General features: G+C 34.4%; 4 protein-coding genes across 6 annotated transcripts; 3 read left to right on the forward strand and 1 right to left on the reverse strand.

The window, feature by feature from the left end:
* The first annotated feature begins 5,694 nt into the window (after positions 1–5,694).
* Positions 5,695–148,163, forward strand: LOC124369999 (talin-2). 2 transcript variants are annotated; one of them, XM_046828261.1, is made up of 47 exons: positions 5,700–6,010; positions 10,827–10,880; positions 68,150–68,309; positions 69,750–69,847; positions 71,378–71,507; positions 72,858–73,022; positions 73,237–73,507; positions 74,699–74,867; positions 75,781–76,038; positions 76,820–76,896; positions 77,785–77,873; positions 85,143–85,231; positions 89,242–89,385; positions 91,019–91,127; positions 92,420–92,625; positions 92,747–92,861; positions 93,688–93,839; positions 94,219–94,412; positions 95,207–95,372; positions 98,466–98,696; positions 98,802–99,029; positions 100,495–100,761; positions 101,543–101,745; positions 101,919–102,042; positions 102,937–103,230; positions 103,924–104,063; positions 104,169–104,359; positions 105,456–105,715; positions 107,238–107,400; positions 107,511–107,832; positions 107,993–108,227; positions 108,964–109,134; positions 109,653–109,925; positions 110,486–110,755; positions 112,367–112,595; positions 113,889–114,013; positions 115,845–115,970; positions 131,859–131,975; positions 133,606–133,791; positions 135,015–135,228; positions 135,557–135,684; positions 139,301–139,426; positions 140,268–140,513; positions 142,318–142,454; positions 143,364–143,501; positions 144,386–144,602; positions 146,490–148,163. In XM_046828261.1, exons 3-47 carry the CDS (start codon positions 68,174–68,176, stop codon positions 146,700–146,702), a joined length of 8,142 nt encoding a protein of 2,713 aa, XP_046684217.1. In that variant the 5' UTR covers positions 5,700–6,010; positions 10,827–10,880; positions 68,150–68,173; the 3' UTR covers positions 146,703–148,163. The 2 variants fall into 2 exon arrangements, with proteins under 2 accessions (XP_046684218.1, XP_046684217.1); XM_046828262.1 differs by lacking the exons at positions 131,859–131,975; positions 133,606–133,791; positions 135,015–135,228; ... (5 more) ...; positions 144,386–144,602; positions 146,490–148,163 and adding an exon at positions 123,864–127,750 and having other exon boundaries at positions 5,695–6,010.
* An 8,548-nt stretch (positions 148,164–156,711) lies between these two features.
* On the forward strand, positions 156,712–175,135 carry LOC124369668 (aspartate and serine-rich protein-like). The gene is made up of 2 exons (XM_046827719.1): positions 156,712–156,840; positions 174,926–175,135. The coding sequence occupies exons 1-2, from the start codon at positions 156,712–156,714 to the stop codon at positions 175,133–175,135; spliced, it is 339 nt and encodes a 112-aa protein (XP_046683675.1).
* On the forward strand, positions 159,354–237,843 carry LOC124370000 (probable protein phosphatase 2C 71). Of its 2 annotated transcripts, XM_046828265.1 has the most exons (10): positions 159,354–159,645; positions 192,738–192,916; positions 207,112–207,246; positions 209,807–210,022; positions 211,012–211,229; positions 214,742–214,876; positions 224,255–224,415; positions 231,288–231,515; positions 233,290–233,444; positions 234,273–237,843. In XM_046828265.1, exons 3-10 carry the CDS (start codon positions 207,180–207,182, stop codon positions 234,953–234,955), a joined length of 1,863 nt encoding a protein of 620 aa, XP_046684221.1. In that variant the 5' UTR covers positions 159,354–159,645; positions 192,738–192,916; positions 207,112–207,179; the 3' UTR covers positions 234,956–237,843. The 2 variants fall into 2 exon arrangements, with proteins under 2 accessions (XP_046684221.1, XP_046684220.1); XM_046828264.1 differs by lacking the exons at positions 159,354–159,645; positions 192,738–192,916 and adding an exon at positions 193,352–193,895.
* Positions 237,844–250,798: 12,955 nt separating this feature from the next.
* Positions 250,799–252,921, reverse strand: LOC124370001. Its single transcript, XM_046828266.1, has 2 exons — positions 251,168–252,921; positions 250,799–251,011 (listed from the first exon to the last, which is right to left on the reverse strand). The coding sequence occupies exons 1-2, from the start codon at positions 252,344–252,346 to the stop codon at positions 250,874–250,876; spliced, it is 1,317 nt and encodes a 438-aa protein (XP_046684222.1). The 5' UTR covers positions 252,347–252,921; the 3' UTR covers positions 250,799–250,873.
* Positions 252,922–265,245: the final 12,324 nt, after the last annotated feature.

The following is a 265,245-nucleotide window of genomic DNA, read 5'->3' on the forward strand; positions in this document are numbered from 1 at the left end:
CCCTTCGCTTATATTTCGCTAAAAAGACGTAGCTGGATATACCGATTAAACTGATAACTTGCCCTTGATTACGAAACCTGAAAATATACCATTCTTGCGGAAAGAGTGGGAACAGCCAATGTACGCGACTTGATTTGGTTCGCGTACATGCCACCAGAGTTGCAACCATCGCTTCCCACAAGTACCCCTCAGAAGGACTACGTTATACGATGTCAGAGATGGAAGACTTATTAAAGAGTTAAGATTAGGGCATTGATTAAAATAAACACGAGGCATTCGAGCATGCACCATTTTATTAAAAGAAGATGAAATATAAACATATTATGAATGGCTTCTACAGGAAACATGAAATACTATTAACATTACAGTGACCTAAGCGCTTAAATAATAACTGAATGAAAGAGCAAGAACTTGTTTAAACATTTCTGAGTTGTCTGGTCGACAAGCAAAACCTCCATCTAGAACAAGAAACAATTAATATCTCGAGATGAAATGAGAGGAAAATGTTCCAGGACGGACCATTTGAAATGTGCCAGATTTTTCTTAGAGCTGTCCAAAAGTAAATTGACAACGATTTTACAACTGCAAAGAAAGTAAAAGTGGCGAATGTAAAAAAACAAACGAGGTGCACAGAACCTCCTTTGAAAATATGGAATGTTTAAGTCATGATTTTTTTTTTATTATGTGAAAAGCGATTTTGTATTAGAACTTGTTATTTTTAAATGCCAGTGAAACACAGGTTATATTGCCATCGCATCTCAATCCCTATGTCTATATTTGCAGGGAAATACACAATAAGAAATGCTCTTAAAATAAAAAATGTCAATAGAAAATTCAAGTTTTAAGAACAGATAAAGAAAACTAACAATAATATAACAGTAAATAATAGTATAATGCCCCCAACCCGCTCTCCCATAGTGTATATTGTAATTTATCTCGATTATTGTTATATTCTTACTATACCTCAAGTTCACCTTCCTCTTAGTGCAGTGTCAATAATCTGACATTGTGACAAACTTAACTCTTGGAACCTTTAGTCGTGTTCGTCTGAGTATAGAAAGAAAACTAAGAGGAAGATGAACTTGATCTAAACCCAACATTCACATTGAGTCAACCTCACCATAGCTACGTTATGTATAACATTAATAATACTTATACAGGTGAACTTGGGCTAATCCCAACATTCACATTGAGTCAACCTCACCATAGCTACGTTATGTATAACATTAATAATACTTATACAGGTGAACTTGGGCTAAACCCAACATTCACATTGAGTCAACCTCACCATAGCTACGTTATGTATAACATTAATAATACTTATACAGGTGAACTTGGGCTAAACCCAACATTCACATTGAGTCAACCTCACCATAGCTACGTTATGTATAACATTAATAATACTTATACAGGTGAACTTGGGCTAATCCCAACATTCACATAGAGTCAACCTCACCATAGCTACGTTATATATACGTATAGATTATAAAAATGTGGGATAGAGTCTACCAGGCGGTGTGGAACATCTAAGAAAAGAATATAATTTTGAAAATACTTTAAGAGTCAGGGGTAAAGTTGGAGGGATTTTAAGCCTCCCAAAATTGATTTTACGTGATTATTTTTTACAAACTGTCGGTTTTAACTTAATAAGCAACACAGGTAGGTAACCTTGGACTGAATTTTGCAATTGCATTTTTAAGTGTATAACTCTAAAGGTCAGTGTGAATTATTAATTGTTTATTTTTGTCATATTTAATAATGAACCATCTTTCCTTTTTTTTACTCAAAAAGGTTGAATTTAATATCCCAATTTAAATTATGTACTATATTTCTTGTTATACATCCTATTCTTTGGTATTAAAACATAGAACTTAAACTTAAACCGTTTCTCAAATTACCCCTTAACCATCATTTATAAGGTTAATTTAATTGAACAGTAAATTTTTATTTGAAGTTTTAATTCTAAAAACCTTAAATTAAGGTTAATTCAACCCCAACCCCCTTTCCTCAATAAAGAGAGGGAGTTGCTCCAGTATTATTAACATATTTAATTTTAATCTTGAATTATACTCCTAAATTAATATTTTTCACCGGAAAATCTTTTACAATAGGTGAATTAAAGCATATGAAATAAAAATAAACAATTTAATACAAATTTTAAACATATGTAGGAATCAAAATTTGGGATTATTTCTACATTTACGTCATAACAATGTATATAAGCTTGTGTATATCCGGATATGCATGCTTTAATATTTTAAGACAGGAAATGTCTTTAAAGCGCGTAAATTTCAGAGGCGTTCGATTTTAAAGTTTTAAAATGCAATAGCATCTTGATTTCGTCGTTTTTCGTAGTACTGATAATTAATTGATACACATCTAACTAATGTTTACGGAAATATTTAACTGTGTATTGTGATATAAAACTTATAAATCGGATATGCTAAGCAATTTTGATTTTAATGGCCACGAGTTTTATGAACGTGCTTTGCTTATTTTCTTTAATAAAATGGGTAATTCCCCTCCAATCCCCGCTCTAATCCTCCACGGCGTAACATGCATTTTTACACTGGTACAAATTGCGTGCCTCAACAACGGCCCAATTAAAACGTTTTATAGTGATTCCTGCGATAAATAATTGAACGTGTTCCTTTCTTTCAATGCTTGGCACGTTATTATAAGTGTAATTAGTCTAATATTTTTTTCCAGTCTAGTACGCTTTTCAGATCTGTACGAGTATGTAAAAGGTATTTTTTTGTTCCTGGGGATCTTGGGACCCCCGGGACCCCCTCCCTCCCCCCTTCAATGTCCGGTAGGAAATGTATCAACCATAATTTGTCCGAGTCCGAGTGTCTCTGTTAGGACCATAGTTCCTCTGTACTCTTAAAATAACATTAAAATATATGCATAGAAAGGTATGTAATCGTAAAAGTATTATAAAAAATGTGATAACTCGCAAAAACAGTGTAAAAATAACGGTCCTTTTAGACTGTGTGAAATCCATATCTGAAAATTAAAATTTGCAATACACTCGTCATACGCTGGCTTTTTTCCACACAGTTTTCAGAATACGGGCATAAACTATTAACTAGATCCAAATAAAAACATAATGAGGGTAAAGATGGACAGGTTTACGTAGCAGTTGATATAATATTCTGCTAGGTAGCAGCAATAGCAACAAATAAATTTCAAACTTTTGTATCATAGTTTTATATTTTTAGGTGTTAAATTGTCAATAAACTATAATATAATATTATTATATAATGGGAGAGAACTTAACAACGATCGAACACCGTACAATGTGAATAAATTATAGCTTGGAACAGTTCACGGCTGTATCGTAGTCTACATTTTTGAACTTTGAACGTACACACAAAAGGAAGTATTCAGGCAAAGCTAAGCATTTCGTACTTTAGAACACAAAACAACACCCAATAAAAACGAAACGACCGGAAGAAAAACATCTAAAAGTACAAAAATACTTTTGTAATGCAGTAGTGTTTCTAAGTGAAGCACCCTCCCCCCCCCACAACCGCTTAATATATACATATATAAACAATCTTTACGTGAATGTACTTGTATTAATCAAAGCTTTGACATTACACCAAATTGTATATTTCGTTATTTTTTATATTCCAAATTCAAATTAAAACATACATATTGGACGTAAAAACGATACATTTGCATTAACTACTTCTACCCAATCCTAAGACCATGGCGTAACCTTGATTGGTTTAGCGGTGACTCGAGTCGAATCGTGTAATTATAAATTATATCAGGGTAGTTGTAATTTAAAATCTTACATTTAGTTATTCGCTTAAAACTTACTCTCTTTTTATTATAAACATATTTAAGAATTCAATAAAAAGCTGTAACAATCACATTTAAATGATACAATATTGTATCGATTTAATCTGATTTAATTTAATTGTTCATTGTCTCCTGGATATACAGGATGACCCAGAACTCTCTATGGATATTTTCACTTACCATCCCTGGAACAAAGACAGACCAAAAGTTCATATTAAAACTTTAGAAAACTGAATAATTATCTAAATAGCCGCAATTTTTTTCACTTAACAATTTTAGAACAGCTTGTTGTAATGAGCTGAAAATTTTAAAATAGCTTTATAACCTAAATGCCTAATTGCGAAAAAAATTCAATTTTTAGAAGCTCTATTTTCAAAACTGCTGCTTCTTAAAAACTTTAAGCGCAAATATCTTTAAAAAACTGCATATATTGAAGTCACAGGATAGAATGTAGTCTAGATGTAGTGTTATAATCAGCTGATTAGGCCAGCTCAAATTAAAACAGCTGATGGTTGGCTCAGTAACATCTCTGTCACATAATCACAGTGGCTATTGTTTAGTACTTGGGATTTTAAAAAGCGTATTATCTCCCTTATTTATCAAATAACTTTCTTGAACTTGGTATCGTTGGATTTGTAATTAAATTATCTAAAATAATAATAATTGCGATTTTGTTTCATATATGCAATTTTAAAAATATTTCCGCATAAAGTTCTTAGGAAACCGCAATTTCTAAAATAAAACTTCTAAAAAATTTAATCTTTTTCTGTAATTAATTAGGCCTTTAGGATATAAAGCTATTTGAAAAATTTGAGATCGTTACAACAAGCTGTTCTCAAATTAAATAAAATGGTTAAGTGAAAAAATTTGGGCTATTCTGGTAGGTAGTTATTGAGTTTTTTAAATTGTTAATATGAAATTTTAGTTTGTCGGTAGAGAGTTCTGGGACACCCTGTACCATACATATATATATATTTCTAAGTTTTAGAGTTTAGTATAGGAATTTGTATTTCACCTGGAACCCTATATTGTTCCCAGGGTTTCTAGTCATATTAGATTGAGGACAATAAATATGTATCCTTAGAAGTTTCGCTTTAGACTTCCCACACACCCCGTACCTTTAATTTTAATATATTTTATTAAAATAATAGATCATTCTATCCTCCTCTCCCCACACTATGAAACAAGCTGATGTTTTGTCACTTCCCCACTGAAATGATGGATACGCCACTGATCTAATACGAAATTAGTATGCAATAAATTATTATTTTAATAATTCCAACAAACTATACGGTTTTTGAAACATAATCAATTTTAGTTTGTTAAATATTTCTTTTCGATCTTACCTGTGAAATACTTTCAGGTCTATTAAGTGCTAATCAATGTTGCTTATTTATATAACAACGTAATTTCTTAACACAGTTCAAGCAGCACTTTGGTACTATCATAGTACACGTTATTTTTTACAATATCAATGTTTAATGTATATTTAAAATGCATTCTAACATTAGGATATTGGTTTAATCTATCATAATTGAAAACACACTTAGAAAACTACTATATGGAACCTCCATAAATATTTATAAACCGATGCAGTGCGACAGAATTGAGACATATCAGTTTAATTTGCTAAAAGGAAGTCGTGGCAGAGCAATTACCGTTTATTGATCGTGTAGACCCCTTGAACGCCTCCCTTTTATGATCTGTTATAGAGCCCCTCGAAGTGTCGTACTGATCTGCACAACTCAGAAAATGCACCATCAAACGTACCACGGTACATTAGTGGTATTGGCTATTACAGATGAAATAGTTATGTTGGGTCCGTAGGCGACTTGACCATATAAGGCCTACTCGTAGAGCGAGTGTAGGGACAGGTTCGGTTGAGAGCGTGGGCTTGTTTCTTTCCGTACTCGTACATCTCGGCAGATTCTATTCACCACCAGCCGTCTCAGTGTATTGAAAAATATACGTTGTTTCTGAGGCCCAACTTTACTTTGATCGAAGTCTAATTGATTTTCCTTTGACATGCAATCACAATCCAAGTTCCGATACTTCTCATGACGTCATCGTCTCTGTTGGTGGGGAGTGAAACCGAGTGAAGTCATGGTGGGAGGTAGCAAAAATCTTGGGTGTGTGGAAACTGTGACAGAATTGTGTTCCCAAAAGTTTCTTAGTTTATCGCCTTTTCCTCGTATATTGGGTGAGTAGTGACTGTTAATAACACAAGTAATACTTTTTTCATTTTAATTGTTGGTAATTACAGGGCTAAAATATTTTTAAACGTCATTAAAACGTATCTGGAGCTTCATGAGTAAATGTCCCCCATTACTCTTGCTGTAGGCACACAGCCATATTTGAATGAGATAAAGGTTTTCCAAGAATACTGAGATATTTGAGACTTGAATAATGTATATTACTAATTAATTAATAAGTTTCAAGGCACTTGTTAACGTATTTTAATCGATAGGACAAAACAATTTGTAGGAAAGTGTCATTAAGTCTCTGTCTTGACAGATGCAATGTTTTCTGCTAGAATGAATGATACTGATTCATTTGGCAGGTTTATTATTATTCTATCTCTAGAAACTGAATGAATCAACTTCGGAACATTACGTAGCCAATCATTGATAAAAACAAAACAACGAAAAAGGTTCCTGATTTATTGATTAGTGTAGAATTACACTGTTCACCCTAACCTCTGCACATAAGTCAGAGACAAGTAAATATTGATTTGTTTAGCAGTAGAATCTTTATTTACTCTTATGCACTCACTAGGTTCAATAGGCCTAGCCTTTAAATTCACAAATAAATAATTTTCAAGTAGTATTTATTTTATTAACCTGTGTATAGTATAAGTAATTGTGCATGTATTGACCATATTATTTAGATATGTTATATTTGTTATACTGAAAGCAATTTAGGTAAATGTTTACTTTTACCAATTTCACATTATTTGTTGTTTTTTTTTTTCAAATGGAAAATACTTAGAAAGTGAATAGAAAAATAATGGACAGCAAATTAAGGTGCAGAAAGTCCTAAAAATAAGAAAAAGCTTGAAAATGAATTAGTAATGAACAGGGAGACTAGTTCCCCATGCCAGCAACCTTTGATCCTGCCCTACGCAGATGGCGACAAACGAAAAACATTCCCCGAGATAGTACACATAAGTAGCAGAAAAAATTCCAGAGAGCCTAATCACAAATAGAGAGATCTAAACTTAAATACAAACACCTAAAGATAATGGCCAAGTAAAAATATTTCTCTAATATTGTTAATTTTTGTGCAATTCATGGTGTGTGAGCGCTTAAAAACTCATTGTGGAAATGAAGGTAGGCTATATTAATATAGGAAACTGTTTAATGCGGTTTTGTATAGTTTTAGGTAACATGTGTAAAGTAAATATTATCCACAATTTGCTTGTATCAATAACCAACCTACTTTTTTGTGATACTGTCACCTAGAACCATATCCTCTAAGAAGGGATTAATTGTCAGGAACTAAGTTGTGTGCTGGTCAAAATGGGAGCGTATCAAAAGGGTACAAAAATATTATATTATTTAATATGCAATATTTGTGCCTAAAAAGTATAAACCACCCTTTAGTGGTTTAGGAAATAGCCTACCATCTTGCTCCTAAATTTAAATAAGCATTGTTATGTCAGCTTCAAGCTAAATTCCGGATCAGTAATACCACAAATGGACGTTTGATGTTCATGACCATCAGAGCGATTTTGAGCTGATAATCAGAGATGTTTATTCTTACTATGTGGTTATTATTATGCTTTCTAATCATCATTATGAACCAAAAGAAAAATGCCTCAAGGTTACTCTGGTTACTATTTACTTTCTCTGGTAGGTCTGCGTCTCACTGTCCGATTACCGTTCACCATCAACCCACTGACTTGCTATTCTGAGATTGACATTGACTACCCACTAACTGGCACCAATAACAGATTTTTCCTTGCAATCTACAAAATAGCATACTACATGTAATACCTGCTTTTCTGTAGCATTCTGTTATCCCTGACTCAGACTGCATAATAAGCATAAATGCTGACTTTGCTGCCATAATTTCCCAAAGGATAACATCTGCTTGCTCAGCACCCCTACGTTCCTGGCCTACATTGATATAGAGCAAACACTGGCTTCACCAACGTAGGTCTTTTTTCAACGTCTGTTAAATAACATTTGGCATTTTCTGACTTTGCTTGTGGAATTTCGTTGCCTCTCAATACTGTCAAGACAATAACTAAAGCCCACAGTAGCTTTATTATATCCCTGTCTTGCTAGCCATAATTTAACACCATGTGTATCCTTCCTGCTTCCTTTAACTTTAAGGCTGAACCAAACAATCAACCGTCTGCTCAAATCTTTAGGACACCACCATCTCCAAGGTTGCAGCTTCACTGGCAGCCAATGCCCATATTTTTTAATCTGTGAAGAATTGTAATAATGAAAAGCTATTCGTATTAAGCAAATTTAGAACTTGTTGAGAAATTCATAACCTTGTCAGTAAAGTGCTATATAGAAGAGGGCATTTATAATTATCGAATTATCAATATTCATAAGTAACGAATCCTTCGATATAACTACTGAAGCCAAATTACGTTGTAGGTATTATAAATTACAGTATAGTTCAGCTGTTTTTATATCTTAAAAAGTAATAATATCATGAATACAAAACTATCTAGGCTATGTATATTTATAACATGTAAAAACAAAGCAGTGAAACATTTAGTTAATTTTTACTAATTTGAAGGGTAATGTGTCAGACACCTTGTGACACAAATAAAACATGTACATCGGCATTATACTTGCTGTCGCCAGCCATTATTCTAATACTTCAAAGTTTGTTTTGTAGTCACAACAATTCGTTTACATTTCACTCAACTCTGTGTTAGATAATTAATTGTAAATTACAATTACAAGACAGGTTCACAGTAAACTACTAGTAATACTGTACACAATTTTTATTGTAATCCGTAAGAAATAAATATAAACTGATTCAGTAGAAACATTGAGTTGTAGTGACTTGTTCATTTTTATTGTACTGCATGCGGCTAATAATAGATATGTATCACTATCGTGGACGGTTAAGCTGATGATTAGTTGATCCAAGGGCAGTTAAAAGGGTGTCTACTGTAAGTATTTTTAAGAATTCTAAGCCATCAGACATCCTCCAATCTAGCCAAGAAAAGAATTATTAGTCTAGCTTATCCACTGCCTATCTGTATAAATAATTGCTTTTTTGATGGATACTTCTCTATACAATTGGGTGTATCTTGGGCAATTCCATACGTGAAAAAGGAGAAAGACACACTTTCTCCAATTGCAGACCTTTCTCAGTCTTCTGATTATAGCAATAAGTACTGTAGGAAAAATCAATAAATGTCCGGAAAAATCCTGTTTCCTTCACAATCCTTCCATCGTCAAAAATAACCTTCAAACAAAGAAGTACTGTAGTTTATTCTCAATTGCGAGTATATATTTCGAAGAATATTGGATCCTAAGTGAATCACAATTTGCTTTCAGAAAGAACAAATTAAACAGTAGATGCCATAGATTCGATGATTAAAGTTCATTTTCAAGTGATCAAATTTCAATCTTTTTGTGATTTGAGTAAAAAGCATGTGGCTTTATCATGAAGTGGTCTTGAAATAATAGTTAGATAGAATTATTGTGGTACAAGATTCACATGTTCTAAACTGCTATTCAAGTCCTACCTAGAGAGTCATAATCAAATCTAGTTTGTCTTGGGAAGGAAAACTCCAAGAAAGCTCAGGTTAAGATAGGTGTCCCTTTAGGATCTGTTCTTGGTCCTGATTTATTTCTCAACACAATTAAAGATATTCCATTACTCATTCCATGTTTTATGCAGATTACACAACTTTCATCAGTTTTAACAATGATGTACGTATTCTTAACATTTAAAGAGAAATATAAATTGATGAGTGAAATAATGTAACCAAGGATTCTGTTCACTAGGATAACATGGGTGGTAGGTTTGGTTTGTCAGAGGTTTAAGTTGCCCGAAGTTGTTGAGTGACCAGGGAGTTACTTAATCAAAGAGTTTTATTAAGGTCATCAGGAGAATCAGTTGACCAGGAGATAAGTTGATGGATTAAGAGCCTAGATTTTGAGTGTATGGTGTGACAAACATCTCTGAGGATCATTTGAGTAGAGATCAGATGTATGGTTTATTGAACTCTGAGCATCAGTTTAGAGGTTAATAATAAGGTGCTGTAATCTATATTTACAGGTCAGGTGTATGGTGTGTTGAATTTATGTGTAAACACCAGATGTATCTAGAGGTCATGTATTTGGTATCATTTCTGAGCACCAGTTACTTTTAAGCCTAGATGTCAGTTATCTCATGTGTAAAACTTAAGACCAGCTGATCTAGAGACGTATTGTGTATCTGTATTGTGTGACGAAATCGTTCTTAAATATCAGCTGTGTATTCAGTTCTACATTCAGTGTGTCTCCTACCATACGTACTACTACCGATGGCTCTTAAACTACCGGAGAGGAATGGTAGTAAAATGTAAGGATTTTGTTTATTTATACTGTTTTCATTATTTTTCTCCAAAGAGGTTCTTTTTTATTGGAAATGAACATCATTTTTATTGTTGAGGTATATAAATATCATAATGTTGCTGAGTTGTATAGTTTGGTGGCAATTTACTTTGAATGAACTTGTCTCAGATGTACTTGATCTCTGGTAGGCTAATGACGAAATTTTACTTTTAAAAAATTTGACTAGCTATATTTTGTGTTGAATTTATTCAACATCTCTATTTTATTGGATCATAGCAGGAGATTCATTCACATCCAGTCAACAGGAGGAGAGGGTAGATCCAGCACTCCTAAAATATACTGAAAATATAAAAACATAATCTCCTGTAAGATTTAAGGCTTGTAATGAATGTACACTTGTCATCAATGGAGTATACTACTAAGTAGTTAAGATATATTATAATTCTGTCATGTTTCATAACCTGGTTTTGTTTTTTCTAGGATATATGTCTTTCTGCTACTACAGGGATTTGTGAAATCTTCATGTTTATTTAGGTAGGTGCATTTTTGTTATTTGTGTTTTTTGTTGTGAAAGATGCATTTCTATTCTGCCCAAAAATCAATATGTAAGGCTCGGTTTGTTTGTCTGACAATGATTTGCTTGCAGTTTATAACAATAAAAGATAGTTTCGAAATAGGCAGACTTTTATACGATCCTTACAAGCCTGTTTCAGTAGTGGTTGGCTTGTCCAAACGGTGTATTCAGATATCGCCACAGTCAGCAGTGTCCTGTAACAGTGTAGCTTGTTTATTGCAAGTGATGAAACTCGCTCTGTTGTGTGTATTGCCAACTGTACTATCTACAAAACGAAAATCGAGCAATGCATGTAAGATTGTAGATTTACTTGGTCAGTATTCTGTGGATATTTAAACCTAATCGTCATCCTCTGTTAATATAATCAATTTATCTAGAAGTGGTAATGGAATACACGTTCCAAGATTACGTTATCAATCCCAATTCACAGCGCAGTGCTCGATGGAGACAAACTGATCGTTTAGGTTTGATTTGGTTATGAATGAGTTACTACATAAAGGTATAAATATAAACTTGAATTAAAATCAAAAGGCATAGGAAAAGAGATGAACAATTTGGTAGCCTACATTTGAAGTTTATTTTTAAACTTATTCTATTGCCAAATTGTTCTTTAAAGTGTTATTTACGGGTTATCATCTTAAAAAAATATTCAATTAAATACTAATTGTGAACAATTATAAGTAGTTCAATTTTTAAAGGCAATAAGAATTGTATTGTCTCTTTTAATGGGGCACAGTTTACATACTTTATACATTATCAGTTTATTAATGCACATTATAGAAAATGTAACAGAGCTTGAAATTAAAGCATATTGATTCAATATTTTCTCAGCCGTAACGTAATACTTAAAACTGATATGTATTGGTTTCATTTATGCTGTTAATTAGGTTATACTATTCGTTTTAAAGAAATTACTGAGAAAAGCCTAAATAAATAGGTCAAAACTTATTAATAATAATAATTTAATTTTTGAAGTTGAAATAACAGGGTAAGATAGAGTTTTGAATATATATATCTCAAATGCCAGTATTATGAACCCTTTCAGTGCGGCAAATTTAAGTGCCTGCCATGCCTCCATGCCTCAGTTTTGCAATCTATGTACTAAAATGGTCACAGCTCTTTTTTAGGATGAATAAATTTTTCATTTTATTTGTTCTCTTTCTAAAGCATTGCAAATGGTATTTTTTACTATGTGTGTTTTGACATGGATTAACTGTTAAGATTCTTAAACTTCTTATGAAGAGCCAAAAATTAAAATGATTTTTTTTTCCTAGATAAAATTGTTTATTCTAAACATAATGTAATATATGATTTAAAGTTGTACCATGTCAATGAACTTGTAGTTTTCATTTACAGTAATAAACTACTTACGCCACCATGGTAGCAGATTCTTTCTTATACTTAGAAATATATTATAAATAGAATAGATTTCAGATAGTCTTTAAAGTTTTCTTCTCTTAATATGTATAAAGAGGTATGACAAATTATTAGACCCAACATTATTTCAAGTCTGTACTCAAATTCCTTGCAATGTCAAAATGACAATATTTAATATTTTTGTTCACATTGTTTGTTACTTATGTTGTTTGTTCTAAGATATTCTACATGCTTTACGCTAATATTTTACAAATATTTACTATTTCTTTAATGTAATGCCATATTTTTATTAGGCCTTCAACAATCTAAGTTTTTTTGTACACAGTTGTTGGCTTTTTTAAACCTTTTCGAAATAGACAGGGCGTGTAATATTTCGGGCCACGGCAGCACATTTATTTATTCTTTATTAAAGGTTGTCTGTTATCGAATACCTATTGTATCATAGTGTGTAGTAAATCATTATTTTGTTAATGTTAACTATTTTAATGTATACTGGCTACAATCCCATTTAACTATATAATGTGTATTTTACTAAGCTGATCGCCAAATTAAGTAATTCTTGGTGTTTATTTTGCAAGTAATATAGCTATCTCTTTTAGTAATTATTTATAGTGTATTTCGGATGATAATATGCATTTTCTAACGTGAACTGTAAAGTGCATAATTGATTAATTTAGCTTATGAAGACGGACTGTTTTAGAAGAATTAGTGAAGCCGCAGTGGAATATCATTTTACTCATCTATTTTGAAGTACAACATATATATGTTGATATGTTTTATCAGTATTTTTAATTGATATTCATACATTGTTTGATGGTACTAAGTTTTAGCATTCTTTTTGTTATCAGAAACCATGAAAATAAGTGTGTAAATGATATTTATTTGATATAGATTATTATCCATGTCCAAGTCCATAACATAACTTTTTGTCCTCAGTCATCTCAATCATAGCCATCCATAGAAGAAACAATTTCCTCAATACTATCGGGCGCTGAGGTGTGATATTTAAAACTAAAAATGTTATTGTAAATAAAGATAAATTGACAATAATGTGCCTTGGTAGATGCATGACTCGGGCCAGTTACATAGTATGACTTGCGGAAGGTTGCTTCATTTTGCGAAACTGTTATTATTGATATGTCCTATTATTGCATTTATACCCATACATTGTACAGAGTGATATTGAGGAGAGTTTTGATAAACATAAATTTCTATAGGTGCTTTATTCTGCACAAAAAAAATAAGACTCTCACATTCAGGAACTAAACTACTGGTGACAAGGGGGAAGAACTGTACGAGGGGGCAGGTCACATCAAAACTACGCATACTTTTAATACATCATCACTTTTACAAATGTATGTATATCAACACGTATTGTATTTATTAGAGTGGTTAGTTTATTTTATGTTACATATTTTTAATAGTATTCTACAGTTGGACGAGTGTATGAACTTTGGGGTGAATTAGATGTCTGGATTTATATAGATTCCAAATTACAAGAAAACCATACAAAAATGCATCAGTGACACTATAATACTATGGAACAATGTAAAAACGACAGGAAAAAGTGTGCTGCTTTAATATTTTAGGAATAGTTTAGGTGCTCCTGATCAGGTAGAAAATCAAAAGAAACATTTCAAATAGTTAGTATGATTACTGTCGACAAAGTAAATGATAAAACCATTGAAGTCGTTCAGATAAGAGGTGGAAACAACTGTATATAATTTTCACTACTGATTAATTCTCTCAAATTACCTATCCAGCCGTCGTTCCACTAATGTAAAATGTACGACTGTCATGGCATAATGGATAGGTTTGCGGATTGTTTTCTGTTAGCTCATAATCCTTCCAGTCATTATAGTGCAACTGCCAGGAGAAAGAAGATGACGGGAATTCGGTTCAGGGTGTACGGGATATGTTCACATGACATGTTGGATCACGCACGGCCATGAACTTTTTTGACTGTTGCTGTCATACTTCCCTCTGTGAAGAGTGAAAACTTTGCCTTGCTCTGTCTATGATGGATTATGAGACAATCAGTAATAAATAAGCACTTGGTTACTTTTGTTTAGTTCTTAATTTACTCATTTTAATGAATATGTTTATGTACAAGACCACGCAAATTCTGGCTAGCAACGAAATGCCCACAACCGAAATCTTAAATTGGCCTCATAAATACTACAGAGGAAGTCTATATCCCATCCAGTATATGTTAGGATTAGTGACACAACGCACACTATTGCAACACTCACGTCTAATGCCTTTAGTCAGTAGTCTGATCACAGAATAGTGAGGTGTTGCCATCTTAGTAACACAGGGAGGATTGGAACAATTGTAAGTGAATAGTTTGATTTAAGGCTTTGAATCCGGTAATTCTTGACACAAGTAGTTCTCTTCTGAAGCATATCCTTCTACCAGGCACTGCAAAAAGTTGCTCTGTTACATTTTTTTGTCGCCATTTTATCTTGGAACTTGTGTCCTCTCAGTTGAAGTTAAACGTTAAGCAACAAAAAACGTTGTTAGGAGAAATATTGTGCAAGTAGAGAGCATCCTTTGGAATTTGCATCTAACAAAAAACTGTTTTTTTTTTCTGAAGCATTGTCATGACAAAGTTACTAAGTTCCCACTCTTTTCACCATTTTTCCCACTCGCATTCACCGGCTTTTGAGAAAAGCAATGCCTCGAAAATGGTGTAAAACTTCACGTTAATGTTCTGAATTGGCTGTCTGGCAAATAAGACGTTGGTTAACTGCAACCGCACATCCAAAGTTCATCTTGTAACGTGGAGCTACAGTTTAAAAACTGTTATGTAAATGAAAACTCATCTCAAATCTAAACGTTTTTCATTTCAGAAACTTGGTATCTCAATGCTAATTAACAATTATCTCTACGATTGTCTGTCAATACTAGTGATTTATAATTGATATTTAATGTACATTTTTCCCATAAGAAACTCTATATTAAATATAAATTATGAACTATTACTATTGATAGATAATTGTATATTTCATCATTCATTAGCATTGGACACTAAAATTTGAAGTTTCTGGAATGAAGCATTTTTACAACACACTTGTTTAAAACTTAAGAGTCATGTTATAAGCAGAGCCTCAGATGCGCGGCCAGGAGTTAAATAGCATGCCTTCATAAGAGTAAACTTTAGTGAGCAATGACTTTTCAATAAAAAAATGTTAGTCTTCAACTAACTGCGCCTTTGCTTAGCTTTCAAGAAACCTGAAATTTTCCTCACAAACCTTCTCCTGCACCAGAACCTTATCCCCGAAAACTCGTATTGCCTTGCTGAAATTGTAATTACAAGTTTCCAAGAACTGCGGACAAAATTTGATGAAGGTAGGCTGATTGATTTTTTTCTCATTTAGCAAAGTGCAATTAAGACAGTAAAACACGTGGAAGTAAGTCAGGTTAAGTACGAAGTTCAAATTCAGTAAGTTTTATTTTACTGTTCAAAAGTAAGGTTCTGTAAACATTTACAAGATTTTAACATTTTTATTGCTGATCTATTAAATATCCAGGACCGTATATACTCGTAGATTTAGTTGATATAGTAAACAAGTAAATATACTACAAACCCATATTGAATGGAAAATCTATATTGTTGAGACCATTCATTGGAAAGTGAGCAAATATCCCAACTTTAGTCAGTCTTAACTATTAACATTTTTATTGAATCATAGTCTTCCTGATTGTTCTTTAGTATTTATTTTAGTAATATTACCTTAATCTCTTTCATTTTAATATCCATAACTACTCAGATATTGTGCTACAGATAATCAATTTATAGATTTCAAAATTAACCTATAATATTATTGTACAGAATCAGTGTAGTTATTTTCAACCCTTTCATTATACTAGCGTGTGGATAACATTAAGTTGATGGTATTGTTCTGGCTTAAAAAATAATTCATCACGCAGTGTATTTAAAAAGTCACTTTAGTACTGTAGGTTTTTTCACTGTTAGAGGTACATAGTTGCAACTTTTTGGTGTTTCAAGAGTTATCAAGAATTATCTTTGGGAAAAGGGATTGTTGTTAAATATGCAGTTTGTAAGTTCTTGCGCGTGTGATTTAGGGCTTTTAACGCGTGAAGCTCCTGATTCAAATAATTAATCTTAAGAGAGATTTTTCTCTTAAGAAAAAAGTCAGTCGTCAGCCACGAAAATTTTGGTGGAGTTCCAAATGAGTGGGTAAGAAAAGGTCTAAAATATGAAATCATCATGTTTATCAGATCATACTTTTCTTAGCTTGACTCACTTAAAATCAACCTCAAGGCATGTAAATAAATGTTAAGTCATGATCAACTAACATTATATAGACGCTTGTTGTGACTTTAGTCTCTTTATATAGTAGTCTGGCGATGATATAAGTATTATTTGTGTTTTATGACAGGGTTTAAGTGTATCAAGCTCGGAAAATATAATCTTGAAAAAAATTCATTTCTAATTTTTATTATTTTGGTACCCTCCCACTTCGACCACCACCACAATTAGTGCGTCTGACAATTGATGTCTTGCTTATCGTAGAAAAATTCCTCCATGGATTTCAGTAAAAACCAGGTTGTGTGTTAATACTCTGTAAATTAAGAATAAGAATAAGAATAAGAATAAGAAATATTTATTCCATTTGAAAATAAATACAGATATAAATCATAATTAAAAACTCGGAATTCTAGCCATCTAGACAGGTGGCGATGGCTAGCACAGTTTATCAAACAACTAAATTGGCATACAAACAGTCTATATTTGACACTTAAACTGGCGGTCCACTGCAGCGCCTTCTATATACACACAAAGTATTTACACAAAACTATTAAGTCAAAAACTAAGAATTATAGATTATTTCTTGTTAAAATTAATTACCCCAGTAAGTACATATTTTTCAAATTTTACGAAACAGAAATAAAATATTATATATTCTAAACTTAATGCTACCATTTTCATTGTTTCATCCACAACATAACATTTAATGGAAATTAAAATTACTCCCAAGATGAAGTATTACATCATTGTATAATACAATTTTAATTTACATCGAGTTTATAATATATCACTGAATGATGCCTGTTAATTCAGTAATTTCATCCTTTTCCAGCAACCAAATTCTAATTTTTTTTAAAAATAAATTGTTTTTTACAAATAATTTTGATCTGGTTTGGTAGCAGGTTAAACAATTTTGGACCTAAAAATACAAATGGACTTTCTAAAGAATGACTTATACACTTTTGGTCTTTTGAAAAGACCTTCTGAAGCAGCTCGCGTATAATATTTAAAACTGTTTATTATTGTCATCACCACTTCGCATATAAAACGTTTTTAATACTTTAAATACAAATAGATATTTTAATGGTAGTATTTTCAACTGTCTGAACAGAGGAGAGGGACGGCTCACGTTTACATTTAAATGTTATTATTCTAATAAAGTGCTTCTGTATTATCTTCCAGTGGGTTTAAAGCTTTATTACTAGCTCCCCCCCAAATTTCTATCCATAAATAAATCTGGAGTGAATTAGTGCAAAGTAAAGGGTGCGCATTACAACCTCAGGTAGCAAGTTCCTCAAAAAGTAAAATTTTCTGACGTTTCTTCTTAATTGTGACTGTAGATTGTCTGTATGTGGTTTCCAGGATAATGATTCGTCGATTATTATGCCAAGGTATTTGATTTGATTCACTTGCTCTATAAACTGGACATTTACATTTATTGTCATTCTCGCAGTTAATATTTACGTGAAATTTCAAGTTGTTGTCGAAAGAAAAACGTTTAAGACCAAAATTTATAAATTTAGTTTTTTCGGCGTTTTTACTATCATGTTATTATTTTCACACCACGCTTTTAATGACCGAATGTCGAATTTTCATTTCCTCTAAAATGTTAGTCCAGTGTGTATTATTATATTGAAGAGCAATGTCGTCAGCAAAAGCTGTGGCTCTTCCCTTGAAGGGAACGCATAGTAATCATTCACGAATATTAAAAACATAGTTGCACTAAGCACAGAGCCTTGAGGGGACGCCCCGGGATACAGGTTTTGAGTTACTGGTAATATTAGCTATATTCACTTTTTTGAGTTCTGTTCGTTAAATAACTTTCAAAAACCAGTCCAGCGCAACTCCCCTTACTCCAGCAGCCTTAAGTTTTTCTAAAAGTATTCCGTGATCTACTAAATCGAAAGCCTTTGAAAAGTCTATGAAAATTACCGGAAGATTTATTATTGTTATTAATACTGTGTAAAACATTTTCCATAAGAGTTGTAATTGCGGGTCTCAGTACTCTTTCCTTCAGTAAATCCGAATTGATATTAGGGCGAGAAAAAATTTTACTTTATTTAAAAAAAGACAACAACCTTGCTTTCATACATCTCTCAAAAACTTTAGAGAATTACACATAATAGAGCGATTGGTCTGTGGTTCTGTAAAAGTTCCCTATCACCTTTCTTAAATATTGGAACCACAGTTGCTTGCTTGAATTTAGTAGGGAACTTTCCACTTAAGAAACTTAAATTCACAATAAATGCTAAAACTTTGGAGATTTCAGGTTCAATGAATTTTATTAAATTGAGTAGATATATTTTTATCACAGCCGGTTGATTCTTATTATTTTTAGGCTTTATTTAATGATGGAAGAGATTTCTTGATGAGTGACAGGGTTAAGGAAACAGCGAGCGCGGCTGGTGCTGGCAGTACCTGAGTGTGTCGGACGCGGGCCGGGAGGGCTGGTTATCAGCTGTTGCGCAACAGACACAAAGTAATCATTAAACAGGTTCGCTATCGCCTGCGGGATTCTGTTCTATCCGTCCGTCTTCTAATTCTTATCTTAGTTATTTGCACTCTATCTTTCTGGTCAGTTAAATTGTTTACAATTCTCCACTGCTCAGAAGTGTTACCAGCGTGTTTTTGGAATAATTTATGATAAAAAGCTTTTTTCGCGTTGTCAATTTTCAAGGCAGAGATTTGCTTTAAATCTGTTAACATAATTTTGGAAATCTAGATCAAATGGTCTATTTTTTTGTGTTTTTAACAGTTTATTCTTTTCTCAATTTTTTTAAGTATTGTTTCAGTAATCCACGGACTTTTTGTTTTAGCTTTGTGAAATTTTGTTCGATATTGTTTATATCTTCCGTATTTTGCTGAATGCAGTTATTTAAAATTGAATAAAAAGAGTGAACAGCATTGTCTACATCGTTCCAATTAAAAACACTACTCCAGTCTGTTGTCATCAACGCAGTTTTAACACCATCGTAATTTATTTTTTTAACAAAAGTTTTTTCTGTAGATCTATAGTTGGGCTTTTCATTTGATATGATAAGGGCTACTAAGCTATGATCAGTAATATTTATGTGAAAAATTCCGGGTTTGAAATTGCTTAAACATTTGTGTCTTACAAAAAATATGATCAATATTAGTAGAAGAATCCTTAGTTATTTAGTATAATTATCAATTATTAAAAGGAGTAAAACTATAGTTATACATGAGAGATAAATAGGCGTCTGTGTCTGTATTTGATTTGTTTTATATCAATATTTAAATCGCCCATAATTATTGAATTGGTTTTTAATCTACTAAAAATAGGTTCTAATTCAGTTAAGAAGTTGTTAACAGTAAACTCGTGTTTTCTATAAATTCCTATTAATGAAAAAGGTATATCGTTAAAAACTTAATTGTTAATAATAAAACATCTGCAGTTGTCATAACACAGTCTACTAAATTAGCTTTAATTCTGTTGTTAATATAAACTACTACTCCTCCTGATCTATTTAATACGTTACAATAAAAGAAAGAAGAATAGTTTGGGATTTCAAAGTAACATTTTTCTTCTTCGCTAATCCAAGTCTCGGTTTAAGACTATCACATCTATGTCTCGTTTTAATGGTTGAATATAAGCTAAAAAGAAGTTAAAGTTTTTCCGGAGACTTCTAATATTTTGATGAATACATAAAACATTTTTATAATTATCGATTTCAAAAAAAGTTTTGTCTAGAGTATCAAAGACACTACATACATTTTAAGCTCATAAGGGTTTGTTATAACAGCAGTAGAATAAAACAAAAAAAATAATTGGCCTAGCAAATAAATAGAAAAATTAGTCTAACATAACAGGTAATAATTAAATGTAAAGGTATTAGAGTTTAGCTGCTTGCAGATCTTAGCTTACTTGTAGTGTCTCTAGATCGGCTGCGCTATCAATTTTTTTGCACCTTTCTCCGTCTTCCTTCCGCACAAATATTTTGCCGTCTCTACTCCAGACGTACTTGAAGCCCTTGTTTCTGGCAGCTTCCTTGGTTTTAGCCAGAAGCAGCTTGTTCTCAGGTGAAAGATGTTCGTTTACAAACACCTTGGCAGAGCTCTTGAATCCTGGGTTGATCATGTTGAGCATTAGAGGCCGCATGCTCTTGTATTCCCTGATCCAGGTGTCCCGCTCTTCGTAGGTCGAGAACCTTACGATGATGGGTGGTGTCCTCTTCTTGTTGAAGGATGGGATGCGGTGGGCTGCGACGATATCTCCTTTTTTGAATTCAACCCCCACTGCCTCAGCGACACTTTCCAAGACTCTGGAGTACGTTTTCTCCTGGGTTTCGGGAATGCATCAATCTCGACATTCTAACTCTCAAGGTCTTCGGCTAGTAGATCATTTTACTTTTTGAGTAACCGATTTGTCGAGTAATATTTGAGAAATATATTAAAAATTTATTTCTAGCATTGAATTTTCAGACACCATTATCAGGGCTCTTATTTAAGAGTGATTCCAATCTAATGGGTAGCTCGTTTCGCTGTTTTTGACCATTTTCTCTCTCAGTAGACGATGGAGAAGAGATAACGAGATAGGCAGGTATGTAAAATATAAAAAAGAATCTTTTTACAGTTGCTAATGAAGGGGTTCCTTTTCTATCTTGGCTGGCAGTGACAAACTTCACATTCTTGGGTCTTAGGTCCGGAAATATTTGCGGTCTCTCCCTCTTCCCCTTTAAAAGTAGTATGTGAGTTTTGCGAAAATTGTTCTACCAAAAGGTGAGAAAAATAAAATAATTATAGTCAGTTCTTATGAAACAAATTTTTTCTAAATTTGAAACACTTTGAAATTTAATGCACTATTGTTTGAATAACCAAATTATGACAAAATTGCTAGTGTGTACTTATAATAATGGTAATCAAAATTAAAACCTCTTTAGTTCGTAACTCCCATAGTCTCCAGCCCATTGGAAAGTCCGCAACTGGACTGGTGTTAAATTCCAGTAATCTACCAGCCTCTTTTCTGTCTCAAAGAAGAGATCTAATGATATTCAATTAATTTCAATCTTTTCCAACAGCTCAATGATGTTCACAGCTTCTTTATTTCGTTCTCTTAGGATAAGAAGCTGAGAAATTACAAGTTAGTTCTATAAGGACCTTTGAGCTTCTTCCGGAGTGACAGGATATTCTGGATGGATAAGGTTGGGAGTAAGGGAACAATTTTTGAATTAATCTCATGGCAGCTCTTGCGTACCAGCTTCTCCAGTCCAAGCAGCTAGGGGGTGGCACGCCCTTATGTCTAGGCTAGCCACAGCCCCTAACGCTTACAGAGTCCCACCAACTCTACCATGTATCTCCTGCAGTAGACTGGTCCTAACGAACTTCCTTTGCACCCTAATATCTTGACAATTGCGGTTAGTGATGTGCCGCTCCTGGACATCCATACAGTTGCCCAGATATAAGTGACACATCGGTTTTTTCTGTTTCACAGTGTAGATTCAACTAAAAGGTATAAATAGGTAGAAGTGAACCCTCCTGCGATCTACATCTTTTTGCAAAAAATGGAAAATTTAAAACTAGAAGAAGAACCAAAAGAATATCTCTGGAAAAGTGCTGTTGTCTAATTTGTTTGCTATAAAATTAATTCATTCCCCCACATGTGAGATAAGTGATTAGTCTCATGTTATTTATTCATGATGTTAACATCTGGAGTGATGACGAACGATTAATTGACACTCTACTGGTGTGAAAATCGTTGTGTTACACTGAGCATGTTTCTAATTCCAAACTTCGGACAGGATAGTTTCTGACCTGGGTCGGATAGGTGAGGTCACGTTTCTGTCTGTTTCACTGTTTGAGCTACTATACGAGTGAGCCATACAATTTGTTTCTTTGAACCACCAGTTCAACTTGTCACAAGAGTCAGGAACTTCTGTATGTGGCGATCGGCAAGTTATTGATGTGCAATCTCATGCCACAAATCAGCACTCATATGAGCATCTGAGTCCGTCGTCACGATATGGATTGTGTGTTAGCAAACTCTGACTTCATGATTTAAAGGCTTGTTAATTCCTTTTTTATCTCATTTCTTTTGCCCAAATGACAGATTTGACAAACCTTTTTCAAGCTCTCTTAAAAACAACCTTGCAACAAATGACCTGAATTTTTCACCAGGCTCGATATAATTTGCCAATTTAATATCATTATCAATCTAATTGAGCCTCTCAGGTGAACATAGGTGAGCCCAAACTACTACTTTAAAAATAATTGTAATGCATTAGTTTGAAATATAATTAATATACTTATATTTTTAAATATTTTCGAACTCTCTTCAATAATTTGTTTTCGTACTTTAGGAGTCATTCTGGTTGTAGCAAGTAACAGGTTTTTATTTTATAATGTATGTGGAAACTAGTGATTAATTAATTCACGTCGTTTTGGATGGCAATGCTATATAAATTTGGCATGAAGACCCCTCAGGCATTAGTGTTAATAATCATAGTGACTGTATTTGTATTTAATTTATTGACAGGGTTCTTGTAGTGGCATCATATTATCTGCTTTAATGTACTGGTTGTTAATGCAAAAAGTGTATTGCAATTTATAACCAAAAAATCTTAAAATGTAGTGTTCCTAATTGTTATTCGTGTATATTTGTTCGGTATACACAGGGTCATCCAAAAGTCAGTGGCCAGAACTGTCATCAGAAATCAGAAATTCTTTATTGATAATCTTTAAGATTACAAGAAGTGTCAATTAGTGAAAATTTACATAGTTATCAGATATAAAAGTTCATATTGGTCTTGTTTAGGTTGTCTCCACAAGTAAAGTTCTTCCACTGTGTAAATGGTTCCTTGCAAGAGTCAATTCTTTATTGCTATATTGAGTTTCTTCTCGACTTACGTTGGTTTTTCTCTAATACAGCTGTTCTGTGAGGAGGTAGTGGGAAATCTTGACCATGTCTTGTATTATGCTCATGGAGATAACCACTTCGAGGAAGGTTTTTTGATAAGCAATACAATATCGTTTCCAGAACACATAGAGAAGTCACTGTCAGTATATTCGATTCTTTACAAGCAGCTCTGCAACTTTCTCTAGGTCCCAGCTTGCCATTTGTAGACGGTTTGAACAACTGATATACAAATTTGGAAGTCTTTCTAGTTTGATGAAACCTACTTTTTGACGTATCAAAAAATGTTGAGGGGCAGCTCCTACTTAGAATTTTCAAGTGGAAACCCCCACTTCATTTGTCATATTGTTGGGAAGGGGGTAGAAAATTAAAAATTTGTAGCAAGCAGGGTCGCTATCTATCACCGTTCTAAGATGGTGGCCGCTAAATGGCGTTTTCAGCTATTCACAAACAGAGTGACACGAAACTTGGTTTGTGGGGGTTTTTTGGGTCAAGAAATCTGTACCTGATATCAGTTTTACAAATTACCAATTTCCTTGATAGGGACATCAAAGAAGGGGGAAAGGTGTTATCCTTGTCCCCCAGTAATGTTTTTTCGGATTTTAATAAAAATCTGTATCTGGGAGTTTTTTTTTAGGTCGATAAGCAACAATTTGACATCGGTTTGAAGAGTATGTACACGATCCAAGGTGGCGGAAAACGAGCCCCATCCATGCCTCCATCTGTCCAACCTATTAAAAAAAAACAAAGAAAAACATGTCTTTTGTCAGCAAAAATAAAACGGCAATATAATGGCTGTGAGAATGTATAAAGGGTGTCCCATAAGTAAGTGATGAAACGTTGAGAGATGATATAGGAGGTTATTTCTAATAAGACAAATAGTTGATGTATATGTGATTATCTGATTTCTGATTGATGATAGTTTCATACTTATTTACTTATTTTTGGGATTTTCGCCAGACTTATGTTTTTTGATGCAATGAATACGTTTTCTAATCATAACTAAGACGAATACTTCATATTATTTGTGGTAATCGCTAAACATTCCCCTTTAATACAGTAATATTTGAAGCTATTTTAATATGTTATAAAAGCTACAACACAACGTTTCGAGGATTGGAATCCATCCTCTTCGTCAGGTGGGGGAGGTATTATACATACAAAAACAAAGAACAGAAAGAAGTAAAGAAAGGAAAAGGGTTCAAACATACCCCACATACAACGTTATAAAGGGGTTGATTAACAGAGATCAATGCTAAATGGAAAAACCTGTTATCAGTTATTATAATATAAAGTTTTTATTTTTAGTTTGTGCTTTGGGCTTTACTTGATGTACATCTTACATTACTCTTTAAAAGATGTACATCTTGAGCTATGCTTATGTTAAATTTTTTCTCCGGATCTCCTTATATACCATCCTTCATTGGATATGATGAGTCACTAACTACCTTAGAAACATTTTCTTAGACAATTATTCATTTACTAAGTTTAACTTTCACAAACGCCAAGACAAGAATATTAAACCAATGTAGGTCTAGAGCAGGACCTACATTGTAGATGTTTCAAACTTTAAACCAGCGTAATGTTTTAAAGAGAGAACCTTTTGAGGTCGGATTTGTGGCATTGTACTCTACTAATAAAGACCTTTAATTTGATGTACTACTCGTCATATGCTCTCATTGAAGATTTCCTTCTGACTCCTTGCGGGCCATCCCCCTGACATGACAAAAAGTGGTAGTTACTTCAAAAAGTTGATTTATATGTACAGTAATGATGTACCAAGTTTTATTGCTTTACCTGTAATCGTTTGGGAATTATGAAGCCCGTATTTATGAAGCGGGACTTTTTTACACCCTGTATACAGAGTGGCTTTATTTTATAAATGGGCCGCCATTGTGGCCTTGGAAACTATGGTTCAAAAACATGTACATGAACTTTTCAAAAATGCCGGCCATTTTCCAATATGGTGGTTACATTGTATTATTATTATTATTACTACATATAATAACGATAATATTAAAATGCACAAGTGCTATAATAGAAATGTCCCAGTGACACGGATCACTGATTACTAGTCTCGCAAACTACTGGCGTCAGCGTCAATGGAGAGAAGAGGCCCGTCAAGCAGGCGAGATCGCAAAAGTTGGAAGCCGGCAGTTGAACTAATAACAGAACTGATCACCTGACTAAATCATCTCCACTTATCTATGGCGGCAATCGATTACGTAAGTGGGCTCACTGACTCGGTGATGGGCTCAAATTAATTGGAAATCTTTGCAATTGAGGGCAAAAATTAATTATCTAACACAATAATTTCGTCATGAAAAGTTGATCGTAGCTAGACTTATGGTTGATTACTGTCCCTTGCCGTTTTTCTACATTAAGGTTAAGGTGCATACACCGGCTAAGGAAGTATTTGTTTTATGTTAAATTCATAACGTTCACTGCCGTTAATATAGAAAAAAGTAGAAACAATTTTTTATCACTCCACGTGAACTTACAGGCATTTAAGTAGGACATTTAAGTATTGTGAATCTGTCTGTGAAATCTTAAAGCTTGTACATACATTATACAGTAGCTTCAGGGAGAATCATAATCTTTTATTAATAACAAATATAATTTAGTTAAGAAAAACTATATTTCAAAACGTCTAATTTTCTTAAATTATATTTAATTTATAAAAGTTCTAAATGAATAAAAATAGTGTAGTTTTTATATTCAGCTGTTTTCAGTTGGATTTGATTAGAAAATTTCCGAAATTTGCTATGTGAAGTGATGAATTTATCATTAAAGAGATATGAATCCAACCAAAAACATATTTTCCAAGGCCAACATCGACTGCACCATCTATAGTGCCGTGGCACAGATGACGTGCCGAGCGATTCTAAGGAGTGAGTGACATGGAGGACACGTGCAAGGAGTATTTATAAACACGATCCCTACACTTCCCTTCGGTCCGACTCATTCCCACTCCTCAACACGGCTGTTTGTGTTTACTGGGCTTGCCACTCGGCCGAACAGCCGCTCGATCCTCTGTACTGCTGTACTAGAGGGGCGATATAAGAGCACGGCTGTACTAGAGTAGTGAGGTTATCAACGTGATGTTTGTGTTTACTGGGCCGGTACACGGCCATACAGCCATTAGATCATCTGTACTGCTGTACTAGAGGGGCGATATAAGAGCACGGCTGTACTAGAGTAGTGAGGTTATCAACGTGATGTTTGTGTTTACTGGGCCGGTACACGGCCATACAGCCATTAGATCATCTGTACTGCTGTACTAGAGGGGCGATATAATAAACACGGCTGTCCTAGAGTAGTGAGGTTATCAACGTGCTGTTTGTGTTTACTGGGCCGGTACACGGCCATACAGCCATTAGATCATCTGTACTGCTGTACTAGAGGGGCGATATAAGAACACGGCTGTCCTAGAGTAGTGAGGTTATCAACGTGCTGTTTGTGTTTACTGGGCCGGTACACGGCCATACAGCCATTAGATCATCTGTACTGCTGTACTAGAGGGGCGATATAAGAACACGGCTGTCCTAGAGTAGTGAGGTTATCAACGTGCTGTTTGTGTTTACTGGGCCGGTACACGGCCATACAGCCATTAGATCCTCTGTACTGCTGTACTAGAGGGGCGATATAAGAACACGGCTGTCCTAGAGTAGTGAGGTTATCAACGTGCTGTTTGTGTTTACTGGGCCGGTTTACCGCCGAGAAGAGTTCAGTAGACTAAAGCAGTGGATCTCGTGCGAGATAAAGGAGGATACTGTACAAGAGCTGCAAGCGAGTAAGAAACCGTTATCTGGCTGGCAGACTTAGCCGATAAGAGGTTTTGTTATCAGTAATTGTCCGCCGCAGCGCCTAGTCTGGTTGCGAAAGTATCGCAATCCAAACTTTAATAGTGCAGAGGTACTAGGGTGTTGGAGAGGCCTGCTCTTGACACAAGAACATTGGCTTGGTATACACACTCGATCTGAATCAACAATCCAATTAAAAGCATTGCGTCGAGTCCATTTTGTTTTCAAATTGAGAGTGCTATTCTTAACCCAAACTTCTACAAACTCATCTTCTTCAACATAATTGTCTAGTACAATAGGAAACACCAGTGTCCCTATTATCAGGTACTCGGTTGTATTTACTGAAACTTGAGAATTCCCTTACGAGGTACTACAAGAATTTCTAAAAAATTGTAGTTAAATGGAAAATAACTCTTGATGCAATGAGAGAATATACATAGATTAAAGTTACTGTTAGTTTCTGCTGGCCTTTCCTCAGATTCTGAAGTGTTTTCTTAAAAATACTTCGCATAAAAAATTGGAATACCTGGTGAAATTTAGTGCTCCCACAATCCTAGATTGGGAACTTATACAATTGTATCCGCTTCGAAAACAAGAATTTGTTGTTCTAGCGATTAAAACTAATCTTTTATTTAATTAAAATGGATGCAGTTGTTGAAGTGGGTCAACCGATTATTCCTTGATATTAATTTACTGGAATGGATCAATGGATGCCGCCATAACCCAAATTGCTGCAGTAAAAATGGAACCGCTGCAGCGTTTTAAACCGTAGTTAGTTGTAGTGTATTTTCTCGTCACGAGATTGTATCAATTGGCAGCCCTGAATTGCTCCAAGTGATTAATTATTGTTGTTTCACGTCGTTGTTGTAGGTTCCGAGCTAGCTCTGCCTCAAAGCTAGTTCCGAACTGACAGTGAACAGTCTGCTACAAAGAACAACAACGGGACTATTTTTAGCTGTATTGTTGTTCCTTTGTGTATCGGCCATTTGCTCCCTCATCACAGCGCATTTTACGTCACCGTTTTGTACAAAGCGAGGCAGATATGTGCCGGAAGTCCACATTTATATGGTTCCAGGGAGATACGGTAGTTCCAGGAAATTTTTATATCGGGGTTGGCGAATTAAAGGGACCCCCAAGGTAGTCGAAAAACTCCAAGGATTCGTGATTGGAAAGGATTTTTCGGGACATTAGTCATCGTTTAGTGATACGACAAATCTACGTTACGCTACGTTTCGAAATCTACAATCTGATCTCTTCCTCAGGTGAATATCTAACACATAAATACAATCTAGGTTATTCACCTGAGGATTAGATCAGATTGTAGATCTCGAAACGTAGTGATACTGATTTATTGTATCACCGAGTTGCGTTGATTATGGCGACAGTTTAGAAATGTATTTGTGTTTCGTGTCAAAAAATCCTCTTGAGTTACCTTTCCAATCCTTTAACTCATAAATAAAAAATATGAAGTGTTTTATATCTCTTCGTGACGTTTCTCTTGCACAGTACATTTTCAGTTGTTCTATCAATGAAAAAAGAGTTCGTTTTTGTGAATAACGTGAAATGGGGGAGAATTGAGGTCACTTAATTGATAATCTAAAATAATATATTTTATGAAGGAAACACGATTTTTCCGGACATTTGCCATCGTTCAGTGATACAACAAATCAATAACATTACGTTTCGAAATCTACAATCTGATCTCTTCCTCAGGTGAATATCTAACACATAACTACAATCTAGGTTATTCACCTGATGATTAGATCAGATTACAAATCTCGAAACGTAGTGTTACTGATTTGTTGTATCACTGAAAGATGGGAAACGTCCGGAAAAATCCTGTTTGCATAAAAACTCCAGAATTTGTAATTTGATACTAAGGATATTGGTAAAGGGACACAGGAATCATTAGCGTATCCAGGATCTTTTTAACGGGATTGGAGTTCCTATATATGTTGTACAATGGAACAAACTCAGCAAAACCCCGTAATTGAATTATATACGACTGATAATTCAATTTAGCGTGGGAAAAAGTGTACAGTTTTTTCTCTTTTATTATACTGTTTATTTTCCGTCTGGGACCTCATGGGTTGGGGGTGGGGTTTGGCTCCCGTACCTCCTTGTTACACACTTTGATTGGTTCGTCTGAAATGTTTATTTATAAATGTTATTGGAAAAAACTCAATTCAAATTCAATTGTTCAAAAGAGTATACTGGCCAGCAAAGCACAGTTAAATCGAACAAATAATCAAAGGTAAAATTATATTTTATGTTTGTATTAGTCCGTTTTGCGTTTTTGCCATTGTGTTTGTAGACCGGAGATAACTCGTCTCGCCGCTCTCGAATCGATATAATACAAATGCTGCAATTGTAATACAGTTATTAATTTACACTATGGCCGCGATTATGTACAAGGTGTTTAAAAACTTTAGGAACGCATTATAAATGTTTGATAGTTAAAACAGTTTATCAATATAGGAATTTAAATCTACTTTTGGAACACCGGCCTCTTTGTCATGGGGACGTACTACGAGAAATCGGCGGAAAATCTGAAATGGTATTACCGGTAAAATGTAATTTATCACGTTCTAAATCTATATAAGATAAGGTTGTGTTACCGGTAAAGTGTAATTTATCACGTTCTAAATCTATATAAGATAAGGTTGTGTTACCGGTAAAGTGTAATTTATCACGTTCTAAATCTATGTAAGATAAGGCTTTCCCGGTAAAGTGTAATTTATCACGTTCTAAATCTATATATAAGATAAGGTTTTACCGGTAAAGTGTAATTTATCACGTTCTAAATCTATATAAGATAAGGTTGTGTTACCGGTAAAGTGTAATTTATCACGTTCTAAATCTATATAAGACAAGGCTTTCCCGGTAAAGTGTAATTTATCACGTTCTAAATCTATATATAAGATAAGGTTTTACCGGTAAAGTGTAATTTATCACGTTCTAAATCTATATAAGATAAGGTTGTGTTACAAAACATAATATTCTATCATATTGAAAAATAGTAACAATTAAGTTTTTGAATTTTTCACACTAAATAACGTTGTATGTTTCAATTTTAAAATTGTCTCATAAAATTAACATCGGTTAAATACCTAGGGCTCTTCCCCAACACATGGAGGGGGGGGGCGTCATTCGTGTTTTTTTCACTCTATACTTAGCTGTACTTGTAGCCATAACTGCTCAAATTCATGTTTAGTCAATATGTTATAAACCTCGTGTAACATGGTTGGTGGGTTTCCCAGCTTATTTTTTCTAGGCTTTCGTTTAGTATTTTCCTCGAAGAATGTTCCACTATTAAGGTGAAAAGTCACAATATGGACCATCTATGTCATATGTAAGTGTTCAGTGTTTCAAAAATGGTCAAACCGTCTTATGTGATACTGTACATAGTCATGGAAAAATTAAAATGTGTACAAGCAATTTTTATGTCGTAATTTACTAGGGGGTGCCGCCGCAGTTTGTGAAGGGAGGGGGGGGGGTGATATCGAATCAGGATATTTTCAACCCTCAAATTGTCCAAAATGTACAGTTGTTCAATTTCTAAAACGTTTATTTTCTAGAAACACATTATACAATACACATTCCATGAGTTACGTTGAACTCACGCTGAATATTACATTAATTAATATAATAACTGGTTTAAAATATAATATTTTAGGTCGAAATGGGGTTCTTTTGGTTTTTTTTAAGATTATAAACATTTTACAATGTTTCTAAATCAATGTACACAACATCATGACAAAAATAAAAAAATGCAAATATTAAGAAACAAACAAGCAAATGTAAACAGGGCTTTAAAAATATAAAATTGAAGACAATAACAATGGTTATATAGTTTTTATGAATATATAGTAATGAACAATTTAAGAACTATAAATAACCTTACATGTTTGTAGTTTAACGTAATTTTTTAGTTGTGATTTAATGACCTTTTTATAGAAAGGAGAGAGTCCAATCCGAACCTCTGAATTAACTGTCAGAAATATTCCGTACCCTTTCCTTTCCGCCCACCGATATTTCTTGATGGTCACTATACCAAATTTCTAGCTACGCAAATCATTCTGTAGAAACGTGACTTATTGTTTCCTTAGTGGCGGCTGTCTCATAGATAATATAATAGACTAGCCTAAAGCTGAGTAAATGCTGAGAAATGTTGCAGTGGTCCTTCATTCTGGAAATTTGAAATTCAATTGTGAAAGATTGAAAAATAGTTTTATAAAGTGATTAATATTAATACCAAAGTTGTTCTGAACCCACGTTAAATTGTAGTTTACTTTTCAGTGAGATATTGCAGTACGCACTGGTAATCACATTCACTCTACTCATAATTAAACTCATATGGTTTCAGAGCATTCTCTTGTGAACACGGGAAAATGCACTGTAGTTAAAACAATGCCTGCTTTGTTATGAATGAATAGGCGAAACCATATTATAAGCACCGTGGACGCGCGTAATATCTCTCAAACATGTCAAAGGACGTTTTGAAAAAGTTTCCAATCATTGTTTCCACAAAATCGTTCGATAAAAACACGCCATTGTGTGCTTCGTAACACCATCATTGTGTATACACTAGTTTTAAAAAGAGAAGCCGATCTCATTTTAAGCCTTATACTGTCCGTCCTCTAGGCCACTGACCTGTGCGAGGATCTTATCTAACAGAATTAGGGGGAGAGTCGATAATAGTACAAGGTCGCTACCGCGATAAAAAGTGCTACGGTCATATACAGGATTTGAACCCGCTCTATTTTTAACTCGGATCCAAAACTCGGCGTCTTCGACTCCTCGGATATTTCCTCTTCATAAACGGTAATTAGATAACTATTTTTACCCGGTATATCTAGTCTATTTGTAAGAAGCCATACTTTTGCAAGCGTATCTAAATAGGTAGTCATAATGAATGTAGGAAGATCCAATCTTAACGGGAAGGAGGGACCGGTTTAACCGATTGTTTTGATAGATAAATATAATGGAACATTCCATTCGGAGCGCGAATGTTGGGTACCGGGCGGAGAGCAAGAAGCGGAGAGGGTCGTGAGGCTCGGCTCCGGAGGGTCGGGATCGATGGGAGTTGGCAGCAGCAGCCTCAGCACCCGGCATCGATTCCGTTCGTGCAGACAAAATATGAAATGCGAAATGGATATCTGCGGAGTTGGCGGCGGCGGTGTAGGTGCGGCTAGGACGGAGACCCGGCGGATGGGGACGGCGTCGCGGCGTGGCGGGCGCCGAGAGGTGGCGCCTGGAGTGGCGCCTGGCTTCACGCCGCGCCGCCCGAGATGGGAGCAGCATCCCTACCCTCCCCCGGCACGGTAGTTAACTTGTTTGCCATCACATATATGGAATTGGCCGGGTGATTTGTTGTTAGTTGATGAGTAATTGCGCATACCATCGAGCTGTCAACAACAATAAACATTAACCAAATCGTCCCACTACGACTTTTCGTACTCCCGCACTCAGAAACCCCGCGTCATGTAAATATCTCGAGGTAAACATTTGCAATGACTTTCCACGAAATCCCTCACTGAAAAAGTTGGTTACATATTTGGAAAGGAAATTCGTTTGGTTGTTGTATTTGAGAAAAAAATTATGAGCACGTCAAGTAAAGAAAGTTGCATTATTAAAGCAATTTTTTTAACATTATAGAACAGTCACAAATCATGTAATTTAATAATTTTGTTAATTGTGTGTAAACTCTGTAAGAATTTGGTATCAATGAAGGACACAGTTGCATGTGGTGAAAATATCCCCTGTGGCGTATTGTCAATTATAAATTATACTACAATAACGTACTGGATCGTTCAACTGATGTATTAGTATTGACCATACCTCCACTTTGGTGTACACCTGGTAATTATTGGCTACTTGTAATACTGTACAAACTGAGTGAATTGAGCCGATTTTCTGATTACGCCATAGTGTATTACAAAATTATTAATGATGTCTCATTAAAATGTGGTGTATATTGTTGTTTTTCAATGTACATCGATGTTTTCAATCGATATTCTAACTTTAAGACGACACTACAGCGGAAACACAAGTCTTCCGAAAAATTGTGGAGTTGAAGAACAATTTTCCACAATGTGTGGTTTCGATTGTTGTTTTTTATTGTACAGCAAAGTTTTCTTGCAAAAATCTTAATATCACCATTTCAACAATGCGGTGACTGACTATGAACTTAACACCGAATTTAATGGTATACAACTCCAAACATAATGAGTAACAACACTACTTGGTGTGGTTAGCCTCTAGATCAATCTCTTCCTTTCATGAGATATCGCCAAAAACAAAGATGAAGATTAGAATAAACATCCTACAGTGTTTGGCAGAATCGAATTTGGTTTTTGGGAACCAAAGCCAACATCTTGTGAACCTCAAACATCAGATTGAAATATTCTGCTAATATTCTGGTGGGGAATATCGTTCTCCCGTCTGATCAAACTGTCTTCATCTATAAAAAAAAAAAAAAAAAAAAAAAAAAAAAAAAAAAAAAAAAAAAAAAAAAAAAAAAAAACAGTTCTCAAGTCTCGTAAAACACATTTTAGGTTGTACCGTTATTTAATTGTATTTTATATTATACATATTTTCGCAACCCTGGACTTGTTACCGGTCAATATAAGTTACATCCGATGTTCTTGGAACTAAATTCTTGGCGGATTAATATCCTAATTAGCACGCATATTAATTGTTTCTCTCGAGAACTTTGTATCGGACCAATAATTGTTAGGTCGTGTGAAAATTCCCATAGAACATTAGAACCATTAGGCCCACACCCATGACATAATTTAGTTCTTTATCACTATTTGGCAGCAACGTGGCAATACATTATTTTATTTTTAACGTCTAGAAGTGGTGCTTTTATGTTTATTTGCCACAATTAAACATATAACTAAACTTTGAAAGTCGAGTATTCATTACTACGACCTCAGCGGTATCCAACCGTATGTATTTTATCCATTCGATACAAGGTCAACTTCCTGGCTACATGCTGGGTGAAGTTCTTTTAACGTCCAAACACATGATACCTGAGCCAACCAAAATCCTTTTAGAATGAAGTTTTCAAGGAAATAATGATCTTACCTGAGCCAACTAAAATCCTTTTGGAATGAAGTTTTTAAGGAAAGAATGATCTTAACTGTCCGCTTCCGCGTTGCTGTTGATGATGCAACTATTGGAAATTGAATGAAAATTTTCACAAATAAGTTGTAAAAGTAAAAAGAAAAGAAGTATAGATGTCTCATTTCACCAGGCGAAGTTAGGGCTAAGCAACACTTAACCTGGGGACTAACGGCTTAAAGGTGACTTCCGAACCACCACCAATGGCCGGGCAGGCGGGCTGCATGCAAGGACAGGATCGCTCAGCGGTTACCCATCCAAGCAGCAGCCACGCTCCATGTTGCTCGATACGGTTATCTCGCGATAACCGTTGTACCCAGTACACTGCGCCATTGGCAAAAAGCACTCAATAGTTTTGTTGACAAACAGTTTGTCAGGAAGCTTCTTAATTATGTGGAGGTTTTTGATTTGTCTTTACGGTGGGATATGTATTTGTCTTACTACATAAAACACCACTATTGAATTAAGCTTTGTGGTCTCAAACAATCGAAATTTAGCTGTTTTATGTAGCTCAATTGTAATACTTAAATCGAAATATTACCAGCGTTAAAAATATATATATTTTTAGAGGATTTCATTTACCCGTAACACCCATCCTGTCCCAATGCCCAACGGGAATACCCCCAAAGGATCTCGAGATCACACAGTCAGGTCGCACACTATTGGAGTCGGTGACAACCCCGTCAAATGTCCGCGCCATCCTTCTGTCTGGCTGAATGTTGAAACCCCTTTCCGCCATTACAATGGGTGAACGTTGCCCCATTCATACAACTCGTCAGGCCAGTGAACGGTGTTTGTTCGCAATCTCCACTGTTTTCCTCAGGCGTATTATTTTTATGTTTGCTATCAGTGTTATTGTTTTTATATTTAACGAATTAAACAACGTTCATTTCAATCGATCCGCTGAACTCATTGTTCTGTGTTGTCAGTTCTGATTAAACATTGTTTCGAATACGTCATGCTGCGACTAGTGAAGTATAGGAGTATTTTCGTACACGTTTGGTCGGTGTTTTCCGGGCTAATATTATTATTTAAGTCCGGTCTCGGAGCACGTCACACGGTACACAAAGCGGGTGCGACCAACGCAAGGATTTCAGTCCTGTTGGGAGTTATTTTGAATCAGACTGTCGTCTCAGATGTTTACCCGATCCTGTAAGATACTCAAAGAAAAGCATTTTGGGTTATTTTTGGTGCAACGTGCTCAGATTATATCAACTGTTGAATGTTTCCATTTCGTAAAATTAATATAGGTCAGTGATCTGTCTCGATTTGATTTATTTTGGACGAGGAATGACTAATCTAATTACGCATTACAGGTTACCTTTAATTTGTATAAAGGTTTCTTGTTAAGTGGGACTGAAATAAAACTGTCTTTGTCCATTCTTTAATTCATATTTGCTTAGTATTTTATTTTAATTACACGAATTTTCGTGAGTATTTCGCTTGAAGTAGGCAACAGCTATTACGTTGATAAGCATTTAGTCAAAATATTAATACTTCTTTTTTACTTGTTTTGATTAAGCACCCATTCAGTTGAAATTGTAATTTTTAAATACGAATTGTTTGCAATTATAAGCACGTTGCAGTAGTGCGAGAATTTTTGGTTGGTGCATTTTGTTGTAACAACACAATTAAAAACTGTTGAAAAATTGCATCGAAATTAACTGACACGTTAACAAGAAGGTTTTGGCTTGACCAGATTATCAATATACTTTCTGATTAAAGTATGTTTTTGACGATGGGGAGTTCTGAAGGTGACAGGATTTTTTTTGAAATTTGTCGTCGTGGAGGGAAAACACAAAGCTGTACTGTACGAGTATTTGCTGTAATAATGGTAAATGTCAGGAAAATTCTCTTGCGTTCATGTCTATAGGTTTTATAAAGTATTTACTTTCAGTACTGAACCGTGTCTGACTTCATGTTTGTTTTGTTTGGCAAGTATCAAGGCTGCTATGTCCGTGGCTCGAGTTCGTCTCTCCGTATTACAGCTAGAGAGTCGCTGTGAGGTGGTTAGAGATATAGACAATCGTACAGTGTTCGAATGATATTAAGAATCTCTTGTCTGTATGTGGGGCTCAACACAAGGCTGGGGGAATTTTTGAGTTCTCCCTGTAAAGGGTAAATTTTGATGCCCACTGTTTTTGATGGTATCACTACCGGCCTTTACAAAGAATTCATTTAATTGGTTAGATATTGTCCCTGGGTCTGATGTTAGTTCTCCCTGGACCTTAAGATGCAGTGGTAGATTGTTTTCTCCTTTTTGTTGTCTTTCTGAGTTAATGACATTCCAGAGAGCTTTAGATTTATTGTTAGCCTCTGATATCGATATTGCATTTTCTTGCCTCCTCAGAGAAGGTTGTCTTAGTTCATAGTCCTTTTTAAGCACTGATACATTTATTTTGTGGTCTTCTTTTCCTGATCTTGTGCTTCATTTGAGATGTTCAGGGATCAGTTAAGACTTTCCTGTTCCTTTCTTTCTTCTTGTTCTTACTACAGGGCATGTCCGGTTCATTAGTTGAGCAAGAGTATTGCTGAGTTTGTCATACATAGGCCTCGTACTATATGTACATTTCTGCCCAGTCCACCTCACCAAGGAGTGTTGTAAGCTGGTCGAGGTTTCTGCAGCGATATATAGTACCGGTAAGTGCCACAGAGATGTGACAATGGCGTGATGTTGAAGCTGATCAGACACAACGACCCACTGCTGCAGGCGCGTGCTGGACAGCGAACGTTGTTATCAGTTGCGTCGAACGTGTCAAGTGTCAACTGGCCGAGGAATGTGCTGTCCCGCCACCAGCCTAAACAAAACCAAACAGCATAATGAGTCATCGTCTTTCTCTCCGTTTCCTGTGTATGCTTCTACGCGGGTGTTTCTTAAATTGTCCTTGTCTACCGCCCGTTTCGTTGGATAATCGAGATCGAGTTGATTTGTCCGATTAAGTCACTGTTCAAGAACTTTTCACGAGTTATTTATTATTTTCTGGGCTTATCGCGTCACCCAAATGGTTGGAGTGTGCCCCATCGCAGTGGGCAGGCTTTGTTTTGCCATGCAATGCCGTATGAAGAAGCAAATTCTGTGAGCATAAATGCTGCACCTTATTTCCTTACTTTCTCAAAAATAATTTAAACAGTGTAAAAGAAGTGTTTTTATGAACAAATATCGAAATCGTTCATACCGGCTCGTGGTGTGAAACAATTGTCTTCCAGATAAAATTAATATCTACGTAAACTATTTACAAAATAGAGTCACTGTTAGTCGTCATGGCGTGTTTGCAATTCCGCTTCGTGGTGTGAGAAATAAAATATGTACTGAGAAGATAGAATCCGCCCTGAAGATTTGTGTCGAGCTCGTATTTGTAGCCAATTGAGAACAAAATAGTTCGTTTAAACTTTATTCAATGAGATCCCATTAGAGCATTTAGCCTAGAAAAGGTCTGCCTCGTGGGACAATTCTTTTGTTGGAATCACGAGTCTTTATTTTCATTTTTGCTCGTAATGCCAAAACTGCGACTATTAAAATTGACACTTGAATGGTTTTGACTTCACTGCAAATACTTTCACGGCAATAAAAATATTTCTGAATGGTAGACTTTTTTCACAACAGTATTTTTTGATTAGGTTATGATTTTACTTATGGGAAAGGCTTTAGTAACGTTATTTCAGCAACAAAAGTGAAAGGTATTAATTTTAGGTGTGTATTTTCATGTTTCAGACTCAAACTCAAAATTTTTGCCTCGCATTTCCGACAGGCAATGTTGTCCGATGGGGCTAAACCTTTTTTTTGTGGGGGGTGTCTTATTAGGATGCAGAGTGTTAAAAAATTAAGTCGAAAGTAATAAGCTTCCCTTTTAAAACCAACTATTATAACCCCAACGTTATAATACAAATAACAGACCTGTTTAGTCCTTTGTCTGTAGTTATATGTAGGGTATCAGGATTTTAGGTAAGAATACCAGTCGTGGACGTCTGGATTTGTGCTGAAATTCCCAACATCCAACACGTAGAACGTTAGATTTTCTTTTATTATAGGCACCAAATGCAATAAAAAGTAAAAAAAAAAAAATAGTTCATAACTTCAAATTTGCCTGTTTTCTGGTATTTCTCACAGGCATTGACCTGGAATTTTTAAACCCAATTGCGCAGTGTAGCGGGTACAGTGGTTATCGCAAGATAACCGAATCAAGCAACGTCGAGCGTGGCTGCTGCTTGGATGGATGATTGCTGAGCGATCCTGTCCTTGCAAGCAGCCCGCCTGCCCGGCCGTTGGTGGTGGTTCTGAAGTTACCTTAAGCTGTTGGTCCCCAGGTTAAGTGTTAGATAGGGCTTCTGAGTTTAACTTCACCTGGTAAAATAAGACATTCTTTGACTTTGACTTTTTTAAAGTCGTATAAAAAGTATTCAAATGAAATTTATCACCTAAAACGGAATCATTCGTATTTTGACTGAGTTAAATTAAAGCAAACTGCCGCTGCCGTATTTTTTCTACAACTTACTAGGTTTTCGGATTGTGTATATTAGTCCATTAGTGATTTCGGACCGATAATATGGTGGGGATTTTTTAAATATATAAACCATAGTTTCTATACGGCGAGTAAAGGAGCGATGCCGCGATTCGGCAGTCCGCAGGAGTGAAGAAAATTGAGGAATTATCGTGTGTACTGGATCATGACGGTGAACCACCAAATCCCACAGTTGTTTGATCTCTGTTTTAAAATTGATTTTCCACCATTTGTTTCACCATTAACCTGAATTCTCTTCACCGGACCTTCAATCAAATGATCGTATACATGGTGTCCATATCCGTTGAGACACAAAATAGAATAATGTGAAACATTGGGTTAAAAGCGCGTTAAACCCTTTATTCTTCACCTTTCTGTTCCTCAAGACTGCCTCAATGGTCTTCGAATGGCCACTTCCATATTGGATGGTTTTAATCGATGCAACTATGAAATTGAAACTAAGGAAGATCAGGTGTGCGAATGCGGAGCGATCAGTCGGAGTATGGAGAATCACTTTCTGGAGAAATAACTGAAAAAATTCGGTTCCTCAGGAAGAGTTTCAAGGCGTTACTATTTTTCTTTCGGCAATAGACATTAGTACAGTAATTTAAGTTCTTGTATCCTAGTGCACAGTTAAAAGATATCCTAATGTTGTATTTACGTGACACAATACGATTCTTCACCGTCTTCCACGGCACTCTCTAGAAGCATCATATATTTACATATTACGATGATGATATTTGTGATGATTTAAACCTAATGACCAATGATAAGTTCACCTTATGACGGTGAGCTTATCCCAAGATATGACAGGGACCTTTGCGCTGAAAACGATCAATGAAATTTTAATCTACTCTTTAAATTTAGACTATGACATTATCACAGTATAAGTTTGTGACCTTTTTTGGTTTGGTTATTGCCTGCTAAGACAAGTTTTATGTACTAGTAATTTCATAAAATTAGAATGATGCAAAAGAGAGGGCATCGGTCGTCATTTTACCCTAGGTTGTCAAAGATGGAATTTTGACTCCTGGACGTGGAATTTTCCCTAGTTAATCCTGCATTGTGACCAACGATGATTTCTCCGACATCAGGTAAGAAATGAACGTAGAAAAGTGCACATACAGATCAAGCTGACCCCACATAGATCACCCCTTCCTGTATTGGCTAATTGTGTTTGTCTGCATTGATATTTGAACTCTCGCTATGTCGTTTTCAGTTACATTTAGCACATTCCAGATACTGATCTCTAATAAAATCTCATGTATTTCTGTATAAAGCCCCTAGCTACCGTTTTCAGGTTAATGTACTCCAGATCCCCCCCTTCCAATTAGAGTTCCACTTAGAGTACCTGATTTGTCGAACACTCTAAAATACAAACAGTATTCATGAGTAGTACACTATGTGGCACGTATTCATGAGTAGTACACTATGTGGCACAGAATAACTCATTATATCGTATGTCTGTACGATAAAAGGTGTTATAAATCTTTCACCTTTTGTTATTCCCACGAGGAAGTATTTGAACTTACTTTGAAAGTGTTTGAACGTACTTTGAAAGTGTTTGAACGTACTTTGAGCGCATTACTGACAGCAGCTGTCAAGTAAGCATAACTATTACTTTCCCCATACCCCGTGTGTAAACGAAATGTTAGTGACCCTTGAGTGATATATATATATATATATATATATATATATATATATATATATACACACACACACATACATGTGGCCTTCGCGTCTTTTCTCACTTATTTTTACTTTACGTTTTTGTTTTTAGATGTAAAAATATGACGTACCAAATTTAGGAGTGGTTTAGAACGCGACTTGAGTGGATTTGGGTGGAAAGGGGGGGGGGGGTGTATGGCTATTTGGTCAGGCCACGTAGGGTCCTAGTTCGATCCAGGGATCGTTCCTAGACAACGATTTTAATCTAGTTCTAATAATTTGTGCAGGTTGAGAGTCGATAATGAGTTAGGCGAGCGAGTCAGTGAAGGGATCGCCTCCGCTCTTCGCAGGTCAGATCATGTAGGGCCACAGTTCGGGTTCCTAGACAACGATTATAATCGAGTTCTAATAATTTGTGCAAGTTGAGAGTCGATAATGAGTGTGAGGCGAGCGAGTCAGTGAAGGGATCGCCTCCGCTCTTCGCAGATCAGATCATATAGGGCCACAGTTCGGGTTCCTAGACAACGATTATAATCGAGTTCTAATAATTTGTGCAAGTTGAGAGTCGATAATGAGTTAAGAATGAGGCGAGGGAGGAGTCAGAGGGAGGGCGAGTTCCTCCCGCGCTCTTCGCAGATCAGATCATATAGGGCCACAGTTCGGGTTCCTAGACAACGATTATAATCGAGTTCTAATAATTTGTGCAAGTTGAGAGTCGATAATGAGTTGAAGTGAGGCGAGCGAGTCAGTGAAGGGATCGCCTCCGCTCTTCGCAGATCAGATCATATAGGGCCACAGTTCGGGTTCCTAGACAACGATTATAATCGAGTTCTAATAATTTGTGCAAGTTGAGAGTCGATAATGAGTTGAAGTGAGGCGAGCGAGTCAGTGAAGGGATCGCCTCCGCTCTTCGCAGGTCAGATCATGTAGGGCCACAGTTCGGGTTCCTAGACAACGATTATAATCGAGTTCTAATAATTTGTGCAAGTTGAGAGTCGATAATGAGTTGAAGTGAGGCGAGCGAGTCAGTGAAGGGATCGCCTCCGCTCTTCGCAGATCAGATCGATGGGCCGGAGGAGGGGTCGTTTACCCCACAGTCGCCGTGGTGTGCGCGATGCGGTGGTGGGCAGCGGCGCAGTCGCAACCCTTATCTGTGCCGAGGCACCCCTCGTAGCGGCAGATACCCACCAGTGTTCCGCCAGCCGAGCCTCCGTCACGTCCTCTTCTCCTGACCACCGCCGCCACCTCCGCCACCGCCACCGCCGCGCGTCACGCACCATGACCTTCCCGTGAGTATCTCCACTCCTGGCCTCTCCACGCTCCAGACTTGTAAACCACCTCTTAGTACAAGTCGCTCACTCCTCTCATTTATTTTATATATCCGTAACCGTTGATAATTTTTCATTGAGTGCCCAGTAATATACTTGAAACTTTTTCTTCAAAATTCTGTAATAACTGTGTAGTGAACATACTTTGTGTACAGAGTAGGCTGTATATTATTTTAGGTTAGGTATCAACTTTCTGAGGATTGTACCGTAGATTTCCGAGCAAGCTTGGGTCACGCTAGTTCCACTTTATCAGTAGTACAGATCTCACTAGGGGTGACCAGATTGCAGCTTAGAAACTGAAACATCCTACCAATGCTTTTTATGAATTGTGAGTTTTTTTTTTTAATTGACCTGGAGTAATACTTTTTTTGTTGAATTTCTGGTTTTGCAACTTTTCCAGATTTAGTAATAGAACAGACTTTGCCTAACTTCTGCGTTCAGCGAGCCGGCTCCGCGGCGCTGCCGTGGAAAGTTGGATGAGTGATAGCTTAGTTAAAGATTATCGGATGGGTCTAGGTTTTGGATGGTTAAATGTGCAAGAATTAACTGTCAGAAGCGAAAGCGCCAAAACTGGGACGGAAAACGTTTAACACAAGTAAAGTAGTCAAAAGCCGTGTCTGGTCACCCTAATCGTATTCCTCAACAGTAGCGTTGTGTATCTGTAGCATCCTAGCATTGTTTGTTCCGTAGAACCTCACGTGGTGTTTGGTTTGTAAAAGTGTAGAACCTTGTTTTCACTGTTTCTTCAAATTTTAAATTTTAATGCGCTTTAGATATGATTAATTAATCGCAGCTGGTATTTGGTATGTGGAAAGACCGGTTCTGTGACATCATATGAATATGTGTAGTAAAACACCACCAGCTGAAATGCTGACATCTGATTACATCATACGCGACCGCAATGTTTGTTTACTTCTGTACGGAGTGATGATTGCGGTAGTATTTCAGTGCACGAAATACATTAATTCCATATCTAGTGGTATTTAGTTTGTATTTTGTGAAAAAACATCACCCAAAGAAAGTTCTGGTGACGAGGGGAAACAAAACTGTATTTACGGTTTCCCATAAATTTACATATTTATATAAACTGTACCTTTTGGTAATCAGCATATATTTTGTGATAAAATTAATATATTGCATTTGTCTTTCATATACTGCTGCCGTTATGAAACGGAGGTTTTGGATGAACGGGTATTTTATATTTTAATAGTCAAAGTTACAATGAAAGTGAAAAATAATAAAATAAATTTCCTTGTTATTTTACGACTTCCATTGTGCATGATATGTTTTACATTGGGGGCATTGTTTATGGTAATAGGATAAAAAAGTAAATGTGTGTTTGGTATAGAACTCTGCTATTTCGAGGGTGCTTGTTATTGATTGTTTTGAACCCCTGGGAATGCACGTGTTCAATGATTAAGTGGCGACCGGACTGTGGAACTGCGAGATTGGACCGCGTCGTAGCAACGTTATCCCATAAATGCGTCCGAGAGTGGGCAGGCCCAAGTGGCTAAACTCAATAAATTGATTGCTATCTCCTACTCTTACTTACCTCGATTGTACTGGTAGTCTCCCGATACCGGAGTGATATGCTATCTATTACTCTTACTTATCTCGATTGTAGTTCTAGTCTCCCGATACCGGACTGATATGATATCTACTACTCTTACTTATCTCGATGTAGTTCTAATCTCCCGATACCGGAGTGATATGTTATCTATTACTCTTACTTATCTCGATTGTAGTTCTAGTCTCCCGATACGGGAATGCTGTACTATCTCCTACTCTTACTTCAATTTGAATGCTGGTCTCCTGATAACGAAGTGCTGTGGCCGTAAGTTACACGAGTTAATTCGTGCGTTTCTACCGAGCAGGCAGGAGGTTATTGTGATTACGGTTTGTTTTGGCCTTCAGTTGGAGTGTTTTAATTAATTAATTATTAGTGGAGTTTGTAAAAAGTGTTATAACACTACAAAACATATACATGTTGATACAAATACACTAATAAGTAAATTGTATATAAATTGCTATTATTATTATTATGTTAACTCATTTTATCAATAAGGGATTTGAACGATTAACTTGTGGTAATTTATGTAGGTCATTAATCTCAAAAAGCAAGCAAAGCCTAAAAATTATTATCAAAATAAATAACGATTTTCTTGTCTTCTTTACAATGTTCAAGTTAAATGATAAATAAAATTCTAACAACAGCTGATCCACAGCTTTCCAAATTCATTTGACCATTGAAAAAGCAAAGTCTTTCTTAAAGTATGTATATAGATTGTGGAAGATAACTTGGGTTTAATTAATAATTAGGGAATGTTTATTGAACGTCCTACCAGTAGGAGGTGCTTATCAGTGTTGGTGGTTGGTTTTCAATGAGCTAAAAAAGGGCATGAATACTTGTGTTTTTCTCATGTGATGTTCATTTAACAATCGCTTTGTATTTTAATAACAAAACTATCGGATAATCTTTTTCGTAAAATTATATTGATTTGTGTGTTTATTTGAAATGCGTTTACAATAATCAATTTATACGTTAGTATGAATAACTGTACATTCCGGAACGTAACAAAATGACAGTAGAAAACGAGCTAAAATTTTAGCTACTTATTTTTGTTGTTCTCTGGTTGTACTATCATTGATCGGTTGATTATTACGATAACGTAGTTGTTATATGATTCATCGGGCGAGAAGAATTATAATGTAATCGAGTTGTTCTATTATTGATCGGTCGATGAGAAGTGATAATGTTATCTGGTTGTTCCGTTATTGATCTGTCGATGAGACAATGATGATGTTATCTGGTTGTTCCGTTATTTATCAGTCGATAACAGTTATAATTTTATCTGGTTGTTCCGTTATTTATCAGTCGATAACAGTGATAATGTTATCTGGTTGTTCCGTTATTTATCAGTCGATAACAGTGATAATGTTATCTGGTTGTTTTGTTATTGATCTGTCGATGAGAATGATAAAGTTATCTGGTTGTTCCGTTATTGACCGTCGAAGACAATGATAATGTTATCTGGTTGTTCCGTTATTTATCAGTCGATAACAGTGATAATGTTATCTGGTTGTTCCGTTATTTATCAGTCGATAACAGTGATAATGTTATTTGGTTGTTCCGTTATTTATCGGTCGATAACAATGATAATGTTATCTGGTTGTTCTATAATAGATCGGTCCATGAATATGATAACGATGCACTGTTTCTATGTAGCCTGGCTCACACGTCTTGTGGACCGCGCTGAAGAAACGATTGGAATACGTTGTACTCACTATCAGCCCGATATTAACACACAAGTCCTGTGCGCTCAAATATTTGTAGATGTCTCTCTTTGCGAAGGGTCAGATCGAGATGACAACCTAGGGCCGTATTTGTTCTACCGCAAAGTCGAGCACTGATAGCTGATAGGCTACAGTCAAAGTCGTTTGTAACTGGGCGCGCTTACGTGCGAGCCGATCTACTGAAATATACATTTTTATTTAATTTCAAATATGTCACAGATACGGTTTATTTACAAGGTGTGATCGATTTTATGAATTAAAAATCCCCAAAGAATGTTTGTTATCCACGTATAGATCGACGAATCAGTATTTCCATATTATTTTTGTTATGTCCGACGATGATTAGGAGCTAAACTGTTCATTGTTTTATTTAATTTCTTAAGAAATTTTACGCTTCCTATTCACCGACTAGAATCTCTAGTTGAATGATCGGGTGTGTTTTGACCACGTATATAAACAATCAACTCAGATATGAACTCCGACAAATGTGTTACGAGCTTGTTTGTAATAAATAAAACTCAATCAAAACAGGTACTTGCAATTTATAAAACGTCGCTGTTCTATTTTAAAAGATCATGACAGGTGGTGCCGACGATCATGTTGCTGCACTACTTAGGCATTGTGACTTGGATTGAAGTAAAAATGAAGTAGCCACTTATTGCTGTATTTCAATCCAAAGCTTAGATTCTCAGCTGTAGCAGTGTATTTACAACTAATACATTTTTTGGAAAGAATATGTATTTTATAACGTTCATATGTTTTCCAATTCGATTTTTATTGCTTTCCATTAAGAATTACAGTAAAACATATTATTCATCGTGTAGAACATACGTTTGTAATACTTTGATTAGAACAAATGTTGGGGTACTTTCTACAAAATCATTTTTGGCCGATGAAATAGTCTTGCGGGCTTTTCAATTTCAGTTTGCACGTGTTTAAGAGTTTCAGTATAGCATATTTGTATATAGTGATAATTGTTTTACAACGTCTTGCGTACAGATAAAACATTTGAAATTATTTGGCTTGTTTGGTATGTGCTAAAAACTTTGGTAGGAAACAGAGAACTAAAAAGTTTTATAACGATAACTAGCATTATATTGCTATATATTAAAGAGAATTTAATTTTCTTTCGTGACATAACACAATTATTTATTTCTCGCTGAAAACCACATACGCAGTTAGTCCTTTGAACAAAAAACCATGCCTCAAAGCAGTTTATTAAACTTTTGCAAAATAGTCGTGCGAGTGTAAAAGAATAGATTCCACGATCACCATATATCAAACCCTTGAGCTCGTAGCCGGGGGGAAGCAGTTCTACTGCACCGCGTTTCGCAATTATGTGTCTATGGTCTGGATATCCATTCAATTAACTAGAAAGCTTTTACGCTTCTCATTAAAGCGCAGCCCTGTCCCTAATCTCTCAGAGTTTAAGCTTACATTATATCGAATTGTACCTGATTGTGCATCACGGTTTATTACAACTCGTGCACGTCATTCGAATCGATAAAAAAAAGAGTAAAAAAAGTTTAAAAAAAAATGCTAGTACCAGGTAAGAAGAATTGAATCGTTTGAAACGAAAATACAAGTGTATTCAGGTGTCATTAAAATAATGTTCGAGTACAGCACATAATAAATCTCAAAATTCGCCCCGTGTCGCGAAGATTATAAAAAAGTGCTACACCAAATTTATTTTAATTTTAACATTGCATCGTGTTGAAATTTCCTACCCTTCATAGCAGTTAGCCAACAAAATACAACTCAAAAGTTTATAAATGCGTACAGTGTGTTTACATTCTTTTTTATACACAAGTGAATCAGATAAATAGCGGGTCTGCTTACCTGACAATAGTGAGCCTCAAAATTAATTAACAAAGTTTTTTTGTTCAATACAAGGGCTTCACTGCCCTTGCACGTCACGTTATACACAGAGCGCAGTCACGATTCAAAGCGTTTATTGATACCCGCTTTCATCGTAACTTTTTATTTAAATTAATAATTAATTTCTTTACGAATGTGTTATGTTTGACTTGTTAAATCAATGGTCTTGTAGGGACGAATCACTTAATAACTACACATTTCAATAATATTCTACGAATATGCAAATACAGAGGTGTAAACAATTTTTGCTGCTAATTTTATTATTATTTTTGTTTGTACCTAGAATTTAACAGAACACATGATAGGAAATGTACTGACGGAAATAGATTTTTTCTCCCTGTTTATAAGCACCCTGAGAGCCCCTAAGAGTGTATAAAGACCAGGAGAAGATCGGGAGGGGGGGGTTCAGTGTGTCCAAATTCGGGACAACAGTAACATAATTACCGGATTTTTTCCAAGTTACCTCAGGAGTTCCTCAAGGTTCTATCTTGGGCCCCCTTCTCTTTCTTCTTTTTATCAATGAACTAATAGTCTGTATATTACGTGCGGCAATGGCAACTGGCGAACGTTATACTGACCTAAGAATGTTGGGTATTCGGAAAATTGCTGCGTAAAATATTATAGAACGCAGAAACCGTAACGCACATCATTTGGGATGATAGTATCCCACAGACACAAGTGGGAACCTCGCAAGGGGTACTAATTTCGGCACCGAGTTCTGGTTCACAGTAATAATTTTCTCTAGTCCCAGATTTTATTATCTTCCGATTTGTGATATCGTGTTAGACAATAAGTACCCCTTTATATTAAGATAAATCTTCGTTATTGGGTTGAAGATTATACCCATTTATGCTACACTTACACTTCAACACCACACCCGATATAATTGACACATTACACATTCTCCAAATAAAGCGCACGTAATCTGTAGAGAATATTGTGCAATGATCTCTTGTTGGTGTATTTACACTACTGGATTTTGTCATAAACGGAGCAGATGGGAAAGTAATGTGATAGGAAATGTGAAATTGATGTTCAGAAAGTTAATACAACAACGGATTATTGTTGATGATAATAGTGTATTAGTAGAGTCACTGGTCGGTAGCGAACCCCACCTGAAGAAGTCGCTCGGGCCACTCGGTATTTTCTTTCAACTGGGATCAAATTAAATGCCCTGAAACTGAATTCCCTAAAAGTAACGGATACGAAAACAGAAAATACAAACCTAAAGTGAAAATCGTTGTCCCAAAAGCTCTGTACAGCTCTGTACAAACGAAATATTTTTACCATCCCCAGTGTTTTATCACTACTCAGGATTCCACTGGGGTTCTTGATCCGAGAGACCAAATCCCTTATTCTTCTTATGTCGATCATTGGTTCCGTGTCCATGGAATTTACGGATATCCGAACCATAAGCTCTGAGTGCGTGAACTACTCGTTTTTCTATTCCCCGGTGGTTGCTAGGCCATTCGGTTTGGTTTGCGTGAACGTTTGTTGGTGATTTCCCGTTGTCTGAATGTGAATTTTTTCGAATTTCTATTTCATATTTCATACGAGCTGAAAAGAACTCGATTGTTCGTTTGCTGATGAATTGATTATGCCACTTGTGGGGGGGGGGGGAGGGGGGAGTGGAGCTATAGCGATTAGCAGAGTAAAATATTTCCATACACCTCCACATTTGATTATATGTAAATATTTTATTTTTATTATGTCGTGTGAAACCAATGGAAACACTTTTAGGATTGTTGGGCAACAAACCTCAAATCTATCATAATATGTTTTATCAGATTATTTCTATAAAGCTTTTTGTATTTTGTTTTTAAATATATGTATTTAAAAACAATTACGATTTATTAAATTTTTCATTAATTTTTACGAAATTCTTTTACACACTTAAAAAGGGTTACAACCTTTCTGACTGACCCAATGTACGATCGTGGGTGCCCCGAATAGTACTCTATTGTGTTTTGACTGAACAGTTAACATAAAGGATAACTGATTAATAGTAATCTGCAGACTAACGTACCATTCGGCATTGGTCTGATAGTATTGACTGACTCGGTGGAGGCTCTGATTGTAAAGCCCACCCTCAATTCTCACCCCTGCCGATGCTCGAGTGACGTCCCCTAGTACTAGTTAACTGGGCCACTCCGGACTTCCCTAGTTCTGTCCGAATTGCTGGGGAACGATAGAATAATACTGAAACGAAAGTAAAGCGTATGGCCAAAATTAATTTTATGCCTTATGTGTAAGTCAGTGTTTAAAGAAAAGATCTCTTAAAAATTAGATATCTGTTGTTTTAATACAAATATTCTAATATTTACACACTAACGCTCCTATTTCCTCATCTTTCTAAAAAAACAGTGTTTGTATAAATTGTGTAAGAATGTTCATTTTGTATAAAGCGGTAATACAATTGTTGCGAACTTAGTTCGCGTCGTGGTTTTTTATGTCGATCCTCTTTTATGCCCTATTCTCTCCGTCCTCATGGGCCACTGGTCTGTGCGAGGATCATATCAAACAGAATAAGGGGAGAGTCGATACAGTACAAGGTTGATGGTACTGATAGTGCAACGGTCACAGACAGGATAAGTACCTGCGCTATCTCTAACTCAGACTCAAAGTCCAACGTCAATAGACCGCTCGGCCATCGGCACTCGCCCAGGAAATGTAATTTATGTAATTCTAAAAAATGTAATACATAAATCCTTCCACACACCCGTGCACACGAAAAATATTGTTCTATCAAAGTACTGCCCTTTGGCACTGGATATTTATATTTTTGAAACCCAATTAAGCGAAACACCAAGAGCACCACTACAGGGTGGAGCTGTTTAATAAACTGCTTTCTCGCGCTCCACTTAAGCTTCTCAACAACCTTGTTGAAGATATTAAAAGTAGGGATCATAGATTAAAATAAAGGCCCGTCGCTACAAACTAATACAGTTCCGGTAACATTTTACAATGCACCTTAGATGAAATGAAGTGTAAAGTTGAACAAAACTGTTGACCAAAACGTAGTTCCTGTTTTTAAGGTTACCCATAGGTAAAGGATGGACAATTCTATTCCAAAACTAGCCACTTTGTGACGTGTACAAATTTTTGGATGTTGGGTGTGGACGTCCCAATTCATTACTTTAAAATGTAAGCCTCCCCTCCCCCCCCCTGTTAAATAGGGTTTAAAATGTCGACTTTCGCTGAGAGCTTGGACATCATATAGCCTAATCCGAAATCCAATTTACTCCATATAAGCACACAATCTAGCTTGTAGTGTAATAGATTAAAGAAATCAATCCCCAGCCGCGCTAGATTTCATTGTGGTTGAAATGGGAGGGTATAGAACATTTTTTTATTTAGTTTTAAGATTAAACCAGCCGTTCATTATACACGAAAATATTTGTTGTATAACTCTCAGCCAACGAGATAAAGAGGATGAAAGTTGGCTGACGCTGATTTAATTTTTATTTGCGTGTGTAATGGTTGGTCCTTTTTGTATGCCTTGCTTAAAATTCAAGATTTGAGAAAAATCTTTCATTTTATGTTTTAACTCCTTTGACACCACACCAAAACTGATGCTTTAAAGATCCGCAAATGTTATGCATATTTGCATAGCAGTATTGTGTGTGTAACATCAGGGCACTGAGTATGTGTAACATAGCGGTATTATTTGTGTAACATCGCGGCAAACGTGTGTTGATTATATGTATTTAAATACGTTTTATAATTTTTGTATCGTGGTATGGTGTGTGTAATATCACGACAATCGTGTTTATGATATATATTAAATATGATGTTGTATATTTGCATCGCGGTATTGTGTGCGTAACATCGCGGTATAACATCGCGGTATTGTGTACGTAACATCGCGGTATTGTGTGCGTAACATCGCGGTATTGTGTGCGTAACATCGCGGTATTGTGTACGTAACATCGCGGTATTGTGTACGTAACATCGCGGTATTGTGTACGTAACATCGCGACAAACTTGTTGATGACGTGTATTGTATACCTACGTCGTATATTTGCATCGCTGTATTATTTGAGTGTAACAACGAGTGATCAATGAGTTCCTCATCATTTATACACGCATTAATATCCGATAAAACCGAATGATTCAGTAGTTTACCAGAAGTTAATAATGACAATGGAACATGAGCGAAAGGTTTTATTGAATAACAATCTGAGATGTTCATCTAAGGAAAAATAAACCACCAGTAGTATATTATATCTGGGACCACGCGTTGAGGAAAGAAATCGTGATATTTCTGTTATCAGTTGTTGCGGATGTATAATACCATAAAGACGTCCTTACTTCAAACACTCGCACATCCGCTCATGTCGTGCTACAAGTAAACCCCCTGAGCAAAGATCTTCTTGTGTATTAAAACCTAAGACGTTTGCAAGAGAAACGACGTAGGTGTTCGTCTACTGAGCTTCACGCCCGCTCCAGGCCTGTTTTGTGCGAAATTTTTACAGTTGTCATGGGCACCATCGCCACAGACAGTGTTCTTATCAGATTAACACACTTTGTTGGTATTTTCCGCATATATGTTTTCCAACACGCTGCTTCGTAACGTTTGGTCATAATACAAACGTGGAGTGGGTCTAAATTACTACCGAAATTCCTAAAGCCAGTTTAAGCCATTGTCAACATTTGCATAGACCACTTTGTTTCCTTTTTTAATATATATATATATATATATATATATATATATATATATATATATATATATATATAAAACTTTCTTTCAGTTTAGGGTCCATGTATCTTGTATTAACCAAAGCTAGAAATGGATACTACATCATATGTAAGTGTAACACATACCACGCGGTTTATTTTCGTTGATCATATATTTTAAGCGATTATAAATTAGAAATAATTCTTTAAGATTTTTAAATATGCACTCTGTAAAATGTTAACCATCTGTCGATTCTTACTGGTATTCCAAAATATCATATTTCATATCGTATTATTTATTATTTTGGCTATTGTTGATTTGTATTTCTGTTTTGCTTGATCGCAAATGTTGTGCATTTTATGCTCGTTATTTAGTGAAACTACACATGCCATTCGTATCGTTGCCGCCCCAATCCTGTGTCGTAGCGGATGCCTAAAATTAATTTTTATTTTGTTGATATCGACCCGTCGAAATCTTTAGAGCGGAAAGGAAAGTTTTATATTAGTCTCCCCCAACACCATCTATTTAATTGGTAATGTTTATTTTTAATTCGACCGTGAAATAATGGAAGAGCCGCGTATTTAATTATTCAGACTGTGTGGGAACCCTGAAGTACCTCGTCAAAGGGTGGGCGTAGCTTGTGGTAACTTGGCTGAAGTAACTTTTAATTTAAAAAAATTTAAGCTATCCGCCACTAATGTGGGTGACATAAATTCTTTCAGACGTAGCGTTTGAAGCCCGATGATAATGAGCTGCATAAGTGGCATTGCTGGTGTAGGTCGGATGTAAAGATACTGTAAAGATAACTGGAGACAAAATTGCACCTTGAGGTACACCATATTCGATTGGTTTTAATTCACTGAAGGAGGACCCCTGTCGTACTCTGAAAATCAGTCATTCCGAAAATCCTCGGTGACTTCAAAACATTCACTTACCATTTAAAAAGGCCTTTAAATTTAAATTATGGGATTCATACTTTTGACAGAGCAAAAATAAGAAACTTAAACGCCAAGCTTGTCTATCTAAACCACTCGAGGTTTTTGAGTGGCACTCCGGCATATGTCAAAAATATAAAACTACACCACGTTGTTAATATACTCTTCATGGGTGAATTAACCAATACACACAATTAACGTAAGTGATACGGCACTTCTGTAGGGAACACGATGGGATAAGACAACTCCGACGCAGGTGGAGCAGAAATCTAGTCTCTCTGTGCATGAGTCTCTATTGTTACGAAATGAAAAATGCCTCTATTAAAGAGGCGGAGTTGAGGCTATCAAGTTCTCTTTACCTCTTAACCTCATAAACTATCTACTTACCTTATTGTTACCTCGTACCCTTTTTATCGACCTGAGGTTGTGCTAATGGGTATTTCCTGTCATGTGATTTGATAATAATGCTTAAAAGTATTGTACTAAATAAAAAATAAAGATGAAAAACGGATTTGGACCGTGCTGTTTCACTTAAGATGCAAAATATATTTAGAATGGAAGTAGGTGTTTATAGTAGAGGTATTAAATAATCACCAGGCCCTTGTTCGTTATTGAAATTTTTTATTGTAGACGAGTTCGCAAACTCATTATGTTTTACAAAACGACCTTACCAGTTACATAAAAGCTTGTCATATCGTTTGATATCTAATACTCTGGAACTTTTAAATCGGTTCAATCCCAGTGAAGCATTACTTGTGTAGCAGTGAAATTGTAATGAAATTTTAAATCTTGGCCAATAAACGCTCTGAATATTTTAAGTCCTTTCGACTCGTACATCAAACTTTTAATGTAGATATTAACAATTTTTATTACATTTAGGATTAAATGGCAAATATTCCATTTGTTCTCAATGTTATTTCGTTTTCTATCCAACTCTTATTATAAAGTAGTAACAATCGATTGTGGACTTATCTGAGAACATCTTGCTATGGTAGTGAAGAAAATTGGGTTGCAACTGCATATAATGAAAGTGAAATGTGTTTTTCATTGTTATTTTTCTATTGAAATTCCTTAAAGGCAATTGTCGTGTAGGGTGAACATAGCAAAACATCATTTAGAGGGTTATCGTTCAAGCATTTATATATCCGACCAATAATGAATACCTGACCACCGAAAGATATCGGTGAACTGTATTTCGGTTGTGCCTGTATGGGCCTGCGGTGAATGGCGGTGTCCTGAAATTGGCGGTACGTGGGATGAAGGACTGAGAGCCCACTCCTTACTTGTGCTGTTGACTTAACAAGAGAATAGAATAGAATGTTACATAACCAGGGGGACGCAGACACCGGGATATGATTGTGTGGTGGCTCGACTTACAGAAGCGGACCTCTGCGCTTAGGCCTAAGAAGTGAAAACAAAAATCGTATGTTTGAAGTTTGTTTTTGACGATGGAAGGATTGTGAAGGAAACAGGATTTTCATCGTTCGGTGATACAAAAAATCAGTAACTCTATGTTTCCAGATCTGCAATCTGACATCTTCTTTAGGTAAATAAGTACCCTGAAACATAATTACAAACTATTGTTGTGAAACAATATTTAGGACATTTCACAGTTACTACGTGTAGGGCGTGAAGGGTTACTAAATGTTTAAAATGTAAATAAAGCCAGTAGCGTATTCTGGAGGGTACGCGATCTCCTTCTCAAACCGCTGAATAAAAGAATATTATACTTATATCAGTACAATTTAAATTTTTGTATTTTTTACTACCGCTGCTCATTTTGTATCAAAGAAAATACGTTACTTCACGTTATCCATAGCAGCGTAATGGATAGGGACAGGTGGCGAGGAGATTTTATGGATGAACAAATTCCTTCAAGTGCAAATTCTGGGTAATCAAATTCTTTTACCGATTCCCGAAGTTGTAGTCCACATTTTACAAATATACTGTATCTTTAACGTGTAATATTAAAAATACGTGGTATGTCCAACCCCACTTCCCAGGATATTTAAGATGATGAGTTCGCCCCCCCCCCCAATGAAATACTGGATACAGCACTGATCATAGCTGTCCTGCCTTTGCACGTAACTTGTGACAATACTCTGTAGCAGGTATGATACGGTGTGCAAGTTTACCACTCAGGAATAGTTGGATACTGCTTTCAGTTTTATCCGGTTGTGCGATAGTCACATATTCCTGATTGGTAAGCTACATTATCTTCCTGAAACCGAACCCGACTGTTTACCGCGGCGCTGTAATATTTCTTCGACTGCTATGCCAGGATTTCCGGCTCCGACCACTTCCTACTGTTCTTATCTTTTTGCATTGCGTCACATCTTGTTTTATATAAACTTGTTCGGTTGACTGCATCACTTTTGTGTTGCCTGGTTATTTTGAAGCCGAAGCGGTTTTTGTCGATTTTCGTAGTTTCTCTCTCGTCGGTGACCTTTCTGCCGATCTCCGGCAGTTAACTGAATCTTAGCAACCGTGATGGAGCATAGGCCTAGTCAGTTGCGAAGTGACAAGGCCACTGCGAAAAACTTCGAAGTGTTCACATGACAAACGTTACTAATAAATAAGCCCATTCAGCCATCTTTCGTACACATACAGAACAATAATTATCTTTATCTTCAACGGTGCTTCATTGGGCCTGAAGATTCTAAGATCCTCCTAAATCTTGTGTTATTCCTCGTAGAATGATAGAACAGTCGTAAGAGGCTATTACAAGATAGATGTTTAAATTAAAAATAATAGCACCAAACGAACACTAAGTACTCCCTCCACCTTAATGTAATAAATGCCTTGGATTTTGTCTCGACGAAGCAATGACCGATACGAACGTAATCTTTATTACGCGTAGTATAAACCCCTCCATTGGCCCACACACACGTTTGTCGTGGATTTTGTCTCGACGAAGCAATGACCGATACGAACGTAATCTTTATTACGCGTAGTATAAACCCCTCCATTGGCCCACACACACGTTTGTCGTGGATTTTGTCTCGACGAAGCAATGACCGATACGAACGTAATCTTTATTACGCGTAGTATAAACCCCTCCATTGGCCCACACACACGTTTGTCGTGAATTTTGTCTCGACGAAGCAATGACCGATACGAACGTAATCTTTATTACGCGTAGTATAAACCCCTCCATTGGCCCACACACACGTTTGTCGTGGATTTTGTGTCGGCGTTCTAAGACTTCCGGAAAGGTTTCATTCATGCAACGGCGATACGCCTGTGTTACATTCCAGAATTCTTTATACAACGGCGATACGCCTGTGTTACATTCCAGAATTCTTTATACAACGGCGATACGCCTGTGTTACGTTATAGAATTCCTTATACACCGGCGATACGCCTGTGTTGCATTCTAGAATAGAATTCTTCATACAACGGCGATACGCCTGTGTTACATTCTAGAATCCTTTATACAACGAAGATACGCTTGTGTTACATTATAGAATTCTTTATACAACAGCGGTACGCGTTTTACATCCCATAATTCTTTAAATAACAAAAAATGACCGCGTTACCTGAAAACAGTAAATATGTTGTAAATGTAAAACATTTTATCTAATGAATTTACGGTTTTCGACATAATTCGAGTAGCAATTTAACAGTTTATAATAGAAAATTATTTTTAATTTGAATCGACCCACGATAATAGAGTTTATGATAGTTTCAATACGATAATATAATAGTATAAATATAATATTCAATAGTTGAACGAAATTTAAGACAAGGCGTTAAATATACAGAAATATTTTAATCTCATTAAGTTTGGGGCAAAGTGACTTTTCTGACAGCAAACATTATCACGCCCATGCTCATGCTTCTTTATATAATATGTTATTCATGACAAATCAAATTGCTATTATTGAGTCCGTGGAACTAATGTTTAAGAATTAAGCTATTTTTTCAATATTAAATTTAAAATATACGACTCTCGCAGATTGAATTTATTAAAACAACAAACAACAACATAAAATAAACATCATAAAAATAACATCATGTATAAAAACATTGTCCTCGGGAAATGAGCCTGCATGGGTATTTTTCTGACTGTATAATTTAATCTTTTAATTTAGTATTGTTAATTAAATAACTGAATAGTAAGTAAATTATTAACGATAATTAAATATCAGAAACGTGTTGTATAAGTAATAACACATGTTTAAGAAGATTTATGATTTACTTTTGTTTTTATTTTTCAAAATTGTATTTTGATTAAAATTATATATATATATATATATATATATATATAATTTTAAAATTGTGCAAGAAAGAAACTTTGGAAAAGGAAAGTAAGTGAATACGACATTGAATAAGTATTAAACGAGCTGGAACGTCAGAAACAATAGTTAGAGAATTGCAGCCAGACCCTGACTCTAAACTGTCGTGAACAGAACTGTTATTGGTCTTAATAAATCTTTAAATAATATGTAAAGATTCTGTGAAAGTAAGTGAATACGACATTGAATAAGTATTAAACGAGCTGGAACGTCAGAAACAATAGTTAGAGAATTGCAGCCAGACCCTGACTCTAAACTGTCGTGAACAGAACTGTTATTGGTCTTAATAAATCTTTAAATAATATGTAAAGATTCTGTGAAAGTAAGTGAATACGACATTGAATAAGTATTAAACGAGCTGGAACGTCAGAAACAATAGTTAGAGAATTGCAGCGAGACCCTGACTCTAAACTGTCGTGAACAGAACTGTTATTGGTCTTAATAAATCTTTAAATAATATGTAAAGATTCTGTGAAAGTAAGTGAATACGACATTGAATAAGTATTAAACGAGCTGGAACGTCAGAAACAATAGTTAGAGAATTGCAGCCAGACCCTGACTCTAAACTGTCGTGAACAGAACTGTTATTGGTCTTAATAAATCTTTAAATAATATGTAAAGATTCTGTGAAAGTAAGTGAATACGACATTGAGTAAGTATTAAACGAGCTGGAACGTCAGAAACAATAGTTAGAGAATTGCAGCCAGACCCTGACTCTAAACTGTCGTGAACAGAACTGTTATTGGTCTTAATAAATCTTTAAATAATATGTAAAGATTCTGTGATGTGCGAATCTCCGTCGGAAAGTTAGAGATTACTGTGATTTGCAATGATTATGACGACATTTTAGAAATGTATTTATGTCATAAACTCCCTCTGCGTTTCCTTTCCAATCCTTTAATTTTAAATACAAAATATGAAGTATTTTTTACCTCTTTGTGACGTTCCTCTTGCACAATACGTTTTCAGTTGTTCGTCTCAATAAAAAACGAATTATTTTTTGTAATAATAACTGAATAATGTAAAATGAAGGGATGTAGGTCACTTAATTTTCAATAATAATATACAATAATATATTTTTTGAAGGAAACAGGATTTTACGAACTTTACCACCGTTCAGTGAAAAAATTCAGTAACACTACGTTTCGAGATCTGCAATCTGATCTCTTCTTCAGGTAAATAAATAACCTAACAAATAATTATAAACTTGGTTAAAATAAACAAATCAAACCAAAGCGTTGCAACACGCGAAGTCAGGATCACAATCACCATGTTGTGTGCCAACTTTACTAACTCTAAAAAAAGTACTTAATAAAAAAAACACACACACACAACACTATTAAAACTGAATTACATAATACAGGTCACAATAGGTTTGCATTCGCCGACCAACCACATACGACTGGTGGTAATATATTTTGTTGTTTTCAGTTTGTTTTTTGCAATCGTTTCCCTTGTGTACGATGAAATCAGTAAAGAATGTCAAGAATTGGTATTTCCACTTACTAAGTACTGATCTAGATGAAATATCTTCAATTTTATTTTCTCTTGCTTTTAAAATAAATATTGTTTTAGGAATATGTTCCATTACAATAGTTGAGTCAAAGAGTACGTCTCTATTCGATAAACTACAAAACGGTATCAAACATATCGACGTTATCTACATGTTATGTAGAAACATAATTTTAAGATCAAATTATGGTTGTAACTAACGGAGGATCGTTTTTTGATCTTTGTCAAATTCAAATAGCAAATTGTATTATACGATACCAGATCATTGTTATCACACTGTCAGTGTTTAGATCTTCTGAAGTTCACTTATTTTACTGAAGTAAACTTCCCACTGAACTATGGACTTTTACTAGTAAAACATTTTTCTTTTCAGTATTATTTATGTTTTATTTATTAAATGTAGTCACATGGCTTTTTTTTAATTGCAATAGTCGGTTCATAAATCCTAGAACGTTGACTACGACTTTGTGACTAAAGGCTGCTCTTTACCAAAAGATCAGCAAGAACGCCACGAGGGTGAGAATGTTTTGGAGTAGGCTGTACAATTAAATTATGTTTGATCAATTCCCTTGCAACCCCCCGCCCGAACCAGGATTCGAACCTGGGTCCTTGGGGTGATAAGTGGAGACGCTACCACTCCGCTACCTGGAACGGACGGAAATTTGGGTACGAGAGCATACTTATCAATTTGGGGTTCATATGTCGTTCCTCAACTCGACAAGTAAAGCATATTTGAGTATGTTTTTATTAGTCGTAAAATATGGTTCCTTGTTAATCCTACCACGATCCTACTTCCCCGTCCTTCTTAGAGAGCTGTGGTAAAAAAATTGATTTTAGTTTCGCTGGTGATCTCTCGCAGGGTTAGAGCTGGCCGGTTATACTGAGTTCGGACGAAAGAGATTCGGTTTAGCTGGTGAACGGTCGAGTGAACGATGGACAGATGATTGTGTGATTGTAGTGAACAATGAATGTGTCGTTGTGGACTCACCATTACCGTCACCACCGCCACCACCACGGTTCATGCCATTCCTCCTACTGCTGTCTTCTGTGGTGCCCGCACCGAGCCCTCTCAGTAAGTTTTGGCAAACAGTAGTAGGCGCTTTCCGCTGTCGCTCAGGCCGGCAATCGTTAGTCTAGTGCTGTCAGTAGTGCAAGTGCATCCAGTAGTAGTGCTGCTGTAGTTCGTTACGGAACGTTCCTCAATCACTATTGATTTCCGCTCTGCAGTATTCTGTTGGTAGTTTTGTTCATTGTGCACTGCAACATATTCTGTTTAATGTGTATTAGAAGCACGAGAAGTCCTAAGTTGTCTAATGAGACGTTATCCTGTGATTAGGACAAAAACGTCGTCGGTTCCAAGTAAAATTCACTTCCCCCGCTATTGTCCACTTTATAAAAGTGGAAGAAGTAGAACGTGTTCATTTTATTGGCTATTATTGATTACATTTTTAAATAGGCCAACCGGCAGACTTATGTTTTCAGACAGCGTAGTAGGATAATCACAATTCGACAATGAGCGTTGCACCCGTTGCCGGGCAACCCCACCTCGTCATGACCCCTTCCTCGGTCTCTCACCTCCCCTCCTCCCCACACTCCCCACGCATCCCTATTCGTCTTCTCTCACACTTCCTCCGGCCAGCCTCCTCTTTCATTTCTCTCACTTTCGCCCAAACTACTGTATACTATTACTCGTACTGTACCTACTTAAACGTACCTCGCTCCAATCATAGTTTTAAGGCACACTAAGATTGTGCTAATAGTGTTACATCGTTGCTCAACGCTCGTTTAACTCACCTTTTTCAGCCGGTCGTTTTTCACCATCTTATTGTGACACGATTATCCGCCCAAATAGACCACTATGAAAATATTGGTTATCTGTTTTCGAGCATGTTGAACTATTTTCAATCACAAATCGTTTCTTGACAATTAGTGCTTATTATACCATCTTCAGATCACAGCAAATTCGTTTGGAACAATAAATAAGTTTCTCTTTACAAATAGCATTGTTCAGTTTCCCTTGCACGGCACCTTTGTCAGGAACAGTTTGCCGCACACAGTCTTTACCAAGTTTTCCGATTACAGCGTCTTTGTTTGGGGAACACACAATCTCTCCGTATAAATAGCGCTGTTCTGTTTTCCTTGCACGGCACCTTTGTCAGGGAACAGTTTGCCGCACACAGTCTTTACCGTCTTCCGATTACAGCGTCTTTGTTTGGGGAACACACAATCTCTCCGTATAAATAGCGCTGTTCTGTGTTCCTTGCACGGCACCTTTGTCAGGAACAGTTTGCCGCACACAGTCTTTACCAAGTCTTCCGATTACAGCGTCTTTGTTTGGGGAACACACAATCTCTCCGTATAAATAGCGCTGTTCTGTGTTCCTTGCACGGCACCTTTGTTAGGAACAGTTTGCCGCACACAGTCTTTACAGAGTTCCGATTACAGCGTCCTTGTTTGGGGAACACACAATCTCTCCGTATAAATAGCGATGTTCTGTGTTCCTTGCACGGCACCTTTGTCAGGAACAGTTTGCCGCACACAGTCTTTACCAGTCTTCCGATTACAGCGTCTTTGTTTGGGGAACACACAATCTCTCCGTATAAATAGCGCTGTTCTGTGTTCCTTGCACGGCACCTTTGTTAGGAACAGTTTGCCGCACACAGTCTTTACCGAGTTCCGATTACAGCGTCTTTGTTTGGGGAACACACAATCTCTCCGTATAAATAGCGCTGTTCTGTGTTCCTTGCACGGCACCTTTGTAGGGAACAGTTTGCCGCACACAGTCTTTACCAAGTCTTCCGATTACAGCGTCTTTGTTTGGGGAACACACAATCTCTCCGTATAAATAGCATTCTATTTTCGTAATAAAAAAGAAATGTTGGTATATAACAACTAAACTGTTCCCTAACTAAAGTTTATTATACAAAAAAATCGAGCAAATTTTAAATTTAACTACGGTATCTCTCAAAAGTATTTGTATAGTTTATTGCTATGCCCGGTTAATGGCCAAGATTACATTTAGTATTTTGGACTCATTGTATAAATTTAGTTGATATAACAAACGTGGATATTTCTAAAATCAAAAAGTAACCATCCATACTTCATTAAAGGTTATATTTTTTCATGGTAGCTAATGAGATAATGTTTGATATTGTATATTTTCTTATGTAATGTTTACTATATCATAAAGGCGTTAATAGACTACTGTAATGATCTTTTTAACTGTTCTAAATAAATTAATTACTATTTTCGGTTTTACCTTTTATTAAAAAAATACTATATTTATTGGGTTTGTATAAAATATCTGGCTCGATTTGATTATTCTGTTCGCCCTACGTTAATATGACTTTTACCCCCAATTATTTATACTCAGTATTTACTTTTGAATAATAGGTAACTCATCTTCGCTCTGTGCATATAATCATACTCCCGATTTATAACTAGACTCACAGTATGTAGTACATGAAGATTGGCAAGTTTATTAGCAATCCACATCACAAGTAGATGAGTTACAAGTATACGTACAGTGAGTTGTTGATCGAATCCAGATGGCATCAAAGCCGCAAGAAGAAACCGTAATCGCCTTCCTTACTTCCTGCCGAGCTGTATAATGGGTGAAGATGACGTGGGATGTAGCAGTAGGAGGGGTAGGTAGGCCACACTGAAGTTCCTCGTGCAATTTTCCTTGCGTTTAAAATCCCTAACTCAAAAGGGTTTTATTCCTAATCTGCCCTTTTTGGAATAGTGCCCTGGAAAATACGGTCAAGCAAATAGGTCATGTGAAATTAATCGTATACACGGTGAATTGCATTTTAAGCAAATAAGATTTTATATTTTAATCTTCGTGGCAGTAAAATGTAAATTCTATCTTGACGTGTCCCGTGAATATCATATGGGGTCCAAGATGTGGGGACAAAAAAAAAAAAAAACACGCAAAAGCTTAGTGACTAAATCGGGAGAGTAAGTTGTAGATTGCGTCATCTCTAATGTAGGGATTTGAAAAAGTATGGAAATTCTAGAACCCTATTGATATTGAGAAGGAATTTTGAAAACAACTTTGCTTCTACTAGAAGCTGATCCTTATAATTATAATAATAATACATGTTGGCAAAACTCAACTGTTTTGTAACAATGGTTTCGGAGTACTTGGAAATCTAGGGTGTATATAATGTGAGTTTTCTGATTTAAAAGATTGTATGTTCAAACTTGTCGAACTAAATTATGATCAATGAAATACAATATACCGCTTCAATATAGCCTACAGTTAGCAATATTTAAATGCGTTTCCAGACCCAAATTAAATTATTAGACAGCATCGCCGTGTACAGGACGCTGTTGGCTCATTGTTCTTGTGCAGTTATATGGTAAAGAATTATCAATGAATTATTAACTTCGATATTGACTTCCTTACGTATTTATTTCAGACCAACTATTAATATCTCTTTTTGAAGCGAAAACAAATGCAAAAGATACCCAGGATAAAAACTAATTAACGTGTTATAGAATGTTTAAATGTATACTTTGCATTTGTTATGTCATGGGGATACATTTAGGATAAGGCCAAAAGTTTTTTCCCACCAACTTGTCGTAAATACATCACATTAACACAAACGTTACAGTAGACTTGTTTCACGTGCTTGGATATGGGTAAACTGTGTAAACTATTGTCGGTGGATTTTATGAAAAACAAAAACCTTCGGTCTACACCCAATTCGGGCGAAGACGTCTCAGAAATGAATTTCTCAGAACTGGGAGGCTTTCTGGCGTAACAGATTATTTCAATCGGCACCTCGGATTGTTCAATTGATTGGTTTGATACCTGTCAGAAGCTTCAAATTGTGTATTCACCAATTACTACTAACTATATCGGATTTCCATTTCGGAGCATTGAGTATTAGTATATTTATATGTTTTTCACAGCAGAACAGTAGCAGGGAAATTTCGTTTCATGTGTGGCTGCCCTGCAGTGCTAATTCCAGTCATTTATTTCAATGAAACAGCTGATGTTCCACATAAATATCCTCTTTCTCTCTCTCCCCGGTCGTTTCCGGCACTGGTGTCCAGCTATCTTACTTTACATTTCACTTGGGCGTGATTAACTGTCTGATTTAGGTATACAGCTCATTCGTGTTTTTAAAACAAGCTTTTTTGACCAAATTATAGATGCATGTCATTTTAAGGACAAGATACATCTGTAGGTTATCAATTTTATATAATTCTTGACTAAAAAAAAACAACAGTAGATGTAATTACTATGTGAAGCACAATAAACGAATTCATTTGAATTTTTTGAGATAATTATTAAGTGATTTATAGTGAAATATTATTTTCTTTATAATGCTTCTTTCAGTGCCGTTTCATCTGTTTCAGTTTTATTATCTAGTTTTTATGATAAAAAGTGATTAACTAAGTAGCCATTTGAATTCATCAACTCAAACTCCACTTATTCTGTGATTGGTGGTGCAGTATGAATTGCTAGTGTTGTGGTAAAAGAAAACAAATCCCTGCCAACTTCAGGATCAGATATCACAGCATATGATCATCATTGATTTTAGACAGAATCTGGCTCTTGTTGAGCATTACTATACAAGTTAAATTAAGAATTTATGTTCGGTTCTAAACATAAATTTTATAATTTCGTTTTATAGAACATCAGTTTTTTTGCATTCCAAAACTCTGTAACGTAAGTGAACATTTACCAAAATACTCATCGTCTTCGAAACCTAGCTTTGTGTAATTTTCAATTTTCAGGGGACCAAAAATTTATAAAAATGTTTGGCGCAATTTTATTAATGTAGATAATATACAAGAACAGAACAAAGCGGAAGCAGTTTTACTTCTACTGTACTAAAAATATCCATTAACAATTTATACATTATTAGGAACAACTAGATGATCTTAACAAACGGCAAATATGGATAATAAATACTACTAGCGTACTGCGTTAAAACTTGTAAGCACAGTATTATTGTAGGCGCATACTAAATTAATCATTATTATTATGATACTGTATTACTTAGATAGTAATATACTGCTATTTGTTTTAAAAAAGTAATCATAATTAATTAATGGTAATTCTAAGCAATATATGGGTCAACCTCGATTTTTCTCATATTACAATATAATGTTCCAATAGTCAATTAGAAAAGGAAATGACTAGAATTTCTTGCCGGAAAGCAGTTATAGGGAGCAGGCAACCGCCAGACGGTCATATATTGCTTAGAGTTACCTATTAGTTATCAGGGGTACTGACGTGATCTGGGCTTCAAATTTGGAACTACTCGAGTTAATTTTTTTTTTTCTAAAAGAGCAAGCAGCGCGAACGGCTGCGCTGCGGGCAGGCATCGTGCGTGATCCTTTTTTTTTATTAAAAATTTCTGATAAATTGTTATTACATATTACAATATAATGTAGGTAATGTATGTAAAACAATTTTAAACACATAATTACATGCTGGAAAGCAAAGTAAACCAATATAATCCGCCCAATACAAAATCTCCGTAAAAATCTGGTAAAGGAATCTGTGTCATTCCTTTGCCCTGAATCATTTCAGTATATACGAAGATCACGCACGATGCTTGCCCGCTGCGCAGCGCTTCGCGCTGCTTGCTCTTTTAGAAAAAAAATTAACTCGAGTAGTTCCAAATTTGAAGCCCAGATCATGTCAGTGCCCCTGATCACTAATAGGTAATTCTCGCGGTTGTCTGCTCCCTATATAACTGCTTTCCAGCAAGAAATTCTAGTGATTTCCTTTTCTAATTGACTATTGGAACATTATATTGTAATATGAGTTGCCTGCTCCCTATAACTGCTTTCCGGCAAGAAATTCTAGTCATTTCCTTTTCTAATTGACTATTGGAACATTATATTGTTAATATAAGAAAAATCGAGGTTGACCCATATATTGCTTAGAATTACCTAATTAATATTCCATAATCTTGGAATCAAGCGTTTACGACCTATAAACTTTTTCATTTTGCTTTTCTAAGCACCCTACCTTTTGTCCGAACACGGGAATCTTTTGTATTTACCGTTCCTGATATCGCTGAAAGGACAAATCTTGGTGCTTTACATGAACATGGGGAACTAGAGTTTGTGACACAATACATTTATATGAATTAATTTTAGTATAATAAAATTTCAATACTATTAAAAAATAATTTGGCTAATCATAATTAAAGAAAATAACTTTGTGTTTAAACTATTATTCATACAATGATCATTGTATTAATTTTATCTGTGTTAGTCAAATACAGACTGCTGGTCCAATATCTGCTGTAATACAGTATTTATCGTTCGTTAAATATTGATGTGAATACACAATAAAAGCACAATAATTTATCAACAAACATGTTGAGCAATCAAACGTGTTTCAAGTAAGTAAATGTTGACTGCGTTAATTAAAAAATTTCATGTTACATGTTTTGACTTGTCGTGCTAATATTTGTTTTCAATAACAACAGTTTCAATACAATGCGAGTTCTTGTTTACAGATATACTAATATTAAACCAAGCAGTTGTTTCTAATTTTTATTTCATGAAATTTTCAATTGCCTTGACTTGATATGTCTGTAAAACATATTATGCACTTTTGGATTTTCTGTTCTTTATACCGTTGTCACAGACGAATATGGGTGTTTTGAATTTGTTCTAATTTTGGTTTGAGTAAACTGATGTTAATATTTACTACCTTTAGCAGTACAAAATACAAGTGCAATAGAAGCGTCACTAAAGTGAACAGTGTTCAGGTAAGAAACACTAATGTACAGCCAGGTCAGTCTTGGGAAGTAGGATCGGGAGTCCACGGGTGTCGGTGTGGACTCACTGTCCCACCCTCTGGAACTGTGACATCAGCCACCCTCATCAAAATTAGGTGTGAACCTACAGTCCTATAATTCAGTTGAACATTACATTTTTAAGTGTAAGGTGCTTAGTTTTCATGTGTAGAGACATGTTCTTCGCTATTACTGGAACGGTGCTATTTATTTTTTATAGTATTGGTTAAACAAAGTGAAAGTAAGCCCTGCTCTTTGATTGCCCTGCAATAGCAAGAGAGCGGTATGCCATCTTTGGTATTTTGGACAGGGGTGGTGAATTTTCCCAGGAGGACTTGATAGGTTGTTTTCGGCGGTTTGTTGAACTGCTGAAGTTGTAGACTGGTGGGCCTCATGGTGTGTTTCCGGGGTGCGCAAAAAGCCCTTGAGGCTTAAGTGCATGGCAGTAGGCCGCCCCAAGGGGAAAAAAAGTCACACCACATGTCATAACAAGCTTCACTAAGGTTGCTTGCAAAATTTCAACTTTATAGATCATTTTGTTCTCGAGATGTCCTGCAACCAATCGTGCAAAAGATAGGTTAACACAAAAAGTACACATCATAGAACTCATTCTTGTTGAAATAAGGTTTCATGCACAATTTAAAAGTCTTCGTATGAAATCTTTCTCCACATAATTTGTCAGATTCATATTTTTGTTAGTTAAATTGTGTGTTCATATCAGTGTTTAAAAATAAAAGTCTAAAATGATGCATGTGTTGGAATAATTAGGCTACATGTGTTAATACATTACATGTTTGAATCTCATATGAATGTATTGTTTGTGTACAAATTTGTTTATTCTAATATTTTCTCATTGCCGTCTTGGTTACCCATAAGACCATGTAAAAATATTTGTTAACGCTCAGCCAAATCACATCTAGTGACATGTGCCATCTAACTCCGTGTTCCTTATACATAAGTGAAGCGTCATACACAATTTCAAATTGTAGATCAGTCCACATTTGAGATATTTTTCGGCCAGACAGAAATGAAAATTTTTCCAGCCCTATGAGTGATAGGCTTCACTAAAGCTCAGCCAATCAATTCCTGAAATGATCCCGTGATCACTTTACCCTCTGAACTGTTTGAAGGCCACACCATGGTATAATTAAAATTTAAAATTAAACAGCCTACCTTATTGATTAAGTAAACAAATGTATTACAGAAGTGTGTAGAATAAAGTATTTTTACAGTCATTTAAGTAGGCTATAGGTATTATCAAATAGCAATGGTGGTCCAAGCTTGTGTTATAACAAAATTATCAATTCAAATTAACAGAGTAAAAAGTATAATTTGGTTTCTCGTGGGATTACTAATGTTTCAAATAAATGGCGATTTTAAAGAGAGCTGTTTTGTTCACTCAATATGTGTATTTTATCCACGTTGTAAACAATGATCTCGTCTATTGCATGTATATGAGCTTAAGGATGAGTACATATATACTAACTTCATGCTGATTTCAAAAAGGCATTTACATTTACGAGTACCACAAAACCACTGTGTTGTTATTCAGTGTTGATACATTTTTTGTTTTTGTTATCCTCTTAAGTTTTCTGTTCTTTTAAACTCTGAAATTTCTAGAGAGACTGGCAAGGCAATGATAAAACCTCTTTCTAAATAAAATGAAACTTGGCTCTGTGCATGAATAGTAAATCAAATAATAGATTAGTTTCAAGTTGTAGTGAAAAAGGGATGCCAATTTTTAGAACCAAAAATGGAATGAAAAAAGAAAAAAGGTCTATACTTGTTATGTCTTTACAGATGGCGATTTAGTCTCCACACATTGAGCACAGATGTGAGGTGGAATACTCTTATACCCGTAATGTATAGGTTACTGAACATCAAGTAACTGTTCCTGTTGTGTTTTCAGAGAGGAACGTTCGCATCTGATGAAATGGCCACATTATCGCTGCGGATCAGCATCGTGGAGAAAAATGTCACCAAAACTATGCAGTTCGACCCGAACACTTCGGTGTACGACGCCTGCCGCCTCATTCGGGAGAAGATCACTGAGGCTAACCTGGGTCAACGTGAGTCCAATAATCTAATAAAACCATCCTAGGTTTAGGCTATCTTAAGTCGAAGTTCATTATCTTTCCATTGTCAAAAACAAACTTGAAACAAAGTATATTTTAGTACAGTACATCTTTTTACTATCAGTACTAATAATGCTTATTATCAATAAATTGGCTCAATTATAATTCTGTGTTATAATATAAAACACTCTACACTTCGTATTTTAAAAGTAAAACTGATACATACTTTTTTTAATTCTTTTATTTTGTATAAATTTTGTAATAAATCTCTATGAAACGGGTGGAACATATATATCATAGGCTTACTAATTAATTTTTAAAGAATGTTCAGTTGGGTATTACCCAGTTTTAAGGAATAAGTCATTTCACATTAGTGTGGTAAAATATAATTATGACAATATATATGTAAGGCTAACCCTAATAATGATATTAAACTAGACTCAATATCTCTCTTGAATGAAAAAGTCCTGCTAATAATTTTTAACTAAACAACAATAAATTTTAAATATTTTAAGAGTCAACACTTTGGTTATCAAGTAGGTTTTTGAAATACTACAATTCTTTGTAGTATCCATACAAAATATTTAACTCAATGAAAGCTTCACTACAACGGTGTCATAGTGCATTATTCAAAGTGCTTGTGCTATGTACTTACAAGTATGGCTGGGCTTTTGAAGGCTGGAAAATAAAATCTAAACAGTGTCCGAATGAAATGGAAGTTTACACTAACTAATAGAGAAAAATACATTTTTATAAGGTTTCTCAATTGATTTAAACAGAAGATGATTTCTTTCTACATAGAATAGTACAACCTATACATACAAGAAACAGTCATGCATGCTGATGGACAAAACATGACAAGGGGCTCTGATATACACACGCACAACACCCGCAACACACAACTCTACAGTCTTCCAGCACACCGCCTAGCTCAATATGAGAAAAAACCAACGTATACGGGAATTAAATTCCTCAATCGACTGCCCAGAAACCTAAGATCAAGAAATAGGATTAAATTGAAGATAGGACTCCACAGCTGGCTGGGCCGAACGGCCTTTCTACACCATAAATGAGTTCCTTCAACATGGATAGACTGTCCAAAAAACATCTCAATAAGTTTTAACAAGTTATGTACAACATCATTGTAAAACTGACACCATTTCTGTTCTTGATGAACATGTAATAAAGAATATTTTGATTTGATTTGATTTGATTAGTAGCTTAAGTGTATCGTTGCTATACCTTGGATCAAACTTGGCAGCTACAGAATGGAAAATCAATGTTTGTTAAAACTGTAAACAGTAGCGAGTCTTGTAAGAACTTCACACTGCTTATCAGCTAGGAAACGAAGGTCCGAATTATATCTGTAGGAGGACTAATGAACAAACTGTTTGCATCTAATGAAATGGCTGATTTCTTTGTTATGTTTTACAGCCAAGGATTATGGACTGTTCTTGGCTGACGAAGATGTGAAGAAGGGTGTATGGCTAGAGCCCGGCCGGAACTTGGACTACTACATTTTAAGAAATGGGGTAAGCATTATATGTATATTTATCACCACAAAAAAACCTTCAATATTCTTTTGAAATAAGGAGCTATTAATTTTGTCACTAAAAGAGGCACTGAGTCAAATCGCTTTTAACAAGGGTTTATACATTTCTTATCAAGATACAATATCTTTATTGATTATCTTGGAAATTAAAACAATTAATTTAGAAATAAGGAAATACCCTACAGGTGGGTAAGCATTCTTTTTAATCTCATTCTAATTTAATTATCAATACATTTTATAAAACTCGTGAAAAGTGTTATTTGTATCAAAACAGTATGGATAAACAAATTTATATGTGTGTCACCTCTTTTTATAGCTCCTCTCCTCGATTAAGTGACACTGCAATCAGTCAGTAAACTACCTTAACATTGTTATACATCAGAATTAGTTTTATGTAACTTTATTTAAAAATATTACGTTCAAAGCAGTTGTTATACGAATCACAGACCACCATCGTTGGGATTTGTTCAGATGGATCCCAGCCAACCCATGAGTCATGTTGACTGTCTCTATTTTAGATTCCATGATGTGATAAACCAGATTAACTAAACAAGCGTTTATGTGGTGATGACCTTCGTTGTAAATCATGCCTCAATGTATGAAGGAATAATTTGATTATTTCATCCCAGGTCAATACTTTATAGGATCTCCCTAAATTTTTCCTGGCTTTATTAAAATCTGTTACAAATGTGTTACTTTAGTTGTCGTCGTACTTTTGTTGCTATTAAAAGATGTTGAAACGTTTGGTAAAAGCTAATTCAGTAGTAATGAAGATGGATTAAATGAGCTTTACAGTAAATACCAAACCGTTGTAGGCTTTTTTTATATCACACCAGAAAATTTTACTCTCCCATACGATTAAAATGGGAATTTATATTTTTATTAAATTTTCATGAATATTAAAATTGTTACTGAGCCATCTAAAATTGTCAAAGAGTGATGTTAGAGTGCATTAGAGATGTGTTTCTATAACACTCTTGACACAACGCTCCACAGCTGTAACAGTTTTGGAACCATTGTAACAAAAGAGTAGAGTTTCACTTGGAACTGTTGCGATAATGTGACTTTCGTTACTGCAATGCTTTTCGGGTTACTACCTGAACGCCGTAAGGATCTCAATAATGATAAATAAGTTACAACAGAACTAATCGCTATTTGTTGTAGCTGCAGGAAAACTGTCATTTTGTCAGTAAGTTCTGAGATTTACGACCTCGAACACAACATTTTGTTCCAGCGGAATCATTCCAGAGCTGATGCGAATTCACTGTACTTCACGTATTTTTAATGTAAATCTATCTTTTTTAGGCTGTTTCAATTTGGAGTATTTTATTTATTTTACTGTGCTTTCACAACAGTAAGTATTTAAAGACAGTAATCAAACAGCTAATACATCAATGTTTACCAGATACAGGGTTGAGTTTGGTTTTAGTGTGTTACTTGGTGGCACAGTTACAAAGTGCCTGAGTGACTCTGATAACTTTTATCTGAGCAGTAGCTATCCTGCCTACAGGACCTGCTGGAGTACAGGAAGAAACTGAGAACCTTGCGGGTGAGAATGTTGGACGGAACACTCAAAACTTTGCTCGTAGACGACAGCCAGCCTGTCGCCAACCTGATGGTGGTCATTTGCACAAAGATAGGTAAGCTACTTCTCATAACATTGCTGTAGTACTTATTCAAAGAAATGTTATGGATCTCCAACCATATCACTCACTCTCTCTCTCTCTCTCTATCGCTTTTTTTTGACAATTAAATATTTCCAATGTAATCAAATGGACCCTGCAAATAGATGGGATACAACATGTTAAATTATTCCCTAGCCTAGTAACATGTAACAAATGTTGCACTTTAGTGGCACAACAATGTTGTGTTGTCTCGTCGAGACATGTGTATAGCCGTGTTTACACTGGCAAGAAATTCTGCTAGTTTTGTTTCAGACAGTAAAAATTGCCAGTATAAATGTTTGCTCTCGCAAACACTGTCGCAACCGATGCTGGACAGTTGTACACGAGAATCAGAGAGCAGTGTCTGACAGTAAAACTGTCTAGTGCAGTTGGACAGTCACATGACTAGAGACAGTTGTTTGCGAGAACTGACAAGTTCTCTCGCTACTTTTCTTGCCAGTGCAAACGCAGCTTTCGGTTTATGTTACTTTTTCACATTATTTGGGTTTTATATTACAACAAACTTACTCTATGAATGTCAGTATCTTCTTTGTTTTGCTGGCCTAGAAAGTGTATAAAAGACCAATTCCTATAGGCTATACTTGCCTATAGGGAAGATTCTGTGTGGTTCCTGTAGACTACTGACGTAATGACATAACTGCATAACCATCCAATTAAAGTTTGTAAATCCCAACAGTCATACTAACAAGTGTATGAAGTATCAAAGTGCGACCTTGTGAGTGGGCAGTAATGGAAATGGTACTAAAACAAATCTTGCTTTTTAAAATTGGGCGACAATGGCAGTCAGAGTTATTTGTTGTTAATTATAATTTTTCATGTTCTCATCATTACATTGCAATAAGTTGCGGAAGTAAATACAATGAGTTAAATGAATTTTTATATTGCTAGATCTTAAACCGAAATGTCGTATCTGTGTTCTAAAATATCGGGAAGTTTACTTTAATTTTAAATATTATGTTACGAGTGACTTTAAATTATAATAAAATGTTATTAAGTGTTTTGGTTTTTTAACTTTTTTCATATTTAGGCAGGAAGATGCGAGTAAATGAATTTTAGTAAAAGTTTCTTAAACCCATATGTCAGTACATTTCTAAACAGAATATTTCCATTCCACCAATCTTCCTGTAAAATCGTGACAACACTTTTTACTAAACATTTCCGTGTGTTAACTATTGTTAAATGTTATGTGCATTAGATATTCTTATGTGATACAAATAGCTGAAACACAGATAACCACTCCAAACCATTGTTTCAAATCATACACCATCTTTAAATTAAAAAAAAATATTTTGTTCTTGGTTTCAGGAATCACGAACCACGATGAGTACAGTTTGGTCCGAGAAAGCCCGGAAGATGAGGTCGAGAACAAGCCTAACTATGGCACACTAACACTCAAGCGTAAAAAGGAAGAAAAAGAACGAGACGCAAAAATGGAACAACTCCGTAAGAAACTGAAAACTGACGATGAAGGTAAGTTAGATACTGCGTAAGTTATTTATATATTTTAGTGGGAGCACTAGTAAAAGTTGTATTAGTTTTGAATTACGTTCAAGTTTGGTACAAATAGTGTATTACAATTATGTATTACTTTATTCTTCATATACAATATGACGTGTTTTTTTACCTCAATATAGAATTTTTAATCGTTGTTTAATTTAATATTCTATATGTGTTTATTTTTTAGTGAATTGGATCGATCCATCTAAGACACTACGTGAACAAGGGATCGATGAGTCGGAACCAGTTCTGCTGCGGAGGAAGTTTTTCTTCTCGGATCAGAACATCGACTCCAGAGACCCGGTACAACTGAATCTACTGTATGTGCAAGCGCGAGATGCCATCTTAGACGGAACCCACCCCATCACTCAGGAGATGGCCTGTGAGTTGGCGGGCATTCAGGCGCACATCCAGTTTGGTGACTACAACGAAACCAAGCACAAACCACCATTCCTCGAGTAAGTTTTTTTATCAGGACTTTGCATTTTTGGAAATTGCAGGTTGAATTCATACTTTCTAAAAGATAAAAGCAGCTCCCAATGTTAGGATCCAAATCAGTTCGTTAGCCACAATTTGATTTCCAAGTCAGATCCGAACTTATCATTATTCATTTTCAAATTCAAAATTTCAATTTGATTTTGGATTAAACGTGAATCAGATAGTTTGATCTCTACGTATCATAGCTTCAGAGTTGGTGCAATAATAATAAGCATTTAATTATCCAGCAATCTTTCTATTTATTAAAAAGTGGGCCTCTTATATTTCAATTGCTGCTTGATATCTGAGACCAATTTATGTATAATATTAATAGAATGATAAATAGTCTTCTGAATAAAAAAAAAATAATCTCATTATGTTACTGGAACAAAACAACAAAATTATTGATGGGGTCAGCAAATGTTTTGTTTTTTAAATTAGAGAAGAGAAGAGTGTCTATATTTATAAATTTGGATTGTTTGTTTAAGAATAATTTATAGAATTATTAAATTTTAAAGTCAGTAAGTCGTGGTTCATGTTTCATTTTTTCATTATGATTGTAAAACTTCAACTGTAAAAATCATAACTCAGTTACTGTCATAAATAATTAAACATGTTTGGTTTTGTTCAGTAGAAAAATTCAACAAATCTTTTTACACACCTTAAAATGTTTCAATATGAGCTCTGTTGGTAGCTTTGCAATCGTCCAGCCGATAATCAATTTCTACCCAGATTCTCTGAATCATATCAGGCACGATTATGGCTAGAGCAGCAATGATGCGGTGTCTTAAATGTTGCTGATCCCTGATTTTTCACTGTAAGAAATTTTTTTCAAGTATCCCCATAAGAAAAAGTCTAGAAGTGTCATGTTGGGGATTCTTGGAGTCTGATGAACAGGACTGTCCGTACCGATCATTGAGAGTGTCTCAAACTTGTGAAATAGTAATAGACTAAATTGAAGAAGGAAACGGAAAGTTATTAATAAATCAACCAGATGTTGCGCCCCCACACTTTAGTCTACAAGTTTGAGAAAATCTCAATGACTTTACACAAGTTATATTTGTATTTCAGCAGAAATAAGCGAGAATAGTATAATGAATTATTTTATTTAGTCAGGTGTTTAAAATGTGTTTTCAGACTGTCACTATTATTAACAATAAAATAATTTACAGCCTGAAGGAGTTCCTGCCGCAGTCGTATGTCAAAGTGAAGGGAATCGAGAAGAAAGTTTTTGCGGAACATGCAAAACATGTGGGCCTCTCCGAACTGGATGCAAAAGTCCTTTACACGAAAACGGCTCGTTCTCTCAAAACCTATGGGGTTACGTTCTTCTTGGTGAAGGTAAAGATACATTACTTCTTAATAATACAGTAATCACTTCCCTTTTTTTATTCATGATTTATGAAATGTGTAGACGCCACTTTTTCTTCAGATGTATCTTGTACAGGAGGACTTTGTACTTCCCTCTTTACTTTTTTAACATAGAATGAAGAGCTATCGGAGTTTCAAACTATTAGAAGTTTATTTTAAAATTTATTTAATATTGTCCCTTTCCTCATAGTTAGGAATCAAGTGTCAACTCAAAATCGTAAAACTTTTGCCTTAATTTTGTAATCCACCTAATAAAAAAATTCAAAAAGCATAATCCAAGTTCCGTTACGTAAAAAACTTTATCTTGTTCCTATAATCGGATTGGGGAACTATTATGTTTAAAATGATTTAGATTTAATTTAAGATTCAAGATGTCTTTATTAAGCAACATAAGGAGTTACAATAGAATTTGTCAAAATATTAGGCAGTAATGAGTAAAAAATAATAATTTCACTACAGACTTCTTTTAAAATTAACAGAAACATTGCAAAAGGCATGAGAACGTACAAAACTACTAACTTTGATAAATAGAGAGTAGCCATAGAAAATATGTTAAGTAATAATGAAAGCATTATATGGTGAACGAAATATCAAAAACACATATTGGACAAGAAACGTAAAGAACGTATATGATTAAAAACAAATGTAACAAGAATATAAATATGTAAATTAGGTGATTAAAGCTTAAAACCTTTAAACTATGAAACATAGTTAAAATTTAATGTTGATTCAAACTTAACAAGATAAAATTGAACCTTTAAGGTGAGCTTTGTTGGTTATCTAACTTATCTTATTCACAATTATAATAAATACTTTCACAAGTAGGTATTACAATGTTAACAGTGCAGCGTATAATTGTTTAATGCCTAATTGTGACCTGTAGGAGAAGATGAAGGGCAAGAACAAGTTGGTTCCTCGTCTTCTGGGAGTGACAAAGGACTCCGTGCTAAGATTGGATGAAAGGACGAAGGAGATCCTGAAGACATGGCCACTCACGACTGTACGGCGCTGGGGAGCCTCCCCCAATACATTCACCCTGGACTTTGGTGACTACTCGGACCAGTACTACTCGGTGCAGACCACTGAGGCCGAACAGATATTACAACTCATCGCAGGATACATTGACATCATACTCAAGAAGGTATGTTTGTTCTTCGTTGTGTAAGGGGCAGCATTATTGTTGTGCACTTCAGCCTCAAGGGCCTTTTGTGCATCCCGGAAGTAAACCATAAGGCCAGTTTACAGTTTTTGCGGTTCTTTCTATAAACCGTAGCAAATAACCCATAAGGTCCTCCTAGGGAAATTCACCACCCTTGAGTACCAAAGATTGTATAGTGCTCCCTTACTATTACAGGGCAGTCAAAGAGCAGGTTTATTCTGTGTGTGCTTGTTTTTTTAAGGATTGATATTCTGTATTACTTCCTTTAATTTAAAATAACAGCTTTATCCCGAATGTGCTTGGGAGTATTGTAATTGAGTTTGGAAGTAAAACGTTGGAATTCAAATTTATTCAGTCAATACAATAAAATAAATTAAATAAAAACATATAGAAATATTGTTGACAATGATTATACAAGAAAACTTAAGCCCATTTGTTTGTTTTCAGAGATTTGCAATATGGTTATATTTGCTGATTCTGCTTTATCTACTATTCTGATACCTCATTGAATTTTTGAAGAACAAAAAAGGTTTTATTTTTACCTGACCTAAAAAAGTGAACTTTTTTCTTAATAGCATCATATTCTTATTATATATCATCAGTAAAGTTGAAGTTTGGCAAAAGTTATAAAATTACAATGAATGATTGTTTATGTGTCGTTATAAATATAAACTATAACTGAACACTTACTTAACTACATGATAGATTGAAAATGTATGTACCTCCGTAACTATTATTAAGTTGCATTTTTGTTTAATTACAGAAACAATCCAAGGACCATTTTGGAATAGAAGGAGATGAAGGCTCCACTATGGTAGAGGACAGTGTTTCACCTCTCAAGTAAGTTGCGTTTTCGTCAGTGTTAAATTTAATACATTATTTACGTTTTTTATTTTCCGTGAATACAACATAGTTTAGTTAAAAAATTGCAAGAATAAGGGTTGCAGTTGGAACGGCTCTGGTAGAGCGGATGGCCGAGCGGTGTAGGGTGTCGAACTTTGAGTCTGAGCTAAAGATAGTGCAGGTTTCCATCCTGCCTGTGACCAGATTCTGTTTGATAAGATCTTCGCACAGGCCAATGGCTCATGACAATGGGCAGAATAAAGCTGTAAAAAGGGTTCGGCCTCCCCTTTAAAAAAAGATTTATAAGAATATCTTTTATTCCTTTTTAATGAAGGAAACTATTGAATTGAAAGTTTGTTATCAAGACAATAAAACATTATAGGTTATAGAACACATTATTAATAATCTGAATGTCATCTAAAGGCTCAAGTAAACCTTACAAGGTTGTGGCTCTCATATTCTCATTAGCAAAATAAAACAAGACATTTAGTTCTGATGCCATTTCTGAATCTATTTTGAGATGGAATCCAAACATTTCCATATAGACTAAAATTGACTGTTCTTTCAAAGACATTTGAAACATAGCCTATCGTTGAACAACAATGCGATTATTTTTGTAATTTTCCGTTCCTAGTTCATTTTTAAATATTAGAACACCAAAACCGTATTTTAAGTTCAATTTAAATTATACATTTGATCTCTTCAATAATTTGTATCCGTAAATTCTCCTCATTTCTTGAAGTCAAACTGCAGGAGAGAGTGCACTCATGTTTATCAACTTATAAATGCAGTTTTCAAGAAAAGAGAATGTGATACTGAAAATTCTGAACTTAAAACTGGTTCAAAAGTGATGACACAAAGATTGATTAGAGACTTCTGTTTCAGAGCCACCTTCCTACAGCACGAGAGCAGTAGAATCGCCAAGGTCAACACAGAGTCTGTGGCTAAACCGGCTGTCATGAGAGCAACCGATGGTATACACTAAACTCAATTTATTACTTTTATAACACTATTCATAATTAAGGAATTCATAGAAAGCAAAATCTAACTTGAATCAAAATATAATATTAACTAGGGGTGTGTGAGAATTTTTAATTTCAAATTGAGTATGAATAGCATTTCTTTATTTTATTGGATTCAAGAAGAAAGTTATTATTCAGTATAGGATTATTGGAATATGATCAAATTAAGAGGATTATTCACAAAGTAACATAATGTTTAGAAATTTTCAAAATTAACGGAATAAAGCCTAACCAAAATATTATTACTCGATGTGATTGAAATGTATTTATTGCTTTAAACCACATTTTCCACATAATTGGCTATGACGAGTGGCCCTTAACATTTTTCAAATGATTCTTTAAAAACTTGAGGCACTTATAATACAATGACGCTTTTCAATTACTTTTTCTGTGTACATTTGCTCCCTTTCACATGCAGCACCGCACCAAGCACAAACTACGGTAGTATCTGAGCTTCTCTCACAACATGTTTTTCATGCACACTCAAATTCCGTGGAAATTTAGGGCGGAGAAGTGTTTTCCCCAAAAAATTTTAGCAAATGTGGTAAATGAAGAATATTATTGATGAGAAATTTTTTCCCCTATTTTCATCACTATTCATCAGTCAACAAAAACTAGGTCACTGAGTGGTCCTCATTTATGAACTTGGGTACAGAGTCATCTTTAAAAATTTTTTCAACCGTGTGTCCTCAATCGGCCTTCACTCATTATTCCAGTTGATAAATTTTCATTTTTCATTTGCTATTTTTGCCTCTCAGAGACAAAACCTAAATTTTAATCTAGAGTCAAAACATCTGTTACTTTATCCGGCAAAACCTCGGTTTTGAATCGTAAGAAGTTTTTTTGTCCTTAGTCCTTAGTTCTGACGATCGTGTTGAACAAGCTGTTGCTTAGAGTGTTTACTCTAGATTACAAATAGAGTTTGTTTTTGGGAATTAAAAAATTCAAACAGAATAAACTCCTCTCGCTGGTTATTGAGATGTAGTTGGCACTTTTCCAATTTTTTCATGTTTATGAGTATTTATTGATTGACAATAAAAGCACTAGCAAAGGTTCGAAAGGTAGGTGAAACGTATATGATGTGAGTTTTTTTAAAAAAACCGATACATATGATGAATACAAACTACACATAATGTCTACAACAAGTTTATCTCTTAACATGACACATCAGTACAATGATGATCCCTGGGGTGGCTCCCAGGTTTGCACTCAAAAAGCTCTCCAACATCTCAAATTAGTGCTGATAATTTTTTTTAGAACAGAAACGTGACAAAAAAAAAAACCATACACATAAACAGCCTCTCACAACCAAAAACAAAAAATAAATTAAGTAATCTTTCACCAAAACCATTGGACAGACTGAGCAACAAGAGTGGATAGATTAAACCACTTTCTATACATAAACAAGCCACATATAAGTTGTACTAACTGAGCATGGTCTACATTCCCTAATACTCCAAACCAATGGTTTGCTTGACTACTATGTTTCTGGTTGCTGCTTCTGTAGAGAAAAATCATCTCAAAGTGGGCACAGGCTATATTCAGAGCAAGACAACCTCGCTAATGAAGTTTAAACGTATCCTCACAGAAAAACACAGTATTGAGTATTATGTTGAAATTGCATGAATATAAAAAAACATCTAAGCTAAAAAGGAAACCTTATTATGTGCTGGGTGTTTACAGACCACACTCTGCCTCACTTTGATGATGGCCCTTACACATATGAACTCAAGGTGGCTGGAAAGAAATTTCTAAATAACCAACAATGGAAATTTGTATTCTGGGGGACCTTAACGTGTGATAGTCGGACACAATCACAAGAGAAAAAACTGCAGTAAGGTGGAAATGCTTGCCACTTTCAACCATAACAAGGAATTCCTCTGCCCCCCAACCCAAGAATAACCTCCACCACCTGCGTACACTTCAATAGATGTTAGTAGGCACCGTGATCTGGACTTGGGGGATGGATAACGTTGATGTTATCTCATATACCTCCGCTTACTGATCATTCAGGACAGCTCTGCAAACTTGAAGTAGACTGTGAAACAAAAAGACCTATATAACATGACCTGAACTGATTTTCATACTTTCACAATCTCTTCAACACCTATCAAACCTCCTTGTCATTAAACTTCCTGGGAAACGAGTTGAGTCAGCACCTACAGTAGAAGAGGCATACTCAGTTTTTTTCATTAAGTACAAATTTACAACAGCACTATACATCACATGCCCCCTTAAAAAAATCAAGAATTAACAAAAGAAAACATAACGCTTTAACAACACAGAAGTAGATGAAACTGCGAGCAGACTTTCATAAGAGCTAATGAAAATGTGCACTCAGCAAAAAGGAAGAGGACAAATATTTAAGCTTTTTCAAAAGAAGAAGGAATATGAATATAGCTGCCGAATACTCAAAAAAACAAAGTGAGGATTAACAAAGAAAAATAGCTTGAGTCAAGTAAACAAAAGTAAGGCTGTATGGGAGATGTGTCAAACGAGTGAAAGTGAAAGCGCTAAAAAAAAGGACTCAGAAACCATTCTGGGCCAGCTTGAATAATCAATGGTAATACAGTTTAAGACCAGAAAAGAAATTGCAGAATACTTCAATGAATTCTTTGCGACTAAACAGCGGGAGGAATAATTCTGACCAAATAAACAAATTCTCCCAGAACATCAGTGATCGAGGAGAGGCCCAAGAAGATCATGACGGAAACAGCACTCAACGAATTCCAATTGGTAACATCAGAGGAGGTACTGAAAGTTATTTTCTTCTATGAAATCCAAAACATCCGACTGGCGTAAGATGGGATAAAGTTCAAAAATATTATAAAGTGTCTGCCAGAAAATGAAGTTTTGCATACCAATCGCCAGTATTGTATAAACAAATACCCTAGACCCAGGGTAAGATGTCCGAGAAATCTAAAAACTTCCAAAGTGTACCCTCTGCACAAACAAGGTAATTAAAAAGGAAGTGCAGAATTTCAGGCCCATCTCTTTAATTCATATCTACAGTGTCAAAAGTCATGGAAAAAGGACAATACTGACACGTCCTCACCACAGCAATTCTGGAGATTAAAATCGCAACCCCCTACCAGAGAGACAACATGGCATTCATTATCAGGGAAGATAAACCACTCAGTTGCCCTCCTTGATTTTGGTTGATGCACCTCATTGACAACCCCTTGAGGATGGGAAAAAATGTTTGTAGTGTTTTTCTAGATCTAAGCAAAGCTTTTCGTAATGCCTTAACCAACAGTATTATTAATTGACTAAAACTTAGCTCTTATTACAGGCATCAAGGGGTACAGCACATAGTCAGTCGAGTTATTTGAAAGTTACCTGCAGGTAGAAGGAACATAGTGGAGGATCAGACAGGTTACTTTGAGGTGAAATATCAGAGTTGAAAATCATCGTAACCGATGTGAAAATTAAAAGAGGTGTTTTCCTCAAGGATCATGTCCTTGGTCCTTGGGGGTACTGTTTGTGCTTTTCATTGGAGAACCTTCCCAAGAAGCACTATGGGGGAAGGGGTCTGCTATCCATGTGTCATACGCGGATTGACACTGTCCTCTCGTCACAAACAACAAGATCGGTGCAGGCACTGGAAATATGACACCTTACAACATTCCTATAACTAGAAGCTAAGCACTAACCTGCCTGAACAACAATACTTGATTTTCAATGCATCCAAAACCAAATGCATCTTATGGGGAAGTACATAAAGATTATGTATCTTTGCCACTGGACCTATAACAAGTGCTCTCTGCAAAGCATTTGGGTGTCACAATTGACAATCGTCCTCTCATGGAATACAACATTGTTAGACATAAATGTGTTTCCAAAACTCAGCACAGCTCTTTTTGTCTTTAAAGAGAGTTAAACACAATATCAGAACACCCAGAAAGCTACTAGAATCGCTTACTTTTGGCGCTTTTCGAGACACATGTTCGCTATGGAAATAGTGCTTTGGGGGGGCATCTTCTATCACCAACCTTCAGCGGCGTCCGTAGTTATGCAGAAAGGCTGTGCCAGTGTGCGAATCATGGGCTGATATTAAATCCTCCAAAGAAAGCCCTGTAAGAGATGCTTTTAAGAACGTGGGTCATACTCACAGTGGTTGTCCTAATTTACATTACGTGAGGTAGATATTAAACTTGGGCTATCAGACAAAACTGCTTGAGGAACCGTGTGATATCCATGAACCGCCAAACAAGACATGGCAATGACTTTCAATCTGCCACCCCACAGATCATCTCTGATTCGCCAAGATCCAACCTAATGCATGTTTGTGCCAGGTTTAGTACAACATGCTACCAGGAGAAACTATAAGAACCTTGGCCCACGAAGTTTTTGAAGAGGAAAATGTTCAACGTGGCTAGTTTGAAAAGACTGTATACAGCCCTAGAATGAATTTATGACCATCAACACCTACTAATAAAAGTTAACAAAAATGTTTTTAAACTTAATACTTTTTAAGATTTGTTGACGACTGTCTCTGTTCTTTGATGAATATGAAAATAAAGTCTATTGTTCGTATTGTCAAGTTGTCTAGTACATTAAAGTTATTGTTATTTTGACGATTTACAAATTTAGATATGTAAGTGGTGCGCAAATTTAAACAGCAGCTGGTAGTGCATCGTCCAATCATCTTGTTTCAAAAGTGAAAACAGCTAATATTTGAATATATCTGTTAGTTATTTCAGTGCACTATTTGCATTAAATAACTAATCATTATTAGATTTGAAGATATAAAATTAGATTTTTATTAATTGTGCCAAATTTCATTATTCACACACCCCTAATGTTAACGATATGTACTTATTTGAAACCACACAAATTGTTTAGGTTTATATTTTGATGTACTAAGCCACTAGATGAATGAACACTCAGAATCAATAAATAAGATCAGTTGAAATCAAACTGTTTTAATTGCAATTAACAAGTTCACTTATCAGTACAGAAAGTTCACTTGTAAACCACTTGGTGATCATTCATGAATACTTGAAGAATATAAACAGTCCAGAACAGTCTCCTTTGATTATAGACTAATGCCAAAAATGATCTGGTCTTACAAAATGTTGTGTTGACAAGTTGTACATAGCACGTTGCATTTCGTTAAGCACTGCCCTAAGGTAATTCTGTTCGCTAGACTCCTACACAATGCAGTAAGGTCCTTCCCACGATCTAGCAACATCTCGTTAAGAGCTTTAACTCCTCAATTAGTCTTTGTTAAAGTAAAATTATGATGGCTGCTAGTCTCATAAAGTCATAACCCTATTTTAAGGAAAGACTAAGCGAAGGGTTAAATTTCTTCATAGTCGTTTGTGTAGTTCGTCAACAAAATGTAATGTGATTGTTTGCCAGTTGAATTAAACAATCACATTGTTATACAATAGTTTTAAGTTGACACTAAGCATAATTCAGCCTGGAGCATGAGAAATAAGCACACGCACTGTTTTGATGTTTATTAAGAAATATTATCGGCCACGTTTGGTTTTGGTTATTTACTTGGGTCAAAATCTGGACAAATTCAATTTTAGTTTTGGATCGAGTTTGAAATCACATGCTAAAAATGCTTGTGGAACCCTGTTTGCTGTTATGGCAATAAGCATTCAACTATGTTAGAGCGGATGTACTGTATTTTGTTGTAGTAGTGGAGAATATAGAATTTGTACTTCAGATAACCTATTTAGGTGTATTAATTTGTTAAAATAATAGTTCAGCAAGATAATTGGTCAGATAGTTTCAAACAAAATGCTATGAATCATATTTTAAGGGTTACTGTAACATCATATTGAAGATTTGAATTAGTATATTCAGAAAGAGGTTATCCAAAAATTATATTGTAAAATTTACAAAATTTAAAGTTTTAGACTTTACCACCATGAAATTTTGTAGTTATTTCTACAATTTAATTTTTTTTATCACATTAAATGTCTGCAAAATTTGAGTAAATCAATATTAGGTGAATTGTTTGAAATCTCAGAAAAGAAAACTGGAAAAGTCAACAATCATGCTAGGTTTGTATGAAGCTGAGAGTCCAATGTCCGTATTACCACAGTTCAAATTTTGACCCATTTCACCTGTTATCTATTGATGTAAGCACCTGATGTTTTCAGCACAGTGTTTTATTTAATGTTTGTAAAAATATTTTTGTCTGCAAAACCCGTAATATTTATTTTGAAATTGCGTCTTAGTTTATGCAAATAAATAGATTTTACGAATAATTTTAATACCTCTATTAATGTTGAAGATAAAATTTTCTTTGAAAACTGTTATAATTTTGGACAAAACAGCGCAGTCTTTTATTGACATGGAAAATCTGAAAACTCTTGGTCCTAAAAAGTTTAAAGAACTCATGTCTATAAACATTATTAAATTAGAGGTTGAAAATGTTTATATTTGTGATAATGTGTGTGACTCTACGGATGATATTTAACTCAACTTCAACTATTGTTGCCATTCGATAAATACTCATTTTTAGTATTCACACTCTAATAAAAGTAATACAATTGTTATAAGTATGTCTTAAATTTTTATTTGCTATTGACTTCAAAAATCGCAGTTGCATTGATTCTTTTAAAACTGAATATCTCTCTTAACAAAGTGAAGGGTGCAATTCTTAACTTTGATATAAATGATGTGGTTATAAAAAATTCTTAAATACCAAATCTGTCAAATCTAAATATTCAAATCAGAGTTCCAAAAGTCAAAACGATTTCAGAGTTTTAAGAGCTGTAGGACTATCAGTCATGTTGGGATTTGTCCCTAAAAGGTAATTTTAAATTGTAAACTATTTACTCTACTACTTATTTAATTACGATAAAATTTTGCTTAATGTTTCATTTTATATGATTCATGAATATCTGAGCAACATTTTACTTAAATGTTATTGTTTGTCCTACAAAACTGATTTTTGTTTGCTGAACTATTTTATAAAGGTATACATTGTACAAAAAACTCAAAGTAAGTTGGATATCTGTTATGAATTGGACTGTTAAGAGTTTATCGTAGAAAAATCAGAAAACGCTTTGATCAAAAGTAAGAACGTAAAAACGCTTTGATCAAAAGTAAGAATGTAAAAACGTTTAAAATTAAACATTGTTCTTTAAGGACAAAGTTAATTCAGCCGACTTTAATATACTATAATTAGAGTGGAGGAATGAAGAGGCTGAGCTTGTACAGTGTATATAGTGTGGTAGTGTAGAGGTGGTGTTATAGGTGCCAAGCCGTACGGAACTGGTCACATGGGTGGAGCTCAGTTCACTACTCTCACTGGCCAGATCAACATTGCACATTCGCCATCAACGGTAAGCTGTCACCCCGCCCCCACCACTGTGCACTGCTGTACCCCCGCCCGCCCCACCCCCACCACTACAGTCACTCCATCATTTTGTTGGAGGACCCACCCCGTATACTTTGTTCTTTTGTCGTTTTCTCATCATATTATTTTGATCATTTTCTGGTGTTTTAAAACACGTTTTTGTAATTCGAGCATACAACATTTAGTAAATACTTTACTAGTATTGAATAATCAACAAGATTTTTCAGAGTACTCAAATTGAATACCAAATTGTTTTAGAACATCTTAAAGTATTTCTGTAGTTTAGCAATTTTTTATGGGTTTATACATTAAACGTAATAAAATTTTGACGTCCTACATCAACTAATTTAGAGTAATGATGAAATTTCAGTTCTGTTCATGTGGATGTTATTCTACCCACCGTTTACACATAGATCGTGGGATAAAAATTATATCTTTTTTTAGTGAATTCCTGTTTTATTTTTCAATTATTCCCTTAGCGACCTTCATTAGATTAAATTTTGTTTTTGTGAATACATGCTGACACAATATGTAGCTGCATAGTTATTTATTGTATTGATTAGAGAAGCATGGTTTGTAAGCATGTGGAAATCATCATTGTCTAATCTGTCCACCCATACATAAGAATTATACTCAATACTACATTAAGTGTATATAGTTTAGAAAGTTTGATCCATGTAGAGTGTTATTCCATTTATTAATTTTCTTAAAACCCATTTGTTGCATTTGAAAAGTATATTTTTGTAAAATATTGCATTGTTCCATTACGTATATACCTTGCTAACAGTATTTAATTTGATATCTTTTATTCAAACTTTCAGGCAAAGATTTTAGATTAGTTCATTCAAAGTCAAACTAAGACAAGTAATTACAATATGGACCTACACTAGACATACAAAAACTTCTGCTTTCTTGCTAACATTCTTAGAGATACCAAAGAATTAAAGTTAAACGCAAATAAATGTAAACAAACCACCAAAAGAGAACCTACAGGGTTTACTAATATAATATTATTAGAAAATTAATTAAATTATGACTTTATATAAATATAGAAAGTCCTTGTTGTTTTGAAGTTATTGAAATGATTAACATACGAATACTTAATAATTTTTTATTCAGTTAACTTGTCAGAATATCCAATTTTGACCTTTTGAGTCCAAATTTTGTAGAGACAAAATATGTGAATGGTTTGTTTGAGTGTGATATAAAACAAAGTTATATAAAAGGAAACCTTTCTTTCATTAAAAGTATTGTAAATCTAATTAATATATTTAGCAAAGGCTACAAGGCTTAAGTACTTAAAATGTATGGTTTCGAAGAAATTTTTAATTTTGTGTTATATTTTTAAAATTTGTATTTTTACTTACGTATGTAAGAGTAAAATCATAAGTTAAGACCCTGGAAATATAAAAATATTACGTCGTTTTAATTAGATTTCAGAAGACATACATCCTGATTATAGTATAATATCGGAAGATACACACATCATTATCAAGAGTATCAAAATTATACTACAAGACTACAGTACGAAAAATATGAAATTAATACAAACGTTGCCCTATTTTTAATATCATTACGCTATTTTTTAACAACTTCTAAACCATGTTGTTGAAACTTAGTAAGCATCAAGAAATAACTGCATAAATACAAATAAACTAAATCTCCACAATTTCAAACCTGTTAAAAATAATATAATAACAAAAATTTTTCCCCGCTTCAAAATAAATTAGTTACATTAAAAATTTTTATTTAATAAAATCATGTTTGCACACAGCAAAACCAAACTTACAGTGATGGCAAATCAGAAGCAGAGTTTCTGGAGTGGTCAATTTACAACCGTAAGTTCAAGCTGAAGCAATTTTCTTTTTTTTCTTTGTTTTCAGCTTTGAAAGAGTAATTTTTTCAGTTTCCTTTGATTGTGTAAATTGGGTATAAGTGCGGGTAAAGGTCTCAGCTGTTGTGATTAGGGATCTTGTACATGTAAAACACACAGGATCGGAGACAGGTCCCGAGGGGTATGGCAGTGTGCAGTTGTGTTCTCATGTGCTAGAATACTTACGCATTCCTATTTGTTTCATGCTGCTTTCAGAAGATGACAACTTCCTGTGGAGCAGAGTAGGTACAGACATAGTCAGTCTTATTTTTATCTTCCAAAACCAACTTCGGTCGGAAACCATGAGGTCATAATTATATTTTCGACCAAATGATTTATTTTAGTAGGGTCGAACAAAATTGTTTCTATTATATGTTTTGATCATTGGAATGAAGTGCACATATTATAGAAACGGAAAATTATACCTTTAAATGATTTATAAGTGAATACACATCTTATTCTGTGTAACCTTATGTTACCTTTTATAGATGAACGTTTTAGCATATTTTAATATCTTTTGTAAATTTGTTAAAAAATATTAAATCTCTCTTTTGAATAGAAGTTTTAATTTGGTTTGGATTTTTTTAAGAGTTTCAAGTGAATATAATGATTGTAAGTATGATTCTTTGAAAATACATTAGAAAATATGTCCAAACAATAAAAAAGTATAAAGATTAAAAAAAAACTGCTACAAAAACACAATGATACATATTTGTGAGGATTATTCGTTTATTAAATGAGATAATATTAACAGGAACCTGTGTTATTTTAATCTTGCTTGTTTATGTAATAACAGAGTGTTTAATGTAATTTTGAATTTTGCCATGTATGCATTTTTAAACTAAACTTCTGGTAATTTAAACATTGGGTGGTTAAATGTACTTAAGGCAATTCGTTGATTTAAAAAACATTGAAGTAAAACAACATTATAATAGTGATGTGTCAGATCCTTAATTTAATTCTCGGTTTCGCTCTTTTTTTTCTTTTGCTATTTTGCGTTTTGATCAGGAAAGTTCAGTATTATGACAAGTATCAGTGGAAAAGACCAAAATAAAAAATGTTCTTTACTTTCCCTTGTGAAGTAGTGTTATTTTGATTTCGTTTTCAAAAATTATACTGAAACGAGAATACACAGTGACAAATATACTTTATTGAATAAATCTAACAAGCTTATCTTTGATTAATAGAAATGATTATTTAAATAAATATGGGTATATTAAGCTAGGATTACATATTAATTTAAAGATTATTTTATGCATTGTGTTTCATCGTTAAAATTCACCAATATAATCTTTATTGGATATATTAGTTATGGTTTGGTCATAGTATGCTCACTTTGAAACAGACCCTAAAGTAAGCCTTCAACAAAATTTAAATTGCTGTAAAACAAATGTAGTTTTTCTGTGACATATACTGATATTTATTTAGCTAGATGTAGTATAAGCAAATAGGGTAAATGAGATAGGAAATTTCTCAGTGGTAGTCAGACCAAGATCGGAATCAACAAAATATGGATCTGATACATCACTAAAATATCAACATTTTGATGTTTGAATAGGCTGAATAAAACAGTAGAGTCCAATTGGTATTGTATTAAGTAGTTCAACTTTCTGTACTATTTATTATATATGCCTACCTCAATATTATATAAATAAATATGAAGAATTAGTTTAAAATGTTTGTCAACCGTTGTTGCTAACATTGTCATCTCTTCAGCTATATGGTGGAGGGCCTTGGTTACGGTAAACACATGCAATTATTCCCTGTCGCCATAGGCATCTTTTTGTTGTTGTCAGTATTCCATATGCTACCAACTAGCTGTAACCATCATCCTACACCAGGGTGTTATCGTGTTGTATTGAGTCCCAATTTGATTTGTCTGATTTTCTTAAAATAGAGTTAGTACATGCACACAATGCTACAGACTGGTATAAAACAGTGTTTCCAATGCCTTGGCTGAACCGCTTATTTTTTACTATAACAAGGATGACAGTTGAATATTTGGACTCTACTCTTTACCTAAATTTAAAAACCATTAAAATATTTAACGATAGTTAAGGGTCTGATTATAACGATAGATGGCTCTTCTCCCAATACAACATTGCAATTGTTTGGTGTCGCAGGTGCAACAAAGCCAGGTGACAAGTGTGCTGACAGAACCACAGAGAGCTCTTCTGTCCACCATCACTGCCGGTCACCAGGTGATCACCACCATCGAGAAGGAACTTATCTCCAAGGCAGAGATACCAGAGCTTGGATCTGACCCTGTTAGTACCTCAGATGTTTACAAAACACTTATGGCACAGTCTCTTATTTGAATCTTAACTATCTATAATTATCTAGACTCTGTTAACTTTTAGTTCCAAGTATTCTAAATTATTTTATTACATTTTAACAAAGTAAATTTCTTATACTCAGAAAATCTAATGAGTAATTATTTTTGTAATGTGAAATTTATTAATTTATTGTATAGGATTTTAAGTTGTTTTCAACCCAAACGAAAAAAAACAGTCTCATCATTTTATTCTCCACAAGTTTTACAAATCTAATCTCAAAAGTACCAACATTTCAGAATAACGTTATCATCAACGATACCAACAAAATATTCACAGCAACATGAACGAGGTTACACAGTTTTTCTGGTATGATTCTGGCGTAAGCTGACTGGTTGACTGATTCAACCAGCTTTGCTTAGCCGAATCCCAAGTTGTTTTTATGACATTATTTCAGAGTTTCAGGACAAAATAAATGTAATTTTTTTCATAATACTCGGAGTTGTAGCTGTTTAAAGCTTACTCATTGTGATGTTGTCTCATTAAGCTATTCTAATTATTCCTTATATTTTATTAAATGATACCTAATCTGTTTATTTGCTTGGATTATTTCTTTGAACTTCAGCTTTTTGGAAGGTTGTATTTTAAATTGAAATAAAAATGAGAAAGTGTTTTTCTTTAGCCAATTCTTTACTATTTTTCCAATTTTTACTAATACAGTAAACTTGTTAATTAGAATCTACATTCAGAAATTTTTAGGAATATTTTGCATTTGAAATTTCTTTTTGATTACATTTAGCTTAACTCCAAAATTCTTCACCAGTTTGATCTCTTAACACATTTACAATCGTGCCCAATGGGGTACACGTTGCTATATGCATTTGCTTACTGCATTTATATTGTTTGCCTTTCTTGATCATTTGTTAAATTTGATCCTGAGCTTAAATAGATACCTCGGACTATCGTTTACCTCATTGGGTGCATGATTGCTTAATTTTTAAGATAAATTAATCCTTTAGACACGCTTTGGGGTACACAGAGAAACATTGAAAAACATATTTAAAAAATGTGTTGTGCAAAATTGCTAAGCCTACATACTAGTCTTGTTATACTTAGATGTTTAACATTAAAAAATTACAGTTTTTGCAATTATTATAGAAAAATTCAACGGCAAATAAAAAAGTCTGGAAATAAGCTGTTGTCATGAACGTGTTAATGCTTATCAGTTTCTCAATTCTTTCTTACCTACGTGTGTACATTGTTCTAATTGCTTTTTACAATTGTTAATGCCTTGTTCTGACTAGTTTTAATGCAGCCTGCTTAGAAAAAAAGTACTAGGAAAACTTTCTCAAACCACTGAGTTTATATAATGTTCACTGTAAATGCTACTGTTCAACCTCTGTATGATTTTTATTTTATTTAGTTTGTAGAATAGTACATAGGTACATGTACTTTTGATTTGGCCATCTGGTGGCAAATAGACATTGTCAATACTGGTACAAGTCAATAAACATGATATGATTTGATTTCACTAATTCTCTTTGTGGCACAAAATGTTTGTAGTGAACAATGGTAGCATATATTTATAACAATAATTTGGCATTAAAACTGTTCTTGTTCTGTGTAGGCCTCTTTGAAATGGAAGGAAACAACTTTGGACACCAACAAACAAAATGTGAGCTCCCAGCTGGCAGCCATGAACGCAGCCACTGCACAAGTTGTCACACTCACCTCTGGTCAGTCCTCTCTTCACTTTACTCATCCATTCAGCTCAATAAACATTTGCTTTAGTTACAGGTCTTGGAAAAGATTTGGTACAGATAGTTCTGAAATGCTTTTTGAAAAGTGTTGAGCAATTTTATAAATCTGTCTAAGTACACTTTAACATTAGTGTTTATGAAGATAGGTTTTAAATTTCCCTCACAAAAAAATTTCTCACCGCCCTCCATGTAGTCATCATCAGTAAAAGACTGCACCAAAATCCTGGTGGTATTTTGATGAACAGGTAACCACTAAATGAGATCAATGGGATCTTATATTGATTTTATATGGTTCAAGTAATCTATTGATAATTGATAAATGTTACAAATATTCAGTTGTTGCAAGAGCTGTATAGGAGTGGATAAATTTATTTTGGAAGATGATAATTTTTACCGCAGAGGACAAAGATTTTGGTATTCTAAGCAAAACCTCAGCAATTTTTTAAGACTGGGTCTTAACCTTAGTCTTTACACCGTGAGTGAATCTTATAGAGACCCAAATAGTCAAGTGCCTTACATTGGGTTAATTCATTGAATTTGGACAATATGCAACAATCAGACGGTGTGAACCAGTCACTGCATAATCTTCATCTAAGAAGATCAACAACGTGCATTTCTAACAGCCAGATTGTTTTGTTGCAGGGTCTTTTATTGTACTGTATATGACACGTCCTCATTATTACGTTACTCTTGCACTCTTTATGTTCTCGGAAATTAAATTAAATTAACTGAGAAATAATTTCCAATTCATAAAACGCACCTTTTGACTTTGTCACGGAAGAAAGTGAAATTTACTAAGAAGTTAGCCATCTTTTCTCAGTTGACACCTTTCCCCTGTTGTTAAAATTATTATAATATTACTTTACAGATACTCTCTTACTATTTTAAACATTAGATTTATTTAGCTAAAAAGTAAACCACTGCAACATCCTTAAAAGTTTTAAATTGATTTGATACAAATTTTTATTGATTATTTTTCAAACCAAAACATTTATGTGTCGTATACAAAAATTATTCATTTTTAATCAAATCAACGGTCTAAATAAGATACAATTTTTTATCTGACTTGGATCATGTTTGAGTCAAATTTAATTGAAACCAGATCCAAAATAGTAATCTCCATAAAACATTGACAAATGAAAGTAAACCCCTGTAATAATAAACTGAAAACACCTATACAAAAATTGAGTAAATAAGATGACAGCTATATTTGTTCATAATTGAGTGGAAGCAACAATGTGAGGTATTTGATAATGTTGTGGCAACAGGGTCAGTGGACGAAGTAGACCACACGGCAGTAGGCGCTGCTATCACCACCATCACCAGCAACCTGCCAGAGATGTCACGCGGCGTGCGCATGCTGGCTGCTCTCATGGACGACGAAGACAGTGGGGACAAGCTGTTGGACGCAGCTCGCAAACTGTGCACTGCGTTCAGTGACTTGCTCCGAGCCGCAGAACCGGAAACCAAAGAGGTTAGCGTTTTAGTCACAGTGACCTGTATTATTTTTTCCTTGTACATTTTTATCTCTTGTATATTTCATGAACAAATGTAATAGTACCTATGACATAAACTAAAGAGGATTTTTGTTACAGCCTCGACAGTCACTGCTGAACGCCGCCAGTCGCGTAGGTGAGGCTTCTCATCGTGTATTGACCACTATCGGAGACGAGGACGAGGAGACGCGTGAAATCCAAGATACCCTTCTAGGTATATAAAATATATTGCTTATTTAGTCCATATACCGATAATTAACTACTCCAAATAACTGTGTGATGAAATTACCATATTTATTTGGAGTCTTGTGTTGTTTTTCATTGTGTAAGTTGAAAAAACTACATTGGTTAGAAGTTACATTCTTATTTGAAATACCCAAAAGAAGATAATTAGTACCATATATGTCTTGTCAAGAATTTAGGATATCAGCTGTATGATAAGACAACTGCTTTTGGTATGGACATATGGGGTGTTTGTTGTGTGTTATCGTTTACCGTTTACTGTTACCGTTTATCGTTAGTAAAGGGATCATCAGCTCTCCCCTTAAAAGTGTTAAAAATCAACATGCAGTATTCATTATTTTAAAGCCTCTAGTTGCTTCTTTAGATAACAAATTTGAATATGAAAATCTTTTGTTTAATGTTTTGAAGAGATGAGTTGCCTTAAGCTCCCAAAGTCTCCTCTGTGTAAAAAAATAGAACCTCATGTTATTGATCTTTAATTTTTCGTAGTAGTTGAGAAAGGGTTTATGATCCGAATTATTTTATTGTTTCAATAGTATTATATGGAAAGACTGTATTTAAGTGAGTGATTATAAAATTCAATTGGTTTATTACAAATTTATTTTTACGTTTGTGTAGTGACTTCAAATGTTTGGAGGTATTTTGATTTTTCACTCGTGTTACAAATTAATTTCTTGATGAGGTGCCATACATTTTTATGGAGCAGTTTATGTTTGCTTCTTCCATTAAGATCGAATAATTACGTCAGCACATTATTTTTACTTACATTGTATTTTACTTGTGTTGGTGATATTTAGGATTGGCGAAGGGAGTGGCCAATACGACAGCAGCTCTAGTGTTGCGGGCCAAGTCTGTGGCAGGGACAATGCCGTCGGACCAGCAAAACACAGTTATCACCGCAGCCACGCAGTGTGCTCTGGCCACCTCTCAGCTGGTCGCCTGCGCCAAGGTTAATAATTTATTTATGGAAAGTAATGAAAAAAAGAATTACTTTGTTGATCTCAATATATTGAACTTATACAAACGAGTTATTTTTCACTGCTATAAATTCTAACTTCTTAATAATTTGTCTCTCCTCAGTGACAAAGTGTGTGGATTATAAATCAGAAAAAGGTGCATTCTATGAATTGGAAATTGCTTCTCAGTTAATTTAATTTAATTTCCGAGTACATAAAATAAAAGAATTCATCGCAGTTATTTCCCAACTATATTTTCCAAATGTTTATTTCCGTTTTCACTATCATCACGCAATAAAAAATCAAAATATGAAGTTGAGAAGTGTACGAGATGCGTTACTGAATGTATTTGTGTGTTTACGAACATTGTAGGTAGTGGCGCCGACTCTGCACAGCCCGGCTTGTCAACAACAGCTGATGTCTGCAGTACAGGAAGTGGCTCGCTCTGTCGAGGGCTTGGTGCAGATCTGTAATGAGAGCTGCCAGGATGAACACCTGCTCAAGGAGCTGAGCAAGGCAGCGGCCGAGGTCACCCGCACGCTCAACCAGCTGCTCAACCATATCAAGTTAGTATCAGAACATTGTTTGGGTCCCCACGTATCAATTCTAGGATATATGAAATCAAACTTAAATAATTATTTTAATGGGAATTCATATACCATTTGATCATTAACAGGCTGTAAATGGTAAAAATTTAATCAAAATCGTAAAATAGTTCAAAAAAATAAAAAGAATTATTTTTGTAAAACCCAATTTTTAATTTATTTTCAAATTTATTAAAAATTAAGATTTTCCTGGATACATTTTATTAGTTTAACTTATACTAATTTGATCAAAATCTAACGATCTATATAGTCGCCATTCAATTTCATTTCAGGTTAAAATATAATATGATCTTTCATAGCTTTTAGAGTTTTAGAATAATTTTAGTTTGTGTCATTCTATTGAACGTTATTAGGCTATATAAGTAATAATAAGTTAACTAACAAAATTTATATTTTACCAAAAACATTGTAAAATTTAAACATAGAAAATATCAAAAAATCCAAGACAAATCTGTATATCTGCTAACTACATCCACCATAATTGGTCACTATTGGTCCTCTCATTTGGTCACAACTGATGCTTAAAACTTATTTGAACAGAACAAACAATTATGAAAATCCCTCTTTACCTAGGTTCCAAAACAAATATTCCCTCTGGAGACCAAAATTTAGATTTTTTTTACCATCACAATGCTTTTTCCTATATGGATGATGAGGTAAAAAATGAATTTACCAAAAAAAATTGACTCATGAATCGTACAGTATGATCATAACTGTGCTTGTATTATAACTGGATCTTGTTATGTTAAAATTAGATTGAGCAGCCGAGAAAGAGCGAAAGAAAGTATTCAGGAGAGCTCTGTGGAGACAATACTGGTAGCCACGGACAGACTGTTTGCTTCAACTGGGGATGCAGGAGAGATGGTCCGCCAAGCAAGGGTACTGGGTCAAGCTACAGCTCAGCTCATACAGGCCATCAAGGTACACATCATTACAAAGTGAACCACTATGCTATTGCTGTCAAACCTTACATTTTCTCTTTTATCAACAAAAATTAATGATACGTTTTTAACCCTGAAGTTGTTAGTCGTTTGTTTTGATGATATTTAGGTCATAGTCATTCCATAATATGTACAAGATACAAAGAATAGCGTCACTACAATAAAACTAAATACTAATATATACATTTAATAAAACGGTAACATTAGTTCATTTAAATGATAAAACATACATCTTAAAATTTATCTTCAATTCCTCTTTAAATGAATTAATAATTGGTTTTTGTATTGAAATATTCCTCAAAAGAATATAGAGACAAATTAGTTAAATAATCCTTTACTTTTTTTTAATTTTAACAGATCTGTTTCCATTATACATTTTTTTGGTAAATTATGTAAATATCTCGCACCTCTGTAATTTGTTTCCTTTTTGTAAAATTCGAGATTGTGTTGATCGATATGTCTATTAAAACAAGTATTATATGTACGTTTATTAGTTTTTAGTATAGGATCAAAAAATTGTTTTACATAAATTATTGATTCAAATATGTGTAAACCATATACTGTCAGAATTCCGAGTTCAGAAAAATATGTTTTAACAGAATCTGTATATCTTAAATGTTTCATGACTCTCAAAGATTTTTTTGTAGGACCAACAACCTACCTAAATTGCTTATCGTTGTTGCTCCATAAATGCTTATTCCGTAAGCTAAATGTGAGTGGATCAATGAGAAATATATTAATTTCATTGTATGTAAATTGCTAGTTTTTGCCATTTGTCGCAATGCATATAGACCAGTAGACGTCTTATTGGTAACATGATCTACATGTTTATCCCAAGCTAAATTTTTATCTCTTATAAGTCCTAAAAACTTTGTGTGGTCTACTTGTTTAACCCTTTTAGTGCCAGACAAAAAATCAAAAGTTGGTCTGAGAAATGCCAGTGATTTTTCACATAATACTACGGAAGGATGCCAGGCCTATTTCAGCCGTTTTGCAGTGTTTTACTAAAAAAATTGTAAAAATTACAAATATTGAGATATTTTCCTAATTTTTTCATTGTTTTGCAGTAAAATAAATTCCCTTATAAAAAACTATAAAGCAAATTATATTTCCAAATGTAATTAACTTAAAAAAATTTAAAAAAGTAGACATTTTACTTACAGTTTTTATATTTTTCCAGTTTTACATGAAAAATAGTACTTAAAAAATTATTTCACTATAACACATACTATCACTTGAAAGAGGAATTAAAACTGAATACTCACATAAAAAGTTTTGATTAATATTTCAAAAACCAAAATAATCATGTTAATTTTTTTAGAAAGTTACATTTCCACTTTTTTGTGTTATTAACACTATTTAGCTTCTTTATAAAGCTTATAATATTTTCCACTATGAAACCATTAAAAACTGTCTGAAACTACTTTCTACTTAAAAAATAATGTACACTTTGTAAAATATCAGAAAAAAAAATTTACACACTTTTTGTACATAGATATTATAGTTAGGCGGTAACACAAATATGGTTACTTGTCACTCAAAGCACCATCACTCAAATCATCTGATTCTAATACAGCAAGAACTGTATTCTCGCTAAGTGGAGATCGCGAGCGTTTCATTTTATTAAAGTTTACTTTTTACGTTAGTAAAACATTGTTAGTAAACTATTTATCAACAAACTAAACACTGTGGAAGCAGGAACACAAACAACCAAACACACAGGTTAGACGTGAACTATCAGCTGACACAACTTTGTCTGATGCAACAACCACGACCATTTCTATCATGGCTAAACAAACACCTGACTAACCTTACGATATTACTATTATTATTTTTTTTATGTAGATTGGTTCATTCTGATTGTTTGTATACCAACAAATTTATAACAAGTTAAAAAATGATTGCGGTATGACTTTTACTCCGAACGTCCATATATACGGACGTCTGCATTCTTCGGTAGTTGTATATACGGATGTTGGCACTAAAAGGGTTAAGTCTGTCATTGTCTAGAAAAATGTCACAGTTTAAATTTAATCTGGATTGCTTTGTAGAAAAAGAAATATAATTAGATTCATCTGAAGTTAATAAAAAATTATTTTTGTCAAAAAAATCCTTAATCCTACTTAGACCAATATATGATGAAATTTCAATATTCTCAAGCTTCCGACCAGAAAACAAAACATTTGAGGTACAATTGAAATGACAAAGAGTTGTTTTATCAACACATAAAGTATTTTTGTCCTTATTGATCCTTCAAATCTGCTATTATTTATGATCATTTTTCGTTGTTTCTTTAGAGTCACCGTTGCCATTCTCGTCTGCATACTGAGTACACTGTGTTCTTATTTTCATTTGGTAAAATATTTATTTCAGTAGTTTGATTTGGTATATTTATTACCGGACAAAACATAAATATAGTTCGATTTCATTGTGTGAATGACGAGTAATTGTTTATTTCTATTGCAACTTTATTCAAATGTTAGTGATTTGACTGTAAGCGTATTAGAGTCTATCTCACTCGCCAAATAATGTTTGTTGTAAAAACTACATAGAACTATATATTTTCTGAAACTAGACATTTTTCTATCTTTTAGTTATTTTGGAATTATCAGTTTCTAAATTTGTATTTAGTTTGCTATGCATAGTCTCCCCAAAATTACGTAAATTAAAAATTTTAATTTCAAGACATACCTAATGTAAAATACATGTAGAGCAATGAGATATATTTATTAGTAGGTTATATTATTCTAATACAGGTACAGGTATTATGTAATAAAGCAATATATTCTGAATAAAACTACAGGAATTTTAACTGCCAGCTCCAGGGTTAATCTATTTTAAAAAGTAGAGCAGAACATTTGTGTAGATTTTGCATTATTTTTGTGTGTAAACCAAAATTTTTGTAGTTACAATCTGCATTACAAAAAATCTTAACCAAAAAACTTTAAAATATAATGATTATTTTATTAACTTCATCAAGAAGCAATTAAAACTCATGATGAAGGAGTAAAAAATTGGTCTTGCATCAGAGTTTAGATTGATACACTGTAATTATCGTTGATTTATTTGTCAGGGAGAAGCAGATAAACAGCCGGACTCTGAGATTCAGAGGAGGCTCCTGGCTGCGGCGAAGGTTCTAGCGGAGGCCACAGCTCGAATGGTGGAAGCAGCACGTCAGTGTGCTAGCAATCCTCACGACACGGCACGCCAACAACATTTGCGTCACACTGTCGAGGAGTTGCGTGCCGCTACTACTCTGGCTGCCACACCTGCTTTACGCAAGACACTCGTCACTCGTTTGGAGGTAAAACATTTCCGTAGTAGACGATGTCAAATAGAGAGTTATTTTTTTCATAGAGGTCAATCCTTTAAATTTTTTTGGAGACTAACTGAATTTTTTTGTATTCAGAGCGCAGCAAAGCAAGCAGCAAGTACGGCGACACAGTGTATCTCAGCTGCTCAAGGGGTCACTCAGCACAACACCAACAGAGCGGCACAAGAGGAGCTACACGCTGACTGCAAAAGCCTGGCGGAAAATATACCCAGCCTAGTACAGGGAGTGAAAGGAACAATCGCTCAGCCCGACAGCGCCACTGCACAACTGAATCTGATCAGCGCCAGCCATCAGTTCCTCCAGGTCAGGCCGAGTGTGCTACCTCAATCTTTTATACCAAAATGTTACTAAAAGCGTTGCAATATCCTTATAGATTAACAATAGTTTATTGGATCCATGTGTGATGACTGCCTTATCAGTAATGTAGTCAGCAAGTTTCTGTTTCTGTGTGTTTCTGGTGACTTCCTGAATGGTCTATGGACTGATCCCACCATCATCACAGTCCGCTTAATGTCTCAACAGACACAAGTTGTCGGGAAAGTTTCTGCTGTGTGTGTGGCAGCCTAGTCTAGTTTCGCTAGGATGTGTTAGCTCCATTGTAATATCTCTTCTCGCTGAATTCATTTTGGTAGAACTTGTAATTTTCAAAGCACACAAATTCATCTGTGTTACTCGTAAAATTTGTTACTGTACATTGGCAGCCTGTTTCTATGGTTGGCAATTATGTCAATATAAAGAGCTCACTAGCTTATGATAAATTCTTCTGAAGCATCTGAATGCAATTGTGTGAACCTGTTTTGTGATGCCCTAGATAAAACGAGAGATGTCATGGAATTGTTTAAATTTGGTATTAAAAGTACTTGATAGTTGAGAACTGATCGAGCTCCCCAAGAGCTGGTTGACAACTTATAAACTGTTTCCTTTTTAAATGATCCTTTACACTTTTCTCGTGGTAGACCACTTAATGATTGTCACCAAAAGCACAAACATGTAAAGCGAGTAAAAAGTAATTTCGGAATTAAAATTACAATCTTTGTGTTGGACCAGATCTAGAGACAGTAATAAAACCAAATCAAAATATTCTTTATTCATACTGTATTACATAAATACAATTGAATGGTGTCAAAAACGTACAAATTAAGACCATGTATTTATGATCTTTTACTAAATTAAAATAGAGTACCGCACAGTATCTTCACAGTCCATTGAATGAATAAAGGGTTTTACATATTAAATACAATTTTAGTTTGTTTTTAAATTTTGAAAAAGAAGATTCTGATTGTATATTTTCAGGTATTTTCTTGTAAAAGTTAATTCCAGCATATTGTGGTTTATTTTTAAAAAAGTGCCAATTGATGAGAAGGAGTAGCCAATTCGTCTCTCTGTCTTGTGTTGTACTGGTGATTAGTACCATTAAGTATTTGCTCTCCGATTCTTGGCCTGACTGACAATATTACTTCATAAACATATAATAGCACATAAACAGTAAGAATCTGTTGTTCCGCAAATTTTTCCTTTACTGAGGTTTATGGTTTTAGATTCAATATAATTCTTATTACCCTTTTTTGTGTACTTTTAGAATTGAATCAAGATTTTTAGAAGTTGTTGCTCCATGTAAAGATATGCTAAAATAATTGTGGAGTGTACGTAAGAAAAATAAATCATTTTTAAAGTTTTATAATCACACAGATATTTTAATTTAATAATGGTAGTTGAAGTAATTGTGGTAGTTGAAGCAGTGAGCGTTAATTCTAACATTACATTGCAGCCTGGAGGTCGGGTGGTATCCAGCTGCCGTGGGGTGTTACCGACAGTGACAGACCAATCAGCAGCCTTGCAGTTGTCAGGCGCATCGGCATCTCTCAGTACAGCACTGGGAGAGCTACGCACTGCCGCCGACCGTGCCAAGGAGGCCTGTGGCTCCGTTCTGGAGCTGGATGCCGCCACGGACATGGTCACTAGTCTACGCGAAGAGACCATCCAGCTGCAACACGCCGCAGAGAGAGGCCAGCTGCGTCCCCTGCCGGGAGATATGGTTCGTTATTATTGTGTGTTTTTCTATTCCTAGTTTCTTTTGTGTTAGTCTTATAAAGTCTAACCGAAATTAATATCACAATACGTACAATACTTAAATGTGAGGATAAAGATTATATTAATTATTCTGTTTGAATTGAATTCTTCAATATCTTGAATCTCTTCTTCCTGGAAAACAAATTATTTTCTTTAAAAGAAACACACAATTCTCCAATAATTTTAAATTTCTTACACAAAGCCTTTCGACATCTATGATGCCATTGTCAGGTGTGAATCAAACCTGACGATGGCTTCTTGGATGTCGAAAGGCTTTGTGTAAGAAATTAAAAACTATTGGAGAATTGTGTGTTTATTTAAAGAAAAGAAAAAATTCTGTTTAAAGTTCTGTACATTTTTTCAAGTAAAAACAGTTTTTTTCAAGCCACATATAGTAATTTTTTATGAAATACAGTAAAATTTTGAACAATGATTTATTTTTCAAAAATACACTCATTTTTACATCATGTAATCGGAACACAACAGCTTTGATATAAAAATGAATCGATAACCATATTTAAATAAACAGCTGATTGAACTGTCAACTGTTGTAAGTAAAAAAAAAATCTACGCAACTCCTGAATTTCTGTCAACAGTGGTTGTAATCATAACATACAACTCTAAAGGCGAGTTAAGGTAATTTTTCTACATCCAGTCCAGATGTAGGTGGACAATCTCTTTATGTCAGTCTACCTTTATGAATTGAGCTATGATGACTTATAACGAATACTCCATTCTGTTTGCAGGTTGATTCAGCCAGTGTTCATCAAGTAGGCAGTGCTGCGAAGAACGTGAATGCCAACATCGCACAGGTGGTAAGTGCAGCCACACAAGGCAACGAGATGTATACCGCACTAGCTGCTCGTGACACGGCCAACTCTCTGCGCGACTTCACCAACGCAGTTCGTGTAGTAGCGGCCAGCACACAACACAAGGAGACTCAGCAAAGGTACAGTGTATTACACCTTCCTCCATAATTTTCCTGTCCTTTATTAAATCCAACTGTACAAGGAAGAGACTTATCGTCTTTTTTTACTGGTATTATAACTGGAGGTAAACATTTGTATTCTTTTGTTTTATTGCCATCTCGGCTTTGTATTTATTTAGTTTTGTTTGTTGCAGGCTGGTGATTTTCACAGAGAAAGTACTGGAAATGTCACTGATTCTGATTGAGGAAGCAAAGAGAACTTTGCACGACCAGTCCAACCTTGATAACCTCAACCAGGCTGCAAAGAAAGTTACCCAGGTACTGAATTGTTAAGTTTATATCGAAGTCTTTCAAGTTATTTTATATATTTTTAAGTCCTTAAACTGTTTTTTAGTAGTCAATACAAGATCTAATACAATCAAGATATGAGCTGTTATTTTTGGTGCACTCAGGTATTTATTTAAACTCACATTTTGCTGATATTTATATAACACAAAAGTCCGTGTAATGCTGACAATATTGATATTACGTCAGAACACAGAAATGCCCTTGTGATTCACATGTTCATATGTGTTCACATCTTACCGTGCTGCTCACAGAAATTATTTTCAATTTGGCAGTTTCAAACGTAATCCTGAAACCTATTGAATGTAGCCTGTTTCCTACTCAATGTCAGGATAGCAAATTAAAATTAATTGACATTTTATGATGGTATTTGGCGTAAAAACAACGATAACGCAAGATTAAGTATGACACTAGACGAATCTATCACTTTGTGCAGACTAGGTAAGAACTGGAACTAGTATTTCACAACCCTCGACTGGATTAACTTGGAGAGTAAACATAAATCTGGCACACTTAAACTTTGTAGCTAGTCCTCATGGCTACCTTGTTTTAACCACTCTTGAAAAAAGAAGAAACATTTAATTTTCATTCCAAAATTAAGATGCATCCAGTCTAAATGGAAAAAATTTGATATATTTTAGTATTCACAGCTATATATCTTCAATATGCCCATTTTCTAAGCAATCAACGTAATCTAAATAAGAGGTATAAAAATGTGATGTGAAAAGTATGTTTACTAATCAGTTTCTTTTGCTTACTTTGTACTCAGTAAATAAATTGGTAAGATTTTCTGGCTTCACATATATTAGTCCTTAATAAAATAAACAAAGTTGTCTGATCCAAGTATTTTGTTTGAATTTTTCACAGTCCCTGAACGACTGCATCAGTGTACTACCTGGTCAGCGAGCGGTGGATGCTGCGATAGATACGATCCACGCGGCATCAGCTGCCCTGGACCGTTCGGATTTCCCACCATCAGACAAGCCGTACGGACAGCTCCAGGCCGAACTCAACTCTGCAGCAGCAGGACTCAGTGATGCCAGCACTGAAGTGGTTTCATCGGTCCGGTCACCTCAGCATCTCGAGAAGGCGTCCAACAAATTCGGGAATGCTGTCGGTGACATCCTCGGTGTGGGAATGGAAATGGCTGGTCAAACTAAGGTAGGTGGAGATCTGTAAAAATGTAATCATTATGTGGTATTTTATCAGTAAATGTGTTGCAAGTACTTAGTTTTCGCGTTCAGACTTTTCGTTTTCAAATTATACTAGCCTGGACATGATGATCTTACTACTTGTAAATATCAGTGTCAGTTTACTTACTTATAAATTCCAATGACTAGGACACAAAACTAAATCAGAAAAGTTTTTCTATTGCTTATATGTGTAAAATAAAAATGCACTACAATAGAGAATATCATTATTATACACCCAATGCATTATATACTTGAAATTGGCCTATGGAACACTTTGTTTTCCTGAGGGAAAAAGACGGTTTGTCGTCCCCCGCGCGCTTAGTCCTAAAGAGGACCTTTGCGCCTCCCTTACTTATATTTGTGTCCTCAGAATCTAAGACTTAAAGAAGCCGATCAGATTTGAGGGCTCCTGTTCTATGGAACTGAGGAGATATGCTCTCAGGAATCTTTTCTAAATTTTTGAAATGGCAGGACAATTTAACCAAATATGCTCTGCTGATTCCTCCTCTTCTCCACAGAGTCTACATTCGTACATTCACTACTCATAAGATGTTTCCTTAGGGGACCATTTCCTGTCAACATCCCTAATATCAGTCTTATATCCTCCTTACTCGGGAACACTTTAAGACTATTAATAAGGACCATTATTAATTATTTGCAGGACACGGAAGTGCGCGGGCAGATGGTGGTGTCTCTGAAGAATGTGTCGATGGTGTCCTCCAAACTTCTTGTGACAGCCAAATATGTGGCAGCAGATCCAGCCGCCCCCAACGCCAAAAACCAGCTCGCTGCTGCTGCCAGGTATCTATGGGCCAGTTTCTTTCATCAGTAATTACAGCACTGTACATCATACAAGTTAGACTTAGTTATCAACCATTTGCTAACACTGGCGGTTTAATGTGGCAGGGCCGTGACGGACAGTGTTAACTACCTGGTAGATGTGTGCACCTCAGCCGCTCCAGGACAGAAGGAGTGTGACAACGCAATACGCAACATCCAGGCCATGAGACCTCTCCTGGACAACCCCTCCGAGCCCATCAGTGACGCCTCGTACTTTGACTGTCTGGACACAGTCATGGAGAAATCCAAGAGTCTTGGTTAGTGTTTTAGCTAAGTACTTAAAAAAATTCAGAACATATGCTAAACGTATTTCAATAATGATAAGTTAAAATTAGCTGGATGTTTATGTTGAATCTTGAATCCTACGAATCTTCAAAAAAGATTCAGAACTGAGAATTGATTAACAAGATTCGACTATTGCTTTAATTGATAGACAAAAGTCACAATTATCCCTACACAAATTCATTACCCTAATTATACATGCCTTTTTAGCGTGCATAATGATGATTCAGTATTAAAGTCAATTCAATACAAACTGAGCTGCAATTCATATGCTGTCTTTAAAAAAAATTAAGTTTGATCATAGTAGGTGCCTGTTAATGTAATAAGTAATTAATTGAGAATGGTGGTATCTAACCCAGCATTTATTATAAAATAAAAAAAATCTTATATTTCCAAACTTTTAACTTTCATACTACAGATATATTTATCCACTTCATGTAATTCACATGACTTGTATTTTAAAGTGAGTGAAAATACTTAGTCATAAATATTTTATTAAATTCCACAAGTACTAGAAATGTAGGAAGACAAGTTGGTGATTTGGCAATGCTGTGAGTAAGCTGGAAAAATAGTGATAGTCGTATCTTTCTTATGTCAAACTACTTAATACTGAGTAATTTCAACAATGCAAAATAGTGATGCGTACTCTCGTCTATCTGTAGTGATGGTCGTTTGATATTGTCAGTCATGGAAACAGAAGTGCCTGAGCCAAAGCGAGTTCTTATATAACGTGAGCATAATCTTTTTTGGTTATTATTTAAAGACGATACCTTCTAAAAGTAATTGCCAATTTTTAATACGCAACCGTTTTAAAGATTAATACTGGTTATAAGAATTTATTCACAATTACTTAAAGAATAGTTTGAAATGGTTTGGTGATAACTTTATTCCAATCAAACATTGGCTTAAAAGAAAGCATTTAGGAAGATTTTGGAATGGGAATTGAGATTCAGAAATTTTGGTTTTGATTACTACTTTTTATCTAATGTGGTTCGATATAACTAATCAATTTCAATTTGACATACAAGTTAGGGGCAGTCTACAGTTTAATTAATTGAAACTCATTGACAGGTGATGGGATGACTGGTATAGCGAACCACGCCAAACGCTGTCAGCATGAGCAGTTTGGAGAGTCCGTGCGCAGTGTGAGCGACTCAATCTGCGGGCTAGTGGAGGCTGCGGCGCAGGCAGCGTACCTGCTAGCAGTGAGTGAGCCGTCCAGTGTGGCGGCCAGGCAGGGCCTTGTAGACCAAGCCCAGTTCGCCCGAGCATACCAAGCCATCCAGGGCGCCTGTGCAAGTCTCTCCTCTTCCACAAGCAACCAGCAACAGGTGATTTACAATACCACGATTTGTCCTGAATAGTTATACTAGATCATCTTTCCAAGTTAGAGAAAATGGCCGGTCCATTTTCTCTAAGTGTTCTAACAATCAACTGAAACTAAGTTTCAAGAACTAGGATCTGCTCTCCTCCTCAGATGGTCAAGTTTAAAATGCATGCTAACATCAAGTGACAACAGAGATATTGTACGTGCAACTCCACCACCAACTAAAATAAAACAAATTTTATCTGCGCGACATGTAAAAGTGCACACTACACACATGGCATTCAGAACAAAATGTTAAACAATCATCAAAAATTATCTTTTTTTTAACAAAAATTACAGTAACTGGATAGAATATATGTTAAAGACCCTAGTCACTAATAGTACCCGCAACATGAGGTAAAGTTTCAATATTTTTTTAAAAATAAAGTGAACAAACAAATGCTAATGATTGCGCTTTAGAACTTTGTCCTAATTTGGAAACCGCTAGCATGACCCAGAACAACGTACGTAACAGTACAGGCTAAAGAGTAACTAGGTTAAAAAAAGGTGATAAAAACATATATTTATGTGGTCTAATGTTAGAGTAGAAATCATGCTGTAAATGGTGAATGACTCCAGGATTATTTTTTAAACTTAATTTAGATACTTATCTCAAATTAAACAATTTAGTGATTAATCATTTCATATTACGGTGACATGTTTCAAAGAGTTTTCAATTTTAGTACTTCACCTCAACTTCATAGAATTTGCTGTCGTGAACAAGAAACGACTGTCAATAAATTAGAATTGTGCAACACATTACACACACAAGTACATTAACAATTGTAAAACAGAACATGAACACACATGATAATAAATTTACATGTGCATAATTTATAAAATAAAATAACAACACAATTTTTATTCCTGGTCAACAAACACAAAAAAACCGTTTAGTATTGAATGAAACATATTTCTGCTACTCAAATAATAACATCAAAAGATGGTTTAACATTGGATTTATAAAGTTTTAACTTAAAATACAGCCACAAATTGGACAGTAATTTAATCAGATTTTGCAAAGATACAGATCCTCTAACCCTCGTCCTCTCCCTTTGGATCTGATCATTGACCTATCAGCAGACTTGAATGGTCAATTATTTGTTTGGTTGGTCATCAGTCTGACGTGTCAATGCTGAGCCAGTCTAGCAGACAAATTTTGAATACTGTTCTCAAAATAAAATATTTCAAAATATGCCCCTAAGTCTGATATAACACTATGAAGTACGTTTATTTTGTCAATATGATTATTTCCTTAAAAACGTATTTGTTAGAGAGTGATATCTTTGACTAGTAGTGCTTTTCAATCAATTAATTACCAATTGTACAAAGTCAATAATTCTCCAAGGAACATTCATATTTTACTGTAAACACTTATTAGCATTTATTGCAGTTAATACGTTATTTTACACTTAAACTAACAAAATGACAACAGCTATTCATTACTTTTCTGTACAGTCAGTTACAATGTGATAAATGTTTGACAGGTACTTTCAGCAGCGACTGTAATCGCTAAACACACCAGTGCCTTGTGTAACGCTTGTCGGCTGGCCAGCTCCAAGACCGCCAACCCCGTTGCCAAACGACATTTCGTGCAGTCCGCCAAAGATGTCGCCAACTCCACTGCCAATCTTGTCAAGGAAATCAAAGGTATACTTAATTCTAGGAATATACGTTTAATTTACAATTGACCAGTCCGTTAGTACATGTTAGGCACAATATTATGAGGTTGTCTTGTTCTAACAAAAGCGTTGTTACAGCATTGGACTTGGACTACTCAGATCAGAATCGCAAATCGTGCTCTGCCGCGACTGTGCCTCTCCTGGACGCTGTGGAGTCGCTGGTGACATTTGCCAGCTCACCGGAGTTCGCTAGCCAGCCGGCACGCATCAGTGAAAGTGCTCGCATCACCCAGCAACCCATCGTGGAGGCCGGCTGTGCCATCATAGACTCCAGCTGCGTCATGGTCAGTGCCGCCAAGAGCTTGGCCGTTGCCCCCAAGGACCCACCTACTTGGCAGTTGCTGGCTAACCAGAGCAAGAGTGTCTCAGATTCCATCAAGAAACTGGTGGCCTCTATAAGGTATAAGAGTAAACATTCTATATTATCTAATTTCCTTTTTTTAATTTTGCAAAGTATCCCTATGTTTTTGTGGGTATACATGTTTAATATAAAATTAACGTATGGGTTAACTATTGGTTTAATTTGCCTATTTTACTAGACTTTGATGACAACTTTTCAGGGATAAGGCACCAGGCCAGCGAGAATGTGAAGAAGCCATCAAGAAGCTGGGTCAGAGAATAACGGAATTGGACCAGGCAGCTCTGTTGGCTTTGTCCCAGAACCTGCCTCCCTCCAGAGATAACAGCCTGCAGGGCTTTGCGGAACAGACAGACAGTGCAGCCGCTGAATTGTCCGATAGATTGGAAATACTGCGCAGTGCCGCAAAGGCTGAAGCGGAGAACATCGGTCATGCGGTTCGTATTAGATATCTGTTGTAAATTTAATGTTATTTAGTTCAACTTGTAGAATGTTTTATTCTCTGTATAAACTTATTATGTTCCTGAAAGTGCAATTTGTTCTGTAAAATTTAAATACTCGGCTAATTTAAATTAATTAAATCAGACACCTCATGTTATTTCAAATTAAATAAGTTACATCCGTACTGATCCATGAAAATTCACAAAATGTTTTGTATGACTGGATTAGTTGACTAGTCAAATTTAATTTGCAAAATAAGTAAGTGGTTAAGTAAATAATTTTTTCACTAGTTAGATTAACATTAGATTTGCGACCTCTAATAACTAAAAAGGTGTTTATTGTAATAGCGGAAATATTACATGAGGCAATAACAAACACAATCATACATATTTCCCCTTCCTGCCACCCCCTGATGGTCAACTTGATAAAATAAAAGCCAATAATACTGTATTTAACATTAAATAACAACTATTTGAGTTTTAAATCGATCAATGAATATTTATGCAATCACGAATCGTGAAAAAAAGTGCTTGAGTGTTTGCTGGATATCCAACACTAGCACTTAAAAACGCCTTTCTCTGTGAATATCCGGTGATAACCCGTTCTAGGCTTAAGACATTATGTTACATTTTATTTACAACTACTTAAGTTGATGTGTCGCCTTAATCTGAAGTAAAACTGTGGTTTCGGTCGTAGTGGTAGCACATGTAATCTTATATGAATTTATTTTAGGTGGAGAGGTTGGTAGTTTATTGTGACCCGTTGACTGCTGGCGCTATCGGAGCAGCATCCAATATGGTACACTCCAAGCAGCAAATGTTACTGCTCGATCAGACAAAGACTGTCATTGAGTGCGCCCAACAACTGCTCTACGTTACCAAAGATTGTGGTGGAAATCCCAAGGTATGTTCTAGAGTTCAGCATCAGCCAATCACACTTTATTGTCAGGTAGATTTCACCATGTTAGACACTTCACTAACGATAGTCCAGTCAGCTCTTCTTTTATTTATTTTGCAGCAGTGCTTTTTGCTGCATAATTATACATTTACAAGAATTTTCATTATATCTTGGTACATGGTTCATTTTGAAAATTGTATTCCAAAGAAAGAATGTGTGTGGAAGCTGTGTTTTAATATCAGCTGTCGTTGACTATAAAAAACTGTACAGTTTTTTTCTATTGTAATCTTCACAAATGACTTTGCTCTGTTGTATTATTGTAACGTTTTTTTGCTTGTAACAAATGTTTCACATATGTTTGTGGAACAATTTTTAGTATTTGAGAAATTAAAATTTTGACAAACAAATAGTTGCAATAGTTTTCATATTGTCAGTTAGTAATAATTTGTTTAAAGCTATAAATTAAACAAACAATAAGTCACACTCTGATTGAACTTTTTAACAAAATGAGATGATATGTGTAGGCGGTGAATATTCATTCCGATGTGGACGAATGTGTGGCGGGCACTAGGGAGGCATTGGCGGAACTGACCGCCACTCTGGCGGACCTCGCCACCCAGGCGGGTATAGTAACAGGATTGGTGGATACTATCTCTCGTGCCATGTCACGTGTGCCGGATCCCAACACACCTTTCCAACGTCGCTCGTTCATCGCAGACTCCACGGACTCCTTCGTCGACTACCAGACGAGGATGGTGGCCTCTTCCAAGGAGATCGCCAGGCTTGCTCAGGAAATGGTGAGATACTGATCCACAATAACTTTGATTATGGGTTTGAGTGCTGAAGGTAATTTCCTTAACTTCTTGTTGATCACAGTGTGTCAAATTGATATGAGTAATAAGACAATTTTTACCACTATTTTGCGAGGATGAAATTTAACTTTTCCTCTGCCATTGAATGCTTGTTGATATTGTAAGTTCTTAGGTATTGATCTGGACATAAACTTTTCTTGGAAAAAATGTATTGAAAATATTATTAGGTAGAAACACTGTAAGCAAATAGCCCTTTACTCTTTATTCTTAAAACTCTCCAAACGATTCTCTAATTTGACATCATTGGGCAAATTGTTATACAAACGAATTTCTCCATACTCAGGCAATTTCTCAAAGGCTCATGTTTTGTATAAATGAAAAATAAGAGTACTATTGTGTTATGTATATTTGAGAATTAATTGAAATTTGCTATGTTTTTCCTGATCATTAATCTAGTCTGTAAGGTTAGTTACACAGTTTTGAATGATTATTATTGTAAAGTCAGTGTAAGACTTAACTAATCGTGCGTGTATGTCATGTTGAAGGTGAGCAAGTGTGGCAGTGGGAACATGAGCAGTCTGGGCAATCTCGGCAGTGAGTTGACCCGGCAGTATACACAAGTAGCAGGAGATTGTGCGGGGGCTGGAGCCAGTTCCAGCAACCCCGAGGTGGCAGGGCGTCTAGCCAGTGCTGTGGTGGAGCTGGGGCGAGCCAGTATCGACATTGTGCGCTCGGCTGGCATGTGCCAGGCGGCTCCGGGAGATACAGTCGCACAGAGAGATGTTGCTGACCATGCCAGGACAATCTCCGAAAAGGTGAAGAAAAATGTTTCATTGACACGGCAACTTTCGTTTTGGTTTCTTTAATCAGGGATGCTACAGGTCCGGGAAATCAGGGAACTCAGGGAAAAGTCAGGGGAAAAAAAACAGGACTGGAAATCAGGGAAAAGTCAGGGAATCCGGTCTCAAGTCAGGGAAAAGTCAGGGAATTTCGACGTTGGTCAGGGAAAAATATAAAATCCCTTTACACAAATAAACTTACTGCCGCCGCGCCGAGTCCAAGCCTGCAGACGACGCGGCGCATGAAGCAGGCAGCCAAAAACCCTGGGGATTGCATCGAAAAAAGTCAGGGAAAAATGAAAAATTTGGTCTGGAAATCAGGGAAAAGTCAGTGAATTTCATTATTGGACTCCTGTAGCAACCCTGTTAATTAAAAATGTCAAACTTGTACATTAGGCTACATTTTTTCTCTGTGTCTTCTCTGATTTCATGTATATTATTATTACCATTACGGTTCTAAAGTTTTCAAGTTTTTTACAAACTGTTATCTTTTAGAAACTGTTTACAAATCTTAGAAAATTTTAAGTAATACAGTCTATCACTGAAAATCTTTTAAAACATTTTCAAGTTTATATTTGCTACTTTAACATTTTTAAGTATTTTTCATACTTTAAAAAACTTATAGGAAAAGGTTGTGTTGATTCCTATTAAATAATAAACTTGTATATACAGGTTAACGAGATGCGTGTTTATTGAGTACAATAATCAACTGTCCAAAATATTCAAAGTAAACTAACTGTCTTAATAATAAACAGCCAGTAACGTGTAATCATTGCTAGGCACTGAACTATGTGGCACTGTTGCCACAAACCTTTATTCACTAGAATATAAGAAAAAGATTCATTACTATCCTCACTTTGCACAAATTATCAACTTTTTCCTGGTTTCTAAACATCCATATAGACAAAGAATTGTTAAAATAGCTGAATAGTTTAAAATTTAAGATTTAAATATTTTATACTGGCGAACCATTTTTCCAAATCCATTACCATATGTTAATTTTGTACTTATTGTTTAGAAAATGTAAATATTTATTTGTTTGTGAAGTCACCTGACCGTGGAATCCTTGATTCTGAAAAGCCTCGCAAAATTAAATTAATTATTGGAATATGTGTTGCAATTCACTAGTGGTATTAAATTAAAGTTTAAAATTTTTTAAACACTCTAGAAGTGTTTTCACATGGTTTTACACAATATGCCTATCATATTAGAAGTTCATATATCAGCAATCCTTTTAACTATGAAATCTAGTTGTATTGTCCAAAACTTGTAAGAACCTCTGTGATACAATATTTTGTATTTTTAAATCACTAAACCTCTTATTCCATAAAACGTTCGTAATTGAGGGTTATATTTTTACAAGTAGTGATTTGTAGATTAAACATGTAAATTATAGAATAAAGTATAAATTTGTGTTTTAAATTTTGCTGCAAAATAAATATGAACCTGGAGTTTAAAGAGTTAAGGTTATGTAGGCTTGAACAATTCCAATTTAATCTGACAACATTAATCAGTCTTTCAATAAAGTCATTTACTGTTTCTGAATAATTTTGTCTGTAAATTTCATCTTATGAACTTGGTCGTTAGGTTTCCAAAGTACTGGCAGCGCTCCAAGCAGGGTCCAGAGGAACTCAAGCATGTATCAACGCTGCAAGCACTGTATCAGGTATCATCGGAGATCTGGACACCACCATCATGTTTGCCACCGCAGGCACTCTGCATGCCGAGAATGATGAAGAGAAATTTGCTGACCATCGGGAAAACATACTCAAGACAGCCAAGGCACTCGTCGAGGACACAAAAACCCTCGTAGCAGGTACGGGCACATATATATTGAACTAATGAGTAGACCACCTCAAACTTTCTTTCATACTTTCAGTTCATACAATGTTCAATATTGTAACTCCATAATCCCTTTTGTAATAGTTAAAGTGTAGCATGTAAACTGTACTTAAATATTTAAACTTTAACTTTTGTATAACCAAGACTTTATAATAGAAATGAACGTGAATTGATTTTTATTTTTTATTTTGGATTATTTGAACATTCTACCGAGTAAGTAAAGTTAAAATTATAACATCAAAATTAGTTTGTTTCTATTAATCTGTTCATCCTATACAGTAGAACCCCTCATATCCGGCCTCGGTTTTACTGCACCTCGGTTTATCCGGCCACTTCCCGGAAGCCAATATCGAAATTTATTTACCACGGCTTGCAGACACGTAGTTGCACGCACTAGTCTCCCACGACTCTTGCGTTATTTTGGTGTATCTATTTGTTTACATTTTCCTGTGTTGTCCTCAGTTGAGCTAATAGGTTTAACCTGTAAACAGTTCATTGATTATTTTCCAGTGCGGTTAGTACAATACAGTACAATTGTTTTGTTTCGTCAAGTGCTGTGTACTGTAGGTTGGTTTATCCGGCCGAATCGTTATCCGGCCAGGGGCTCGGTCCCGTGGTGGCCGGATATGAGGGGTTCTACTGTATTGTAATAAACAATTGGATGGAACAGATTTTTTCCCAGTACCTAATACAAATATGAGCACAATGTTATGCAACAAAAAAACAAAAGGGAAAAATGTCTAAAAATAATAAGAAATCTTTAATATCAGATCTAATATAATAAATTTTTAATGATGCGTTAATAACTTGTCCACATTTATTTTTTGTTTCAACTAAAAATGAAGTTTTAAAATTAATTTTTACTTGATCTTTTAAAAATACATAAAGTGTAATTAATATTTCCATTATTTTCAAAGAAAATAATTAATTTTTATTGTTATCAGAAAGCAAATAATTACTTTTAATTATATCGTACCAAAATTAAATTAAATGTTATATAATCTTTTAAGAGCATGTTAAATTCAAGTAGTGCTTCCATTACTCTGAAAAAAGTACGTTTCTTATCGGAAGTAAAATAATTACATTAAATTATATCTCACCAAAATGAATTGTAAAACATACAAAGAAACAATTTAACACTAAAAGGATATTAGCTTCTTGTGTGTTCTTAATTTATAATTTCACAAAGCACAATGTTACTAAATGCTCAGAATTTACTCTAAATTGAATGTGGCGACTGTAGACTGTAGCGAACTGTGTTGTGTAGGTGCGGCGTCCTCGCAGGAGCAGTTAGCAGTGGCTGCACAGAATGCTGTATCAACTATTGTGCAGCTCGCTGAGGTCGTCAAGTTCGGAGCTGCCTCTCTCGGCTCCAATAACCCAGAAGCCCAGGTTGGTACTTCAGTCACTCGTCACGTTCTTCTATGGTAACACATAACATGGGCAAATGGTGATCTTTAAACATAGACTAGAGAATCAGTAATTGTATTACTTAATTCAGTACCCAGATTATAGATTATTTTTGACTTATTCTAGAGAATACTAATGTTCTATTTTTGAGAGAAGCAACAAGTTCGTACATATAATAACATTTGTGAATATTGAGTTTAACTCCAGTTACATCTTCTAGGTAAGACTTCTTCACATAGATTACACTATATTTGGTAGTCTATGTGTGTCTGATGTTGAAACGATGTAAAGTGTTAGTTTTGAGCTTCTTCGTCACCGACTTTTTTTTATCTCTTCAGATGAACATGACTCGTCAAGTCCTTGGTAGCGTCAGATTTCAGATGCTGCCCTAAGAGGAAGGTGATCTAGAGCTAAACTCAACATTCATATTGAATTATCCTTCCCACCATACCTACGTTATGTGTTACGTTAACATTTGTTGCTTCCTCAGCAAGTGCGGAACGTTACCGCTACTAAGCAAATTAGAAAAAACTATAAATGTAACACAATGCTTCAATGTGTGAACTGAGCTTATGAACAAATATAATTACAAGGTTACAATGAAAGTTAATTAATTGGTGATTAATATTATGAGTAACACTATTGATTAATGAGTACCACAGCGCAAAAATACTAATAATTGATGAAACATAAGGGTAGCAACACGACTGCCGGGTGTGGTGTAAGGGAACATTGGTCAAACCTCCACCACTTGTTCATTAATGAACCCCAACAACATTTAATGTAGATTTGAAACCGAGAGAATAATATAAACTGTTTAAATAGAACAAATTTTTACAGCAAATTTGCAGAATTTAATTATGGTATATTAGGTTTAACAACCAATTAATTACAGTAAAGTGAGGGTTTATTACTTACTCACAGCACAATTATTTATTGGCTGAGGCAGTATTAAAACAATCTCAATTTATTAATGAATTGTGAGGAAATTAAATAAGATATACAAGTAAAACTAATTTTTAAATGATGCACACAATAAATTGAGAAACATGAGATTTGAGAAGAAAACAATAATTGTATTGAGAGATAAATTTGTTTTATAATAATTTGAAAATGAATTTGAAGACAGGCTGATTGGGGGTGATACAATTAACAATTTGAGTGCTTAATTGTTATCAAATAATGGGGGAAATGAATTGTAATCGCATTAAAACAAGGGACAGGGTAGAGTCAACTACTCGATAAATTAACAAGGGTGAATTTTAAGGCCAGGATGGTTGAGAAAGGTGTGCACATGGAAGAAATCACAAATATACAGGATAATGGTAACAATTGATCAAAGACAACCCAAGATGTCAAGCATAGACGGTGGTCTTCTCAAATGAGTATTCAAAGAGATGATACCAACCTTGAGTCTTTGGAAAGAAGTTCTTGTAAGTGTGAAATAAGAATGTTCAGAACTCTTGGAATGAGTCCTATATAAGATGACTATGGGTAATACCACTTGTATTGTGTTTTTTGAGAAGTGAAAAAGATCAAAGAGGCAGACAGGTGTAGTAAACTACAAAGAGAGGTTGAAAAATACGTATTAAGTTATGGAAGCATAATAAAACCACTAAGAGATAAGGTTAAACATTTTTACATTCACTGTAAATGCTCAATTTCTTTCAAACTCTAGTGGTCAATTTACTATTACTTTCCTTTCGAAGTAATACTTACAGAAAAGTACCTGTGAAGATCACATTTTAAGACGTAGTTTATAATAGATTATGTACTAACAGAACGTAATGTTGTAACGTTCTACGTCTTCTAGGTTATGTTGATAAATGCTGTGAAAGACGTGGCCTCAGCTTTAGGAGACCTGATCCAAGCTACCAAGGCTGCCTCGGGCAAGAAGATCAACGACCCCTCCATGAACCATCTGAAAGAGTCGGCCAAGGTTAGTGGCATGTTGCACACAATTTCACTAATATTACTCATAACTTTCTATGCTTTATATGTATTTAATTTGCTTTGCTGGATTTTGTGTATTGGTTGGATTTCCTTCACTTTGTTACTCGGCAGTGAAATGCCTTAACACATTTCAAGAGTGAAAAATTGCTGTGGAGCTTGGACACGTCATTCATCATTTTGTTAATAATATTTTGTGAGTAATCATAGACTAATAAATAAAATAGGCAGTATTTATTTCGGGACTAGGCTTCTTGACAATACAGGGCAAGAGTAGATATCGAACCCAAAAGTGTGAGTTAACATTTATTTGGTAATTTAATTGCCTTTGTTAGAGTTGAAGTCAGTGATAATTTCAGTTGGAAATATATAAACAGTGATATTTTATGATACCTTGAAAATTATAGGTGAGATATTCAACTATACTTTTTAAGCACTAACTTCTTTTAATGATATATACATTTTTACTCTACTATAGTTAATATGTAAATGTAACATTTTATCATGAATTTGAAACCATTAATGCGTTACAATTGTAATAGTTTTTCAAAGTTGAAGGCTTTTAAAATTTGTCAAATTCATCTAAAAAAATAAGTTTTTATTAAAAAATTATAAACAATTGTAAGCGGGAACGTTTTAGTTTCTACGTATCAATCAAAAAGTTTAATCTTTGTTTTTGTGCGCTAAAACATTAACCCATTGCGGATCACTGACGAGCTGGGCTCATCACGCAGCGGCCGGGCCTAACGGCACGATGACGAGCTCAGGTCGCAAAAGCGATCTGCTTTTAAGTTTCCCTCCAAATAGTTCTATTAGTGTCTGATAGATTGGGCGATTGTCTTCACTTGTCAACTAAGAGTGTTTAACAACGGTCTATGTTTAGAGTTTTCAAAAGTTTTATAAATATCCTACAGATCGCAGTTGTATGTCGAAGTTGAAAAATTATTCATATAAGTTTACTCTCTGCTTTTTAGCGCTTCTGATTGGGTGTTTTCCTTAGTTGTTATTATAATACTTTTGAGGTTAGTGACACAACTAATCGATGCAGACGTACATGTTGGCGGGTTAAGTCTAGACAATGGCCCGGATGTTGTAATCGCTTCGCCCGAGCCGCTTTATTTAGACTATGATTCAGACATCATCCCTGCCACCCCGGAACCTTGCTCGCGTGTTATCGTTCCTACATCATGGATACCCCAGTAGGCCCATGTTCCATCTGAACGAATACCTTCACAGCTGAATTATCTAGTATACAATAGCGAGCGATACGATGTGGCGCACCATTGCTGTTCGTGCGGCCGCTGCCGTAAATTAATTTGTGCCCGCTGGTGCCTGTGCGCCAAAACAATACGATCCGCAATGGGTTAAAGTGTACTGTAAATGAACATATAATAATTTGGTTGAAAATACAAAATCTGCTATTGTTATATTTATAGATTCAAAATGAAATTAACAACCAAAAGATTCAGTATGGAATTGTTTTATTTCATAGTAACTTTACATTCATGCTAAAATAATGAGAAATAATTTAATCCTGTCAAACTATTTGGTTACATCAGTGAATTATGATATTTTGTAAAAACAACTGTAATACGTGAACAATATTTTTAAACCCATGATAAGAAACAAAACATAATTTGACATAAAACACAAAACAAGGCTATTCTGAAGAAATTTACCTGTACTTAAGTACCCAATACAGAGACGACAATGTTATGCTGGTACCTTGAAATCGGTGCATACTAGGCAATTTGACATCTGATGTTTTTGCATAATTCTTCGCCAATGACACATTGTCTTCATAGCATCCAAAGTTTGGTTAAAAATCAATCCCCGTACACACAGAGAGCAAACGCTCAAGATCCCTAGGTGTTCTTATGCATACGGAAGAGGGGTTGGAACAGGAAGGCATTGTTCAGAAGATCTCAGGGTTTTGTAAAGGCCTGGGATTTGATACAGCTTAAACCTGGGAGAGGGTGCACAATAAGCCGGATGGCTGAGAGGCAACTACCAGGCCTAGGAAACCTGGCCCTCTGTTAAAAAAAAAAAAAAAAAAAAAAAAAAAAAAAAATCCCCGTACACATTAGAAATGCTTTAAACCAACTTGTCAATATTTAAATATTGTTATTGTACATTTATCATTGACAGCTACAGTGAACACCTTTTTGTTATATGAAGAAATTTAAAGAAATATGAAACAATTATCCATTTATTACATTTTAGATGTATTTTATTTAGTTTAAATTAGTGTTATTCAATATAAAAGAAGCAAATAAAAACTTCAATTTTAGCCTACACATTAAGACCATTTTTTGTTCATCTCGTATATTCTACATAAACTGTCTTAATACATAACTTATGAAAATTCATGTTTTACCCAGAGTGTGGCTATCACTACTTTGATTGGCTGTTAATTTAGGTTACTCCTTCAATTTTCCTTAAGGAGGCAATTTGAAGTGCTAAGTGTGATGCTTCTAAGTTAAATTCTTCCTCAGAAACAGAAAATAAATTGAGCATTGGAAAAAATTGAATAAATCAAATCTAAATGCACGCCAATTGTATCCAAGCTAAATGTTCTTCAGCAATTTAAGGTTTAAATGTTGTTTTAATCAGTAATCCAAATTATTCTGCAATCGGAAAAGCTTTCCACGTAGTTCTCTTCTAATGCCACACATTTTGCCAAGTGCTGTTTCCATTCCTTGAAGCAAGTTTTAGAACTGGTGAAAGCTGTTACAACACATTTTGTTGAATATCTTAAAGCCTGCATCTATCAGTTATATTTTGAATTTGACGACCAAACAAAAAATGTCAAGGAGAAATATCAGGTGAGTAGTAGGGTTTAGGAGCCCTTTGAGATTTTGTGTTTATTAAAATCAACTGTTGGAAAAGTACTCTGTGTGCTGGAAAGTTAATATGATGCCAGTTTCCTCTTTGATGCATCTGTGGCCTTTTGAAACAACAATATCAATAAAAGGTCATGATGGTATTATTGATTGATTGTCTTATTAACTCATGGTAAACAATTCCTTCACAGTGAAAAGATATGTGATTGTCTTCATCTGCCTGCGACTTTTGTTGAGGTCTTTGAAATCTCATGGGCCCTCTAGGCCTTTTCACATAACCGTACATCACCAGAAACTGCATTAAATTTTTGTAATAAGATTCCTTACAAGTTTCACAAAGCTTACGAAGCTGAATACTAACATCAATACAATTTTGATTGGTTTTCTTTGCATACAAATCTGGCAGTTATTGATTCGATTTCAGATAAAATGATTGAATTTGATCTGTCTAGAATTTATATTGCTTGACGACTTAGGTTCTTTAAACTATTGAAGTAAGTCAGGTTACAAAGATCTCGGGGACAAGGTACAAATCTCGATCATTTTCGAATAGAATTCACACTTATATAAGTGATTTATAACTATCGGAACAGTACTTCGGTTTTATGACGTATGATGAGTATTAGGAGATAATGATCAGTGATCATTACGTGTATAAAGGTTGCAACTTGTAGGCCTTCGATTTTAAGTCATCAACATTGTTGTTACTACTGTGTAATTTGTTACCATTGGTAGATAAAAATTTCTTATTTTATATCTCCATAAACTTTACCAGCACACCATTAATCAATCAAAATCAGTCAATTAGTTTGTATGGTTTAATATTGAACTCGAACCAAACTGGTAATATTCTTAAAAAATTACTCAACAGTCATACATAAATGTACTTCTAGCTGAACAACTGTTTCTAATTATGTCTTGGATTATAGCTAGTTGATGCTTTGTATCCTTAAGATTCATATGGTCCCAGTTGTGGTTGTTTTCATTTAGTGTTTTAAATAGTACAAAATAATGTTGTTTTCTTACTTGTAAGAGAGCTTCCAAAAAGTAATAGACATTTTGACCTATCGTGAGGGTGGGGGGGCTAGAGCCACCATCTTTGTCTCAGAATGTTCCTACATATGCATCTAGTACTAGCTGTGTTAGAAAGCTGTGTCTCTTCTTGTTTTCGTAGACATGTTGAAAATTTGATAGTGAAAAGTCATAAACCGATTTGAAATCGTATCTCCAACTTTGTGATTTGTACCTGAAAGGAATAATGAATGAAAGCCAAGTACGGCAATTGTGTATTGATTTTTTTTAATTGCCTTAGATAATGACTTCCACAGTGGTTGGTCTAGCTTTTTGGCTGATGAATTGGTGAAAAAAATCGGCAACAAAATTCGTAAAACTAGTTGCTTTATGATTACAAAACATTCGGATCACTTTCCCCAATTTCACTAAGATTAGTTCATGAAATCCTGGTGAAAAACTTTGGTTACCACGTATTTTGAGTTAAATGTGTTCTGAATATCCTGAGAGAAGTTCTTTAGAAGTTAAATTTAACGGATTCTAAGATAACAACCAAAATGTGACCATCTTAACTAGGAATGAGTCTTAGGAATTAATATACACAAATTCTCTCAGAAATTAATGAAGTGTTTGCAAATTCTGTCAGCAAGAAAAATGATGGCAACTATGTTTTGGAGACTGGGGGAATGTGACATAAAAATTAACTCAGAAAGATATTGTGAAACACTGAAGAAGTTATGGTGGACGATACAAAACAATCTTTGAGGAAACTTTAACTCAATGGTTTTTTTTTCTACACACTTAATCAACCTGAGAGCTCTTGGATACTTTTGGATTGGAGATGTTTAATCATAACCATATATCCCAGATTTGCCCCTGAGCAACCACCTCCTCATTCCAATGATGAAAACATGCTCGCTACATGATGCTGAACTGCATACCAGTGTAACACAGTGGTTTGAAATCGCAGGGGCCAGATTTCTACAGAGATAACATTGAAAAACTTTCTACAGTATAAGTGTTTAAATTTGAATTATGGTTATGTAGAAAAATAGTATAAGAATGTATCTTTAAATGTAAATAATAAAATTTTAATGTGTTAATATTTTATTTCAAGATGTCTGTTACGTTACGGATAGCCCTGTTGTATGATACAGTTAAGTTAATATCACAGAATGTAACAACAGTGGTATCAAAAGTTCCTGAGACTATTTTTTTTCAGTAAGGATACTAATTCCTTTAACTTGCTGTAAGTAACAAAATTTCCTCTAAAATAAAAGAAATTTATATAGTGTTCTACCATGTTAATATATAGTATTTTATATAATTCACAGTGTTTATAATATAATATGTTCTTATATATCATATGATATATTCTTTGTTTGTTATTTAAAGATTTTTTTTATAAGGGAAAACGTCAATTTTTTGGTGCTTCTCGTGATTGTAAAGACTATTATTTTCAAAATGAATACAGTAAAATAGTGATATGATATGATAAACTAAAATTTATCACGATTACCGTTTGATATAAATCACTGCTCCTATAACCTTTTACTATATATTAACAACATGTAAAACTAGTCCACGAACTTTGTGATACCACTTTGGGATAGGAACATTTACACTTTTGACATTGTGTAATTTATTGTATTATGTGCAATTACTATTTTGCAAAACATTGCTGAATACATTTATACAGTGTGGGTGAAACGTACAGGAATTCATTGTTCTCACAAATCTACCTTTTGTGAGTTATGCATTTTGGATAGTTTTTATTCATTATAGACACAATTTCATTATAAATTTGAGGACCATTTTAAGTTGTTATAAGTGCGAGTCAGTTATATTCAGGGCGTGCGTTTTTACTGTTTTTATCTAGTTATATGCCTTAGGTGAATCAAAACTGTTGATTTTCAGAATCAAATAAAAAATTATGATTCTGAATTCAAAATCGTAATTTTCTTAGTAATTTAAATATTTTAATTAAACTATCAGTGTACGTCTTTCTGGTATTTATAAATATTAAACAACTGCATTTCAAACTCAAATAATAATATTAATAGGTAAATGAATAGGTATAGGTATTAAAAATAGAGTATTAAATGCTGAAAAATTCACAGAAAATTTTGGGGGTGTAGATAAATACTGTATGGCAAACAGATTGAGGAATCTGAAATTTAAGAATTGTCTTCATGCTAATTTCAGATCATAAGCCTTTGACAAGTGTCTTCATTGTTGCATGAAAACCAGGAGTATTTTTATCTGAGAAATATATTTTTTGAAAGTACATTTGAAGAACAGTAACTATTAAAAATTATATTTGAATTGGAGAAAAATTAAAAACGTTAAGAGAACCTGTTCTTTTTTAAGAAATCTTCGTTATATAAAAGGTTCGATAAGCTGTTACTATTTTGCAAAAATATTTCACACACAGGTATGGTATGACTAATATTCACTTTACAATTTTTATAGAATACACACTTAGCTTCTTATTTCATTATATTTTTTTTATATCTCAACACTACAAATACTCTCAATTAATACAATGTACAAGTATAGTTTTTAAGAAACCTGAAGAATATGTTGAAAGGTTTCCCAATTTAATGTATTGAATATGTTTATATACGCAACACTTTTTTGCGTGTTCAACAGTCTGACAGTCATCCAACAAAACTTGATGTAAATCTGGATTTCTTTGATGCCGTAATTATCAAGCTATAATATTCTTCCACACCGACAGCGTCACCTATGTACACATTCTGGAAATAATAGTTTTATCTCTTAAGCTTAAATGACTCCGGGTGTTAGTAACCTGGTTAGGAAAGTTGTATCTATTGCATGGAGGCAGAGCAAGTTTTGCGTGACTAACCCTGTAGCGGTGGCACTAACTGCAGTCCGGCCGATCATGACTAGGGCTCCTCTCTTTGCATCTGTCATCCTTCCGTTTCTCTTTGTTCTCCACCTGTTTCAGCTTTTTATTGTGTTTCATTCATTACTAAATGCTGTACCCGTCATTGTGTACTGAGTATGTCTTAATCAGTTTGTTTGTTTTAAATTGATAAAGCCAATTTGTGACATCTTGTCTAGCTGAGTAGACTGTATAAACTGTATTCGGAAAAACAATGCTCATACTTTTCAATTTTATTTCAAATTGTAAAAACACTCTAATAGTGCATGTGAACAAATTAACACTATGAATGGGTAAATTTTAATTAGTAAATTCAGTTTTTACTTTCCCTTCTTTGAGCATTGCTTGGCAAAGTAAATGTCTTAATCCCTCTTCTAGTTTATGGAAAAATTATAAACCTATTTATTTATAAAGTAGCATTATAATTTGAGTTTGTGTAACTTACTGTACAAATTGCGCAACCCCTATCTCTAGTCTTAACCTCAATTTTATTTTTGAAATTTTACCACCATTAAAAACAAGTGATATTTTAATGTTTTCATTACAAAATTGTGTAAAAAAGTGTTTTAATATTGCCCTATTCTTGTGGATGTACTTTTTTATTTTCAATTCAAAATATATGGCCATTTTTACATAAATTACAAAAATCCGTTATAATTTTGTTGCAAATCTATTTTATCATTCTCAGAATACATTTATTTTTTAAAATTAATAAATACAAACTCAAGTTTGTCACTGCAAAATTCCTATTTCTTGTATTTAGTTTCATTTTTCATTATGAGTTTTATTTTAAGCTCCTCTCCAAAATTATTTATCCAGAAGTTACACATCACAAATATGAATATTCAATTGAATAAAATACATCAGTTTGAAATAAAATTTGTGGTATTTACAAAACTAGTATGTTTGTAAAAGTAATGTTATCCAGTTATTCTTGGAATCATTCAGTCTGGTTAATTTGTTTCAACAATATGCATTTTATGAATTAAAAATCTTTCCCAGTAAAGTAAAAAAGAAAAAAGCATATTTGTGTGAATGAAAGTCATTAACTATATTGAAGAGGTTTGTGTGTGCGTGAGGTGTTGCGCTTACAACATTCTCATCTGGTTCTCTCTGGTAGGGTCATGATTGGTCGGCTGCTATTCACCGAGAAGAAGACCTCATTCGTCTCTTAGTCTTCCAGAACTTAGATCGACTTGCACATGCTACAAACGATATTCCCACCATCTAGCAGCGCTTATCACTAATTTTTATTTTCATTCTATATATTGTTTTAGGAAATTAATATATTTTATGTTATTTTATCAGTATTTTTTATTAATTTTTATTTATAATAAGTATTTGTTGAATGAAAAGTTTTGATGAAACACTTTAATTGCACTGCTTGATTGTTAATCGTTAACCACTACAGATCACAAAACATATTGCACGCTATACCTAGGGGTTCGAGAGCACATAATCTCTAATAGCGCATTCTCTTCACAGCAATTTCTAGGGTTTGAACATTTCACAGTGCAATGTGTGAGCATCTTCTCTGACCACTCTTATATCACTTGTATGAGTTTTCCTGTTGATTTATAATAGTTGATTTTTCAGTTTTTATGGCATTGTTGTCAATTTTGTTCTTATTTTGTTCTGGGTATCAGTTAAATAAGTGTGAAAAGTTTTTTTGCTCTTAAAAATTTTAAGGAGCATAGCTACTTTTTTCTCATAACTAGGCCTCATGTTCTTTCTTCATATTGCAACCTATAATGCACTAAAAATAAAAAAATGATGCAACACAGTAGCAAGTCCTGTGTTCACTCCATACAAATTTTGTCTGTGAAAAATTCCTAAATAAATTTAACCATGCCAGCATTCCAAATAATCTGACTCTCGAAACAAATTTTAATTATTTGTTTGTACATTACATTTGTCATAGTGCATTTAAAACAAATAGCATTATACATATAAAAAACAGACGTAAATAGAACGTAACAGCAACACTAGAATAACTTTGTATGATGCAAATTAATTGATTTCCGAGGTGGTTTAAAATACATTTTAGATTCCCAGATAAACTTTACCTTCCAAGCAATTCCAACAACAATTTGATTCACAAAGCAGTTAAAATAATTTGATCTGCAAAGAAGTTCATAATAAATTCAATTTGGAAAGTGATCCCTAATAAATTTTATCTACAAGATAACATTTTCTCCTACACTCTTAGTCATATATAATGCACTGTCTACTCATGAACTGTAATATGTCCATCTTGCTGTTGATTCATAAATGTAACTTTTTAACTATGTTTTATAAAAAATCTTAAGGTTATGACAGAAAAAGCATATATTAAATATTACTATTGTGTAAATACTGAAATGTTAGTTACTCCCATTGATATTTAATTTCGATATTAGTAAATGAGTCAATTTCAAAAGAGACAAGCCTGTGAAACTCATTGTAAAGGGCAACTTTATCTACCCTGAGTCCTTCATATTTGAAATGTCTTAATATGAAGTGCATTTTCAAGTCAAAACTTTTCAGTCTCTTAGTAGTTAGAGATGCATATTTTATACCTTATCGACTATTATTAATTGCTTCAAGTATTGATATGTGCAGCTATTTTACTATATATTCTTATGTAGAATAAATGCTAGAGCTAAGTTGACAAATATAGTTGTTAATGAAAATATGAAGGTAATTTTATTATTTTAGGTATGATAGTTAATAAAAAGCTCTCTTGAAACAGAATATTTTGCGGGCCTATCCGAAGATAATGAGTGCTTTCAATAACTCTTGTGCCAAAACCCCACATAGCTTCTCACCATGAAGGACTTTTAATGATTACAAAAAACATGTCGTTAATGGAATGTAATTGCTGGCATAAACACCTAAATTTGGCAACTAACTTGTCTTTTGCTTCACGATAAGTCCTTTGAAACTTATAAGCCTCCTATATGTTTAACATTAAATCTGCATCTAGGATATTATTGATTATTTTATTGTAATAGTAGTTTTTCCTACTCTTGTATAAAATAATATATATTGCGTAAAATAATTTTCTTGTTTTCGTTTGGTTTAGCACTTTTTAATTTTTCTGAAGCCTTATTTTTTATAATTGCTGAAAACAAGTAAATAACCATAAGAGAAGTATAATAATTGTAAGTCATTAAAAATGAATATTGTATTAATTATTTTGGCAATTTTTTACTTGTTTCATGACATATAGTGAAATTCATACCATATAATTATTTTAACATACACCTAAATTATAATTATTATGTAATTTAACTTCTTTTAATGAATCTAAACACGCAAATTTCATGTCAAATTGTCTAATTTAGAAATTTATTTGGACATTGTTAGTCCTCTGATGGAAATGATAGTCTTCCGGCTGAACACTGCTCAACTCTTAGCAAGGGAAATTCATATTTCCTAGAAAGATTATCACTTGTAAACAACTGACCCATTTCAATTCTTCTAGTTTGGGCAAAAACTTTGGAAAAACTTTTCAGATGAGCTCTCTAAACGCAATGGGACACAAAAACTCAACAAATGTTGTTTATGAGTACAATAGTGATTCTTATTGAGATGGTCATGGAACCAATAAAAAGTTGAAAGGGCAAACATAAGCTTCTCCATCATATATTTCAAAACCTTGAGTATGTCAAAGTACAACTGCAGCTCATGAATTATAACTCTTAAGTCTTTTGTTGGATTATAGATGAATTAATTAACAACATATAAGTCTTGCTTTAAAATTTTAACTGTAATTTATCTAGCAGTATTAACATATCCATGACAATATGTATTTATCCAGATTTTTCTGAAATTTTGTATTTTTGTTACTATACATTTTTTTCAATAGTAATATTTTGTAGTATGTTTCTATATATTTAATAGTTGAGATGGATTTAAATACTATAAAAACAGTCTTCTTGGTTTTATTGAGTGTAAACTTAGATATTCTATAATCTTATCTAGTCCATTTCTGTATTATCAGTGCAAGTGCTCTAAATGTAGAGCTATATATTTTTTGTGCACATATATTTCTTTTTTATCAAGGGACAGTTTTAATTAAGTGTTATTGATTTTGTTATGCACCAGGAATACGATAATTCAACAAGAATTTAGACAAAGATTCATTCAACCTCAGTTCAATAATGATTTGAGGTAATCTTTATTTAAGCAGAGTGATGTCAATATTGCAATCTTGTTATCTATCAAGGGACTGCGCTCAAATTTTCAAAACGTATACACAAGATTGGATTGGTAATCTCACATATAAAAGGAACAGATTTTTCTAAGTCATTCATGTACTTTGGTTGAGCTTCAAAAACTCTATCAATAAGTTCTGTAACATCCTTGAAATAAATCATGATGAGATTGATAAATCGGATACCATGATCGAAAATACCATAAATCGAATGATAAGATTCTATTATCTTGTAAATTTTAAATTATTCAGCACATCATGAATGAAAGTGAAAGTGCAGTAGTAATATGACTTCTCAATGAACTAGTAAAACTTTTAGTCTGTTTTTTTTTTTGTCTAAAATTATAGTTACGGTAAGCCTGGTGTTGTTTCTGTTTCTGTTGGCCATGACTCAATTCCAGTCCAGGAAAATGCTGCCAACTGAATGTGGAATGGCCAACATGAAGAGGATAAATACCAGCAGTTTTAGTACAACACATCCGTACACATTTATATAAAAATATATGAAGCAGCTTTTACATGTTTTATCTTAACCATTCCAAATCTTTCATTGATTGATGATAGTAATTTGGATATGTAGGCTTTTCCACTGATAGTTATACTGTATATTGTATTATCGTATGGAACTATTTCAGTCATTTATAATATTTAGATCGTAAGCTGTTGCTAGTAGCCTATTCCTCCAAGTAGGTTTCTATTTTTACTATACAAAAACTGCATCTCTAACTGCTAATTTTGTTTAGTTTTAAAACCAAAGCCAGTATTTATTATTTATGTATTTTATTAGCCAATAAAATATTATTCTTTCACTATGTAATCAGTTGATTTTCACCATCTGTATCAGAAATTAGCGGAGTAATCCGAATTATTGTAGAGATAATAGCGTGTTCAGACATGTAGGAATCAATAAATGTATTGGTTTTTCCAAGAACAGCTTGGACCTCACGATCCGGTTATCAGTCTTGTAAAATGTTGTAATATATAATTTTAGAGAAAACAATTGATGGGATTTATGTCTTGTCCACTCTCCGTAAGACATTATATACAGATTTAAATTTCAGGAGAGGCACAAGCCTCTAGGCAATGTTCTATGCCTCTGATGCAAAAGAAAGAAGAGAAAAACAAAGGCCTTCCTCTAGAAGTGTTTGAAAATTAAGGTCTTAAATATCAACTCTTTGTTTTTATTGTACCAAAATTCTGTAATAGAGCAGTCTAGTATAAAGTGTATTGACATATAAACAACACTGACAATGCAACCACAGTTAAGATATCGTGGTAATTGAGTAATTGGTTCATACAATGTGAAAAATATAAGGCATGAAATAAAAATTTGGATCATCAATTTTGGAAGAGGAGTCTGGCTAGAAAATTGCTAAAATGTTATTGATAGAGTGTATCAACGATTGCAGCAAAGTTGGAGTACGTTTAGTACACTCGGTCCTCTATTAACATAAGTTGAAATTGGTTCGTGATTTGATATTTTATCATAAAAAAGTATACCCTTCAGAAAGAACAAAAATTCAACGGTTCTCTGAAAACCCAGAACAGAACCTCTTAAATATCACATCAATATTGTGTTGATTATTTTTATCACATACACAAGCTTCTTGAGTGGTCAAAGCAGGTTAAAGATAGCCTTGAATTCAGAAAAATGTCTGATTTGTGGACTGGATCATTCGTGGATCCTTTACTTTGACAATGGTATAGCTTTCAATGTTTTGTTTTCTGTACATTTACGGAAGCACCACATACCTGCCGTTTACCCCCTTGTTTTTTTTATTTCTTTTCTTATTCCCTATGGACAAGACAACACTAAAGAAACATGTTTTAAGTCTACATAACACATTCAGTGCTGGGGATACATCCTAGACATTATGGTGGCAGTACATGAAATTGACATCAATGGATTCGTTAAGTAATAAAAGCGGAAGCAATAAAGATAAACCTTAAAATATCTGATATTGTTTCCAGGATACATATATATTTTACCAATGAATGCTGTTATATATTAGACAAATCTGAAAGAAGATAAACAATTAATCCTTAGGTATGGCTAGCAATTGTGTACAAGGTCTTGACCTTGACTTATTGAAATATTCAATGGGATGCAGGGAGAAGTTTCTTTAAACTAATTATTTTGTTTGGTTTTCATCTATCGATACAGAGTTGCATAGCAACTCGGCTGTTTATTTGTGTCAATTCATAAAATGTAGTTATTAATTCCAATCCATAATATTTCATTAGAAAATGAAAGTATAAAAACATGAACCACAATTCTACTGGTTTAGTTTATTTCAGCTTGGAAGTGTGGAGTGATGGATGCTCTAAAATATGAATAAATAGCTAAGAAAATAAATAATCTAAATGGTAATAAATGATGAACTATCCAGATGATAAATAAATGATCTATCCATGTTGTTGATCTCTACGATTGATGCTACCTCGATGACAATTAACTTTGAGGTGCAATCAAAAGAAAGATGTGCCAGTTACCTGGTACTGTTGTGTATAATTGTAAGTCCCGCAAAAATGGTCCAATTATCATAAAAGTTTAAAAGCATATTCTTCTGTAAATTGATTGTAAAACTATGGTATACTGTATTACTGATTAAGTCAGTTTATACTAGTTTTTCATGTGTTTCTTTTTAACTAAACATTATGAACTTTGGATAACATGTTCAAAAAATGTGTACGTTATGATTTATACAGTACGTTATGATGGACAAAGTATAAGCTACATAATGAGCGCAAATGTGATTGTTCAGTAAAACCACATAAATAAAAGCAAATAATATAAAATTAAGTAAATAATATTGCTTCTGCCCGATTGGAGCTAGAAGACAAAGGTAGTTAGTTGATAGTTCTGCTATTTAACAGATATTTGGTAAAGTAAATTACTGGTAATTTTTCTGTAAGATACTTAGCAGCAATATATATATATATATATATATATATATATATATATATATATATATATATATATATGATCACTTGCTCTGCCTGTTGGTACATACTGACATTAATTATAGCTCATGGCTGGAATCAATACAACCTCGAATGTAACAATTGTATAGTTCTTTGTCAATAATCAAAAGTAAAATTAAAGTTGACAATTTTACTGGATTGTCAGAACACAAATTTACCTTTATTTTTATTTACACCTATATTATTCTACAAAATTTTGTGTTTTGTATTAAAATATTAAATTGTATTTTAATTTGAACTTTGACTATTTCAAGAAGACGGTTATTACTTTTTGGTGGACATGAAAATTAACTGTAAAGAAAGAGATGTACAGTGGGCTATGGCAGCTAGTGAAGAAAACATCAATCATAAATGCATTCTATCATTATAATATTTTAGAATAAGTATTATTTTAAAGGAAACAAGATTTTTCCGGACATTTTCCATTGTCCAGTGATACTAAAAATCAGTAACTCTATGTTTTGAGATCGGTAATCTGATCTCTTCTTCAGGTAAATAATAACTAACCTAACAAATAATTACAAACTAGGTTAAAATAAACAAATCATAGCAGAGTGTGTTGTGACACGCCTATGTTAGGAATCACAACCACCATGTTGTGTCTAAACTTCACTAAGTCTAAAACATGCACTTAATAAAAACTAAACACAACACTGATTATTAAAACTAAACTACAGAATACAGGTCACAATAGGTCTGCATTCACCGACCAACCACCTACGACTGACTGTATCATAACCTTAAAAATGTACAAGGTTTTCCTGAATTATACTGATAAACTTGTAAACTATTTACCAAGTAATAATTATAATAAGAAATAAATTGCAATGGCCAATTGTTTTCAAGTACTCAGTTTCTGTTTATGCCTCATTATTGTATAAAATATGTTTTCTTAAAAAAATATTAAGTTTTATTGAAAATCTGTTGAATTACAGTTGTGTATAAAATGCAACATTTATATGTAAAGCTGATTATTGAGGAAAAGCAGTTATAAAGGTCTTTGGCTTTCTACAAAATATGTTTAATGGTTACTTAATTTTATCCTTACCTGTTTTTTATTTCATCTGAAATAAAATTTTAAATCTTAGATGGGTTTTAATTTTGAGTAAATTGATAAAATACTAAATTAAAATATAAAAATAAAATAAAGTATTGAAAAATACATATTTTTAATTAAGTGGTACTATGTCAGTATTTTAGTGTGAAGCAGCTTTTATCAATTTTAAAAATAGTATTTAATTAAATTCAGAGAAGTCTTAAGGTGAAATTAAAGCTTTTCTCATTTTAGTATGTTGCATTTTTAAATATTTATAATATAAAGGATATGTTTAAATATTTAGTAATATTTGGATTATTATTTAATTTTAGATCCCCCAAACAATTCCTTGCTTAATTTTTCCCCTTTTTAAACTACCAGACCTTGACGCCCCTTACATAATTTTGAATTTAGATAATGAAGTACAAGGTCGACTAATTGTAAACAGGTTAATTATTTACAACCTATGGGTTTATTCATCACAGACATAGACAATTTTTTGGATAATAGAACTTTTATTTATTCTTACCCAATTTAAATTAATTTTAACTTGGTTTATCTTAATATAACAATCATTATTTTTTTATTCAATATAAATTATAGAGAGTTGTTATAAATACAGAGTCATTAAGTTAGTTTTTAAAACCAAATAACGTAATAACAAGTTTTTAAACCCCTTATGGTTTTTACTTGTAACCAAAGCTATTGATTGCTTATTATTTATTCATTAGCTACCTGTAATGGGATACATACCAAAAGTGTTAATTATGATCTCACATAACAAAATCTGGACTTTAAAATGGACAGTTAAAAAAAATCTAACTGCAAAATCAAATTCAATATCAACCTCTTATCCTAAATATACTTAATATGCCTAATTATCACAAATGTTTCAGGTGATGGTAACCAATGTAACATCCCTGCTGAAGACCGTCAAGGCAGTCGAAGATGAGCACACACGAGGTACCAGGGCACTGGAAGCTACCATCGAAGCTATCGCCCAAGAAATAAGAGTAAGTAGGTCACTTATAAATTTGTTGTCGTATTGTTAATAAATTGTTTTAAGGCTTATTATGAAATTGTTGAAATGAATAAAGAGACTTAATTATTATCTAATAAACAACAAAATAAGTTAAATTTGTCCATATATTTTAGAAAGTATATGAGGCTCTAAAATTACTTTGATCGTCCCTCGGAAGCTTGCCAAGGCACGCTGTCTATCATAATTCTCAATAGTTACTGGTCTTTTTTGTCATAATATTCCAGTAAAGCTTTGGTGGGGCTCCATAAGGACACATCTAGCTTTGTCTATAACTAATCAATAGAACCCAACAATAAAAACTGATAGTCACTTTCATTTAGGCAATCTATCAGCAGTCCAAGAGTCCATCCAGGAATGTTAGGTAACTAATCAATGCATCAACAAAGCTGGTATATGCCTATGACTATAAAGCATGTGAAAGTGAGCACACAGACGGGCCAGCATAAGAATAAGAATACGTTCATTGTCATAGACCTGTACACGAGCATTGACACAAGTCATGTATCAAATATAAAAACTAGCATAAGTCCAGACAAGGAAAATTTGGTACCCAAAACATGAAGTTGCCAAAACAGACACGCCACAATTTAACTCTGATTGAGAGTTAACACAATTTAACTCATACATGCTAAGGACCCAAATGTGAAATGACTTCCTGAATGTTATACTATGGGTCAATCTTCGTAAGTCTTAGTTCAGTTTTGTACATGGTATTTTATTGTATTGAACTTTGTTCTGGGCTCTGAGGAATATGATATTTAATTTAAAATGCATCCTCAAGAAAAACGCTTCATGCCACTGGGTCTGATACTCAAGATTGTCGTCATTGAGACATCTCTAACCTACTTAAGCCTTTCATGGTTTTTGACATAATATTAAGATCACAGCGATTGCGTAAAAGCGTGCTACTGACGTAACATTACGCATTGTTGTATTGTTCCTGCTTTATTCTGTTGTCTGCTGTAATACTGCTCAAGGAGCATTTCTATGACAACCTTACGTCATGCAAGTTGTTCTGGTGTCTTAATATATATCAGCATTTACTTGATCCTCTGTCATGAGTGTTTGTACCCTGATGAGTTCACTGTAGTCACACAGTGCAAACAGCTACCCTGGAGTATTTTATGGTTTTATTTCTAGTGTTTATTGTACCATGGAAATATAAAATGCACAAATAGACGATTTGCTTTGTTTACCTGATGATTAAACGAACATGGATAGTGAAAATTATTTAGTATGAAATATATCAAAAATTGGAAAAGGACGCTAAAATTAATTTTTTTTGTCTAAAAACTCTACAAACTTGTCTCTGAAATAAAAACAGCAAACAAAAATAATTCAGCACATAGTTTAAGGTACAAACGTAAAACCGTTAAGCGGGTTAAGTTCTCATAAACTATAAACATAAGAAAATATTTAGATTTCCTGTATTTTAAAAGTTAACCAGGAATGTAGATGTCTACTTCATTTTTCCATAAGAAACTTAGTCCTTCCTCAAGATCAACACTATTTTAAGGTCACCGCCATATTGAATTTTCGAAATAAAACCATACTTTATTATGTACTAATAGTTGTATCTAAGAAGTTCTGATTCATTACAGGCACTACACAGTGTGGAAGTGAGCCGCAGTTTGTCCACCCCTGAGGAGCTGGTTCGCTGTACCAAACCTATCACTCTGGCAACAGCCAAGGCGGTAGCGGCTGGCAACAGTTGCAAGCAAGAGGATATCATAGTGGCGGCCAACATGGGTCGCAAGGCTGTCTCGGACATGCTGACAATATGCAAGGTCAGTGTGATGGGGATTAGATCATAGATACAAATTGCAAGAAGTAGGATATAATAGTGGCGGCCAACATGGGTCGCAAGGCTGTCTCGGACATGCTGACAATATGCAAGGTCAGTGTGTGGGGATTAGACCATAAATACAAATTGCAAGAAGTAGGATATCATATGGCTGCCAACATGGGTCGCACCTTGGTGAAAAAACTATGTTTCTCCATATTCAGTATAATCAAGATCTGCTAGAGAGTTTAGAGTTAGAGTTACTCATCCATAAATTTTAGTAGTATAGGAAAAGTATTGTACAAATTAAGTATTGGTAAAAAATATGTAATTTTGATTTTCTGTGAACAATACTTGTTCAAAGTTATGACACATTGAATTTTAAGTTTAAGATAGTAGAAAGCAATCTATGATATTGTGTTCCAACCATATAGATTACCTGACTGATTTTCAGTAAATTTAGTACGTAGGTATCTAGAGGAAACCCTATCATTTTTAATATTTTTAAAATTGTAGTTTCTTAACACTATACTGTATGTTGTAGTTTTGTATTTAAATAATGTGTTTTGTATACAAGGGCACAAAATTAAAACCTGTACTAGGTATTACGATTAAAGTTTAGCAATTTGCAGTTCATTAAATAGTTAATTGTATATGTTAGCTGAACAACTCTCTCGTGAAAATATTTTTTTTAAATTTCTATAACGAAAGGGGATACAAATTACTTTTTTTGAACTCACAGTGCAAAATACAATGTATGTATGCTAATAGCCAGCTGTACTGGTGGCCATCTTGATTTTAGCCACATAAGAACAACGTGGAACCTCTTTTATGCCTATATTTTTAGAGGTAGAAGTATGGAAAATGATTTATTTTAAAGATAAAATGAATACACATCCAATCACTTTTTAGATTTATCAGTATAGTTATTGATTTTTTCTGAATTTTTTTACTTTATCATTTAAATACTAAAAAATTGTACACTTTACAAGAAAAGTGAAAAAGCGTTTGCATGCGTAATCATTATATTTTAAAATGAGGCTCGTCTTATAATTCTACTACGCAAATTTAAGTCTTAACTTGTTTAACATTGGGGGTTTGACATTGTTGTCATGAGGTAAATATTTGTGCCTTATTTATTCTTCATAACTATGGAGAATTGTAACCAAACAGATTATAACTGTAACACTGTAGCTAATTCTTACACTGGAATATTGGAATGTGCAGGGCAATGCCAACAACGCAGAAGGAGAAGAGCTGCGGCGGCGCACCCTGCAGGCAGGCCAGGACGTAGCAATGGAGTATCGTGAACTGCTACAAGCCGTATTACACAGCCTCAGCCGGCCTGGGGCCACTGACGCCAAGCAAGGCCTTCCACCAATCTCACGCCGGATCGCACAGTGTGTCACCGAACTGGTTGCTGTTGCTGAACTCCTCAAAGGTAAAATACAATTGCAATGGCTCTTTGTGCCAATATTAATTACTGGTTTACTGGTTGATTATCTGGCAGTGAAATGAGATTGAAAATAAAGTCACTGACAAATAATTCCTTAAGACTTATTTGATGATACAACAACGAGATAGATGCCACTTTTGCCAAAATCATGAGGTTTCTTTTTGCCCAATTTAAAATTTCAACACTGCCTTACTATATATGTATATATATCAAAATGTTTACTGTCAGAGCTTTATACGTCAAAGATTTTCAGACTTTAGCCTGAAACACTAGAATTGAGAGCGAGTCCATAACTTGAGCCTCTGTTGTTTAGGGACGGACTGGGTAGACCCCGATGACCCGACAGTGATTGCCGAGAATGAGCTGCTTGGGGCTGCGGCTTCCATCGACGCAGCGGCCAAGAAACTCGCCAGCCTCCGACCCCGCAAATCTGTTACCCAAGTGAGTTGCACCTGCATTTACACAATAAAGCCTTTAATAGCTTAACCATAAGAAGTTGAATCATAACTGTTGGACAATGTTAATGTGCCATTAGCTGCAATTTCTTTAATAGGTTCGTATGTATTTCTTGTTCCTTCTTTTATACTGAAGAACTATATATAGTTCAGTAGAAACTCTATTATATAGTTAGGTATGGTAGTTAGTATCAGAAACAATTTGTTTACGGAAATATTTTCATTAGGAGAAAACCAAACAATCAAGTCTTACTTAGTTAGTCAAGTTTATACTGCACTTATTTAAATTATATATTGCATTATTGCTGTGCTTAATTCTCTACATTCTTTCAAACAATTATTTTAAGGAACTACTGTAAAATTATAGTTGAAATCCTATTTGTTTCTTTGTTTGTCAATTACAAATTTCAGCTGTAAATGTAGTATTTTATGAATAAAGATATTTTTAATTGAATTGAACGGCTTCAGTTTGGTTAACAAATAATGGTTATAAGCCCAGATTAAAATAAACTTGTGTATGGAATATAAATTACACGGTTACACTAGTTTGACATTTACGTCGTTTATAGTCTAGTTAATTTCAGTTTTTTTATTAAAATCAGCAGTGTATCAGAACACAACAGACAAATAGTTTTAGCATTTAATATAAATTACTTTTTGCTAAGCATACGAAATGAATACTAATTTTCAATATTTTCAGTCCACAAAAACTCAGTTAAATAGGCTAAAAAATTTAAAATCGTTATATTCCATGTACAATATTCTTTTGATTATAATTATGTAACAAAATACAATGTATAAGTAGATGAGTTTTGAGTTTGTTGATATGTTGATGTGTGTTCACTATTTGTAATACAATGTAACCAAGTTCACGATGTATTCAGGATCTGAAATGTTTGACACGCCTGAACAGAAAGAAATTCTGTAATGTTAAGGTCATACAATACATAATACTTTTAACTGGAAAGAGATTTGAAGTAAAAAATGTTTATATAAATTTGAAAACCTTGCATTAATTAATTATTACCTTTATGCAGTACTAAAATCTACATATTTTGTTGCTAACTTGATCTCGTTTCTTGTAATATATTTCATTTACATGTAATATTGATAATTTTAACTTGATTTTTTTTATTCCCAAAATTACAAATAGTTGTTAGCCATAAAATTTAGAATAAATTTCTTTTAACTGTGTTACTTTAAGTCAATTATATATGTCTTTCTGGAAATATTTTCTGGAAATATTTTCATTAGGAGAAAACCAAACAATCAAGTCTTACTTAGTTAGTCAAGTTTATACTGCACTTATTTAAATTATATATTGCATTATTGCTGTGCTTAATTCTCTACATTCTTTCAAACAATTATTTTAAGGAACTACTGTAAAATTATAGTTGAAATCCTATTTGTTTCTTTGTTTGTCAATTACAAATTTCAGCTGTAAATGTAGTATTTTATGAATAAAGATATTTTTAATTGAATTGAACGGCTTCAGTTTGGTTAACAAATAATGGTTATAAGCCCAGATTAAAATAAACTTGTGTATGGAATATAAATTACACGGTTACACTAGTTTGACATTTACGTCGTTTATAGTCTAGTTAATTTCAGTTTTTTTATTAAAATCAGCAGTGTATCAGAACACAACAGACAAATAGTTTTAGCATTTAATATAAATTACTTTTTGCTAAGCATACGAAATGAATACTAATTTTCAATATTTTCAGTCCACAAAAACTCAGTTAAATAGGCTAAAAAATTTAAAATCGTTATATTCCATGTACAATATTCTTTTGATTATAATTATGTAACAAAATACAATGTATAAGTAGATGAGTTTTGAGTTTGTTGATATGTTGATGTGTGTTCACTATTTGTAATACAATGTAACCAAGTTCACGATGTATTCAGGATCTGAAATGTTTGACACGCCTGAACAGAAAGAAATTCTGTAATGTTAAGGTCATACAATACATAATACTTTTAACTGGAAAGAGATTTGAAGTAAAAAATGTTTATATAAATTTGAAAACCTTGCATTAATTAATTATTACCTTTATGCAGTACTAAAATCTACATATTTTGTTGCTAACTTGATCTCGTTTCTTGTAATATATTTCATTTACATGTAATATTGATAATTTTAACTTGATTTTTTTTATTCCCAAAATTACAAATAGTTGTTAGCCATAAAATTTAGAATAAATTTCTTTTAACTGTGTTACTTTAAGTCAATAGAATTACTCTATTCCTCTTTGTATACAGTGATGAATAAAGATGTATGAAATTTTAATTTTTTGTTTGTTTGATGTACTGCACACAGTCTTATTGCATACAAACTTTTTCATTTTATTCCTTTTTAAACTGAATATGTTATTTTATTGTTTTACTATACTTACAAATTCTATTGTACATTACATTTAATAAAGCAACTGTTTTTACACAACTGTTAATTATAAAATATTACTGTTTTACCATATCTATAGTACCATATTAATTCCTCTTTACAAGGATTGTCCAAAAAGTAACTGACCATCTGAATTTAAAATATACCAAACTAAAGAAAACAAGTATTTTATACATTTGAAAGACACTTTTTTGCACGCTCTATAGATTGTCTAGATCTCACAGTTGACATGTTTTACCCATATCTCATATCCAGTTGCGACCAGGAAAAGAACGGTCATCTTTGTTCATAAGCCTCCAGGAATGTCTGTAAAGCAGTAATGGACAATTTTTTTGAAGCTCTTTGTCAAAATTTTCCTCATCTTATGTAAAACATGCAATAGCCCAGCTTTTTGTGCAACAAACATTGTGTAATTTTTAGGAATTTAGTGAGAATTCCATAATCATGAAAGACCGCTTTTCAAAAATATTTATTGACTTTTCAGTCACTTCATCAGTTAGAGTTTCTGTCACACCCAAGGTTAGGGCTACCACTATTACTCAATTACTCTCAATATGCCATCATCATACACATAAATTAGTTGGAGATCAATTGAAATTCGTGTTCGTTTGAAAATAGAAACCTAGTAGTTCACTGTGTACAAAGTAGAATCAACACAGTCTGATTGTTGTAACATAAGACGGTGACTCTAGCTCCATGTCCACCACGATGCCAGCCAGTTACTTTCTGGACAAGCCTTGTAATGGTAATCTCCAAGACCTGCAATTCTCCAAGTTTTTTTTGTGGAATCGGCCAGAGGGACTGCATCTGGAGGAGTCGTTTCCACTAGATATGTTTGATATTCTTGGTTGTTCTTTCATTCTCAACCGAGGATCAAACATATTATTGTGGAGACACTCAGGCACGCCGTGTGAAGATACTCCAAGGACCTGAAGGACTACTTCTCCTTAATTACAATTCTGTACTTTTACAAGATGTTATTTATTTTATTTTCTATTCTAAATTCAACCTATACTAAATTTCTTCTCTGTAGACATGTATATGTTAACACATTGTATTTTTGCTCTTCAAAATAAATATCTAGAATACAATACCATAACATTTGTGAAGATGGGATTAAAATTAGTATTTATGTAACTGTGTTTTGCAGCAACTCTGTCATTCAATATGTAATAACACAATTCGATTATTTCAGGAGACTGATGAGAGCCTGAACTTTGATGAGATGATCCTGGAAGCTGCCAAGTCGATAGCAGCCGCAACCTCTGCTCTCGTTAAAGCTGCGTCTTCTGCTCAGAGAGAACTTATTGACAGTGGCAAGGTATGGTCTGCTTAGATTGTGGTTTAAAGTTGAATAATCTAGAGCACAATGGGTATTGAGTTTTTGTTTACGATGCAGATATAACATTGCATCCGCATCGTCAGCATCAAAACTTAAGGGGGGGGCGAGTGGAGGGTCCGGGGGTATTCCCCTGGAACATGTAGGGGTCCTCCCCTGGAATATATATATATATATATAGGTATTAAACAGAAACTTATTATCAGGTTTAATATGCTTTATTTTACTCACACACTACTGTTATTAAATGTGGTCTATCACATCACAACAACATTAACTTTAAAATTGTAGACTGTCTCTCTTTACAGTACATTTTAACAATCCAAATTGACTCCTTGCATAAAGGAGGTATACTGGAACTGAAACAACCCCAAAGTGTTATAGAATAGAGGGGGGGGGGACAAAACTGACGTTTCAAATATTGGGGGGGTCATATCCCCTATGGCGGCCTGTCTAAATTTCCTAACTGTTATGCGCACAGGAAACCCAAGCTACTCGTAAATCTTACATTGTATTTAGATTTTGTTGATTTTTAAGGACTTTTCTGAACTAAGCATAAAACGATTTATAACAAAACAAGAGACAGTTGTTTTTATAAAATGACTAAACAAATTCAAACTTGTTAAAATTAAAATCTACTAAATGTATGTTGCAAAAATGTTTAACAAAATTGAAAAGTAAACCATTTATTGAATTTCTAGTCACACAACTAATTATTATTAAATGGTTTGATTTGATTGTTATTAGTTTAGTCTTAGCAGCACTCCTTTAAAGTACATTAAAGGATTGAGGAGAGTGAGATTGTAATATATGTACTGTGCAGGTATCACGCAGACCACTGACAAGCTCCGACGACGGCCAGTGGTCCGAAGGGCTGATATCCGCCGCGAGGCTGGTGGCCGCAGCCACACACTCGCTAGTGGAATCAGCCAACTCGCTAGTACAGGGAGTCAGCTCCGAGGAGAAGCTGGTGTCTAGTGCCAAGCAAGTAGCCAGCTCCACAGCCCAACTGCTCGTTGCTTGCAAAGTTAAAGCAGATCCAGACAGTGATAATACCAAGAGGCTACAGGTACGCCATATTACGTGATACTGACATTACGACTAGAAGTGTAACTGTCCATTTATATCTGTCATTTTTGTCAGTAAAGTGGAATACCTGATAGTTTTACACCGGAGGTGCTGGGATGAAAATTTTACAACCAATACTAGATTTCCAAATTTATTTTTAACTTTACACATCCAATTTTCCACTATTTCTCCATCAGTTGATAATAGAAAGGTTATAAAATACCTTAGTTCCTTAAATGGTTTAAAAATTAGATACATTGGTAGTTTACAATAGTATGAAGAGGCGAAACATTCACTAATACAAAACAACTCCATGAGTTAGGTAAGTGAAGAAAATCTTCACCTTGGCCACTTAAAAAAAATAATTTTGGAATCGTTTTAGATCCCAAGTAGTCCAGATAGCAGAAAGTAAATGATTATGTAGTCTATGGGTCAGATATACCCAGCAGGTTCACTTCTGGCTGGTTTATACCTTCCAGTTGAACCTACCTCTGGGCACAACAAACCGATGTGTCACTTAAATCTGGGCAACCTTATGGATGTCCAGGAGCAGCACATCACTAACCACAAAAGTCGAGATTCTGGGGTGCAAGGGCAATTCGATACATCTAGTCTACCGCAGGAGATGACTGTTGGAGTTGGTAGGGTTTGTTCCTTAAGTATCAGAGGTTCAACAAGAGCGTACCACCTTCTGCCTGTTTTGACTGGAGAGGCTGGTTCAGAGCTGGCCTTCCCTTCTTCCGGGAAGACATGACTTTGAGATCAGTGCCCTAATTCGTCCTCATGGATCTCGACAGGAGGCGGCCCTTACTCCCTAACCTTATCCATCCTGAATATCCTGTCACTCCGGAAGCAGCGCTAAGGTTCTTACAGGACAGAGTGCAATTTATAAGCTTCTTGTCTTAGTTGAGCTAGTGATCACAAGGAAGACGACAAGAAAAAACTGTAAGCCTGGTGGGGAAGAGGATGGAGAGCTAGCACAGGATAAGCACAAAGGGTCATTGTGATTGTTACATTAGTATCAACTTGTTTATTTAAAATAATAATTGCAATGTAAAGTCAAACAAAATAAGAAGACTTACCAGCCATTATGAGACAACGCAATTACACTAGCAAGCTGTAACTATATTTCCAGTTTTTGTAATTTTCTTTCTGTCAGGGGAAGGGGCAGTTCCCTAAATTCCTTATCCATTTCCACTACATTATGTAATACTCATGTAATTGTGGAAGACACTATTGATACAATAATCCAACAGTCAATAAACACTTTTATCAGATTGAGCAGTTAATCTGGTATTAACTTTTAATCATTGAAAGTTGTCAAAACCTTCTCAAATTAAAGTTTGGAGGCATCTGTGAACTACATAGATTAAACCAGAAATATAATACTGTTAATTTACTACTGGTATTGACCCTATGTTTGCATTTCATCAAGGATTTGTTAAATATTTACAGGCAGTTGATGGAAAAGAAATATGCAGCAACTTGAAGAATGTAAATGGGCCATTATATATCAAAGTATCTTAAGTGATTAAAATTACATGTGTCTTTTAAATAATTAGAGAAACCGAAATAGTAAAGCTATTAATTTTAATTTTTTTAATTCCATGTGGAATAAATCGATTTGTAAATTATTTTGCATTATCAATCTCCATTCAACTCTTTAAGACAATTAGAGTTGCAAATATTTGAGATTCATGTCTTGTATATCATACATCATGACAAGTTAAGAATATTGAAGGGTTTAAATGAAATTGTTCTAGCATTATTTTACTATATAACTAAGTGAATATGAACTGTTTTAGGCGGCCGGTAATGCAGTGAAACGTGCAACCGATAACTTGGTGAGAGCGGCCCAACAGGCAATTCAGCAAGAGGAGGAACGCAGTCTGGTGCTGAACCGTAGAATGGTTGGTGGCATTGCTCAAGAGATAAATGCAAGGTAACTACTCTATCACAGTGAAAGAACTACTACTAGAATCATAGGGGATGTTTGTCAATGTAATGGATTTCTGAAATTCAAATTCAGTGTTTCAGGACGTTAAATTTGTCCCCTTCAGGTGTTAAGCTCCAAAATCCTGTAATTTCTTTCCATTGCCTTAATTTACTTCAATGTTTTGGAAATGAAACAATTGAGCTTGTACGAAAGTTAATAATTAAAAAAGCATAGTACTGAGTATGTTGAAGAGAATGTCGCAACAGAACAGTTGGGCTTTAAACCCTTAACCTAGCACTAAATACCAAGAAAAGAATAAATAAATAGAGAGAGAACCTTGCTGATCTGTGTGTGATGCTCTGTATTGCACAGTGATGACATTTTAGTGTTTCGTATTTTATTGGTGTTTGATGTCAAGAAAAGGATTTGACGTCCCGATTGTAATCTCATAATGCTTCGCTTCAACACGTTCAGAGCCTTTATTTGTTGTCTTGTGTGCATGCTTTATCTTTTATTTTAACGTTCACCAAGTGAGGATTGACCCAATACTAGTTCTTGAAATTTCATGATCCTGCTTTTTTAAACACAAGAATAAAATCTTCGTTTATTTCAATTATAAAAAAGTAATTGTTTTTGTATTTTAAAAAACCTTATTCACACTTTGTCCTCTTTTTTTCAAAAAAGCAGCTAATTCTATAATTCTTAATGCTTTCAAAACTTGTTTAGTTGTTAAAAAGTTACTTTTTATATTCGGAACCTATTTTCTTGTAATCGGTCACCAAGTACTCGGAGTTAACATATAAAATAAAAATTGATATAAATTGTGGTTTAACATGTATGTTTCCTACTCATACAATAGTGTCTCCTCTGTTGTATAATATAGCAAACGTGACATCATGACATTATTTTCTACAGGACTGAAGTGCTGAGGATAGAGCGAGAACTGGAAGAAGCTCGCAGCCGCCTGACTGCCATCAGACAAGCCAAATACAAACAGAAGGGCGAGAATAGTCCGTCGGATGGTGAACAAGACGTTTTTGATTCGTACAACAGGTCAGATAACTATAAAATTAGTAACTTGAAAACGAAAAATATTTTAAACTAAATCAATATTTGTAAACATTGTAAGTAGAGGAACAGAGATAGAGATTGACACGCACCATGGATTCCATCCGTTTCATATAACCTAGAGAGTTGAAATGAGACGCTTAAATTAATACTAGGATTGTACGAATATTGAAAATTCAAATCAAATATGAATTTTTATTTACTATTCAGTTCCAAATAAACAAACAGTTGCAGACTATTAGAGTGGAGCAAAATATGATTAGACTCAAATTTGTTAAAATGTTATTGCTGAAGTTGATTTTATCAGTTACTTTAGATTCATGATGGGTCGAAGACAAATCTCAAATATTCAGAATCTTCAAAAAATATTTGGATTCGAGAATCGATTTTCAGGGCTTGATATTTGAATTTGCAGAGATCCGCTGTGTCATTAACTCTTTTAACCCTAACGTCCATATAGTGTGGACTTGCACTTTTGATTATTTTACTGTCCACATATTTGAACAAAATGCTTTAAAATTCCACATACTTATGTAAAAAGATGTATTGCATCGAAATATCGTAAAGTTTTGACATTGTATTTTGTCAGTATCTGATAGAGAAATAGCAATTCATCTCAGCTAACCACTCACTGATTTTCGCAACTGTATTTCACTACGTTGTAAATATTCCACTTTGATTATTCTTATTAGATTAAAAACCGTGTAAAGTAAAATTAAATATTAGATTGTTACTTATTTTATTTGAAAATCATTCAAAGCAATCATTTGAAGTCTTCCGTAAATACACGTAATGTATTTGAAAATAATTAATGGTAACATTTGTGGCAACATTCAGTCGTTAACTATATTGACGTTTGCTTGTTACAGCTCTAGATTGGATTCATCATTTGAGACATCAGTCCACCAGATGAGTAACTCACAGATTTCACCCTCCCACGACAACATGAATGCGAGTGCCACTCTAAACGGAACCCGCAGATCTATCAACAGTTACCAGGTCCAGGAGCAGCCCAGTAGGATGTACGTCAGTAGTGTGGAGAGCCGCTCCAAGATCTACCCTGTCGCCTCCAACATTGAGTCCAAGGTTCAATCATTTCTCTAGCGGTCATTCTCTTTATGTAAAAATGTTCACACATAGCCCTAATGCAGTGAAAACTCTATAGTGAAGATGGATTGATTGCGATACTAAATTCCTCAATTACACGGTTCTTTCACACAATTCAAATTTATATATTTTCAAAGAATTTTATTACAAACAAATAAAATCAACAGAAGTGATAGAGTACGCTTAGAAAATCTTTATTTCTTAATATCACCACTAGTGATGAGACAAAGCTGTTTCGAACCCACAAAATCTTCAAATAAGTCTATTTGCGGACGACAGCTGATTGGCAGTACACAAAATACCGATCTCTACGTAATCACTGATCACTAAAACGTGTTATTGTCATAATTTTTTTATAAAAACCGTAGATAAATAGATAAAATAATTACAGTATATTTTGATTACAGTTCATTTTTTATATATTTATCAACGCTTGTCATCACGAGTCTACTGCGATTATTCACAGACAACAGCTGATCTGCTGTACGCAAATTACCAATCACTAAAACGTGTTATTTTCGTACTTTCTCTAACAAAAATCTTAGAGATTACCAAACTTGTATAAATAATATATTGCTTGCAGTTCATATTTTCTATGTCTTCTTCATGCATTGCCACGTGCCAATGTGCGGAGGACGTTCGTTAAGTTTTTTTAATTTTTTATAGTTGTATAAATAAATACGTCCTTTATAAGAATATATGTGTGCTTATATCTTAAAATGTTCTATCATGGCTTAGGGTGGTTAGAAATTTTGAGCTGGCCGCTTCTGCTGGCCAAATTTGCTTTAATGGTTACAAAAAAAACCATTTTCATATTATATTCTTAATTACTATTTATGATTAAAGAAGGTACAAAACCAGGTTAGGAGGATAGGAAGAGCAGACTTACCTTTACAAGATTATAAGGATATTTCTCTTCTTCATGGAATGTGTTTTTTTTATGTCTCTATGTTGAAGAAGATGAATAGTCTGGTAAAGGTAAGTCTGCTCTTCCTATCCCATCTAAATTCTTTAATTACTATTTAGCCATTAGTTATTAAGAATATTTATACAAGAATCTGTATTAAATTCAGAATAGAGATTAAATTTTGGTATCAGAATAGAAATATTTTTGTATCAGTCCATTCCTAATAGAATGGTGATACAATATTTTTACAATCCGGGTATATTCTTATTTTTTAGTTACAGATAACACAGGAATTGGAATAAAATCTTTTGGGATCAGCCCATTACAACTTTTTATCAGTAGTGTCCAACGTCATATTGAATCAACTCTCTTCCCTTCTATTTGATAAGCTCCACACAAAGATTTGTAGCATTTAGATATGGGTAGAGAGAGGGTTTTTCTTTTGGATTAAAAAATCATGTCCATAATCGGTTTTATCAATGATATTTTTATACAGTATGGAATCTTTTTTCTGTTTTTATTCATGAAAAAACAATTGCCTTCTTTTAATACTTTAAGGTAATGTCAAGCACCAAAACATCCTTATTTCCTAACCTTCCTCAATTATCTACATCTTCAGTTTATATATCCCTGCACATTTTCTTAGCTTCGTTCTTTTCAAGGGTTTCTTTATCCTCCTTATTTTATTCTAATTTTTCATTATCACCCATCCTCATTTTGGTTTAGATTATCTGTAATTACTGCTTATTTTTAATTTCTTTTCCATTGTCCTCCCATCATTTTTGTACTTATCACATCTGCACTCCTCTTTCCCTTGAACACACAATACTTAATTATTTATTACTTTTCGTGTCCATTTCGTGTCCACTTCTCATGCTGTTTTCCTTTCTTTCGCTTCCAATTTAGGTATACTTCTCTTATATCCATAGTCCTCCATTTAACCATTTATGTTTTTTCAGGTATACCCATTAACACCTCTCGGTAGTTTGGAGAGAAGTCCGCTGTCAAAAATGTCATCATCTTTAGTCCAACAGTCTTCTAGCCACTCGGAGTCGCACAACGGCCTGACCCACTCTGAGCTTACGCACACGCTCGATCAGAAAATGATCAAACAGACTTTCTCGTCCACCCAGACGTCTACCACTAAGTCGTATCGCATCAACGAAGCTTAATCGGAGTGAGCATTAAAACTTGCAATCAAGAACTAACAATTGCTATTAATCGAAGTAAGTTTCGACTACTTTTCTCTTATAAGACCCTATTTGCTTTACATATTTGTTATAATTTTATACTTAGTCAAATTTCAAAATAAAATTCGGAAATAAGTTTTTAATATTGTGAAGGTGAGGAAGTCAGTTTAATAGAAATGTAAACAACCTACATAAGCTGTTTTAGGATGTTTTTTTAGTCTTTTGTCATTGTTCTGTATAAATTAAAATGTATACCAGTTATGGCTGATATAAATATTAAGATTATTTTTAGAACTAATCAAAACCCATGTAGAATTGAAACTGTTTTAGCATTCAGTCTGGTGTAGTAATCAAGGACTGTTATCGGTTTTAAGAGTTTATGATGCTACATAATCTTTATACAACAAATGAGTAAACTTTAGTTTGGACTTGTATAATATGTTTAGTATTGGGAATAAGATAAGTAACACTTGAGGCTAATGTGCTTACCGATGTGCTGTATATATGTTTACATGAACATACATTGTAACTAATAATTAATATTGAACAATCAAGTGCGTTTTAAAATCAAAATAAATATTAATCTCTACTTCTGTAAGAATGTTGTCCATCCATTCGAATCCAGTTTAATGAAGGTCCAGTTGACTAAATATATTTATTAGCTCTAAAATAATATTATCAGATAATCATATTATTCTTAGGCTGTAAATATATTTGTCTTAATATTACCTAATAGACCTCTATTTGGTTTAGGCTGTTCGGATGGGGTGACGTGGAAATATATATTAAAAAAACAATCAACAACTTAAATGAAATAATTCTCTAATTTATATGTTTATATCCAGATAATTTTACATATCGTATAGGTGGGAAAGAGAAAGACAAAGTAAACTTTTTAATAGAACGATTATATTCAGATCTGTTTGTGTTATCCTCTATGAAAAGTAGCCTGGGTTCGGTAGTGTCGATGTCAAGCTTTAGCTTGGCAGATCTGCCTCGGTGGGAAGTCTGTTGCGTAAAGCTACCTACAGTCCGGTGCTTGGAGCGTATTTGTATCTTGTCAGTGCTGTAAGTGATCGTTAGAATAAAAATATGTACCAAATGTTATCTGGAATTGATGCCTTCCAATCTTCAGAGTTGAATTATATTTATATTTTATATTATAAATGTATCTTAAGTTATATAGTGCCTATGACATGGAGAATCCTGCTTGTTATAACCGAAAATATTAGCTTAACATTAAGTTAATAGTATTTAATTCGTAATATTAAAATTTACTAAGATTTTCTTTTGAAGTTTTAATTTTACAAATATTTATGCTTGACGTACACAAAACACACGTGCTTGCGTTATAATAAAGTTAATTTACAATAGTCTCTTATTGCATGAGAATTTTATAACAGTAATAGTACAATAAAATATTAAACGTTTTCTAAAACAGTGTTCAACTTTTTTTCGTGTTAATAGACTTTCCCTACTGGTCTCTATATTATATCGGACACCAGAATACTAACCCTTTAGTCCTTTACTATTTTAGAAACTTTAGACAACAATTGGCTTATGAGGAAACACAGCTATACTTTCAGTATAAAACTTTTTTAGGGGCCTTTGTGGTTATAACAGTAAAATAAATACTTTATTTCAAAAAAAACATATAACATAAACACACAAGTTCATGTATATTAATGTTTAATATCGGTTATAGACAATGAAAGGTTTGGTGTACCGTACACATAGACCATATACAACAAACAAAAATTGTAAGAGGATGTCCTTTGAAGAGTGTGGGAATGACTTGCAAGAGGTGTCAAATATAAATTATGTGTAAGCTTACGAATATTGTTAAGAACACACAGTTAAAATTCTACACGAATTGTCGAAAGCCACGTAGGAAAACCTTCAGGTACGTAGGAGTGCTGACTTTGCCTCTAGAACATAGAGGTATAAAAATAATTGATTGTAAGGAATCTTCGAGGAATTTTTGATTATCGATTTTGTTTCTATAATCTTGAGGTAACGAACACATTACTATACTTTAGAGAATCTTTCAGGTGTTTAAAATTTTTGACTTTTCTCTTATTCTTGAGATAACAAAACTTTTAATATACCTACTGTAGGGAGTTTGAATTGTTGATCTTTGTCTTCATTTATGAGGAAACATAAACACTACTATAATATTGGAACTCTTGAGGATTTAAGAGTGCTAATTTTCTTTTATATTCTTGAGGTAACAAAACACTAATATACTGTAGGGATTCTTTTAGGGGATTTTGATTGTAAACTTGGCCTCTAAATTCTTGAGGTAACAAAACACTACACACTTGTAGGAAACTGTTCAGGGATTTATGATTGCTGATTTAGCCTCTTTATTCTTGAGCTATAAAAACTGTACTATACTGTAATAGTACTAAGAATCAAAAAGAACAGTTTTATGAATATTCCTAAAAATTGTACTTAGAATCGCTTCTTATTTGACTTAATGCTATCCTGATCATTTGAAGATATATATATATATATATATATATATATATATATATATATATATATATACATAAATTTTATATGTATGACATTGTATCTCTAAAAAATATATCAACTAAAGTGAGTAAGATTAAATAAGTCTTCTTCATATCTTTTTGTTCATCATAGATGAGTATCATCTAATTTTTCCAGTTCACTATGCGTCAAAACATTGTTAACAGAATTAAATTCTTACAATATTTTTGCCTCGTTTTAGAGCCATTTTTTTCGGTTTAACATCTGTTGGCTAAAGTTAACTCTCGACCACAGTGAGAGAAATATTTGAAGAATTTAATTGCGTTAAGAACTTAAACACAGTGAAAACTGGAGAACAAAAAGTTAGTTTTTGAGAAATTTACTAAATGCATTTTTTCATTATATTGATCTGGTGTTAATTCCAATTATTACTTTTTCTTTTAAAATGTCATTTAACCACGTTTTTATGTAAAACAAACTTTTTTAAACTAACCCTAATTTTTACCAAAAGGAAGCAGTAGGAAATGTAAAGAAAGGCCATATATATATATATATATATATATATATATATATATATATATATATATATAAAGATTACAGTAGTTTTATTTTTGAAATACAAATAGACATTCTTGTTGTGTAAGCCTACATCATGTAAAAAAAGTTGTGAACAGCCGAACGAATAGCAGTTACGTTTTAGCATTTGGCGGGGGCTAGTTTGCCCTGCCCAGTAGCACTATATAATACTCACACAACACACCTAGCCAATGTGTTAGAATTACAGTAATTTGCTTCTAAAACTCATGGAGGATCTGCAGGGGTAGTTCACGAACAAAAAATTAGTAGATCGTAACATGTACTTTCATACTGCTTTAAAATCAATATAAAAACGTAACAGTGACGTTATTAGCCTGTAGCATCGTGACGTAATTGCTGTGCCAATACTGTTCAAAGGGTAAAACACATCCTAATTAAGAATCCCTTCATCATGAAACTACCTTTGGTCCGCCGTTTCTGTAGAAATGAAGCATATTTTTATGGTGTACAGTGTTACGATTGTTAAGTTATTGTCTTTTATTTTCATGTTGATTCAAATAAAACAGTTGTATGGATTTAGGTTTCAAATTTCCAGTTTGAATTTAGTACAAATTAAATTAAAAATTTTTTAAATTTATATGCAATGTCACCAAGTATGATTGATGATGACTTCAATCCCACACCTCTTTATTTGGTATATGGATATTGTATGTATATTTTTTGGCTTGTTTTCATTTAGTTGTTTTTTTCTACTTTTTCGTTTATCAGGGTCAAAGCTTTTGTTTTAAATATTATGTTTTTGTGGGTTCAATTACTATTTTATATTTCACTCTGATTAACTTGTAAATATCTATATTACGTTTTTGATTCCAATAGACCATTAGGCTTTTCCAAGATATTACCGAGTATCAACTAGTTTAAGGAAATGTTGCAGTTTTCTACAAAATGTAATATAAATCCAGAGTATAATTATAAAAAAATATAAAAGATATAATTATAGAAGATAATCTGTAAACAGTACACAATATTACAGTATTTAGTTTATAAGGAGAATATCAATAAAAACTACTATCCCAGATTGAATATTATTTTTCTAGTCAGACATAAGGAACCATTGAAACATGTTGAAATTTGTTATGTTCTCTGTGTGCAACAAATTCTTTGAATTCATTAATATTTATGAATTGTACTCACTGCCATTGTTTCAAAGGGATGTGAAACTATAACCATTAGATGGTGTAAGAAAACTAATAATATAGTCATCAGAATTTGTTATGGACGCTAACAACCTAAAACACTAGGTTAGATACCACAAGTGTGCTATATTACATTATAAAAATCATAAATAGTACTGTGTTATGGATTTAAAGAAATTATTAACACATAACATTAATTATTAACATTTGAGATTAAATAAAACAAATTTATCATTTTGTTTTTGTTTCATTTTATTTTTTTCCATCATGTTACGTTGTTCATTAATTGGTATTTGTTCTTTTTTCTGGCATTTATACTACTGAAGAAGCCTAATATGGTATCAAGTTATTAAGGGTAGCAGTCCTGAAATTCCAATTTAGTTATGAAATTTAAAATTCTATTAATTTATTGCAATTTAATTTTTCTTATTACATTTTCATTGGTTCTTAGAAAAGTGGTAGTTCTGAATGTTCAACTCAAGTTCTAGATCTGCAACAATGACTTCCAACATTCTGGCTGTTTTAAAGACATTACAAAACTTCAAAAACTATAAAGTTATTGATTAAACCATACAAATATATATATATATTTGTATATATATATATATATATATATATATATATATATATACATACTCTTGAAGATATAATAGTTTCCATTCACTGCACTAATGGAAAACGTTACCTTATTTACGAAGATCATGTTTTCGAGTGCTATGGAGTCATCGCCGCAGGTGTTTACCACGTAGCGATCCGAGGATGGTTGTACCACCAGCAGTCAAAAATGTGTTCGTCGTAAATAAGGTGAAGTTCACCCATTCAGTACCGTAGTGAAAATTATTTTATATATATATATATATTGTCACAAAAGTGTGGGAGAACGTTAAAGTAAAACGGGCCAATCCCCCAATACAAAGAGATAATATACGAATAGCGTTCTGTGGTCGGTGGATTGGGTCGGGCCATCCTCGGCCCTAATTATCTATGTGGTGAATAGGGGACTGTGACCCTTCTCCACTCATCTAGTGGATTCTGGACTTATCCACTTGAATGTTCTGGAAGCACCAGTGGCTTTATAAGCAACTGGAGCAACACAGCAAGCAAAGTTGAGCTCCAGAAGTGAACTTGTGAAGTGACAGAACTCGTGATAACACTTGTGACAACTGTATTTGTGATAATAACCATTGACTATGTCACTCTTAAATATTAGTGACAGTGAATTTTGTAAACAAGTAGTTTATTTAGTTTTAAGTAGATATATTCAGATTTATTTGAAATATGAATAAATATTAAAAAATTGCGCAGTGGCGTTTACTTAAAAATTATTCAAGATAACTAAACGATTTAAACATCAAATTGAAGTTGAAATAACTAAGTTTTGTTTTCCATGTAGCATGGGAGGAAATGTTAACCTTGGCATGTGCAGTGACAGTCTGCTAATTTTGACTGACACGCCTGCTGCCAGTCGCGAGTATGATGTTTTAAACGGCCTCTGGAGGATTGCCATAACGTAAACTGAAGTTGTTTTTTCATGTTTTAAAATTTTGCCCCCTCATTCCAAAATGGGAAGGTGAAGAGCAACTCAAAAATGTTAAATGGGAAGACCCATCAAGTAGCACCTCAAATTAAAATTCTTATAAAGATAAAACCAACAACACCTAGAACATAAAATCTTACTTCAAAACAAAATGGTGGCCATTTTAACCTATAGAAGGCAAATAAATCATTGCCTAGGTTAATTTTTATTTTTTATTGTAACAATACTAATTCTCCATTATAATAAACAAGTAAATAATTTGATTGTTAAATTAATAAGTATTAACATTACAGTACTATTAAGCATTGATAATATTATTGAAGATCAAAATTGCCTAACCTTACTGCAACAGGTTTCCAAACTGTCCTTCATATACCACTTGACAATGATAGAGCCTTAGGATAAATTCTTCTCGGATGTTATGAAGAATTTTAGGAGTTACACTATTACAAGCAGCGGTGATCCTCCCTCTTGAATAATTTTAAGTTATTCGTTCGGGTTTTGTAAATCATTGACGACAACACATTCGCTACTGATATGTAAAAATAAAACCATCACCACAGCCCAGCGTCAAATATAGCGGACATCCTAAACTCTCCATAGTCCAAGGTCAACTATAGGGACACTCGGGTTGAATGTACTGGACCACTCAACTACAGCTGTTGACGTAAACACATTATTGTTTTATTGTCTCTTACAACCATCTGGTATATGTTATCAACTTATTTTGTTCGTTGGTCTACATAAATGTTTAAAATAAACTGACCAAGCAGTCCGTGAGTGGGATAATTTTTACTGGTATTGTAGCATCTTTATCTTGTACCTAGATTTCCAGCAAACGGGATTCAACAGGGTGTCCAGATAGTGTGTTGTTGTCTTTGCTGTGTTTTAATAAATCAAAATCATGGTTGAAAAAGAAAATTGTTTCATTGAATTGACTAAAAATACCACTATCGAAAAAAAAATTATGAAATAAATTTTTTTAAGTTGGTCCACACAGTAATCTATCTCACCACAATTGGTCTCTGGTGGAAAACAAGTATAATGGTACCGATCAGAGAGATACAGTTGTGCAAACTTGTTAACATGTCCCTTTTATTGTACATCTCTTGACTAAAGCAAATAAATGCTTTATTAATATAAAACTGCAGTGTTCTGCTGATAAGATAATGCCCATGGTGAGGGGTACTTTTTTTCTTTGTACATCTCTTGAATAAATCAGGTGAAAGAGGTATAAAACTACAGTGTTATGCTGATATAATGCCTATGGTGAGAATCAACCAATTTCAAACAAGGAAGTTTAAGTTGGTTCAATTCTGGAGGGTATTAGAATAATGTATTCTATTATGTTTAAGTATGTGAGTTATACTAGGCAATAGGTTAATAAAGAATCCTCACATAGAAAATATTATATCCAAAGCAACAAGAGGTGCTTTTAAAGGCTCTTACAATATAATTGGGAATTAAATTAATCATATTTTAAATTAATTGAACCATAATAAAACCAATGGTCAGTTAAGAGGTAATGTTGTGAAGAAATACTCCTTTGATAAACTATACAATGTTTTTATAATAAGTAGAGATAAATGGAATATAAAGGAAGTTTACTCTACTAAAGGTGTTCTGGAATGGTGAGGCAAGCTCTTTACTGCAGTGTTTTAACAATATTGAGGAAATTTCATAATTCCAGCTGGGTTGTTTTTTTACTTGAACAATTTGCTGCAATTTTGTACTTCACCTTATGTGTTACGGACATTGTGGGAAAACTAGGGATACTTCGATTTTTGTCCTTGATTTGGTTTAGTATACGATTTTTATTATTATTTTATAATAATATAAATTATTATAATAATTCAGTATTGCTGACATGTACTGCTGAAAGATCGTTCTCAGCAAAGAAACGGGTCAAGAACTTTTTAAGGAACAAAATGGGGCCTTACTCTCTGTCCTCTACGGGAAAATATCAGTTGTCTTGACCCCCCCCCTCCCAATATTTTCCTGGCTACGTTTTTGTGTTACAATAAAAAAGCTATAGAGGTGGTTTGCTACTTCTTCATGTTTTGAAATATTTAACCCATCTATGTGAAGGTTTATTTCTCTTACTATCCTAGTTGGTTGTCAAGATGGCAAGAAAATGTCCTGTTAATAAATATCACCTGACCAATGAAATAGTATTGTGGCATCAATATACCTTATCTTTTTAAATGGCTCATTAAATCACGTTTTGTTAGGAAATTCAACTGTGCAAATGTAATCCCACAAATGTAAATGTAAAATGTTACTTTGTAAACACAGAAAGTTGTTAAAATTAAAATTGAAACTTATTACTTGGATTTATTTATTTATTTATCAACGGTAATACACCATTTTACAGATAAGGATATCAAGATGACAATACAAATTATAGAAAAACAATACAAAGGTATCAACAAAGAACAAAACAATAAAGTATTGCAAGCACGTCAACCAACAACAAGCTAAATCAATAAACAAACTTAATAAACTAAAACAACAATTCAATAACCAAGCAATCATTTTTTTTTTTTTTTTTTTTTTTTTTTGGTCAACCAACAATAAGCTAATTCAATAGGCAAACTAATAAACTAAATCAACAATTCAATAAATAGAGGTAATATGAGGAAAAGCAGTATAAATAATAACAATAACAGTTTAACAATAATAGCAATAGCTAACATAACAATGACAAGAAACAACGATAACAGACATAAACATAAAACAATAAGTAAGCTCGAGATATAATATATTTATTTATATAGGAGAACTCCATTCCGGAAAACAAACATTCACCGGGGAACCCGACTCTGGAAGACTCCTCTGATCACAGATTGGCTGTCATCAAAGAAGTCGAACTGGCGACACAGCTGGTTGCCCAGTCGATGCAAACGTGGAAGAGGGCCGTGCATGATGTAGTTGGTGGGGTGCGACCGACCAAAAAACAGGTTTACATGAGCGGGTCAGTCTTGAAGCTCGCAGATCAATGCGACAGAGTAGGGTCAGGACAATCGACCGTGGCCACGAAGAACTCCCCATAGGAAAAGAGCATCAGCCTGTTGCCTTCTAGTAGACAGAGGGAGAAGTCAAAGAGAGGCCTCAACTAGATCAATGGGTACATCAAAATAGTTGTGACCCAGCCTAACACCGACAGCTCGGACGAAGCGTCGCTGGATCCTGTCTAGACGTTCAATGTGATTGAGCTGATAAGGAGACCAGACAACAGAACAGTATTCAAAGTATACTCCTTACCAAGGACTTATATAGGATATTCAATGCCAAGACCACTCTTTGAAGCTCTTAGTATGAAGTTGAGCATTCGTCGTAGGGCTTTGCCGCAGATTGAAGTTAATATGCTTATCAGGGCTAAGATCTGCAGAGAAGACGACACCCAGATCACGGGAACGGTTGTACTGCGAGATAGTACAGTTCCATTGAGCACGTAGTCAGATACCACAAGAGGTTGGGCAGAGCGAGTGAAAGAAACCAATGAACATTTTGGCAGCATTTATGCTCATAGCGTTAGTGATGCACCAGTTCTCAATTAAGCATAGGTTCATCTGCAGTCTCTCAGTGTCAGAAGGGTCCTTAACAGCACGGAAGACCTTGACATCATCCGCAAACATTAGGCAGTCAACATTTAATGACTTGACCAAGTCATTAATATAGAGATTGAAGAGAAAGGGGCCCAGGTGTGACCCCTGAGGGACACCAGAAGTGGCGGTGAAAGGCCTTGACAGGGCGCCAGCAAAACTAACTAGGAAAGTTCTATCATTTAAGTAGGAGTGAAACCAAGAAAATAGGCTACCACATATACCATAACCGTGAAGTTTGGCCAGAAGGTGCCCATGGCTGATAGCATCAAAAGCTTTGCTAAAATCAATATAAACACTATCGACCTGAACGCCACTCGAGAAGGCAGACAAAATGTAATCCACATAAACAACCAAGTTGCTAACTGTTGACCTACCCCGGACAAAGCCATGTTGCTGCGGCGCTATGATATTTTTGAATTGGAAGCTCACGTAGTCAAGAACTAAGCTTTTCGAAAATCTTCCCCAGAACTGGCTGAATAGCAATAGGTCGGTAATTGTGGACATCAGAAGGATCAGACGACTTATGAATTGGCACAATAAAACAGCTCTTAAGTCCATCAGGGAATATACCATCCTCAAGTAATCTATTGAAGATGACTGTAAGTTGAGGCGCAACAATGGGAGCACAGAAGCGCAAGATGGATGGAGGAATCAAGTCAGGCCCAGTTCCCTTGGAAGTGTCCAATGAAGAAAGTTTCCTCTCCACATCCTCAACCCCAAACGAACAAGACGACATATTGATCTGGGTAGAGAAGTCAAACTGAGGGATGAGGTCAGCCGAAGGTCTATATACGGATGCAAAATAATCAGCAAATAGGTTACAAGATTAGGATTAGAATCAAATATGTATAACCTCAAAAGTTCAGAGATTGAGCTTCAAGTGAACGTTTTGCAAGTATTGAATACAATTTGGAAAAATACGGATGTTCAAGGTATGGGCATAAGGTTTAAAAGTCGGCTGTAATGAAACAATCTTGAGTTTTCATAAGAACAATGTTAGATATCAAACACTTTAATACTCTTGTTTTTGGTGGATGTCTAATTTTAAAGACATAATTAATACGCAAACATATAAACACTTATTAGAATGTATACTTTTTTAATGTTTAAAAGATGAAATGTAACAAAAGTTTGAGTTTTGTATGAATACTGTAGCCCACCACTTCAAACCCGTAATCAAACTAAAACCATGGATTAGGTACCACAGGACCATTAATCGGATAGGCAATGTACCTAATGATAATGGCGCAGTGTAGCGGGTACGGCGGTTATCGCGAGATAACCAGATCAAGCAACGTCGAGCGTGGCTGCTGCTTGGATAGGTGATCTCTGAGCGATCCTGTCCTTGCAAGCAGCCCGCCTGCCCGGCCGTTGGTGGTGGTTCTGAAGTCACCTTTACGCCGTTGGTCCCCAGGTTAAGTGTTAGAGAGGGCTTCTTAGCCCTAACTTCGCCTGGGAAACGACACTACTTTACGTTTACCTAATGTTAAAGTGTCGAATACCAAAACAAAACTAAAAATCTCGGGTTAATTATGAACACACATTTGAAATTGACTGATAAAGTAACTGCAATTTGTTACAGAGTGTTTGCCAGTATTCACAGTTCAAAACGTTTTGGTGTATATCTGCCACTCATAGTCAAGTTATGCAGGCCAAGACCCTTTTGTTTCCACACTTATTGTGACATAATGTGTATCCGATTTATTTTTAATCTTGAACGTTCTGAACACATTTCTCCTTATTTCCAATAACTATATCTCCTGAAACTTCCACAGCTCTACAATTATCATAATCTCACTCTTTTTTATAATCATTCATCAAGTAAAAGTCTCCTAGTTACCTATTTATAGTAAAGATTTTAATTTGTTTTGTTTCATATTAATGATATTTCATACATAGTTCATATTAATTCCCCATTTGTGTAGTATATTGTTTAGTTTTTAAGCTATTAATTGAATATATTTGTTTTTAATTTTATTTAATATTAATTTTATCTCATACATAGTGTGTTACTCAGATTCATTTTCCATTAGTTTATTCTGTTTGTCTTATTTGCAAGTATTGTTTATACGAGGTTGAGTTGAAGACAACGCTAGAACAGAATAAAGACACGTTTCATTTCATTTGATTAAATCAGTTCTACCTCACAATCAGTGTCCTATTTCTCGCAGCAGTATATCAGTGCAGTTATTACAAGAATAGCACGTCGCGTTTCTGAACAATGGGAATGATTGTTTATCTATAGCACGCACCTGCGCAGTAATGATAAGAGCGACTACCAGGTACAGTACATTTCTGGACACCGTTGTTTTCCAGGAATACACTGGCATTCAGACCACTTGTGTTACACCGTACATGATATCTGCTCTGAAATAAACTTACAAAATATTTCCGTTTAAACTTTCTCACGCAAATTTTGTAGAGAAGAAGAATTCACCCAGGACCCGTACTGCCCCCCACCCCTTCCCACAACGAACGTTATAAGTTAAATGCTTATTTAAACTACAGTAACGAATAATATTCTAAACTTGTATTAGCACTTCATCAGAATGTTAAACCTATTTAGTAAACTTTATAACGTAGGTCAGTTGTAAATAATCATGCATAAGTATTTATTAGTATTATTTAAACTTTTTAATTAGTATTAGTTTTTATTTTAGTTAACTCAAACTAGTAGACTGCGTCTAATAAATCTATGGCTTTTTTCCTATAAATAAGAGAAAAACAACTTCGAACTGCTTTATTTCTCACAGCAGTTGGACTTAAGTAGAACTAAATTATAGACCTGACCGTATCTCGTTTTTATAATTCAAAATTTAATCGGTTAGGTAACTCCCCCGCCATTTTGTCCACCCTTATAATTGTGAAGCTCTATGAAATATAGAGAATGGGTATTCAACTTTGGTTTTCAAAGAAATGTTGTCAGTTGTGGAAGGTTTGGGTTGATAACGGGACGAATTTTTATAAAATTGTGATTGCTCCAATAACAGTAATGCTGGTGTTATACTACAAGTATCGTCCGATTTTCTGAAAACCCCCAAATATATTTCCAATACAGTTTCACTCTTGCAGGCAGTAATAATAATTAAACTCACTGTCGGCTGTGACAGACAGCAGGTTGTGCAGACAGACTGCGCTTGCGCGCCATTACGGGCCAGAGTCGCGCGGCGCCGGCATTGTAGCAACATATCTGACTCATGCCTCAGCCTAATGCCTCCCTTGGTCCACTGCCGACCGCAACTCGGGTTTGTTGTGTTCGTCACCTCGCCTCCTTCCCATACTCTTCTCTTTAGTTTGTGTAAATGTTGTGTATCAAATGTTTATAACTTATGTACCGTTGAAGCAACCCTACCTTTCTGTGTTGTGAGTGAGTGGTGATAAGGTTTGTATCAGCAGTTACTGACATAAAACAAATCTGGACAAGGAAGAAAGGAAATGATAAGCAGTGAGTCCGCAAGACATTTTGGTAAAGTGTAGATTATAGAATTTATCCTCTACCTGACTCGAATTTGGTGGTGCATCTACATCTGGCGTTACAACACTCAAATAACGTAAGTACTACTACTTCCTCTATACTCTGTTAAAGATAGTGATAAGATTCCTTTTTGTTTTGTTTATCTTATTACTTTTGTGTGTCTTTCAATACGCTCCTTATTCATAAACCAGTATTTGAAGCTAATGCATAAACCTAACCTGTATTTTAGCAAACATTATCTTCCTTTGGGTCTTATTTTATTAACGGTACAAGACAGCTGTCATAAGTACAATAATGTTATAAGGGTTAAATTAACTTTTGGGATCACTATGAAATAGCAGTATTTACTTATGCTTGTTGCACATTTAATGAAAATAGCCTTGACCAGCTTACTATTTGAGATTTTAGTTTGTAATAAACACGTAACGTCTATTTGAAACACTTCTGTGTTTTTACAGAAACATACATTTTTAAATGTATTTAGACATTTTTCCATTCGACAGTGTGTGTAATCTATAAAAATGTCCCAAATCAATTGAAAACAGAAAATCCAATAAAAAACAGAGTAATAGTAATATACGAGTAAAGGTTGGAACATATTTGGTAAATAATAACTAAAAGGTTGCAGTATGATAAGCGTCCAATACTCTATTGATTGATAATATCGAATCATGATTAGAACAATTTAAATGCTGTCGGAAACGTTTACTGTGTTAAGTAATTGTAAGTACTACACTGCTTCACTATAATACAATCTTAAAAATGTATAACGTATAATTCAAACAAAGTTAAATCATGTGTATGGTATTTAACCCTCTAACTGGCAACTGCCGTCAGTGAGCAGTCGTTTCAGAAATTTGCGTTATTTTCTATGTTTCTGTTTAAAACCGTATATTAGTCAATGGCAGAATAATCGAGCTGAGATATATTATTACTCAACTCTTTATTTCTCTTTGTATGGTTAGAAGAAATGTCTTGTGCAAGCAACTGTTTTGACTGTGACCAGCTGGCCGGGCCGATGTCTTATTAGTTACGTTTATATTTTGTTTTGGGTAATAGTAATATGGCTGATGAAGGCACACTTAATTTTAGTAACAAATTTAGTGATTTGAAAGAACTATTAAATTGAATTGGAACCGGTATTCTTATCAGGCTTGTTCAAGGTTAAAATTTTTGTGAATAAAAAATCTATAGCTACAATAATAAGAGAGTATTATTATTTCTTTAGTTTTCCTGAAAACAGTGATGCATAATAAGTCGAATTTCAGTGTTGTAAAGCAATTGTACAAAATGCTGAAAATAAAATGTTAGTGGGTTTTGCGCTAAAGTTCAAAAATTGCTTATAAAAAGTAAACATTTTAAGTAAAAGAGCTAAAACTATATTTATTTTTTGTAGGTATAAAATCGTGTTCCTTTTATATGATTTTGAATTTATATAAACCTGTCGTACATGCATGATGATGTAGTGCAAAGTTATAAACAAATAAAAAAATTCTTATCAAGATTATTTAAACACAGACATTTTTTTTAAGTAAGAAAATGTTAATGAAGGTAATTTATTATTATTATTTGGAATATTGTGAAAGCAGTTCCAGTAATTCCAAACTTGAACGAATGGCTGAAAATACATTCTTAGTGCATTTTGCGCCAAAGGTCAAAAAGTGGTAAAATAAGTTAACGCTTTGTAAGTAAAGCCACTAAAACTAAATATATTTTGAGTAAAGATAAAATTGTGCCTCTTTTGTATATTTTGAATTTTTTATAAATCTTACATACATATATGATTAGATAGTGCAAAGTTATTAAGTATTTTAAACGATTCATATCTAGCGCATTCAAACACAGAAATCATTTTTTTTTTTAATTAGAAAATATTAGTGAATATAATTTATTAAATTGTTATTTGGAACAATTATACCATATAATAAGTTGTATATCTGAAGAATTTTGAGAGGTGTATAACAGTTTAATGTAATTCTTACAAACGGCTGAAAATAGGGTGCCAGAACAGGAGCAGACACCGCCAGCTCGATGGTTAAGTAATGGCCACAGAGACGGGAAATACTGTTGTTTGTCAACTACCTATTACAAAATAACATGTTGAGGTATTATGTTTCAGTAACCTATTACCGTGGTAACGTGTTTACAGATAACTAACTCACTACAATGTCACGTAGACTGATAAACTAATAAAATTATAAAAGGGTTAATTGAAATGTTACTATACAACACAATTATTGGGTCCTTATCTACTATTTGTTATTAGGCTATACATACGTACATATTATAAATATGAGAAGTTAAAGATAACCTTTACAAGCGTTCACGAGATACGAGTTTGGGCACTATCTCGAGGGATGTTTTACTTATTTCGCCAGAAGTGCGGGGAGGCGCAAAAGGTACCACCAAAGCCTGCACTGATGGCCAGGGATGTTTCTGATCAGTATTTTCCCGACCTCAGATCACGTTGCACGATATAGAACATGATTTGAGGGTCCTTGTTGATGAAGTAACTACACGTTTTGAAGGAATGTCCAGCTGTGTAACTTGGCCCGTGTGGTCAGAGAGCCCTCTGTTGATTACCTTCGCGGTTATGGAGTTATGGTTAAGGTTTGTGCAGTCAATGTCAATAGATGATATTGATGTGTTGGTGGTTCTAGTTGGAGGAAGGTCCATTCGAGTTATGTCAAAAAAAGCGAGCATGTCATCCAACAAAATTCTTTCCTCTTTTCTCTTGTCTAGGATATCAACATTGAAATCACCCACAATGCAAATACAATCATTGTTCAGAGGACTATTATCAAAAATTAAAGATAAAATGGGTAATGCATGATCAAGCAAGGATGTAGGAGGATGGTAAACTCCAATGATATAAAGCAGTTGTTTTTTTCTTTATCTGAAGTTTCACTGCTGGGAGCTCGGAGACTAATTCATTGCTTAGCTCTTCCACTTCATAGCCAATTGCGTTATTTTTGTAAACAGCTACTCCTCCTTTTAAGTGATGTTCCCAATTGAAAGAGGTTACTAGAGTATAGTTTGGAAGATGTACATATTTGATTGTGTTAGAATTTAAGCCATGCTGTGTCGGTGACTACTCCAATGTCCGGATTTGAAAGATGAAGGTAATGTGATTATCGGTCAATCTTGTTATTGAGTCTGTCAACATTCTGGTGAAATATAGATATTTTCTTACTTAAAGGAGGCCTTATGTTCTTTCTGGATTTTTCAAGATGCATTGTACCTACTGGTTGTTCCCAATCCAAAAACAATATTGCCTTAAAGGCTCAGTTTCTTTTGTTACAAGGTGCTCACCATCTCATGAGAGTCAGGTTGCTAGACTATTTTTATTATCCAATGATGAACAGATTTTTTTTGGCTACGTCAATATTTTTAATAAAAAAACCTTCCAATGTTTCAAATTCTAATTTTTTGGCAGTGATCGGAGGCCCATTATGAACTTTGAAAGTATGAAAATTTGACTGTTGGCTACAATTGTTTTTGTTTATGTTTTTGTGTTTTCTTTAACAGTAATTAACATCAACTCTGTTCTTAGTTTGTTGTCCTGGATTAGTTCTACTTACTGCCTTGTGGTTGGGACTCAGCTTGGCAGGTCTGTTGTAGCAAGAGTTTTCTTGCTTTAGTTACTTTTAAGGAAACACTAGAACACTTTTGTTTATCCTTCCTAAATTGACTTCTTTTGAGGGATTTTTTTCTTTCTTCACCTGAATGGATTTCATTTTTTTATATCTTTATTTAATTTCTTAATTTTAAATTCTAGTTCAAGTTTGTCCTATTGAGTTTTCAGATTGGAAATACCAAGTAGAAGAGGCGTCAAGGGAACTAGGGGGTTGTGCCCTAAATTGTATATTTGCAATTCTGTATTTCTTCTTTGAGTTTCTGCGGTATTAATAGTTTTTATCACTTCTTCAAAGTCAAGTTTGTCTGTGTCATTCGATTAATAAAAGGTAGATTCATTTGTCATGATAACTTTGTCATGCAAACACTGGATTCCTGAATTTCTATTTTACTTTAAAATAAAGTTACTGTGTTTTCTGGATTTTTTTTATTTTTGTGAGATGACTTGCTTTTTTATTACCATGCTTTAAAGGTATTTTGGGTCTCTGAGTATTTTTGGTTTTTGTTGTCAATTTGGCCTAGCAGGTAGTTATTCTTTTGTAACAAATTTTCATTTCCTCTAAAAGCTTCCCTTAATTTGTGTTTAAATTTCTTCTGCTTTTACCTCCATACTTTGTAATTTGGCTTCAAATCTAGAGTTTTCTTGTTTCAGAAATGTATTTTCTGAAAGCAATACTGTTCCAATCCTGCCAGTCATTTTCAATTTGTCTTCCACATTTTTTCTAAATTACTATGACCAAACTTAATTCAAATTCAGTCAGTGATTTTTTTTTTTTTTTTTTTTTTTTTTGTAACAGAGGGCCAGGTTACCTAGGCCTGGTAGTTGCCTCTCAGCCATCCGGCTTATTGTGCACCCTCTCCCAGGTTTAAGGTGTATCAAATCCCAGGCCTTTACAAAACCATGAGATCTTCTGAACAATGCTTTCCTGTTCCAACCCCTCTTCCGTATGCATAAGAACACCTAGGGATCTTGAGCGTTTGCTCTGTAATGCCGGACATTCAAATATGACGTGCTTGGCTGTTTTGTCAGCCTCGCCACATTTCCTGCACAGTGTTTCCTGAACTGGAATACCTATTCTGTTCAGGTGGCTTCGGAATATCCAATGACCTGTAATAAAACCAGTTACCTTTCGGATCTCCGTTCTACTCATTCTAAGGGCATCTGCTGCAATGTTCCTTGATGGTCCCTTGAGCATCCGCTTTGCTTGTACATTCCCCTCAGTATTTCTCCAATGTCGTAGGTGTTTGTTAACCATCCACTTGGTAACTGATCTACGTGCTAAGTTATATGAGACCCCACATGTTGGTTCAGGACCGGTAAGAGGACAGTTGGCTCCCAAGTTAGCGCAACTGTCTGCCCTTTCATTACCTGTGATTCCTCTATGTCCAGGCACCCAAGTTAGAATAACTTTATTGGTTTTCGCCAGCAATTTCATGACCTTATAGCGTTCCCAGACTGTCTTCGAATTGCAGTCATGGTTGGCCAAGGCCTGCAGAGCAGCCCTGCTGTCCGAGTTAATGTAGATGGTTTCGTTTTTGTAGCCCCTTTCCACATTAACTCTTGCACATTCTGCAAGGGCTGTAACTTCAGCCTGAAAGACAGTTGCCAGTTTACCTAGGCTAAAGCTTAGTTAACCCTAGGTCTGGCTCCCCAGACCCCTGCCCCAGTACCCTTCAGAGTCTTTGACCCGTCCGTGTACCAGGTTAGAGCCTTCTTCATGTAGTCAGGCTCATCTTTTGACCATTCCTTCCTTTCAACAATGTTGACTTGAAATGGTTTTTCCCAGTCCGTAACCTTTGCCATTCTGTCAGACATCATTTCTAGAATATCCAGTTTGAGAATGTCAACGATCTTTGAGTGCTTACTAGCATGGTGATGATGCCAGTTCCCATTGCACTTCAGTCTGTAGGCAGCCATCCTAGCCTCTCCTATGACGAATATGTCTAGGGGTGAGAGGTTTAGCACTACTTCCATAGCAGCGGTTCAGTCAGTGATTGGTTAGCAATTAAATAGTTATCATTGATACAGACATTTCTTAAATTTGTATGTATGTGTATGATGGAAATTTTCCTGCAAATCCTTTTAAAACCCTGTGCAGATCCAGGTTTTTGCCATTTTTATAGAGTTTTCTTTTCAGAGATATTAAACCATATCCTGCATGATGCCATATTCCACAAGTCCTTGTCCTAAATATTTCACCTCTATGCTACAGAAGCCACAGTGATATTTATTGATTTTTTTGGCATGATTTGGTAGTACTTAAGATGAAATAAAATGTTAAACTGTGTTTAATGGTGATTTGTCTAACTTCTCTTGTCCGATAGTGAAATAAAAATTATGAAAAGTGTTGAATTGAGATTTGTCTGGCTTCTCTATTCCAATAACAAAATGAACAAAAACCCATTGATGTTATATCATAAATATGAAATTAAGTAGGTCCATTTATACAAATCAATAAGTGTTATTGATTTAAGGCTACTAATTCCCTTGTTAGGTTTTTAAAACAATGTAGAAACAACTGCAGTACAGAAATACATTAGTAAGAATACGTTGTCAACTATTATTTTTGAAAAAATCGTGTAAGTGATAAAAATACTGTTTTTTTATAGAATCTTCGCCAGACTGCTTCAGTCGAAGATTTTGTTGTCTGAATGATGAAATGAAAATGTTGTAGATGTGGAGTTGTTCAGAATAATAAACAGGCTAACAGTGCTGATGTATGTCCATGTAGTGGGCAAGTGTGTTGCCAGATGTCTAGCTGCAGTGTCAGCAACACTGCTGGTCAACATTCCTAGTCTGTATGACACATTTGCACTCTGACAGCTGGTGTTGAATTGTTGAGCACTGCTACGTGTTAGCTATAAGTTAGAAGTTACAGAGTGACATCACAAAAGTGATTGTCTTATTGTTCTAGTGTATTATATTGGTTACTGGAGTTCTGGTTCCTTTGTTATTGGTTTTGGTTGCTACCATGGTGTAGTTAGAGACGATCGGTGGGGGGCCCATGACCATATGTAGTCCTGGGTCCCTGATACAGCGGCCCTGTAACATTGTTAATTTGATTTTTTAACTAAAAATGTCTTAAGTTAAATCAATTAATTGTGTATTGTTTGTAACAGGGTTGTGGAATGTAGTTGCGATGTTTTGGGGGAACATCCAATCCATATTATTTTATGAGCGATTGGACTTGTGGGAAATTTACTAACATAATCTTAGTACAGTTTTTGTACTATGTATGTTATATTTTGTTTGTTATGTATTGTATTTTATTTATGTGGATCGACGGTTTACAGCAATATTACAAAAGTTACGTTTACACTAGTAGTTACAAAATGGTGAATATTATAAACCCGAAAAACATATAAATCGAAGATAAACAATAATATCAATTTACTAGTAGCAAAACAACGAAACTATAAATATAGTGTGGTTTAGCTTCAACATGACCGGTACTAATTACAAAAAACGATTAGTAATACTGTAAACTACATAATAGATCATAACAATGACAAACCGTAACAATAACAAACAACAAAAGCAGTAACGTAAATATAACTATAGACAAATAACAGAAAGAGAATACAATAATCACGCAACAAACCATACTAGCGTTGTAAAACAAATAAATTATAAACTGTTTATATTATTAAATGTGTTCTTTAACTTACCTAAAGCCTGCAGACTTCTTCCTGAAGGAGACAGCTGATCGTTGATAAGATCAACTCCTGGAGAAATCAACATTTGCAGCAACATCTCTTGTGATGCTTAGCAGTCTAGGAAGACACTTGTAAACAGAAATACGTAGGTGCAGTCGTGAAAACTAATATTTTAGTTTAATAAATGATTTTAAAACAGTATTCAGATTGAAGTTTATTTTTGCTTTTTTGACTTTAGTTATTAGGTGTTTAATAATTAGTATTGTTCGATGATAAATGTAAAAAGGGCCTCATGGCCCTAATTTAATTTCTGTTCTCCAAGTACAAATAAAGAAATGATTAATTCATTTAGTTATACAGATGTTGGTTATGAATGGAAGAGAGATGAGTAAATCGGGTATGCAATTGCACAGTAAAAGATGTTTTACTTAAAATATTTCAACAGCAAAACCTAACACATTAATTGTTTTCTTTGCACAGTAATACCTTGGCAGTGAGATCTGGTAGTAAGATCGGTAGCAAGATGCAGTCAGGGAAGTTCTCCATCCTGATTCCTAGAACCTAGATCATGTTTTGAGTAGTGGACTTCTAATTTGTAAAACTTTAGAATCAATTATGTCAAAACTGTAAAATTTAAATAAATATTACCAGTAAATATTTTTATCATGCAGGCAGTATTTTTTACTACACAATTTAGAATCCATTTTCATCACATAAGAGGTTTAACGAAGCAATGCTCGTTCATTTTGTACAAAAATGTGTGACTTTAATTAGGTATTTTATAAGATATGCAACATTCAATGCTAATTATGTTATTAACTCCACATTACAGGGTTATCTTTATATTAGAATAATGAATGGTCAACTAAAACCCTTTGTTTTTAATTATTTATTTCCAGACACGTGTTTCGGTTTTAAACCATCATCAGTGTGAACATTAACCTCCAAATAAATAAACAATAAACAACTATACATACATATGTGGACCATGTAAACAGATGTTAAATTTATATGACACAGTTGTAATTGTGATTAGTATTCTGTATTTAATATTTTAATTTGTCAAAGATTAGGTTTCGCTTATTTTTTAGATTGCTATTTAAAATATTGTGAGGATCTTTGCTATAATTTAGATCACTTTTCTTTTGTGTTTAATTTTTCTCCTTTCCCTTCAATATCCAAAATTTCCATGTTCTTTTCAATATTTGTGTAGTTATTGTTAGTTTCTAATAAATGTTCAGCGTAATTTGATTTTATTGTAGATATGTTATTTGTTTTCAAAGCTTGTATATGTTCTTTAAACCTTTTGTTACAATTTCTGTCAGTTTGTCCAATATAGCTTTCACAGTTACTACAGTTAATTTTGTATATATCAGATTGTTTGTATAATTCTTGTTTATCATCTTTTGGTCTACTTTGTTTTCAATAAGTTTAAATGTAATATTTCTTGTTTGGTAACTGATCGAAAATTTGGAATTTTGAAAGGTTTCTGGAAATAAAATAACTTAAAAAAGTTATTTAGTTGCCCATTTATTATTCTAATTCAGTTCCAAATTTTTAACAGCAATATACTGATTTTGGTTTCAGGCCTAATATTGTACAAAAATTCTATTTTATTTTTATCAAAATAATATGTTAAATAAACACAAAAATTGAACATAAACAATTCAATTAATGCCAGGAAAGTACTGACTAAACGTTTATAATTATAAAGAACATAATAAATGTACTAAACTATAAATAGGTTAAAACGAAGAATATATAAATACCAAAAATATACATCATCTTAATTTAAAACCAGAGCATTTGCATGCTCAGATCTTTTATCGCAAGTGTTTCATTGTCCATTTTATTTTAACTGACATGTTCTTTTCCGTAAGAAATTCAACCCTAAAACTGTAATCTTAAAAATTACTACTCAAAACAAACAATTCATCAGTCAGTAGTCGCATTAAATACAAAACCATTAGCCGGTTTTAGCAGTCTCATTTTCATAAGTCTATGTCATACGGCAACACAACGGAAAGGTGTCGTCCCATCGGATTTTACTTGCTGGTAAGAGCTACAGGTGAGACAGTGTTTCAGTTGTCAGTACTTTGTAACGGTTACTTTTCTACAGTATCTGTAACGGTTACTGAAAACCAAAAATACTGATGTCAGCTACTTTGTATTGTATCCAGTACTCCATATGGTTACAAGATACAGATATTATCTCGTACTGATTACTTTACTAGTCCTGAAGAACTCATATCCTTACTGATACTGAATACTAAAATACTGATTTGAGGGTGGTAAATACAAAATAAATACCGCGATCATAACGCTCCAACTGCAAAATATTGCTACTTCACAATCAAATATCAACCCCGGTGTCAGTGTGATATTCTCGAATTAGTTAATTAGTTATAATAAATATATTTTTTTCAAAGAAAACTAAACAGTTTATATAATACATTGAGTTAAAAGTGTTTAATTAGGTAAACTATGATTAGATATATAGTGCTTTTAATTCAAATGATGAGTAATACAAAACTGTGTTAATGTACCAAAAATGCACCAAAGAAATTTAAATTACTTATAAAATGAATGTTATGTTCATAACCTAGAATAGCCAGTGTAACAGTCCATTTGACTCTATTCAAAGAAGCAGTTCAATTTATCGTACAGTTCATTAATTACATCTCAAAAAGTATACACTTTTTAATAATAATGTTTACACATTTTTTACATAATTGCATTTTACATATGAATACTATTAATTACATCAAAGCATTTACTAAAGTGTGTGTTAGATGGTGATTTCAAGTATCTAGTATTTAAAGTGTTACAAGTATTAGTGTTAGTAAGGAGCTTTGAGGATCATGAACTTGTGGGAATGACCCTTTTAGACCTAAGCAAGGCCTTCGATAGAATTTCTCATGGTGTTCTTTTGAAAAAGCTTGAATATTACGGAATAAATAACGAGCAATTACAATTTTTTCAGACGTATCTGTGTGGCAGATTGCACATGGTATCGGTTGGAAATCAGATTTCATCTGCTAAGGAGGTTCTTGCTGGAGTTCCACAGGGTTCTGTCCTAGGTCCTTTGCTATTTGTACTATATACTAATGACTTGCCTGTTAATTTAGATTGTGATACCATATTGTACGCAGACGACACCTCTATCTTAGTAAATGGAAAATTGTTTAAATAAAGTGCTCAATCAAACTAATAGAGTAATTAACACAGCCAATGTATGGTTTGATTCTAACTATCTTAAAATAAATGAAAGTAAAACAGAACATATAGTGTTTACTTTAAGACAAATGCAGATAGATAGTAAAATGACAAAGCCAATAAAACTCTTAGGTGTCACTATTGATCAGAAGCTTTTATGGGAGGATCATACAAAAACAACTTAATCTCAAAATTGGCACGTGTTTGTTTTTTATTGAGAAAGTTAAAGACCTGTGTAAGCCAAGAGTTGATGAAAATGTCATATTTTAGTTTTTTTCATGCTCATTTATTGTATTCAAATATTTTGTGGGGAGGTAGTACTGGTGCGGAAAGAGTTTTTTTATGGCAAAAAAAGGCAATAAGAATCCTTTTTTGGTTTAGGGTTTAGGAGTAGTTGTAAGGCTTATTTTTCTACTCATAATATAATGACTGTACCCTGCATTTTCATTTTTCAAAATTTAATTTATGTAAAAGAGAATATTAATGACTTCCTCTGTTTTAATGGTATCCATAGTTATCAAACAAGAAATGTAAACAACTTAGTCCTGCCTATTCCTAGACTAGAAAAATATGCAAAGAGTCATAAATATTTACAAATAAAATTTTTTAACAAACTCCCTGAATCATGGAGATTATTAGATTTTAATTCATTTAAGAGGCAGGTTTCTAGTTGGCTGTCAAGTCGTGCATTTTACTCCATAAGAGAATTTTTAGAATATAATATTAGTGACAGTTAAATGTGGGTATTTTAAAGATTTTATGTAATGTAGTATTGTATTATATTAGTATTGGTGTTTGTGTTATTTATTGCACATAATATGTTATTGTTATTTTATGTATTAGCAAGCTGTGATATTTTATTGTTGGAACTGACGAAGCCTATTGTAATTTTGTATTACTTAATGGTCAATAAAGATCTTGATTCTTGATTCTTGATTCTTGAAGTATGATTTAGAGAATCAAGAAATTGTTATTGTCTTTAAACACAAACAGTGTAATTGACAAAGTCATAAGCTTATTATTATTTTCTTCATATTTACTAACAATTACAATTATATATTGTTTAACATACAATATAATTACAAATTAATAATAAAATTAGACTAAAAGATAACAATGGCCTAATTAAAATATATTATAAACTTTGTTCTACAGATAACACAAAAGGCAACAAAGTGATTTTAGATTAAAATATTAATACTAAAATAAAATCTACAATGACAACAAAGACATATAATAGCTAATAAAATGAGAGAAACACGTAATTAAAATTCATACGTTAAAAACTTAATGTTCTGTCACAAGCAAAAAATGTGTCAATGGAGTAAAAAATATTATCCATCAACCATCTATCTATTACTTTTTAAACTGTTTCAAGGCACGTCCCATGCATTCTTGGGCAGTTTATTGAATAATTTAATCTTCGTAAATATATGACTACTTCTGTTTTTTTTTCTAATCTTACTAATGCAAAGTCAAGAAGATTGTTTATTCTAGTAAAAAAATAATCATGAGTTTGTTTTCTTGTAGGAAGGGTATTTAAAGATTCCTTAACATCGGTCAATCAGCAATAAATATACAGGTTTAGAAGAGTCATTATTTTAAACTCTTTTAAAATTGATAAATATGATTCTCTAACATTAACATTCTTTATTGCTCTTAAAGCCTTTTTTTGCCATGTGAAAGCAATTTGTGCACTACAACAGTTGCCTCAGAGAGTTATTCCATATCTTATGTGAGAATTGAAACATGCATAATAAGCAGTCAACAACTTATCTGCAGTAATAAACTTTCTTAGTTTTCTAAGAAGAAACACAACTCTGGACAACTTTTTACATAGTTGCTCCTCATGGCAATCCCGACTTAACCTACTGTCAAGATGTATACCTAATAACTTAACTGGTTTGATATCTTTGTAAATTATATAGTTTAATGAAAATATCAGAGTATCTAGTATTTAAAACTTTACCAGTACGGAAATACTGATTTCAAGTATTCAGTATTTGTAACCGGTATCGGAAGTAACGGTTACAGGTTCGTACTGATTTAGCCCATCTCTAGTACGAGCATGTCACAAAATACTACCACGGCACGTAGAGAAGCCGAAGTGCCCGTACCCGTGTCTTCCGTCCGAGCCTAGCTGACCATTGCTCCACGGCACAGAATATACATTTCCCTACTACTTCAATTTTAAAATTAGTTGTTTATAAACATTTCTCGTCATGTATAAAACATATTTTTTGCCTTCGGCAACTTTTACCTCGACTAGCAATTTACATCTAAAAAATCTTAACTAAGACATGTGCTTTCAGTTGAGTTCAAAATCGACATAGGTACCTTATTTTTTACCAAACTTCTTATATTATGACGGAAACAAATTATCGCAATGTAATAATTTGTGCAATTTCAGACAACATAAAAAGATGTATTTTATATTCAGTATTTTTAGCATGATATAGTGTCTTTACAAACAAAAATTAAAATTGTTTTAATTTTTTTTTTTATTGTAAACCGAACGTCAGTTTTAATGTTACGTTGGAACATTTCACGTGAATGTAAATGTTACATTAACTCACGCTATCCCACTGGACATCCGGGCCATCGTGGTCCTAATATTCTACAGGCAAATTACGTATAATAGTATATGTCAAGAGCTTAGCGTCACGGACATTTCAAATGGACTTCAATGGTCTCTCGTTGGTTTTTATGGATCCATTGAGTTATATGAAGCATGTCAAACCACAACAGTATAATGACGGACACGGAATGGGCCCGTGCACTGGTAGTGAACCGCCCGTCGAGCCCGCTACCAGTCGTTCTGTGTATCTACTCCGACCTAGTATAGCCGACAATATGCAGACAACAAATCCGACATATGGACACCGGACGGACGTCGATCGCTCCTCGAATTTGTACAGTACAGCATGTTCTAATTGCTGTTAATATGTTTAAATAGTTCGACATTTGCTTCAATTTGTTTAAACTAAACTTATGCCGGGTCCACACCAAACCAACAAAAGAAAAACAAAACAGCAACTCAATGTTTCCCAACATTTTTGAAACAAAAGCGAAACATTTCGGCTACAATTTTGTTTTGTTCGTGTTTTCAACAACTTTTTGTTTTCCCGTCGCCTGGCGGTAAAGATCAAACTGTTGCTGTTTTGTTTGTGTTTCTGGCAACTTTGTTGGTCTAGTGTGTACGCTTTCCACAGGAAGAAAACAAAACTTAAAATTTGTGGTTCAGTTTGTCTCGTGCTGTGTGCAAAATTGACTTCATCGGGAAAAGCAATAAAATGGAGTGTTGAAAAATTACATGTAAATTAATCGAACTTTATAGAGAAAGTAAATTGTTATGGGATGCCCGACACCCTGATTATAAAAAATCGTTATAAAAAGGCAGACGCCTTAAAGGAAATAGGAATATTGTGTAATGTTTCTTCAGAGGAAGTAGACAGAAAGATAAAAAACATCAATACCCAGTACCAAAGAGAATACAGAAATTATCAGTTATTGAAAAAATCCGGAGCTGGTAAAACTTTCGTTTCGAAGTGGTTTGGTTATTCACTATTAAGTTTCTTAAAAGATAAAAAACAAGCCAAGACCAAGTGGGATATAGGCGGATTATCGAATACACAGGTAGATATTTATTTATTTATTTTTATTTATTTATTAGATATAAAATTTACATATATTTATGCATTATTTATTTACTTATATTTATTCATTATACATTCTATCATTTTATCCTTAAAAATCAGTTACTTTTGCTCAATAGATTAACAAAATTTTAACTGCCATGGAAACTTGTTATTAGTTATTAATAATTAGAATAATAAATTCATTAAATCAATTAAAAAAATCATTTTCCCTAAAAAATCAGTACTTTTGCTCAATAGATTAACAAAAATTTTAACTGCCATGGAACTTGACCTTGCTCAGACATAAAATATTCAGCAAATTCTTTTCTTATTTCCATAGCTTCTACAGATGATTTTCTTGCAGTCTGTTGTAGATTAAAAAACGACTGTAAAGTTTGTTGATCTTTTCTCCATGCGCCATCTTCTTAGTGTACCACTATCAATATGTTCTACATCAAAGCTGTTTGGTGGATTATATTTATTTTTCGACAAGACACACCTTAGATAATTATTGCAAACAAATGCATGCCAAAAGTCACTTTTTCTACCTTTTCTGGTTGTAACAGCATTGGTTTGCGAAAACACTCGAAACACAGACGCTAAAATGCCAAACACATTTTCAACTATTCTTCGAGCACGTGAAATTCGGTAATTGAAGACACGTTCTATTGACCCCTTATCTTGATGGCCGCTATATGGTTTCATAATGCATGGTTTAAGGGGGAAAGCATCATCTGCGACTAAAACATAAGGACTTTCTTTGTCCCTTCCAAGAAGAAACACGTTTTTGTGGCAAAATTTAGTTTTCCTTCAACCAATAGTTTGTAAAATGGCGTATTTTTAAAAAACACCTCCGTCAGAGATTCGTCCTTGACAACAACGTTTGCATACAGAAAATTATAATTTGCGTCAACAAACAGCAAAAAGAACTACACTGAATGTTCCTTTATAGTTAAAAATTCACTGCCACTGAATGTAGGTGCCTCGATTACAATGTGCTTTCCGTCCATTGCGCCTATGCAATGTGGAAAGTGCCAAATCTTGTTGAAATCATCGCTAACTTTTTCCCATTCCTCTTCACTTTTAGGAGTCTGAAATAAAATACAAATTAAATTTAATTGAAAGTTCTTATTATATATTTTTTTTAATATACATTTTTTTAATATATTTTTATGCAGTTTTTAATAACATACATTCTTTACTTTACAGGAAAGTGATGATTCAGACAGTGATGAAGAGGCAAAAGAATCCGAAACAAATGACGATGATACCGCTAGCGTCAGCCAGAGTACAAGTAATATGGGAGAATTACAAGAAAGCTACGAAGATTTGCAGGCTCAAAAGGAAATTACTGATAAAAACACCAAAAGCTTAAAAGCAAAATCTACCACACCAAAAGAAAAGAGTTCTAACCACTAGTGAGAAGCAAAATGCAGAAGTTTATGGAATGCTACAAGAAGTATATAAAAAAAATCAGCAAGGAAACATCTGTACAACCCGATGATTTTGATATATTTGGTGAGCTAGTTGCTAGAAAAGTGCGAAAACTTCGTACTCCTTATGCGCAAGCTACTGTGCAGCATTTGATCAATGATCTTCTCTACAAAGCAGAAATAGGAGAATATGGACCAACCAAAAAACACAGGAAACTCAGAGCAATTGGACACCGTTCCTTCATTTTCGATCTCCAATTGCAGTTCACACTAGTTCTACAGATACAAACAACCACAATTATATGAGTCCAGATAGCATTCGGTCTTGCGCAAGTACCCTTAGCGTTGGAACCTACTCAAATCCAGGCGGCATACAACCTTATTCAAACCCACCCAGCGTTCAAACCTACGAGATACTGACTAGTCCGTCTTGCTCATCGAATCAACATACCACCCAGATTGATGAATCCTGGCCAGCTACGCGGATAACAAACAAATGAATCAGCTCAGTCATACATGTAATTTTCAGATACATTCCAAATAAAAGTTATTTTAAAAAAAATCAGTTTATTTTTTAACAGCTACCTATTAATAATGTTAAATTTTACCTTGACATATGTATTTAGGGCACTTATGAGAGCATCGCAGGTTTCTGGAATTATTACTGATATTGCCTGTTTGGATACTTTGAAAAAGATACATCAGACTCTGGTAATACTCCCCAGTTGCCAAAAATCTTAAAGTAATCACTAAACGTTCTGTTACACTAATGGCATTTCGAAAATTTGTATTTTTCTTCTGTATCGAGGGTCCAATGATTTCTATTAGATTTTCAAGATCAGTACTGGTCATTCTTAAAAAGTTTTTGAAGCTGCATTCGCATTTCTCCACTAATACCTCTATCGTCTTTCTTAAATCTTCCAATAGTTCCTCAACATAGTTTTTTTGTCGGTTCTTCAAGCTCGGCCTAACCCATAAACGTTTTTTCTTTTTTTGGTTTTAGGAATAGAAAACCAGCTGCCATAATAAATAATTCATTGTTCCTTTGTAATTCCAAATTTCGAGCTCGCCACATTTTCTATCGGGATCACAAAGTTGACTGATTTTTGTTTTCATAATGTGGACAGCAGTGACAATTAGTTCCTGTTTTCGAAAACTTGCAGTTTTGTTGTGTTGCTGATTTGTTGGAGTTTTTGTTTTGTTGGTTTGGTGTGGACCGGCATTACGTTTCTATACTTTGAAACGGAAACAAATTGTTACGATTTAATAGTTTTTGCAGTTTTAGAGTTAATGTAAAACGTCTTATTCTATCCTACTCTAAACGATGATTTCGTGGTTACAAGAAATAATGATTCCTGGAAATAAGCAGCACATATTTAAAACAGTATACATAAAAAAGTGTTCGAATAATTTGTGTTACGATTTGTGCTACCTATATGCAACATTCGTGGTTGCTTTAAGCGTTGTTTTCACAGAATTTGGAAGCGTATACTGCGCCGTATAATAACACGAGATACGTGGACCTTTTCTGGAAAGCTAGGACTTAAAGTAACACTGCCGGGAATTATAGGGAGCGGGGCAGCCAGCTTTGAAGAACGAAACAAATCTCTGTCCACGGAATTACAATACGTCTTCACCCGAGGGCGATGGTGCAGAAGAGACGCTAAAAACCTCTTGCTAATCACTCTAAAAGCAACAAGTAATCACCAGTAAACAAACAGTTGATGATATACAACCATCAGCCCAGTGAAACATACACTGAGAGCGTTTTTGTCTGCTACGAGGTTAACAACCTAGCCATCGCAGAATATAAGACCAGCTGTAGCTGAGAACAGAAAAAAGATCGGCACAACTACTGACCCGACCACCGGCCAACAAAATAAAAGTGGCAGACATCACACTATATTTAACTATCGAATAAGTATTTGAATTGAAAATGAAATGTTGCCCTACTGTCACGGACAACATTTCAAATGGAATTAATTACACATCTACTCACGTTCGTGTTTTTTCCTCTGTAGGCGGGTTTTAAGCTCAGACTCAAAAGTACTGTTGTGTTTTCAGTTTTCTCTGAACGTTTAACATTTTTATGACAATTAGTGATCCCGCCGATTGTAAGATTCGTTCTGTAATAAGATTTTTAACACGAGGAATGTGAAACCGGCTGAAATTTATCGTCAACTTCGAGATGATTACAGGCAAGACGTTATAAGTGAAGGAATGGTTAGAATGTTCAATGGCGGTCGAACAAATGTGCATGATGAGAATCAGAGTGGTCGCCCTTCTGTCGTTACCGATGATCTGGTAAGGGCAGTTGACGAACAAATCCAAGAGAACAGACGTTTCACTATGACAACGCTAGCCAATAAATTTAACGCACTCTTTTGTACGACATTGTTACGGACCACTTAGGTTATTGCAAGCTGTATTCCCGATGGGTTCCAAAAATTCCCACTGACGTGCACAAACCCCAGAGACTCGGAAGTATTTAAGACTTTTCTCATACGGTACAGTGGTGATAGTGAGGATTTTTTTAAACAAAAGTGTGACAAATGATGAAACGGAATCCAAACAACAGTCAATGGAGTGGCGACACACGCAATCCCCGAAGAAACAAACTCAAGGCGACAATGTCTGCACAAGTCGTGTGATCTGTCTTTTGGGATACGAAAGGTGTTTTGCTGATTGATTTTCTCCCAAGACGTGAAACCATTAATGCGGGAAGGTATTGCGAAACCTTAATCCTTTCACTACCAGCTGTAGATTTTTGAAGTTTTGCTTTAAATCATTGCTTAACATAAGTTATACTTGTTTGTGCTATTTTTCAAATGAGACGTATATGTCCCGCTGGTATATAAGAGCGGAACACATTATTTGTCCCACTAGGTATGTGCACTGTTGGTTCAGGTAAATCAAAATGAGAATGAGAAGTCAATAATTCAAACGATTTACTTCAGTTATACAAAAGTATGAGTTACATTACTGAGTGTGATGTATTACAACACAGTTTTTACGGGAAAAAATGCTGTAACAAATCAGCATTTATTACAGTTAAACAAAAGTTACTTACAAAAGAATCAGCTACTTTACTTGGTGTAATAGATTGCAAAACAGTTCTTACAAAGTCGGAGGCCACACTCTTGGCACGTAGATTTTGTTCTCTTTTCAATCTTCTGGTCTGAACAACGCCTTGCACCTTCTTCTGGTGTTGCCTTCAACGGGCAAATGAGTACCGACATTGGCCATGAGTTTTACCCTTTTTGAGATCGTTCCTCCAATGCTGGATCCCCGTTTGACAGTCGTGTACCTGGTGCCTTCGGCAAGCAGCTACTCAGCTAGCGGGACTATAAAGGAGAGGAGTGGGTTTTTCTTGTGTTGCACTTCTTGCTACAAAATCCAGGCGTTTACAACGGAAGTCCTAAGTAAAATACCCTTTTCTACCATTTGTTTGATTTTCTGTCAAAATCATAAACGCCAACTTTTTGATCAGAAATATCAACGCTACCCATGATTTCATTCTACAGTTCAATGGTACTTGGGCTGGGAACATCTTTCCTTTGTCCGTTTTGTTGCATTCGTTTCACTGTTGTTTCTGTGTCTGTATGGAAGTTGCTAAGTACAACAAACTGTTTCGAGTCCTTCCATGATACAGTTAAAACCCCTTCGTCGTAACATAAAAATTTTTCTCTCATACTTTTGAAGGTTTTTTTCAAACTTTGGAACAATGACTTTGTTTCCAATGCAAGCTGCACCGCCGGGGTGTTCAATTTCATATAACAGCTGGACTGAAATAAAAAAACGATCGAAGCACAACACAACTTCCTCTTTATTACCTTGAACAGTTGACAGTTTACCGACAACTGTTTCTCTCTGAGAACCGTCAGCATTTTCAAAATATTTACCAGCGTAAATATTGAAATCGTAACAGTAACCACTGTCAGAGTCGCACCGTTCTAAAATTGTTATGCTTTTTATGGGTTTTAAAGGGACGTATTGTTAGAGAGTTGACCTACCTTTGAACTTTGCCATTGACTCATGGATACTTAGTTCCTTTCTTGCCTGAGAAAAAGTAGATTTTAAACATGGAACTAACTCATCTACGTAGTAGGTTTTGCTAGAGTTCTCTGTTTGTCTGGGAAGTTGAAATATAACTTAGACATCAACAACTAAAACGTGTGACTAAATATAGCCCCCTTAATGGCTACATTTTCCATAGACTCTTGCATAGACCAGTAGTCAGAAATGTTTGGTAGACGGTTTATAGCACATGATAAGAATGCAACCAGTCAATACCATTGTAATGGTAGATTGTGTTGGTCACCTTTAGTTTTTTACGTTTTTGTAAAATGTTTATTCGTTCGTTTGTGAAGTGAGAAATGAGAACATAAAAAGACTTTTAGGGAAAAATGTAAAAGTACTGCTAGTTCGTTCGACGTTCTGTTTGTTTGCCAAAACTATTGGTTGTCCTTTAGTTGGTATAGATTTCCTACGTTTGAACGTGTTGTCTACTTGTTTCAAAATGATTGAACATTTTTGCTTTTGCTTTATGGAAGATAAGTATTTATTGTTACCTTGTATCTTCCGTTCATTTTTGTTGATTTTGGGGTGCTAGTTCCCTCACCTGAATCATCGGCGGTAACAGACTGTTTTAGCCGGTTATTGCTGTTGTTAGGCCTACTCTGCTGCTTACTAGTTATCTCGTCCGGATCATCGGCGGTAACAGACTGTTTTAGCCGGTTATTGCTGTTGTTAGGCCTACTCTGCTGCTTACTAGTTATCTCGTCCAGATCATCGGCGGTAACAGACTGTTTTAGCCGGTTATTGCTGTTGTTAGGCCTACTCTGCTGCTTACTAGTTATCTCGCACGGATCATCGGCGGTAACAGACTGTTTTAGCCGCTTATTGCTGTTGTTAGGCCTACTCTGCTGCTTACTAGTTATCTCGCACGGATCATCGGCGGTAACAGACTGTTTTAGCCGCTTATTGCTGTTGTTAGGCCTACTCTGCTGCTTACTAGTTATCTCGCACGGATCATCGGCGGTAACAGACTGTTTTAGGACATCACTTTCTGTCGGTAGTATATCAAATTCACTCGAAGGTATATCAAGTAAGTCATTTACATTTTGGTTATTCATGTGTGAGTTTTGATCCATGCTGTTAGTCTACTCTGGGTGTGTACACTACCATTGGGACGTATACATTCCACTCTCAAATACCAATGGAACACGTGTTCCAACACTAAAACACCACAAAAATTTTCAAATTGGGTTTGACTTACAAAAACAGTTTACTATACACATTTTACAAATTGTACAACAACAACAACAACATAAACAAAACCTAAAAACTGTAACCACATGGTCAGATCAAGACAAAAAAAAATTGACAGAGTGCCTAGCTGGTTATAGTACCACTACAGCAAAGTGAAAATAGGAACTAAATTACCCACCGCCGACGGAAATACATCTTCCCTGACGGTTTTTGTTGTTTTATATTCTTGACCTTTCTGATAAGACCAAATGTAATTCTTTACGCCCCTTCTCCAACCTGGCTAGTAATAATTCTCACTGACACGGCAGAGTTTCTTTTCCATCCTTAGATGACCAACAGTAGCAAAGTTGGTTTTTGCTACCAACACTTCTACCACGCAAAGATGAGGCACGCAGTTTCAATATGGATGTACCATTCACAATTTTACCTGACGCTTAGTACAAGCGATTGTCCTTCACAAAGTATCGCGGGGTCCTTGCATACCTTCTGCAGCATACTGCTATACTACAGCGTGCGTGAGTTCGTCTTCTGAGTCACTTGGGTTTCTTCACTACAGAGGCTCTTCTCGGGGCTTTCAGGCACGTCAGAAATGTTATTTAGGGCGGCAGAAACACCAGCCACATTCGTGATCTCTTCGGGACCGAACGAATGCCTGGATAGGTCGTCAGCCACCCGATTCAAAGTGCCCTTTCGGTAACGGATCTCGAACTCATGTTGCTCGAGCTCCATGATCCAGAGTGCAAGCCGACCAACGGATCGTGCAGTTTTATCAACGATCTTAGAATTACGTGATCGATCACCGCAATATACTTGCAGCCTTCCAGGTATCGGCGGAATTTCCAAACCGGCTAGACAGGTGCAAGGCATTCCTTTTCTGTTGTTGTATAGTTCTTTTCACGGTTACTCGACAGTCTACTCGCGTAAATTACCACTTCTTTCCCACCAGGATGTTGGGTTAGAGATGCAACGAGACCATCATTTGACGCAACCACCTCTAAAACGAATTAACTGGAACAATCAGGGCAGGTCACCTGAGGGATTGATCTCAATTGGGTTTTCCATCTCTTGAAACGCAGCCTTGCTCTTCGCCCATAATGCCTTCTTTGATCATCTTTCTTGATCAGTTTGCTTAACGGTCTAGTATCTGTAGCAATCCCTGGCACGAAACGATAATAACCAATAACCATATCCAAGAACCTTTGATAGGTTGCACCAGCGGAATGTAAGCCGAATGGTATAATAAGGAACTGAATAACGCCAATATTGGTACAGTGGACGCGATTATTGGCCTACTCTCCTCCTGTTCAGCGTCTAAGAAACGTTTAAGACGATTTTCTTCTTAATCAGATAGTACAGACAACGTGTCGTCTGGGCGAGTCAAATTTAGGTAATCACTGAATATTTCAGCCCCAGGTTCAAATTAAATAAGACAAAGCTCGGTAATGCTTTTTATTCCCAGTATAAGGTCAACAGTAAGTGACGGGACGTACATCGCATCCTAGCGACATGGTTTATCGCCAACCCTTCCGTCCAGAGAGTATACTAACTCAACCTTAGAGGTTCTTCCATGTGCTAATCGGAGGATTGAGCAGTTCTCGGGTGGCTCAAAGCCAGTTATTCCGCTGGTAACAGATGAGTACGTTGCTTTCTTCTATAATGTTTACAGCTGCCTCAGTATCTAAGAATGCGAAACGCGACTCACCATACAAGAAAACTTCAATGTGCGGTCGAAGGTCGGTCTTATTTTCGCTTTCCCCGATGTCTCAAACAAAGCGATTGGAGCGACATCTTCCAATCCTCGGAGGTCGTGTGACATCTTTTCGATCCGCACATCGTAAAGACATCAGGTGCCCTCCGTCTGCCTGAGACGGTTTCACGTTTCCCGACCCACAGTTACATTTTCCCGTCAAAACACCCTCGACCTTGCAATAAAAACACCGTGCGATTAAAGGAAAGCCTCGTGAGGTGTCCGCGTTCCCCACAGTTCCAGCACGAATTTCCCTCGCAGACCCGTTGATTGACATGCTCCCGGTGATCGTTGATATTTTCACCCTTGCCGTCTATTACGACACCAGAGCCTTTTCGGCTCAGAGTTCTGATAGACTCGCTGTCCTTTTATTAATTTCACCGTATTGGAACCTTGTACTAACTGTCGTTTAGGGAGGTTCATTTCCACCCTCTGTTTCACGTACTTTGTTTAAAGCCGGTACATAAGACTACGAATATTTAGGGCTGCTCTACTGCGGCCATATCCGAAGTCTGATCGATTTTGTGTGTGAAAATAAGTGGTTTCCGGCACCAGCGATACTTAAGGAGGGGGTGGTGGGGGAAAGCTTTTCGTATCCCTGACGTAGGACTCATAATCCTCCGCTATTTCGATCAAAGCTGGCAAAGAATAGCAATCCTGGTGACGCACCATAATTTTATACTCCGGACGCATGTTACAATAAATTAGTTATGATTTCACCTGTTCTGAGTATGACACGCTGCGTCTGATAAGAGTCGTAATTAGGAATACATAGTTTGTAAAAGACAAGTGTTCACACTGAGTACGTTTTCGCACTTCCTCATCAAAGTTACACTTAAAACCAGCATAAGTGTCCTACATATGTTTACTGCTTTGGTACTAAAGGAGAGCCGATCCTCGCAATAGTTCTGGTAACGCTTTCAGTACATCATCCCGAGGGATAAGTTAAGCCTCAGTTAGTTCCTCCCACTTCTCTGGAATATGGAATAAGTGAAATGATACACGGGTCCTTCCCGTTTTGAGTTCCGCCGAATGGTTACGAAAAACCGTCAAGTTTTGTATTATAATGAGGGTAATGAAACTTACGTGTTAGACTAGTGTCAAAGGCCTCTGTAAGACACTCTCGCGAAATAAACATTCGGCGCTCACTGAAGTTTTCCAAAGCTCTACGAATCTCTGCCTAAGTGACTGCAGTGGTCACGACAGAGGATGGTAACAGAGCAGCTGTGGTAAATATCAAGCTTATGCTCGCCGATGTAGGTGCGATCGACGTTTTTGTTCATCCTTTGAAGGAATTCGGAACCGTTTCAACAACGTTTAAACCACTAGTGGATACAACCTCTGCAGTTCTCATTCTGAACCATTGTCGTATCGCCTAAACTGTTCAAGAATGGTGCGATCAGGTATTAGTTTCAGATAACCAGTAAATTACGTTTTAATATTAACCACTAATCAATGCACTAGAACCAAGTAATACATGAAAAGAATACGCTAACTTTCTTTTCACTATATAATGACTCAGCGTGAGTTTCAAATTCACATTTGTTATTTATTAACATCAACAACAGCGTATTGAGTCTCCACCAATCAATCTGAATACGTTTCATGGTCAAAATGCATAGTCTTGTTCTTTGACTGTGTATTTGGCTATCTGTCCGTTACTACAAAATAAAATCTCAAATTTTCAGTCCCTGCGTACGGGCACCATTTTCTTGTGAGAATATTCGCGGGGAAGGGGTCGAATTCCCTATAAAAATTCACAGTGTATTCATAATTTTGTATAGTATGGTTTGTACCAACATTCGGCGGAACCAGCACGGGGCTAGAACGCAACGTACGGAAGAAGCGTGAGGTCTATCACCAAAATCCCTTGGGACCCTTTTGGGTCAAAACGTAAAGAGAACAAAATAGAGTTGGACTTGTCATCCATCATTTCAGGGCTAAATCAAAAACCTAAATTGATGTTTGTGTAATTCACAAAGACTCCGCGGGTCCCTTCCGTGTCAAAACGAAAACAGTACATAAATTAGAGTAAGGCCGGTCACCACAACTCTTCGGTGCCTTTCCTGTGCAAATCTAAAACCTGAACAAAACTTAGTTATGGAGCGCTTTTCAAAAGTAAACTAAAATAGAGAACACTGGTGCCTAAGCTAAACGGGAGTACATTGAGGCTCTTACAGATTAAGACAGAATACTCAACGTTCCTTACTGGGGCCCAAGGGCGTATATAAGGGGGGGGCTCAGGGGGCTCGAGCCCCCCCCAAAATTTGAAACACAAAAAAAATATTATAACTATATTACGATAATTTATTTTTATTTTCAATAAGCTGTGCTTCTATACTTTCGACTACATTAGTATTATAGTTTATAGTGGAATTTTAAGAATACATTATGATACCTTAACAATATTCAATATTTTATTTTTTTCAGAGGTTGAAATTACTAATATTTTGTAAGCATGCAAATAAGCGTTGCAACTGTAAAGAGTGCGAGGTAGCCTGACGCTCCTGACTGTCGCGTCGGCCGCTCGTGTAGTGCCAGCGCCAGGCATGCGTATATGACGATGACGTGTCCGCCGCGGCCCCGCTGCCTAGCAACCCTCCTCCTCCTACAACCCCCCACCCACTCCCACCACACCCTTGACCTCATTCCGCACTACCACGCCATTGTCTGCTGTTGTCTAGTGCGTATCACCCGTGGTGACATTTTAAGTGCTGTATGCATATGTGCTGTGATTGTAGTGACTGTTATCAAGTGATATGTTTTGTTGTCGCGTTATTTTAAACATGATCTGATTACTTTATAGTTGACAGTTTACGTGTGAAGTACATAGGCTACATTAAACATTTAAAATGAAGAGACAGAGTTTCGATTCAAGCTTTTTTCGTGAAGAAAAAACGTGTTTCGTCTGAGATCGACGAGCAGACATCGTTTGAAATAACACCGAGTCCCTCCACTTGTGCTACATCAACTGGCAGCGTTGTTGAGATCAAGGATCACACAGGTGAAAATTGAACATAACCTTCACGAGAGTAATCACACTTTGTTAGTTCACAATATCAATGATATTGGTCATTACTGCTCCTCAACTTCCTTTTCACTTCAAAATGAAGAGAAAATTTCAATTATTGAGAACTGTTGGAAGCCTCAACGTAGTTACGAATTTCCTAAAGTTGAAAATAACAGAAGTTTTCAAATATAAGTTGGTTGGAAGACTTCAAATGGTTAGCTTATTCGGAAGCAAAGGAAGGGGGCCCTGTGTAAATATTGTGTTTTTTTTTCTCACACAACACAGGTGGGAAAGGAAACCATCAGAGTTTAGGAGTATTAGTATCAAAACCACTTACTACAAAGCTTAAGAAAGCTAGGGAGGTTTTCATGCAACATGAAAATAAACAATATCATAAAACTGCAATGTTAATGGCTGAAGACGTAAAATCCTTAGTACATGGAAAAACAGAAAGTGTGATAAACAGTATCAACATGCAGAGAAAAATGAATGTTCAGGAAAACAAAAAATAGAATTATACCGATAATCCAGACAATTAGATTTTGTGGAAGGCAACAAATTGCTCTTAGAGGGCATCGTGATGGTGGAAGAGTGGATCTTGACGAGCCTATACAAAATGATGGTAATTTTCGCTCTTTATTAAGGTACAGGGCTAATTACGGGGACAATAATCTTAAAACACAGCTAGAAACTGGTGGTGGCAAAACTATGTATACTAGTTTCTGTTATCCAAAATGAAAATTATAGGTATTTTTGGTTCCCAAATACAGTCAAAAATTGTATCCAACGTGAGAAAATCTGTATTTTATTCAAGTATTAGCAGATGAGACAACAGACATTAGCCAAATTGAACAATTTTCCCTCTGTGTCCGATATGTTGAACGAGGAAATTGTTTAAATTAGGGAAGATTTTTCTGGCTTTTGTACCCGTGTATGATGTAACAGGTCAAGGTTTAGCCAATACACTAATGTCAAGTCTAACCAGTCTTGGACTTGATTTAAACAATTTACGTGGTCAAGGATATGATGGGGCTTCTGTCATGAGTGGCCAGTTCAGAGGGGTACAAGCATACATAAGTGAAAAAGTACCCTCAGCCATATACACACATTGTTCCTCTCACTCTCTTAACTTATGTCTATCTGATGCATCAAAAATCCCTATGATAAGGAATTGTATGGGTGTCATCAGTGAGGTGTGGTAGTTTCTTTCACAAGTCAGCTAAGAGAACTGCGATACTTTAAGTCAAGTATTTCTGAATGCTGCCCTGGGATGAAAAAGAAAAAAACTGATATGTCTGTGTGAGACTCGCTGGGTTGCAACGCCACGATTCAGTTATAATGTTTTAAAGAAGCTTTGGAGCCTATAATTACCGCTCTATCAACTATTGAAGAAGAATCGACTGCAGAAGCTTCTGTAAAAGCACACACACTAATTGCCTCCGTGACCAGTTTTCAGTTTGTTGCATGTCTTTTTATTTTGAACAACTTGCTTTCTTTGACTATCCGCCTTTCAGAGATGCTCCAAAAGAAAGATATAGATCTTGCTCAAGCACCAACAAACAGATTTCCAAATGTATTGGAACTAGTAAAGGAAAGGCGAAGCAAAGCAGAAGAGACATTCCAGGCTTTGTTCAGTGAGCTAAAAGTAAGCACTGACAAATTAGGTATCAAAGAGGAAACCCCCCGTACATGTCGCAAGCAAACTAATCGCTGCAATACTCCTTATACAAACGTGGAAGAATACTACCGGCGTGTAGTGTATATACCATACCTTGACGATTTCTGCTGTTCACTTCAGGAGCGTTTTAAAAACCACAGGGAAGTAATCGACTCACTACAGAATGTTCTTCCTGAGCACTGCATTAAAACGGAATTTTCATCCCTGGAACCTGCCCTGACGTTTTATGAAAAAGATCTATCTTTCAGAGATGAGGTACGAAGTGAATTTCTACTGTGGAAACAAAAGTGGAATCGTGAAGAAAAAGAAAGTTTGCCAAAAACTGCAATTTCTGCTCTTGAAAAATGTGATAAAGACTATTTCCCAAACATGTTTAATATTTTGAAATTGTTAGCGGTTTTACCCGTTTCAGTGGCTTCTGCAGAAAGAAAGGAGCTTTTCATCTCTCCGAAGACTTAAAACGTATCTGAGAAACACAACTTCGGAAAACAGGTTGAATGGTCTTGCACTTTTATCTATTCATAGAGACATTACCATAACTGATGAGGAAGTTTTAAAACAATTTTCACTGAAGTCTAGAAATTTGGATTTTGTTTTGTAAAATGACAATAAACAGTGTTTCATGAATACTTTTAGCTATATTTCATTTTCTTCCCTTGTAACAGTTCATAAAGTAGGCCTACAATAACTGGTTATTGTAGCTTGGAAGGCTGTTTGAGATTTTAGTTTTTTAACGATATAAATATTTGAATTGTGTGCATACTGAAATTACTATTTCTGATTTCATTGAGGTAAAATTAAAAAACAAAACTAAAATAACAATTCAATTGCTAAAATAAATATAGTATATAGTCAACATTTATTAGTTTCAAACTTATAATATTGTGGTGTGTTGTGTTTTAGATACGTAGGACAATATATTTCTTTGTATAACAACTATTTTAAACCAAAGATTTTAAAAATAGGGACTTTATAGCCTCTATTATTTTCTATTTTAACAACTGAAAACTACCAAACTAGCAGACACTTAAGTTTTGAATTTTAATTTTATACAAAAATAATATACAAAGGATACAGGTCCTTCTATATAAACATAATAACGCTAAAAATGGAAAAGTGAAACCTGCTCGAAAAGAAGGAAACTCGCCATGAAAAAACTTAAAAATCTCTCCGAAAGAGTGATTTTCATTCTTTCCCATTTTAGCATTTATACATGCCAAAAACCTTAAACCTGCTTTTTAAGACTTAAATTGGCAAAATTTTCCCGGGGGAGGACCCCCGGACCCCCCTTCTACTGGGGGGTATTCCATACCCCCAAGACCCCCCGGTATTTTCAGCCCCCCCCCCAAAATATTTTTCTATATACGCCACTGCTGGGGCCGACTGAAGGCAAATAAATTAGGGCCCTACTGAAAAGAAAAAAGTGACTTTCAGGAACCAATATTGACTAACTAGCCGGGCTAACCCCACTCTAAAGACTAACTAGTGTGTACTCTAGAAGAGAAAGAGATCTAGTCAGAGCGCCTCCAGGCTAGCAACTGACCATCGTGCGTTCCCAGCCCGAGCTCCCGTACCTCCCGCTTGCAGCGCCACCGTCTCTCACTTCCACGTCCTTGACCCAATAGTAGGAGAACGGCACTGGCTAGACCGAAAATAAACCGATTTCGAAGAGTTATTTTAGTCGAGAAGGAAGTAGTCAATTTTTTTCAAACAAAGAATAATTGTTTTTAATTTGTTAGGAAGTATTTGATTTTTATTTTATTTTTTTTTCAAGAGTGTTTTTTCCATAAAATGAACGGTTTGAATACATACGAAAACCACAGGGGAAGAACCTTACAAGTCACAATTACCAAACTTTTCAGGAGAGTTGTTTTACTGTTTTAATCTAATGCAGCTTAATAAAAAACTAAACACAAGAAGGTCTAATATTTTTTTCTTTTTTTTCTTGGTATTTTTGAGTACTTTTATGTTGATATATATATATATATATATACCACCTTTTTCATTAAGTACTTAGTAGAAACGTAAGTTTTTCTAGGTTAAATGCAGTTGTGTCCAGGGGAAAAACCTTACATTTCCCTGGACTTATAAGGGTTTTTCCCCTGAACAATTCTTGGTATAAGGTACTCTAAAATAAAAGAGCGGATGTAAGTGAAAAGTTAACTTTAATTACACTAGGTCTAGATTTTACAAAAGGTTTTTCTACATACAGTACTTCATTTGTGTTTTAAACTACTGCAGTATACCTGTGCGTTTGGTCCACAAAAAATCTTCAGTGCTTGGAGGTCATCAAATTTGGGTTTTGGGAGAGGCAAAGTACCTGTTGAAAACGCAATTACATTAGTTACAGTAGGCCTAGGTAATGTAGGTTGATAAAAACTGAGTGAGATAGGTGAAAATTAAGCTAGTTGTTAAGCTAAGGTATTCCTTACGCAAGTTAAATTCGATCTGTAAAGTAATAAAAGTTGTCTTCTTACCTTCATATGCTAGTCTCGGGAGCAGAAACTCTTCTTCGTACAAAGTTTTCCCTTGGAAATGTTCTTTTGGTAAAATTCTAGACTTGGCTGAGTCCTCTTCTTCTTTATTCTTCTCTGCAGCTATTTTCCTTATTTTGATTTTTGGTTTTTGTATTTTTGGGATAGAAGTACAGGAGCTTGCGCCCAGTGACCGTGGTAGGACTCCCTATACGATATTAGTACAGAGTGTTCTCTTTCAACTTTTAACTCCCTAATGGGTCTTATCTGAAAAGCTAGTTTGCTACTCTCATATCTAGAAGTAAAGTGTTCAGTACATGACCTCACCATATCTTGCGTTACTTCGATCACTTCAAAAGGTGATTACCGTTTACGTGCATCACGGAAAACATCAAACCAATCTTCGGGCATTTCACACCTGGCTTTGTTGTTAATGAGAGCGGTGTTTTTATCGCACTCTAAGTAGGAGTGCCCTCTAATGGGAAATATCATCGACACTTTTAAAAATCCTTTCTGTATACGCACTAAGTGGTGGCTCAATCTAATGACCGTCGTATTTTTATTTTGCCCTCCACATGAGTCACAAAATATTTCCAGTTCCAAAATGGAAGGGTCGAGTCGGTTTGTCACAAAATCGAACACACTTCGTCACTACCCTTTTTAGCTACAGTTTCAGGGTACATGTACATGTAACTTGAGCTATCTGACAACACATGAATGTTTAAAATATACAGGGACAATTGACGTTTATAATAAACATCATTTGTCTGGATGTTGGGGCAAGCAAAGTTTTTGCTGAAGTCCATACATATTGCTTTTTTAAAGTTAGACTGTTGTGCAGTTTTTTTGTTTCCCTTTTTCTATCATAGAAGGCTTTTTGCTTTCGCAAATGAACTGCATGTTCCACTTCAGTTTTTGCCAAGTCCTTAAGTAAATTTCTTTTTGCCTCATCGTTATTAGATTTGGCTATTTCTAGAGATAGACCCTTTTGCTTGGATAAAAATGCGTCGCAGTTACTGCAGGTGTCTGAAAGAGGGTAGTCAAAACTAATGTTGAAATCTCTATTTAGAACTGTACGGTGTTTCATAAGAAACATTTGTAACCTCCTCAGGGTGCTTTAATGAAAACGTTTCGTGCATTTTGTTTACATTTAATTCTTCAGAAAGGTATACTTTGTTTGATTTTTTTTTAACTGTAGTGGCTATTGCAACTTGAGAATGAATTTATATGGTTGTGTAACTTATTAAGCGTTTCTGTGTCTGTCTTATGTGGACGGTTGTTATGGTGGCCCCTGCCATCTCGTGGGGGTCTGGGTTAGCTTTAAGTTTCTGCAGTAGGTGATTAAGTTTCCCTAAACCTATTCCATGAATAGACAGAAATCATTTCTTGCACACTGTTATGTCTAGGACTTCATCATTTTTCTTAACACGAACTATAAATCTGTTTTTTAGGTCCCTAAAGACCGCCTCTGTTTCATCCTTCCTCGGTCTCCTACGCTCCACTTGACAAATCGAGATAAGGCCAGACAAATAAATGTTGATTTCATCATGAGACTATTCATACGTTTGGTTTACTTGTTTACGTTCATCATCACTAACCTTCTCAAAACACTTATTCCTACAATTACAGTCTTGTCCAGTTTCATGTAGCTGTAGCTTCATAAGCTTGTTTGCGTTTGTCATTCTACCATGTTTATTTCTTTTTTCACTTTTTGTACACTTAGATAACTATTAGTCTCATCTTCAACACACAAACCCTCCATTCTGTCTTTATAAAATAAACTTGAAACACACAACACGACTTTAGTAAACGCTGTGCCTATATGGCCGGCTACCGTCTGTAGTTTAGACAGACGGGCGATGAGTGGTGACGTAACGAAAGGGCAGCCATAACTGTCACCTTTACACCACTGCCTTAGAAATATAAAAAACACGATTTGTAGACTATTTTATTAATTGCATATTATGCATTGGTAATGTATTGAACGGTAATGTAATAAAAGTGTACGCTTAAATAAATTAAAAAGAAGAAATATACAGCTAAAAATTAACCATGTACCAGAATCTACACTTCGTAGTTTATTAAGATATAGTTTTGTTTCTCTCAATTTTACTGGAATGTTTCAATTAATAGTCATTAAGAGACATCATAATTAATTATAAATAATTTTTGTCATATTAAATATGTATGTCATTTAATAGCATAAAATAACTGGAACATTTGTTTTATTTACTATTAACACTCAAATGGTTATGATTTCATTGTATATTGTATGTAAGTGTTAAGAGGGAAATTAGTCTCTTGTCTTGAGATATTTGAAAATCAATTCTTCCATTTACGGATTAAAAATAGTTTTATTATTAATCACTTTTGTATTATCGGACTTTAGCAGGACTGTTCTTATAGAAGGGTTATTGGTACAGTTTAAACTATATAGCATATCTCGAATCACTTATTCTTAATTGAACATGGTCCGTATTTTCTTTATTATTGATAAAAGTTTTCAACTGGTCAAAAGAACTAAATTTTCTACAACCCGTCATTTCAATAACAACGCACAGTGCTAGAGCTACTTCAAAACCTTTGGCGTCACAGTCGTTCCCGTTCTTTGAAACCAAAACCGGTGACCGGGCACATAGCCACTCCGTTTAGCAAAACGTAACCACACTAACAAGCACTTTGAGGTTAGGTTTACTCATCTACAGTGACAAGCTGAATTAACAGTTTGGCTTAGTAAAGAATCAAGGTAGCCAACCTATGAACGGACTTATAAGGTTTTCCCCTGATACGCATGGACATGTAAGGTTCTTCCCCGAACTGGTATTTTTCAAATATTAATATCTTGTGACTTGTCAGGTTCTTCCCCTTGACAATAACATCAAAAATTTGCACTTATTTAGGTGTATAAACCAGCACAAAAACGTAATTTTGAGAAATAATGGACTTATAAGTTTCTTTCCCTGTGGTCTTCATATATTATTTAAAACTTCAATAGTACTATTAATTATCTCATGGAAAGACTTTAAACGAAAATGACGATTTTCATTTCATGAACTTTCTTTAGTTGTTCTCCGAAAAAGAGAGAGTTGTAACGATACGAAATTTTTGGAAAACTCTGTTTTTTTTTTTAGTTATTTTAGGTTACGCTGGCAGTGTAGCTCTCATTATTTTCAATGGACGGCGTTCTTACTGATCGTTGTATAAAACTAAATTATCAATTACTTACGAGATTAGATGTTAATATTAGACCCAATTCTAGTATTATGCTTAAGGTCGTGTCACGCATAGGGTTAAAAATGCTAAGACAAATCTTAAGTTCACATAATTTGCTATTAAACCTTTCTTCTAATCTAACACATTCTAAGATAACTTAGACTCGTGTAACACTTATTTATTGTCTAATTGCAGGAGTGAAACTTGGAACTGCTATCAGCTAAGGCATACGCAGCGAGAAGAGCATATGCCGGCCGCTACATGATCGGCATGGTCTCGTTTACTCGGCTTCAGATATTGCAGAGAAGCAACAACATCGTGCAGCAACCATCTCGTTCGGCAACGAAGACGGCCGCCACGCTGCTCCGTAATAGGTAACAATGCTGACATGCTAGACCACACCTCTTTTTAGAACTGCTTGATAATAATAAATTACCTTTATTTCGAGAGATTGTTAATATAAATTGTTTTTTCTTCATTGTTCATGAAACATTTTTATTCTAAAGTTACTTCTACCTCTCTAATTAAAAAAAAAATAACCAAGTTAAATATTCTTGTAACTACACGCATGTTCTTGTCCATGAGTATTAATACAAAATAATAAACAACGTCCTTGCTGGTTTATATTGAGCGACGGAAAGTATACTCACGAGACAGGGAGTGCACTGCTGTGTCTGCACTCTTACGTATTCAAAAATTGTTCATCTTTATTTTTTCAATTTTTTAGGTATTCCTCGTTAATTTATTTTTATGCGATTCAGGTCTTATGTGCAATAAGAGTTAATGCTTGCATACTCAAAGTAACATAAAATCAGGAAATCATTTAATAAGAAAATAAACTAGTTTTAATGCATTAACGTGCAATTTATAGTGCGTTTAAAATATCCCAAATTGTATATAACGTATAGATCAAAGACCAGCCTGCCGACTGAATGAGAAAAACAGTTTAAGGAATGGGAACTGTGGACGAAATTAATGGCGCTGTGTTGTGTAACGGTTTGATCTGAGGGGTTATATTACAAGTGTTACTGAAATAAGCAATTGTAGCCAAAATGTCGGGGATTGGTGTTAATTTGCGCGTTACAGGTCATTGTAGTCAAGGAGGGCGAAAGTATATGGAAGATATGTTTTCTGTAGCATACCAACAAACAGCCGACTTAAAAGATTTGGAGTACGCATTTTTTGGTATATACGATGGTCATGGTGGACCTCAAGCAGCGACATTTGCTAAAGAACATTTACTTGATTCTATTGTTACTCAGCGTAGTTTTTGGTCAAGTGACGATGAAGATGTTTTGAGAGCAATTCGGGATGGTTATATATCAACTCACAATGCTATGTGGAAAGATTTGGGTAAGTTTATAAATCCTGTTTAGGTTATGTTATGATAGTGTCCTACTTTCAAAAACCATGATTTTAATTTGCTAAATACTTCTTCAGGTACAAAAACTAACAATAAACATTGTGTGTTACCAACAGCTGCTGATTCATTCCAGAAATCTAAACAAAAAACATTACTACAGGTTTGGAATAATTCAGCCACTGTGCCACTGTAGATAATTTATTATTATTTTTCTAGTTGTATCATTCAAACAAAATTGTTTCCTGTCATGTGTTAATTTACAAATGTCTCAACCTTACAACCTAGCTTACATTCAACGCATGAGACCCCTTCATGTATGTACCAGTTTGTGATTGGTATACTTCATTATCCATGGTACAGTTCACGTCATGTTCCAATGACAATTTCAGTATTCTCAACAAATATTAGAAAAAAAGGCAAATGTTCATATTTTTTGTTCTATGTGATGTTAGATGTCACAAAATTAGTATAATGAATGATCGTAAGTATAAAAAGTTGTTTCTATTGTAACTTCTTCAATTTTCATTTTTCTCAACCACAGGATATATAATACATACATTTAATAAACACCTTAAATTATATATTGGTTGTGGATTGGATTATAACATTGTACCTGGTGCGTTTCAGGTCATGTTAAAATGATCATTTCAGTACTCGTGTTATACTATTGGAATCAATTGGCATGTAATTATTATTTCTGTTATATATAACAGATGATGTTACATTATTAGTATAATTCAAAGTAAATAAGGATTATAGCTCTAACAGTAATTTTTCTATTCCGGTTAATTTAATTTTCATTTGTTTCAACCACAAGATATCCCATACATACATTTACTGAAACACCTTAAATTTTATATTGGTTGTGGATTGGATTATAACATTGTACCTGGTACGTTTCAGGTCATGTTCCAATGATCATTTCAGTACTTGTGTTATACAGTTGGAATCAATTGGCATGAAATTACAATTTCTGCCATATTTAACAGATGATGTTACATTATTAGTATAATTCAAAGTAAATAAGGATTATAGCTCTAACAGTAATTTTTCTATTCTGGTTTATGGTATTTTCATTTGTCTGTACCATAGGGTATAGCCTACATTCAATTAATGAAACTATCAGAAGTTGATATCACTAGGGTATTCATTATACATGGATGAATTCAAGTCATATTTTAATGAGAGTTTTAATATTTTTAACATATTTGAGTTTAAAACATGAAGAAAAATTAAAATATTTTGAACTATCAAATTGAAGATATGGCAACATTAATATAATAAAATAACTAAGTGTTGGAAACGTTTCAAAAATTGTATTCTTGTTCTGTTTTCTTCAATTTTTATTTTTTTGAACCACAGTATATGCCATACATATATTTAATGAAACATCTTAATTCTATATTGGTTGGGGATTGGATTATAACATTGTACCTGGTGCATTTCAGGTGGTGTTCCAATGATCATTTCATTACTCGTATTTTACAATTGGAATCAATTGGCATGTAATTACAATTTCTGTTATATATAACAGATGATGTTACATTATTAGTATAATTCAATGTAAATAGGGATTATAGCTCTAGCAGTAATTTTTCTATTCTGGTTTATGGTATTTTCATTTGTTTAGACCATAGGATATAACGTACATTCAATTAATGAAATATTCTGAAGTCGATATCATTATGGTATTTATTATACATGGAGGAATTCAAGTCATATACCAATGAGAGTTTTAATATTTTTAACATATTTGAGTTAAAATTAAAATATGGGGAAAAATTAAAATACTTTGAAGAATCAAATTGAAGATATTATGACAACATTATTATAATAAAATGACTAAGCGTAAGAACTGTTTCAAAAATTGTTTTCTTGTTCTGTTTTCTTCAATTTTTATTTTTCTGAACCACAGGATATGCTATACATACATTTAATGAAACATCTTAATTCTATATGGGTTGTGAATTGGATTATAACATTGTAACTGGGTGCATTTCAGGTCATGTTCCAATGATCATTTCAGTTCTTGTGTTATACAGTTGGAATCAATTGGCATGAAATTACAATTTCTGCCATATTTAACAGATGATGTTACGTTATTAGTATAATTCAAAGTAAATAAGGATTATAGCTCTAACAGTAATTTTTCTATTCCGGTTAATTTAATTTTCATTTGTCTGTACCATAGGGTATAGCCTACATTCAATTAATGAAAACTGTCAGAAGTTGATATCACTGGGGTATTCATTATACATGGATGAATTCAAGTCATATTTTAATGAGAGTTTTTAATATTTTTAACATATTTGAGTTTAACACGAAGAAAAAATTAAAATATTTTTGAACTATCAAATTAAAGATATAACATTATTGTAATAAAAATAACTAAGTGTAGGAACACTGTTTCAAAAAATATTTTCTTGTTCTGTTTTCTGAACCAAAAGATATCCCATACATACATTTACTGAAACACCTTAAATTTTATATTGGTTGTGGATTGGATTATAACATTGTACCTGGTGCGTTTCAGGTCATGTTCCAATGATCATTTCAGTACTTGTGTTGTACAATTGGAATCAATTGGCATGTAATTACAATTTCTGTTATATATAACAGATGATGTTACATTATTAGTATAATTCAAAGTAAATAGGAATTATAGCTCTAGCAGTAATGTTTCTATTCTGGTTTATGGTATTTTCATTTGTCTGTACCATAGGGTATAGCCTACATTCAATTAATGAAACTATCAGAAGTTGATATCACTAGGGTATTCATTATACATGGATGAATTCAAGTCATATTTTAATGAGAGTTTTTAATATTTTTAACATATTTGAGTTTAAACATGAAGAAAAATTAAAATATTTTGAACTATCAAATTGAAGATATATAACATTATTGTAATAAAAAAAACTAAGTGTAGGAACTGTTTCAAAAATTTTTTTCTTGTTCTGTTTTCTGAAACAAAGGATATGCCATACATATATTTAATGAAACATCTTAATTCTATATTGGTTGGGTTTGGATTATAGCATTGTACCTGGTGCATTTCAGGTCGTGTGCCAATGATCATTTCAGTACTCGTGTTATACAATTGGAATCGATTGGCATGTAATTACAATTTCTGTTATATATAACAGATGATGTTACATTATTAGTATAATTAAAAGTAAATAGGGATTATAGCTCTAGCAGTAATTTTTCTATTCTGGTTTATGGTATTTTCATTTGTTTAGACCATAGGATATAACGTACATTCAATTAATGAAATATTCTGAAGTCGATATCATTATGGTATTTATTATACATGGAGGAATTCAAGTCACACACCAAAGAGAGTTTTAATATTTTTAACATATTTGAGTTAAAATAAAAATATGGGGAAAAATTAAAATACTTTGAAGTATCAAATTGAAGATATTATGACAACATTATTATAATAAAATGACTAAGCGTAAGAACTGTTTCAAAAATTGTTTTCTTGTTCTGTTTTCATCAATTTTTATTTTTCTGAACCACAGGATATGCTATACATACATTTAATGAAACATCTTAATTCTATATGGGTTGTGGATTGGATTATAACATTGTACCTGGGTGCATTTCAGGTCATGTTCCAATGATCATTTCAGTTCTTGTGTTATACAGTTGGAATCAATTGGCATGAAATTACAATTTCTGCCATATTTAACAGATGATGTTACATTATTAGTATAATTCAAAGTAAATAAGGATTATAGCTCTAACAGTAATTTTTCTATTCCGGTTTATTTAATTTTCATTCGTTTCAACCACAAGATATCCCATACATACATTTACTGAAACACCTTAAATTCTATATTGGTTGTGGATTGGATTATAACATTGTACCTGGTGCATTTCTGGTCATGTTCCAATGATCATTTCAGTTCTTGTGTTATACAGTTGGAATCAATTGGCATGAAATTACAATTTCTGCCATATTTAACAGATGATGTTACATTATTAGTATAATTCAAAGTAAATAAGGATTATAGCTCTAACAGTAATTTTTCTATTCCGGTTTATTTAATTTTCATTCGTTTCAACCACAAGATATCCCATACATACATTTACTGAAACACCTTAAATTCTATATTGGTTGTGGATTGGATTATAACATTGTACCTGGTGCATTTCTGGCCATGTTCCAATGATCATTTCAGTTCTTGTGTTATACAGTTGGAATCATTTGGCATGAAATTAAAATTTCTGCCATATTTAACAGATGATGTTACATTATTAGTATAATTCAAAGTAAATAAGGATTATAGCTCTAACAGTAATTTTTCTTTTCCGGTTTATTTAATTTTCATTCGTTTCAACCACAAGATATCCCATACATACATTTACTGAAACGCCTTAAATTCTATATTGGTTGTGGATTGGATTATACCTTGTTCATTGTACCTGGTGCATTTCTGGTCATGTTCCAATGATCATTTCAGTTCTTGTGTTATACAATTGGAATCCATTGGCATGTAATTACAATTTCTGTTATATATAACAGATGATGTTTCTTTATTATTGTAATTCAAAGTTAATAGGGATTATAGCTCTAGCAGTAATTTTTATATTCTGGTTTATGGTGTTATCATTTGTTTAGACCATAGGATATAACCTACATTCAATTAATGAAGCCGATATCATTATGGTATTCATTATACATGGAGGAATTCAAGTCACATTCCAATGAGAGTTTTAATATTTTTTACATATTTGAGTTAAAACATGGGGAAAAATTACTCATATTATACTATTGGAATCCATTGGCATGTAATTGTAATTTCTGTTATATATAACATATGATGCTTCTTTATTATTATAATTCAAAGTAAATAGGGATTATAGCTCTAGGAGTAATTTTCAATGATCAATTCTGTATGCCTACTATACATTTGGAATAAATTGGCAAGTGATAACATTTTCTGTCTTATTAAATCGATGATGTTACATTATTAGTAACATCATCCATCATTAGTATTATTCGTATAATTCAATCAAAATAGCTCTAGCAGTAATTTTTCTATTCTGGTTTATTGGATATTCATTTGTCTCCATCATATGTCTTATATAGCATCTGACAAAGGCAGTTTCAGTATTCTCATCAAGCATTAGAAGAAAAAAGGGAAACGATTAATATCTTTAATTTGGTTTTAAAATATCTCAACCGTAGGACATAGCTTACATTTAATGGATGAGATCCCAAAAATACGGTATCGGTTTGGGATTGGTATACATCATTGTACATAGTACATGGTATAAATCAAATGGCAAGAGGTCACACCGATGTTAATGATGCATCATATGAGCCAAGTCATATGCATTTGAATAGTGGGCAGAGCCTTGACTGCAGTGCTGCCACCTCTAGTGGTGACTGTAACTATATAAGCACTTAGATATACACAACCACATGGTAGACTGGTAGTGCAATAACAGTGATCTTTTTTGTACTATTTCTATACTTCTGCTGCCAACAGTATTATTTACAAATCTACTTACGTTTATTTCACTACTCTAGTGTTAGGATAGGTAAAAATACACTTAATGTATTTCTTATAACCCTTGTATAACTAAATAAAGGCTAGTAATTTAGTAGAAATATAGTTGACCGAGAGTGAGGATCCTTTACAAATGAGGTGTACTTAAAAGTAATTCCTAATGAAATTTGTGGAAACAGAAACAATTATTGTGAGATTTATTAACTTATTAATCGTGGAACTGTACTAAATTTGTGACATCTCCCGTTGGATAGAAGAAAATCTTCCCACTTTATTCCTAGATACGATGATATATTGAAATCATCACTAAAACATGATCTGAATTTGACTATTGTAGGTGCAATGATACAAACCAATCCACTTATCTGATATCAATTTCAGGGGGTATCGTTAGTTGAATGTAGTTGTGTTTGTGTCCTATGGTTGTTGTTCTATAAGAATAGAAAACAGAACAACATAATACATTACTGCAAGTTCTGTTAACACTATGGATACTGAATAAACTAATGTTGTAAAATTTGCAATTGGATTTAAACAAACATTAATTTGCTTCACTTTACTCCAGTGTATGCTGAGATATTGCATTGTCATTGGAACTTGGTCTAAGTTACATCAGCTACAATGATATATGCCAGTATATAAAGTAAATATCAAATTCTGGAATCTCATCAGTTGAATTTTGGTTAGAATCAGAATCAGTCTTTATTGTTACGTCAACGTTTATACATAGCATTGCTATAGAAACGGGTAACATTGTCATAAATTAATGTAATAATGATACATACACATTATACATTCATACATGACATATGCACATCACAATTCACATATACATATAAACTTAATAAAAATACATATAAGAGGTCAAGACAGCGTAACAAATTTAATGTAATCTATGTTAAAACACAATTTTAAAATTCAGGATCCATCAAATACTCATCAACACTATAATAGTTTTTTTCCAACAAAAAATCTGTTAGTTTGCTTTTTAAATGTTTTTTTGAATTGATTAAATGTTTATATTTTTGAGGTAACTTATTGTATAGTTTTTTTTTGCCGTGTATATTGGAGTTTTTTTTCTACCAGACGCAGTCGATGTATGGGATATTGAAAATTAGCTTTAAATCTTGTATTGTAATTATGATCAAAGTTATCACTTGATAAGTTTTCAAATTTGATTGTACTGTTAGTAGGGTTTTCAGAATATATAAATTTGGAAGTGATAAGATTTTTAATTCTTTAAACAGAGGTTTGCAAGAAGTTCTAAATGATGAAAAAGGTCATTAATCTCATAATTTTTTTTTGGATCTTAAAAACTTTATCAAAGTCAGAAGATGATCCCCAAAATTTCAATACCATATTGAAATTATTATGAAAAAAAAGAAAGAGTAGTAAATTATTATTCTAGTTTCCAAATTAATTGAATTTCGTAACACTAGCATTTGATAACATGCCGAGTTTTAATCTTCTAATAATATTTTTCAATACATTTTTTTCCAAGAAAAGTTTATATCCAGATCTATACCTAAAAATTTTGCACTATCACATAATTTTATTTGTTGGCCGTGGAAAAATCACATCCTTATTATAGCCCTCCTTTAATTGTGCTGTTCGAAAATTTAATAGTTGAGTTTTCTCTTGATTTAATTTCAATCCGTTAACCTTAAACCAGTATGCCAATTCATAAAAAGCTTGATTTAATTTATTTTTTCAATTGAAAGTGAGAGTTTGCTTTAAACAACTGCGGTTGTGTCATCTGCATATAATATAATTTTTGGTGAAACATTTTTAGGTAAATCATTAACATACAGAAGAAAAAGTAGAGGCCCCAAAATAGACCCTTGAGGAACGCCAACTTTAATTTCCACCCAACGAGATCTAGATTTTACACTATTTTAAAAAATTACAGTTCTTTGAAATCGATGACTGAACTAAATAAGATTCAATCCCACAGGATTGATCTATTTGAAAAACTGTACAGTTTAAGCTTTTTTAAAAGGATATTATGGTTTAACACAATCAAAAGCCTTGGACAAATCACAAAACACACCCATGGTTCTCTGTGACCCATCCAAAGCCCAAGACACCTCATTTACAAGTTTATTAATGGCCCCTAATGTACTGTGACCCTTCCTAAATCCGAATTGATCACAAGTCGAAATTGAATTAGATTCTAAAAAATTTGTAATTTGGTTTTAGTGCTAATTTTTCAAATACTTTAGAAAATGATGGCAGTATTGAAATTGGACGGTAATTATCTGGATTTTGTTTTTGGCCTTTTTTATAGAGTGGTTTTAATTCAGCCCGTTTTAAATTTTTTGGAAAACTACAAATTTTTGAATGATTGATTAATTAAAACTGATAAAGGAACAGCTATACTATACATTACATGTTTCATTACGTCCAGAGGTATTTCATCCCACCCAGATGATTTTTTATTTTTTTAATGATTTTATCACTTTAACAACATCATCTGATGACACATTACCAAAATTAAACTTAAAAAATTGACATTCAAGATCAGTTTGTGCTAAATTTAGGGCCTCTTGTTCACAAGGTCGAGCCTTAATTTCTTTGGCCAATTCTGCAAATTTTTTGTTGAAGAATTGTGCAATTTCCTTTCCATCTTTAACAACCCTACCACTATCCAACACAACATCAGGAAAATTGTTAACAGATTTTTTGCATCCAAGCTCAGATTTAACTACATGCCAAGCAGCTTTATTTTATTTTCAGAATCTTTTATGAAATTAGAATTATACATTTGCTTTTGATTTATTACAGACATTTTTGAAAATTTTTTTATAATTTTTTACATAATTTATGAAATTTGGATTGTTTGACTGTTTGGCTAGTTTACTAAGCTCCCTCTTTTTAATTCTTGAAATTTGAATTCCTTTTGTTATCCATTTTTTATTTTTGGATTGTTTGGTTTTGTTAGCAGAGAATTTTTAATGGAAATGATTCTTCAAATATATTTTGAAAGCAATTAAAGAAATTAGAACAGTTGTCAACAAAAGTAAAATTGTTTGAAACATTCCACTTAGTGTCTTTTAAATCTACTGCTAAATCTATAAAGAGCTTTTTTAGAAAAAATCCGTCTTTTTACTCTAAGTTTAGTATTGTCATTATCAGAAATAAGATCTTTAGAAATATCTAAAAAGACTGCCCTGTGATCCGACAAACCCAATTCCAAATTCATTGTCTGAGATTCAAAGGGATGACTTAAATTTAAAAGTTAAAATATTATTCAATGCATGAATTTGTATTAAAAGTAATCCTAGTTGGTGATGCAAAATGTGTTTTTAAAACCGTATGATTCAATCAGAGAAAGGAATTCAAATTTCTGCTGTGGTTTATTTGTTGTTTCCATTATATCTACATTAAAGTCTGATGCAATATAAACATTGTTTACATGGTTTTTCTTTACCTAAAAGTTTTAACAAAGCCTCAAGCTTATTTCAAAATAATTTGAAATTTTGGTTATGTCCTATGGTTAAGACAAATGAACATTGAAGACAATTAAATGTAATTGCTTAGCAATTTTATTCTAGTTTATAATGAGGATGTTGAAATTTTCATTCAATTATGGAATAAATTGCACCAGGTACAATGATATAAACTAAACCAAGGAACCAATATCAACTTTATATGGTCTCGGTGTAATGTAGGCAAATTCTTATGGTTGAGACAAATGAAAATTGAAAAAAATAGAACTACAACATTAGCATAATTCAATGAAGTAGAAGGAATAGGTCTTGCAGTAATATTTTCTGTAATACTCTACTTTGATTTTCAATCTCTTAACCATTGAACATAATTTACATTCAATTAATGAGACTCTGAAAGTCGATATTGACTGTACATTGGTATATATTATCATCTCTGTTGCAACACAGGTCATATTCTAATGACAATTTCAATATTCTCATCATACATTGAATTAAACTAGGAAGCAATGAATCTCCTAATCACATTAGAATAATTCTTTGAAGTACGGTATTGGTTGAATTAGGAGCTCTTGCTGTAATTTTTTTTGGATTGTTTTCTTAGATTTTCACTCTCTTAACAATAGTACACAATTACATTCAACTGATTACATCTCTTAAAATTGAAATTGATGTTTTGTTCTTTTAGGACAAGAAGCTTATAAATTTGCGCCTAGTCCTATAAGAACCTCTAATCTCAAGTCATGTCCCCTCGAAAGAAGTAGGCTGGTTCTGAACCAGCCTCTCCAGTCAAAGCAGGCAGGGGGTGACACACTCTTATTTTTAGGCTAGCAAGAATCTTTGACATTTAGGGAACGAAACCCACCAACTCCAACAGTTATCTCCCGCAGTAGACTAGACCTATCGAATTACTCTTGCACCCAGAATCTCGACAACTGTGGTTAGTGATGTGCCGTTCCTGGGTATCCATAAGGTTACCCAGATTTAAGTGACATCAGTTTTTGCTGTGCCCAGTGTTAGGTTCAACTGGGTTAATATGTGGATTGGTATATATAATTGTACCTTGTGCAATTCACGTCATGTTCCAATGATAATTTCAATGTTTTCATCATACATCGTTGTTCATATGAGAATGCTTATTTTTCTTATTGGAATGTGTCACAACTTTAGTATGATTCAATGCCAGTAGGAGTAATATTCTTGTGCATAAATAGACATATATTAAAATTAACTTGTGAAATTAAGTGAATGGATTTATAGAACATACAAGAAATGTAACATATAAATATATGTAATTTTTAGCAAAAATATATAATAAAAGAACTAAAAAGTATTTAGCTAATAAAAAATATAATTGAATAAAAATGTAAACAAAAAATTTTGTTTGAATAACAATGTACAATACAATACAAATGATCTTTATTGACATAAACATGGAGTACAGTCATGGCGTCAAGAGGTTTTTAAACTTGAGTTGCGTGGTCATCAGTGAGAAGAATGTGCAATAACATAAGTAGATAAATATGTTACAATTAACTATATCTAAAATAATAGATATTTTTATCACAGATTAACACATTCCTTAATATACATACAATATACAACAGTCAAACAAAACATATATTATAGACTATAACAAGTATCCCCTATAATCATATATATATATATACCAATAAATAATTGAATACTAAATTGAGTGGAATTAATGTAGTAATAGACAGATATTCTAATAGTTATGAAATAAAATTAATGGATTTACAGAGCATACAAGAAATATACATATAAATTTAGATATACAATTTTTAATAAGGAAATGCTAATACGTAATAATTTAATTAGATAAAAGGTTTAAATACAATAACAGCATGCAATAACATAATTATATAAGCGGATATATATTTAATAACTAACTAGGAATATCAAAGATTAACAAATTTATAAATATACATGCTATAAACAACAGTCAAATAAAAAATATTATATATCATAATAATAGTTCCCTATACACATATAATTCAATTATAAATAGCTGTAAATTTAGTACCAGATATAAACAAATATGGTGGTATAAAATATTACTTTTATCTGGTTGATGAAGGTAGTGAAGGTGACTGCTTACTGTTACTTATGTTAATATTACTCCTTCGGTTTGTGTCTAACCATGGTTTATTGTTTGGACAGGTTTCTTTGTACTTCTGAAAACCTGAATTTGTATAATACTGAGATATCTCTTCATGAAAGTTTGCACTTTCAAGGATACTATACAAGACTTGAAAAGTCTGTAACATTATTAATATTAAATTAATTACATTCTTCCCGCCTTTTTATTTAAGTAATTTTGTGTTCCATAATTCTTTGTGTTAATTGTGTAAAGCCATTGTAGCTCTAATCTTAACTTACAGTGTTTAATCAATCAATATAATCTTTATTAATTGTGCTCAATTGTACATCAAATGGCATCAATAAATTTGTTTAAATTAAAACTAAAAAGTATAGTGCACAGAAACACAATACAAGTTTTTATCATTTGTCTCATAAAATAGTGTACATTTATTATACAGGTTTAATAAATTAATTATTTAAACATAAATTTAATTACTTTTAACCTGATGATACCCAATTAAAAAGAAAAAACATCAAATGAATAAAGTGAAATACAAATAAACAATTCTTTCTAATCATTTTAAATTTTTTTATGTGTTAAATGATTTTGCAAACTGTTAGCAACTTTATTCTGTACGAGAGTCCTGGATCATATTGTGTGAATATTGAAAAATCTAACGATATTATCTTAGTATACCATGAATGGTATTTGCCATTTGGCCCTGCATGAGGGAACATAGAGATAGCCACAGGCTAGTGCTGGGCTTGCCATTTAGCCCTGTATCGGGGAACATTGAGATTGTCATAGGCTAGTGCTGGGCTTGCCATTTGGCCCTGTATCAGGGAACATTGAGATTGTCATAGGCTAGTGCTGGGCTTGCCATTTGGCCCTGTATCAGGGAACATTGAGATTGTCATAGGCTAGTGCTGGGCTTGCCATTTGGCCCTGTATCAGGGAACATTGAGATTGTCATAGGCTAGTGCTGGGCTTGCCATTTGGCCCTGTATCAGGGAACATTGAGATTGTCATATGCTAGTGCTGGATACTAATGATTTTTCTGGTGTATTTATACATCTAGAGTTTTCTTTTATTCCAGTATGTTTGTGTAAAAATTCTCGTTCTGTATGGTGGTAGTGTTGCATAGATTTATTTTACATGCAATAGTTTGCCACACTTCTGCACTCTAATAAAATGTCGCCGTACACATATAAAAATACACACCTGGATGCAGCAGTCATAATACACAGCACATGCCATGCGTACTTGTCGATGGATTGAAGTGTTGATCACTGAAAGTGTTGTCTTTTGATTACAATCGCTTTGTCAGGGAGTCTGGTGTTTATGTCCAATCACCTTGAATGGTATTGCTTTCCGCTTTGTGCTGTCATCGCAATGAGTTTTGGATTTTTGAAATAATCTATTGGCAGTAGTGTTGTGTTTCTTCATAGAATATTTTTGTGCACTGTGCTACTACCTAGAGATAATTTATGGAACATTTTGCAGTTCACTCCATATTAAAGTATGGCATTTCTTTTAACAAAATCAAATGTTTTCTAATGTAGAGAAGTAAATATTTCACAATTTTCATATAATTTATGATTGGGACACAATCATAATTTGCATAGGTACAAGACATAAACATTTTATTTTCATATGAAAATACAAATAATTAATACATTTACTTAAACCCTGTAATTCATATTCTTGTTTATAATAGGATAATATCATAGAGTATTTAATAAGCTTTTCAACAATTTATGACTAACACTTTAATTCTAAGTGAATTATTAAAATTAGGACAAAATGTACTAATTTTAGACTGGCTGGATTAACTCAGCCGAGAAACTCTGTTAGGTAATTCAGCTAGGAGTCAAAATAAATTTCTGCTGTTACTGCTTGAAGCTTAGCTCATCAATTTGGAGGTTTATTTATTTTTAAGGTATTAACATTTCAAAATAGTATTATTTATTTTGAATCCAGATGCAAAATAAATGTTGGTAAAATGTTGAATATAGTCTCGTAAAAAAAAAAAAAAAATAATGGCAATGAAATAGACAACTTACACTTGTTTGATTCTTTCTTTTATTTCATAATTCTGTGAAATCCTAAGAGTTGATATTTTTTCCAGAAAATTGGCCAAAAACGACAACAGGGCTACCAAGTACTTCAGGATCCACTGCCACAATAGCCTTCATCATGAGAGGAAAAATCTACATCGGTCATGTCGGGGACACAGCCATAGTGCTGGGCTATCAAGAAGATGGTATGTATTGGACCAGGTGCTGAGAGCTAATTTGTGTATAAGTGGTGCACCTGATTTAGCACCCCCTCGAAACCCCTTATAATAGGGGGATCGTTATTTAGCACATTGACCATGTCCATGTCCTGATTTAGCACTCCCTCGATTCTATTTGCAATAGTCACAAGCTCGCTGCTCTTGCTTTACTTTTACATTTTTTATTTTTTTTCTTCCTTTTGCTACTGTCAATATCCCGTGCCACAATGTCCAAGAATCCCAATTATGGGTACCTTAAGTGCATATATTCACAATTTTGTGCATAAATTCAATTTATAGCAATATTTAAATAATATCCATCATACACCATACATTGTCATTGCTGTTTACAGAACACTACTATTACTCGAAATTCTTGGTATTTTCCGTTTTGCTCAATAAAAATATTAATTGGGACTATTAATAAAAAATTTAAAAAAATTAAAAAAAAAAACCATTGTTAATTTGTTCTTACCAACGAACAATATATTATTTATTTATATAGTTAAAATCGCAGATAAATTATTTATTAGTTTAGTCAAGTACGCTGCACAGACTTCAGTTGTATGCTTTTAATATCAATGTGACCATGTTATACTGCATTTTACAGCTAGCAACAATTCGTAAATGAAACATATTATTTATGTTAATCCACTACAATGTACCCAATAAATTACTCAAGTAATGCCTTGGAAATGACATGGAATAATTTCTCTAATGCTACTTATTATATAGTTTGCGGATCTCTATCCATCCAAGTAAGTTAGCCAGTTAACATATGAATTGGCACATAATTACTTTTTGTGAAAACAGTTTTCAATATAAGTGTACTTCATAATTCACAAATTAAGAATGAAATAATTGCAGAGTGTAGACAATTTGTACATTGAATCTTCAAAGAAACAACTGCAAATTAATTGTCACTTATTTTTTCCAGGACAGCAAACCCATGAACACGAAAAGCTGTTATTACTAAACATTTCTGCATTTAAACTAAAATAACACATTAACTCAAATCTTAGTTTAAATTGCCTTTGCAATGAAATGCATAGAATGTCAACAGCAATATAATATAGAATGTATTTATATGCTTAAGAAGGTTTTTAGAAAATATATCCGACATTTTAGGTGATAGGACATCTAACAGGCTAGACTTTGCTTGTCAAAACTAGTTTATATCCCACATGTTCCTTTTAACATGTAAATAATTTTTAGTTTTAAAGTTGTTTGTAGCTATCAAAAGGATTACTATCATATCTACCGAATTGTACACTTTCGATTTTTTTATGCTTACCGATTTTGAAAACATATATGCAGCTATACTATCTTTTCAGATTAGAATTATTATTTTATATGCTCTTATAAAAAATAAATTAATCATAATTTAACAACAATCAAAATGCGATATACAGAGATATAATGACACTGGGTAGTTGGGAAATAAAAAAATATAATTGATTACTTTAATAAAAATAAATTGATGTGATTTAAATACATGTAATTCCAGAAATGGAATACAAAGTTGTTTATAGTTCATAAAATTAACCTCTTTGTCTCTGTACATGGACGAAACATTGGTTCTTTGTTTTAAGTGTACTACTTACAAATACTCCAATCCTCGAAACGCAGTGTTTTATTTTTATAATATTAATGATGGAAAATATCCGAAAACCGGTTATCCTTTGTAACATTTGTTTTAAACGCTTTGGTTGGTCTATTGCAACAGTAATGCAATAGTCATAAATGTATGAAATAACTGGGATATATTTAAACTGAGGGGTGCTAATTTAGCGCCTTAATTGTGTCCATGCCCTGATAAAGCACCTCCTAGGTGTGACATCAGAACCAAGGGGATGCTAAGGCAGCATATCCGTATAAGCACACTACCTACTTGTTTTCGAAATCAATAGAGGAATTCTCTCTAGGAAAGAAAACTATCGTCAGCAATACACGTTTTGGTGGAGATCGAAATGAAAAAGTAACAAAAGGGTTCAAATTACCAAAAGATGAAATTTTTCATAGGTCATATCATTTTAGCGTTCCCACACTTAGCATACCTAAACCACCAGACAACTAAATACAAATTAAATCACCCTCAACCAATATACTAGAAGTTGCCATTTTCAGACTAAACCAATATTTAAAAAAATTATATCTTTAAACATACTTAAGCGGGGGATATAAAGTTAAAATGGTTACCTTCCTGAATCCAATTACTTACTAGTTTTGAGTATCTATATTAATTATTGCCTTCCCTGGGCATAATTTAAAAGTTTATTTCTGTATGTTGAATTTCCAGGAAACAAGTGAGTGCAGTACATAAGATAAGTTCACAAAAGTGGAGCACAGTATTGGCTGCACCAAGTTTATAAAGTTATATGTATATAGCCCAGCCCTAGTAAAAATGGTGACACAGGAATTTTTGGAATTGGGCTATATTCTTATTTCTTTGTAACAAATAACACAGCAATCAAGACCCCATTTTTGGTAACTGAATCTGAATTAAATTTTATTGGAGTCGGCCCATCACCAGTTAAATGTTTTGCAGGTGTGAAGGAGTGGAAGGCCAAAGTATTGACCAAAGATCACAAGCCAGAAAGCAAAGAAGAGAAGCTGAGGATAGAGCAGTCCGGGGGAAAGGTGGTGAACAAATCTGGTGTCCCAAGAGTGGTGTGGAACCGGCCGAGGTTAGGACACCAGGGACCAGTGCGGCGCTCGACTCCTATTGACGAAATTCCGTTTCTTGCAGTCGCTCGTTCTCTAGGTAATCCTACACACTTTTGCTTTTAAACAGTCTAACAATCTTTATTCAAAAATTTGAATTCAATTGTAAAGTGCAATTGAAATCTTGATAGAATGGTCTGACTTTATTAAATTCACCATTAACTCTGAGTGAGTCACATTGAAATGGTTATGACTTTCCACATAGCCACATTTTGTGAAAAAACTGTTTCAGACCTGTACAGCCACATTTTTAGTTATGCAAGTTAAACCATATGTAAGTGATGAATTTAGGTTAATTTAACCTACTTTAAATAAATTTGAAACAAATTACTTAGCATATGTAGGTAGGTGTTGGTTCTTTTCAGCCCCCACAATAAATACAAAGATAATGGAGCTGATCATTTGTCACTTGTGTAATAGATGGTAATTTATGGCTCATTAAGTATTAGTTACAAGTTTAAGGCTTTAAAAAGACAATATTTTATTAGTTTTGATTTTTATAAAGGTTTACAGCTTTATTTTCTAATAATAGACCTTTAAAATGATATACATATAGACATTTACGATTTCCATTTCCGTGACACTGCTTATGTACTGTCCTCCAAATGTAGACATGTGATGGTTATTGCATAAAAAAGGTTTTAAGGTAGCCGTGCAGCATCATGTAAAGTTTGTAGATTCTATTTGTTATGGTTAAAAAAAAAACAACCACATTAAATATTTAAGCATGAAAATTCTAAGGATTTAATTTTAGTTATATGTAAAAATGTAATTGAAACCACAGTAACACTCTAGTAATGTGAGAATGGTAAAATACAATGCCGGACATGAAAAATTATGTACCATATTTTGGCACTACTGTATTATTTTTTAGAAGTACTAAGTCGTTTCCAACACCAATTTGTCATAGTTTCCTTTAAAAAGATTGTTGATGTTTGATACAATAATAACGTACTAACAACAAAAGCACCTACAAAAATTGTAATATTGTAGTCGTGTTTGTAAGCTTCCATACACCATCTTTTACAGGAGATTTTTGGAGTTACAATTCAGCTCTAGACCAGTTTGTGGTGTCACCGGAACCAGACGTGATTGTTTACCCTGTGGATGTCTTGCGTTTCCGCTGCTTGGTGCTGGGCACCGACGGCCTCTGGAATATGATGACCCCGGAACGTGCTGTTACCATTGTACAAGCCACCGAGATCCACAATGAAAAACAAGTCATATACGGCCTCAATAACCAATATGTAAGTATTCTGTAGTCAGGTCTAAAGTGGAACTTCGCTAGCTCAAACCTCAATAATATGAATTTCACAATAACACATTATTTTCAATTCCTATGAATTTCTTGTTATTAACAATGCATTAAGTACCTTGTGACAGGATCTATTGTGGTTAAATATCTCTACAAGGCCAATCAAATAGAGTGAAAATAAATTAACACCAATTGTGTCTATATAAAAGAACACAACAGCAATATTCCAATACCACTTATAAAATACTCTTCCCTAAAAGGTTGTGGACTTTAAAAAAATTATACATTCTATATTTTCGTGTTTATAAAAATTAGTAACTTGGCACCAAAGTTGGGAAGAAAAAAATGTATTATTATTGTTATATAACATTTTGTGTTATTGTGATTTTGTATTTAACTGAAATTTTAATAGGTAGGGTTTTAAGAAGATTATATATTATTAAAACCTAAACATGAGATTACAGAATTTTAACTGTCACTTTTTATAGAGGTACAAAGTCTTATTTATGAATGACATTGAATCTAATTATATGTTGAATATCATTTGATCGGTCACCATCTATGGGAATTAACAATAAAACCATCGTTCTTGGAAAAGGAGAAGTACTCAAAAACAAGTTCCATACAAGTCTGAACACACTGTAAAGCTTTAGGTTTTAATTTTTTTATTACTAGATAAAAGTACCTGTCCTTCGCTATGGTAAAACAGCGCAAAAATTATGAGTGTGCGATAACTTTTGGTTTGAGGAGATTGAATAAATAATTTTTTTACTTACACTAGCAAGAACATGAAGCTTCCGATAGTTAACTGATATTTTACTTATACCTGCAGGAACATGAAACTTCTGATAGTTAACTGATATTTTTACTTACACCTGCAGGAACATGAAGCTTCTAATAGTTAACTGATGTTTTACTTCCACCTGCAGGAACATGAAACTTCTAATAGTTAACTGATGTTTTACTTCCACCTGCAGGAACATGAAACTTCCGATAGTTAACTGATGTTTTACTTCCACCTGCAGGAACATGAAACTTCTAATAGTTAACTGATGTTTTACTTCCACCTGCAGGAACATGAAACTTCCGATAGTTAACTGATGTTTTTACTTACACCTGCAGGAACATGAAACTTCCGATAGTTAACTGATATTTTTACTTACACCTGCAGGAACATGAAGCTTCTAATAGTTAACTGATGTTTTACTTCCACCTGCAGGAACATGAAACTTCTGATAGTTAACTGATATTTTTACTTACACCTGCAGGAACATGAAGCTTCTAATAGTTAACTGATGTTTTACTTCCACCTGCAGGAACATGAAACTTCCGATAGTTAACTGATATTTTTTACTACACCTGCTGGAACATGAAACTTCCGATAGTTAACTGCTGGACAAAAACATAGAATTTCATTAAACGTCCTGATAAACAATGTTTTTTGTTTGTGCCTCAGACTGCTGCAATATTACCAGACTGTCTGGAGAGCTTTCACTTGAACAAGCAATATGCAATTGGGTCATGGGAGAAACGGTTAATCCTTAAATTCCCTCCTGCCATTTTTGAAGACTGGCCTCGGGCTTGTAAACTAGCCTACAGCCATTTCAGCTGGAAGTGGTAGTCGGATGGAATCAAGGGAATTCTGTGTAGAAAAACTGTTTCTCTTGCATAACGTTTATGTCTAAAGCTTTAACCTCCAGTTGTGTGCCACTGCAAAGTTTTGGAGGAATCAGCTTACGTAGAAGAACTTTTGGCACAAACTTTTAACTGAATATTGTGAGGTAGGATCCCAGATAGATTTAAGTGCAGAGAAGTTTTAGAAATAGTGAAATATGTCCTCTATCTCCACAACAGAGTCCACATTTGATATTTCACTATTTCAGTTGGAAGTTGGCCCAATAAAGAACAATTACTGCTTGCGCCGTGTGTTTTTTGCTCTTCCTTTTAGTCATTCAAGAATATCTGCAGGCAATGTGCTTAAATTGGGATACAATTTTACATTTAAAGTGTTCAGATCCTTGATTCGCTTATCTCTCAAACTGTGGTTTAGCCAAAATAATTGTTTATCAACTAAAGAACAGAAATAATAAATTGGCCTGTTCTTGAAATGTTGAAAATATAGGTTTTTGTTTACATCCTAACAATACACTTTGTGTGTTAATTAATTAGGATACTTTTAAATTAATTCTTTATACATACAAACATTTGGAAGAGGGCACTATATTCTGATATATACTCTCTAGATACAATATAGAAATGTTGCATTAGATGAAAACACAGATGTCTCTATATTTAGTCCCTTCCATTCTTGGAATCCAGTGGTAGTAGACTCATATTCTAATATACATTCAGAGTAAAAAGTTCCAATTTAATGTGTATATATTTCATGAAAATAACATATATAGTTCAGATTTATATATCAAATAGTATAATGTCAGCAGTGTTATAAAGATTTTTAAGAGTATCTAAAGGAACTAACACTTTGTTTTGTCATAATTCATTGTTAAGTAATATTTATGGTTGCAAATAATAAATAACATTTATACGTTTTGTCATAGACAATTATGGTAAAGGACTACAAGTTTATTTTTTACGTGTTTAGAACAACAAAATACACAACAAATCAAGAATAATTCTGGCATTCAGTACATTCCTGACTGAAAGTAAGACATAGGATGAAGATTGTAAACAAATCAAAGCTAGATGAAATGTCTTACAAAAATATTGTGAGGTGAAAGCTTTGGACAAGCCACACCACAAAATTTAAAAGCAAGTAAAAGTGAGCACTGAAAAAATTCAAGGTGAAAAATAAATAGTCTCTTAATACTGCGATATTACACAGGAATTTCAATGAAACTGAAAGTTGTTCGTTTCATCAAGTCCTAAACCAATTGCACCATTATATCATACAAAAAAAGATTAATTTCATTCACAAACAATAAGTTTGTGCAGGGTCAAATTGACTTTAAGATCTCATGTACATAACCATAATACTTTTACAAACAAAGAAAAAGTATTCCTTTGTTTTTTTTTTATAAAAAAAGAAAAATTAGATTTTAACTGAGTTAGGCTAGAGAAATCTAAAACTAGCCTAATTTATATATGTACAAGATGTTTTAATAAGTTGCCAGTATAATACAAAAATATGCTCTACAAGATGTATAAAACAACTATAGAACAGTTTTTAAAACATAAAACGTATTACTCAGTTAAGGAGTTTTAAAGAGGATAATTTAGACAATCTAGTATGACTTCTAAGTAGGACTAATCTAATCTAGACTACCATAATATTGTTACTATGTTTAATTTGAAAGATAAGAATGTTACTAATTTTACTTGCATTGCCCCACACTACAAGTACATACCTTATAAAGGATTAAAAAAAGGCAAAATGACCCATTCTCACATAATTTGTATTAACACAGAATGTAAGACATCTGAGAAGATAAATTACTCTAAACAACTTAGTAATTTATCGTAATAATACAAATGTAATTTTTACAGAACAAGGATTGGGTAAATCCGAGTAAGACGCTTGTGGACAGAGCTCTAGAACGGTGGATCACGACTAAGTTAAGGGCTGACAACACAAGTGTAGTGACTCTCCTCCTGGACCCTCCAGGGCCTCCAAGAGCACAGGTATTGTCTCTTTACTAGTTATATTACTTCACTGTCATGCAAAGAGCACAGGTATCGTCTCTTTACTAGTTATATTACTTCACTGTCATGCAAAGAGCACAGGTATAGTCTCTTTACTAGTTATATTACTTCACTATCATGCAAAGAGCACAGGTATCGTCTCTTTACTAGTTATATTACTTCACTATCATGCAAAGAGTACAGGTATCGTCTCTTTACTAGTTATATTACTTCACTGTCATGCAAAGAGCACAGGTATAGTCTCTTTACTAGTTATATTACTTCACTATCATGCAAAGAGCGCAGGTATCGTCTCTTTACTAGTTATATTACTTCACTGTCATGCAAAGAGCACAGGTATAGTCTCTTTACTAGTTATATTACTTCACTGTCATGCAAAGAGCACAGGTATCGTCTCTTTACTAGTTATATTACTTCACTGTCATGCAAAGAGCACAGGTATAGTCTCTTTACTAGTTATATTACTTCACTGTCATGCAAAGAGCACAGGTATTGTCTCTTTACTAGTTATATTACTTCACTGTCATGCAAAGAGCACAGGTATAGTCTCTTTACTAGTTATATTACTTCACTGTCATGCAAAGAGCACAGGTATCGTCTCTTTACTAGTTATATTACTTCACTGTCATGCAAAGAGTACAGGTATCGTCTCTTTACTAGTTATATTACTTCACTGTCATGCAAAGAGCACAGGTATCGTCTCTTTACTAGTTATATTACTTCACTGTCATGCAAAGAGCACAGGTATCGTCTCTTTACTAGTTATATTACTTCACTGTCATGCAAAGAGCACAGGTATCGTCTCTTTACTAGTTATATTACTTCACTGTCATGCAAAGAGTACAGGTATCGTCTCTTTACTAGTTATATTACTTCACTGTCATGCAAAGAGTACAGGTATCGTCTCTTTACTAGTTATATTACTTCACTATCATGCAAAGAGTACAGGTATCGTCTCTTTACTAGTTATATTACTTCCATGCAAAGAGTACAGGTATCGTCTCTTTACTAGTTATATTACTTCACTATCATGCAAAGAGTACAGGTATCGTCTCTTTACTAGTTATATTACTTCACTATCATGCAAAGAGTACAGGTATCGTCTCTTTACTAGTTATATCACTTCACTATCAGGCAAAGAGTACAGGTATCGTCTCTTTACTAGTTATATTACTTCACTGTCATGCAGCGTTAGTGCATCTTTTCAGCCAAAGTTGGCATTTCAAAATTCCACTTCACTATTCATATGGTCACACTGTCACTGATTTGGAATTTACAAGTTTCTTCAAAAGTATATGCCTACCTGTATTCTACCGTGATCACAAAAATGGCAAACATTTATTAATGAAATAAAATATTAATACAATAATCACCGCCGCTAATGAATTTCATAATTATCCTTTAACCCATTGCGGATCGTGAAAACGGCGCGCGCGCGGGCCTTAGAGTACGAATTAATCCGTATTACAACGCAGCACCCGCAGTGTTTGCACGCCTACCTGCCTGCTTAGCGCGCTCGCTAATTTAGGCCAGCGTATATAATTATACATGTTTTGTTTGTTTATGTTGTTATTTATGTTATATAAACATTATACAGATCATATTAGACAAGTATATTATACTAGAACAAATGTAAAAATACAGGTACATAACATTTTTACTTACGTTTTTTGCGTGTTGTAGCTGTTTGATATAGGACGGATCAAACGTTTTACACAATAAAAAAATGTTCTAATAAAACTGTCAATTCAAGAAACAACTAATCTAATATTTACAAAATATTGAGACTGTCTTTGTCTTAGTAGTGGATTTTGGTGTGATAGTCACGGAAACAATTATACGCGTGATAGAATCGTCTCCATCCTCAATAACACTATCGATATCACTTTCATCACTTCCACTTTCTAATAATAGTCTATCTAATTCAGATGATCGTAAATTATCACCCATTTTATTTACGTACACTCACACGAGGCAAAGGAAAATCGAACGCCACGACTGTACGACTCAGACAAACAATTTGTCGCAAATAAAAACGTTATTGACCGATAACGAGGGGAGTATTTGTGGACAGGTACCAGAGATAAGATAGGAAGCCAGTCCAGGAAAACGGACTATAAATAATCTCCGAGACTTATAACAGCGATAAGCGTTCAAAACAAATGAGTCATCCGTACCACGTCATCCGCGTGAGGGTCACGTCATTGTGCTTTTGGTCCACGCCTCGCTCCGCGTCACCCTCACGTCGTTGATCCGCAATGGGTTAATGCCAAGACATCATTAAAGTATATTTTTCTTTAAGTTCAAAGCTATTTTCTTACAGATATGCTATTAGAGGTAAGTGCAAAAAATATATAAAACAGGCGATTTTAGTTAAAATTAGCATACTTATTTATAGAAATCTAAAAATAACTAGTTTTTAGTTATCCAGGATAGTTTTTAGTTAGATAACGGGAGTTATCCGTAGAAGTGGCAAGTCATATTTCAATCCTACACATTGAGATTGTTCTATTGGTTCCTTTTTTTATATTGTTGTTAAAATCAATTGTTACATTATCCAGTATAATTGCTGTATCCTACTTTGAATTTGTAAGTTTATAGATTATTAATATATTTATATTAATAACTAAATTGATAAAATTATAGTAATCCTTTAATTAAAATTTATAATTATCTATAATATGACGTTGAGTTTTGAAGAAAACAGTACTGAAACAATCCCAAAGATTAGTTTATGGTAATGTACCAAGAAATACTTCCTATTGCCGTTTGCACTCAATAATATGATAGGAGTAGATTGGCAAGGGGGAAAATATAAAGAAAAGTTGTTGGTTTCCGAATATCTTATCATCTCTGGTCAGATGATTATAGGATAGTCACAATTTCCAAACATCGTTTTTAGTGTTTGGGTGTCCTCTCTATTACTATGTTGGTTTTTAAGTTAAAATAGTACATAAATAATATATATTTTAAACATGTTTATCTCAGAATTACGAATTGTGTATGATTAGTGATTTTGTGTTGATTTGAACATTATTTGAATGCATCAAATTTAAACTTATCATTCACTGTAATGTCTATAATACAGTACTCAGGACGTACACATTTTAGACGAATAAAAGAAAAACATCATGTTCTTCGACAAATTCAGTACAATTCAAACAGTTTTAGCTTTCCAAAATTATGCAAGATCCTCCGCCCAAGTAAGTTCCAATATATTAGTTGCATATACATTTCAAGCTTTAAATCTATTATTAACTGTAATATATAGTTATTTTAATTATTTCATGGTAACAGTTTGTATTGACTAGATTAAATTAATTAACTTTTACTTTAATCAACATAATTTTTTTAGTCATAGTGTTGTGTTTTGTAAAACTTCTGATACATAAGAATCATGTGGCCAGAAGTGATTGCATAAAAAATGTATAGTTTCCAAGTTAGTTTAAAGTTAAGAATCATCCATTATTTAAAATTGACATGAAATGTTACTTTAAAATACAGCTTAGTGTTACGTATTTAACAGTATACTTCATAAGGTATCTTAGCCGAAATCAAGTTAAATTTAGATGGCTGAGATAATTTCATCCTTTATTGTGTAGGAAAGAAGCATAGTGAATGTTACTGTACGTCTCATCATACCATAAAATTTGAAGGTCGAGGTACAATAACTAATTAACATATATTTAATTACTGTGCCTAAATTATCTGTATTACCAACAAGATTTTCTTTTGTAAACTCCCTTTCAGAAGATAATGAAAAATATACTGACAATCGAAACATCTTGAATTTGAAACTTAATTAAAAATACAACGTAACTGATATCTGTTTGTTATGCATTAATAAAAACATTTCTAGAATGTGAAAAGTAATTATTGTCCAAGTAGTTTAATACAATGTTATTTATTCCACTGTAAATATAAACCAAACGCTCTATTTGTATCAATTATTTGGTGTCTCATGAATCTTTAAAAGAAAATTAAGTTCAAATAATAAAATGTTGATATTTTATTATAAAATATTAAATTATATTGTCTTATTTAATTTTTTTATGTACTGTGTACAGTTTCAAATTTTTTCCATTGATATATATAAGAAATCCAAATTTATTATTACACATAGTGTATTTGAATAAATTCAAAAATTAAGTAAATGTTAGGTGGAAGTTTAAATACTTAATTACTAAATACTTGCGACCATGGCTTGTTGTCTAGTAAAAATGAAATGAAATGAAAGAAAGTTTATTTTCGTTACTATTACAATTAGTATTAACCCATTGCGGATCACTGATGAGCTGGGCTCGTCACGCAGCGGCCGGGCCTAACGGCACGGTGACGAGCTCAGGTCGCAAAAGCGGTCTGCTTTTAAATTTCCCTCCAAATAGTTCTTTTAATGTCTGATAGATCGGGGCGATCGTCTTCACTTGTCTACTAAGAGTGTTTAACAAGGTCTACGTTTAGAGTTTTCTAAAGTTTTATAAATATCCTACAAATCGCAGTTGTATGTCGAAGTTGAAAAATCATTCATATGAGTTTACTCTCTGCTTTTTAGCGCTTCTGATTGGGTGTTTTCCTCAGTTGTTATTATAATACTTTTGAGGTTAGTAACACAACTAAACGACCTCAGCAGGCCCATGTTCCATCTGAACGAATACCTTCGCAGCTGAATTTTCTAGTATACAATAGCGAGCGATACAATGTGGCGCAACATTGCTGTTCGTGCAGCCGCTGACCGTGAATTAATTCGCACCCGCTGGTGCCCGCGCGCCAAAACAATACGATCCGCAATGGGTTAATATGTACTTAATATATGAATTGATAATTAATATATGTACAATAAATAACTAAAAGTATTATACATAACGTTTGGAAATTAGCCTACATGGGCAAGCAGCTTTTGCGTAGGCTAGAGTCATACGTAACTAACCTACAAGGAATGTAGCACTGATATATCTCTTACAGCAAAGATAATTTAGTCTCTATTAAATTGAAATATTCATAGCCATTAGTGTATTCCAGTACCTGTCAACACGTTTTTTTCAAATTTACTGCCAAAGGTGGATATGAATGGGGAGATAAATGTAGTATTCAGTAATGTCTACTGTAGCAGTTAGTCGTAGGTAAACCATAATCATGATCAAACAGTTGGTACAACAAATGGTCATGACCGCCCACACTCGGATAGTAACAAGACCTCGGCCTCCTCAAGTCCAATATGCAGTAGAAAATTGTTAACTTTATAACTTTATGTTTGAATATTTCAATGGACACGGGTTCGAATAAACGAAAATATCTAAATTTGTTACATTTATTTCTAAATTAGGTCTGAGATATATAAAATGAGTTAGTATTACTCACTAAACAAGTAGTATTTATTCAGTACTTTATTACTAAATACTTGCGACCATGGGTTATTGTCCAATACTTTATCCAATTAATTCTTGAACTTTGTACATTTTCCTCACATGTTCTAATCAATATTCTGTATAGCTTTTCATCATAAAACACATTAACCCTCTCCCGCTCGCATTGTTTCCAGGCGCTCACGGTGCTTCTAACCTCAATTAATTCGCTCTGCCGGTCGCGCTCGGTAAAAATACGCGGCGCCTCAACTTACACACGTTCTGTCATTGTAATTATTATAATTATATATACAGGGTGTATATTATGTCTGGAAACACCCAAATATATCCTTTAATAATTTAAATATAAATTTGAAACCTCTTACAATCGTGATAGAGATTGGGCATCTACTACTTTTTGGAAACAATGTTTTTGTTATGTCACACCAACGGGGGACGTCCTGCCGAGGGTATCGTGAATATTCTTAATGGAAGCCTATACCTTGTGATACATAATTTTAAAGGTAATAGCTTACTGAATTGAATGCCACAAACCGCATCTCAAAGGAATTATTCTATCAGAAAATAGAGCATTTTTAGTATTGAAAATTTACTGATGTTCAAACAATGTAATTTTAACATGGTTTTGCCACAAAATGTGTTACACTAATTTTTTAGCATTTTTTAAATGTTCAATTAAAATAAAATAAACAATTTATTTTTTAAGCTGGTTTCATTAGTACAAATTTACCAGTTTTTTATTACAATGAATAAAACTTATGAGTCACTTTCTCTGATTACTTATGAATCTGTACTTGGTGTTTTCCAGTCAGCAGGAAGGTTTTTAAAGAGACAAAGGTCACTAGCCTATGAGAAACATTATTGTGTTATTAATCATCTGGTCTACAGGTTTCAGTTTGTTGAGCATGGAGCTTTCACTAGGACAGGTCTAAGCTTGGGAATTACAAATGGACAAAGGTCATATCATTCCTGTCGAGTTAATCAGTGTCTCTGAAGCATTGCTGTCAACAAGTTATCTAATTACAGTAGTTCAGTTTTTTATTTGGCATTTTAATGGAAATTGTCTGAAAGAGAACGAATTACTCTGTTGATGATGCGAGGATATGGCGATCGTCAAAGATCTTATCGGGAAGTTTGTAAATTTGTTTAATGACACTTTCCCAGAAAGGAAATCCCATAAGTGTTTCAACAATATCAAAAACTATTGAGCGTTTTGAAATGACAGGGAGTGTACGTAATCGGCCAAAGTCGGGTAGGGTAGGATACAAATCTGCAACAGATGAAGAACATGCACTAGATGTTTTGCAAACATTATTGAAGACCCACATACATCGCTCAGAAAAGCTGCACAGCAACATGATATGCACCCTATGTCTGTGAGTAAGATTTTGAAAATTAATAAATACAAACCATTTAAAGTTCATTTAGTCCAACAGTTAAGTGAGGATGATTACGACAGAAGAGTTGAGTTTTGGTGAACTTGTGATGCGCAAATGTGATGACAATAGAGATTTTCTGACCAACATACTATTTTCTGATGAGGCAACTTTTTTCCTAAATGGCAATGTTAACAGGCACAATTGCCGTTACTGGGGCTAGTGAAAACCCACATTGGATTACTGAGTCCCATTCACAGCAACCACAAAAACTGAACGTATGGTGTGGAATTTTAGGTAACAAAATTGTTGGACCCTTTTTCATCAATGGAAATTTAAATGCCGAACTTTACTACAATATGCTCCAAAATGAAATAATCCCAGCTATTCAAATTGCATCAGGAGAATACTTTGATAATGTATGGTTTCAGCAGGATGGTGCTCCACCCCATTATGGGAGACAGGTTAAGAGAGTATTTGGATTTAAGGTTTCCTCATAAATGGATTGGCCGAAGAGGAGAAATCGAATGGCCTCCAAGATCTCCGGATTTTTCAGCAATCGATTATTTCCTATGGGGTCATTTAAAATCCAATGTTTATAGAAGAAAGCCTCATAATTTGGAAGACCTAAGAAACAGGATTATAGAGGAGATTGCTTTGATAACTGAAGAAATGTTAGGCAACTCTGTCGAATCATTTTACACAAGATTGGCTCATTGTCAAACCGTAGAAGGAACACAGTTCGAACAATTGCTTTGACACCAAATGAAGGTAAAACGTTTGTTGTAAGACTTTTCTAACAGCATACATTATTTTTTATTTGTAATAAGAAATCAATAACATAAGTATTTCCATAATTGTACTGTAATAAAAACTGGCAAATTTGTGTGCTAATAGAACCAAGCTTAAAATGAAATTTTTGTTTTATTTAATTGAACATTTAAAAAAATGCTAAAAAATTAGTGTAACACATTTTGTGGCAAGAACCATGTTAAAATTACATTGTTGAACATCAGTAAATTTTCAATACTAAAAATGCTCTATTTTCTGATAGAATAATTCCCTTGAGATGCGGTTGTGGCATTCAATTCAGTAAGCTATTACCTTTAAAATTATGTATCACAAGGTATAGGCTTCCATTAAGAATATTCACGATACCCTCGGCAGGACGTCCCCCGTTGGTGTGACATAACAAAAACATTGTTCCAAAAAGTAGATGCCCAATCTCTATCACGATTGTAAGAGGTTTCAAATTTTATATTTAAATTATTAAAGGATATATTTGGGTGTTTCCAGACATAATATACACCCTGTATAAATGATTTTACTATATATTTGTTCAATGAAGTTCACTGTACGAGACCAGGGAGGGGGCACACGGACAGCTGGGCGCCAGTGGCGCGGGGTTGTTTGTTGCGCAGTTACTTGGTGAAGATCATTGTCTGGTTCGCCGTCACTGCCACTGTGATCACTCCGAACTACATTCTCAATGCCACCAACCATTTCACAAGGCTCTGGTACATCACTACACTCACTTGAATTGTCGCAATTACTACTAATAACGAGATCAATTTCACTGTCATGTACGACTACAACCCGCCATTGTTTCCGCACAACTAATACAAATAGCAAAATAATGGAATAAATCTACTGTAAAAGTAAAGTGAATGGTCTCCTGATAGCAAACAACCCGTAGTAGTACAACATGTTGCTACTCGAGAGCAGCACTTATCGGCTCTAGTGGGTAAAACAGTGCATGCTGATCTGTGCCGTTTAAGCTGCAGTGGCTATGTGGTGGCTGTGCCGATTCATGCCTTGCGAGCAGGAGAGGGTTTAAAAGACTGATTCGTTCACTAACTACATTAACTAAAAAAATTGCCTAGTTGAACAGTGAAAAATTATAGGGCTCCAATTTAGAAACAAAAATAAAATAGGTTATACATATTTTTATTATCCTTTATTTTGCATTGAAGTTTTGTTTTGTCCCATGTATAGTTAAAACAAATACTGCTTTTTTCGAGTCTCTATGACAACTACGAGCAGAGAAAATAATTATTTGCAAATTTTTGCATCATCCTGAACATACTCGTGTGTCTCTGTATATGTTGTATATGTAATACATAAGTCAGTTTACGTAATTATATGGTCTAATTATCACAGATGACCTACAATATTAATCTTATATCAAAATTCATTGGTAAGATACTTTGATTTGACCTTCACTTTCAGTTGCTTTCCGTTTCTATTATTAATTTTAAATTGGAGGAATTTAAGTTTTTTTTTAAGTTTCACCTGTTACTAAAATTTGTAAATAGTGTATGTTTTGTAAAAATAAGTTATGGGGAGAGGTAAACATGTTCCAGTGTAAACTCTTTGACCCCCTCCCCCTCCACATACACTTGCATTAGTGGTTGTTACATTGATTGACCTGTTATTTGTTGCAGTGACTTTTACTTTAAAATAGTACCATGGACTAGCACATTACCCAGAAGTGTTTATTTTTTCCATTTTGAAATCATCAACATTCTCTTGAGAATTGACACTAGAAATACACTGTGTAAAAATACACCTACAGTAAAAAAATGTGACATATTTTACAACGTGTTTACATGTTTCAGGTGCTGCTGAAACAAATAAGTAAGTGGAGGGGAGAAAATTCAGTGCCGGAGGTAGACAGGAAACTGTCCGTTCCAAAATCTGGTGGTCTGGCAATTTTTACACATTCTCCTTCATCAGAGAAAACAGAACAACTGCATAAAGATGAAGAAGTAGTAGACATGTAAGTTTTATTATAGTCACTTATTTATTCCGTACTCACACTGTGTATGTACTTAAAAACCTAATCTTCTTTTGACCTTAATATGTCCATCGAGCTCCATTTAACTTGTTGGTGAGTGCCCACGTCATATATGACGTTAGAATGTCGTGACATTAACCCAGTGAGGAACTTGGCCGAGTGAGACTGAATAATCTTGCCCGAGCGGCACTCGAGACTTTTCAAGGCGCTAACGATCATGTATTTGTTTGTTTTCCCGCTAGATCGCAGTTTTGTGCCCTCGTGCATCCTTATAAGCAATTATTCCGTTTCGATTTGTTATGTTTGCACACTGGAACCACAACTAATAGCTTCTTTTGTTATTGTTTACATTTTTACATATGCTCAATTTTCATTACTTCAATGTTCTGCTTACATTCTATGTATCGTGTTCTCAATGTTTAGTGTTTACCTGTTTATAGTTGTTGAATGGGTTTTTAATTCTTCCACTACCTCATGGAACATTTGCGTACTTCAGAAGTAGACAGATATTTGGACAGTCATATTGAGATATCAAAGATGCTAAAAAACTTACGCAAAAGTTAATTATGAAAAGTAAATAAATGCTCATTGTATGTAATGTAAATAGTTTATTAATAATCATTTTAATAATAACAATTGAATGTAATAAACAGTGTTATCTCATCTCACAGACAACTCATTCTGGAGCTTGTCATAAAATCATCAAAAATTGAAAAAAATGTAAGTGAATTTTGATGTTTTACTATTATGCTTTATAACTAAGTAATCCAATAAAAACTGGTTTTCCATGTAAAAAACATTGTGCTGTTTTGAATACAAAAACTATTGAAACAGATAAACAAAAAATACAATAGAATATTGACCGTTACTTGATTGTTGTGTTTTCCTTACTCGACAATTTGTAAATACAAACTAAAAAAAAATTAAATACAAAATTATTTGGAGAAAGCAACAAACAGTATTGTAGAGCAACAAAATAGACTAAAATGTCTGGAAAATTGACTAATTTATCTGTACCCAAACTCATTCTATTAATATTTTAGTACACACATGCATTTTTGCCAAAATCAATTCAAACCTTCAGCCCTAAACAGGGTAGGTTAATTGCTTCCTTAATTGGTTAAGGAGTGAGTCATATTATGAAAAATATTCTCAAAGGAATAAGGGAAGTAAAATTGAAATGTTGTATGAAAAATGGTTTAGTTATTTATAAAAACACTACATTGCACATTTAACATTGTTCTTAGAGAATGTTTTTTAGTATATGAATTTTTTCAAAAGAAAGAAAATTGCATAATCACACTTACATGAAGAACATTCATAAGTGGCATTTTTTTCCCGTGGCGGGGCCCTTGTTAGGTGCATGCATACATAACCAGGTCTCTTGCGACTTGAACAAGTTGAGTGGGAAATAGTGACTGGAGAGGTGAGGCAGATCTTTAGCTCCGCAGTGGGCTGCAAAACAGTGGCAACTAGGGGTTACATGGGTTTCTTTAAAAACTTTGTACCATCGTATGTGGTTTTACTAAAATAATTCTAATGTATGATCATGCAGAACATGTAATGTATTTATGTTAATTTATATATATATATATATATATATATATATATACATACACATACATATGCTATAAACCAGTAATAAATTATCAAAACCAGCATAAATACACCATTAAAATGGAACATAAATTAGGACGTAATATGATACTACAAAAGCACAAAACTTTCAAAGGCTTTTAAATGGCAGCAGTTTTAAGAATGTCGATTTCATATTTTGCAAAAATAGGCATAGACTAACAGAAACATATTTACACCTAATACTGGTGGTAGTTAGTATGTTAACATGTTGTTATTGTATATGTTAACATGTTATTGTGTAAATAAAATGCCCACTAGGGGTAAAAATTGTTTAGATAACATATCTATAAATGCTAACTTAAACAATAGAGTTAGAATGTGAGCTTTTTAACTGTCCCTTTTCAGACCATGACGGTTTGATAATAAGTGTGCCCATTAAAACCAGGAATAACTCCAGGCTGGAGCAACCAACTAATGCTGGTTTAACCCCACAGTTGGTTCTTACGGACAAAAGTGTCCAGTTGCTCGAGGAACACTTAGCCACATACAATTGGGAGCTATATCTCAGTAATAACTTAAATGCTTGTCAAAACTTTAAAGTGTTTTTTGAAATCTTTTTAGACAGTTTAAAATAGTAGCCTTAAAATAAAAAACAGTAACACAAAGAAATACAAAAAATCAAAATAAACATCAGTGGTACACGGGTGAACTGGCCTCGATGAAAAATAAACTGTTATTCTATAACAGCCTTATTAAAAATAGTCTTAGTCCTAATGATGATTTGGTAAACCAAATGAAAAATCTTAAATACCAATATCGAACAGCTCTTAAGAATGCAAAATTAGCATCGAGATGCTCAGTATATTGAAAATAGTAGCAACAAGTGCAAAGCTGCCTGGAATTTGATTAAACAGAATAACAATTCAACTCCCAGTCATTCCAAGTCTAATCTCTCACCAGATGATTTTAATAACTTTTTTTATTGAATCTGTTAATGGTATTCAGAGAAAACTTGTTAAGACTCCCGTGACATTCGATGAACTTCTAAGTAGGAAACAAATAAGTAAAGCTAACTTTAATTGGAAACTATATTACCCCCCAAGATATTATAAAAGCAGCAAGAGAGACTTAACAAATCCAACAGTAAAGACCTTTCTAATAGCGTTTTAAAAAAGATAATTCAGACAGTTTCCGTTCCTCTAGCATTCTGCATAAACAAATTATTGGAAGAAGGTGTATTTCCTTACCAGCTCAAAATATCTCGGATATGTCCAATATACAAAAAAGGGCCAGTAAGTACACCACAAAGTTACCGCCCTGTATCAATACTACCAATAATATCCAAAATTGTTGAAATAATAGTATATGACCAGCTTAGTATGCATCTTGAAGTAAATAACTACCTTAATGTAACACAATTCGGTTTTAGAAGGGGGATGTCAACTGTAGATGCAATAGATAAATTAGTACAAGAAGCCTTTCAGGCATTTGAAAACAAGGCCTATGCTCAGGCCACACTCTGTGACCTGAGCAAAGGCCTTTGATATTGTGTCAATCATGACTACCTCTTAAATAAACTTAAGTTTTATGGTGTTGAAAACTCCCCCTTTAAGTTTTTTGAATCATTACTTACAAAATAGAAGTCAAAAAGTTCTAATTGATGGTATTTGGTCCCAAGAACTAAAAGTCAACTTCGGTGTACCTCAGGGATCAGTCCTAGGACCTCTCCTCTTTTTAATATCAATAAAATGACCTCCCTGATTTTATAAAAGCCAGAAACTATATTATATGCTGACGACACAACTCTGGTGAATTCCACTGCAGACATTAATGCTTTGGAAGAATTAACTGAAAACGCTCTTCAGGATGCCACCACATGGTTCAATGCCAATGGATTTCTTCTAAATCAAGATAAAACCCAAAAAATTATATTTAGTTTAAAAAATAATATCCCTGAGAATCCTGATTACCTTAATGCAGTCAAGTTTTTGGGAGTGTTTATTGATAACCATTTAACATGGAGCCAACACATTGACTCGATTAATCCAAGACTAAATAGAATCATTTATCTCTTGAGGAGTCTCACTAATAAAAAAATCCCGGAATCGTATAACAGAACAGCATATTTTGCATATTTTCAGTCAATAATGCGTTATGGGCTCATACTCTGGGGAAATTGTAGCAGAATAGGAGAAATATTAATACTCCAAAAAGAGCCTTAAGGGCTTTAACAAATTCACAAGAATATGAACATTGTCAACCCTTATATTATTAAAATGAAAATACAAACAGTAATTAATCTCTATATTTATGACTTAACCCTATATGCAATTAAAAATAAAAGTAGGTTATAAATATAATTATGATATTCATAACTATAATACAAGGAATAAGGATAGAGCCCTCATAGCGTTTTCTAGACTGAGTAAATGCCAAAGTAGCCATACCATTATATCTATGAAAATTTACAATAAATTAAAGGTAACTTATGGATAAATATCCAATCCTGCAATTTAAAAACAAGTTTTATAACTGGCTATTAGAACATCCCCTTTATAAACTAGATGACTTTTTTTGTCATTGATCCAATAGACTTTTAGAACTTTGCACGAGGCCTGTTACAAATCACCATTTTTGTTAATCATGTTTTGCTGGTCTTTGCTTGAAGGATGTTATACTTAGCTGATGCGGAGAGAGGCTGTTGTTGGCGGAGTATTTGATGGGTACTGTTTGGTATTTATATTGGATAGTATCAGTTAAATGGAGGGTTATTATGTTAAAATCATTATGTTGATTTATGCAGGGAATTTTATGATTTGGATTTTCCACAAGGTGTAATCTTACATTGTATTAGTTATGTAAATATTTTTAGGTTGTAGTTAACATATAATATTTGTAATTTGTAATCCTTTTTAATATTGTGTTTGATTGATTATAAAATACTGATTGACCATGTTTGAATATGTGATGGACTCATAACTAAGCTTACTTAGCAGCTAAATGACATTGTCAATGATCTTTTGTGATTCTTATGGCAAATAAAATATTATTATTATGTCATTGTTGTTGAAGTGGCAGTATTAACACATTCACTGCTGCCCAAATATGTGCAATCTTTCCCCATGTGCTGCACTTTTGATTAGTATTTATACATAATATATTTATATAATATCATGTATATATTAGTTATGTCATTCTCACAATATATATATATATATATATATATATATATATATATACATCGATATATGATGGACGCACATGTGAGTCCATAGCACATGACCTAGAGTCTTCATTGTCATATGCTGAAAGCGCACTTGTGCGTCCATGTTTATTTCACCATGACTACCAAAATTTCGTCTTTGGATATTCTATTATTAGCCAGTTTATGTAACAACTAATTACGATTGATAACATTTTTGGTCAATAATGTAATTTTGTTCTCTTATGAACAAAATCGTGGTATAGATTTTGTAAAATACCCGTAGTTTGACAAACGGAAAATCAAAATAAAACATTCTATAATTTACAAAAATGTATTTTATATATTTACAGTAAAATATATGTACAACAAATCCTTGAATTTGACATCTGAATTTAGGAACTGGCACTTCATTTGTGGTATTCCGTAAAACATGCCAAACATAGTCCGGGATAGCCGGGACAAGCTAGGCAGTGATAAATTGTATCCATCCTTTTGCCCTTGGATTTGCAGTTCCTACACTTCTTCCTCATCGTTTTGCCATTATTTCTTGAAATTAAAGAGTTTATGTAACATGCTATAAAACAAAGTTATGAACAAAGTGGGTTTATTTTCAGTAATATGGTACATGGTAATATGGTACTAATTTGCTTATTGCTAATTGTAAATTATATAAATGTATCTTACCTGTTTGGCATTTAGATGGGAAATGATCGTTTTCCTTGGGGCTTAGAGCTAAAGCTAAGCGGGGTTTATTGGCCAATAGAGCTTTGATAACAACAAGTCTGCAAATATCCATTTACTATCACCATCTGCAGGTAGTGTAAAAAAAGCTTTTTGTACCAACGTAATGTTTTACGCTCACAGGGATAGTAGGCCATCAATTGATCCTTTCTATCAACCCCTGACATGTATGTATTGTATTTAATTATGGGCAAAGGTTTTTGCACTCTAGCTCCACGTTTGTTTCTTGTATCAGTAAGTTCATTGCTGTGTTCAGTAGAAATATACATCACTGTCCTCTTGTCTTGCCATTTTCTTACCATAACATGGTCCTCGGAGTACTGAGCAATGGTTTCTCCTTTCCGCAACTTCTTCTTTATAACATCTGGAGGGTTCTGTTGCCGGTTTGCTTGCAAGGTTCCTGTGCAGTATATGCCCTTTTCTAGAAGAGATTTTGACAGGTCATGGGAATTGTAGAAATTGTCCATGTAAATTGCATGGCCATTGTTTTCTTTCCCCTCTACCAAGTGCTTCACCACTTTACTAGTATCACCTTTGCCACCCAATTCATCTTGTTGGCCAGTATAAATCAGAGTGTTGAGGGCGAGTCCATTTGGTTCAGTGAGGGTATAAATTTTTATACCATACTTGTGGCGTTTATTTTTTTATGTACTGTCTAAAAAACAAACGTCCTCGCCACAGTACCATAACCTCGTCTAGGCTAAGTTCCTTTCCCGGATAGTACACATTTTTCATTTTGTCATTAAAATGATCAACAATCATTCGAATCTTGAAAAGCCGGTCATCATTTTCTTCATTGTTGTTGCAGAAATGTGAGCAACGCAAAATTATCAAGAAACGATCACGACTCATGTAGTCAGGAATGATATTTTTGACAATTGATCTGTTTTCCAATAATCATTTATACGTGGAATGATGATATTTCCCATGTGAAGGAATAATCCTAGAAAAACCTTGAATTCATTCATTGTCCTTCCATTTATTTATACGGGAATGTACTGCCAACTCTGCATTAGGGAAGGGCTCTGGCTATCCAGAAAGTATATTACATTTTGCTCCGTAGCCGCTAGGGGCGGGAGTATCACGGCCATGTTGATGTCAGGGCGTTTCTCTGTTCAGTGGCTATCCAGCCATGCTAGTGAGAGGTTACTGTCACTCCTTGTTGTTTTACAATAGCAGTTTAAAATGTGTGACGCAATTGAAAATCCCATGAGTTTTGAAGTAGGGTTGGTAGTACGGTTTTTTATTCGTATGGTTTTTTTTATATAAGTATCTTATAACAGGTGATAAAGTTATTGTGATGTATTGATTGTTTTTATGCTAATTTCAGTGACAAAGAAGAGAAAGAAGAACATAATAATAAATTCTGCCAGAAGCAACAAAATAAAAGTAACACGAGACCAGAGAAAGAGGAAATAAAGCCAAAGCCAATAGAAACAACAACTCGAAAGTCAAGTGATGGAGTTCAGGGGAACTGTGATTGGGGCAGTAATGTAGAGTCCACAGCTTCCAGCTCCCACTTCCTCAAGTGCAACTCGAACATTCCACTTCACAACAGGTAGGTTCAAACTGTAATAAACCTTCATATATTCGATCTTACTTTATACGTAATGAGAAACCCACAGTTAATAACACTTGCCAGTGATATACATAGCTACAACACCCATAATAAAAATAAAACAATAATTAACTTTCACAGATTGGGTGTCAATGTATAGTCACTCACTCCTTTCACTTAAGATTTATAATAAATTGGAGCATCTCATTCTTAAATGTTTCTAATTTGTTGTAGGTTTTTGTATGTAATTGTATTTGTATAATTTTATGTATTGATTGTTAAATTTTCTACATTAATTTTTAAATTTTATATGTTAATTGTTAAATTTTATATATTAATTGTTAAACTTTATACTTATTGTTAAATTTTATATTTGTTGTTGAATTTTATATTTATTGTAGAATTTTATACCTATTAATGATTTCTATTTGGTTAGGACTTCTGTAAAATTGTATACGTTTTGTTACAATCTTGTTGCTTTTTAAAATTGTTAATGCCATGTTCTGGCTAGTTTTAATGCAGCCTGCTTAAAAAACAAAAACAAAAAGTAGTAGGAAACTGTATCAAACCACTAAGCTTATGTATTGTTGCTCTAAATGCTACTGTTGGACCTCTGTATGATTTCTATTTTATTTAGTTTGTAGAATAGTACATTATTTCATGTACTTTTGACTTGGCCATCTGGTGGCAAATAGACATTGACGGTACTTTTAGAAGTCTTACTGCCATAAAAATGATGTGTTTTGCTTTATAGACAGCTTTGACAGACCCCAGGGTAATGTTCGCAAAGGAGTTCTCTTTCATTCTCATTTACCCTTCAGAACCAGTTGGCAATTTAGGGTCATCAGGGGTATTGACAAAAATAACCAATCGGCAGTGTATTGCGACTACATTTACTTCTTTACAGTCGGTCAAAATTTTAATATAACTATTTACACATATTTCTTATAGTAAAAGTATAGTTCATGGAAATTATCATTTTATAAAATATTAATGTTGTCCAGTAATGGCTTTATTGTTTTCACCTGTTTCCTGAATTAAAGGTTGGTGATATTTCATTAGTTTGAGCATCATGTGAATCACATTTTGGAGTATTATTGCCAATAAATGGACTGTCTTTATGTTATCTCTCAAGGCAAAAACCTTTCTACTATTATTAGTTTTTCTTTCTGGAAAAATATTATTAACAATTTTTACAAAAAAAATTGATACATTTAGAAGAAAAATAACATTTTATTGTGAAAATGTCTATGCCATGACCTATTGAACAATATATACAATTATAGAAAAAGTCATTTTTCTGAAATCCGTCCAAAACATATGGTTCATAAATTGTGTTTAGATTCCTCTTTTGTCAGTGAATTAGTTGCAATTATAAAAATGCAAGAATAGTAAAAAGTACAAAAATAGTTATAAAACAATTTGTTTCCTATTATACAACTATTTTAGTCAATATCAGTTAGATTCTTAAAGGCTTCTTCAAATATTTGGATTAATGATTTGAAAGTAATTTCTGTTAACTTATTGTCAAATCTTAAAAATAATAACTCCAGGTATATCAATGGTGAAGCCTAGCAAAATAATTTCATAGTTTGGAATTAATCCGGAGCCAAGTTGCTGTATGATAACTTACATTGGTGGTTGTGATTTCATAACCAGTTCTGGCGGTTTTTCCTCTCAACGCTGCTTTTTACCTCTTCATAAGAGAATTATATGACATTATTGTGTGATGATAAAAATCTAAACACAAATACACAAAGCAATATTGTTGTAGGTCAGAGGACAAGAACAATGTGGAGGACGGTAGCAGTGATGCCGAGAATGAGCGTGTGTTTCTCAACTGTGAGCCCAAGAAGAGACGGCTGAGTCTAGACAAAAAGTGCACCAAACCAGGCACCCGGAGGCGTCCCTCCCTCCCTGCACTTAATGGTCAGTTTGTAATAATGCTGTGGGGTAACTACACTCTGAATCTTTTGGCCAATCCAATTCTGAATTTGAGCCAATCCTGGCACCAAAATCAATAGACCAGCATATATATTTGTCCTTTTTGGCATAAATTTAGAACTTCAAGGATGTTCTCAGTTGTATTCACTGAGTAATAGATATCAGTGCAGTGTTGAGTGACGGTGGATCTTTATTTTGTCATTTTTATGTTCATTGTTTTGTTTTCTAAAAGATCTACAAAATTGGTCTAAATAGGAATACGGATAATCTGAACATTTAATTTTATATACACCTAACTGATCAAATTTATTCAAGATGCGGCCTCGGTTTGATAAAATATTAGAAACACGATTTGTGGTTATATATATTAGTTCCATTTCATTTTCTTTATTTCTTTTTTTAAGCCGGTGTATGCATTGTGTTTTTATCCTCTGATGACGGTACCTATCTTTATACCGAAACGCGTAAGCAGTTTTAAATATTAGATTGTATGACAAGGTATGTTTTTAGCCTGTTAATGTTATTCACTAACAAGAATGCTGGGCACTAAATAGTTAATCACAGCTCTTGCTGACCCTTAAAACGTCTTCCCACAAATACTGTTATGAATAGTATCTTTTTAATCTATTACTCCTTATTATGTAGTATATATATATATATATATATATATATATATATATATATATATATATATATATATTATAGAAACATTAAAACCACAATGTTATAACTCCAGTTGCTAAACTAAATTTCGGTTGTATGTTTTAATTTTCTTGTTCACAGTGAGTTTTTATCTTATTCAATTTTTTTCAGGTAAAGCAGGAGGTTTATGCAAGTCCAAAACTCTGGAGGAATCCACGAGAATGTTGCGAAGTGCTACGCCAATCAAGACTCTCAGGTCGCGCAACATAGACCTCAGCGAGATGACTGCAGGCATCGTGGGAAAACGCGGACGAGCTCCAAGTCCATTGATAAGCAAAAAGCAACGTCTCGATGACCAGTGCACTCCAAGTCCCATCCTCGGCAAACGGAAAACTCCCAACAAAATGTCTGACGTAGAATCACCAAATTCTGGTTTTCTCAAATCCTACTTAGAATCAGGAGACGGTTCTGATCTGTTTTTTGACTCTAACGAATCCGTACTCGGAAGTGTTTCATTGCCGATTGCTGGAAAGCAAGACATACAAGAAATCACTGGATTCTCCAGGAAAGTCCAGAGGAAACACAAGTCTATATCTCCTTCCATGTTAGGTAAATGGCGGGACTCTGTAATCACTTGTAAAGGAAGAGTAGAAGCTGGTAAATTAAAATCAGCCTCTGATAGTGAACTCTCCCCCGTGCTCGGAAAATTTGTACCTCATAATAGGAGACTCAGGAGGTTTAAGGAACGTCACACCACATCGAGGCATTTCATTTCAAAGAGGAAAGTTAAGTCAACGATCCCCAGATTAAGTACAGGTACCTCATCATCCAGATCGAACATGGAGAAACTCTAACATATCATTTTAAATCAGTTCATAAAGAGTGATGGTTGAGACTTTTTGTGTTTCATGTTTGAGTCGAGTTTGTTTGTAATTAATTGGTTAATAGTCACTATATCCAAATATATTTAAACTGCAAACATTAGTCCATTTTACCTATTAGTTAATAACAGTGAGTAGTTAACTATAACTAAACTACTAATATGAGTTTTTAAAACATTTGCGGATAAATTACTATCAAAGTATTGTTCTAGAAGTTAATTTAATGAAACTGCTATGTTTATACTTCTGGTATAGTCAAGGGATGCGTTTCAGAGAATTTTAGAATTCTAAATTGTAGCCTAATATTTAAATTTGGTGCCAAAAAGATAAAATAAGTGATTGTACTATGACCTCCTGTAAATACAGCGATAACAGTTTGCATCTGTATTCAATAAAAGTGGCTTTGTTGAACTGAGTGAAAGGTGTATGGATGTGAAAATAATTATTTTAATATTAGATTTATATTTACAAAGTTGTTCAGAAATTATAGAGTTGACATTGCACTCGGCGTGACTTTTTATTTAGTGACCAAAAATTTTAAACAAACTTGACTCGACTTGAAAAGTCCGTCTCAGAATGAGTGTGCACGTAACCTTCCATTCCTCTGTGGCATATTTCCATGGTCAGCTTTTAATAACTGTTTTTACTGTAAATAAATCTATCTTTTGTAACTATTAGAAGATAACTTTACTCGTTAGACCAAAATGAACTGAGATCTCGTACCGTAGGTGATATAGTGATAGCTCTTGCTCCGATACACGCAATGTGGTCTTACATCAGCAACAAATGGCCTTAATTCTGTTAGTCTCTGAAGAACAGTATTTTATTGTTATTTCACTACTCAACGCAGGAACCGAGTGCCTTACGCAGACCTTTACGCAGACCAGGCAGGCTCTGTCTACTGGTATACACACCCACAGACTAAACATATATTATGATAGTAGAACTACATAATACTAGACAAACTCTTTGAATAGGAGGGTATGCATGAAACTAAGAAAGCATCTCTACGTCGTTTCTAGCAAATGGGCAAATAACGCAAAAAAATAATAATCTGTAGGGACAATGCCAATGTCTTGTGCATATCAACACAATGCATTCATGATATCTTTTACTAAGACTTTGAGGGGCCAGCTTGTCCCTCTACGTAGTATATAATGTTTCTGGTGTGCATATTTTTGGCAAGAGGTGTCTTTTTCTAGATGGTATTATTTGCCCATAACTTTTGCTAGGATCGCCGTAGAGATGTTTTGTTCATTGTGTTTCCATTGAGTGGACCTTAAAAATGACATGTCATAAGATATAAGTTGCAATTTGAAAATTTTAAGTTACCCCCCTTTGAAAAGAAAGGAGTGAAATATTTTCACCCTCCAAAAATCCAAAAAAGTAATTTAATGAGTATGGTGAAGGTTGTACATTGATGTCTCAATCCGTTTGGAATATATCCAGGTATGAAAACCATGTTCCACCGAAAAGTTGCATGAAAAACGTATTAAGGATAATATTACCCTGAAAATTACATGTTCATAATTTAATAGTTGCAATTTTTAGCATAATGTATTTCTTGAAAATGGTCAGTGTTGAACGATATTTGTAAGTATGAAAGATAAAGAAAGTAATAGCGTGCTAAACAAAAGGACTAAACACAAATTACTCTATAGTAATGCTTATTTGAATGTTTTTAAATTTGGGTATTTTTTAGGGTTAAGGTACTTCTGTGAAATATTTTTACATAACATGCCATTTTAAAGGAAATTCATTGCAAATTAATAATTTAGAAGGTTTTTTGTTGAGAGTGGAATATACAGATATTTTTATAAACTCCCAAATTGGTCCGCCATTTTGACACATATTATTTTTTTAATGTAGTGAGTATAGCAATAACACTTAACACATTTTTATTTTCAACATTAAAACGCGCTTTTGATTCGTACTCAAAATTCATATTCCTACTTTTAGTAACTGTTGTTTCTTGTGGTGATAAAAATTATAATTGATTATTAATTAACCCAATAAAAACTAAGAACAGTTAACATTAGTAAAATTAAAATTCATCGAACTTACTAAATTCAGTATTTTATAACAGATGTTCAAACTGTTCCCCTTTGATCGTCTGAAAAGTAGATTAAAATATCATGAAACTCTTCGAATTTCTTGTACAATTCGGTTTCAATTGTACAGTTTTACACATTGTCTTTAATATGATCTACACACAGTAATGTAGTGGTAATAGATCAGATGAACTTGCAAGCCAGTCAATATATAATATTTAAATACATAAAACATATTTATTACACATTTTATATTTTAAAACATTTAACTCAAAATAGTACTATATAAATATTTAGTTAAAAACTTGTTTTCTATTTTTTGAACAAGGATATTTTTACTTTTAATCAGCCGCCATTTTATACTGTAGTAAAATAATGAACTCGTAAGTTCCACTGTTCATTTTCTTTTTCATTGAGACCTTTAGAATGATGTGCTGCTTGACGGGGGTTTACGTTTAAAATGTTTGTTGCCCTTGTAATGGAGGGTTTAGGAAATGGGGGCAAAATTCTGGTTGGAACCCAAAAGTGCATTTTTATACCCTATAACTGTTGTATACTTCGTTTCTGGGTGCAGCTTTTTACAAGTTAATCTGGTATGTCCATAAATTTAATTCACCCGTTCCTAAATATCTCAACTATTTAATCTTTATTATCAACATATACAGTGTGAGTTAAAAGTATGGATCCACTCTGTTTAGTTTTTGATGGATAAAGATGGAGGGATGAAACTCGGGATACCTTTCTAGGAAATAGAACTGAACAATTTTTAGTCACTGTTATAACTTTGTCCATTTCCTAAATATGGAATTTTGGGAGAGCAGCTGAAAATTATTAAACTTAAAAACCCATTAAGTAACACCTCATTTGAAAGATCTTGTTAAAAGAAGAAAAACAGTGGAAACTAGAGCTTCCTATCTCAACCCAGTACAAAGTAGTTCATTGAACCTTTTTTATCTTGCTCAACCTTCAATGGCCAAAGATAAAAAAATTAAACTCGGGACATCCCTCTAGGAAACAAAAGCGAACAATTTTCCCAAAATTTGTTTTTTGGGGCAGTTATAATTTTTTAATGTAAAGTTAAAGAAGCACAATTAATACAATTATATTAAGCAGAAAAAGGGGCTAAAACTGACCAACCCGTGTGTTTTATATCAGATGTTCAAACTGATGTCCCAGGACAGTTTGACATAAGTCATATATTTGGCCATTAAATACATATTTGTACAATAGGCTACGTCATACAGATACATACAAATAAAAGCAATTAACATATACAGATACAACTACCTACAGACTAACTTTGGAAGACTAGACTAGATACATCACTTTTAAAGAACTCATCAATTTTGTAAAAATGATTGTTCAACAGCCAATTGTATAAAATATTCCTAAAACTATTGAAGCTACTATAATGAGCAGAAAGATGCAGCCTATTAAATAGCCTTATGCTAACAATTTCATAAGAGAATTTAGTGTTACTTAACCTAGCAAAAGGTACATGAATTTGGTGAGAATTTCTAGTAGCATAAGAGTGAACATGCTCATTGAGGACATAATTATTAACATTATTTTCTGCAAAAAGTAGACAAGATAAAATATATAGATTTACAACAGTTAGTATTTTACTACAAATAAAGAAGGGTCTACAGTGCTCAAGACAATGGCGTTGTTGTGAATTCTGACTGCTTTCTTTTGAATTATCAATACTTCATTTATACTGCTACAGTTACCCCATAATAATAGACCATATGTAATTACACCTTGAAACAGGGCAAAGTAAACCATTCTAAGATAGTGTTTGTCTACACAGTGCCTCAAATGGTACAAGAGATATATGACCCTGCTCAATCTTTTACATACATTATTTATATGAGAATGCCAGGTCAACTTTTAATCCAGACTGATACCTAATAAATTAACCACATTATCATTACAATCAGCTTGAAGTTTTAAGGAGAAAACCATATTTTGAGTTTTTTCTAAATTCAACAACAGAACATTTGATTTATACCATTCATTTGCTTCATCTATCATACATCTTAGTTTAAGCTCTCTTTCATTCTGATTATTTACTGTTGTAAAAAAAGTGACATCATCAGCAAACATTACTGATTTATAACTCACATTGTACTCAAGATCGTTAACCATAATTAGAAATAAAGTAGGGCCCAGAACCGATCCCTGTGGCACGCCAAACTTTACCTCAGAAGATTTTGAAAGATTAGTAAAAATATTTTGTTTCCGATATGTCCAAGCCTGTTGTAGAAGCTTGAAATGGCACGCTGTATGGATTCACACGGGATTTTTTTAATTTCCGCTACTATTCTGTCCCTAAGGTCATTAATGCACTGGGGTTTTGTTTTATAGACGTTTTTAATGTGACCTCACACAAAGTAGTCAAGTGGAGATAGATCTGACGATCTTGGTGGCCACTCGATACTTCCTCTTCTGCCTATCCAGCAATTTGGAAAAATATTGTTTAAATACTCGCGGACATGCAGCCCATAGTGTGGAGGTGATCCATCCTGCTGGAACCAAACTTCATTACAGTAGTTAGTTGCTTCTTTTTAAAAATTTTGAGCCACTCTCCCAAAATCCCATACTTGGGAAATGGGCAAAGTTGTAACAGTGACTAGAAAGTTCACTTCTATTTCCTAGAGAGGTGTCCTGAGTTCGATCCCTCCATCTTTATCCATCAAAAACAAAACCGAATATATCCATACTTTTAAATTCTTTACTGTACACCTATTTGAATTTTTTTTATAAGTACTGATACTATTTTTCTTTTTGCTCCAATCTGAATTCCTTTAGAACATTTTAATCACCAAGATATTGTCCTTCCTTTATTTAAACTTAGTTTTCAACAATAAAAAAAGGATTGTAAAAGTAGGAGGATTTTTCCCAAGATTTGCCATTGTTCAGTAATACAAAACATCAGTAAAACTACGCTCTGAGATCTGGAATCTGATCTTTTCCTCAGGTGGATCACTAACCTAAACCAGAACTACAATCTAGGTTTAAATAAACAAATAATACCAAAGCATTGTGACAAGCATCAGAGATCACAACAAATATGTTGTGTGTCATCTCAATTGCTCACTATCTCTAAAACATGCACTTGATAAGACAAACAATAATTATTATCAACTGAACTAAAAGAATACAGGTCACAATAAGTTTGCACATATAATGAATCATAGAATAGCAAAACACAACACTGTCACTGTACTGCAGAACTGTGACTTCAAAGCACAATAATACTCTCACTATACTGCAGAACTGTGGCTTCAAACCACAATAATACTCCCACTGTACTATAGAACAGTGATTGTCATCCACAACAATACTCTCTCTGTACTGTAGAACAGTGACTGCCAACCACAACAATACTCTCACTATACTGCAGAACTGTGACTTCAAACCACAACAATACTCTCACTGTACTATAGAACAGTGATTGTCATCCACAACAATGCTCTCTCTGTACTGTAGAACAGTGACTGCCAACCACAAAATACTCTCACTATACTGCAGAACTGTGACTTCAAACCACAACAATACTCTCACTGTACTATAGAACAGTGATTGTCATCCACAACAATACTCTCTCTGTACTGTAGAACAGTGACCGTCAACCACAACAATACTCTTACTGTGCCATAGAACAGTGGCTACCAACCACAACAATACTCACTGTACTATAGAACAGTGATTGTCAACCACAACAATACTCCCACTGTACTGTAGAACTGTGACCTCAAACCATAACAATACTCTCACTGTACTATAGAACAGTGATTGTCAACCACAACAATACTCTTACTGTGCCATAGAACAGTGGCTACCAACCACAACAATACTCACTGTACTATAGAACAGTGATTGTCAACCACAACAATACTCTCACTGTGTTGTAGAACAATGGCTGCCAACGAACCACAATACTGTCACTGTACTGTAGAACAGTTACACCCAACCACAACAGTAGTGTCACTGTGTGGAATTTACTCGTCCAAGCAACTTTTGTATGATTACCTAACATCATATTTACATAATATTTAAAGTGACAAGTTTTGTGAGAAGTTGAAATAGTATATGCTGAACTGGCCACCATCTAAATTTTATTGTTACTGTATAAAAAAATTAGTCACAATAAAAAATCTCAAAATATTTTACTGTTGCTCTGGAGAAAATGAAATAGGTGCACAGAACCTGTTAGTTACCTGGGTTAGTTATCTTCAGTAAACAGATATTAAAACTAAACATCTGTCAATAGATAATTAGCAAAAACTTTATCATCTGTCGAAATAGGTATGTTGTGAGAAATGTTGCAACTTAGATTGAACTTGAACACGACATCGGCCACGTAAACCAAGGGATTAAGTTGTACGGATTGAACACACTAGACTATATTTTTTATGTAATGTTTCAAGCACAGATCGTAAATATTGTCAGTTTTATGAGCCTGCACATTTTATTTAAATAATTTAAGTGTTTTGTACGATTACAGCACTTTGTTGTTGTACAGATTATGTGAATATCAGAGAATGTTTTGTGACAGAAAACAGAACCGACACCTTCCTCTGTTATCCGTCATTAACAATCTCAGATATCATAATGTTATTGTTACTGGTTTATGCCTGACTAAATAAAACTAACTATCCATGAAGAGATGGTATAATTAATAAGCATAAATTATGTCATAGACTGACAAAGAATTTAGTACATAGGTATGTTACATAAACCTTGTTTTTATAACTATGTTAGTACATAATAATCATAATAATACATGAAATGAAAATCAGAGGAAAGCATATTGTTGTATTAGGATATCCAAATATTTACTATTTTAAGTTTACTGTAATTCAAACATTGCCTAAATTAGTTTTTCTTTTAACAAAAGAAAAACTTGTGTACTTTTGGATTCAATTCCTAATTTGCCATAATATCCTTATCAGTCAGAGCTAATAAAGGGTAGATCAGACTTTTTAACCCTTTCAGACCCACGTAATTTTAGATTTATTGGCAAGTATATGTCGTTGACTATTGCCATAAAATTTGAACCATAATTGGCCATTATTAACGTTTAAATAAAAGTACTATATTCTTTATATTTACATATATGAATCATTTTTTAATCATGTACAACAAATGTGTGTATTGAATATTAATAAAAATAGATGTTTAAAATTAAAATATTTTGTAATAATATTCAAAGAAAAAACCGTATCATAAGTTTATTGCATTGTTTAATGATGCTCAACTTTATGTTCAATATAGTTAGTGTTTTATTAAGAAAGCTATGGCTATTTTTCCTTTTGGCTTCATTAAGTTTTTGTTGTGAATGTTGAGTTAAGCTCCAGTTCGTCTAAGTTCCAATCTTAGTGCAGCGACTGAAATTTGACGCAGTCACAGACTTGACTCCTGGAATCTGGAGTCACGTTTGACTGAAGAGATCCAAAATAATTCGGTGACGAAGAAGCTCATAACGAACTTGTTACATCGTTCGACATCAGAGACACTTAGACCACAATATACAGGGTGATTCATGAAGTTCTCCCCCACTTCTACAGCACATTGTACTAGTAAAAATAATGAAAAAATGTTATATAAACATAGGTCCGAAAACGCTTCGTTAGCGAGTTACAGCTAGCGAAAGATTTCGCCTGAATTCCTGGGTAAAGAGTAAAAATAAAGCCATACTGAACTTTTGGAAAGGTTAATTAAGTAAGAAATATCGTGGATTCTTATTGTATTTTTTACCTGATAAAGCTAATAAAATAGGTTTCAGAACTGTACCTGTAGTAGTTTTTGAGGGATTCAGGGTTAAATGCAAAAAATTGGGGCACGAAACAATGTTTTTTTTTTTAAGTTTGATGTACAATAACTTTGTTAAATTTGGTAATAAATACATAAAGTTAACAAAGATTAATTGTAGAGAATTTAATTCTGAGAAAATTTTATATAATCAAAGTCTAAAATAAAACAGAAATAAGTACCAAAAAAATCGATTTTATTCAGTATAATACATTACTAGCTGTAAAGAAATACCGTACAGTATTTAGTTAAAATAAAACAAAAACAAAATGTTTGTTCCTTAATGATGGGATAAATTGAGAAAACAAGATTAACTGTTAAAATAAATTTGTTTGTAAATAAAAATATCATATTTTATTACGTTGTATTTTTTTTTTTTAATAAAAATTTACATCAAATGTTCGAAAATAAATGAAGCAAATATTTTCCCATTATTATTTACTAATCATCGAAATGCAGTTTTTTGTTTTATTAATTTCTAAGTTGGTAACGCACAAATAACAGCTGATCAACAATGGTATTCTGTACTGTTACGTTAGAACTGTGTTAGTGGTGTTTTGCAAGCTACAGCAGGAGATCGGGTTCTGTGAATCGTGTTATTAAATGCCATTTTTCTGTGAGTTATAATTCGATTGTTTATTCAGCGAAAAAATGCCTTACTTATTTTACATCAGAGGAATACGCTGATATGGTTCTTATTTTGGGTTACTGTAATGGTAATGCTAGAGCTGCTGTAGAAGAATATGAACTACGTTACCCTAATAGGAGGATTCTAGATACCAAAACAATTTCAGGAACTTTTCGTACTCTTCGGGAAACAGGATCACTACCAAGTACTAGAACCAATTATGAACGAGCTGTCCAACTTGATGATGATATTGTTATTAATGCTGTTCATCGCAGTCCAGGTGTAAGTACACGACGTATTTCTAGGCGGATAGGAGTTTCCGCAGTCAAACGGTGTGGAGGTCACTTAATCAAAACAAATTTTATCCGTTTCATAAACAAAAGGTTCAACATCTACAGCTAGGGGATGGTCCGCTTCGCTTGGAGTTTTGCAACTTTTTGAATATTAATAATCAACTCTACAAGCGTATTTTGTTTACGGATGAGGCACAATTCACTCGGGATGGTGTCAATAACTTGCACAATGAACACTCATGGGTAGAAGAAAATCCACATGAGGTAGTGGAACAGAACTTTCAACACTGATTTAGCGTCAATGTCTGGTGTGGCCTTTTGCACATACGGCTGATTGGGACCTTTCATATTACCTGGACGCCTAAATGCTGAGTTCTATTTGCATTTCCTTCAAGAAGAGTTGCCGCCGCAGCTGTTAGAGAATGTTCCTTTACATCTCAGACAAAATTTGTACTTCCAGCATGACGGGCACCTCCCCACTTTTCATGTGCCGTTTCTGCTTACTTAAATCATCAATTTCCTGGGACACTGGATTGGTCGTGGAGGGCCTCACCCTTGGCCACCAAGATCACCAGATCTATCTCCATTGGATTATTGCATCTCGGGGATGGATGAAAGACATTGTATACAAGACAAAAGTGAATTCTCGTGATGAATTAATTGCCCGTATTATGGATTCGGCTGTGCAGATACAGGGAAGTCCTGAAAAATTAAGAAACGCAATACACAAAACGTGCTGCAAAATGTATTGATAATGATGGCCTCATTTTCGAACATCTATTATAAAAAGGTGCGTACGGTTGGCCAACCTGATTAATTTTGCTTAAAACTAGTAATGTATTATACTGAATAAAATCGATTTTTCGGTACTTATTTCTGTTTTATTTTAGACTTTGATTATATCAATTTTCTCAGAATTAAATTCTCTACAATTAATGTTTGTTGATTTTATGTATTTATTACCAATTTAACAAAGTTATTGTACATCAAACTTAAAAAAAACCATTGTTTCGTGCACCAATTTTTTGCATTTAACCCTGAATCCCTCAAAAACTACTACAGGTACAGTTCTGAAAACCTATTTTATTAGCTTTATCAGGTAAAAATACATAAGAATCCACGATATTTCTTACTTAATTAACCTTTCCAAAAGTTCAGTATGGCTTTATTTTACTCTTTACCCAGGAAGGAATTCAGGCGAAATCTTTCGCTAGCTGTAACTCGCTAACGATGCGTTTTCGGACCTATGTTTATATAACATTTTTTTCATTATTTTTACTAGTACCAATGTGCTGTAGAAGTGGGGGGGAGAACTTCATGAATCACCCTGTATAGAGTAATCTATGTGAAGAGGTATTCTCATTGTCTCATCACCTGTGAACTGGAACTGATCTCAACATTCACATTGAATCAACCCTTCCCACCATAGCTACGTTATGTGAAGTTTTTGTTGTTTGTGGTACTTGTATCTACAAGAACAAAAAAATTAGAATCGGTCCCTTTTGTTTTAAAAAAATCTCAGATATTTTTTCACTCGTATCTGTAACATTTGCTCAGTTTCATTATGAAATGTACGTAGAGAAATAGTTTTTTAATGATTTGGAACTACAATGTTGTTGGTGTAATCCAATGAAAACCCAAAAACATTTCCAAAGTATATTTTTCTAACATTTTGATAATCTCATTTTAAAGGTCGTGATAAAAGAAAATTAACAACACAAACTAGAGGTCTTTGTTGTAACCCAGTACAAAACGGCAGTAATTTGAAAGTTTTAGAAGTCAGAATTGACTAATACAACCGAAGCATAAGTAACCTTTTAATATTGTAACGGTTGAAGTTAATATTGTAACGGTTCAAGTACTTCATAACATGCCATAAAGGTGTGCAGAGTTGAGTTTTTCTAGTATGAACCGTTACTACATCAACGGTCAAAGTCTCCAGACTTTTTTTTAACCCTGTATGCCCAAAAGTTTCTCTAATTATTTCACACCAAATAAGACCTTATATTATTAAAAATAAATATGTTAAAAAAAATAATTGAGATACGGATAGCCAAAGCTTTCTTAATCAAATGTAAATGTTATTAAAACTTTGTAAAACACTTTTGATTAGTTAATAATGTAAACACATTTATAGTGACATTGGGATAGAAAGGGTACAGACTCCTCAGCTTGTACATACAAAAGTACTAACTAACCTTTCACTTCATTGCATGGGCAGTAACGATTAAGTAAAAATATCAAACGTACCAGTGAGCATATCGGAAGCCTTACTCTGCATTGCCGTGTCTTTATATGGAAATCAACTGTGGTCATTGTTAACAGTATTTTCAACAGAGTAGTCCGTTTCACATGTGATCACCACAATAGAAAAATTAATCATTGTTAACCGCGTTACTGGAAGGTCATTGTAGTTTTTAATTGAAAATGGAGATTGATGCGTGCTAACTGTGGTTTCTGTAATGTTCGGGACGAAGGTGTGAGATCAGAGTGCCTACTATAACATAACTATGTTTTGTATTATATATGTATTTATTGTATAAGATTATATTAGATGAAGTGCCTCTTTTTATTACGGTATCAATAATAATTGTAAAGGCTACTATTTTTATATACAGTTGTTTTTGAATATGGATGACATAAAAGTATCTTAACGTGTACAGACATTTTGCTTCATCCACCTAACAGCAATACCTGTGCTTTTGTGTGGTGAGCAAAATACTGATTTCAATGTGTATTGTACGTTTTGTATTTTATGTTGATTTAAGTTGTTTGTGATGTCGAGTGATTTTAAGTATAAGATTTATATTATTTAGTCTAGATTTTAATTCAAACCATTGTCGTTATGTCAATTGTTTCATTGACATATTTTAAGTAATAATTTGATATCTGATTGTAAACATCAGTATGTGTATATATATACCCTACATGATTTGATGTCAGCTGTTGATGAGTATATTTTGTTTTTATACAAGTTTTAGATGATTTTCGGGTGACATTTTTATCCCACTGTAAACACTAACAATCATAATAACATGTATAATATGTTTTAGTATATATTTTGTCTAGTGATTTAATATGTTTTGGATCAATTGATATTTTATTAATATTGTTATTTGCAGATTTTAAAAGTGTTCATAATAATCAGTTTTATAGTGAATCTGTTAATTATTGAAGTAATTTTTGTTTATTTTCACTTATATTGTAAAAGGTCGTAGATATTGCATAAACTTGTATTTGTAGTTATTTGATAATAAACATATATTGGATAAATGAATACGTTCCTTCTTTTAATCCTCTAGTTTATGTACAGAATTCAATTTGGTTGAGAAAGAATCCATTAAAATCCGAATGGGCTGAGACAGCCCGCCATAAGGAATTACACAGCGTATTTGTCACTATAGACAAATGCTGTGATTTTTTTCTGGAACTGTTTTGATTTACTGCCCCAATTTTGTACTGTTTATATCCCTTTCTGTACATGATTATTGCAATTATATTTTACTACCATAGAGAGTTCAAGTTGTTTAACACCACCTTAATAGAAACATATAAACGCATTATGTTAAATTATTTTATTTTAGTGTCTAACCAATAAATGGTACCAAAAACTTAATTTTGACAAAAAAAACACAACTAGTTATAGAGTAAAGGCCAAAAATAATGTGTTTTTGGGTTTAATTTTTAATTTTGTTCAATTGATTAACTTAAATTTTAGGTCTGTCTATACTAATTTATGTATAATTGTTGATAGAAAAAAGCTTGTTGGAGGGATATGGTAAATAAAATAAAAATAAATAAATAACGTCTTTATTCAGCAAGCGTTCTTCAAAGTTACACACTCTGGTTGACAAGACAACTCTTGTCATAGCATACAAATAAATAATCATTAAAATCTAAAACTTAATAAAATTACATAAAAATCTTTTTGACATGGTTTTTTAATGAACGGTAACTAAGGCTCTTCAAAGCAGGGTCATTGTGATTGTGATATATCATTATAAAGAGAAAATGAAACCAACAATTAGTAATGGGCAAATCCAGAATTGTCTAATCCGGTTCCAAATCAATTGATTCTTGAATTTTGAATCCTAATAGTTTATTGTTTTCACCTAAGTATGATTTAAACAAAATCAACCACTGTTCCAATTCTGCCCTTCTTAAACCCTGGAGTCTGTCTGATAATTTAAAAAGTAATCCAAGAATACCATTTTACCCTAAAGGGATTTGCAGAGATTCTGAGAAGGAGTTATATTTTTAAGAACAATGTCATAAAATTGCTCTACATTGTACTGTAATTTGATAGATTATTATATGGGCTTTCAAAATGTACGCCTCTAAACTTAAATCATTCTGTCAACATGGAATTATCAGAGTTCGATGGGTTGACTGTTTTGGTGGTGGGAGGTTATGGAGATCGTTTGAGATCATACAATGACCTATTCATTCAATAATGAGTTTTCAGACCACATCAATCCTATAACAAAGTGTGCAGTGGCGAGGATAGTACAAAGCTTCAAGAGATACACATGGTGTAAAAAACAGGCTAAGGTCAGGTAGGCCCCCCACAATTGATGAAGATAAAAGATTAAATGTAATGGAATCTTTTGTAGAAAATTCCTATTTATCTATGAGAAGAGCTGATTTGCAGCAAAACATTGCCCATAGCTCAATAAGAAAAGTCCTCGTCGAGAAAGAACACACAAATTTTAAAGTTTAATTAGTACAAGAGTTTCGTGAGGATGACTGATCGTAGGGTTGAGTTTTGTAACATTATGATGAGTAAACTAGACACAGAACCGGGGCCATTAAACAGAATACTGTTCAGTGATGAGACCACATTCATGAAAAATAATAAGTAAATAGTCATAACTTTCGGTATTGGTCTGACGTAAATCCATATTGGTATATTGAAGCTCATACACAACGTCCGTTATAATTTAATGTTTTTGGGCAGGAATAATCAACAATACGTTAGTTGGACCTTTCATAATTGATGGACATTTAAACATTAAAAAATATTTAGAGATGCTTGCCGATCAGATTGTGCCTGCACTTCAACACATGTTTGGACAGGAGGCCGACAACATTTGGTTACAACTAGATGATGCACCTCCACATTATGACCGGAATGTGCGGCAGTATTTGGACAAGTATACTGTGAACAATTCGGCTCTCTTTCACATACAGATTACACAATACAAAGAAAGAATTTCTTAGCATAATACATTTTAACATTAGAAGTTACCGCAAAAATATTGACAGTTTAATCATTTTAATTTAGAGCTTGAACGTTAAATTTGATATTATTGTGCTCAAGGAGGCTTGGGTTGACAGAGATAGGACCTTGATTGCACTGGACATGACATACATATCATATGACATACACAGCACAGATAACAACTAGAATAGAAATGACGTGGTGATTGTTTACATGAGGAGTGAAGTGACACGACAGATTACTTTGGGAAAGGCGACAGGACTGCAGGTGGACTTTGATTGTGACCGTAGACTCTGGAGAGTACTGGGAGCGTACCGCAGTCCGACCAGGAACTGTGACATGTTTTTGGAGGAACAAAATAAATACTATACTCACTTCTAACGATATAACTAATTTTAAACATGAGTAATGACAGAAAAGACATATACGTAAACATATTAAATGGAGCTGGTCTTACAGAAAGTATTAAAAACCTACTAGAGTGACTGACAAATCTAGTACTTGCATTGACCATATATTTATCAAACACTCTGACTATAGTGTCAGGACTAGGGGTGTACTGACCACTGACCTGACCGACCACTACGCCGGGGTGGAGCGTGGGCTCCCTGTGCCGGCACCCACACTGATACTGAGAGTGGTACATACCTCGATCAACAGAAACTACACTGTCTACTGGAGACTCAGTCATGAGGCCATGTTCTTGAACATCAGAATGTTAATAAGTGCTGTGACGCATTTTTTAATGATTTAAAACAACATTCTAAAAGACAGAGTAACCGCAATAAAAATCAAACTATGGATTACAGCAGACCTAATTAGTGCGATTTGAAAGCGAGACAAATTAAGTAGGGCGTTAAAAATGCAACCCTTTAATACTACATTAAAAATAATTATAACTATTTTAAAAACGGTCTTTCAAGGAAATTCAAATTACGAAAAACAATTATTACAAAGAACAAATTTTAAAAATCATCGAACAATCCAAAAATGTTTCGGAAGATTGATAAGTGGTACATCACAAACAAAATCTGCTTTTCCCGTTCAAAACTTCACCTCGGTGGCGGATACCGGGGGTGGGAGGACCGTGGCTAATACTTTCAATGATTTCTTTTCACAAGTAGGGCTGACTTTGGCGAATAAGGAGACGCTCAACGACAGCCAGGTGGAGAAGTGCGTGGCTGAGATGCGTGGTGGCTCTATTCCTGGGCGTGACGATTTACCTTCGACTACCCTAAAAAGAATATTATACATTTTTTTTCCTCCTCTCAAACATTTAATTATTCTTGGTCTAACTTCTGGCATTTTGCCTGAAAATTTTAAACTGGCTAAAGTTATTCCGTTACATTGGAAATAAAGTACGTGCTATTCAAGGGAGTACACTTGGTCCGTTACCCTTTCTCGTTTATATAAACAACATAGCAAAGCTGAATGTAATAAACGTTACAACTATTCTCAGATGATACATTTTGTTCAAGGGAAGAACTAGCAAGAAGTTTATCAGGTTTCTTCGAAGAGCGAATGCTTATTCCAAATTGAATCGCTGAGTGGAAAAAGGAACATATTCCAAAAAAAGAAATTTTACAGGAGACAAAAAAAACCTTTTTAAGCCCAAACTAGTGTCCTGATTAAAAAAGTTACTATAGATTGTTTATAGGTCTTGTTGTTTTATTTTCATCTATATCATATAATATTGGTATATTATTGTTAATATATGACTTACGTCGACTTCTATCTTATGGAATATGTTCCTTTTTCTATTCAACAAGTATTTTTTTGAGTGGATGGTGAAAAAAACCCTTGAAAATTACTACAAATGTTGTGCTTTACTTGAAATTAGTTTATAAATTCAATTTACATAGTTTTGTATTGTTATAAAATTTATTCATGTTCATTGGCGTCATCATCAACCGCTCCAGTAGGCCAAGTTCTGCGCTCTTCATAAAATGTTAAGAAATCATGTGGTATGTACTTGATTAGTTTTCCCAAATCCTGAAGCTTTTGTTCTTTGATTGGAACCTGAAAAAAAGACTTCATTGGAGAAAGTATTTGTATTTTAATATATCAAACCTTTAACATGAACTTTAGGCTCTATGGTTAACTAAGTTAATGTAAGTGTGCATAGCCAATGGACATCACAGATATATTATCTTAAAAACAGGTAAGTAGTCTTACCTTTCCGTTGTAGACTCTGTTTGTTGGTAGGGGTACATCAACAATGTTAGGCTTATTTAACTTGAAAGTCATATGAACCACAGCATCGATAAACTCAGAAGTTTTTAAATAGCCTTTTCTCTCACTATCGACAGTAAAGTGCCTGCATTTGCTGATAGAAAATGGTGTCTTACTTTCAAGGCTTTTAGGTAACTTAGTAAAAAACTCGGGCCACCAGTTCTTACAGTCAAGTATGTCTTCGTTTTTAACTTCAATAACTTTATACGTTGGAACTTCTTTCTTTGCACTTTCTATGATGTCCTTGTACTGGTCCGGGGAGTAAATTCGATCGTGTCGCCTTACAGCTCTCTTAATGACTGCAAATGTGCGGTCACATGGCATGAAGCTATGGCCTCTTATTGGGAAATACTGATGAATGATTTTAAATCGATTATTCATCGTCAAAGCAGTGAGAACTCTACATAATGTGTGGTTTCGGTTTTGTCCACCGCAAGCGTCACTGAAGACGTGAAGTTCTGTTACTGTATTAGGGATGAAGTTTTCCACATAGTTTAGTATAAATGAGGCTACTTCATCAGGTCCTTTATTGGCAATACCTTCAGGGTAGTTGTAAAAAACTGCAGTGTCATTTTTTAAATCAAAAATTTTAAAAACGTAATACCAGAGTTTTCTTAAGTAGAACATTTCTTGAACGGGCAAATGTGGCAGTGGTAAGTTCTGCATGAAGTCAAAAACAATACCCATAACTTCAGGTTTAGCTTTACTAAGTTCTTTTACTTCTTGCAGCTTTGAAAAAAACTTTTTGGCTCGTCTTTTATGTACTACAAACTCCGCTGCTGCTGTGCGCTTAGCGTTGTCGTTGAGAGTTTTTGATTTTATTTTTGTCTGTAATTCCTCACATGTCGAACAAACATCCACTTGGGGCCTACCAAATCTGTATCCAAAGTTGTCTCTGAAATATTTCAAGAAGTACTCATACTTAACTATATTTTTCAAGTCTTCGTGCTTTTCAAGAAACATATCGTGCATTTTCCTCACAGTGAGAGTCGCATCCAAATAAGTAATAGGCATTTTAGTGTAATGAGTACTATATTTTGGGAAACTGTTGATATGTTCATCTATTTTTCTCAATACATCAGGTGACAAAACATTTCCACGATTTACATGTTTCCCTCTCATGTCAACGGGGGTTGTACCACTAATCAGAAATTTTGTTAACCTCAAAACTACTTTGTGAGAAATGGAATGAAGGCTAATAAAAGCCTTTCGACAAACTTCAATACGCTCACCATTCAATAATACAAAATATTTAAATGAAAAGTTATGTTTCTTTGACTGTGGAGTTAATGGCCTATGTCTAGCAACATCATGTTTTCAATACATGCCATTAAAAATGTATCCTGCTCATTTTTAGGCTTTCCATCATAGAGCATTGCAATAATACTCATTTGGTCGTTTTCAGTAATAAATTCCATGCATTTTTTTCTACAGCCACATTCTGGTCCAGTTACTTTGGCCTTAACAAACACACCTTTTGAGGTTACAAATTCCTTACCATGTCGCCTGGCATGTTTTTCCTTTTCCTTTATGTGTTTTTCTTTATTCACTCTTCCTTTCTTCCTTCTAGGTTCTCCATTCTCTGAGTTTCCACTCTCTGATTCAGACATCACTACACTTAAAACTATCACTAAAACCTCAGTAATTACTGTTTTAAACAGTTTAACACAATTCTTGAATTCAACTAATTAAATAACCAATAAAATCCAAAGGAAACAGATTGTAAACAAACAGTGCAGAAGTCAGCTGTTTAGTTCAAGAAAAGATCCACAGAGAAATAAAGTGTTGATTTGAGTGGAAAAAGGAACATATTCCAGGAATATGTCCCTTTTTCCACTCAATGTCTCAGTGTGCTGTTCTAATGCCCATTACAGACTATAGGAATATGTTCCTTTTTGCATTCAACAGATGAATCTCTCTTTAAATGACAAAATGGCTATCTCAACTCATTTCATGATTAATATGGAATATGTTCCTTTTTCCACTCAGCGATTCAATTGATTTCATTATAACATTTTAACAATGACCGTCAGTAAAACAAAATTGTTACCAATCACATTGAGGAATGTGAGTGAGCTACCCGCGGAGCTGCAATTAGCGCTACATTCGTGTGCCGACTTGGCTAACACCGCCTGTCACTGACTCCCTATCAAGAGGGTGGACCAGTACAATGTATATAACCCTCTCCAGCATAAGGTATACTTATTGACAAAAACTTAGATGAGAACCGCACATTAATTATTTAAAATCTAAACTTAGAAAAATTATTTACGTGTTTTGTCAGTTAGAACAAATTTTTAAATTATAATGAATGAAAACTGTTTATTTTGCATATGTTCAGTCTATTTAACAATATGGAATCATAGCATAGGGAGGGGTGCTCAAAACCACCATTTATCCATTAAATGTTATTTAGAAATCAATTAAATGAAATGAAATATGCCTTTATTCAAGAGGCGGAGTTAGGGCTATTTAGCCCTCTCTACCACTCAACCTCACATAATATACAGATTAGGATAAGGTATACATATTTACATTTAATTACCTTAAAACTATAACAAATTACATTTTAAATTTAACCAAAATATATACTACTATGTAATAATTAAAAATCAAATTTATCAGCTTAATATGTAGAAAAATTTTAAACAAAGATAAATTAAAACTTAAATTAACAATTTACTTTTCAAAGAATTTCTTGTTATTGCTACATTCATTCTCTCAAACACACAGCCTGACCACAAGCACGCCACGAGCACCGCCACCCGTCACCCCTACAGACCGCCCAGCAACAAGTCCCTGACCCCCCCCCCCAAAACGAGCTCGACCTTCTATAATACGGATATTATCAGGAAGACAGTTCCAGAGGCGACATGCCTGAACAGTGAACGACTTAATGAAGAAGTTCAATCGATGAAAAGGAATTGAAAGTAACGTGGATCCCCTTCTCGTAGGTCGTTCACTTATATCGGAAATAAATTTGAAATTTTTGGACAGGTAAACAGGTGACTTGTTTCTGATAACTGAATGTAGAGTTGAAAGAATGTGAAGTTGTTGAAGTTTCAGAAGCGATAGCTGTTTGAAAAATGGAGTCACATGCTCATAACGTCTGAGATTGAAAATAAATCTGATACAATAGTTTTGAGCACGTTGAAGCCTGTCCGAAAGCTCAACAGTCATGTCACTGATCACAGCATCACAGTAGTTGAAGTGTGGCAGTATGAGACTTTTAACCAGCATAACCTTGACACTGAACAGTAGATATAAAGCAAAACGCTTTAAACTGTGAATACCAGCAAATACTCTATTACACGTTACCGTAACCTGGTCATTCCACTTAAGACTTGAGCTCATAGTAAGACCAAGATTTTTTAATTTGTTTTGAAAATTTAGTACATGGTTATTGAGTTTAAGTTTTGGTGCAATGTTGAAGTCCAAACGGTCGATCAATCTTGGGTTTCCCAATACCATTGCCTGCGTTTTGTCTTTATTTAATTTCAGCCCATGTTTATTTGCCCAACAAGCAATTGATTCAATGTCTTGATTGAGTAGAACCATAAATGTGCTCAATTCATCAGGCGAACAGTGTACGTAAATTTGTAAATCATCGGCATAAAGATGAAACTTAGAGTGCCTTATAATAGATGTAACGTCATTAATATAAATTGAGAACAATAGGGGTTCAAGAACAGAGCCCTGTGGAACACACCGTGTTACGGTTTTCAATTCAGTTATTTTTTCCCTTTCTTTGACACATTGCTGTCGCCCAGTAAGATACGATTTGATCCAGTTAACACACCCATCGGAGAAACCATACTTCTTCAATTTGATGAGGAGAAGGGGGTAATAAACACAGTCGATGGCTTTGGAAAAGTCAAAAAGCAGTAAAATGGTGATTAGTCTCTTGTCCATTGCCAATCTGATATCATCAGTGATTTTAATTAGGGTTGTGGTGGTGCTGTGATTAGGCCTGAATCCAGACTGGTATTTAGATAAGATGTTATAGGTATTCAGATAAGATTAAATTTGTTGATGTACCACTCTTTCAAGGCATTTGGAGAGACAAGGGAGAATACTGATTGGACGTAGGTCAGAAGGGGATTGCAGATTAGACACTTTTCTCAACGGACGAACTAGAGCACGCTTCCAGGTTAAGGGAAAGACAAGAGGAATTTAAAGAATAATTGAAAATGACTACTAAAACAGGAATGGTGATTGGCAATGTATCTTTCAGAAAGCGCAAAGGTATGTTGTCAGCCCCAACTGCGTTGCTGGTCATCCTCATGAAAGCAGCAAGCACATCAGCCTCATTCACAGGTGTGAAAGAAAACTGGCGGCCAGCAGCTTCCCGAGGAGCAGCCTCCAGCTCAGCAAAATAATCTCTAGCTGCAGATATATTAACAGGGATATTAATAAAGTAATCATTTATAATAATGAGGTCAAACGGAACAGGTGGACTGATATTGGATTTACCCACACCAAGGTCTTAAATTTTACTCCACAGTGATTTAGTGGACTGAGGCTCTGAAAGTGTTGTGTGGTAAAATCTAACTTTGACGTTACGGATTTGCTGCTACGTGTGATTCCTAAGACGTTTATATGCCTCCCAATCTTGAGTGGATTTAGAACGTTTAGCTTTTCTGAAGGCGGAATCCCTTTGCTTTTGCAAATTTCTTATGAAATCATTCATCCATGGAGAGGGGGCTTTGGTTACTCTTTTAGTTATGATTGGGGCATGTTTATCAAATAAATTAGTAAGTAAAGCATTAAATTTGGTAACCATTTCGTCTACATTATTGGCAGTGGTTACTTCATGCCAGGGTAAAGCAGCAGCATCTGTGAGAAGTGAAGCATGATCTATGTCCCTGTATCTGCGATATTTGATAATATTGGGCTTACTTTTGGGAGTATGGAGTTTATAGGCACAAAAAATGAGATCATGCTTTGAAAGTCCAGGGGCAGGAAATTGTCCGTGGTGTGCAACGTGGGTCGGGTCAGAAACAGCCATGATGTCAAGCCACGTGTCGGTTGTAGCAGTGTGATGAGTGGCCTGAATTGGTAGCAGAGACATGTTACATGACTGAAACATTGTGGCCAAAAAGGTTTTTTCATATGTGGTAGGCCCTAACAAATCGGATTTAAGATCGCCCATGACAATGACATGACTGTAACGAGCCATAAGATCGATGGGTGTGTGTTCACATTCGACAAGATGGCCGGTATTGGGAGCCCTGTAACATGCACCGACTAAAACATGCGTCCCATTGACACTGACATCCAAAAACATAAATTCAGGCCGTCCCTCTCTAGATGTATCAGATGAGAATAAGATGGAAGTAGGAAACTGAGACTTGACATAAACTGCGACTCCACCACCACGTTTGTGTAGACGGTCGTTCCTGAAAATATTGTAGCCAGCTAAATTAATGCTCTTGTCGCTTGTGGTTGGTTTTAGCCAAGTCTCAGAGACCTAGATAATGTCGGTATGTAATGGCTCAAAAATGGAACGAAATTCGTCAATATGACTAAACAGTGATTGTGCGTTAACGTGGGCTGCCTTGAGGAAGTTGTTGTAAGGAGCGAGAGAGCAGCCGAGAAGCGCGGGCAGGGACGGCGGAGAGGCGCGCCCGCTCGGGGCGGGGCTGTCAGAGCCGTGCACGGCGGCGATCAGGGGCGCGATACTGCAGGCAGCGAGCGGCCGGCGGTACACGCGACAGTGACATTGCGGTCAGGACATTTACACACACACGCATACCATAACAAAGAAAAAATAATACTTTATTATTTAATATAAACTTAAAATTAATTGGAATTATTACTACTCTAATAGTATTCATAATAAATTTAAACATGCATGCAAGCTTGCAGGCTCTTATTGTAATAATAATAATCAGTATTAAAAATGTAAGTGGAGAGAAAAATAAATAAAATGGTAGTGAATTAAAATTTTGTTTAGTGCTACAATAACTCTAATAATGATTTTGAAAAGAATAAATTAATAGTAAAGTTATAATTATATAGCCAATTGAAATTCTTAAAACAAAATAATAATAATTTCGTAGAAATTCATTAGAAAATAAATATTGATGTACAGTGTAAAATAACATAAATAAAAGCTTAATTTGGAAGTAGAAAAACGGAAAAATAGCTAAATTGAGGAACTGAAAATGGTAGAAAAACTGCTCCAGCTCGTCACAGCGCCCATGCAGTCGGTCGTCCATCTCCTGTAGCCGCTGGGTCAAGGTTCCCACCTGCTCCCGGAGCCTCGCCACCTCATCGCCGACGGACGCCAGCGCCGCCCGCACAGCCTCCTCGACGACACCCTTCAGCTCGTGGGTGATGCGGGTGACGAGCTGGCCGAAGATGTCGCCAGAAGAAAGGTGCTTGCCGACGAGGTCGGCGATGACAGTCGCGTCAACTCTGGCGGCCTTGTCGGTCACGGTGGCAGGCATTGTTGATGTTGTAGAGCGGCCGGGGTCAGACGTTACAGATAAGGAGCGCTCGGACCGTTGCTTATCAGCTCCGCCAGATAATGGGACAGGCTCACCTTTAGACCCAGACCTGAGCTGCGGCGGCGATCGGTACATGAAATATTGTACTGATAAGCGAATTACTCACTACACACGTTATAAAAAGTTTCGCTGATTCGATAAAAAAATGCTTATTGTTTTACGCGTGTAATGGCACCACTTTCCAAGAAAACTGTCTGAAAAATACCAGTTAAAACTATTAAAACTTTAGAGCCGACTTGCACACGTGTCTGCTAGTAATCAGTCATCCCCTCCAGTCCAAGTGTAATCAATACTCAAGGAAACTTTAAACAAGCCTAAACGTTTTTCATCAAATCATTTGTTTATAGAATAAGACATTCTCACGATCCGTCGATAATATATCAGGAATGTTATGGTCTACCCTTATAGCATGGGGAGGCGATACTCGGTCGAACCACTCACAGCTACTCTACCAGGGCCGCTGTGAGGGGTGGCATTACGCGTCCCTTTCATTGAGATGACTGTGAACCTGGCTGATGCATAAAATGTAGTGAATACATTGTACAGGCGCTTGCCTCCAGTGATAAGAGACTTGCGGGCCGAACCAACCGGTCTGTTTTCCCGTGGGGGACTGGCATCCTCATCGGCATCAGCCACTGTCCCAGATGGGATCGTGGGTGATGTACCATCCTCGTCGTGTGCTGCAACTTCTAAGGGAGTGGCAGGGCAAGGGGAGGAAGCCACCTTCCCTTATCACTATTCCAGTGACAAGGGTGGAAAACCTTTCCCCCCTCTTGGTTTGGCCCTGAAATTGAGAGTAGTTAATTATCCCTTCCTTTCCTGGTGTTCCTACCCCTACTTTACCAAAAACCCCAGATTAACGTGTTATGCGACCCGTGCTGAGAGTCTCGTGCCACTGGGGGTATATTCAGTGTCTTCAACGGAGCCTTCTGGGAACCAGGGGACACCCAGTCGTAATTACCCTTATCTTCCTAATCGGGTCACTGGGAAGATGGACTGCAAACACCCGGTTCTCGTGGAAACAGAATGGAGAATGGAAAAGTAAATAAAAGCAAAACTGAAACTCAAGAGGTAAGCGAAACTCAACCAGAAGAGCTACCGATTGAGCAATTAAGAGTGTCTGAGATGACCCCAATGGAGGAAGACAGACTTCTCTTGTCAGAAGGCGAAGTTCGGCCGAAAGAGCCAAAAAAGAAGCGGCTCTCGAGAGGCGAACTACGAAAGCGGAGGATTGAAGAGGCTGTCGCTAGAGGTGAGCCGATAATCCCCCGGAAAGAAAGACAGAAGAGGTGGGAAGAGAAAAACCGAGCTCTGATAAAACCACACAACGAAGCCGGTTCCTCAAAAGGGAACTTGGTTGTTGTCGGGGCCCCAGAGCAAGGGAAAACTCATTCCGTACCAGCCCAAAATCAACAAACCCCAAGCTATGCAGGTGTGAAGAGGCTGCGATCGCAGCTGACACCTGAAGAACAAGCAAAGGGAGGGAAGAAAACAAGGAAGGGGCATGATGGAGGTGTCACTAAGAAGACACCCGAAACATATGCCGAAAAGATCTCTGTGGAGAAGCTGGCTATTGTCCGGCTCGAACGCCCAGAAGTAAAACTATCGATGGAAGAAGCCAACAACCTAAAGAAAGTGCTGGGCAAACGCGCCTTTAAGGGCAAAAACGTTAGGATGTCCAGCTGTCATGTTGAAGGTGGAGCGATAGTGGTCGGCTGTGTAAACACAGAAACTAAGGAGTGGCTGGAGAATCAGGTCCAGGAGCTGAGTCCTTTTGAAGGAGTTCAGCTGAAAATGGGCCCAGCTAAAAGCCTGGTAAAGATTTTTAAAGTGTCAACTTTAATCCCTAAGGACATCGAGGTGGACAGCAAGCAAGAGCTGTTCGAAGCCCTCAAAAACCAAAATGACCTTGACACGGACCAATGGACTACTATTGGAGGGAAATCTAGCACCAACGGCGAATTCCTGGTCCTTCATATGGACGAAGACTCCCTGAAGAAGCTGAAGACTCTGGCGATGCGCCCATTTTTGGGCAGCGACAGGATCACCTTCAAGCTGCAGGGAGGTAACGACCAGTAGAGGATGACAGCGGTGCTCCAGATAAACCTACACCACAGCAGAGCAGCTACGGCAACACTCTGCCAGAAGATCCTGGCTGAAGACATAGGCGTGGTCCTCGTCCAAGAACCATGGACCGTTGGCAGTCGTGTGATGGGGATGAGCACCGCTAAAGGTAATTTCATATACGATTCTGGCAGTAACAACCCTAGAGCATGTATATATGTCAGTAACAAAATCAAATCACTAAAATTGGCACAAATGTTCTAGAGACACAGCCGTGACAGAGGTTCACTTGCAGACAGGTGATGGCAACATCAGAATCCTGTTTGCAGCGGTTTACCTCCCATACGATTCTCCAGAACCACCGCCAACTGCGGAGAGGGGGCGGATTGTGGAGTTCGGAACCCTTAAGCGGAGGCACCTGATTGTCGGTTGTGATGCGAATTCCCACCACACCGCTTGGGGGAGCAGCAACATCAACAATCGGGGTGAGTGCCTCTTAAATTTTATAGTAGAATCTAACTTAGTTATTATGAATCAAGGCCGTAAACCAACTTTTGTACAAAGAAGAGGTACAGGGGTAAGAGAAGAGGTCTTAGATATAACTCTGGCTAGCAACTATATTTCAACTAAAGTTTTAAACTGGAGTGTGCTAGATGAAGCATCTGCTTCAGATCATAGGTATATCTCCTTTGACATGAGGTCGTACAAAATAAATGAGACCTATAGAAACCCAAAGAAAACAGATTGGGTAGCTTTCAATGCAGAGCTTAAAAGCAATCTAGTAAGGGGAAATGGTTATCAGGGGCAAGGGGTCGAGGACATGGCGAACTCTTTGCAAAACACCATGAAAGAATCGTACCACAAAGCCTGCCCCGTGATAGAAAAAAACTCGTTGGTGGAACCAGGGGCTGGAAACCTTGAGGAAAAACCTTCGCAGAGCATATAATACATGCAAATGTGCAGGGAACTGGGATAGGTACTCTGCTGCCCTAACAGAGTACAATAAAGAGGTGAGAAGAGCTAAGAGAAACTCGTGGAGAGAATTCTGTCAGAGTATTGATAAGGCACCTGACTGTGCAAAACTCCAAAAATTCCTAGCTCGAAGCCCCATAAATGTGGTGGGTACTATACTTAGGGAAGATGGGACTCACACCAAGGATCCTGAGGAGACTCTTCAGTGTTTACTGAATTCACACTTCCCAGGATCTTTTCAAACCAGTGAAACAGTTGTTAGTGAATGGCGGCGAGAACCTAGAGATAGCTCGTCTAAGGAAGACTGGAACTGTGCAAAGACTGTTATCAACTACTTAGGGATAAAACGGGCCCTGGAGTCTTTTAAGCCGTTCAAATCACCAGGTACCGATGGCATTTTTCCTGCTTTACTGCAGGAAAGTGGGGACTTGGTGATACCTCTGCTTCTACGACTGTTTAGAACTAGTCTAGCGACAGGAGTCATACCCTCATCCTGGAGGACCTCTAGGGTCATATTTATACCGAAGCCAGGTAAACCCTACTCTGAAGTTGCAAAGGCTTATAGACCAATAAGCCTAACATCCTTCTTCGTCAAGACCATGGAGAAAGTTCTGGATAGGCATTTAAGGGACACAGTTCTCATCAACCGTCCCTTACATCCAAATCAACATGCCTATCAGAAAGGTAAATCTTGTGAAACAGCCCTACACTGTCTGGTTGGCAAGATTGAGCAAGCTATTGAACAAAAGGAAATAGCTTTAGCAGTATTCCTTGATATAGAAGGAGCTTTTGATAATACGAGTATCACTCTATAGTGTCTAAGCTTACATCCAGGGGTACGGAGAAAACTGTTGTTAGATGGATAAATAACATGCTTAAGAGCAGAAGAGCACAGGCATCTCTGTGCGGAGTCACAAGAGAGGTCAAAACGCAGCGAGGATGTCCACAAGGAGGTGTATTATCACCAAGCCTGTGGAACATAGTTGTGGATGACTTACTCTGGACTCTGAATGAACAGGGTATGTATGCTCAAGGCTATGCAGATGATGTTGTCATACTCATAAGAAGCAAGCATATGGTTACGTGTCTGGAAATGATGCAGAGAGCACTGGCCATTGTGGAGCGATGGTGTGTGACGAAGAAGGACTTGCAGTGAATCCTTCGAAGACCGTCATGATACCATTTACAAGTAGGAAGAAACTGGAAATCACACAGCCAGTCCTATGTGGGAGCCAGATACAGATAAGCAGGGAGTTCAAATATCTAGGAGTCAAACTAGATGATAAACTCACTTGGAATAGTCATCTGGAATACGTAATCAGCCTATCTCAGACTACATTGATGATGGTGAGACGTGCGGTAGGATGCACATGGGGGCTTAGACCCGACATGTCACATTGGCTGTACACCAGAGTCATCAGACCAATGATGGTGTATGGCTCAGTGGTATGGTGGCCAAAAGTCCAACAGGTGACTGCCGCAAAAAACCTGTCAAAGGTACAGCGGTTGGCATGCTTGGGGACAATGGGCGCCATGAGGGGAACACCAACCGCTGCTATGGAAGTAATCCTCCCACCCCTAGACATATTCGTCATAGGAGAGGCTAGGATGGCTGCCTACAGACTGAAGAGCAATGGGAACTGGCATCATCACCATGCTAGTAAGCACTCCAAGATCGTTGACATTCTCAAACTGGATATTCTAGAAATTATGTCTGATAGAATGGCAAAGGTTACGGACTGGGAAAAACCATTTCAAGTCAACATTGTTGAAAGGAAGCTTGACTACATGAAGAAGGCTCTAACCTGGTACACGGACAGGTCAAAGACTCTGAAGGGTATTGGGGCAGGGGTCTGGGGAGCCAGACCTAGGGTTAACTTAAGCTTTAGTCTAGGTAAACTGGCAACTGTCTTTCAGGCTGAAGTTACAGCCCTTGCAGAATGTGCAAGAGTTAATGTGGAAAGGGGCTACAAAGGCAAAACCATCTACATTAACTCGGACAGCAGGGCTGCTCTGCAAGCCTTGGCCAACCATGACTGTAATTCGAAGACAGTCTGGGAATGCCATAAGGTCATGAAATTGCTGGCGAAAACCAATAAAGTTATTCTAACTTGGGTGCCTGGACATAGAGGAATCACAGGTAATGAAGGGGCAGACAGTTGCGCTAACTTGGGAGCCAACTGTCCTCTTACCGGTCCTGAACCAACGTGTGGGGTCTCATATAACTTAGCACGTAGATCAGTTCCCAAGTGGATGGTTAACAATCACCTACAACATTGGAGAAATACTGAGGGAATGTACAAGCAAAGCGGATGCTCAATGGACCATCAAGGAACATTGCAGCAGATGCCCTTAGAATGAGTAGAACGGAGATCCGAAAGGTGACTGGTTTTATTACAGGTCATTGGATATTCCGAAGTCACCTGAACAGAATAGGTATTCCAGTTCAGGAAACACTGTGCAGGAAATGTGGCGAGGCTGACGAAACAGCCAAGCACGTCATATTTGAATGTCCGGCATTACAGAGCAAACGCTCAAGATCCCTAGGTGTTCTTATGCATACGGAAGAGGGGTTTGGGTCAGGAAAAGATTGTTCAGAAGATCTCATGGTTTTGTAAAGGCCTGGGATTTGATACAGCTTAAACCTGGGAGAGGGTGCACAATAAGCCGGATGGTTGAGAGGCAACTACCAGGCCTAGGAAACCTGGCCCTCTGTTACAAAAAAACCGGTCTGTTCAAACAACTAATTACTACCTGTCTGCGGATGGTCGGCTCTTATAACGCTGAGTCTCTCCTCACTCCCACTTACCGTTATTAACTACTTTTGACTATAACTATACTTTAAGTTACTTTGCCGTCGTGTCAGCATATGTTATATGTTCAACCGCTTGCTTGGATATTTATTTTCTTTCTGTTTTTCTTCATAACTATTATTTCACTTTGTGCGGCTTGATGTGAGAGCTGAATTGTGTTTACTGTATCGATATATATATATATATATATATATATATATATATATATATATATATATATATATATAATTTCAATAAACATTGAATCGCAAAAAGTACTTGCTACGCCAGGACTCGAACACGGATCTCTCGCTTGCCGGGTGAATGTGCTACCATTACACCACAGAGCCCTCACTTTTTACAATTCAATTATATTGTATTTGGCCGTATCTGTCACATATGCGTTTAAATAACCAAACTAACATACGATCGGAAGACCAAATACCTGTCAAATGCCTTGTTTACATTTATTAAATTTGTATAAATGGCAATAGCGTAATCTAATTCATATAATTATTTAATATCATGTATATATATATATATATATATATATTATATATATATATATATATATATATATATATATATATATATATATAATGTCTGTTCTATTGACATTGTTTAAAATAAGAGCTCGACGTCACGAACAGACCTCGGCAAATATGCCGGCATATTTTTAGTATTGTATGTTCGGAAATGTAATTAATGTATACCGGTATTTGAAAATAAAGAGTAATTTGATTCGATTTGACAATATTTTCCCAAGATGGATAGGCCGAAGGGGGAGCTGTGGAACGGCCAGCAAGATTTCCTGACCTTAACCCAATGGACTTTTTCTTCTGGGACTTGATGGATAATTTAATCTAGCAAACAAGACCAATTGACGTCCACAATTTAAAGAAATAATCCTAGAAAAAGCTCAATTAATTTCTCGAGAGTCAATTTCTAAAGCCGTCTCAGTTTTTTACACACGGCTAGCCCATTGCTAAACAGCTGAAGGTCAACAACTTGAGCACTTAATATATAGCAGGTAAGAGGTTCTCAGCTTATCCCCTAACGTAGTAGCTAATTTTTGAGTGCATAGTTTTGGTAAAAGGTGTCTTAGACACTTTTTCTAGGTAACATTACAATGAACGTCGTAGATATGTTTTCTTCGTGTCATAGCGTTTCTATTAAATATACCTTTAAAATGACATGTCACAAGAAAGGGGTTGCGGTTTGAAAATTTAAAATTACTCCTTTCTATCACACTTTGGAAAGGAGAGTTTTAATTCTAAAACGAAATCAAAAATGTATTTTAATAAATATACTGGTGAAGATTTGACACTGATATCTCAATCTGTTTGGAATATATCCAGGCGTATCAGGAATTATTTTACACCCTTAAGAAAAAAGCTGTACTTTCTTAAATGTGAATCTAAAATAAAAGTGTAAATTAATAGTAACTACATCAAGTCATGTTGTTAGAGCGCAATATTATAGTTACCTTCTAAAGGTCTTTGGGTGGTGAAGTAATCCCCACGTCTGATGGGGCCTGATGAATGTACATTTAAAATATACAATTGCAGTAAAATTAAATATTCTCAAATACGTCACAAAATAAAAAATATAACTATTGAGATTCACAGGTAGTTGATTAGTTCCCTTTTATGACCCAGCAATCAAGGCCCAAATGTTAAGA

The sequence above is a fragment of the Homalodisca vitripennis genome, chromosome X (genome assembly GCF_021130785.1).
Source record: "Homalodisca vitripennis isolate AUS2020 chromosome X, UT_GWSS_2.1, whole genome shotgun sequence".
Taxonomy (NCBI): Eukaryota; Metazoa; Arthropoda; class Insecta; order Hemiptera; family Cicadellidae; genus Homalodisca; species Homalodisca vitripennis.

Bases quoted from the DNA above. Each gene is read 5' to 3' on its own strand.
- LOC124369668 (XM_046827719.1), top strand. From the start codon at position 156,712: ATGGGAGCACAGAAGCGCAAGATGGATGGAGGAATCAAGTCAGGCCCA. The intron at 156,841-174,925 runs GTAGAGAAGTCA...TTTACTTTACAG, and splicing joins AAGACGACATATTGATCTGG to GAAAGTGATGATTCAGACAG.
- LOC124370001 (XM_046828266.1), bottom strand. From the start codon at position 252,346: ATGAGAGGGAAACATGTAAATCGTGGAAATGTTTTGTCACCTGATGTA. The intron at 251,012-251,167 runs GTAAGACTACTT...TCTTTTTTTCAG, and splicing joins ACAGAGTCTACAACGGAAAG to GTTCCAATCAAAGAACAAAA.
- LOC124370000 (XM_046828264.1), top strand. From the start codon at position 193,595: ATGTCGGGGATTGGTGTTAATTTGCGCGTTACAGGTCATTGTAGTCAA. The intron at 210,023-211,011 runs GTAATCCTACAC...CATCTTTTACAG, and splicing joins TGCAGTCGCTCGTTCTCTAG to GAGATTTTTGGAGTTACAAT. The intron at 231,516-233,289 runs GTAGGTTCAAAC...ATATTGTTGTAG, and splicing joins AACATTCCACTTCACAACAG to GTCAGAGGACAAGAACAATG.
- LOC124369999 (XM_046828261.1), top strand. From the start codon at position 68,174: ATGGCCACATTATCGCTGCGGATCAGCATCGTGGAGAAAAATGTCACC. The intron at 71,508-72,857 runs GTAAGCTACTTC...TCTTGGTTTCAG, and splicing joins GGTCATTTGCACAAAGATAG to GAATCACGAACCACGATGAG. The intron at 112,596-113,888 runs GTACGGGCACAT...TGTGTTGTGTAG, and splicing joins CACAAAAACCCTCGTAGCAG to GTGCGGCGTCCTCGCAGGAG.